The sequence below is a fragment of the Anolis carolinensis genome, chromosome 1 (assembly GCF_035594765.1).
Source record: "Anolis carolinensis isolate JA03-04 chromosome 1, rAnoCar3.1.pri, whole genome shotgun sequence".
Classification (NCBI taxonomy): domain Eukaryota; kingdom Metazoa; phylum Chordata; class Lepidosauria; order Squamata; family Dactyloidae; genus Anolis; species Anolis carolinensis.
The window spans coordinates 318,888,786-319,155,901 of record NC_085841.1 but is presented as its reverse complement, the minus strand read 5'-3'; the positions used below and the strand labels follow the sequence as shown (position 1 = coordinate 319,155,901).

The following is a 267,116-nucleotide window of genomic DNA, read 5'->3' as shown; positions in this document are numbered from 1 at the left end:
ACTCCTGAATGCCTTTTACCTTGAAAGCCCTACGATGGATCCAACTGACCGCTGAAACAAATGATGCACATTTTTACAGACTTCACGCACAGATCTGAAGTGCTCGGTTGGGGCAGGAATGACATATACAACATTACAAAACATGTTGCCGTGTATGGTTCCATGTATATACATATTGTCCCATGTCTGTGCCAGTGTGTGATTTATAGGAAGGCAGAGCACAGTCATGATTTTGGCAAAACTGGAGTAAGTTTGTGCTAAGCTTATGGATTTACTTATGAAAACTCCACTCCTTTCCCAACCCCATTGTCTCCATTGGATTGGAGTTTTGAGTCTCGTTTGTAGACAGAAAAGCGGGTTAATAATAATAATAGCAATAACAACAACAACAACAACAACAACAATTGGAGCAAACATCTACCAATTGCAGAAGTCTTGTGATTTTGTGGATAATCTCTTTGGTGCTGGATGGATGTGTGTGTGTGTGTGTGTGTGTATATATATATATATATATATATTACTATACTTGTCAGAAGTGGGTAAAAAGAGATCCACAGTACAACTCCCTTATCCACACGCCATAAAATATTCCCTCCCTGGAAGTGATAGTGGACCTTTTAGGTCTACAGTAGTCTATGTTTGCTAGTCTATGGTATGCTTCCAGACCAAATATAGCTTTTTCCATAGTTTCAAATATCCATGGGACATATTCCGCATAGATATGGGGGTCATACTATTTTTTGAGATTATACCTGCAATTCCATTTTGGCAAAAGCTCCCGTTCTTGATGTAAGAGATCTGAGAAGCACATAAGAACTTTTTTTTAGCATTGCTGTGTTTTCCTTTAAGGCAGTCTCCATTAAGTACACTGCTGTCATGGCAGTGATAGCTCTGCGGCTTTATAGAGGGGTGGCCCATAAATCTGATATATAAGTTGCTCCCAGGCTGACTTTATTTACACATTTTGAATGCAAATGTGCACTCATTTTTTAGCTGAGTGGTGAATTCTATGTTTTAAAAATAGGAACTTTCCATTTTATATGGCTTTGAGCTCTTTTACATTTCTCTGTGAAAAATCAGCACCTACTTTACCTTTGAGGAAAAGAGCTATGCTACAGATGAAATAGAAGAAATTGCCATGGCTAAGAAATAGCATTTTCTCAGTTTCTTTCACTGTTAGGGCATAAGAAACACTTCAGCTTTTCCTATAAGGCTACCCAATTGATTCTAACCAAGAAAGACTAAATAGACCAAAACTTAAATTTGTTGCAGTTCCTCAATTTCCAATTTGAACTTTGTTCTGACTTGGCTGTTTCTTTTTTCTCACACACACACTTTGGTATTTTTATCAATATGTACAGGTTTTCTCCCATTGCCTAAAGTGCGTTTTTATACATTTTAACATGTGCATACATTTGGGCTAAAATTTTGTAAGCTCTCAAGGGCCAATCCACCAAACCTGATGGAAATATCATTCACTCAAACTCTGATTGGCAGCAGAATAGACCTCCTCCCCATGCAGCTGATGGCCAGAACAGTAGAAGAGAGGGGAAGTGGCAATAGGGTCAAAATCATGACAAAATAACAATTATACATACAAAACAGTTATGCACGGATAAACCTAGGTAAATGTTTCATATTCACAATCCTGATTATAACACTAACACCCTGATTGTTATTCTCTCCCAAACCTACTTCACCAGAGAGCAGCTGCATGTGGAGAAAGAGGTCCATCTTGCTGCCAAGTGGAATATGGGTTAATAATATTCTGGTTAGTTGTCAGAGAGGGGGAGGTTACTAGGAGTGATTACTTAGTTAAGTATACTTAATTAAATTAAGGGTTTTAATTAAATATACTTACCTAAATAAATAGTTAAGTGCACTTAGTACTAGATAGCTGATGAAGAATTCAGACTTTCAAGGTTATTTAGCCATCACATTAATTGATCAAACACATATTTTTAGGGCTTGAGTCAGATCACAAGCTCGTCAATATACAGGTTTTCAACTGTTCAGTTTTGTATTTGGCTATAGGGAGTGTGAATTGGATTATTATGGTGAATGATGTAAATTTGCCATATTTCCTAATTTCAACCAGGACAGATCAACTAATCAATTAATGTTTTTAAAACGACTACTGTATTTGTTGAATTGCATTTAAACTTGTGTACTATCCATTGTTTTTAAGTGTATTTTGTTCCTCATGCTGGGAAAAAGGTGAGATATATGAATTAAATATGACTTCATATTAATAAACAAAGTGTTCGCAGAAATAAAAGTACTACTCCCAAAGTAAAGCCTTTGTTTTCATTGTTTTGCATTGCTTTTCAACAAGCCCAATGGAATAACCTCATAGGATGCAATTTGACAAAGTCAGTAAGCTCCAGGATATGTTTCCCCATCACTTCCTATCATGTCTATATATATGGAAACTAACTTTGAAAGTAGGTTCCAGTTTTCTCTAAGGTATAGAATCCATGACCTCATTTGCATTGGAAGGAAAGGGACAGATTTATCCATACAAATATTGATGAGATCATCCTCTCCCTGAAAAGAGCAATATTAAAATATTTGTTAATGAGACAAAAACTGTTGCTTCCATATTCACTCTTTTTTCTGGAGTAGATATGATTCATTCATTGAGGGGGTTTTTTTTCCAAGAGAATCCAGAAGGTCTAACTGTTAAAACTCTTGAATTCCTGCATTTTTCCATGTACTCTTTCTGGTTTTTTACATTTTGGGATCTTATTTAAAATAATATTTGATCTCTTGCTAAATTAATCCAATAAGTTATTATATTGTAACAAAATCTGTATATACATCACATTAATGTGTGTATGTATTTGAGAACTTATGTCTGAAGATATAGAAAACAGAGGACAGAATATAAAATAATTAAAAGCAATTGAAACAAAAAAAAACATTATTTAAAATTAAACAGCAGCATATACAGTAGGGCCTTCATAGCTACAGATTCTGTGTCCATGGGTTCAACCTCTATGGCTTGAAAATACTTCTTTTAAATCCCAAGAAGCAAACTTTGATTTTACCCTTTTATATAAGAGACACCATTTTTTATATCACAGTTCTACAAGAATTGAGCATCCACAGATTTTGGTATCCATGAAGTGCCCTGGAAAGAAGCCTCAGTGGATACAAAGGGATCACTGTAAATTCAAATAAAAAGGGTGGTTAATAGTTAAGACTCAGAAATGGAAGGCAAGCTGAAAGAAAAGAAATGACATCTCTTTGGTGAGCGTTATGTGGCCTGCACGTTGCATGCATCCTCAACTTGTTCTTATAGGATCTAGACCCCTCCCCTGAGCTAAACCACCCAATATATGTCCAAAATGATAATCCTTTACAACAGTGCCCTCCATATGCCTTGATTCTCATGTTTAAAAAAAACATTTTTATGGAACCGTTTTGTTGGAAGATGAGGGCAAAACCCTGAGGCCAATCCCAAGGACTGTCACCTTCCCAATCCTTCTGGTAACACGAGGATTTACTAAATAGATACCATATTCCTCCTTTCTCCCCTCACTTAGTGCTGTATGACCACCTATTTGCTACTGCACCCTAGCCAGATCAACACTTTCCTAGTTGACAGTTTATGGTCAGCAAAAAATATATATGGAAAAGACAGAAAATTCCAGTGTCGTAAATCCTAATGTTTGGAACCAGAAGGGCATTATCATGGCCTCCTTTCACTAGAGGCAAGCTATGGAAGGACAGGGAGACTTTTGATTACATTATTTCTACAGTTCCTATGAAATTATACATTGGAAAAAGGAAAGGCCCATTGATTAGTTGTGTTTTCTCCCACAAACCACTTTTGAGAACTTCAGTAAATCCTGATCAGAAACAAGTTGGAACAAAAATCTCACCTATCCATAGGGTAGGAAATTGAAACCTTCCAGTTTCACTTTTCTACACATTTCAATGTGAATTTTAGTTAATTCTCATCATAAATAAATATAAAAGAGGCACTCACCCATCCCCATCAGGCAGTTAAATCACTCCTTCACACATGTACATTTTGTGAAGTATAAATTCCAAACAAACAAACAAACAAACTGAAGTAGAACTCCCAGCTATCCAAACAAGATGAAGAGCTAAAAGTCATATGCATATTAATTATGGGTTCCTTGTATGAAAAGGATCTGGGTATCTTAGTAGACTATCGTCTAAATATGAGTCAACAATATAATGCAGAAACAAAACAAAAAGCAGTTTTAGACTACATCAACAGGCCAATGAAAGTAATAGTATTTCTATATACAACTTTGGACAGCACTCAGGTGGAATGCTGTGTCAGGTTCTGGGCATCACAGTTCACAAAGGATATTGACAAGTTGGAATATGTCTACAGAAGGGCAAGCATGATGATCAAAGTCTTGAAAATAAAGTGCTGTGAGAAGATATGCTATGTAGAAAACATGTTGTAGAGATGTCATGTAGAAAATATGTTGTAGAGAAGATATGCCACGTAGAAGATAAAACAAGCTTGTTTTCTGCTGCACTGGAGACTAGAACATGAACCAGTGGATCCAAATTACAAGAAAAGAGATGCCTAAACACTTGGAACTTCTTGACTGTAAAAGTTGTTCAACAGTGGAATAGACTGCTTAGGAGGGTGTACAGTACACACTCCTTCTTTAGGGATGTCTTAATACATAGAGATTGGATGGGAGCCTTTCAGGAATCCTTTGCCTGTGGGTTTCTGCATGGCAAGGGGTTGGACTAGATCAGGCATGGGCAAACTTGGACCCTCCAGGTGTGTTGGACTACAACTCCCACAATTCCTAACAGCCAGTAGGAGCCCCGATGGCAAAGTGCGTTAAAGCACTGAGCTGGAGACCGAATGGTCCCAGGTTCAAACCCTGGAAGCGGCGTGAGCGGCCGCTGTTAGCTCCAGTTCCTGCCAACCTAGCAGTTCGAAAACATTCCAATGTGAGTAGATCAATAGGCAGGAAGGTAATGGCAGGAAGGTAATGGCGCTCCATGCAGCCATGCCGGCTACATGACCTTGGAGGTGTCTACGGACAACGCCGGCTCTTCGGCTTAGAAATTGAGATGAGCACCAACCCCCAGAGTCAGACATGACTGGACTTAATGTCAGGGGAAACCTTTACCTTTACCTTTAATGATTAGAAATTGTTACAGGGTGAAGTACACATGATATTTGACATCAGAGAGACTTTCTAAGCTGTATAATGGCAGCTCCAACAAATGTTGGAAATGTGATGATAATGTTGGCACATTTTATAATATATGGTGGTCTTGCAGAAGGGCCCAGAAATATTGGACATTTGATGCTGGAAAATATTGTTAAAGTTGAACTTAAGATGAGAATATATTGGAGATTCTCGAGGATCATGTAGAAAGAAAATTAGGAAAAATATTACAATACATGATAACTGTCACAAGAACTGTATATGCTCAGAGTTGGAAGGAACTAATTATCCAAACGTAAGAAGAATGTCCTATAAAGATCTGTAAAATAGGAGAAATTGACAAATTGACTATGCTGATTAAGGAGAAATCTCTGAGTAACAAAGATTGAGACCAGTTCATTGGCTTTTCCTGGCAATGATGGGGAAATCACCAGTGGGGTTCATGAATTACTACCATATGATTTTAAGTAGAAGAGTGGTTGTTTAAATGGACTACACTAATAAGAGATAACAACCATCGGATAAAGAGAGACATTTGTAGGATTTATCGTTGTTTAGTTGTAGTGTGTAATATGTAGAAATGTAGTGTTATATATCAAAAAAGTCTTTTTGTGTTTTTCTTGAATAAAATTATTATTTTTATTTTTATTATTGTTACTCGCTTATCCTCATGATCAATGGTGAGGGGATAAATCAAATCTCTGACCATTAAAAAAGCTAAATAAACTGTGTCTTTCTCCTTGGGGCTAACAAAGTACCGCTGCTGCCCTCCCTGTCAAACACCTCCCTGTCAAAGCCGCGCTTGAAAAGTCACTTGCAGAACAAGACACCCAGCCATGAGATCAATTATGAGGGCATAAGCCCAGCCCTTCCAAAAGAAATGTCTTTCACTCATGCTTCATTTCCTGAAAGAAGGTACCTCCTGATTCCCATGCAATGGATGCCAAGTATAGAAGGAAATTTATATGTGTTAAAGAACAGTTACTTAAATTTCCTCACCCATAACTGTTTTGTATTTACTGTTGCTACAACTGTGACACTATCACCATAATTATAATTTCCCTTGAGAATGGTTTAATCCCATTTTAATCTTCACTTTTTAAATGTGTTTAGCTCTTATGTGTTTTCAAATTGTAAGCCACCTTGAGTCCTAGTTTTGGATGAAAGGTAGAGTATAAGAAAATAGGAGGATACAGACTGAGTATCATCTAGCAGATGAGATATCATCTAGCACAGTGGTTCTCAACCTGGGGTCCCCAGATGGTTTTGGCCTATACTCCCAGAAATCCCAGCCAGTTCACCAGCTGTAAGGATTTTGGCAGTTGAAGGCCAAAAACATCTGGGAACCCCAGGTTGAGAACCACTGCGTAGGATGAATTAATTCTTCTATCTTATCTGTCCCATCTTCTCTGTTATCTTCTGTGCTTTATTTTTTATTCAAAGTCATTCCCATTCCCATACGTAGTTCTTACCAGTAAAAGCATTTTTTTTACTAGACGATACAGACTAGTCCAAAAAGTAACTTTTCCAGATGGTGATTGCTGAAATGTTTATACGAGATCACACTACTTGCTACCGTTGACTAGTGTTATAGGGAATCCAGATGAGCTTTTTAACAGCTGTTCCTATTGCTTAACAGCACTTACTGTGTGTTGGAGTTTTCTAGCCTTTTGTGAGACAAAGATAAAAACTGGGCTCTAGAAAGCAGCAACCACTACATATTATTTAAAACTATTTCTACTTCTGACATTGACTTTAATACATCAAAGCCTCCCATTCCTTTCTTTCAGGGTTTAGAGTAAAGCTTGAGAAGGTAGGGGTGGGTGAGTTGTCAGAACAGATTAATGCTTTTCTTGGCTGTGCCTTGCCCTAAGAAAATAATTGATGGGTGTTTGAAGGATTAGGAAATTGAGCTAATTTGTTATAAATAACTCTCTGATCATATTAACATAACAGAATTGGGTTTGCTGAACGGAGCTTATGCTTTCATTGCTTAGATACACTGGGCTGCACTGGGGGAGAAAATTTTTCAAATCTAGTGATTTAATGCAAAGCGGGTTGTCACTCCTGTCCTATATACTTTATTTACCCAAGGCTACTGCTTTTCAAATATTAACATCAACCATTTCTCCATTCAAACTCCCAAAACTAGAGCAAAAATATACAGACAGATTGAATTAATAATAACAGCCCGATCCTCTTGTTCCACCAAACAGGCTCACTCTGGAGGACAATGATGTTTTTGACACTATCTGTCAGAAAGGTTTATTCCTAATAAGGTTTTGGATCATCACAGATGTCCACACAAAAGAAATCAGGCTAAAGAGTATATTTAGGTTGCAAGTTCCAGATCTTGTTTATTTATAAAGCAATAAATATTCAAAGAAGCACAAATACATTGCACGGGTATGTGTAAACAAACTGTACAATAACTGAACCGAAGTTCAGAAAGGATTACTGGGAAGAAAGACTTCAAGAAGCATGTCATCCTGAGTGGGAGATAAGTGGAAGGAAGGGAGGAAGAGGATTAGAAGCACTTGCGGTGGACAATTGAAGGACCAGCCTCATCATATTCCTGTTTACTGATCCACATCTGCTGAAAGGTTGAGAGAGATGCTAAGATAGAGCCCCCGATCCAGACTGAATATTTCCTCTCAGGAGGAGCAATGATCTGAAAGGAGGAACAAAGAGAAGATTCTCAATGGAAGCTATATCAGCACTGGCTTTCTAATCCATACGACACACATTGGCCTCAACTGAATAGGCCCTTAGTATAGTGTTAAGAACAGCATGATATATGATGACATATGCCATCGCAGAACCTATATGCAGAATTGCAACACAGAGTAACACATGTGGACAAACGCTAAGTTGTACAATGTCCAAACTGCAATACACAATGCATAATAAATATGGAGGTAAAGGGGAAACAGCACAGGGCAGGAGAAGAAGCTATGTTCATTGTGCAATGCCATGGGTTGCACAACAACATTGTCATCACTGTGTCCTGAATATGCCAATTGCACAACTTTGAGCTCCATGGTTCTTCATTTCTGCCATTGTCTATGGAATTCATGCATTGTGCAATGCTGAATTCTTTGAACCATGAGCCAACTATATGTGCATATGCCATTTTCAGAATTTGAGCCACATTTTTTTCTTATAACGCTGAAGACCCTGTTGTGAGAAGCTCACCAGAAGAGTCTCTCCTGCTAAACTAGGACTTATCTCCCCATGAGGAAATGTCACAACTCCTATACTGTAGATTCAAAACATTTTGGGACTTCAAACATGTTCTTTTACCTTGATCTTCATTGTGCTGGGAGCCAAAGCAGTGATTTCTTTCTGCATACGATCAGCAATACCAGGGTACATAGTGGTGCCACCTGAGAGTACATTGTTAGCATACAGATCTTTACGGATGTCAATGTCACACTTCATGATGCTGTTATAGGTAGTCTCATGAATTCCAGCAGATTCCATCCCTTGAGAAGGCAGAAGAGAAATGGGTGAGTCATTGAAAGACAAAGCATGGAAAAGAAGTCTTGTCATGTAAACCCTGCCAATATGCCAAAAGAAGGCTGAAAATATAAGAAACTGAATTATCAAGAATCTGTCATAAAAATAGACACAAGTCTAAATTAAAATAAGGTGTCAGCAAACAGGATGTATTTTGACAAATCAGTAATCAGAAAATGTGGCAGAGTGCTAATTCACTCCTTTTTCTCATCTTGTTATAACAGGGAAGGACAAAGTACAATCATCCAAATGAAAAACTGCAGTTCCCATCTGCCATAGCCCGCAAAAGAATGATGGGAGACAGAATCAAACAACACTGGAAGACTGCATTTTGCCCTCCCCTGTGTTTATAGTATAGACATTTTTGCCTGGGCCTAAATTTGAATCTCCATAAGTAGAATAATGCAACATTTGTTGGACATAACTAAAGATGGTGGAAGCATAACTACCAACCACAGATATTCTTGCCAACTCTATTGTACAACTTCAATTACATTTCTGAGCTCACTTTTCCGGGGCGTTTGGGATTATTTGAACTAGAAAATAAAAGAACAAGGCTGTATGAACTAATCTTTCCCTAGATGTTGGATGGAAGCAATTCCCAACATGATCCCAACATAAATATGTTACATAGCAATTTTTTGTTGCCCGGGCTCATTTGATTTTATGTGACACAAGACAAGACAGTGGCAACAGACCAGCTGATAGCTTTCATAGCAAGGACTTCAAGGGAGAGAACTGATGAGCCTTCAAGGTGCAATAAATTATGTTAGCAACTGCGTTTGAAAGAGGAGACGTGCAGAGGTCATGTTTGTGAGGGCAACAGATGATGAAAGAATGAGAAGGAGCTTAGCTGCAAACATGGGGAGAAAATCCATCAGAAAATAGAATTCATGGATGGGATGCCAAAGTATTAGTTGACAGGTGGCCTTCTTCAAGTGAGCTGACACTTGATCCGTAACAAGACGGCAGCTGATGAACAACTGCATTAAACCTCTGATGCTTTTAACATTTGTTGCATCCAGCAGATTTATTGGGTGGAGAGGGAAAAAATTTCCATGTCGGTTATGTCAAAGGTTGATCTTAGGGAACATGAATCTATGCTGGCTTTCAAGGTCCAAAAAGACTCTTAGTAGGCACAGCATTCAGACACTGCTGCTTTACTATTATACCCATTCATTTCAATAGATTTGCTGCAGATTTGCTACAGCAAATATGCCTGCAGTTAAAAGTAATAACACAGTCACATCACCCTTTAATATGTCCTTTTCTTTTAGATGTGTATGGCTAAAAGCGATGGCTAGATTTTTTTAAAGAACAGAAAAAAATGAAGAAGTAGGACAAGATGTTACTAAATCTAGGTATTTAATCAAAGCTATCCAGAATCAATTGATATTAGCAACATATTTACTCCAGTGTGCAATTCTGGATTTCAATATTTTGGGCGGGGGGCGGGGGGGACTAAAATGTTTTAGAATTGGAGGCAAGTTTCTGCAAGGTCTGAATTCTCTGAAGGTTGAATTGCCATATTAAAAGGTGCATTGTAAGAGCATTCACTGTGGCTATATCCTTTCTTTGCACCTTACAATACTTACAGTGATATGCCTATTGTGGGACTCTCCTACTGATCTTGAAAGTAAAGGCATTCATACCTGTAGCATACCTAAGTAGGGCATGAGTCATTTAATTCTTTGTGACTAGGGAACTGTACAGAGATGTAGATATCTCTAAGGAGTAATCACATGGAACTAGAAATGAAGAAGAGGGGATTATCCATCTCTCCACTCCACTGGTGTAATTAGTTATTTTGCTGATGAGGAATGAACCTCACATTGCTGGATAATGAAAGTTAATTTAATTAAGATGAAAGACCAAAAGGATAAAGATATTAGGCCATTGGCTTAGATGTCCATATTTGTCATCAGAATAGATGCAGTAACTTTACACAGGTTACAAATGACCCTAAAAATAGCAGACTCGTGTAATGCAGGGGTTTTGCGATGTAATGTAAATCCATCAATGTCAACATGGGGAGTTCTGCAGCTGCTGCCAACCAGTCCTCATTTTTCTACTGTGTTTTCAATAATTAAAAATGTTGCTGTTTCATTCCTCAGTTTGCAAGATGCAATATAAAATCTTTGAATGAGGTTATTCCTTGTCCTAAAGGCTTCGTTATCTCTTGTTAATATTAACCGCCTACAGAAGCTTCATAAAGTCACCCTGAAGTGGACCTTGTCAGTAACAGTGCTCACAATTCCATATCTTTAGGTTGGATCTAGACTTAGTGTTTGAAAGTAATTTATTGAATAACCCTTCACAAAGTGCCACTAAGTAATCTGTTACAATTAATACTACTCATGTTCAAAGTGTTTTGTTGCATTCCTCATTAGGGACTTGAGTTTTTTTCTATTACTTTTGTCCAGATCAATGCTTCTTAAACTGTCTGATGTGGCCCACCAGCATTTTTTTCACAGTGTGCCAGGAACCAGGAACTTATTTGTATTATGTTATAATCATAGTGGCATACTTATCTGTCAACCGGGTGTAATGGCTCATAGGCCAGCATCATTTTGCAGGCCACTAGCTTTAGACTAGTGAAGTCTATGTTCTTCTAACACCACCGTCTATAGTTACTCTTAGTCCCTGGTTTTATTGTAGTTTATTTATTTTGTTATATTTGTTATCTTTATGAGCACATTGCCTTAAGCATTAATTAAGCAGAAGTGCAATCCAAAAATATAATAAAGTATTCAAAATAAATGAATAAATACTAATATATTATGCTACATTAACAAATAGTAAAGGCCAGTTGAAGCCTAAGTGTTGTTTCCATAAGAAAACTTACCGATAAAAGATGGTTGGAAGAGAGTTTCAGGACAACGGAAACGTTCATTCCCAATTGTGATGACTTGGCCATCAGGCAATTCATAGCTCTTCTCTAGAGAGGAGGAGGAGGCTGCTGTAGCCATTTCATTCTCAAAATCCAGAGCAACATAGCACAGCTTCTCCTTAATGTCACGGACAATCTCACGTTCAGCTGTAGGCACAAACCCAGAAATTCACAGCAGGAAAGGACAAACACAGGCCAAAGAGAAGTAAAACCAAGAAAATATTAAGGAGAAGGATGCCTTCGCCCTTTTGAAATATTTCTGTTTGGGGTACACTTAGTTTTTAAAAGGAAGGCTCTTGACTCAAGAGGAATGCAGCAAGCAAAGCAGTCTTGGGGAACTAAGCAAGATGGACAATGCCAGTCACAGAATCAGGTTAGTATTAAAGTTTTAGGGGAAAATTGAATTTGAATATATTTTTTTAAAATGTTCTCATCTTGGGGCTTGAGAATTACTGGAAATAATTATATTGTCTTTTGAGGTTAAATCTTATGTGCGTGGGACATACAATTGAAAACTGAAAAGGTACCACCATGCTCTCCAAGCACACCTTATTTTTGTTTCATTTTGAAAGCTTAGCATGAGTGGGTCTGGTAAATACTTGAATGACATTAAACTCTAGCTAGGCCTAGAAAAAAAAGTCCTGAAAAACCGGGGAACTGGCTGTCTAAACTGACATTTTTGATTTAGATGAAATGGGAATGGGACAGATTTGGTTTGACACAATAACACAATAAACTTCCATTTAAAACTTCCAGAACAGAATATTATTACTTGTTATATGGTTTATAATAATGTCTTAGACTCACACACTTTGAATTGTGGCAGTGTAACATATGGATTTGATCTGGATTACACCATAATTAGAGCCATGAAAATTCAATGGACTTGAGTTTTGCTGCTTTCAGTGAACCTTATCTTAGTATGACTAAAGCCCCTTCCACACAGCTGAATAAAATCCCACATTATCTGCTTCGAACTGAGGTATAGCAGTGTGGACTCAGATAGCCCAGTTCAAAGCAGATCTCGTGGGTTGTTCTGCCTTGATTGTCTAGGTTGTATGGCTGTGTGGAAGGGCCCTTAGGGTGCATCTATATTGTAGAATGACACTACTTTAGCTGCCATGGTTCGATGCTGGGGAGATGCAGTTTTACAAGGTTTTAGCCTTCTGTACAATAAAGTGCTTTCTTACCTGCCTCTCCTCATTGGCTCAAGGTGGGTTAAAACATAGCTAAAAACACATTCCATTGCATTGAGCTGTGGCAATTAAAATGTTGTCAAACTTTAGATGCATCTTAAATCTGGATTAATTCCACCGTATTCTAATCATTATACTCTTAAATATTTTCCAGATGAGTCTATGTACAGGCTGTGGACTGTTAATTTTTTTTTCTTAGCGACTCTCAGAAATGCTGTTTGTGACATGTCGAAATGAGCTTAAATTGTGCTTACCAGTTGTGACAAAGGAATAACCACGTTCTGTCAGAATCTTCATGAGGTAGTCGGTCAGATCCCTGCCAGCCAGGTCCAGGCGCATGATGGCATGAGGAAGAGCATAACCTTCATAGATAGGAACATTATGCGTAACGCCATCTCCTGAATCCAGTACAATACCTGCCGGACAGAAATTGCCAAGATCACATAAGTTCATACTCATTAACAACCCTGACAGAAAGGATGTGGCCTTTCAATAACCAGCAAAGGAGATCTAAAGAATCACCTGAAAAGTCCTTGATACAATTGAAAACTATTAGGAAGGGTGAGATTTTTCATTCAAAGTTCTCTTAGTGTCTCATCACTGACCACCATAGAGAAAGAGAAGATTCCCTTAAAAAAGATTTTCTCCCTTTTAACATATGTTATCTACCTGCAACAACATTGCTTTTTTTAAACTGGATTTGAATACACAAAAGTACATACTGCTGATTGGTTACTAATTTGTATCTTTTACCCACCCATTTCATATACATACGTTGTTATTGTATCCCTTCAAGTCATTTCCGATTTATAGTGATGCTAGTGTGAAACTACTACAGAGTTTTCTAGGGCTGAGAGTGTTTGACATGTCCAAGGTCACCCAATGGGTTTCCATGGTCATGAGGAATCCTGCTCTCCAAAGTCGGAGCCCAATGCTCAAAACACTACATCTGGCACTCAACCTTCTTATTTTATTATTACACTGAAATAGGAGTTCCTCATCAATAGATGAATCTCCTCCTCAGCCCAACATTAGCTGTTCAGTTACCAATTCAGAAGAATTTACATCCTTGATCCTGTCTCCACAGTGGAATAAAAATAAGAAGACACAAGAAAGGATGGGAGAAAACCACATAACTATGTTTATTGAGTCTCTACCATCACTATCCCACCACTGCTAAATCTTTCTGTTTTAGGACGTTCTTTGGACAACTGAATTGAGTCTTTGGTCACAAATATTGTTTCAAAACGTTAATGTTATGACAGAACATGAGATGGATAAGCAGTTGAAATGGAACTGCCATAACCTATTAAGGACTGCTCTGGCCCTAAATCAGCTCAAAGATTAGAAAAGGTACTTTTTTAGTCTACAGTTCCCAGAATCGTGAGCTGGTGTGGTCAGTGGGATTCGGTAAGTTTTAGTATCAGAAAAAAGTACTTTTATCATCTATGCCAACTATGTCAAGGTTTCAAACTTGAAAGAGAAGGAAAGGATTCAAATAGCCACCACTAAATTAGTACACTTTTTCCAGCATTTTGAAAAAGAAAATGAACAAAGGAATGAATTCTCTATGGCTGATTATACTATGTAACAAAATTTGAAAAAAAATGTTCCTGGTTTGAAAATGATATTTCCTGTTTAATCATGTGGTGCTTACTTTGAAAGTAGTTGTTATACTTCAGAAACTTCATTTTTGAGGCTGCCACAAACTATGTTGAATTGGTTGAGACTATACAAGATATTAATTGAAAAACTAAAGCAAAATGTGCTGCAAGACGTCTCGCAAAAACCAGGTTTTGGCCGTTTAATACACATTTTCCATGTTTTTATGATAGAACTAATAAGGAAATAACATTTATAATGCAGGAACAAAAATTGTGTTACATAGGGATCTACACTGCTATATAATGCAGATGATCAAAGCAGATAATTCAGGTTGTCTGTTTTGAACTGGATTATATGAGCCTGCACTGCTCTGCCATATAATCCCATTTAAAGCAGATAATCTGGATTTTATATAACAGTGTAGATGGGGTCTTAGTGTTATTGAAGTGTGACAGGGGATTAGACTAGATCAGTGGTTCGCAACCTGTGGGTCCCCAGACGTTTTGGCTGGTAAACAGGCTGGGATTTCTGGGAGTTGTAGGCCAAAATACCTGGGGATCCACAGGTTGAGAACCACTGGACTAGATGACCCTTGTGGTCTCTTCCAACATTTTGATCCTATGGCATACAGTAAACACAGTGGACAGGGACAATGTTGCTAAAGAGAGCAGGTTGGTTTCTTACCTGTAGTACGCCCAGAAGCGTATAGGGATAGGACAGCTTGGATGGCCACATACATGGCAGGCACATTGAATGTCTCAAACATGATTTGGGTCATCTTTTCACGGTTGGCTTTAGGGTTCAGGGGAGCCTCTGTGAGCAGGGTGGGGTGCTCCTCGGGGGCAACACGTAGTTCATTATAGAACGTATGGTGCCAGATTTTTTCCATATCATCCCAGTTGGTGATGATACCGTGTTCAATGGGATATTTCAAGGTCAGAATCCCTCTCTTGCTCTGAGCTTCATCCCCCACATAGGAGTCTTTCTGGCCCATACCAACCATGACACCCTAGAGGGCGGAAGAGACAAACAAGCAATGCCAGGCATTGTGAAACAGGGCAGGTTGATTTACGACATGAGACAAGTGAAGAGAAAAAAATACTGTAAAAATTTGCTTTTGCTTCAGTGTAAATCAGGCATGGTACTTTGGCCCTCCAGGTGTTTTGGACTTCCACTCCCACCATTCCTAACAGCCTCAGGCCCCTTCCTTTTCCCTTAAGCGGCTGAAGGGTAAAAGGAAGGGGCCTGAGGCTGTTAGGAATGGTGGGAGTGGAAGTCCAAAATACCTGGAGGGCCAAAGTTTGACCAAACATGGTATAGATGCTGAATTCCTGGATTCACTATTCCTGGAAATTGAGAGCTAGTTGCATCTCATTAGAGCTAAGAATCCCCAGGACCTAATTAAACTACAATTCATAGAATGAAGCCTAGCTGCTGAAGTGGTATCCAATACTATCCATCTCCAACTGTCAGAATTACATAACAAGTCTTGGGGCATTCTTGCCTTAACCAGAACCCAGTGCTTGTGGTGGTAAATGCAAGGCACATGGATTGGGGAGGAGGGCTTTCTCCCGCTTTTCAAGAAGGATTCCTGAGCTAACTTCCAGGAGCCACAGGTCTCCTTTGGATCATACATCTTTGGACCACAGGCCTCTCTGTCCAAAACTGATGCTTACACAGGGAGGAAGTGGAAAGGAAGGGGGATCTGAGGCCTTACCTGGTGCCTGGGGCGCCCCACGATGGAAGGGAAGACGGCTCTTGGTGCATCGTCCCCCGCAAAGCCGGCCTTGACCAGCCCAGAGCCATTGTCGCACACCAAGGCGGTAGTCTCCTCGTCGTCGCACATTGTGGTAAGGAAGCTGGGAATTGAAAGATGAGACTCTACTGTATTATAGAATCCTGGAAGTTGTAGTGATTTGCACCAGCACTCTTGGGCAGGGAAGGCTTTGTAAAACTGGGTTGCTGTCAGTTTTCCAGGCTGTATAGCCATGTTCCAGAAACATTCTTTCCTGACATTTCGCCTGTATCTTTGGCAGGCATCCTCAGAGGTTGTGAGGTCTGTTGGAAACTAGGAAAGTGGGTTTATATTCCCGTGGAATGTCCAGGGTGGGAGAAAGAACTCTTGTCTGTTTGAGCCAAGTGTTAATGTTTGAGCCAAGTGTTAGCATTGAATAGCCTTGCAGCTTCAAGGACTGACTGCTTACTGCCTGGGGGAATTATTTGTCGGGAGGTGTTAGCTAGCCCTGATTGATTCTCTGTTTTCTGAGTGGTGTTCTTTATTTACTGTCTCGATTTTAGAGTTTGTTTATGTTTCATACTGGTCCAATTTCTGGAGGGGGTGGGGTTGAAACCTTTTTTTAGTAAATCATGAAGAGCAGTTCCATAATGTAAAATAATTTAGAAATCAGGCTCCATCAGTAAACTTCAGTGGACACTCAAGACAGATCAACTTCAGTGGACACTCATGGGGATTTGGTTAACCAGTTAAAATTTATGAGTAGATCAGGTTTTAAAAAAAATCTGAAAATTCTCAGGGGGTGGGGTTGAACCCCCCCTTGGCTACAGCCCTGCTACACAGAGAAACCATTGAAATCCACAAACATGGACAATTTCAACAGAAAGGAGGAAACGATCAACATGAACAAAATCAAGCTACCAGTATTTTTAAATCAAGACAGTAAATAAATAACAAACATTCAGAAAACTGAGGAATTCCAGACATGAATCAATCAGGATCAGTTAACACCTCCCAGCAAAGGATTCCCCCAGGCAGTAAACAGCCAGACCTTGAAACTGAAAGGCTATTCAATGTTAATTAAGGTGGCCAATTCAAACATTCACACTTGCCTCCAACACATAAGAGTTATTTCTTCCACCCTGGACTTTCCACAGATATAGAAACCCCTCTTGCCTAGTTTTCAACAGACCTCACAACCTCTGAGAAGCCTGCCATAGATGCAGGCGAAATGTCAGGAGAGAATGCTTCTGGAACATTGACATACAGCCCGGAAAACTCACAGCAACCCCTTTGGGAAATTGTTTGGCGGTTTGCAGCGCATCCATATGTTAAACAGGCATGGGCAAACTTGGGCCCTCCAGGTGTTTTGGACTACAACTTCCACAATTCCTAACAGCCCACCGGCTGTTAGGAATTGTGGGAGTTGTAGTCCAAAACACCTGGAGGGCCCAAGTTTGCCCATGCCTGCCAAAGAATGAATGCAGTTTGGAACTTACGAAATTTAAGATAATGAATTGAAGAATGCATTGGAATGAATGTAGGATGCATCTACACAATTTGGCCTCATTTTATTTGCCATGGTGCAATGCAACGGAATCCTTGGAGATGCATCCTTTAGGGAGGCGCCAACACTCTGTGCCACCGAAGGCTTGCGAAACTAGAACTCCCAGGATTCCCTAGCACGGAGCCCTAGGAGTTCAAAGTGCATTCATTCTACAGTATAAGATGCCTAGCATTCCCTTGCTAATTACAAGCCCAAACCTAAGAAGTCCCACCTTTAGCCTCTAAGCACGTCTATCCAGCCTCGCTATCCTGCTCTTCGGAGCGCACGTGTGAACGCAGCGCCCAAAGTAAGCAGGCAAGACTGGAGACGCGTGTCTCGTTAACTCCTAAGAGCAGTGCCTTTAGGATATTACTAACCCCCAAAAAACACTAGAATCCTGCTTCCCTTCCCTGTAATAAAGTCACAACAACAGCCTACTCTCTCGCGAAAAGCTTACAATTCGAGGCAAACTGCGACCCAGAAATCGTTCAGCGAGAACCTGCACTGTAGAATTAATTCAGTTTGGCCCCACTTTCATTGCCCTGGCTCAATGCTACTGAATCCTGGGAATTGCAATTTTACAAAGTGTTCTCGAAGGCTTTCATGGCCGGAATCACTGGGTTGCTGTGAGGTTTCCGGTCTGTATGGCCATGTTCCAGAAGCATTCTCTCCTGATGTTTCGCCTGCATCTATGGTAGGCATCCTCAGAGGTCTATTGAAAACTAGGCAAGTGGGGTTTATATATCTGTGGAAGGTCCAGAGTGGGAGAAAGAACGCTTGTCTGTTGGAGGCGGGTGTGAATGTTTGAATTCGCCTTTCAGCTTCAAGGTCTGGCTGCTTACTGCCTGGGGGAATCCTTTGTTGGGAAGTGTTAGCCGAACCTGATTGATTCATGTCTGGAATTCCTCTGTTTTCTGAATGATGTTCTTTATTTACTGTCTTTACTATTTACGGTCCATTCTAACAACTACCATGTCAGACAACACAGAGAAGCCATCGAAATCCACAAACATGTGGATAATTTCAACAAAAAGGAGGAAACCATCAAGTCGGAAACACCGTTTGAGTGGTGTTCTTTATTTACTGACCTGATTTTAGAGGTTTTTCTAAATACTGGAGCCCCGGTGGCGAAATGTGTTGAAGCACTGAGTTGCTGAACTTGCAGACCGAAAGGTCGCAGGTTCAAATCCCGGGAGCGGAGTGAGCGCCCGCTGTTAGCTCCAGCTTCTGCCAACCTAGCAGTTCGAAAACATGCCAATGTGAGTAGATCAATAGGTACCGCTCCGGCGGGAAGGTAACGGCGCTCCATGCAGTCATGCCGGCCACATGACCTTGGAGGTGTCTACGGACAACGCCGGCTCTTCGGCTTAGAAATGGAGATGAGCACCAACCCCCAGAGTCAGACATGACTGGACTTAACGTCAGGGGGAAACCTTACCTTTACCTTTAAATACTGGTAGCCAGATTTCTTCAAATGCAAAGTATGAAAAGGAACCAAACCTATCTATCAGTGTTTAAAAAACTTCTGGAACATGGCCATACAGCTCGGAAACCTCACCGCAGCCCACTGGTTTCAGTCATGAACGCCTTCGACGACACAATTCCCCAAAAGTCTTGATAGGGAGCCTAGGTTTCAATGCGGGACTTTGTGGACTTTCTGGATCAGGCATGGGCACACTCGGGCCCTCCAGGGGTTTGGGACTACAACTCCCACAATTCCTAACAGCCTACCGGCTGTTAGGAATTGTGGGAGTTGTAGTCCCAAACCCCTGGAGGGCCCAAGTGTGCCCACGCGTGTCCTGTGCTACTCACCAAGCTCAGCCCTGTCCTGCGGGAGGTCTTCTTCCTCAGCGCCACCGGCTCCTCGGGTGTCCGCTCCGGAGGCAGCCTCCCCGCTTTATACCCGGCGTCGCCTCGGTGTCACCCGGGGCCTCCGGAGAGCCCAGCCAAGCACCTTGCCCTTATTTGGTCGCCTTCGGGCCACCGAGGAGCAGCGAGGCCATGAATGGGAGTCGGGCAGGCGAAGGGGGCAGCCGGGCGACAGAGTCGGGGGCCCACAGCCCTTGTAAGGAGAAGCCCACGGGGAGCCCAAGGCGATGGCCAAATAGGGGAACTCGGGGCGGGGAGGCTTATTTTCCCAAAAAGAGGAGTGGGGGGTCGGGGGAATGCGGGGGCAGCATCTCAACCCACTTCTGGAGTCGAGCTGGGGAAAAAAGGAAACACTGAAAAATCAAGGATCGATGAATGGGAAGGAATCTCTCTGCGCCTTTGTGAGCGCCTTTCATGCAAAGAATCCAGAAAGAGCCACGAATTAAGGCCCGGCTGCCTCCCAGTCTGGCATGTGTCGCTGCAACTGGACAAAGGGCAGCACGGGTCCAGGCGACTTTCATCTGCTTCTTTGTTTGCCTTCTGCATTTCTATCCCACCTTTCTCCCAATATCATTCATCACATCATAGGAGGGTTCTTCACCAAGTTTTCTCACTTAAAAATCTATTTACAGTAGAGTCTCACTTATCCAACGTTCTGGATTATCCAACACATTTTTGTAATCAGTTTTCAATACATCGTGATATTTTGGTGTTAAATTCGTAAATACAGTAATTACTACAGAGCATTACTGTGTATTGAACTACTTTTTCTGTCAAATTTGTTGTGTAACATCAGGTCTAGCTAACACCTCCTAACAAAGGATTGCCCCAGGCAGGAAACAGCCAGGCTTTGAAGCTTCAAGGCTTTTCAGTGCTAATCAAGGAGGCCAACTGCAACATTCACACTTGCCTCAAACAGACAAGAGGTCTTTCTACCACCCTGGACAATCCACAGATACATAAATGCCTGCCATAGATGTGGGTGAAACGTCAGGAGAGATTACTTCTGGAACGTGGCTATACAATCCAGAAAATTCACAGCAATCCAGTGATTCTGGCCATGAAACCCTTGGACAAAATTAGTGTACTGCAATCTTCTATCTAGTTGCCTTCCTTTGCAAAGCATTTGACCTAGTGTCATGGCAACCAAAAGCAAAAAATAAATTAAATTTAAATTAAATCAATTTTAGCTAAAATGTTACATTAAACCTGCCTTTATTTGCTTTTAATTAATATATTTCAATATGAATATCGAGTCAATACAGAGTTCATGGTATAGTATAGGGTAAAGTATTAGGCCAGTTTTAATAGTAACTCTTAAGGAACCAGAAACTACATTTGCTTGTTATCTACCAACCCCACTAGGTGCTCGCTAACTGAAAGTCTACTGTATTAAAAAGCCTAGAATAAATACTAAAACACAAATATTAATAAAATGTCAATTTAAAATTCATATAGGAACTCTCTTTCCCACCTGTCCTCAACTACCCCCCCCCCCACACACACACACACACACACACACAAACTGGTCTGTGTCCTTTCACCTTGTTTATTAATTTAAATTAAATATACGTCCTGGCTCTTTTCAGTCCAGGAACGGCACCTAAGACAACCAACAGTGTAAAACCAAATGTGAAATGAAATACACGGATACAGTAATTCTGGCTGCCCTGGTTTCTCACTGCTGCCCCAAATACATACTGGGCCTGAACTCTGATCAAACCCCTCTAGTTTTTTAAATCTATAACCTGCCTCTATCTTCCCACAAATGAAGTTCAAGGAGGCTAGTTATAGTAAAATCATTTGTACAGGAAATTAAATACAGTAACAAAATAAGGCATCAAAAAGGAAAGATTAAAGCGCACAGAGAATGCATCCAAAAGGAAACTCTAACCAGATAATAGTCGCCCACAGCAACAAATGTTGAAATGCCTTCAAGACATTAGGATTACTCTCCCCAAAAACTCCAATTCCATAAGTGATTAATACTCCATTCTTCATGCGGTCTGTCAAAAGCAATTTTATTGAAGCGGATATACGCTCTTTATGCATAATAGGTTTATCATGAGGATAGATAGAGGGGTCTATTATGTTAAATCCTTTGAATTGGACCCATTAATAAATATGGTAATTTAAGGAGATTAAGTAATTTGTGTTTTTCTATAAAGATAGTGTTTTGCAGGTAAGAAAAATATTGTTTAATTCTGAGCTCAATAATGCAAATCATTTATTGTTGAGGAATACAAGAAGAATATTAATATGGATAGATTATAAATATGGCATACTTGGTGGCAAGTGGCACGAGAGTTACCGCAACAAATTTGCCTCCTTGAAGGCCAAGGGATACCAAGCCATTGGCTAAAATCCCATTCTCACAACTTGTTGCTGCACAGTGGCTGCATCCAAGTGTCCTGATTTAGATGACCCTCAAGTGGCTGAAATGCATAGGTGAGTCATTTTCATTCCCATCAGCGTTCCATCCCTATTAAATATCTGCACAGCCAACCAACATTTCACACATGATGGGAGGCATCCCTGGCATTGTGGCAGAGACTCGCCCAATGAAGAGATTCAGTTATGTCATGGAATCATTATTATGCCAATCCTAAACACATATTAAAGAGCTGCTGTAAAGTTTGGAGAAAGGAGCAATAGAAGTGCCTAGCTAGCTTCATCATCAATCTCCCCCTTGTCACCATCCCCTTGCCCATGTCTGTTAAGTCAAAGTCTGAAAGAGGGCGTGTGCTGAGGTGTTTCATGACAGAACTTTATCGCTATGTGTAAAAGTTGCTAGTTGGGCCAATGGGGCATGTGAGCTTTGGAGAAGCGCCAGTACCGTGTCCCCACTTTCCTTTCCTTCCTGTCAATTATCATATGGAGAAGGTCCCTGGGAACAAAAGCTTGAGCATGTAACAAAATGCTGTGCCCATGGAATAGAATGTCCTATATAGCAATAAATAATGTCCTTCTAGAATTCAGGCTTTCTCTGCTTATTACTGTGCCATTGTACTTTTTTGTGTCAGGAGTGAGCTGAGAAACTGCAAGTCATTTCTGGTGTGAGAGAATTGGCTGTCTGCAAGAATGTAGCTCAGTGGACACCCAGATGTTTGATGTTTTTACCGTCTTTGTAAGAGGCTCCTCTCATGTCCCCGCATGGGGAGCTGGAGCTGACAGAGGGAGCACATCTGTGTTCTCCGTGGATTCGAACCAGCAACCTACAGGTCAGAAACCCAGCCTACAAGTCAGCAATCCTGCAGGCACAAGGGTTTAATCCATTGTGCCACTGAAGGCTGCTGCCATTGTACTAAGAGTGTCCTATATAGCAATAAATAACGTCCTTCTAGAATTCAGGAATTCCTTGTTTATAACTGTTCCATTCTACAAGGAGAGCACATTCTACACTGAGAGAGAAAGAGATGCCAGAAAAATATACTCATTTTGGACTACATCTCCCAGTACCCCATAACCAGTATGGTCAATGACCCTGTTGAGTGGGGAATCTGGAATCTGTAAGCCGAAAAGTAACTTTCTCAAGATCTGGTTTAAAAATATATGCTAATGAATGCATTGGTTCTTTTCTCCGTCCCTATCTGCCAGCTAAGCGTTTGTTCAGTAACAGCAGGTGAGCAGGTTGATTACTGAAGCTGTCACAAAAAGGATCCTAACTAAGAGAGAAGGCAGCATATGTTTCTGAATCCAGGCACACTTGAAGTCTCTTTAAACTTTGATGAAAGGGGGGGGGGGGTTCCCTCCTGCCTGTTGGCAGATAGGCAGGGTTTGGGAAAGAGTGTACTGCATTACGTTAACACAGTTCTGTTTCAGATTTTAGTTTTACGCACGTTCACATTTGGTAATACACGGGGAAGATGGAACAGCTTGGATCAAAAACCAACACACACACACACGCACACTGAAAGAAAGAGCGCTCTGGTATTAATGAAATGTGGCAGTTGCTTCCCTGCTCAGTTGTTGAAACAAGTACAGTCATAATTGGCTGCCGCACTGGAATCCCCCAAATCTGTCCCAACAATTTGAGATTCTTTTTTGTTCTTGGTTAGTTAAAAATAGAGAGGCAGGAGTGGCAGTTGTTGAGTGGGTTTGGGAATTCAGCTTGTAACTTACCCAGACATGTTCATGTGTCTCTGTGAGGAACTAGGAAAGGAAGCCTGGGAGAAGGGGTGGGAGGCATTCATAACCACAACTAATTAAAGGCATATGCCGCAACACATTTGTTGTCTTTGCCTTTTGTGCTAGCATTTCAGACAGACATCAGATTGGTTGTACATAAAACATACTGGAAAAATGCAAAGCAGTAGATGCTGCCAGATTCTTGTTTACTTCCAAAGAGGCACGTTTTTGATTTCTGAAAACAAATATGGACTCTTTCCTCAGAAATATAATCCTAATCAGCACTGTGAGAAATGGAAATTGCCCTGACAATATGTTTCCAGTATTGTAACCATGCAGGGTCACCAGGAATCATAGAACTTCAAATACTCCATAACTGGAGAAAACAATTCCAAGTTCTTTTCAGTGCAAAAGTATGAAGAATTACTTTCCAGTATAGTACTTAACTCAGGGTGTCATTCCTGAATTGATCTTCTCTTCAGCCCATCTTGATTATGTGTGTGGTGACAACATGCACAGTATTAGAGCAGCTGCAACAAACATTCAAGGGTATTGCATTTTTACATTGTCATTTTGTCAACACTGTCTGAAAAAAATTGTCTAATGTGTCTCTCCCTCTAGAAAGGGTGTGTGGACAAGGAACAAAAGGATTATGAAGATGATAGGTGAACTGCTAGCATTGGGTATCTTTAAAGTTAACAATGAATGTTGTACGTAAATAACCCAGGCACCAGATCCAATCAGATCTTGGAAGTGAAACAGAGTCAGCTCTGCCAATGTGATCAATAATTAATTTCAAGTGCTTTAGGTTGTATTGCAGAGGAAGGAACTAATAAAACCACTTCTGAGTATTTTTTGCTTAAGAAACTCCATGAAACTCCATAAGTCGACAGACAACTTGAAAGTACATGCACGCACGCACACAAAGTTCACAACCTATGTGCCCTCAAAGTACTAACCAGGGTTGATCCTGCTTAGTTTCCAAGGTTGGACAGAGTGTGGTACATTTAGTGTATTTAGACCCTTCTACTTGTTTCTTAATTCAGGTTAGGGTAAAGGTTTTCCCCTGATATTAAGTCTAGTCGTGTCCGATTTTAGGGATTGGTGCTCATCTCCATTTCTAAGCCGAAGAGCTGGCATTGTCCATAGACACCTCCAAGGTCATGTGGCCGGCATGATTGCATGGAGCACTGTTACTTTCCCACCAGAGCGGTATCTATTGATCTACTCATATTTGCATGTTTTTGAACTGCTAGGTTGGCAGAAGCTGGGGCTAACAGTGAGAGCTCATCCTGCTCCCCGGATTTGAACCGGTGACCTTTTGGTCAGCAAATTCATCAGCTGAACGGGTTAATCCACTGCGCCACTGGAGGCTCCATTATTAATTCAATTATTAATATGAATTATTAATTCATTATTAAATTCTGCCTATAAATAAAATTGTCTCTTTATTTCCAATCCTTATGGGATTGTGAAGCACACTTCTCTTTTGTGAAGCACACAGCAGCTGTACTGATTACCTACCAAATGACTTTGAAAAACCCCGCTCTAATCTTGCAAATTCAAAGTCACGCCATGCTTGATTGAGGTCCTCTCTATACTGCCAAATAATTCAGATTATCAAAGCAGATAATCCACATTATCTGCTTTAACTGGATTATATGAGTCTACACTGCCATATAATCCAGTTAAAAGTAGATAATCTGGATTTTATCTAGAAGGGGCCTCAGTCTATCCATCTGGAATATTGTCTTCTTGTTTCCCGACTGCCTTCTACCTTATCAGCCATTATTGTCTTAGATTTTAGTGAATTGTGTGTTTTCATGTTATATCTGAAGTGTTAGCTTGGTCACCTTGGCTTCCAGGGACAGTTCAGGCTTAATTTATTCTAGGGCCATTTATTTGTCTTTCTTAGCAGTCCACACTATCCTTAGAACCCTCCTCTAGCACCACATTTCAAATGAGTTGATTTTCTTCCTATCGGCTTTCTTCACTGTCCAGCTTTCACAACCATACATAGAAATATAACAACATGGACAGTCTTAAGTTTAGTACTCAAATATATATCTTTACGCTTCAGGATTGTATCTAGTTCCTTCAGAGCTGTCCTTCCAGGTCATAAAAGGGCCCTAAAGCAAATCAAGCTTGAAGACTCCCTGGAAGCCAAGCTGAGTAACGAACATCTTCTGATTTCTTTACTGCAGCCTCCATTCTGACTAATGTCTGGGCTGTTATTTAACAATTTCAGTGTCTTTGCCATCTACTTTAAGATTCATCAGTAAATCATATGTAGTCATTATTTTTGTTTTCTGAATATTCAGCTGTAAACCTGCCCTAGTAATTTTCTTCAGTATTTGTTCTAACTCTTTGCTATTTTCTACTGGTAGCATTATGTCATCTGTATGTCTCAAATTGTTGATATTACTTCCTCCAGTTTCCACACCTTCTTCCGCCAAATCTTATCCTGCCTTATTTATGGCAGATCAGAGACAACTAGGATGGAGGGAAGGCCTTTGATCTGCTTCTGTACCAAGGCATGGTGGAGCTATGCCTGCCTCTTCCTCTTATAGCAACGATTCTTTGATTTCTGCAGTCCCTGGTGTCCTCTTTCTTGAGGATAGCACTTGAGCATTTCCAATCTGTGGTATATTGTTGACAGATTTTAGTTAGAACCAGAGTCGATTCTGTCTCTGTAGCTTGAAACAGTCCTATTGATATGGCATCTGTTCTTGTGATTGATTTTTCTGTGTGCAGCTCCCATTTCGCTTTCTGAAATTGTAAGGTTGTCTTGAAATAGCTTTTCTGCTAATGAATCTGAAATCCTTCTCAAAAGCTTGCATATCTCAAAAAGTCTTTTTGACCGAGAAAAAGTCCCTAACTATCAGGATGTTTTATCGAAGGCTTTCACGGCTGGAATCACTGGAGTGTTGTATGGTTTCCAGGCTGTATGGCCATGTCCTAGCAGCTGCTGATAGAACACTGCCATACAGCCCACAAACCACACAACACTCCTTTCAGGACGCTATCCCTCTCCTGATTATTAGCAACCATGGATGAATCATGGACAGCAACCATGGAATCATCTCTAGGACATCAGGAATTCACATACCAAAGAAGTGGTCCCAGCTGCAACCCTATTGCTAGGGATCCTCACAAGATATAATCTGCATCTTCTTTTCTGTCTCTTCACTCAGTGATGAAATGATTTAACATTTAAGCTGTTTATAGATCTTCATGTTGTATTCTTTTCTGAGAAGGCACTTTTTGCTATATTTGAGCTGAATAAATCAATATGTGTGCAGGACGGAACCCTGCAGGATGAGTGGAGTGCCGCAGGGTTTTGTCCTGGGCCCGGTTCTGTTCAACATCTTTATTAATGACTTAGATGAAGGGTTAGAAGGCATGATCAACAAGTTTGCAGACAACACCAAATTGGGAGGCATAGCTAATACTCCAGAAGACAGGAGCAGAATTCAAAACGATCTTAACAGGTAGAGAGCTGGACCAAAATGAACTTCAACAGGGACAAATAATAATAATAATAATAATAATAATAATAATAATAATAATAATAATAATTTTATTTTATTATTTTTATTTTTATACCCCGCCCCATCTCCCCGAAGGGACTCGGGGCGGCTTACATGGGGCCTTGCCCGATAAAACAATCAAATATCAAAACACAGCAATAAAACAGTTATCCAATAAAAAAATCAATTACAGTAAAAACAATCGTTAAAATCAACATAAAACATACAATATTAACACTGGAGACTAATTCATAGAACCCAGGCAAAGTGCAACATGTGCCGAAATGGGCTGAAATGGGGAAGGTAATTTCACAGTTGAAATGGACAAAGTGCAATATAGCATTGGCAACACCTCGAGAATGGGGCTATTATAAAATGGGCAAATAGATCAGTCCGACGCCAAATTAAGTATCAAAGGCCTTTTGAAAGAGCCAGGTTTTTAAGCTCCTACGGAAGGAGAGGAGGGTAGGGGCCTGCCTGATCTCTCTAGGGAGAGAGTTCCAAAGCCGGGGGGCCAAGACGGAGAAGGCCCTCTCTCTCATCCCCACCAACCGCGACTGCGAGGGTGGTGGGAGCGAGAGAAAGGCCTCCCCCGACGAGCGAAGAGAACGTGCAGGTTCGTAGGGGGAGATGCGGTCTCTAAGGTAGGTGGGTCCCAAAGCATTAGGGCTTTGTAGGTGATAACCTGCACCTTGAATTGGGCCCGGAAAGTAAATGGCAGCCAGTGAAGCTCCTTAAACAGAGGCGTTGAACACGCCCTGTAATTCGCTCCAGTTAGAAGCCTGCAAGATACTCCACTTAGGCAAAAAAAAAAAAAAGGCAAAGATACAGAATGTGGGACACCTGGCTCGACAGCTGTACGTGTGAAAAAGATCTTGGGGTCCTCATGGACAACAAGTTAAACATGAGCCAACAATGTAATGTGGTGGCAAAAAAAGCCAATGGGATTTTGGCCTGCTTAAATAGGAATCTAGTGTCTAGATCCAGGGAAGTTGCGCTACCCCTCTGTTTCGCCTTGGTCAGACCACACATGGAATAATGTGTCCAATTCTGAGCAACACAATTGAAGGGAGATGTTGACAAGCTGGAATGTGTCCAGAGGAGGGCGACTAAAATGATCAAGGGTCTGGAGAACAAGCCGTATGAGGAGTGACTTAAAGAACTGGGCATATTTAGCCTGGAGAAAAGAAGGCTGAGATGAGATCTGATGGCCATGTATAAATTTGTGAGGGGAAGTCATAGGGAGGACGGAGCAAGCTTGTTTTCGGCTGCCTTGGAGACTAGGATGAGGAACAATGGCCTTAAACTACAGGAAAGGAGATTCCACCTGAACATCAGGAAGAACTTCCTTACCGTGAGAGCTGTTCAGCACTGGAACTTTCTGCCCTGGGGTGTGGTTTGGGCTCCTTCTTTAGAGGCTTTTAAGCAGAGGCTGGATGGCCATCTGTCGGGGGGTGCTTTGAATGTGATTTTCCTACTTTTTGGCAGGGGGTTGGCCTGGATGGCCTTGAGATCTCTTCCAACTCTATGATTCTGTGATTCTATAATTCTATGTTTGTGTGAAAAAAAGATGAGATACTCTAATCCTGCTAACAGCAACCACCGTTGTATTTTCTAACTTAATTTTGGTCCAGGCATGTTTCATTTGTTTTACCTAAAGTGTAGAAAAATGCAAAAACATCTGTTTATTTGGAGGTTTAACTAAACCATGTATTGCAAAGCATTGCAAAGCATTCAGTGAATAGTATTGCTATTTAAAAGAATGTAAATTGAGAATGGTTACCATCTTTTTACAAGAATTCTATTGGGACCCATTCCTATAGATAAACATTGCAGCTGAAAGTGAACAACAACAACAACAACAACACCCCCAAGGTTATATAACATGTTGTAATCAAGATTGCATTAGAAGAGTCAATGACTTGGTACCTTTTTATTTGCAACTATACCTGATTAGCTCTTGCCAATTCAGCACAACAGGCAGAAGACATTAATTTGTTAAAAAGTAGATGGATGGTGAGAGCCTGAAATTTTACTGGACATATGCTCAGTCCCCGTCCCCTACTCCAAGTTGGTAGACATTTGTATAAGCTATATGGATAGTATGCAGCCTCCAATCTTCTTTTAAATTCTAAAGTGACAGATATCTACAAAGACAGCTTTTTTATTTATGGAGTTATAGCCCCTCAGGTGTTACTAGAAGCAAATTTTCTTTTCCATGACAAGGATGGAAAACTTGATGACATACATATTCAAACCAACTGCTCTGACATGTCTGCACTCAAGAGAAAGCATAAGAATTTCTCTTTAAGTGGCACTTGTGGGCATCTGTGTTTCAGTACAAGAGAACAAAATTAGTGCATCACTTTCCCAGTATAAAATAACACTAGTCTTTTTCATGGTATTTCACCTTCGTATGCATGCTACTGGTCTGTGACAGGAGATGCTTCTTCCAATCTCTTTGAAAGAGAGATATGCAAAGCTCAAGTTAGATAGGGCACCACATCTAGTATGATTTGCAAGTACACCAGAGCTGTGTGTTTTTTAAGACTGAGGGCCACAAGCAGGAGCAGTCCATGGCAAAGAAAGGCGCTCAGTCCTCACAAACATCTCACGTTGTCAGCTACACGGCCATATAACATAGTTTGAAACTGAAGCATATAGTCACTGTCGACTTATACAATACAATTCAATACAGTTCAACTGCATTGTATGAGTCTACAGTGACCATATAATGCAGGGGTTTTTTTTAGCAAATCATGAAGAGTAGTTCCATAATGTAAAATAATTTAGAAGTCACGTTCCATTGATAAACTTCAGTGGACACTAAAGACAGATCAACTTCAGTGGACACTCATGGGGATTTGGTTAACCAGTTAAAATTCAGGAGTAAACCAAGTTTTAAAAAAAAACCTGAATAATTTCAGGGAGGGGGGGGATTGAACCCCTAACCTCCGCCTTGGCTACAGCCCTGGGTCCTGTGTAGGTTCTCCATCCAGTCTGGAATTTGAGAGCTACCATACTGAATGAACTCTACAGTTGAAGGTTTCCAGCTGAATGAAATCCTTTCTACATGCAGCAGGTATGGTGAGAGGTAGTAAAACAGATATGTAATATGAATGAATGAATGAGTGGTGTGGGTGAGTTATTTAATTCTGAATATTATTCCTCATCTCCAGTTTTCCCCTTTGCCATCAGGCCATTATTTCTGGTTTGGGGCAGCAATTAATCAATTAATTAATCATGTAATTTTCAGCATTCCATTAATTGATTAATAATATGAGGTTGGTAATAATAATAATAATAATAATAATAATAATAATAATAATAATAATAATAATAATACCCACCTCTCCCTGCAGCTCAAAGTGGGATACATCATTGAAGCAAGAGATAAAGTACTATTAAAAGACACACAACAAAATACAGAGTTAAAATACAAGTTAAAATCTGTTAATAAAGTGCAGATTAAAAATCACAGTTTAAAATTGACTGAGTAGGCCTGCTGGAAGAGATACTTCTTCAACTTATCTAGCTGTCGGAGATCTCATGTGAAAGCACACAACAACAAAACCAACAATTTTTACTAACACTTGAGATGGCGGATTATTTGTTGGGTGTCTAGCTGGTTTCTTTGTCATAACTGGTGCTTTGTTTCTTATGGAATAACCTCCAGTATCTAGACTGCAGCACTGAAAACTTCTTACAAATGAGATCAGAAAATGACATAGGAGCATAACCAAACTCTTGGGATAAGTTTCAATACCATTGACATACATTTCTATTGAAATTGAATACTGCAATGTAATTCACAAGATTGACAACTTTGATGATTTTGTGGAAGACTGTTTTTGGGATCTGAACCCTTGCTTCTTGACCTAATTTTGCTGTTGGTTTTATTTACTGTCAAGTTCGTTTTGACTTCAGACATGATTTCCTGTAGGACTCTTCATTTTTCTTTTTGGCTATCTGTGATATCTGCAGAATTATCTTCTGTGCATTTCAAATAAGTAAGTAGATATTCTTCCTGTAGCTTTCATCACTGTTCAGCTTTTACAACCCAATAAAATTCAAAAATACTATGATGTAGACGATCCCGTCTCTGATATTTAATTATATATTGTTGCATTTCTTAATTAAAGAAGGTAGAGATCAGGGTTTGAATACCCGGTTAGTCATGGAAATGAACTGGACCTTGGGCAGGTCATTCTCTCCCATAATAGGGTTGCCTGAGGGCCCTACAATTCAGAAATGACACAACAGTGGCAACAAGAACGATTAAGGCAAGTTGGTTAATTGCATCAGCAGCACATAAACCACCGGCTCACTTGATGTGTGCTTGTGTGAATCTGAGTCACTAAAGCACTTTATGGACTTTATGAACAATGAATAAAGTAACATCATACTACTACTTTGCTATTGAAATAAATATTTTTAATGAAATACTGAAAAAAAAAGCTACAGGTGATGTTAGGTATAAATACACACAAAATCAGGAAAAAAGGCATGGAACTCTAAAGTCTTTGAGACCCTTTCTTCAGATCATAGGGCTGCCAGTTCTGACGTTGCGTGCACACTGTCTTCCCACATTTACTGCTTGCAACATAGGTTCACTCATATCATCCAGGCCTATGAGGGTAATCAGGGGTGCCACAAATCCGTAAAGGGTTGCCATAGCCACACTGAAGGGCCAAGCAAAAACAGCCAATATAGCCAACCAGATGAGACTCCACAGAAGACAGCAGCAGCCTATTGAAGTTGGTTCTTGTGCGCTAACATAAAGAAACAAAAAGATTTCAGTCAGAAGCATTTAAAGTATGTAATGTGCAAATATATTTTATTAATATGCATGTACATTATTTAACAGGCAGTCAAAGCAAGTATCCATTTACAGAACATAATACAAAAGTAAAGTTTTGATGGATTTTGGTTTTACAGTTTAGAGATATTGTTTTGCTTTTTGCCTCCCCTCCCCAATTTCCCCTTCCTCTCAGGGACCCGAGGCTGATGCAAATAATTCTCTCCTCTAACCATTTTATCCTCACAACAATCCTATAAGGTGGTTAGGCTTGACAGCCACCAATAACCAGAAACTACTCTGCTACAAACTATTTGGGATTATTGATGAGCATTTTTTCACTGGAAATGTTTAAGCAGAAGCTGGATGGGCATCTGCCATGGATTGCAATACTCTTGCATTGACTAAGGGTAAAATAGATAACCGGCATTATCCTGCATAAGTACTAATATTATTAATAATAATTATATTATAATAATATTCCAGGAGACTCAAAGCAGCTAAATTCCATCAGTTATCCACATGGCCTCTTCTATATCAAGATACACAAAGAGGGTTTCATGACTGCATGGATAACATCTGTCCCTGTTATGACACTGTACCTCCATGCTCCTGTGGCAATAGCATGTTCAGTGTTATCATGGAAGGAGTTTTATCTGTACTCATAAAAATGTTTCACACAAGGGAATCTAGTCCAATCAGTGTCATTTCTCTCACACATGGGCTCTATGGTTGTTCTCCAATATGCACATCGGACTCCTACCAATGAAAGTTGAAAGTTCAGTACTTGGGGCAAGATGGCAAAAGATTGCAGAGATAATCAATGGAACTTCCTTCACGTGGTGTTTCCTCATTGAGGCATTATATGAAATCCCCTCACATCACAATGAGAAATAATTATATGAAATATAGGGGAAGGGAAAGCCATCCTTCCCCAAGTGACCAGAAAAGGGACCCCTGGAACATACTGAAATACAATCACCACCCAAACACTAACAGTTGGCATCGCTCATCGACTTCCTTTGAAATGAAAACTCGTTAATAATAGATTACTCTCCCGTTTATAGCAGCTGAGGCTGGATCTACACTGTCACATAATCCAGTATCTGACCCCAGATTATCTGTTTTGAACTGGATTATATGAATCCAGTTCAAAACAGATAATCTGGGATCAGAAACAGGTCTAAGTCTTTTCACAGTGTCTGTTACAGTTCGCATAAATCCCAAGGAATTCAGCTTTCTCCTCAATGACAGTTCGCCCTTGCAGACAAGTCCTATGAATCATGCCAGAAGGAATGATCCCTCCTTTGGAAAAAACTTGTTAGAATGGAGTTCACTTTCATCTCAAGAAAGCCGTTTTGTTTCTTGAGTAGAAGATTGATGCTCATGTCAGGGGGAATCATCCCTCAAAGCTATATCTAAAGAAAATACATCATGTTTTCCTCTCTGCTTTATACATACACAAAGTTTGCCACGAGGGGGGGTACTAGGTTCCATGTCAAGCTTTAATCCAAACTTTATAAAAGCTATTCAAGTAGCTGGATATATTTTAGAGAATAGTGGTTTTAAAGTTTGCATGAAAACTAGGAGCAAATTCAGTACCAAACTGAGCTGGAATCAACCACATCCCCTGATTGCCATCTGAACTAAAATCAAATCAAACACACAAATATCCTTTTTGTCTTACTGTCATCAAGAGAGATTCAAAAGAAAGGAATACAGTTTATGGTTGCAGAACACAAGAAGATAAATAATGCAATGTAAGTCGAAAACTGTTTTCTCATGCATGCACATACTCTATGCACACACAATTCCACTATGAACTTGGATAAGAGCAACATCAACAGCTAGTTAGAAAAATCATTCCCTTCCTCCCACTACTCAGTACACATCTTTCAGTAGGCTCCTAGAATTTAAGTGGTACAGATTTATTATATTTCTACATGTGTGGATTGAATATAAGATCAGGTATAAATGTCATGGAGCCAGTTTTATATTGAAATAAGTGTTTTTTAATATTAGAGGTAAAGACACAGGTGAACACTAGCAGTAAATTCATGGGAAGGAAGCAGACTGGAGAAGGCATGGAATAGTAAGTGCTGTGAGGACTTTTCTTCAAACCATGGGCCTGCCAGCTCTGACGTTGCGTGCACACTGTCTTCCCAAATTTACTGCTTGCAACATAGAATCACTGATATCATCCAGGCCTATGAGGGTAATCAGAGGTGCCACAAATCCATAAAGGGCTGCCATAGCCACACTCAAAGGCCAGGCAAAAGCAACCAATACAGCCAACCAGATGACACTCCACAGAAGACAGCAGCAGCTTACTGGAGTGGATTCTTGTGTGCTAACATAAAGAAACAAAAAGATTTCAGTCAGAAGCATTTAAAGTATATAATAATGTGCAAATATATTTTATTAATACAGTGTTCCCTCACTTATTGCAGGGGTTACATTCCAGGACCTCCCGCAATAAGTGAAAATCCACGAAGTAGGGATACTATATTTATTTTAATAAATATAGCGTCCCTCCCTCCCTCTTTTAATGTACTGTACTGTATTCCTTCTTGTTCGCTGAGGCGATGAGGCGCAGGCGAGACCTACTGGCGCTGCCTGCAGGGGCTGAGGAGGACAGGCCGGGCCAGGCTGCGCACCTCAGCCTGGGCCCTTTTGTGCCTGCGAGAAAGGGCGGGCCATATGAAAAAATCTGCAAAACAGCAAATCCACAATAAGTGAACCGCAAAGTAGCGAGGGAACACTGTATACATGTACAATATTTAACAGGCAGTCTATAATAAAGAATCAAAGAGATGTTGAGCTGGAAGCATTTCAAAGTGTACATCTACTCTGAATCTAAAACCAATGACATCCATGCAACAGATTCCTCCTGGGCATTTAAGATCTTGGGTCCCATCTGGGAAGAAACAGGATATAAATAGAATAGAATAAAAAATAGACTGTTCACCAGTTGAGCAAATAGGTTTATATGATTATTAAATTATGCCCTGTTTCTGATTATAATGCTTTTTCTTATTATTATTTTTACACAGGGATATATATCATGTGTATTTCCTTAATAATGAATAAAAATGGAAACAATTAGAATTTATTCATTTAAAACAAACAAAATATGAGAATTCAGAAAGACTTCTATTGCAGTGTTGCCATGTTACCTTATTGGTATTGAGAGAAGAGAAGGCAATAACAAGAAAATGGAACTATTGATGGAAAAAGCAAGCTCTAGTTATATATTAGCAAATAACTAGACTAATATTATCCAAGAGCCAATAATTATGGATTATAAATAGGAGAAATTGGGACACATTATGCCCACCATGATCACCCCATATGTCCCCTCCACATTATGAGCCCAATTTTGAAGAAAGGCAGACTGCATTCATGAAGGCTTCTCCTTTGATCATGCTGAACCATAGATACATTCCCACTCTTGAACAGATATGAGACTTTCCCCAAGCGAGGGGTTTGGAGAACCTGTTGCCCCATGCCCTGAATTACCCGACTTACCTCAGACACCATCTCACAGGGGGAAGCGTCTGCCACCCAGCTTCTCCCTGTTGTTCCCAATGCAATACAGAAAGCCTCTCATGTTGCTGCCACGGAAGCATAAGCCGGTTCTTCTTGTTTTGCAACAGAGCCCACCAGAAACAGCTCTACATTGTGGGATGGGAACCAGCAGACTCCATTGCAAAACTGAAGAGAAACCAGCATTACCCCATTCCGATGAGGTCGTAAGTCTTCCGTGGTGGTTCTATGGTCAACTTCTGGCAGAATTTGACCATAGCATCATGCTGGATGACCTAGAAATTCCTAGAGAGGTGTCCTCACAGCTAAAAAAAGTAACAGGCCTTTTATTTTCAGTTTTTCACTTTTGCAGGGGTCTTGTGCCTCTAACTCCAGCAAATGTGGAGGACTGGCTATATTTCCTTAAAAAACTAAAATTTGAACTTACTCCCAGCAAGGGACACTCAGCTGAAATGTTGTGAGTTTAAATTCTAAATTCATTAAAACCAGTTAAATCTAAAGTGCTTACCAGATTTGGGTATTTAAAGCTCAATAGACAATGCTTCTTGATGGACAGGTGATGAGTTTTTCAGCAGTCTCCTTCAGGTTTCTAAAGCTGCAGTCCTATTACACATACACACCCAGGGATAAGCTCCACAAAGCTCAGTGGAACTTCCTTCTGAGTAAACAACATACATAAAATACTCTGCAATAGTCTGTGAAGACACAGGATTGGATCTAGGTTTAATCATCAGACTTGAGAGCAGTCCCATTGAAATCAATGAAACTAGTCAATCCTTACAAACTTTATTTATGATTAAACCTGGATCCACAGTGCTCTGCGTGTATTCAGTTTGTTTTGGACAGTTGCATTATGTATTATGTGTACACATCAGACCAATGGCAGTAATACATATTTTCAGATATGAAATGCAATGAACAAAATATAGTGACTATATACTAATTCTGCAAACCTCCTCCATCTGAAGTGCATACCCTTTAGGATCTTGTTCAGGTACAAGTGGTTCACTTGGGGCTTCTTCAAAATCTTCATATGCTTCTCCTTCTTCCGCCTCTTCCTCTCCAAAAGTAGACATTGTGTATTGGGCAGATTCCTCTCAAATATGCTATTAATAACAGCAAAATTTCATTAATGTTACTGCCAAACATTTGGAATATGTACAATTTCAGATTATTTGGAATATGTATTCCAATGTTTTTAGCATTTGGAATATGTACAATTTAAAAAACAGAAATGATAAATTATTTGTTGTTCTGTGCTTTCAAGTCATTTGTATTTGTATTTGTATGAAATTTACATGTTGTACACTGCTTTGAATCCCACCCACAGGAGAAAAGCGGGATAGAAATGAATTAATAATAATAATAATAATAATAATAATAATAATAATAATAACTATTATTATTCATGACTTATGCTGACACTATGGCAAAATCAAAAAGAGATGTCTTGCATAAAAAAACTCCAATGTAGCATGTAAACATTTTCACATTTGGTAACATGGGCTTTAACTAGCATTAAATGTTCTGAGAGAGGATTCCTTTGTCTCCTTCTGAAGCTGAGAGAGTGTGGGTTTCCATAGCCAAGCAGGCCTTCAAACCCTGATTTCTAGAGTCCTGTTCCATTCTTCAAACCATTACATCACCCTGTTAGCAATAACACAAGTTGCCTGGATACCCTAAAAGCACCAGATTCTCTCCTGGGCCTCCTCACCCTGCTTTCACCATCAATCATCATGATCACTAAGCCCTACATTTATTTCCCCATCCTTACTAGGAGTTTCACTTTCTCTCACGTTGGCCATACAGAGTTCTGCACATCCAGCTTGATTCTCATATTATAGAAATTATTTACTCATTCTGTAAAATCAAGTAGTGGGAGGAAAGTTGGGAAATAGACATATAGATGCTGCTAATATCTTATTCAGACCCCCTGGTGGTGCAGCGTGTTAAGTGCTGAGCTGCTGAACTTGCTGACCAAAACGTCGGCGGTTCGAATGTGAGAAGCGGGGTGAGCGATCACTGTTAGGTCCAGCTTCTGCCAACCTAGCAGTTTGAAAATATGCAAATATGTGCAGACCAATAGGTACTGTTCTGGCGGGAAAGTAATGGCGCTCCATGAAGTCATGCTGGCCATATGACCTAGGAGGCATCTACGGACAACACCGGCTCTTCGGCTTAGAAATGGAGATGAATACCAACCTTCAGAGTCGGACACGACTAGACTCAATGTCAGCGGAAAACCTTTATCTTTACCTTTAGTATCTTATCCAGAGATCCTCATTCCAATGTCGCTTTATACTGTTGCAATAATTGTTTGTGGTTTTAAAAGACCTACAGACTAAGGTGTTTTGTGAACTACCATTATCTATTCAGAGCCTCTGAGAGTGAAATTCAAGGATGCTCAAATCCCATAATATAGTCAATAACAGAGTTAAAGGATGACCCTATATAAAAAGGTGAAATCATGGTTTGCTTTTGGGATTTTTTTTTTTTTTGGAGGGTGGTAATAGTTTCAAGCTTGTTTCAATGGATGCGTAGAATCGTCATTATTTAATGGATACAGCTTTACAAGAAATTATGATTTCTGGGTAACCTTGGACAAGCCACACACTCCTAGCGTCAGAGGAAGGCAGTGGCAAACCCCCCTCTCAAACCTTACCGAGAAAAAAAAACATTGTAGGTTTACCCTAGGTTCTCTTCAAGTCAGAAATTTCTTGAAGGCACAACAACAAGAACAGCAAATTGAGGTACCATATTTACACAGCTCTAATGCTTACTCTTTTTTTCTTTTTTTTTTTTTTTGTTGCTAAATTACATTGCCAATAATGAGGTGCATGTTAGATTTGAAGGTACATTAGAATCTCACACATAAAACCTCCCCATGTAGTCCCAGAGGCCGCAGGGGGAGGCGGGGTGTGTGAAGAGGCTGTTCCCAGTGGTGGCTCAGTTGTTCCTATTGCTTAGCCACCGATCCTGACACCTGGGAAGCCCTCAGGGCCTCCCCCCCTCCCCCCCAAACCAGGCTCAGTCCCATGCAATTCTCAACTGGCCTAATTCACGAGGCCTTCAACCCCGCACCAACCTATTAGTTTTAGAGGCCTTGTGGAAGAGGCCAGTTGGGAATCAAGTGCAGCCAAGGCCTGATGGAGGGTCATGGCCTTCCAAATTTCATCATTAATGCTGCCTGCCTCCCTAATGTCCTATCCCTGTGCTATTGGGCACATTACATTCAAGGGCAAATTCATTTTTTAAAATGCACACCTTCAAAATTGAGGTGTGTTTTGCAATCGATGGCACATTATACTCAAGTAAATACCTTATTATTGTTGTCGTATCAGTCTCTTTTATTTTTTTCCAGTCTTAAAATGTTTCAGTTTCAATCTGGGGGTTGAGTTTTGCATCCCTTGTGGATTCAGATGCATATAATGCTCACCATACATGTGTTTGTTTAAACAGCTGTAATTCTTCAGCATCTGATGGTCTTGATTAGAGCTACACTGGGTATTGTGCGTGAAAAAACAATATATACTATTTGCTATCATCTAGTAAAGCCTGTTCAAGAGTGAACAACAGAAAAGTAATACCAAAAAAATGTGAGAGGAGGGGATTTGTGGGACTGGAATTTTATTTTCTTACATGATTGATAGTTTTCATTAAGTCTACCTGTAACTTGTCATCAGATTGGAAGCCAGAACGCATTTTGTTCATGCATCAAGATTGGTCAGGGAAGAGCAAGTTACTTTGTGGGGATGGCAGAAAGCTTTGCAGAGGACATTAACCAAGATACACAAATATATGCACTTCTTAACCATCAAATGGCTAACAGGTAAAAAGAGAAAAGGTTTAGTGGGGCAGCTACACTGGTCGAATAATTGCAGTTTGATCCTACTTTAACTGCTATGTCTTAATGCTCTGGGAAAATGGCAGTTGTAGTTTTACAAGGTTTTTAGCCTTTTCTGCCAGATTGTTGGTGCCTCACTAAATTACAACTCCCAGGATTCCATTAACTGAACCATGTCAATAAAGTGGTGCCAAACTGCATTAATTCTAGAGTGTAGATGCACCCCAAGAAAAACAAAAGCAGCATAGGCAGTGTCTTGGGCAAAGCAGAACAGGCCCTCCTGCCTTTTTATCCATACAATTATGCATATAAAACAGGCATTGTCAAACTTGGGCCTGCCAGGTGTTTTGGACTTCACAACTCCCACAATACCTAACAGCCTACAAAGCTGTTAGGAATTGTGGGAGTTGAAGTCCAAAATACCTGGAAGGCCCAAGTTTGCCCATACCTGATATAAAATAAAGTTGATGCCTAAGTAAATATTTGTGCAAGTCTCTTTTTGCCAATCTCTGTGTGTGAAGGACACAGCAGGTGTAGTGAGGATGCCTGTTGACTTTGAAATAGAAGCTGTCTTTATTTCTGTTTATTGTCATCTCTAATTACTTATTTAATGAGATGTACTTTTTCCATTCTCAAAGTGTAGAACATTGGTAAAGAATAAAGAAATGCTTTACCTGGTTGATATAGATTCTTGCAGTTCTCTTTTAAAATGGCTAATTTTGTTTTCAAGTGTTCCCCTGTGATCTGAAGACATCAGCAGGCCTTTAGAAGAAAAGGATTATACAAAAAATCCATGTATTTCCTAATGGAAATACACAGTGCTCACAGGTTCTTCAAAGCATCATTGTTTCCAAGTAACCAGTATGATGTCATTCATAAGAAAATCTAAAAGAATGTATACAGCACCACTCTACTTCCACTGTCCTCTGCAACTGTCCACTTCAAATACAAATAGACAACTTGGTTCCACAAGACCAGTACTATCGCATACCAGAGTTACCATCAGAAAATATAAATAGCATCTTGAGGTAGTTTTCATCTGTCTTTCTCTCTTTCCATATCTTTCTGCATCATATGTTTAGAGGACTTGTTGTAGGAAGACTGTTATGAGATCCATTTTGTCTCTCCAACTCAGAGCGGATCTACACTGACCACTTATCCTGGGGCCAATCAGAGTGGTGACCGCTGGATCAGCCCTGGGATGGTTTAGACCACTGCTTCTTAAACTGTGGGTCCTGACCCCAAATGGGCTCCCCTTAGCTCTATGTTGGGTCATAGAATGTCACCAAATGGCTTTTTTTAGACATTTACATGAATCTGTTGTGCACTGCTTATAGTTGACTCTGCAGAAGATGTTTCAGCATGTTTAACAAGCCTTGAAATGTTACTTTGTTATCAGTAAATGTTTGATTTGTATGCTTATTTTATACACAGTAGAGTCTCACTTATCCAACATAAACGGGCCGGCAGAATGTTGGATAAGTGAATATGTTGGATAATAAGGAGGCATTAAGGAAAAGCCTATTAAACATCAAATTAGGTTATGATTTTACAAATGAAGCCCTAAAACATCATGTTAGACAACAAATTTGGCAGAAAAAGTAGTTCAATACGCAGTAATGCTATGTAGTAATTACTGTATTTATGAATTTAGCACCAAAATATCACGATATATTGAAAACATTGACTACAAAAATGTGTTGGATAATCCAGAACGTTGGATAAGCCAGTGTTGGATATGTGCGACTCTACTGTACTTATATACCAGGAGGTCACATAAACATCTCTCAGGCATTGCAAGCAGAAAACCTTTAGAAGCCCTGGTTTAAACCATTACCCCTAATAATGGAGATAGAAAAATGTATCTTTTCTCTCTTTTTTACTACAAACAGCATCTGAAGCCATTTCCTCGCATCACATTAGGAAAAAGACAGTTTTCAGTTGTGACTTGAAGAAATAGTATCAGTTTTTGTTGTTCTTATTGTTGCTTGTGTCATATGTTTTTCTCTTATTAAAATATGTAAAATTGACAGCATTGCACTTTTTCCCATTTCATTTTTGGCACTCTCAAACTTTAAGTACCACTTTAGGTGAATGATACTTAAAGGGTTGGAGTTAATACCTTCACAGTTTTACCATAAATCAAAGCCAGCTTGACAGCAATTAACAACCATATGATTTGCACCATATGATTTGACTATCTCCAATTCAGTTTTGTAACATCAGTGTAGATGGTTAATTTGCTCCTTGCTTTCTTTCATTGGATCTTATCTGAGATTGATGTGCCTTAAAAATACTCAGCTGTCTCAATACCCTTTAGGGCCCTTCTACACAGGCCCTAAAACATGGAAGAAACCAGGATAAGGGGGGGGGGAATAAATGACGTTTAAGGAAAATGCACGCTGATTCGGATTAACAGTTGAAAAACACATGTTAAAAGGTGCGCTTAAAACCCGATTTTGGACTAAAAATGTGCATGTTTGCATGACTGTATATCCCTGAAGTCAAGGAAAATACTTTCTGTAACCATTCCTTTGTTCTGATGTTTATGAAATTAAACAGAGCTTGAATTTATAGTAGGGTGAGGAGAGATAATAAGAAATTTGCTTGTGTGCACATTTAGATATCTGCATCAGTGCATATGGGGGCCAACACATCTTGGAGAGTCAATTTAAAAAATTAAGTAAAATTTGCCAGATGTCCCCTGTCCATCTTGCAGATTTTGAAAATCCACGACAAACGAAGGTGTCAGGATGATGGAGGAGGATTTACTGGGATTGACAGCTCTGTTTGGACTTGCTGTCAGGTCCTGTGATTTTTTTTGCCCCACTTCTTTGACCCAGATTATGATGCTGTCTGGAAATGCCCTTACTCTGTGCTGCTTTCCTTCTTTTTTGACTTGATTTTTTTCAGAGGCCTTTCCATAATATGAATGTCTTTTGATTTTGTGAAGGTCAGATTTATACTACCTGTTTATGATAATAACAAATTCCCTTATTTAAACTTCCACGCAATCTTGGATTGTTAATTTATAATAATGTATTTTTAGCTGTTTTATTTCAAATATTTTTTCAACAATGACTTATTAATGAATATGACTGAGAATTTTAATTTGGATAGAATCAGAGTGATATTCTGTACTGATAGTTTCAATCATTCTATAAATGGACACTGGGAGCCCATGATTAAGTCTTCAGAGTAAATCCTATGTCTGGCAGTGAGATGTTTATTTGTGAGAAAAGCACCTCTATTGTGTTTGCATTATGCTTTCCTCCTACAACCTCCGATCCAACTATCTGGATGACGGAGAGTGAAAGGAGAAAATTGTTCACTCCTATCTATAACCCTGTCTGGCAGTGGCAAAATTACTGGCACCAGAGCCAAAATAAATGGAGCTCTTTGGGAATAGCCACATTGAAAATAGAATGCAGCTTCAATGCTAAGAAATGTGACAATGTTTGAATGTGCTTAAAACTGCCAAGGATGAGACGGATCAGGCTAATAGAGAAAGATACAGCGAGAAAAGAAGTACTGTACCATTAGCCAAAAGAATTAACAGTTAGGTTTAAAAACACTTATGTACAAAAGTTTTCAAATCATGCTGATAATACCATAGATTTCAATTTGGCAGAGTTTAGAAATATAGAAAATAACAGTATCTTACGTACCTTGCTGGTGTGAACTGTGCTGAAAATGGGTTGAAAATGTTTCAGCTTTGCTAGCGTAGTTGGTTTACTATTTCTTCGTCACAATTTTCCAGATTCCTCATTTGGGTTTAGAATATACTCATTATCTCTTATTCAGTAATGAGCAACATTACTATGGTAAGAACTACATTCTCCTATGTCTATAATGTGCTTTAGCCTATGTGCAGAGAACAGCATAGGAGCAGGAATCTAAATGAGTATTTCTCATGTCAAGGAATTTCTGCTTTAGGCAAAGCAGATGTTGTATACCTTTTCTTGTGATGTTAGGGCAAGCACATGTTGCATGGAAGTATGTAGGGTAAAGACTTGCTATTTGCATTGCATTTGCAAAATGCAAACTACCATAGGTAGTATAACTTATATCCATGTTGTGCTCGAAGGCCAAGGAAAGGAGCCCCTGCTAGAACAACCCCTTCCCATCAGATCTGTTTTCCTTGTTTCCAGAGTAGTTGCTCTTGATTTGGAAAGGAGTTACATCATGGGCCCCTTCCATATAGCTCACTTACATGCATGTTACACAATCACTGCAAGATGGAATAGAAACTCCCACAATAAAAAGCTAATTTACATAGGGAGCATTTCATTGACTTGCTCTACTGAATAAATAAGTAAATAAATGTATATATTTAAAAACAGCCAACTGATAATTGATGTTGTAGTATCAAATAGCCAAGAAGCATAAACATAATTAAGAGAAATTAAATTTCACTTCCTGTTCATTTGAAAGATCTACACATGTGCTGTGATCAGAAAACATTAATCAAATATCATGAAAAAAAATCTGTTTTCAATATAAAAAGACATTAAAGAGATCCTATGCTTGGCCATGGAGGCATTCTACAAAGAATCATTGTAAAAATAAAGAAACCCAAGCTGAATCATTTATAGCCCAGAGAATATATAACAGAGGCAAGATGTACAGCTAGATTTTCTCTTTCCTAACCCTTTTGGACATATTTGAATTTGGCTTTTAGCCTGGGAATGGGGACTGAGGCAGCATTAGCTGCTGTGGTAAACAGTTTGTTTGTAGAGATGGACAAGGGAAATGCCTCATAATTTGCTATCTTAGTGATTGCAAGCAATATGTATGACAGCTTGCTACTATTCTTGGAACATCTGATAAGACACTCAAAACATAGGGTGCATCTATACTATAGAATGAATGCAGTTTGACATCCCTTTAACTGTGATGGCTCAATGCAATGGAATCCTGGGATTTGTAGTTTGATGAGGCACCATCAGAACTTTGATAGGGAATGCTAAAGACCTTATAAAACTACAACTCCCATGTTTTCACAGCATTGAGCCACAGCAGTTAAAGGTGTATCAAGCTGCATTCGTTCTACTACTGAAAGAAACCCTTCTTACCATCCATTCCTTACCGATCCTTCTGCAAATGCATTTGGTAAGAAAATAATATATTTCAGAAAATAAGTTATGTATCTCAGCATAATGTGTTGTTTAGGCCAAAAGAATCAGGGTTTGTTTTTGTAACATCTAAATGGCTAAAGGAACTAGTGGAATTGAATTTTTGTATGAATCCCATTGAGAAAGTGATCATAAGGTACAAGCTTCCTTCCGTTTTTGCATAATGCATGTATATCCTAGATCCATTTTTTTAATTGGCAGTTGGTTAACCATTTCAAGACGAAGGCTGGTTCTACACAGCATACGAAAGTGGACCGTAACTGATATATAAAACGTTGGTTCCAGCCTGCTTTGTGGTCCAACAGGGCTACCCTGAGTCACCTCAGCGGTGACAGGTTGTCCTTACTGCCCAGCCATGTCAAACCCAGATTGGAGCCATTGAGCAGGGGCCTGACAGCCACCCCATGCACCTGTGTCACTACAGCTACAGCAGCGTCAGGACGATATAGCTTATGCTGGGGGCTTCTTTGTCTTCATTCTTGTGAGCTGCGAAGGAAAATGGAAGGGATGAAGGGGAATCCCCTTCCCCTCCTCCAGTCCTTCTTTGTGAATCACCAAACATGGAAGGAGGAAGAAGAAACGGTTGGGCTTATTAACAAAAGACTCTCCCGATAAATGTATAGCAGAGTAACTTATTAGCAGCAGCATGACCCAGCAACAGTAGCCAAAAGTGATAAAAAGAACAAAACACACAGACCAATGTTATCTCATCCTTAGGAGGCTTTTCTTTGTAGTAAAATAATATGGTTGCACTATTTACAAGAGCAACATTTCCAGAACACAAATAAAGTTCTTTATACTTCCTTTTTTGCTTTCATGCTGGGCTTCTTTCTCATGCAGATAAACAGATTTGTTCTCAAAGAGCCTCTTCTCACACCAAACTTGCACAGGAGCTTCACCCAGTAGCTTTATATACAGCAGCCTTCACACTGGAGCTTCACACACAAGTGTCATGGAACCCAGTTACAGGGCTTTGGTAATTCAGCCCTGTAACTGGGAGTCATAACATAAACAATCCCAGGAGCACCTGGCAGAAGAAGATAGAATATGCCTGGGAACTTGGGGCCGAAAGTATAAACAATTATAATTGGTCTAGTGTGTGAAAATGGTAGTAATGTGATATTGGGGGTGGGACTTGATGATGATATTTACGTGTGGTGTTACGTAGCATCAAAAGTTATAAAAATAGTTGTATGTAAACATTGGGTCATTCCTGACTTTTCCAAAGTCATGTGTTCTTCAATAAAGATTGGATTTGAGAGCAGCCATCTCTGATCTGCGTTCAGACTGATCCTTTGAAGTGAGCAGGACAATTAAGTCAGGAATCCAGTTCTCACCCTCCTGCAAATTTGCAGTGAAGTGATAATGAGCAGGGAAGGAGATCAAAGCCATGACGGAGCAAAGGGGCCTCCGCTGGGAGCTCTGCCGTTGGCAGAAGAGACATTGCAAGCCATAGCTTCTTCTACGGGGTACCCCAAGCCGGACGGCGTGACCCAGAGGATTCCCAGAGGGGGAAGAGGCGTTCCGGCGGGGGCAGAAACCAGTTGGGGATCTGGAGGAAGCATGCCGGAGACCGTGGCCCAGCGGTTATCCATCCTGGAAACTCATTTATCCAGGCTGTCGGATACCGTGGGGAGAATAGTGCCAATATTGGAAGAGAATCTCCAAAAAGAGCACATCCGATATGGCGCCGAGAGAGAGCCAAGCAAAGGAGGCGATTGGAGCCAGAGGGGACAGCGAGCTTCAACGCAGAGTCCCGCGGCGGCAAGGGACGAGGGAGACGAGGAATATTGGCAAGAGCTGGAGTTCCGGGACAGAATGGCGCGCGAAGTGGAGCGCCAGCAAGCTCTGGGAACTCTGAGGCCGCCAACCCCAACAGAGCTCCCAACCCCCCGAATGGGCGTCGGAGTAGAAAGACCACTGGGGCCAGGGATCGGGTCCAGTGGATTAGCTGACGAAGGCGGAGAGGAGCAGGAGATCCAGGAAGAGGAGGAGGATGTGCCGTACGACGGGGAAAGGCGAGATGCGGGGGCTACAGCGAGGCCAGTATGCGGATGGGGGGAAGGGCCGACAGCGGCGGCAGGATTTCGGGAGCCGCGCAGAATGACCACCGGAGTGGGGCGCGGCGTGATCCAAGGAAACCCGATGCAACCCTTCCCCATGCCTCCCAGACAGCATCAACGGGCCGCTGAATGGATGCCAAGAAGGGAAGATCTCAAGCTAGAATACGGAGGGGAATCAGCCGAACTGAACTTTTTTCTAATTAGCATCAGGGGATACATGGAAGACAATGCACACACATTCCCCTCCGAAGCAAGCAGGGTTCGGGCCATCGGCAACACACTAAAGAGAGGAGCGGCCAGCTGGTATGTGCAACTACATGCCAGACAGGACCCATGCCTGAGGTCAGTGCCCCGCTTCCTCGCCGCACTGGAAAACCGGTTCAGAGACCGGCTAGAGCAATTGAGAGCTCGAGACCAGCTTAGAGGAATAAAGCAGAGGGACAAAACGGTGCCCGAGTACGCAGAAGAATTCCTCCACCTCGCGGAAAGGGTACCAGAGTGGTCTGAAGTGACCAAAGTGGAATTATTTAAAGAGGGACTACGCCCCGAGATTTTCAGCTGGGCAGCGCACAGAGATGACCCCGAAACGCTCCAGGGATGGATTCAACTAGCGGGGCGCGTTGAATCCACCCTGGCCCAAGTAAAGCGCTTCAGGAGCAGCGGCGGCCAGCAAAGACCGGTGGCGAGAGGTCGAGGAGAAACGAGGAAGCAGGAAAGACCCGGAGGGAGGCCGGGGATTCCCTCCAGAGGAGACGACAACAAACCTAAACCGGGATGCTTTGTATGTGGGAAGACGGGCCATCGAGCAGCAGAATGCTGGGCACGGAAGGGGGAGCCGCCAAAACCCTCAAAGCCCAAGCCAGCAACCGGGAGGCGTGCGGAGGAGGAGGTGCAAGCCCCAGAATCTCCAGAAAAATTGGTGAGTCGGGACAAACGCATGATAGTAGTGCCAATCTGCCTATCGGGGCTAGAGAATCGGGCCACCTGCAAGGCATTTGTGGATTGTGGTTGTTCCAGGAATATTATAACTCCAGAGTTAGCAGGAGCGTTGAAATGCCAGCAGATGGCGCTTGACTCCCCAATTGCGTTTTCGCAGCTAGACGGATCAGTGGCTACTGGGGAAGTATCTACAAAGGAAATACGGGAGGTCCCATGTAAAATAGGCAAATGGGAAGGAAGAATATCCTTTGTGATAGCCCCTATTGCCACATACCACGTAATATTAGGGATACCATGGCTCGAACAGGCAAATCCCGAAGTAGATTGGAGAGGAAAGAGCCTAGCATTTAAGGAACAGCAGACGCAATGGGAGATAAGCAAGATTGCAGAAGAGGAGGACGAGGGAGATGAAGAAGGTGAAATAGACCCACTGCTATTGCCACCTGAATACAGAGACTTTGTGGATGTGTTCAATCAGAAAGAGGCAAGTAAATTACCTCCCAAAAGGAATATAGAAGTAGAAATTGAAATAACCCCCGGAGCAAACTTACCAAAACCAAAAGTGTATCCCATGTCTGTGCAGGAGAAGGAGGAATTGAGGAAATACATTGATAAAAACCTGGCGCGGGGCTTCATTAAGCCATCCAATTCTCCTCTCGGGGCCCCAGTGTTATTCAGGAGAAAGAAAGACAACTCCCTAAGATTGTGCATTGATTATCGAAATTTAAATGCAATTACTAAGGACAATAAATACCCTATGCCCTTAGTAAAGGATTTAATTACCGTATTGAAAAAAGGGAGCATATTTACTAAACTTGATTTAATTGAAGCATATCATAAATTAAGGATCAAACCGGAAGATACTTGGAAAACTGCATTTTCCTGCGCATTCGGCCATTTTGAATATAAAATTTTACCTTTCGGTTTAAAAAATGGAGGCGGGTGCTTTATGCAGCTTATAAATGAAATACTGCACCCATTGTTGTACAGAGGGGTATTCATATTTCTTGATGATATCTTGATTGTGACTGAAGATAAGGAAAAGCACGTGAAATTGGTCCGGGAAGTTTTGCAGAGACTAAGAGAAGCAAAGCTGTACGCAAAACTGTCCAAATGTGAATTTAATAAAACTCAAATTGACTTTCTGGGGTATCGGATATCTCCAGAAGGGTTAGCTATGGATCCAGCTAAAGTATCAGATGTAAAAGAATGGGGAGTGCCTCAAACAAGGAGGCAATTGCAATCGTTTCTGGGGTTTGCAAATTTTTATAGATCCTTCATAAAAGGCTTCGCGCAAATAACTGCACCCCTTACTGAACTTTTAAAAACAAAAGGGAAAGGAGAGACAGCAAAAGTAAAAGCTCCTGGCGCCAAACTAAGTTGGACGCCAGAATGCCAAAAGGCATTTGAAACCCTAAAAGAATGCTTCACAGAAGGACCCATTCTAAAACACCCCGATATCAGGAGCCCTTTCATAATCCATTGCGATGCCTCAGACTGTGCGTATGGGGCAGTACTATTGCAAAAGGATCAAAATGGGAACTTAAAACCCTGTGGATATTTGTCCCGGAAGTTCAGCGAAACTGAAAAATGTTGGCCGATATGGGAAAAAGAGGCACTAGCCATATTAAAAGCCTTAGAATGCTGGCGACACTTTCTCGAAGGAAGCGGAATCCCATTTGAAATTTGGTCTGACCATAAGAACCTCCAGTATTTAAAGTCCCCTCGAAAATTGTCCCCCAAACAGATTAGATGGGCACAATACTTCAGCAGGTTCGATTTCCAATTAAAGTTTTTTCAGGGGAAGCAGAATGTCTTGGCAGATGCTCTTTCACGCATGCCTCAACACGAAGGAATACCCACAGCAAAAGAGGGAACAATATTCTCTGACAAACAATGGGGTTTAGCTGTCAGAACAAGAGCACAAACCCAAAAGGAGAACACTGCTATGGTTGAACTCGACGGAAAAGATAATTGGGGAAACGAGCTGAAACAGTCTTATGAAGGAGACCAGTGGATCGCATCCAATGCAGAACAGGGGGAGCAGAAGGGGGGATTTTGGTTTGTGAACAAGAAACTGTATATCCCAGCAACATTAAGGATCAAGATTTTGCATCGTTTTCACAACAACCAGAGCGCTGGTCATACAGGAATTACAAAAACAACAAAAGCAATAGCAAAACATTGCTGGTGGCCAGGGATGAGGAAGGACATAAAAAATTATGTTGTTCAATGTGATGATTGTGCCAGAAATAAATCGAGAGGAGGGAAGCCAATGGGATTATTACAAACAGTAGCAGAACCTACCAGACCTTGGGAATGTGTAGCTATGGACTTTGTGGGGGAACTACCGGTTAGCAAAGGACATCGTTATATTTGGACAGTATTGGACCTGTTTTCTAAACAGGCCCACTTTATAGCACTGACGAAACTACCATCAGCCGAGAAACTAGCTGAATTGTACATAAACCACATTTACAAACTGCATGGATGTCCCAGTAGAGTGGTCAGTGACAGAGGAGTACAATTCACAGCAAAATTTTGGGAAAAATTCCTGGAAATGCTAGGAGCAGAAAGGAGTTTAAGTTCTGCTTTTCACCCCATGACAAATGGGGCGGTAGAACGTACTCAGCAGACACTTGGGCAGTTCCTTCGAATGTACTCTAACATGAGACAAAATGACTGGTCTCGGTGGTTGGCTTTTGCAGAACTAGCTTTTAATTCGACTATACATTCAGCAACAAATAAAACCCCCTTTGAAGTAGTTTACGGGTATGAAATACAGCCTCTGCCCCAGCTGCCGAGATGGACAGAGAATGAGGGAACAGAGGCAGGGAAATGGAAAGCGCAAATGATGGAATGCTGGAGTCAAGTGACTGCATCCTTAAAAGAAGCACATAAAAAGTATAAAGTATTCGCAGACAGAAAGAGGGTGGAAGGTGATAAATTGGAGAAAGGAGATTTAGTGTGGCTAAGTACCCAAAACATCAAACTGGGGCTACCTTCAAAAAAATTGGGCCCTAAATATATTGGACCATTTAGAATACAGGGTGTTATCAACGAGGTGACTTTCCAGTTGGCATTGCCAAAAAGTTTAGGGAAAATACACCCTGTATTCCATCGTAGCTTACTGAAAAAATATATGGGTACTTTGGACAAAATGGACACATAGAATTATTGTTTTGTTTCAGGCTTGTGATGAAAGAAGAACCGAAGAGGAGGACGAAGAAAAGGAGGGCACCATGTCATGGAACCCAGTTACAGGGCTTTGGTAATTCAGCCCTGTAACTGGGAGTCATAACATAAACAATCCCAGGAGCACCTGGCAGAAGAAGATAGAATATGCCTGGGAACTTGGGGCCGAAAGTATAAACAATTATAATTGGTCTAGTGTGTGAAAATGGTAGTAATGTGATATTGGGGGTGGGACTTGATGATGATATTTACGTGTGGTGTTACGTAGCATCAAAAGTTATAAAAATAGTTGTATGTAAACATTGGGTCATTCCTGACTTTTCCAAAGTCATGTGTTCTTCAATAAAGATTGGATTTGAGAGCAGCCATCTCTGATCTGCGTTCAGACTGATCCTTTGAAGTGAGCAGGACACACAAGGCCTTCTACCTGAGGCTTCTCTCGCCGATGCTTCTCACACCAGGCCTTCTCACACAGAGGCCTACCTCATACTGAGGCATTCGCTCACAGTGAGGCCTACTTCATACTGAGGCCTACCTCACTGTGAGACCTCTCTCACTCTGAGGCTGAGGCGAACTAAGCTAAAGGCACATCTGCTTATATAGAACTGCAGCTTTTGCTGAATCATTGCATCCATTTAACCCTTTCAGTGCTTGACTCACATTTTTGCAATCAAAATACCTAGTTAATTTTCAATATTTCTAATAGAAACCTCCAGCATAAGGTAGGCCTTTATGCTGTAGTCAGCAGTGACACAGGGGAAAGAGGGGGTTTTTTTTTGGGGGGGGGGAGCAGCCATCCTGGGCCCTTGGGCTGCTTGAGCCCAGAGAGTCTAAAATGGCTACTTAGGAACCAGCTGTGGGTGTCTGGACTGCAATAACCTGGATGGGAACCCAATTCCTGGTGAAGGATTTGGATTTCACCCTGAATTTATATTAATCCAGGGTACAGCCACTTCCCCCTAGTTAATCTGGATAGCAGATTAATAGTTAATCTGCATGTGTTTTGTGGCCGTCTATAGGCTGATCCATCCCCACACCAACATAAAGGTTCAGTGTAGATGGGGTCCAAATTATAAATGTACTGCAGTATATTTATGCTTCAAGCCAGCTGATTACTTTCTCCTGCAGAGGGGATAAGATACAAGCAGAAACATTTATCCTGAAGTTGGTGCCTGATGACCAACAACACCAGTTTTAAAGGCACGATTAAGAAACAGCAGATTGAAGTAGTTTTATTATGTATTTATTATTAATATAAATGATGTATTAAAGTACCATAAAGAATCCCTGTAAAATGTTGTCTTCTAAAGAAAATTCATAGTACATTTAACTATAAACTATGATGCTATTACTGCAGATTAATTGGTAACATTGTAACTGAATGCAGAAATGAAGCTTTCAATGAGCAACTCAACTCTGTATGTAATTAATATACTGTATGTAAAAAGACAAAAACCAGAAAATCAATTTTCCCCATTGGAAGGAGCAGAACGCTATCTTTCTAGGAAAGATTTGGGTTAGGTTTTTGTAGACTGGACATGGAAAATATATATTTGTTTCCAAGGTCTTGAATTTTGATGGTTTAAGATCATAATAGAACTTAAGAGATTTCCAGTTTCAGTACATAGGGTTACAGAGAAATGATTGAAATGGCAATAGAAATACCAATGTCAATCATATGTTATAAACGCCAGAAACATTTGTAATACATGTAAACAGCTGTAAAGCCCACTACTGAACACAGAAGATTGCTTGTTAGCTGGTCTTAATTATTAACACAAAGGCCTTCCATTGTGGACATTCTTAGCACACTCCCTTCCCACGTTTACTCCCCTCAGTAAAAAATCACTGATGTCATCTAGACCTATCAAAGTCGTAAGAGGAGAGAAGAATCCATAGAGTCCTCCTAAGAACATGCTTATGGGCCATCCAATGAAGAAGAGTATAATCATCCAAATCAGTCCCCACAGGATACAGGCACCATTCATGTTGCACCTAATAATATAATTTAATAAATTAATACAGAAACCTCAGATACAGACATGCTATTTATTAAAACCCTCTTAAGGTATATTGATTTTTTAATGCAAAGAACTACAGAGTTCCACAAGTAAAATCTAATATTAAAAGTACAAACTTGAAAATGCATAACAACACCCACATTTTAGAATAGAACTGAAACATCTTACAAAATCTGGTGCGTTTGCAGCTCAGGTGTATTTCTGGTCTCAGTCATGGTGTATCCTAAATCCTGCTGCTTTAATGCTGACTGGGCCCAGTTATAGGGTGCATATAACTCCCTTGTGGAAACTAGTTCAATTTCCAGGCACAATTCCACGTGCAGCTTATGACCTATAAAGTTCTACTAGAGGGCCTAGAGATTTAGAGAGATAACATGCCTTAGGAATCTCTAGATCCTCCAATATGATTCCATGTTCAGCTTCCAGCTGAAGTTGGCCATAATAAAGTCATGCTGGAAGACATAGAAATTCCTAGAGAGGTATTCTCTCAGGTAAAAATGAGCTATTTCTTTATTTGCTTTTTTCACTTTTATAGTGGTTCTGTGCCCAGTAAAAACAGAGGGCTGGGGCCTCATCTACACTGCCATATTATCCAGTTTTAGAATGCAGATTAACTGCATTGAACTGGATTATATGGCAATGTGGACTAATAAAATCCAGTTCAATTTGCATTATATGAGTCTACACTGACCCATATAATCCAATTCAAACCGCATTATATGGCAGTGTAGGTGGTACCTGAGGCTGGATCTACACTGCCCTATATCCCAGGATCTGATCCCAGATCTGCCCATCCCAGGTTATCTTGCAGTGTAGACTCAAATAATCCAGTTCAAAGCAGATAATCTGGGATCAGTTACTGGGAAATAGGGCAATGTAGATCCAGCATGACCATGCTCTAGTACAAAATGGAATGCAAATTTAAATAGAACTATACCTTTTCCTAGGATTCACTTTAACCAGCCTTTTCTAGATGAGTAGACTTATTTTTCTGGATTCAGTTGTGATATCTAGAAATAAGAAATCAACATACTGGTAGTTTTATTTCAGTGAATCAACAAAATAAGCTTGCAGAACTTGTATATAAGACGTTTTGTACTCATATTGAACAGTCCTCTGGAGAAGAACTCGACCAGAACCAAACAATACAGCAATAATAAAACAGTTAGTGTCGGATATGGAAGTTGTGAACTCCACCATAAAGAGTAGGGACCCTTCCAGACAGGCCCAAAAATGCAGGACCTTTTGAGCTTTTACCGGAAGCGTCCAAATGTTGTCTCCTGTAAAAGCGAATTAATCCGGAACAAAGGGTTTCCCACGCCCCCCCCCCCCGTGTGGCCCCGCCCCACACGCGACCCTGCCTCCACGCCGCGCAATTCCGCCCCCCGTGGGAAGGCCCGAAAAGGAGGAGAAAGAGGCGGGGGTGGCGCCATCCTCCCGGGGCGTTGACGGCGCCCCGGGACTATGGCGCCACAGGCAAATGCTTCCCTTGCCTGGCGGTTGGAGCGCCTCTGGGGGTGTTCACCATTCCCTATGCTATCCAAAGCTGATAGATAAATAGATGCTGCAGTTACATACAAATTCAACTTAGGAACAAACATACAGAATCTATCTTGTCTGTAACTTAGGAACTGTCTGTACTTCTATGACTAAATGTGCAGTTAATTCAAATGGCACCAAAATCACTCATGGCTATTCATTGCAAGACAACAGATCAGCAACAAGCTTACCTTTGCTATATGTAGTGGATGGATGGCCTTTAGATGTTCAGGCTTTCTTTTCTAGGCATTAAAGAAAATGCAAGGAAACAAGCAAACTAATGCAACACCCACAAGCTAAATACCACTGCAACTGTCTTACAAGCATGTCTTTGTTTCCTCTTATTCAAGTCAGCTGATACTGAAAATGTACCAGAAAGACAGCCACATGCTTAAAAATGAGATCATATGCTGCAGCAATAGAAGGAGAAACAGGATTCATCTATGTCCCAATCTAGCATATCCTGATGAAAGGAGCCACATGAGGAAGTGATAGCAACTGGCATCTAAATAAACCAAACACATTTCTAAAATGTATACTAGGTTTTGTTCCTGTTTTTATGTATTATAGAGTCTAGTTTATCCAACCTTAGCTCATCCAACATTCTGTATTATCCAACACAGTCTGACTTTAGTAGTCAATGTTTTTGTAGTCAATGTTTTCAATACATTGCGATGTTTTGGTGCTAAATTCATAAATATAGTAATTACTACATAACATTACCATGTATTGAATTGCTTTTTCTGTCGATTTGTTCTAAAACATGATGATTTGGTGCTTAATTTGTAAAATCATAACGTAATTTGATGTTCAATAGGCGTTTCTTTAATCCCTCATTATCCAACATTTTCACTTATCCAACAGGATTTCTGGGTGTTGAAGGTCAAAACATCTGGGGACTCACAGCTTGAGAACCACTGATCTAGAGCACTGCTTCTTAAACTGTGGGCCTCAGTCCCAAATAGGTTCCCTTTAGGTAGGGGCCACGGAAAATTTGGCAATAGGAAATGTTTTCTGAATCTTTTTACACACATCTGATAGCAACAAAATGCAGAGTTTACAGTGGACTGCTGAAAATGCTTCAGCTGTACTTCACAAAAAGGAAAAATCAGTCTGTTTAGGAAGACTTGCAAGTGCTGGTTTATTATCAGTAAATGTTTGGTTTTATACCTATTTTATATATCCATATACCTGGGGTCACGTACAATTCCTTGGGCAGAAAGGAATTGCAAGTGGAAAATATTTAAGAAGCCCTGCTATTACACCAACCAGTGTTAGCCTGGATGGTTGATGAATCTGTGGATGAAGAGTCTGTGGATATAGAGGGTCAAGTGTATAAATAATAGCTGGAATCCTACTCCCAATTAGACCAGAAGCATTCGATGCAAATATTGTTATTATGATCATTATGTCATCATATTTGGAATGAGGCAGAGATTGTGGCTCTATGTGTTAGCATTGCTAATTTCATTGTTCAAAGTATATGATGACATAAGGACTATTTTTGCTTTAGAGAAGAAAAAGGTTTTTGATTCAAACTGTGTCCTCTGGGATATTGTTTTTAAAAGACCCTTTTGCTTTAGAACCAAAGTGCCTCCATCTTACTATAAATCCCTCATTTTGATTCCCTTCCTTTTAGAAAAGTACAAGAGAATAAGAAAGTATTGAAGCCCATGTTAACATGTCAATAACCCAGTTCAGTTCTCATGTGCCTTTACACATATCAAAGATAAAATCAAATTATCCTGCATTCCAATGAATGACTGTATGACTGAAACATTGTCGGCTTTGATGACACTGGAAGTTTTCTTCTGAAAACTAAACTAATCTTTATCGGCATATGTTTTGAATGTGGATTGAAGTCAATGTAAGCTGACTTTCTAAAAGCTCCCATTGCCTAAGAAACTGCTCCTCTCATGTTCACCATGGCCGCATCTGCACTGACCATTTAATGCAGTTTGAAGCTGAGACGGCCAGACAACAAACTCCTATAACAAGAGTGCAAAAGAAAGCGCATTGGTGCCCTGTGGTTTGTGTAATCATTAACTGAGCCTCAAGCTGCATTTTTAATGTACAGTAGATTCTCACTTATCCAACATAAACGGGCTGGCAGAACGTTGGATAAGCGAAAATGTTGGATAATAAGGAGGGATTAAGGAAAGCCTATTAAATGTCAAATGATGTTATGATTTTACAAATTAAACACCAAAACATGATGTTGTATAACAAATCAACAGAAAGAGCAGTTCAATACATGGTAGTACAGTAGAGTCTCACTTATCCAACACTCGCTTATCCAACGTTCTGGATTATCCAACGCATTTTTGTAGTCAGTGTTTTCAATACATTGTGATATTTTGGTGCTAAATTCGTAAATACAATAATTACAACATAACATTACTGCGTATTGAACTACTTTTTCTATCAAATTTGTTGTATAACATGATGTTTTGGTGCTTAATTTTTAAAACCATAACCTAATTTGATGTTTAATAGGCTTTTCCTTAATGCCTCCTTATTATCCAACATATTCGCTTATCCAACATTCTGCCAGCCCGTTTATGTTGGATAAGTGAGACTCTACTGTATTATGTAGTAATTATTGTATTTACGAATTTAGCACCAAAATATCGCAATGTATTGAAAACATTGACTACTAAAAGGCAGACTGCGTTGGATAATACAGAAGACGCCTTGAGTCCCCTCGGGTGAGAAAGGCGGGGTAAAAATGCTGTAAATAAATAAATTGGATGAGCGAAGGTTTGGATAAGTTTTTTTTAAAATTATTATTATTTCTTCATACAGATAACAAAACAATACACTGCAAACCTTTGCCATCTAAAAGATAACACAAAAACTGATTACAAACTTTATGGCTGGGATACAGGTTCCAATTGTGATTCCCTTTACCATATATCTTAATTAATTACCCCTTTAAACCCCCCATCCCTCCCACCCTTACCACCCTCTTCCAACCCCCCCTCCCACCCCCATCTGGGTTACTTGAATCAATACATTGATTTAATTGTCTGGAAGGCCTGATTTAAAGTTTTGTACTTATCTTTTCCTTCCGTTTTGTCGATTAAGCAAGACCATTTCCTATGCCAATCTTGTCTTGACTGAGTATTCAAATATTTGTTTTTCTTTTCATGGATGAAATCATGAAGGTTTGGATAAGTGAGACTCTACTGTATTGATTTGCACTTTTTGAAACTGCATTAAATGGTCTGTGCAGACTGCTTCTTCCTGAAGGGGAGGGTGCTGCTTTGCTCAAAGACTCCAATTCAGAATCTCCGGCCTAACAATGGCCTATACAGAAGAAGCTGAAGTTATATAGACAGGAAGGTGGGCCATGTCCTGAGGCCTCTCAATTCATTCATGGAATGGAAATCAGAGCAGGCATGATAATGGGATTAATGTTTCCCTTAACAGAGGCAAAAAGCAGTACAAGAAGAATGTGCTACCCATAAAGTCCATGGAGTCTTACATTAGATGAGAGTCCACTCAGAGATGGCTGGCCTGACCTTTAATGAGCAGCAAGGCAATGGCTGGACCTTTTTCCCTCAGAGGAACCAAGAGGAAGGAAGAGACTTGTAGGCCCGCCTCCACTCTCAGAAGGGTTGCTAGGCCTCAGGCCTCTCAGGTTGGGCATCTCTTACAGGAGATATGGGCAAAGTTGGGCCTTCCTTCCAGGGGTTTTGGACTTCAACTCCCGCCATTCCTAACAGCCTCAGGCCCCTTCCTTTTCCCCCTCAGCCGCTTAAGCGGCTGAGGGGGAAAAGGAAAGGGCCTGAGGCTGTTAGGAATGGCGGGAGTTGAAGTCCAAAACCCCTGGAGGGAAGGCCCGTGCACTAAAGCATCCAAAAGCAAAGGTGTCACTATGGGCAAACTTCGGCCCTCCAGGAATATTCAGCCTGTACCTTCTTGAACTCCGCCAATTTAGAAGCAAAGGCAAATAAATAAACAGAGCCTAAATCAAGTTAAATAGGTTTAGGGCTAGTGTCATTTCTTAACATTTTAACAGAGGAAGATTTCCTCATTTCATTTGAAAAACCCCATCACTCCAGGATTTTGTCCTCTTTCGCATGAGTTTTTTTCTTTTCGGAGTCTCACTTATTCAACATAAACGGGCCGGCAGAATGTTGGATAAGCGAAAATGTTGGATAATAAGGAGGGATTGAGGAAAAGCCTATGAAACGTCAAATTACGTTATGGTTTTACAAATCATGCACCAAATTGTCATGTTTTACAACAAACCGACAGAAAAAGCAGTTCAATACATGGTAGTATTATGTAGTAATTACTGTATTTAGGACCAAAACATCACAATGTATTGAAAACATTGACTATAAAAACATTGGCTACTAACAAATTGATTACAAATAAAGATAGAATTTGTTGTCGAAGGCTTGGAAAGGTTTTGTCGAGACAAAACCTTTCCAAAGCAAATTAGGGTGATTAACTGAAACATTAATGCTGGCTTCCCAGTGACAAAGGACTCTTGCCACACCCTGGACTCTTCACAGATATATATTTTTTCCTTTCCTTGCAGATGACTTTTAGCTCTTCATCTTGTTTGGATAGCTGGGAGTTCTACTTTATCCATACCTCACAACCTCTGAGGATGCCTGCCATAGATGTGGGCGAAACGTCAGGAGAAAATACTTCTGGAACATGGCCACACAGCCCGAAAGACATACAACAACCCAAAGATAGAATTGCATAAAATGAACTTACAGTAACAACATTGTCGGAAGTTCAATCCATAAAAAGTTCGGTCCTTGCTGCCTACAGAAACAGCTGTGGATCCAGACAGGAGACAGATTGCGTTGGATAATCCAGAAAATTGGATAAGCGAAGGTCGGATAAGAGAAACTCTACTGTAACATAATAAACTAAAAGGGGAAAGAGTTGTTTAAAAAAACAAGTAGCTGACTTTTAAAACACAGTAGAGTCTCGCTTATCCAACGTTCTGGATTATCCAACGCAGTCGGGCTCCCGCTCAGATTCACAGCTGTTTCTCTAGTTAGCAAGGACTGAACTTTTTATGGATTTCAATTCTGACAATGTTGTTACTTATGCATCTTATGCAATTCTATCTTCATTTGTAGTCAATTTTTAGTAGTCAATATTTTTGTTGTCAAGGTTTTCAATATATAGTGATGTTTTGGTGCTAAATTCATAAATACAGTAATTACTACATAAGGTTACTGTGTACTGAACTGCTTTTTCTGTTGATTTGTTGTAAAACATAATGTTTTGGGGCTTAATTTGTAAAATCATAACGTAATTTGATGCTTAAGAGGCTTTTCCTTAATCCCTCATTATCCAACATTTTCGCTTATCCAATGTTCTGCCGGCCCATTTATGTTGGATAAGCGAGACTCTACTGTAATACTTTCCATTACAAGCAGGCAAGGAAGTTCTATAAATTCCCATCCCCTCATTCACACTTCTCAGGAAAACAAAAGGCCAAGGAAATCAGGGCAGGGAACCTTGAAACAGATAGAAGAAATTCAACATCCACTTGGACCAGCTGCGAGCTGCCAAAAACTGCTTTGCTATAGTCTTTTTTTTTTTGCTCTACCTTCCTAGAAGACTGTTGCCAGAGGTCACCCACACTGGGAAAAAGTCAAGAGTATACCAATACACAAACATTTGTCAGCAAGAAGAAGTAAGTTCAGACTTCCTCTTTCACAGTCCTTATATTGCACAACTGCGCAAAGGATGTTGCATATTTGAATTTGGGTCACAACAGAGACTAATACTGTGGCACTAACCTAAATCTGCTCTAATTCTTTTCAATCAAATAATCTTTATTTACACCGTTATGGCTTACGTTGAAAGTTCTGAATCAGGAGGGCCCCATACTTGACAAATCTCTACCTTAAGCATTTGTTTGTTTTGCCAATTTCTTAAGACTTGCAAGAGCACAGCTATTTTGATCTGTTATCAGTTTAAGCTTACCCAAACCTGCTCTTCGACTGTGTGAATCACAGAATCATAGAATCATAGAATAGTAGAGTTGGAAGAGACCTCATGGGCCATCTAGTCCAACCCCCCGCTAAGAAGCAGGAAATCGCATTCAAAGCACCCCCGACAGATGGCCATCCAGCCTCTGCTTAAAAGCTTCCAAAGAAGGAGCCTCCACCACAGTCTGGGGGAGAGAGTTCCACTGCCGAACAGCCCTCACAGTGAGGAAGTTCTTCCTGATGTTCAGGTGGAATCTCCTTTCCTGTAGTTTGAAGCCATTGTTCCGTGTCCTAGTCTGCAGGGCAGCAGAAAATAAGCTTGCGCCCTCCTCCCTATGACTTCCCCTCACATATTTGTACATAGCTATCATGTCTCCTCTCAGCCTTCTCTTCTGCAGGCTAAACATGCCCAGCTCTTTAAGCCTCTCCTCATAGGGCTTGTTCTCCAGACCCTTAATCATTTTAGTCGCCCTCCTCTGGATGCTTTCCAGCTTGTCAACATCTCCATTCATCTGCGGTGCCCAAAATTGGACACAGTATTCCAGGTGTGGTCTGACCAAGGCAGAATAGAGGGGGAGCATGACTTCCCTGGATCTAGACGCTATTCCCCTATTGATGCAGGCCAGAATCCCATTGGCTTTTTAAGCTGCCACATCACATTGTAGGCTCATGTTTAACTTGTTGTCCACGAGGACTCCAAGGTCTTTTTCGCACACACTGCTGTCAAGCCAGGCGTCCCCCATTCTGTATCTTTGATTTCCATTTTTTCTGCCGAAGTGAAGTATCTTGCATTTGTCCCTGTTGAACTTCATTTTGTTAGTTTCGGCCCATCTCTCTAGTCTGTCAAGATCGTTTTGAATTCTGCTCCTGTCTTCTGGAGTGTTAGCTATCCCTCCGAGTTTGGTGTCATCTGCAAACTTGATGATTGTGCCTTCTAACCCTTCGTCTAAGTCGTTAATAAAGATGTTGAACAGAACCGGGCCCAGGACAGAACCCTGCGGCACTCCACTTGTCACTTCTTTCCATGATGAAGACGACGCATTGGTGAGCACCCTTTGGGTTCGTTCGCTTAGCCAATTACAGATCCACCTAATCGTAGTTTTGTCTAGCCCACATTTTACTAGTTTGTTTGCCAGAAGGTCGTGGGGGACTTTGTCGAAGGCCTTACTGAAATCCAGGTACGCTACATCCATGGCATTCCCTGTATCGACCCAACTCGTAACTCTATCGAAAAAAGAGATCAGATTAGTCTGGCATGACTTGTTATTGGTAAATCCATGTTGACTATTAGCAATGACCGCATTTGTTTCTAAGTGTTTGCAGACCACTTCCTTAATGATCTTTTCCAGAATCTTGCCTGGTATTGATGTGAGGCTGACCGGACGGTAATTGTTTGGGTCGTTCTTTTTTCCCTTCTTGAAGATAGGGACCACATTCGCCCTCCTCCAATCTGCTGGGACTTCTCCTGTTCTCCAAGAACTCTCGAAGATGATTGCCACTGGTTCTGAAATAACTTCCGCTAGTTCCTTCAATACTCTTGGATGTAGCTGATCTGGCCCTGGCAACTTGAATTCGTTTAGAGTGGCCAGGTGTTCCTGGACAACTTGTTTCCCTATTTGGGGTTGGATTTCCCCCAATCCTTCATCCATTCCATGTTGCTGAGGTTGAAGATGGCTTTCTCTTTGTGAGAAGACCGAGGCAAAGAAGGCATTAAGCAGTTCTGCCTTTTCCCTATCCCCTGTCACCATCACCCCATCTTCTCCTTGCAGTGGCCCTATCGCCTCCTTTTTCTTCCTTTTTCTACCAACGTAAGCAAAAAAACCTTTTTTGTTGTTTTTTATGTCCCTGGCAAGCCTGAGCTCATTTTGTGCTTTAGCCTTGCGAACCTTTTCCCTACAGGTGTTGGCTATACGTTTGAATTCTTCTTTGGTGATTTCTCCCCTTTTCCACTTCTTGTGCATGTCACTTTTGAGCTTTAGCTCAGTTAGAAGTTCTTTGGACATCCATTCTGGCTTCTTTGCATTTGTCTTATTTTTCTTCTTTGTTGGCACTGTTTGCATTTGCGCCTTGAGTATTTCACTTTTGAAAAACTCCCATCCATCCTTAACTCCCTTGTTTTTTAATATTGGCGTCCATGGGATGCCGCTCAGTAATTCCTTCATTTTTTGGAAGTCAGCTCTCTTAAAGTCCAGAATGCGTGTTTGACTTGTCTTAGTTTCAGCATTCCTTTGTATTGCAAACTGCAGGAGCACATGGTCACTTGCCCCTAAGGATCCAACCACTTCAACTGTATTGATCAGGTCTTCCACATTTGTTAAGATTAGATCAAGAGTTGCTGATCCCCTTGTTGCCTCTTCTACCTTCTGGACCATAAAATTGTCTGCAAAGCAAGTAAGGAATTTGTTGGACTTTGTACTCTTGGCCGAGTTTGTTTTCCAGCAGATATCGGGATAATTGAAATCGCCCATGACTACTATATCTCTTCTTTGTGCCTGTTTGGTCAGCTGTTGACAGAAAGCTTCATCAAGTCCTTCATCCTGACTCGGAGGTCTGTAGTAGACACCCACGACAAGGTCTTTTTGAGTCCCGGTTCCCTTGATTCTTATCCAGATGCTTTCAAGCTGGTTTCCCGGATTACAGTCTTGCATTTCTTCTGCAACGTAACTGTTTTTGACATATAAAGCTACTCCCCCTCCTCTCCCCTTTGTTCTATTTCTGTGAAAGAGGTTATAGCCCTCAATGGTTAAATTCCAGTGATGGGAGTCATCCCACCAGGTTTCAGTGATGCCTATGACATCGTATGTGTGCTGCTGTGCTAAGAGTTGGAGTTCGTCTTGCTTATTTCCCATGCTCTGAGCATTAGTATAAAGACATGTAAGCCCCTGTGACCTCCCCTTGAGCTGTTTATTTGGGATTATTGTGCTCTCTGTACTTGGTCCTTGCTGTGTTTGTCCAGCCCTCTGTTTAGCCTTTTGGCGGTTCCCTGTAGTCGTGGGTAATATAGTGTTCGCCAGGCTGTTGTTCCCCTCCCCCAGTGGATCTAGTTTAAAGTGCGCCTGATGAGGTTTGTGAGTCTGTGTGCAAAAAGATGTTTTCCTACTTGTGTGAGATGCACCCCATCACTTGCCAGTAGTCCATCCTCCTGGAAGAGTAGACCATGGTCAAGGAAGCCAACATGCTCCTCTTGACACCATTTTCTGAGCCAGTTATTGACCTGTACTATTTTTCCGGCCCTTGTAGAGCCATGTCCTACAACGGGGAGGAGGGATGAAAAGATCACATGTACATTATACAGTTTTAGCTTTGTCCCCAGAGCTCGAAAATCATTTGTGATCTTTTGAAAAGTATGCCTAGCGGTGTCATTGGTACCTACATGAATCAACATAAGGTGGGGAGGGTGACGGGGCTTTAGGAGCCTGCTGAGCCTCTGAGTGATATGGTGTATTTTTGCCCCCGGGAGGCAGCATGTTTCTCGAGCCATCCCATCCGGTCTGGAAATGATGGCTTCCGTTCCTCTAAGGAGGGAGTCACCTACTACCAAGACCTGTTTCCTTTGAGGATTGACAGGGTCCCTTTTGTGCAAGACAGTGTGTATGTCCCCTGAAGAGTGTTCCTGTTGAAGTGAATCACGTAGGTGTAAAGTGTTGTCCTCCTCCTCAACATCCCCAGTGCATTCATCAATGACAATCCATTGAGATACATCCGAGAGCCCATTACTCTCCCAAGGATGTTCCTGTTGCTCCTGGTCTATGATTGGGGATGGAGCATTTGCATGATTACATAAGTGTGAATGTGGTGATGCACTGTCCCCATCAGGGCTATCCCCTGCGCATTGATCAAGGGTGGCCCACTGACTGGTATCTAAGAAACTGTGGGTCATAATAAATTGTGCTAAGTTCTTGGTGGTATGGGGATACCAAGTCACCTTGTCTGTCCCCTGAGAAATCTGTATAATGACCAAGTAGCAACAATAAGAACAGACCACGGAACAACAGACTAGTTCAAGATTGGGAAAGGAGTACGGCAGGGCTGCCTACTTTCACCCTACCTATTCAACTTGTATGCAGAACATATCATGCGACGTGCGGGGCTTGATGAATCCAAGGCTGGAACATTGCTGGAAGAAACATTAACAACCTTAGATATGCAGATGGTACTGAGAGGGACGTGGGTTTAAAAAGAATTTTCAAAGTTACTTGTAATGACTATAAGTCCCATATGTTTTGATTGACCTAAGTTGCAAAAGGCCTGTGTTTGAGAAAAGGCCTGCGCTTGAGAGAAAATGCTGATGTTTGGGAAAAGAGTTGTTCCAGATAAAAGAAGTTACTTTCAAATAATAACAATACATCAAGTCAGAACCAGTTCCCATAGGATTTCGAGTGTATGCTTGCAACAAGTCAGGGTCAGTAACATGAAAGCACCATTGTCTAAAGAATTACATGTTGTCACAGCATAGAAAACCAATGGGATTGCATGATGATGCTTGTGACGTAGACAACATTAGACAAATGGGGTAAATGATCTTTGTAAGCCAATAAGGATATGCTTGCTAATTTCTGTGAAGGTGATAAAAACCATTGCAACCATTTTGGAAATTTGGACAAATCCTTTGATTGCTAGTATGCATGTATTTGTCACATTGCTATGGCCACGCAATAAATAGTTCTTTTGCAGTTTGAAGATCCAACTTTTTGTGGTGTTTTTCCTCGCCCGCTTCACAGAAAAGGGGCCTCCTGCTTTTGACTTTGGATTAAGAGGAGTATTTTTTTTACATCTTTTACATCTTTGCCCCTTCAGTACCACTCTGATTGCTGAAAGCGAAGAGGAGCTGAGGAGCCCAGGCCTGTAGCCAGGGGGATTCAACCCCCCCCCCCCAATTTTACTGGTTTACTCATGAATTTTAACTGGTTAACCAAATCCCCATGCTAAGTCTATGAGACGCAAAAAATTAAAAGTCCCTTCAGGCACTATCTCAAGCAGATATTGACAAGAATGTAGCCGGGGGGGAGGGGTGGCTTTGTTGAAATCTTAATTTGGGAGTTTGTGTTGTGTAAAATTTTGAATGCAGAGTGCAAACCAAATTTGCAGTCAGCAATAAAAAATTTCCCCAAGCTAATTATCAGACCTTCCAGAATCTTATTTTAGTTAAATTAATGCCAGACATTCATTATAACAAATTATTTTTTGATCTATCAACCCTGGATTTTATATTCATCTCTAGCTTTTTAAGCAACTGCTTTAAAGGACAATTGGTGGGTGAGTAAATACCTGTTCCAGGTATCGTGTAAATTATATACTTGACAAGACTGGAGATGTCTTCTTTAAGAACTTGTATTTCAGCCCCATGCTTTCTCCAGCGAATTCTGCAAAACTATTAAATGAATATTAGCTATTTCCTAATAAGTTTAACTACACTTTCAATAATCACACCACGGTTTCAAGATTAATAAAATGGTAAATTGTTGGCCAGACGCCACATTTCATCAAATGCATTGCTTGATGTATGATTTTTGAATGATAAAATAGACATGAGGGGCCTAAAAAGATTTCTCTCAAAATTGCCTCCCAGAAGATGCCATCTGACATGATAAAGAAACTCTCTTTTATCACAGTAGTAGCTTCTTTCCTCTTCCAGAATTGGAACTGCAGACCTTTCCAGGACTATGTCGTCAATGGAGGGGGTTCAAAATACCCTGGGAGCTCTTGTCCTTCATCTAGGGTAGAAAGCATCTTTACTGAAGCAATGAGGACCAGAACAGAAAAGCAAAGAAGACTAACAAACAGGCAGAAATGCTTTAACTTGCATTTTCCTTGTTATCTAGCAAGTGCAAAGTGTCTAACTTTGAGTGCAAAGGATCATCTAGCGACGTAAACATTGAAAGCTAATCTCAGTTCTAATGATGTCATAGTTTGGCTTTTGCTGGAACTGGGAAATAGCTGTATCACAGCCCTAAGAAATTCCTTCCATGACCAAAAAAATATATTATGGGCTTTTGTGACAATGCTGTGGACCTCTCAGCTACTTATTTCTCTCCCCACTAAATTAAAGTGCCCATTTCCTCATTTGAACAACACAGAAATGTTAGAGCACCATATGAAAATACTTCATGGAAAAGCGCTCAGTATCTTTTTTTCAACTCTGAAGCCATCAGTGTATCACAAATACGCAAGTATATACAGTGAAACAATGTAAGTTATATATGCATGTCTGTGAGATATAACCCACAGTTCCTAGAGTTTCCTTACTAGTATTTCTGCATCAGTAATTTTCCTTGTTTCATGTAAAAAATTTATACATTGACACACACACACACACACACATCTTTATAGTAAGACTGGGAGAGGAGATGAGTCAGAAGAAGCAGCTGTCCTCAATGCCTTTTTATTGCATAGTTTAGGCTGACAGGATGCCAGTGGGTGAATGTTGTATGAGTAGGGAGTAATTTAGGACAAATGGCTTACCAATGAAATTTGACCTGAGTTTGTAATTGAGGAGAGATGAAAGCACAGTATATACACTGCTAAAAATATAAAGGTAAGCTAGAGATAAAATAGGGAGCATCAAATTCCAACAATTTAATCTGTTTAGTCTCATTGCTACCTATCATGGAATGCCTAGAATTTAGGAATAAAGCGAAGGACCAGCTAGCTCCCATAATTGAATACGTCCACTCCACTCAGTGGACCATTGTCAATCGGATTGCACTTTATCAGGTTATAGCACATTGTGGCAGCATTTAAAAGGTCAAGTTCATTCACTGTAACAAAGCAACTTCTCTTTAAAGGGTCAGAGCAATAGTGAACAGTGATTAGGCCATTTCCCCAACCTTCTTGTCTTTTCAGTCAGCCATAAACTACACAGATTGTATTGGGATCAAAAGATCAGACTTCAGATGCATTCACTGAATGTTGAAAATTCTATTATGCTTTCAGCCATGGAATCATGAGAACAATGGTGCAGGAGGGAGGGGAATATACACTATTGATAAGCATTGTATTGCTATAAATTAATTTTGACTAAACTGTGCTGTCAAGATATATATTGATAACTGAAATGCAGTTTTAAAATTATCAAAATATCATTGTATATTAAATTATTTTAATATGTATGTACAACTAAAATAGAAATTCCACAATATCTACCAGAACCAACCAACATTCTACAAAATACTACATTTGTAACATTTCAGCTCAACCTTAATAAAGGAATTACTTGAGAATAGATTTTGTTGCTTTTTTAATGATCAGCACAATTGTGTTTGAATGTCCTTGAAATGAATGCACTCCTCACAAATATGGAAGTATTTTCCACTGGGAGTCTGTGGGTACAAGCCATTATGTCCCAAGCATTTGAATATTTTCAAAGTCAAATCATTATTTTTGACTTGAACCCAGAACTTTATTGCTCATTAAGCTAGGGCTGGTGCACAATGATCTAAAAGTAGCCCCAGGAATGCCTGGCAGATTTTACAACTGAAGTACTAAAGGCAACTGATTCTTGAGGGATCAATGTGGCACATTCCTCCTGTTTTTGACTAAAGAACATAGTAGTTATGCTGCCCTTCTCACAAATGACATGAATAGCTTTTTCGAATTACTGCCACAGACCAGCTATTACATGTGATTGCTACTTATGATTGGTTGTTGCCCACTTAAATGACCAAAAAAGGCTAGATTCTTACTAATACAAAATTAGTAGTCTTGATAGATTGATAAATATCAAAATAAGTAAGTATTCACACCTATATGTAGCCTAAATCCTTAAAGGCACCAGACCCATTTGATTGTGGAAACTAAGTAGGGTCAGTCCTGGTTAGTAATTGAATGGGAAACTGTCAGATGCTTTAGGCTGTATTTTAGAAAGAACCACCTCATGCCTTGCCTTTAAAAGCCCTGTTAAATTCATGGGGCCATTATAAGACAACAGGCACACAAATATGTTCAGAACTCTAGTAATTAAATTGTCAAAAGGTCACTCAAGTCTACTTGTAAAGTGCCAATCGTCTGAGTATTTTTTAAAAAGGCTTTTCAAGAAACCAGCCAGGTACATTACATGTCCTCAATGAAGGCCAAGCTTCCCAGTATCTTTATAGAACGTAAACATTGCCATTCAGCTACATAGAAGACAATTAAGATGCCACTGACATTTTGGAACAACATTGGAGTTGGGGTTAAAATTTGCTACCTATCCCATCAAATTCAAAGATACAATTAGCCTGCATGAAGGTCTATTCTCCTTATCTACAACTGTCTTGTAGACAATGCAGATGTTTTTAAATAAATATATATAAGTTCATCAAGAAAGAAGGGTATGGGCTGAAGTATATATGCATTTCATTTTAAAAATCTGGTTATACCAGAATTGAGAATTACGCAGACTTCCAGATTTTGTTGGGAGTGTAAATTCCAACTATTGTAGCCAATATAACCAATGGTGAAGAACAGTGGAATTAGTCTATCAACATCTGAAGGGCTACATTTGTCCTAGACTTGTTCTATTCTCTTAGCATTTCAGTTAGGTTTAGTTGCTGTTACACGAACACTTGAAAAATAGTCCCTTTAACAGAGTCAATCTGTCCTGCCACTTGGAACAGTATCTGAAATGCTAAAGCATAGAACCCTCCCTATAGCCCATTCCTTTCCCTTTAAAGTAATTAATAAGCATTCCATGCCCCAGACCAGCAGTCTAAAAATAGTTCTCTTGACAACATAGAGATGTCAAATTTAAGCAGCAGGACGCTGAAGCGCCTGGCGATGCATAGCAGGACTACTCTAATGTTGCAGCCTGGTAATTCAGGAATTCATCACTGATAAATGGGCAGGCCCTGTCACATTTATCTCCAGTAAGGCTTGAAGTGCCAAGGCTTTTATTATTAGAGAGCTTTCACCTGGATGCTGCAGAGTTTTCCATAATATGGATACCGTGATGACAGAAATACCGGCCAGTTGTGTGCATTTTTTAAAAAGACAGGTATCCAGGTATTGTTTAGAACAGACGGTGCAAATATATATGTCCTCATTATTTCCTAGGAGAATCTATGGGCTCTGCTTTATAGTTCTCAAAACTTGATCCCAGCTTGTCAGCTTGTTAAATGCTGATTGTCTGAGCACCTCCAGCCAAGTCTAGGCTGAATGTTGAATGTGCTGCGATAGCTTTGGTCCAATCGATTGCAATAAGTTACTGCAAGCTTTGAGGATTTGCTTCCTGCACTTATTTAGGCAAGGTACTTTTATTGCAGAGACCCATGTCCTGACATCTTGTGAAAGTGAACCATCTATATCAAGTTAAGTAAAACACCTACTAATAGGTGTTTATACTGATATTTATATTTGTTCAAAAAATTTTAGTTACTGGAACGTGGTAAGAAATAAGGCTGAGGATCCATAGTTGATTGCATGGCTAGAGTCCTTCTACCGTTCATCCCCGATAGTTCATGAAACAATAATCTCCATCGTTAGGCCCCTCTCTAACAATTTAAAAGCATTCCTCTGTCCCTCCCTCCATCTGATTTTCAGAATAAATTACCAATCCAAATACTGTATAATGTACTGGACAAGAAAGAACAGATTGGTTCTCATTTACCACAGATTCTAAGAAGCCATAGATTGTAAGATGCACACTAATTTCATTACCACCAACAGAAGAAAGCTGTATTTATGTGAGAATGCCCCCATGATTCTAAGACAAATCCCATAGTTAGGGGGGATCCCATATGGGGGAATGGGTCTTAGAACTGAAGACTTATTGGAAGAGATACGATGACTGGATATGGTGTCTGAACTTAAAACAGCATTACAGACCAATGTTTTCTGGCAGACTTATGCAGATAATTTTAAAGTTATTTTAAAATTACGAATTCTATACAATGATCCAATTGTTTCAATATGTGTTCGTCTTATGTTTTTAAAATGGATATTATGTGTTTTAACTGGTTTATGTGTTTTTATGAATGTTATGTATTGTATTTTAATTTGTTGTTGTTCCCCGCTTCGATCCATGGGGAGAGGTAGGTAACAATAACAACAATAATTTAGCTCTTCTTCCCAATAATTTGTGAGTGGCATAGGAAACGAATAATTAAGATAAATGTTTTTTTCCCTTGACACTACTGCTATTCTTAATGGCTACAAGTCAAATCTTAATGGCTCTTATAGCCCTCTCCCTGCTCCTCAAACCCTGATGGTTATGTATGCATCAGATTTACTGGATAAAGGTCAATATAAAAATGCAAATAGTGTTTTTCTAGCACTTCTGACTCAGCAGAACACTTTGGTAAACCTAATGACTTCATTCATATGCCTCTGGATACAAACAGCAGCTCATATAATAAAACCATTCCTAGAATACATTACTTCCAGAACATAGATGCAGCAGGATACTATTACTGAATGCTTTTGCAAATTAAAAGGAATTCCTTGCTGGTAGGAAAGGATGCCAAGTCTACCTTTGTTCCTATGGTGCTGATATTTGAATTTACAGTTTAAAAACAAACATGAAAAGTATTCAAATGGAAGCAATTGCATGAAGTGGTACAATCTAACATGGGTTGATTTCATGATCTTAGGATAGATACAAATTATGACTGACTATACTAGATTAGCAAAGGGTACTCATCCACCTTTTCTCCTTGAATAGGACTTCGTTGATGAAATAAACTGTGCTGCATAGGGCATAACTCGAAACTGGGAAAGGGAGCCTTCCCTAATGCCTGCCGAAAGCAGGTATTGACTCAATTCCGTACTGTTTGTAAAGACATACATTTAGCAATTTTCTTCATTTTGATGGCTTCTACATACAACAGAAAAATATCTATAAACCCAAACCAATGTTTATAGTACAAGAAAATGATACAAACTAATAGATTAAAATTGTTTTAGTAATTCCTTAATATACAAATAAAAATATAAATTGCAATTTCATGGTCAGTCCTTTGGTTACATTTACTTATTACTTGCTGTGAATAAATGATACTTCAAGCATCATCAACATTTAGATATCTGGCCTGCTTCACAGATATACATATACAATTTAACATTTACTCATTTTTCAAACTTCCACTTGAAAAATGAATGTTCATTTCCCACTGTCTTCCTCTGTTTCGCTGTCTTCGCTATCACTGTCTCTTCCAGGGTGCTCTGGCATTTTCCGATGCTCCTCCTCCTCTTCTCCTGCTTTCTGCTTCTCCTCCAGAACCTTTTCCTCCACCGTTTCTACTGGGGTAGTTTTGATTTCATCTTCTGTCTCCATTTCAGTGTCCTTGCTTGGAACTATTTCAGTTTCCTGAGAATTAATTGTTTCATTTTCTTCAACAAGTGCTGGAGGAGGCAACAAATCCTGCTAATAAGAAAATGTAAGAATGCATTATGAAAGCGTGGGGGGGGGGGGGGGGAGGTTATTCAAGAGCCAAGACATCTTGTCAAACTAGACATGCTAAATATGAAAACTTCAATACCAAATATGCTTGCCTGCAGAATCAGAGGCCTAAGTGCAATGGTTTGTCTCCACTAGTGGGGATTCACTGAATCAGCGACTGAATGGTAAGGCAACACTTACATACATTTCATTGATTCAATACAGCTACTCTAGTGAGATTAGCAATTGGAGTGAGGTTTAAATGTTTCTTATGAGGACTTCCCTGCACACTGCTTGCCTACAGTTAGTACCACTAGTTTTATAATAGCCTCAACATTTTCTCTAGTGAGGAATACCACAACTGGAAGACCGCTGGACATAAATTAGGTCATTTACGAATCAGTTGAAAAGTTAACTGCTTAAACAAACGCTGTAAATTATTAAATGCTAAATTTAAAACAGCATTTAAATTTTTTTTACATGGGATACAAACTGAATTACTACACATATTTTTGAAAAAAAATCATTTAATTATCACACTACTATATTTCTTCGATTCTAAAATTATATCAATTGCAAGATGCACACTAATTTCATTACCACCAATAGAGATGTTTATGTGGGAGGGAAAAAAATGACTTATTTATTTATTTCTCACATTTATATCCCGCCCTTCTCACCCGAAGGGACTCAGGGCGGCTTACAACAGTGGCAACAATTAGAACTTAGAATAAAGAAAACACAGTACTTCAAAAACATAAGGCTTGGTCTGAGGATGAACTCTATTGGCATAATTTTATCTTTAGCTGCACAAAAATCCCATAAATTCAGTTAGACTTGTTTCAGGTGAAGGTTCCCATAACTGCAGTGTGAGTCGTGTTTTTCTGATAGAGATCTCATCATTATGAACCATTATGAAGCAAATTGAGATATTCAACTTATAATAAATAAATAAATAAATAAATAAAAACTTTATTTGTATTCTGCCCTATCTCCTTGGAGAGATAGATAGTAATTCAATCTTCTGAGACTAGGGGAAATGCTCTCATGCTTCCGCTCTCTTTTCTGTTTAGTGTATGATGAATATCTGATCCAGCAAGCTAGGTGTCTCCCTGCTTTAATGCCAAAAGCAAAAAAGCAAAAGAGGAATGCAAGGAATCACAAAACTAGATTCCAGACATGCAGATCATGGGAGAAGAACTCAAACTTCAAACAACTTGTTTAGTACTTGGAAGAAGGGATGTGTGTTCCTGTATGGCAGTGGATTGGATAAATAGCCCTCATGGTCTCTTTCATCCCTATGATTCTAAATAATTTTATTGTGTTTGCCAACAAGTTAAAAATAATATAATCCAGCAAGGTATTACCATTAGCTCCCCTCTACTTCTTATTTTCCTTTCCTTTATGCTGAAAAGGACAGGTTGCTTACCTGTAACCGTGTTTCTTCGAGTGTACTCTGTGAATTCACACTAATGGAGAAGGCTGCGCCTGCGCAGGCTCCAACGGATACTCTTCCAAGCTAAAGTTTGAAATTTGGCGGTAACCCCGCCCCTCTTCCCGGAGGGTATAAAGGGCGCCCTCCGCGCCCGCTCTCCAGTTCCTACGCCGCAAAGGCAGCGAGAAAGGGAGAGGTTTGCATGTGGGGAAGGAAGGGCGGGATTGTGTGAATTCACAGAGTACACTCGAAGAAACACGGTTACAGGTAAGCAACCTGTCCTTTTTCTTCGTGTACTCTGTGAATGCACACTAATGGAGACTAGCAAGCTGAGGTGTAGGTAGGTGGGATAGCAAACCCGATAACCAGTCTAGTGTCCAAACAACACATTTATTGAGCACAAGGTGCAAAAACAAGCAAGTGCAATGGTCAAAGAAGCGATGCAATAGCATATAGTGCAAAAAAACCGAGCCTTGTTGTTAGGATCCAGAACACAATCACAACATTGTAAGTGAGCAATAGTCTGTAAGAAAATACAGAGGTAGGCATAAACTCGTTCTCTGAAAACAGAGGGAGAAGTATTCAAAAAAATACATTTCAGTGCAGTGGGTAAGTATAGTACACAAGCACTACGTTAAAGAATCCCTGAGCACATCGATTACAAACGGGGTGGATGACAACGGTCAGCCTGTAAGAAGGATAAACCCGAAAACTGGTTTTGAGTAAGGCAACAACATTAGGTAAGGCAGGAGGAAAGGACGGACCTGGCAAAGGCCGAGTCCTTGAGGTTCTTTGAGTCCATCCTGTAGTGTGAAACAAAGGTGGATGGAGTGGACCAGATAGCCGCTCGACAGATGGAGTCGAGAGGGACGCCCCTCAGGAAGGCCGTAGAGGTGGAAAGGCCCCTCGTAGATCTAGGGCGGATCGAAGAGGGGGGGTTGGCGTTTGGCCAGCTGATAAGCGAGCTCGATGGTCTGAGCAATCCAGTGTGAGAGTCTTTGGGAAGAAAGTGGTTCGCCCAGTTTATGGGTAGCGTAAGCCACAAACAGTCTAGGTGACTTACGTATGTCCTTAGTCCTGTCTTTGTAGAAAAGGAGGGCTCTCCTGACATCGAGGAGATGGAGTTTCCGTTCCAGAGAAGAAGGATTAGGGAAGAAAGCAGGAAGTATTATGTCCTGGTTCAGGTGAAAAGCAGAGACCACCTTAGGTAGGAAGGTGATGTCCGGGCGAAGGACAGCCCTGTCGTGGTGGAAACGGAGATAGGGTTCGTCCACCCGGAGAGCAGCCAGTTCCGAAGGCCTGCGCGCAGAGGTGATAGCGATAAGGAAGGCAGTCTTCCAAGAGAGAAGGTGAAGGTCTGCAGAGGCCATAGGTTCGAAGGGAGCTGAAGCTAGTTGAGAAAGGACGAGTTCGAGGCTCCATCCGGGAGTCGGAGGTTGAACTGGAGGGTGCAAGTTGTTGTAACCTCGAAGGAAGGTCTTAATGAGGTTGTTAGAAAAGAGAGAGGGTTGTCCCTGACGTTGGAAATGCCAGGAGAGAGCAGCGAGATAGGATTTTATCGAGGCCAGAGAAAGTTGACGATCCGCAAGGGAAAGTAGGAAGTCCATGACCAGCGGGATCGAAGTAGAGGCGGGATCGACGCATCGGTCCCGAAGGAAAGTTTGGAATTTTGCCAGCTTGTAAGCATAGGCCTTCGATGTGGCCGGTTTGTGAGCGGCGCGAAGGATCGCCTGCAGGTCTGGGTGGAGAGAATTTAAGGAAGTATCCTCCAGGCAGTCAGGTGTAGGGACGGGACGTCGGGGTGGAGGACCTGTCCCTCCTGCGAAGATAGTATATGAGGGAGAGTTGGGAGAGTGCGGGGAGGATCCGCACACATCCGGAGTAGGATGGGATACCACGGCTGGCGTGGCCATGCAGGGGCGATCAGGATGGCCGATGTCGGTGTTAGATAAAGTCTCTCTATTACTCTCGAGATGAGAGGGAAGGGAGGAAAAAGATAGACGGGTTCGAGAGTCCAGTCGAGGAGAAATGCGTCTCCGAGACAGCCCGGAGTCGAGTTTGGAGGTAGTCTCGCTCCGAAGCGAGGAAGTTGAGCGTTCGAGGGGGAGGCAAAAAGGTCCAGAGCTGGCCAGCCCCAATCGTCGAAGACGGATTTCAGGATCTCGGGATCGAGACGCCACTCGTGGGGGGAGGTCGTTATTCTGCTTAGAGAGTCTGCTAGAGTGTTTTGAGCCCCCGGAAGGTGAACTGCCGACAGAGTTATGTGTCTCGCTATGCACCATAGCCAAATGTCCATCGAGAGAGCCATGAGTTTTCTCGAGCCCGTACCTCCTTGTTTGTTGATGTAGTACATGGCTACTACGTTGTCCGTTTGGATTAGAACAGACTTGTGGGGAAGAAAGCGAGCAAACGCCCGGAGGGCTTTGAAGATTGATAACAGTTCTAGAAAGTTTATGTGGTGAGACCTTTCTTGGGTGGACCACAGGTCCCTGACGGTGAGGTACGACATGTGGGCTCCCCACGCAAAATTGGAGGCGTCGGTCGTGATGGTGACTGACGGTAGGGAGGGATGGAAGGGAAGTCCCACACGAACGTTCGCTGGGTCCTGCCACCAACGAAGGGAGAGGCGAACGTGGTTCGGTACCGTGAGAAACATTGAGCTCGGATGCCGATGGGGTTTGAAAGAGTCTATAAACCATCTTTGGAGAGGTCTGAGACGTAATCTGGCGAAAGGGGTAACCATGACCGTGGAGGCCATGTGACCCAGAAGAACTTGGACCGCGTGGGCTCGGATCCTGCGGTTGCGGAGGAGGAGAGAAAGGTGCTGTTGAAGGGCTAGGAACCTGTCCTTCGGTAGGGAGGCGGTTTCCGTGATGGAGTTGAAGAGAGCTCCAATGAAGCGGATCTCTGTGGTTGGGAGGAGTTGAGACTTTAAGACATTCAACTGAAGGCCCAGCCGTTGCAGGAGAGAAAGAGTCTGTGAGACGTGGTTTTGAAGGGATGAGGGGTCGGACGCGACAATCATCCAATCGTCCAGATAAGGAAAGACCATAATGCCCTGTTTCCTGAGGTGCGCTGCCACCACGGCGACCACCTTTGTAAAGACCCTTGGGGCCGTGACGAGGCCGAAAGGGAGAACTGTGAACTGGTAAGAGTGTCCCAGGAGCTTGAAGGAAAGGAAGCGTCTGTGGGATCGACGCACCGAGACGTGGAAATACGCGTCGCGTAAGTCTATAGAGGCGAAATAGTCTCCGTGTCGGAGCATCGGGAGGATGGAGGCCACTGAAACCATTCGAAATTTTGAAAGCAGAATGAAGAGGTTTAGAGCCCGTAGGTCGAGGATAGGCCGAAGACCTCCGCCCCGCTTGGGAACCGTAAAGTATCTCGAGAAGAAACCTCGAGTGTCCTGCTCGGAAGGAGAAGGCTGGATTGCGCCCTTCGCCAGAAGGGAGTCGACCTCGGCACATATTTCCGGTGAAGGGTCGGTGTGGAGGATGTGACCCGTGGGTGGCAAAGTTTCGAATTCCAAGGCATAGCCGTCTCTGACAATGCGAAGAACCCAGGCATCTGAGGTGATAGACTCCCATTCGTGGTAGAAAGGAGCTAGGCGGTCGAGAAAAGAACAGAGAGGAAGGATCTGGTCGGGGCCTAGGAACGGCATGCTAGTGGCAGTAGTAGTGGAGATAGAAAGATCCCCGAGAGAGTGGGCGTCAGGCCCGTCGTTGGGGTTGTGGCATAGCTGCAGGACCTTTGCCCCGACCTTTCGGGACCTGGTGCTGGCGGCGAGGTTGTTGCTGATGACTGTGGTGACTCGAGCTCGACGAGCGTCGAAACGGCTGGTGACGAAAAGGCTGAGGGTAGCGACGGTACCGTTGCGGGAACCATCGGGTCCGCTGAGCCTGAGGTTGATCGGTCCCGCACTTTGTTGCGAGAATCTTGAAGTCGTGATTGGACTTAAGTTTGTCATCAGGGCCAGAATTGAAAAGGCCCTGGGTGTCGAAAGGAAGGTCTTCGATCACTTGTCGAGAGGAAGAAGAGAGTCCTGAGGACCGAAGCCATGCATGCCGTCTGATCGCGACCGCGTGGGCAATCATTTTTCCGGCGGTATCACCGGTATGCTTAGCCATTTGAATTTGGTGGTGTGCGAGAGAGTCCGCCTCCTGTTGGAGGGTCGAAAGGACTGACCGGTCTTCGTCAGAAAGCTTGGCGAAGAAGGGTTGGGCTTTCTCCCAGAGGATCTGTTGATAAGCGCCCATGCAGGCCCCGTAGTTTGCCATACGGCAAAGGAGGAGAGCGCCGGAGTACAGCTTGCGGCCTACCGCATCGAAGCGTTTGCCCTCTCTGTCGGCAGGGGAGTTGGAGTGTCGACCCGACGATTGGGAGGCCTTTACCACCATGGAGTTTGGGTCAGGGTGATGCTTGAGCCATTCCAAGGCTTCGTCATCGGTTCGGTACCAGGCCTCTATTTTCTTAGAGGTTGGAGGTATCGAAGATGGAGTCTTCCAAGATGCCTGGATGACGTCCAGGAGGTATGGAAGAAAAGGCAGCAAGGTGGCTGGCGGGGCTTGGGCTTGAACCCTCTTGAAAACGGGGTCGGTAACGGCCTTTGAAGTTTGTTTAATTTCCATCCCCAGAGCGTCTGCCATTCTGACCATCTGGTCGGAGAAAGCCCGAATATTATCCGTCGGGGAAGGTGGGTCGACCTCGTAGGCGTCGTGAGGCGGGGAGAGGTCGAGACCGAGAGAGACAACGGAGGCGGAGAGTATAGACTCGGGGCGTTCGATATCGGGGTCATCCTCCTCGGGCCCTTGAGGGGACCGGGGAGGAGAAACAAGCACAGAGTCCTGATGAGGTATTACCTCAGGAGCAGGGAGAGCCGGCTGTGGAGGAACGCCCTTGGACGCGGAGGCCTGGGCGGCGCGGGCTAAGCGCGTCATCTGTCTACCCCTCTCAGGTGTTTGAGCCGGGGGAAAGAGTTCTTGTCGAGCCGGAAGACGAGATGGTGCCGGCTGGGGAGCCTTAATAACTGTCCTGACCGACCGGTCGGGGAAGGCTTGAGCGTCCGCATCCGAGGACTGACCATGAGGAGAGGAAGAGGAGCGGAGGCGTTGTGCTGGTTGGATAGGAGAGGATCTCCTAGAGGAAGGCCCAGAGGAGGGGACGTCCTTCTTCGAAGACGCTGAGGAGGACGACCTCTGGATCATTCGTTTCTTTGCTGGGGGTTGTTTCGACGCGACCCTCAGCGATGTTCCCGGCGTCGGGGGAATCGGGCACACAGCTGCCGAGTCAGATTGAGCCCGTCTGGATTCCTCCTGAGCCCTCTTGAAGGCAATCTTCATGGCGGAAGAAGATGGCGGCGAAGCCAGGCGGGATCGAGTGGAAATGGCCGAAGCCACCTAACTCGAAGTTGATGAAGGGCCCATCTTGCCCGACCGGGTGGATACCGTAGCGGTGGTCACCGTGCAGGGCGGTTTGGTCGGTCGCGGTCTCGAGGTTTTCGAGGTTTTAGATGATACCGACGGAGCAGGCCTGGACGCCATCGAGGCCGAGGTGGAAGTGGAAGCCTCAGGAGCAAGAGTTTTTTCGTAAAGAGCTGCACGGAGTCTCGCAGCTCTATTTCTTCTGGCCTGAGCTGTAAAGGCCAGGCAAAAACGGCAGGTACCGACGACGTGGCTTTCGCCAAGGCAGAAAAGGCACTTAGCGTGGCCGTCGGAATCTGGAATCTTAGCGGCACACTGAGTGCACCGTTTAAAACGCGTGGTTGACATAAGAACGAAGAGTCCGAAGTGAGCTTTGCGGCGGAAAAAAAGGAACTGGAGAGCGGGCGCGGAGGGCGCCCTTTATACCCTCTGGGAAGAGGGGCGGGGTTACCGCCAAATTTCAAACTTTAGCTTGGAAGAGTATCCGTTGGAGCCTGCGCAGGCGCAGCCTTCTCCATTAGTGTGCATTCACAGAGTACACGAAGAAAAAAGATATAGGTACATTGGTCTTGATACTGGTATCATACACATACACACATACTTCAGCCACTGCATAGGTTTCAAGGAGCTGCTTCACACTAGCATTCAAGCATGTGATAAAAAAAACTCATGTTTCAGCCAGCCCTAGAAAGATCTGATGCTTCACCAGTCAACCGGGAGAAAAAAACTTTTCAAATTACTATATCTAAAACTTGTAATCTGTGGCTGAAATTATTCTAGGGAGACTAATTATGGGCATTCAGAAAATCTGAATCTCTCAAATTAGGAATCTCTTTGTCCTTAGGATAATATATAAATGCTGCTAGATAAAAACAAGGGCTCCTTCTGCAATGCAGCTGGTCCAATTTTTATCCATGCATGATTACTGTCATTCAGTTCATTTTGTAACTCTTGACTAAAATCATACTAAAAATAGCATCTTAAAGAATACCACGAAGAACAGACACCAAATCATTTGCTGCAAGTCTATGAGATTAAATATGCATTTGGATTCACAAGGGTAGTCTTCATTGCACTATAATTTGAGTGCTTTGAATATAAAAGGATTTGCAGCCATCTCTTCAGAATAATCACTTACAATTTGCATCAATGAATCAAATTACCGTATATACTTGAGTATAAGCTGAGTTTTCCAACTCTTTATAGGCTGAAAAGCCCCCCTCGGCTTATACTCGAGTATACAGGTAATCAGAGTTGGAAAGTCTTATCTTAAATTACAATTTTATTTAAATATTCAAAAACATTTAACATACTGATGCCTTAACTAATGTAATTTTATTGGTATCTTTTTATTTTTGAAATTTACCAGTAGCTGCTGCATTTCCCACCCTTATCTTATACCCAAGTCAATAAGTTTTCCCAGTTTTTTGTGATAAAATTAGGTACCGCGGCTTATATTTAGGCCGGTTTATACTCAAGTATATGTGGTAAGTCTTGTTTCAGGATGATTACTGGCATCAAGCATACTCTTCCCTGTGTTCTGAGAATCTTTGGAATCCATAAAAACAACTTGATTCTCCCAAGTTAATATTTTGTCTGTTTGACTGAATGTATGGACCTCAAGGGGCTCAGATGAATAGGGATAGGATTGTAATTCTCAAATAATACCGATGTAAGGTTGGTAGAATCATAGAATAATAGAGCTGGAAGAGGCCACATAGGCCATCTAGTCCAACTCCCTGCCATGCAGAAAAAGCACAAAGTACCCCTGACAGATGACCATCTGCCCCTCTGTTTAAAAGCTTCTCAGGTAGATATGAATGTGCTTTATTTCCCCTGGATTTGCTTGCTCTTCCTCTGCACCTTCTCCAGCAAAACATCAGAAACTATTTAAAAGCTTTGGTTTCCATTTTGGATTAATAATAACCTTAAATTCATGGTAGGCCACTTTGGGAATGAAATAATAATTATGATGTATTTATTTACATCTGGCCTTTCCCCACAAAACCAGAACCCTAGGCAACTTCTAGAGTTGTTTAGTCCAGAATCTCCCTTCCCATAGTAGCCATAGCGAACTAGATGAGTCTGGGAAGTCACAAGAAAGGCATGAATAGCCTTTTTCCTCTTGTGCTCCCCCCACATAGTTGTACTGGAAGCATATTACTTAGGAAGTAGAAATTCTACAGGTTGTTCCAAAAAGATGGACCCGATTTGAAATTACTATTACCTCTGCAAACACAGAGCACCATAAATTAATCTCTTACCCCTTTAAAGGGTGGGGCATAGAGTTTCAAATTATTGCCACTGGATGCCTCTTCCAGTGCACAGACAGCCTCAGTCAACTGCAAGATGGCGATCCTTCAATACAAGGCCTAATGAGATATTTTCCATTTGCAGAGATATCTTTAAGGTTTTTTTTCTGGCTTAAAACAATTAGTAAAACTTGATAACTAATAACTCATTAAACTTTTTTTTAATTTTTATGTAATTGTAACATGTTGTTATTGTGAAATAAACTGCGTTGAAATTGGGTCCATCATTTTGAAACATGCTGTATTTGGGCATTATGGGCAAAAGCCACTGACAGTTCTAACTCCATGAATTTGCCTAATCCCCCTTTAAAGCCATATAAACTAGTAGTCATGGTCATATTTTGTCATGGTGAACGCTGTAAATTATGAGTGTGGCACTCAATTTCCTGCCCTAATTCTATTGACTGTCAATCAGTTTCACCGAATTCTAGTGTTACCGAAAATGTACAAAGTTCGTTCCCTACCAGTTTTCCTATAATATGTTTGATTAATACTCTAGAAAGGTTTAGAGACAAAGGCTAGAATCCATGTATTGTACCAAATATTCTTAGGTATTGTCATTAGCATTATTGTTTGTTAGATAGCCAGCATGGTACAACTTTTTGAGTATTGGATTATGACTCTGGTTTAAGGTTCAAATGTCCACTCAGCCAAGGAAACCCAATGGCAGACCTTGGCCTAGTCACAGTCTTTCAGTTTCAAATGAAGGCGGAGCCAAACCTTCTCTGAACAAATCTTGCCAAGGAAAAGCCATAATTCACCTTAGGGCCACCATAAATCAGAAACAGCTCAAGGCACATAGCAACAACAGATTATTGTTTGTTATTTAAAATTGTAGATTCCCTTGTAGGTAGGCAACTTTAGTCTTCCAGTTCTAGTCCAACACTCAAAGCATTACACCATACTGACTCCCCAGCTAATTTTAGGACTTTGTTGCTGTTTTTCTTCTCTTATCAATTATCTTATTTTAAAAAATGTTTAAAATTATAGGTAGCCTTAGTGCTAATATACCAGGCTAACTGTTGCTCTAGAGACAAAAACTTCAACCAAGGCCTACTCAACCATATTTTTCTTAACCATATCTTTAACTTTTTCATATAAATCCATTTAGTTATAAGAAATAATTTAAAGTGCTTCCCCAAGTGCATTTTAATATAAACACAATGTTTCCCCAACTTTCAGAGTTCCATACCTGTCTGTGTTGCCGCGTGCTTTGTATCATATGCATATACATGTTGTACACAAAGTTGGCCATCTGAGGCATATTCTTTATAATGTGGACTTGATGAGATGGATGTTCTCCATTCTAAGAAGAAAAAGAGGTGCTATTTAGGAAAGTTTAAAAGAAAACCAGTATAAGAGCACACAGGTAAAATAAACATTTCACAAATGAAAGTTAAGCCTTAAAGAAAAGAAAGGCAGTTTCAATTCTTATACTGAAGTCATCATTATACTCTTTTTCTATAACTCCATTCAGCTGGTCATACCTGTCGTGCTGTTGGGAAATACTCTGTGGGGATTATATGCAGTTGGAGAGGACGGGCAGTCAGCTGACTGAAAGCTGGTGTTAGCTCAAAGCAGTTCTGGAACAGTGAAACTCTTGCAAATATATAAAGCCCAAGTCTGGCTCTTGACATAGCAACCACCAAACGCCGTACATCCCTTCAAAAAGGAAAATAAAATAAAATAAAATAAATTGACATACTGTGAACAACTAATGTTTTTCCCTTTTCCTGTAATTGAAACATACTTTGACAATTTAGTCAAAGTATGCAATTTCTTCCCTCTGACTGCACAAAGTATCATAGTTGATTAACATTTTTAAAAGTGAGAGGGGAAATCAGAAGTGCCTTTGGGTGCATCTGCACTGCAGAACTAATGCAGTTTGACAACACTTTAACTACCATGGCTCATTGTGATGGAAACCCGGGAGATGTAATTTGGTGAGGCACTTGCATTCTTTAGCAGAAAAGGCCGAATACCTTGTAAAACTACAACTACCATGATACCATAGCACTGAGCCATGGCATTTTTAGTAGTGTCAAATTGTATTATTTCTACAGTGTAGAAGATGCACCCTTACTCTCAGGCAATTAATTCAGTGTGATCTACATTGATCAGTAATGGCTCTCTGGGGTTTCAGGCCAGGTCTATTGCTTGTGAACTTCCAACTTTTTATTCCCTCTTGCCTTTTTCTCTTTTTTGCTTCTCTTTGAAACCCAAAGGTTGCCAATTCTGGTTAATCCACAATTCCAGTAGCTCCTAGAAGCCAGACCAGATAGACAACTCTATCCTATTTCTTTAGGAAAGTTCCTTTAATTGTGCAGCCTTCAAAATTTTGTTCATGTGTGTAGATTTCTATTTTATTCACCGACTTTCTCTGCTTTATTTATATCAGCTTTTAACCCCCCTATTAGAATCTACATAATAAAACTTCTATGCCTCTTACAACCAAACTAATTGCTCAATGTATACTTTTCTGATTAAGATGGGTTAAATAATTTTGTTTATAACTATTTGTGAGTTATTGTCACTAATCTGCTGAAACTCAAAACATCCCTTTATATGAGATGTAGTATTATGGATTTGGGGCTGAACTATTTTAGCCCTCCATGTGAGCCAACCCCACCCTCCATGTTTGAAAAAGGCATTGATTAGGAGTGTGCCCCATAATGAACTACATTATTACATACCTCAAGTGTCCAACAGCTTTAGTTCGCACAAGTGAAAGGATTATATAATCATTCTGCTGACCTTGAAACCTATCTACAGTTGTCACCTAATGGAAAAATTGAGAGAGTGTTAATTTGTTGGCATCTCAGTGAGATTTTAAAAGAACACTTTGGTAAAGGCACTCTGCTCATTTGGAACTACAGTAACATCCTGAAAAGATATTAAATATGTACTTAATTATAAACATGACCGGAAAGAAGTTGAAATTCTATTTTTTTCATCAAGTACTTGTGGGATGCAAACCAAATAACTCCAAAGGAAAAGCAGGACTTCAATGTCTGTCTGCTCTACCCCATTCCATTAAAAGCTATGTGCCCCACTCAGGTTTGGAAAATGGGGCATTCAGAAAGTAATTGCTGATGAGTTCAGAGAGGAACATACAGCAAAGTACAACCTTTTTGCCATACATCAGACTAATCCGATTGCTGCTTTCAATGGAAACTCTAAGGTAGGGGTCCCCAAACTAGGAGGGTGGATGCTAAGGGAATGGATGCAGCCCTCCAAAGTCATTTACTCCATTTTTGCAGGCTCTAAATCACAATTGCTTCTTTAGTCAAAAAATAAAACTGCTACACAACACTTTACTATTGGAGTAACAGTATTTAGAATGTTTGAAAATTTAATGAGCATTAAACTTTGGGAGCCCCCAGTGGTGCAGCGGATTAAACCACTGAGCTGCAGTTCGAATCTGGGAAGCAGGATGAGCTCCCGCTGTTAGCCCAAGCTTCTGCCAACCTAGCAATTCAAAAACATGCAAATGTGAGTAGAACAATAGGTACTGCTCCGGTGGGAAGGTAACTGCTCCATGCAGTCATGCCAGCCACATAATCTTGGCGGTGTTTATGGACAACGCCAGCTCTTTGACTTAGAAATGGAGATGAGCACCAACCCCCACCCACCCACCCCCCGAGTCGACTAGACTTAATGTCAGGGGAAAACCTTTACCTTTACCCTTAAACTATGGGCAGAATAGTCTTAAGGTGATGGGAAAAGCTTCCTAAATTAGCACATACTCGGTCCGGGGCATTGGTGCTGAAAAAAATTTGTTTTTTTGCTCTTGCTCCCAATAAGATGAAATTTACTTCAAGGCTAGGCGGGCTTATTTGAGAGTTTTTTATAAAAAAAATACGTTGGAGAAATCAGCTGGCCTTAGACTTTGTAGATCCTGATCTGTCCTCAATTTCACCCCCAGTGACAGCAAGAGTTACACCACTCTTAAACCATCATATCCATTGACAGACAACTCTATAGGTTCACAAAGAGACAATTTATACTATTCCATGGGTCTTAAGTTGCCCTCTCAGAGACCACAGGATTGCACCATAAAATGTTTCAGTATTATTAGAACCAATATATCAAATTTCATGTCTGCATAACAAGATTATGAGAATGACCAAATGCAATAACTGAAATGTACAGATATATGTTAATAAATACGCTGGGTGTTTTTCGTGGGCATTTTTGTGTACATAATTGCTTTAAAAAAGCTTTAATAGACATGGGTTTATATTATGAAAATAAATATTAAATATTAAATAAGGATAAGGTCTTAATGACATAGTTGGTCAGAATGTTAAAAAAAAAAAACCCTCTGTGGTTAATTTATCACAAATTTAATGTCTTTATCAGAAATTCAATATATAATCTTCTTACTGGTATAATAATTTGATTCCTGAAATGGAACTGCCCATGGTTATAATTGTTCTAATCTTGGCTGCTGTTGCCTTTAGTAACTGCATCTGGGCAAAAAGTGCAACAAACTAATTAGAAAATGTAAGCCACTGTAATTTATATACTCCCTGAGGCTCTTTGGGGGTTTTAAATACTGTATAAAGAAATCCTTCAAAATGCAGAATTACACATTTTGTGAACTAATAAACCCAGAATGTATTTGCATGTTAAATCTGGTTTATAAATTTTTATATTATTGCCTACAAATCATCAAAGCTTAACTTACTTTTTCAATGCTCATCATTAACTAAGAAAAAGTATAAATGACTTCCACGCTGCAATGAGCACACACATATCAAGTCCATAGGCAACATTAAACACAATCAAAGCAAAACCTTAAGATTTTTTTTCTAGTAGGCACTGGACAACCTATTCAGAATTTCTTTTGAAATGAAAGAAAAATAGAATTTACTATTATGTGGAACATCACCTTGTTTGGTCTTCCAATCATTGGGTTATTCCCACAACGCTGGTTAATAATATCCCGAATCAAATGTTTCTGTCCATTATATGTTGTCAAGATGCTTATCTTCTCCGCCGGGTATCCTAGCAGGCACATGTACATGAACAGTGCGACAACGTATTCTGCCTCACCAAGATTCTGGAAAGTTTTAAAACAGGTCCACATTTGTTTTATGCATCTGAACAAAGGAAATTTGTATCACTACAACCTGAACAGGCTCTCTTGCTCTTTCTCCATCCCACCCAACCTAATTTCATAATAGGATTCACTCATAAAATGGAAATTAAAATAGTAGTGACACCAGGGCATTCTTGGTTACTTTTACCTCACTCTACTAGTATAATATATTCCTTTGTTTAATGTGGATGGGTGACACATATAACAGCTCAATGGTAGCTTATCTCCTAAAAAGCAATTTGAGCAATCTTTTGGCTCACAGTGCAAAGAAGTCAGTGCCCAGATTTAGGAGATTACTTAAAAGTAGTCATCTCATTCTTTTAAAAGCCTGAAAAATTATTATATATTTTAGTATCAGAATCTTCCTTAAAAAGTACCATTGTCTATAAGAGCACATCCCTTGAAAGCAATACTCTTACTTCTAGCCAAGCAGGCCTAATTGAAAATATTCTGTCCACCTGAGGGGAGACATTTTATCTCTTAATGCTTTTTAAAAAATTCAGTTAATTGAATGGCATAAAATCTTTACTTGCATGTTATTCTCAATTCACAGGTAAAGCTCAGGAAAAGCACATACCACATTACATCCTGTTTATAATATTGTAACACATTCTATGGGGGACTGCTTCTGGAAACTGTTCAGAAACATCAGCAGCTCCAAAAGGCTGTAACTAGGTTGCTGACTGCGGTGGTCACAGAAAGCATATAATCCTTTTGCTAAAATAATCCCACTGGGAGCCGATCCTTTCAGAGCAAACTTCTACATGGCTTAGGTCAAGACTGTATGAAACAACTTCTCTCCTTATATGAACCTGCCCATGCTCTAAGATCTACAAGGGAAGCTTTGTTTTGATCCCACCTCTCCTTCAGGAGAGATAAAGCAGGGTATATCATCATCATCATCATCATCATCATCATCATCATCATCATCATCACCACAATCACTGCAGATTTGATAAAGACATCCCACCTTGCCGTCTCTCTGCTGGCAGGTGAAAACATTTCTATTCAAGCTGTTTTGTTGTAGCATGTTCTGCCAGAGTTTTCAATGTGTGCATGTAGTGTTTTTATTTTATTACATTTTAAGCATATTTAAATGCAGTTTTCAAGCTTCTGTTTTTAAATAAAATGTAATGTATTGTGTTTCAACTTTTTAATAAAGTTTAATAAAAAATGTTTTGTGCTTTTAAAACATACGCTACCTTGGATCCCATGCTGAAAGAAAGACGGGGTATTACATAAATAAACTAACATTAGTTTTCTTACCTGATAAAAATAAGGATTTGGTTCAGATTCTCCTACACCATGGAAATCTTCTACATTTATAAGTTGGAAGTCATACAAGAACCCGGCATTTGCAGTTCGGAATTCAGGCAGAAGCTGTACATGTGGCAAATTCCCCAGGTTCTTGTAACGCCAATTGTAGAGATTACACAAGCTTTGAGGGGGGAAAAAGGAGACAGTTATTGATAGGTTCCACTCTTAAGTCAATGTCTTGTTGTACGGCATTTCCCTTTACGATTACAGAGGCATAAAAAGTGCATACATTGTAACAGAACAATTATATTGGAATGCTGTGAGGCAAGAACAAAATACTATTTTAAAAAACAATAAAATAGAACTACAACTAGGGGGGAAATTAGTGGTGACAAAATGGAACTTTATCATTGCCTTCTAGAAGACTGAAACGTTTGGTAGTCCACATGAAATATCCAGCCTTTTGAACTTTAGAAGCAAGCTAACAGATAATCGAGATTTCAAAACATGCCAATGTCTAACAATCTGCTTATTTTAAGAAACTTATTTTATATTACTTCCAGTGGATTCTCCAAATATATTTCATAAGCAGCCAAATACACAGTGCATTGTACACTCTTCCTAAAATTGTGAAGCTACCAATATAGTTTAACAGACAAAAGTAAATATATGAATGGATTTTCCTTCACCAATGTATTCTGTAAAGACGAATCTAACAATGACCACAACTCTGAGATAGAAACAGAACTGGAAATAACTTGTGGTAAACAGCAGAGGTTGAATCCCATCCATATCAGGCCATGTGTCACTGTACAGCAGTGGGAATACTTTTAAAGAAGAGAACGAATGCATTAAACCTCATTAAGATGCTGATTCAATGAAACTGCTCTAGGATGTCACATGATACATATAGAAGGAATGGGATACAACCATTAGGGGACAGATGAGAGTCAGTCTGGCAAATAGCTGGATGTAAGTATGGAAAGAGGAAGGAGAGATGGAGGCAAGAGCTTAAAATGACATGTGACAGTAGCTAGGAGCAGAAATGGACAGTAGCAAAGGCTAAAATGTACAGCAACACATACTGGCACATGACAGAATATGCAAAATGGCAGCTTGCCATCTGAGTAGAATTGCAGTTCCTTTCCCTGTGTCTGGATGCTTTAAAGACTCAAGCTGCTATTCATTATTCACTAACAAAACACGGCTAAGTTTGGCTTGTGCTTGTTCATCCCCCAAGAATAACTTGCGTTGGTCACTTAGAATCCATAACCATATTCATCAGCATTAAAAGCTAACCAAAGTAAAGTATTATGAGAAAAGGCTTATTTGCTTTCTTATAATATTTTTAAAATACCAACATTATAAACATGGCTAGGTCTGTTGGAAGACTATTGAAATACAACAGTAAGAAAAATAAGACTATGGAATGTTTATAATCCGAAAGAGCAAAGACAGCATATAAAATATAAAGTGACAACAGATGAGGTCCATTTCAGGGCAGAGGAAAAACAATTCCAAAAATGTAGAAACCTATTGTGTGTATATCCCTTAAGACAAACTTCAGTATTGGTAAGAAGTTTATTTCTTCATTTAAGGCATTCACCTGTCACTTAGATTTATCCTTAATAGCTTCCTTTTGTTTTACCTTGCTCTAGCTCTTCCTTGAGCATCCAGGTCAACGGTTGGCACTCCTACACGAACAAATCGTGTAAAAAGAGACTGCTCCATGTTGGAATATTTCTGAAAAGCCATATTTTTAATGACTGGAGGCAACTGATGGTGGTCCCCAATCATGATCCATCGTTTCAATCGGCTGAACCCATCTTGTGGATTCTATTGAATGCAAACAAAATTCAAAAATTAAGGTCATATAACCATAACTGAGAAAAAAATAACCGCTTTAATTTACTGCATAATGTCAATGTTCTCTTTAACTATATTAAAAACTATGATGTCATCATTAGAAAAAATGGATAGCTTCAGCTATTTATATTTTAAAATAAGCAAGTACATAAAGATATTATAGGAAGAATGCCATTTTATTTACATCATTTTAAATGATAGCCGCATAGAGGTGGGAATCATATAGGTCACCAGATGTTATTCGACTGCAACTTACAGCATTCTCACTATTGCACAGGCTGGCAAAGATTGCTGAGAAAAATGGTGCAACATCTGGAGAGTAGCAGAATTTCCATTCCTGTATCTATAACAGCTATCTATCTAAGCTGGGAATGTGTTCTCTTTCCCTTTGCAAAATTATTCACATGGGAGTGATGAATCTGAATTCAATACCAGATGTTGGATACCAGATATCAAACTGTTACTTTCTGATATAGTAGATTCATCCTTCCACTATTCGTACAAATGTGTCAACATGGCATACAAATAAACTGCAAAGTGGTTTTGCTCCCCAAGGCATCCTGAAGCGCACAAGAATAAAACAATTTTTAAAAGGAACATATATTGAATTAGTGCTAGTGTTCTCACCTGCAAGAGAAGTGGTATGAAAGTTTCAATCTCCAGTATCTGAGCAGCTTCTTCCATTAAGATGTTATCATACTAGGAAAAGAAAAAGAAAAAGATTAGAGCTTAAGAAGGGAAACTGCATATAGTGTGTATATGTGTGGTTTAATAGGAAAATATTTTATTCCGGATAATAATTATTATATATAGAGGGTTCTAATAACTGATTATGCACAAGATTGTGCAAATTGAAAACTTTTAAAATTTAAAAGTAGTAGAGTAATAGTTTTAATGTGCATAAATTATATCCCTAAAAGAAAACCAAACATCTACTATGTAACTAGAGATAGTTACATACCCACACAAATCTCAAATCTGACAGAATGCTACACATATCTGTGCATTTTTTTTCTTTTTACTGATTAAACTTTTCAACTGCCTGTAGCAAAGTTCACTGTTCATCAAAGCATCTGCACATTTCCGATTTTTACTAAGGCATGTCAAGAAGACCACATAAAATAAACCCATTGGTCTTAAAAGATCCTTTGTTGCTTTGATGTGTTATTCTGAACCGAGCAATCTTGTAACAGTGTATCCTAACAGGTATGGGGTAGGTTTTCAAAAGTTTTGCTTATTGATTCAAAGAGAGGCTAGTCATAAAGCAGTTGGCTTCTATAATCTTTATAGGCATCTTTATATGCATCAGCTTTCCACTGATGTAAAAAAGATTATTATGTTCAGTAGGCCCTGCTAGATACAGCAGTTTGCACTTTGACCTGGCAGTTCAAGGATACAGAGGGAGCTGGGAACAATCTTGCTGCTACTAACTTGTTTACTCTAGCTATACAGACAGACAGTCCACAAGTTACTAACAAGATAGGTTCTAGCTTTGGATAGCAAAGGAAAGGATGAACATCCCTGTGGAGTTTGTTTTGCTGTCTCTGCCCCTGTTTCAGAACTCTTTCAGGAGTGAATTTATCTTTCAGGAGTGAATTTATGACTCTTTCAGGAGTGATAACTCTTTCAGGAGTGAATTTATCTTCTGATGAGGAGATTTCTCTCACTTCCTGTTGTTTCATCCCTGCTCTTAACAATGAGTCATCTGTAAGTCGATGTTTGTAACTTGGGGACTGCCTGGATGTACTGGAATAGTTTGTACTCTATCCATATATACTGGAATCGGGCATGCTTGCAATGTTCATTTTTATTTGTTTGATTTTGCCCTTCCAGTTGCTTCACCTAAAAGTAGGGGTGAAAGTAAGGGTTCACTATCCAGCCAGAGCTATAGTTGTTTAGGCATTCAGTTTCACTTGCTGTGAGGGGATGTTAGCATCCATCAGACAAAGAGATGCTCTCCTCTGTTATAAATCCTCGAATCCATTGATTTACCACCAATAAAATTTACCCCACAGCAGTGATCATAGAATCATAGAGTTGGAAGAGACCTTGTGGGGCATCTAGTTCAACCCCCTGCCAAGAAGCAGATTGATGGCCATTCAGCCTCTGTTTAAAAGCTTCCAATGAAGGAGCATCCACCACACTCCAGGGCAGAGAGTTCCATGGCTGAACAGCTCTCACAGTTAGGAAGGTCTTCCTAATGTTCAGGTGGAATCTCCTTTCCTGTAGTTTGAAGCCACTGTTCCGCGTCCTAGTCTCTAGGGCAGCAGAAAGCAAGCTTGCTCCCTCCTCCCTATGACTTCCCCTCACATATTTATACATGGCCATCGTATCTCCTCTCAGACTTCTCTTCTGCAGGCTAAACATGCCCAGCTCTTTAAATCGCTCCTCATAGGGCTTGTTCTCCAGACCCTTGATCATTTTAGTGGCCCTCCTCTGGACATATTCCAGCTTATCAGATTTCAATAGTAAGCAAACACTCAGAATTTCAATCAGTTCTAGCTCAAAAAAGGACTTCTCAAATCCGAGGATGTAACGTAAAGATGCAGGGATGATTACAGAAGCCAGGAGACAGCACCACCATCTGAACTACAAAAAGGATGGAGCTTTTTTTGGTGTAATTAATCTCCAGACTGCAGACTAATTACAAAATACAGAGAATATAGGTTTGCAGATGGCACACAAGGAATACTTAGCATTTACCTTGAAACCCAATTCAACTAAGTCATGGCGTTTCAAAGCAGCATGCGTACAAGTCATTGCAATAATCTTTGCTTCTTTCACAAGAAGGTATTTAGATCTGTCCAGGCCACTGCGGAGCAGCTCAAATGCTCTGAATTCCTACAGGAAACAGAAGAAAACACCTGAAGTTCTGCGGAACAATGAAAAAATAATGCAACATAACTGTCAACCAGCCACTAAATGCAATAGCTATCTGGCGGAAGTCTCCAGTTGTTCTGATGTCCACCAGATACTCAAAAGTTTCCCCATTTATCTTGATGGCCGACTCAGATATTGGTGTGCAGTTTCTTACTCATTGAAATCAACAGTGAGACTCCACTGATTGCCTGATGTTCCAATATACCAGTCTTCTGTTTGCTTTTATACAGAATCAATTTTAAAATTGATGCACTTGAGAGATTTGGAACCATCTTTAATCAATAAAGAAATATACACATCCCTCATTCACAGGGAAAGCTCTGCACGTACAAATTGTCTTCTTTTAAAAGGCAATCTCTTCCTCCTGACTTTTTGTTATACATTTTCAATTGCACTAAAAATATGGCCAGTCTCATACTAGAAAAGGTTTATTTGGACAAAAAACAAAATAGACCAAATGTGGTGCATAAAACTAAGTTTTCACCACAAATACATTAAAAAAATTCTTTACATGCTTCCCATCCCATACAAAAGAACTTTGCATATAGTTTAAAATATTAATTAAAGACCATACAAAAACGATCTTGAAGTCTTTTTTTGCATTTGCTGCCAAAATATAATATACAGAATCTTACAAAATATTAATCAGACCCTTCTTTTCCTTTCTTCCTCTTACTACGAATGGATGCCAGGGTACTTTCTGTTCTTATTAGTCTTACCTCAAGCTGAGTAAATATCTTCTTGATATGTCTAAAACATCCTTCAGCAATTTCCATGTCTTCAGTGTAAGATCGGCCTTTGAAAATTGGCTGTGGGGCATTTGCAAAATACTGGCGAAAAGGAAAGAGGCTGCAGATATCAGCAACATCAGGCAGTTTGCTGCTCTTCACTTTGACTTTGCTCATGTACTCTTCCCAACGAGACATTACCTACAGAAAAAAGAGAGAGGGAAACATTAAAATAAAACTAAAATGTGACATTTTGCATATTTACTGTGGTTGGAATCCAGATGCTTTTGTACACTTCCAATACTCAATGCAGCACCCTCTAATGCTCTCTCAGTTTTGAAGATCAGGAGATTCCTAGGTGTATGGGGAGGGTACTCAAGGGAGCATTTTCTCCTTTCTACTTGTTCATGAGATTCTCTGTCACCTGGTCTAGGGCATACAGTGCCCATCTTTGGTTAGCAGAGCTAATCTATAACCTAAAATGTTTACAAATCCATTGGATGTATCTCTTAAAAAAATAAGTCATGAATACATTAAATAGGTATTCACAATAGCTAACACACAAGGAAAATATTTCATTTTCATTCAGAACATGTCTCAATTTTCAAGATGGGTTATTGCTCTGAAATACATAATCAAGGCAGAGAACTGGAGGATAAGTCAGTTCAAACTCCACAGCAACTTTCATGCAAAAGTAGGCCTTCTAAGTATGACTCATTGTACGTAGCATTAAAACAACAGCAGCAAAAACAAAAGAACAGCATGATTCAGTTGTCACTTCCTTTTAAAAGTGAAATACAACTGTTTTGTCAGTCCATATTCTGAGGATTTGGGCCTCTTCCTTTAATATACTGTGTTCATTCCTGTACTTTGTTTTGTAAGGAAGCCTGTGGTCCTTGGAAAACTGGCCAAGAAACGACTGTTTGTCGTGGCAGATGTCTCTCTTTGCCAACAGAGTTAAGCCCTTTTAGCAAAGACCTACATGGTTGGTAGTTAAAAGTTCTACTCTCAAGGTTTACTTGTGACTGGTTCTTTTCTGAGGCTTTTAAATAAAGGAACTTCAGGAGCATATCAAGGATGACCAATGGCCCACTCAGCCATAGGCTTGCCCCTGTCCTCAATCTTGCACCCCACTGCATAATCTCTCTTAGTCCAAAAAGTGGTCTAGTAAACTTCCTTCCTATTAGAGACAAATCAACTTCCCCACATCTCCTGCTCTGGTTCCAAAGATGGCATTGATTAACTGAGGACCTAAGATGGAGGATGGCTTTTAAAATTCCTTACTTGATATAAAAAGAAGTGGCCAGCTGTTTCACAAGTATAAGAAACATCTCCTGGGACTCCCAGACTCTCTTGCAATCTCCCAACTTCCCGCAGAAGCTCCAGCCTTCGAGCCAGAACATAATTTACTCTTCCATACCTGCAGATCAGAGTAACACAGTAAGAATGATGGATGCATTTCAGTCCCCGTTTGTTAGCTACCATGACATGATGTAGTGTAATGAAAAAGAATGCATGAATTATGAGAAAGGCGAAGACCCAAAGAATCATGTAACTAACAACACATTTGATGAAGTTGGTCAGAATCCCCAAAAGGTTATACAAAATTCAGTGAGCCCTCAACTTTAGTGGGGAGTTGGAGAAAAGGGCCCACATGAAAGTGAGGAAAATCTGACTATCTTTAGCCCTCCTCCCCACCATATTAAACACACTATAAAAGTGCCTGTACTTTTGAGAGGTGGCTAGATTCACCAGCACATATGTTCAGTCAAAAGGGAAAATGTATAGGGGAGGTAGAAAAAGGAGGGTGCACAGATTCCCTTGCACATTCACCACTCAGGTGGATGGGGGAGAAGGGGAGAAAAAAAGGGGAGAGGAAGAGGAGAGCTTGGGCAGTGAGAAGAGGGCAAAGAGAATGACAAGAGGCCAAGGCAGCTGTTCTTATGGCAGCAATAATTTCTCTGGGTTGTTGTATGTCTTTCGGGCTGTGTGGCCATGTTCCAGAAGTATTCTCTCCTGACGTTTTGCCCACATCTATGGCAGGCATCCTCAGAGGTTGTGAGGTATGGATAAACTAAGTAAGGAAAGGAAAGAATATATATCTGTGGAAAGTCCAGGGTGTGGCAAGAGTCCACACAGCCCGAAAGACATAAAACAACCCGGTGATCCCGGCCATGAAAGCCTTCGACAACACAATAATTTCTCTGTCTGCTTCAGAAGCCTGAACAGCACCCAGTCCACCTCCCATCCCCTTCTTCCTCCTCACCCAAGCAAATGAGTGAGCGAGGAAGGGGGTATATGGCCAGGTCAGCCAGCCACTAGTCTTCTTCCTCCCAGCGACCAAATATTTGACCATTGACTAAGCCTGATTTAAGTGAACACAGCTCAAAATGGACATTCATGGTAACAATATCCCTATTAAAAATGTGGTAGGGCAGCTATGAAGGCAGCAGCAGCAAATCCATTAATAACCCAGTTCTCAAAGATTGAACCCACAAGTGTGGAGAGATGATTATAAAACTCTTCATTCTTTTTGTCACAATAACCTAACATGGCTAACCCCTGCTCCCAAAAATAATGTGCTTAACATCATGCCCTAAATGGGATCTGCATTTCTGAAATAACTTTCCACATTTTTCCCAAATAATGTCAGAACAGATTTTTAGAGCTGCCCTTTCTTGAAGCGGTAGATCTGCTTTCTGTCTGTAGTTTTAATTACATACATTAATTCCGTAGATGTTTCAAAGGCAGCTTGCAATTGGGTATAGAAGTCCTCAATGCAAAAGGAAAATGACTCACTAATTAAATGCAAGTTCACGAGTTGCCCAATGCAGCTAGCCAAATCAAATTTTCATTTTTGTATAATTCAATAGGTCTGTTATAAGAGAACTATTGAATTACACGAAACTACTGAGCCAGAAAATCTGACTCAACAATACCATATACTAACTAGTCAAAATGTTACAAAGATGGGGGGAGGTGGGAAGGGGAGAGGAAAAAATGTTCAAGTGAATGAAGTCACAAAGGTTATATTTATAACCTTTATAATATATAAGGTTATATATTGCTATTTGTTTAAGGCTTTAAACATTGCTGTTATTTATGATACATCTTTTTAGATACAAATCCTTCTGATGATATTCTTTTCCTTTCAATTTTCCATGCTCACAAGACTATATTCCATTCTAGGCCACACATTATCCACATGCTACTCCCTTCTGACATCTACGGATAAACACATCTAGTGATACTTTGCTTCCAGCTACCACTGGAGTTATAGACAGGCTGTAGTTCACAGAAATGAAGCAATCTTAAATCAAGATTTGATTCAATAGACAATTACCACCTTAAACAAAAAAGAAAACAAGTCTTCTCCACCATCCTTTGGCTAACATGGGATGTAGAAAAAGAGCAATGTCTTATACAGGCACACATTTAAAATTGTTGTGTGTTTGAATTATTGATTTTTTTTCTAGCTATGTCTTCACCTGCTGAAATCCTTCTCTGTCTCCAGTTCTTCCTCTCCATGGCCAAGACGCAGGAGGTGACGCTCGTCAATGTCGAGAGCCATGATTTTCTCAAACAGCTGGTTCAGGGCCTAAAGATTGACAAGAACAACAGAAAGTGTAAATTTTAGAAATCCAAATACTATTAACAGGAAATCCAACATACTAGCAGAATCACTCCTATTTTGGTAAGAAGCAAAACTGAAGCAATTATGAAGGGGATATTTTCAGCATAACACTAGTTGCTGAAAGAAAATTGTGCTTTGACATACTACATATCCCAATGCTTTAAAAAAAGAGATTTCAAGTAAATTTGAACTAAGTACAAAATGTAAACCTATGGAAATTGTGGTAGATTACATAAAAGGCCCACTTAGTTTAGTATCAAATTCCAAAAGCGATCTGTCTAGCATTTAGTTTCTAGCCTACCAACAAGGCAGAAAAGTCCTTCCCTTTTGAGAAATAGCCCTGTGTAGAGCACATTTCTAATGAACATAGATGTTTCCTTTAGTTGGCTAGCCCCTGTCAATAGATCAATTCCTTTACTCATTTGTATCATTCTCCTTTACTCCATTTTAGTTATATGTGATCACCACATCTTGTAGTGGCAGCACGTTTAATGAGTGAAAAACAGAAGAAATAAGTTTGAATACTAAAGAGGAGCAGGTATATATAGGGGATAGTTACTCAAGTCAACCCATTTAATAATTAAAGATTGATACCAGTAGTCTAAATTGGGAGTGATTTCTCCACGCATCGTGCATTGGGTCACCAATCACTAATCCCCTGAACTGATATCACTGTATAGTTTCTCTGACCTGGCAAGCCAATGAAGAGGACAGAAGTGAAGAACACATATAACATGACAAAGATAATTGAACTTACATACAAGTTCATCTGCTGAAAGGCTACATTGTAGTCAAAAAATTCCCCAATTCAAATTATTAAATTAGGAAGGACAGAAAAGCTGGTTTCCTTCCAACTAGATATTGTTAAGTTTCATTATTTGTTCTAAAACCAAAGTAAAGGATACTGTGAAAAACAAAGGATTATGAAACTAACATACCTGGTTGGAATGTGTAACTATAAGGGTTCTTTGTTCAGGAAAATTGTGATAGAGATTAGATATTATTTGCACTGCCACATCAGTTTTCCCTGTTCCAGGTGGCCCAACAACCTATAAAAAGAAAAAGGATTTTGTACAATATTTTAATCAGATGGAAGAAAGAACACTTAAAAAGGCATAAATTGGGCATGAACAGTACAGAGTAAAAGTCTATAACTTTTCTAAAACGAGGCCTGTAGACAGTAAGATGATTACATCAGCATTAGAAAGTTAATGGGTACTTATAGGTGGCAAGACAACAACTCACAAAGGGTTTAAATATGAAATCACTCTCAGGGAAGCTTTGTATTGGAGTGTGTGCTTTGTGTATGTGTATATATTGTATCCTTTTAAAATCATTGAATACTGTTGTTTTCATAAGCTGTTTCTAACTGTTTTAACCCATTTTATCTCTGAAGCACCTTGTGTCCCATTCCAGGAGAAAGGCAGCAAATAAATCAAATTCAGAAATATTTCTGTAGTGGATAGAGCAGATTTCCCAAAAGAAGAAATGGATAATACAAACAAACAAGGACCAAAAAGAATTTACTAATGTAAAACCAACAGAAGTATTTCCTAGCTACTTTTATTAATTCAGCTACTGAAAAATCATCCTGACTGTCCAATTTGGAATGACACAGCTATCTTCAACCATTGAAATATCATTTGGTCAACTGGCACAGATCTCTTTTTATCAGAAAAAACCCCAGCGTTTTTCTTCTCTCTTCCATTTTCTTCAGTGACAAAAAATCAATTTCAAAGAGCACATAAAGCCTTTAGAGTTCTGAAGTAGTTTAAGTTACATGTATTTTAGGGATTAGCTAAAACTAAGTTGTCAACTCAAAAATCAGCATGAAGATATATGATATTATTACCATAGTCAAACCAGGTTGCATCCCTGCCCGTATAGCTTCAATCTGGGTGTGAGTGAACTGAATTGTATTGCTGCAAATTGAAATAAGATACATTTAATCCAGAGCATGAAACAGATCGGTAGTTATATCTTCAAGAGAGCCTTCACAAACATCTTTTTCAGACTTGTCAATCTTTTCAGTTGCATTTACGAATTCAGGGACCAAGACCATATATAAAAGATGCACAAGCAGAAACCCTGGTTATGCTAACATATATACAGGGCGTTTCAAAAAGATAAGCCTGATTATTGAAATTGCTGTATGAACCACCCACGAATGAAGCCCTTACCACTTGTGAAAGGGTGGAGAATAGTTTCAAATGATGACCATTAGATGCCTCTCCCAGTACACAAGCAGCCCCCAGCCTTAGCCGTTCGCAAAATGGTGACCCCCGCAATTTGAGGCTTAATGAGACATTCTTCATTTGGGGAGTTATTTTTTAGATTTGTTTCTGGCTCAAAATTGTTAGTAAAACCTGATACAGTAGAGTCTCGCTTATCCAACCTTCACTTATCTAATGTTCTGTATTATCCAACGCAGTCTGCCTTCCCCCCGGATCCACAACTGTTTCTCTAGGTAGCAACACACCCAACAACAACACAAGTGCAGCCATACTCCCAAACAAGTGGCAGACTTGTTGTAAAACATGATGTTTTGGTGCTTAATTTGTAAAATCATAACGTAATTTGATGTTTAATAGGCTTTTCCTTAACCCCTTCTTTTTATCCAACATTTTCACTTATCCAACGTTTTGCCGGCCCGTTTATGTTGGATAAGTGAGACTCTACTGTACCTCATTAAACCGCTTGTAACTTTTGTGTAACTGTAACATGTTGCCATTGTAAAATATTCTGCTTTGAAACTAGGTCTATCATTTTGAAACACCCAGTACTTCAAAGAACATTGCAGGAGGAGGTATCCTATATTTCCTTTGCACTGCTGGAAGTGTGGTTATGATCACATCTCCATCCCTTGGCAACTCTTCAGCATTGTGAATGGCCCTAGGCATATTTCAAAGGCCCTTGCACACTTAGGGAAGAGGGAGCATATTATAACTTTCCTCCAAAGCTATACCAAACTGTACCATGATGTAGCTTCACAGCTAAACAATGGCTGGGGAATGGTGCACAACTGGACAAAAGATCTGTGATGACAGCACAAATACCCAAGGGGAGACTTGTGCTCTGCTAGTATGTGCTGGATCTTGGCCACTGCTTTTTTCAAGATGTGTGAAGACGAGGGAATTCATATGTAGCACGAGAAATCTATTCCTGCCTTGAGGGCTGAGATGACACCATTGCACTCCCAAATCATTATACCACCCTTCCAAAATTATTACGTTATGGTTCATCATATGTAATTAGGATACAGCAAAGCCACTGACCAAAACAGCTAATTTGATCAATGTCAGAAGTCACACGTTATCACCAAGCTTGAAAGAATTGGGTATTTGCTGCCAAATATCATTTCCCCATGCATCTACCCAGAGCAGTCATTACTAAATGCAACAACAATAATTAAATATAAAAACAACAGTTGTAAATTACCAATATTGTGATTTACCAATATTAAAAGGCACATTTCTATTTCATTGACTTTGTGCCAGTGTGAGTTTTACCATTACTGCTAACTCAAACATAAAAAATACTTTAAATAGTTTGAGTGTTTTAAAATTAAAGGATGGCATATGAAGAGGATAAGTCTAATCACATAAATACAATTACTTCTTTTAAAGCTCTTTTACCAACATATAAATATTTATGGAAATGCCCCACACACTACATATAATTCTTCCACGAAGAGTTAACAGGGATTTTACCGTTTGGGTTGATTGTATGGGTAAGGTCCTCGGTTGGGGATAACATGTGGCTCAACAGTCAACACTCTGGGGCCTTCTGCCGTCTCTTCATCACTCTCTTTGCGTTTCTTTCCCGCATCACACCCAACTGGAAATGTTATTCTATTGGATAAAATTATTCTTCAATTTCAAATATTCCTTAAATAAGACTGTTTTTGCAACAAACAATTTTTCCAGACACTGTGTAGCCCTCTGTACCCTCAAAACTCATGACCTTTACAGCAAAATGGAGACGACAGTATGATAAAGGGAAGACGTGATCTGAGATGACTGACACCATGAGGATGGAATATGATTTCTTTATTTTAAAGGGTTAGTACTAGCCATTGGAATCAGAAGGCGGTTCTATATACAGAGAGCTGTTGTTGAAGATAGAAGCTGTGCAAGACATTAAGAGGACAATAAAGAGGACAATAACAGAGAGAATATAGGAGGGGAACACTAATGGGTCACACAATACAAATCTTAAAATGTAAAAAAGGGAATGGATGTTAGGTGGCATTCTCATAGTAATGAGAGAAGCACTGGGAGAACTATCCAGTTCATGAGTCATGTTCTGTTGCCTGGAACGATATGACACAGAGGCCATTCCCAGAAACTCCCCTGGAATAGATGCTGTAAAGTTTCAATAATGGCAACTTTCATTCATGAGTCCCATCCATCAAAAGGAAGGTGGCACATATTAAGTTAGCAGTGTGAAAGATCACTTTTGGGAATGGTACAGCACCGTCTTTCCAAAGCAATGCACACATTACAGGGACATAAGCTGGCAAGGATCCAGCAACATATTTCTTTTGAGTGAAAATAGGAAGGGGTGATTCCTCAATTCCCTGTGTCCCTAATAACCTTCTCTTAGAAGCGGTCAACCCCCCTGTTCAAGCGGTGCCACTGGCTGCCGATAATATTCCGAGCCCAATTCAAGGTGCAGGTTATTACCTATAAAGCTCTGAACGGTTCGGGACCTGCCTATCTTCGTGGCTGTGTCGTCCCCTATGAAACTACTTGATCTCTAAGATCCTCTGGGGGGACCCTCCTCTTGCTTTGATCTTCCTCACAGTTACGACTGGTGGGGACGAGAGAGAGGGCCTTCTCGGCCATGGCCCCCCGGCTCTGGAACTCCCTCCCCAGGGAGATTAGGTTGGTGCCCTCTCTATCCTCCTTCAGGAAACAGCTGAAGACCTGGATGTTTAGGTTGGCCTTTGGTGAGACAGTCACTGAATGACCAGCCTCAGTTGGCACTATAACTCTATCCTGAATTTTATTAGGTCCCTTTTATTCTGGTATTTTAAGTGATGTTATTTTATATTGCTGCTGCAGTCCCCCCCACCAATGAAGTCGACTGAATTGTACTTGGTGGTTGATTGATTTACTGCTGTATTAACTCTTGTTTTATTGTCTTACTGTGTTTTATTATTTTTTGTATATTGTTCAATGTATTTATGCTGTTGTTTTTGTAAATTGTGCTAGTTGGGCCTTGCCCCATGTAAGCCGCCCCGAGTCCCCATGGGGAGATGGTGGCGGGGTATAAATGAAGTTTTATTATTATTATTTTATTATTATTAGAAGGCTGCAAAATCTTCTGGAGCCAGTTTTCGGCACTGAGGAAGGCACCAGGGATTGCGGGGGGGGGGGGGGGGGGAGTTCGGATGCTATTGAAAACATATTACTGGATTAAGCCTCCTGTCACATATATTCTAATATCAATTAGGATGTTTGTTCTAAAATAGACATCCCCATGCAAAGAAGGAGAATCAGAAAAAAGGAACCTTGACAACCAGTAGATAACATACATATTTTATCAAATACAATCATACTTCTGGAAATCATAGAATAATAGAGTTGGAAGAGACCGCATGGGCCATCCAGTCCAACCCCCCGCCAAGAAGCAGGAAATCGCGTTCAAAGCACCCCCGACAGATGGCCATCCAGCCTCTGCTTAAAAGCCTCCAAAGAAGGAGCCTCTAAAAAGTGATCTAAAAAAAATGCTTTTTTAGATTTTCATAACTCATCAACACACTTCCCCAGCTGAGAAGATTTTTATAATAATCTATTGAAAAGCTCCATGCTTCAGTTTGCACTTCAGTTCCTTGGCTGTTATACTGACAAAAAATAGGGAATTGTATAATGAAATGACAGTCTATGGGATTTAAGATCACCTGAATGGAGGGACTTGAAGCGCAGGGTCTTCAACTGTTACATTAATGCTGTATCCAGGAAAGCTGGCTCTTAAGTGATCGATGGACAGGAAAGTATCATTAAAATCCAGGGAGGCAATCTGATTTGGCATTTTTGAATAATGAGCGCTACTTGGGTCTCCATAGCCAAGGATAATGTCATGTAACCAATCAGGAACCACGCAGTCGGTATTCATCAAATGCCTAATCGTTTCCAGAACAGCCTATAATGACATAAAATATGAGTAAGTGGCTGGTTTGTTACCTAGCATGAAACACAGCTGACATCATGGGCTATTCAGGTGTTTCTGAGTGTTTCAGAGGAAAGAAGATCTTTTTCACTGACAGGTTTTTAGTTTGGTAGAATTGAATCAGTTACTATATTTTCTGCTGACATCAGCCTAACAGAGTGCTTGTTCAGCAAATTCAGCAGTATTTATACACAGCTTCTAACTACTGAACTAGCCCATAAGTGACAGTAGTTTCAGTTCAGTTCACAAAAAATGATTACGCTGCTTTTTATGTCATCTGCTGAAAAACACATACCAGAAAAATAATTTTGCTGTATGTATGCATCAGCAAATATGCTATTTGTAGGCAACACTGCAGGGTGAATATTCTGCAATAAAGTCTCTCGTTTCCCCCATCGTATCACCATCTGTTGTCTACATTTTTGTTCTAGTCATTTCTGGCCAGGGAACAATATGGCAGAGACTTAAGTTTGCCTTTTTCAGGATTGCTTGCAGAGTAGCTCAATATCTTTTCAATGTCTTATCAAATTAAACAACAGTTCATTGTTGTTAGAGCATTGTGGGCCATGGGCTCTTCCTCTGCTCCACTTCACTCTACTTCTTTGCAGCACCATAAGAAAATCAGAGGTTTTCTATTGTTGAGTAGCCATTGTTCTTTTCAAGATATGACAAACTTTTGATTAGACTTAATTCTAATTTAAAGAAATAAGTCATCTAAAATCTTTAGTTTACAAGCAGGTTTGTGTCAAGAAATCATTGTTCAAGGGATGCTAAAATGGTCTAATGAGAAGTGAAAACTTTCCATTTTTTGCAGTTGCTCCAAATAAGGATAGAGCAAGCTCCATTGTACCTGATAAACCATATTTTACTGCAGAGTTTGGAAAAAATATGACTCTTATAGTTGTTCAATTGTGTGGCAAGTAGGCATGTTGGCTAGGAAAATCTGGGACCCCATTTCCCCATGATAACTCTTACAGGAATGAATTTCCTTTCCTAGGGATAGACCTCTCACTTCCTGTTCTCTCATCCCACTTCTTAACTATGAGTCATTTGTAAGTCGGACATTTGTAACTCAAGGCCTGCCTGTAATACTTATGCAGGATGTTTGAAAAATATAGCTGTTGCTTTGGGAGAGAGATCTGCAGGATTGCAGTAGTGAAAATGTGCTGGTGTAACTCCATACATCTTTGCCAGAAAACATGTCAATCAGAGACACAGATAGGCAGAGGTAGCCATGCTGGCCATACAGCAACATATCATAACATCCAAAATCAGCAATAGCTTTATCCGTCTAATAAAAATGCACAAATTCCATAATGCAAGCTTTTAAAACTGCACTGGCTTCTGTATCAGGCAAATTGAGTTAAAATCATACAAAAGAGAGAAAATGATGATGCTAGAATCACAGGCCTACATTTTGTCAATACAATGCTTCTGTTATTGCCAGTTGAGATTATGTAGAACAGTGATTCTCAAACTGGGGCCATATCCCCCCCACCCCAATTCAAATCTTTGTTTATAAATACGTGATTTTCACCTTTGGCCCCCATGGAGTAAGGTTGGAAGGGGAAAAAAGATTTGAGAAACATTGGTTCAGAGCAGAGCTTCCAAACTGTGTGTTGGGGCATCTTGGAAATGTAAATTAATATCTTACAAATCATATATACATACAAGCAGTTCCTGAGTTACAAAGATCCGATTTACAAATGACTCATAGCATAGCAGGAGGGGGGACTTTTTTTAAAGTGAATCATGAAGAATAATTTAGAAATCAAGCTCCAACTTCAATGGACACTCAAGAAAGATAAATCTCAGTGGTTAATTAGTTACAATTCAGAAGTAAACCAAGTGTTGTTGTTTAAAAAAAAAACCTGAAATTTTTTTTGGGGGGGGGGTGTTTGAACTCCCCCCCCCTTGGCTACAGACCTGACTCATAATAAAGAACAGGGGTGACACAACAGAAGTGAGATAAATGTACCTATAGGAAGCAAAGTTTACTCCTGAAAGAGGTATCCTGGAGAAAAGGTGTCTCCACTGAAGCTTTATTGCCAATCCTTATTTCCACAACAATTATCAGGAACAGAAAGTGAGGTGAAATCTTTTGAACACAGGCACAGACAGACAAACACCATAGGGGTGTTAAGTCTCTACTATGCTATCCAAAGTGTGTGTGTGTGAGTGTGAGTGTATGACTGGAGTTACACTTCAAAATGTACCTGTTCCGAATCACAAACAAATTCAACTTAAGAACAAAATATACAGAACCTATCTTGTTCGTAAGTTGGGGACTACCTGTATCTATTTTAAAATAAAAATGAAACATTTTCATGGGATACGTTGTCTTCCCATATGTTTTGTCATTACAATTCATGTATTCCTTATAAGGTGTTGGTTTACCCTCTTTTTCTCTTTACCTGGAAAAAGGCCATTAAGCTTCAAAAGATTCTCATATTCTATTTTGTGACTTTTAGTTGTCCCAATAGAAGTATCAATACAGTATGGATTTTGGATTTCATAGTTTTTGGTTGCTGTTGTTTTGCTTTGTTTTACAAGCAGAAATACTGAGGAAAGACACATTAAACAGAATCCATAAAACTTCATGTGTGCGATTTTGAAGAATTTGCATTCTGTTCTAAAAGGGTAATTTGAACAATTCAAAAACAGTATGCAAATTTATTTTAGTTTGTTTATCTTTTAGACATTCAGGTTTGCTGTCCTGAATCAGTGAAAATATCTGCTTGGTATACCAGCATATTCACAACATTGCATGAAATTTGCATAACAAGTGATCTCAGCAGTTGACAGAAAGGAAAGGATGCGATGATACATTTGTAGCACAGGGGTTTTTTGAGGAGGCCTGTTAAAAATGGCAACATTCTGCTTTTCAAAAATGTATTATTCAACAGATGACTAGTATAAATGGAAGCAAGCTCCAAAATACTAATGCGGAGGCTACAAGCTAAAAAAGGCAAGAGGGCTGACCTATCAAAAAGAAGTGCCGACTGTCATATTTACCCATCGCTTTATGTCTGTGCTCCTACAGCTGTCATGTTTGTTCAATTCTGGAGTCTACATAGGATTTTCACATCTTCCTCCCTACAGGCTCAGAAGGAAACCAAGCTGTCTGCTATCTCCTTGACACATTACCAACATTTGTCATTAGTGAGAATGACTTACCTTCTTTTCTACTAAGAGAACAAGGAAGTATAGAGCAGCTAGGGATAACTTATCCTCCAGGATATAACAATCCTGAAAAGGAGGCTGGACGTTATCAATTGGCTTAATGCTTAACATGAGAAAAATGTGAAATTTAAGAGACACTGCCAAATCATCTCTGTATTATCTGGTTGTCTAGTGAGCTTTGCTTGCAAATAACCTTTTAAAACTTCGAAGCCCAAACTTTAGCTTTCAGATAATGTTTGAAGCATTTGGTGGAGCTTAACATTGTTTCAGTGGAAAAAGCAAACATCAGCGTAACTCTTTTGATGACTATAACACTAGTAATATATGCAGATGTTCTGGTGACATATACTTAATTTAATCATTATTTATCTTACATAAAATATGATTGTTTTGCTTATGTTCCTTGGAGTTCTGAAGCAATGACTAAGCTGCTATTTTAAATATGCCCTGTTGCTGTGGATCCTGTCAATACTTCAAGATTTCTAACATGCATTATTCTGCCATTAAATACTAAATAGATTGATATTTATGACTACAAAATTACATCTCCCCCATGAACAGTATCACAGATTTCACAACTCATCAGTCCAAAGAGGTACTGGTTACTGCCGTTTTTGTACAGGGTAATATGCACATCAAATTCCCCCCAAAATGTTTTGGTTGGTCAAACATTACTAATAAGTACTTGCAAAAAGATAGGACTGTATTTTAACTTACTTTGAAGTTGTTTTCTTTTGGTTTTCTTCTCATTATTATATTGAATGTTTCATACACATCTTCTACTGAATTTTGGATGGTATTGGTCATGTCCTGTTGATACTGGTTAGGATCCAAAAACACTCTAAATGTTCTCGAGTCACCTTTAAGCCTTGGTTTAGGTTCTGGTCCTGTTCACATTGAAAGCAAAGTTTTTCAAACAAAGAAAATTATTTTTACAAAATAATAATAATAATAATAATAATAATAATAATAATAATAATAATAATAATACTTTAATTATAACCCCGCCACCATCTCCCTGCAGGGACTCAGGGCGGCTCACATGGGGCAGAGGCCCAAACAACATAATGACAAAATAAACAACAACATAATACAAATCACAATATAAAAAGAGAAAACAGTAATACAATATGAAACAAGAGTATTAAAATCACAAATGAAAATCTAGTTCAAGGTATGACACTTTCTCTACAATTAATCTATTTATTTTCTGTTCTATTATATTTTGATGGACACGTGGCCATTTCCCCAATCTAAAAATCCAGAAAACAACTGCATGCAAATCTTATGTTGATGAAAGCATATAAAAGGTTATTAAAATAATATTGAACTGTCTGATTATTAAAACTGCTTGATTAAAGGCTTGTTTTGTGCATTTTGTAAATAATCTGGGACATAAGAATATCTATGGTCACAAAAGCAGGTGGCAGTATATGATGCCTGTATGCCGCTTGCTTCTTGCTCTGAACATGGTAAGTCTGCCCCTGCATGTTGCCAGGAACAGGATTGGGATACAGGAAATAACAATCTGGCACAATTGCTTCTCCCCGCTCCTTCCTCATTACATTGTTTGCACTTCTTTTTTTCTATGTGAACTGTAGCCTTATTTAGCATGTGAAGTCATTTATTTCAAAGAAACAGTTAAGCAAGCTGAAATTTCAAGGCAACAGATATGCATTATTTCAGTAAAAGTACTTAGAAGAGCAGTATTTTCTCAGTATTTCTAGTAGCAGATATTGGAGGCTTAAAGGCAACCTGCCCAAAGATCACTTTCTCAGGTGCCCTAGCTGTTCAAAACAATGTGGATAGAGGTGTTCCAAACTATCTTCACTTCACTTCACTTTATTTCTTAATTAGTCGCTCTCCACCAGAGTGCTCCGAGCGACTTACAATTTAAAATATCATTCCACAATATAAAAAACATTCATCATAAAAACATTTAACATAAAATCATTCAACATAAAAACATTCAACAGTGACTATTTGGCAAATTAGATCTGATTTACTTAAATGCACAAACTATCAAAGTTTTGTTTTGCCAATTCTACAAGAAGCTTCTCACAGTTTGCCGGGACAGATATGATCTGCCTTTCTGGGCTTTTCCACCATCATAACAATGCTACAGGAATGGGACCACTTATGACAAGTTATATAATGGCTGTTCAATACAGATTGCATGTTTGTATTTCAATTATAAATGTGAGCATTAACATACCCTCTTCAATGACACGTCCTTTGTCATCCAGCATGCCTTGGATTTCACATCCTCTAACATATATAAGGCCGGTCTGCTCAACAAATGGTTGCCTTCTATCAATTTTTGTGCCATAGGGCTGTGTGGGTCGGACAGTAATTAAAAAGCAGACATCATGTTTACGGAGACCTAAACCGAGTGAAAAAATATCACAATTTATTTGACTCATTTGCTACTGAACACTTCTGTAGAATGTTGCTTCAAAGGACAAATGACTTCAGTCAGTGACAGCAAAGTAAGATTGTCCAGGAATAGATTTATATAGTTACTCTGGGAAATTTATTTTGATCATCAATTGGCATTTATTTATGTATACAAATGCAGAATCCACTTCCCAAAATGATCTTAGCCAGGAATGAAAAAGAACTTATGAATTTTGGCTAGTTTTGGTAGTCAGCTTGTGACTTCCACTTCTTAATCGTATTGTTTGGTCTATGTTTTGCCACAGAATTAGTCAAATGGCATTAGCCTCTTATCAAGTCCAGGAAAAGCGTAGAAGACACCCTGCTTTTCAGTATGGCATAAGGTGGGAAGTCAAACTCTACCCTCAAGCAACAGGCTGAGAGGCTCAGCTACTGTGCCAGGCTGGAACATGCTCAGAAATAGCATGTTGCCAATTCACGTGCCTCCAAGCCTTGTTTGAAGCAAGCACCAAAGAACCAATGGAAATAAATGACCAGCTTGTAACCCTGCACTGAACTGGGAGGCACACAAGGGCAGCAAAAATCTCTTTGAAGCTCCTGAGGTGAACTCAGCAGGAGGCAAGAGGCATGTTCTTGTCTCAGAGGATGAGCTGAGCTGTTTTCTCACACTATGCTGGGAAGTGGGCAAAAGTGGCAAACAAGATTCTTGCCACTTCTGTTGTTTCTCAAGCTAATGAAAGGCTAAGGGGACTCTATAAGGGTTAGGAACCACAGTTTAAGAAGCAATGATCTAAAGCACAGAAAGATGTGGTAGTACTGGTGATGGACTTGGGAGGAGGACACACTAGTGTTTTGGGTGTCCATTGCTGATCTTGTCTAACTACTAATGGCCTATGGCATTTAATTGACTACAAAGATCTTTTAACTGACTTGTGGGTATTAGTCTTCTACAAAACTTATTAACAGTTTCAGTATGAATGCTTTCTATTGCATGTCTTAGCATTTTTATTTGAGTATTACATAATTCAGTTTTTAAAATCTATGATGAGTTAGTTCTTAAAAAGTATTTCTCATCAAGTGATTTGGACTCTGAGTAAAAATGGTAGAAACAAAAAGATATGAAGTGTGCACGTACTACATAGCGAACACCATTGCTCTCAAACGTAATTTAATAATTTATGTTGCACTGATCTTTAAACAATTTTGTCATTATATCGATTTATTTTTGTTGCATTCAGTTGTGCGATACTATCTCTGGACGCTATCTTTGAAAATTTTATAGAAATGCCTAAGAGGAGCAAAACCACCCTTCACCCCAAAAGCAACACCTACTGTAGCCACAACGTTACTGCAACCTACATACCTTCCCATTCATCTTTGATGTTGTCTCTAACATTCAAGTTGATTGTCACATCTGCACGAACTCTCATGGGCCAGTTTTCTCCTATGTTGGGTTTTGCGACCTCTATGACTGTGAAAGAGACAATTGGCTGTGCCATTCGAGCCCATCCTCCAAAGATAACACCTCCGTATTCGGATTGCCTGAAAAGAAAGGTAGGAATTACACCCTAACTTTTGCATTTGATGACTTTGAAGAGAGAGAAGTGCACCTCCACATAAATATGTTCACGGATTAGTTGAGAATAGAGCTGGCTCTATTTAATTTTTTAATTCTAAAAAGCATATGTTCATATCTCCCTTCCTGCTATTTCTGTTGGCAATTTATCTGCAGGGAAATTTCTGACATAGCAGTAAACAAGCTTATCCAGCCCTGTTCAAGATTGAAAATCATGATAGAGGTAATCTAATTCCACACAAAGCCTTTCAATTGTTGTCATTTCTGATACTCCAGGAAGTATTTGGAGTGACAGAAGGTACAGCAGACAAACAGCTAACTAGAGAAAAACCACATGCAAGGAAGTCTTTCCAGAGAAAACAACATTAATGTAACACTGCATTAATTACCATGGTTTCATCCTACTGACACTGTCCTCAATGTCCTGCCTGATCTCATAGGTAGATTCCAGACGAAAGAGGTTGAAATTCCGCAGGAGGTAGTCATGGAGAGTCAGAAACTGTAAATTCAATTTTGGGAGGGCAAGACAACCTAGGAATAAGAAAATTGGGGGATAATTTTTTTATTATAGGAATTGTATTTTTTCCCATATAAACTACGAGGCTGCAATTCTATGTCATATATGGGGATGACAATGAACAAAATCTATGACCTTTCTCCCCCCACTTAGCAGGCAGTTGAGGCTATACACAATGAATACAAAAACTTAATGTAAAAACCAGGAGCACCCTTAATATTTAGGAGCAACAAATAAAACTAATGAGTGGTAAAACTTGAAACATTAAAATTTTGACAGAACAAAACCATCTTAATTGATTATGTGAAGCAGGTAAGTAGAAACTGGTCCCATCTTCAGAAGCATGTTCTACAATTGGTGAGCTCAAAAGGCTCTATTTTTGGTATACTTTAACTGAGCATCTCAAGGAGATGGGATATGTAGCAAGCTCCTGAGGATAATTGGACATCAGACGCAGGTTCATAAGGAAGAAAGTAGTTAAACCAACACATTTTACTTCATGATAAAGCAAAATAATTAATGCCATCACACACATTAAAAAAGTGAGGTTACTCAAAGTTATTTGACACATAAAGCAAATAATCTCACCACTACTTATCAAATTATCACAATTTGATCCTACTGAAACTATAATCAATGTCAAGTGCATAACTCTGATATCAATAGAAGAAATCCTTTTTGCTGACACAAAGCAGCAGATCTCACATACATGCAGAGGTTCATGGTCCCAAAAGCTCCTTTAGTTGTCTAATTTGGGCATCTATTTGCTCTGGTTTTAGTATAGAACAATTCCTACCGAGAAACAAATTTTATAAATCAGGTAAAATCTATTTTGTTTCCAGAAATACAAAACATAACCTTTTCAAAAACAAGGTTTTTAAAAGAAATGAAAAAAGGGGGACAGACAACAAAGATGAGCATATAATTCCTGATCAGCAGTCTATTCAATCACTCTAAAGGGTTAATCAGTACATTTTCTTCCTGCTTTGTGAGAGTAAACAGATGCATTGTATTTAAGATCTAAGTATCTTGCAACAAATATACCTTCTCCAGAGTAATATTCAGTTGGGACAATATTTTCATCCCAAATAATCTTCTCAGTGGGATACAAAGGCATCTGATTGAGCTGCTGGATTTGAGAAATGCGACGTTCATGCCGGGATACCTAAAAAACGAAGATGTTTATAATATGCCTTAAAGGAAATACATATTAAAATAAAACAAAAATACAGAACACACTTATTTTTGACCAACTGCCACGGAAAACAAATTGGAAGCTATGACATGAGCTTGGTCAAGCCAGTCTCTTAGTCTCAAAAGAAGGCAACGGTAAACCTCCTCTTAACAAATCTTGTTAAGAAAATCCTATCAGCATTGCCATGAATCAGAATTGATTTGAAAGCACAAACTATTATCAACAACAAAAATGTAGATGCTTAAAATTGTTTATTTTGCTTTAATACTGGACAAAAAAATGACAGTTGAAACTTGGAAAATACTTTAGAGTACCTTGAAGATAAATGTATACATATGTATCTGTTATGCATACAGGAAGATGTTTCATAAGATGCAATGCTGCCCAATCACAATTCTAAATTTTATAGGGTTAGAAATATATAGGTCCTAACAATTCCATGTGTAATCAATAGGTTGTCAGTAGTTAATCCCAAATATAAATTTATGATTTTGTTTTATTTTGTCTGTGCATTTTTCTGTTTTATTCGTGGATTGTGCAATAAAAGAAAATGGTGCTTAATTCATCTCATTCTTAGGGCACATCCCATAGGTTCACACATCCCCTCACTTTAATTTTGGCACCAACAACAGTTAACATTACAAGTGAACAAGCATTTCTGCCAACCACAGAAAGAAGCAAGAAAGCCTGCAACTTCATTCCTACTGCTCAACCTGAGTTATATAGTTGAAAATGTTCACAGTACATCTGTACCAAACTTTGTACACATTTTTACCAACCATGTGAGAAATTTGGTAAACCCAGATTTTGGACACTGACTTACTGCTGTCAATCACCTAAGTGTAGCCACAAACAATCAGCTTTATATATATTGCAATATGCTGATAGATACAGCAATTATATTCAGCTTGGAAGAGTTACCTTTTTACATGACAATTCTCAGAAGCACTCAACCAGTATAGACAGTGTCCATTCTGGGTGGGGTATTCCTGGAGTTACATCTTCCATATGTTATTTTTGTGGCACACTGCCACCAAAAGTATTTGTTTGACATAGTAAACAATAGTAATTGCTCATCTATGCATTTGTTTATTCCTGTGTAAAGCTATCAATCATCCTCACATGCATATTGTATATGAATGTATGACTGTGTGCAAACATGCATGTGCATTATTACCATTAAAATTCAATGAGTTTTGACATTCACCACTGGATGGTTGTTTTAATACACTTTAGGACACTCGTTTTAATTTACAACACAATAATCCCAGAAGCGTTATACAAACACCTAATCACCCACTAGTCTTGACTCTCTGTTAAGTATTATGAGTCAGCCTATATTTTTTTTCAAAATCTCTTTCTCTTTTTATTTTTTTTATCCACTGAAGTTACTTGAAAGACTACACAGCCAGGAATATGTCCCTCAATGAATGTGGCATGCATCCAGTGACACGTTAGCAACATTAGACAGAAATTCTGCTGCCGTCAATCTGCAGGGTGACATTGTCACATGACAGTTAGCACTGGCCTCTATGTAATACAAAATCTGATATTCAACCACAGTGTACAGGCAAGTTGCCTACACCAGTTTGAATGCTCTTAACAGCCTTGCTATATTAGACCTAAGAATATCTGTTCTTAAGTTTTACTTCAACAGGATGCCCATAGGAAGACCACAAGCAGAACATGGGGACAATACTGACTTCCTACTTGTCTTCTGCAGTAACTGATATATAGAGACATATTGCCTCTGACCTTAGAGATAGCAAACATGTATCATGATTAGAAGTCGCTGACAACCTGCAGACAGGTTCCTTGGCAGCTGTTATGCTGTGGCACACTGCCTCTAACCTAAGAGGTAGCAAATAGCTGTCATGAATAAAAGCCACTAACAACAATCTGACTTCTACGAGAATTGGTCAGATTTCATTCTAAAGAAATCAAATTTGACAGAGGCCACCATATACTGCTAAAGTGATTTTCATACTTTAATTATACACAACTGAAGGAATTCCTTTCATTAATCTCAAATCTCTCACCACTTAACTTTTGATTATTCTTTCAAAGACCACAACCTGGAAAAGTTAATAGAAAATGGCCTATAACAATAGTTGACCTTTTATATCCATGGATTCTGCACCCACAGATTCAACCACCCACTGCTTCAAAATAGTTTTAAAAATTCAAAAAGCGAACATTGGGTGAACAGGAACAGCATTTTACTCCGCTTTGTATATAATACGACTTGAGCATTCATGGAATTGTGTATCTATGAAGGATCTCCAGCAGACACCAAGGAGCCATTGCTCTGTGTGAGACAGTATTTATAGAATTCAAGAACAGTACTTTTAAGCACATTTATGCATTAAGTAAAGTCAACTGAGAGTCACTGTGATGCTTTTCCAAAGAAATGCTAGTATGATTGATATTTCAGATTATTTAAGATCATAAAATGTTTAAGAAGCCAATGCGGTCTAGTACAGTGTCAGTAATGGTCCATAGCTCAATGCCAGTCTGTGAGCCATTGAAAACCAGTCTGTAACAGGTTTCTGCAAAACGATATAAATTCAATCACAAGATGGCACATATGGTACCAGTTTATGGTGCATTGGGACAAAAAAGTGCTTGTCTTATAAGATGGCATGAGAAACACTGATCAGGTTTCACTATTTGAACTTGGAACAACAGCTGCATTGAGCCTCCTTGTGGAGAGAAAAAGCAGGGTATAAATAATAATAATGTGTTGTATTAATAATATTAATAAGCATCGTCTAGCTTTAAGTTCCCACTGAACTATGAAATTTCCTAGTTAACTTTCAGCCAATCATTCTTTTTCAGCATGATCTACCTGACAGGGCTGATGTGAGGATAAAATGGGGGAGGAGAAGATGTCTTACTTGATCTTACTGGAAAACATTGAGATATTAATATAACTTTTTCTTTAAAACATGAACATGCTTAGTTAAATTATATTTAAATACTAGATTATACTAGGTTCTTTTAATAAGGATTGGATTAGAATAGGGTGCATAGTATGTGTCTTTGTGTTCGGACTGCAACTTAAACCTATCCAATAGCATGAGTGATTAGAGAAATTCAAAAACACTTGGAAATCACCATGTATTCCATTCCTGAACCAGATGGAAGAATTTATAAAATTACTTTAGAAATTTGTATTGTGAGCCATAATAAAATGTGACATATTGCGAATGTAACTCTTCCATGTTAAAAGGGACAAAAATTAGAAGCTAGTACCTAGGGATTTTAAATACCTCCCCTTGAAAGTTTGTGCTTAACACCAATATTTCATTGGATTATCTCATTTTAATAAATGCAAACACAAAGAGAAAGAAAAAATTAAAGATGCAACAAAATTAGGCATAAATTCTAAAAACATAACAATGCTGACATGAAACTCCATTACTGCTAATCTACATGTCTTTGACACATTTGAAATCTAATTTGATTTGTCAAGATTCCTTTTAATTCTATTTTCCAATTATATCGAAGGAAAATGGATTTTCAAGTCCCTAGTAAATGGAAAAGGGATAGTAAAGGCCAAATGATTTGCATGTAGCTCTGACAATTTTTTTGCTAGTAAGAGAATGTAAAAGAGGTATCATACCAGGGCTTTTCAGGCCTCTGGTTCAGCTCACAACCTCTTCCCAACACTCTTCTACAGACCTTGAGCAGCATTTGTGCTGCAGTTGATGGAAAATCTGCCCCTGAGGTTCCTTCATAAAAAGCCATATTATTGTGAGGGGAAAAAAGAACTTCCAGAACTTGTCAAACTCAGAAATAAAGAAACAGATCACATTTACCAGTAGTTCAAGTAGAAACTCTTTTTCATAGTTTGTATCTTCCACTTCGGGTAGGGCTAGCAATAAGCAGAGATATGATGCCACCTGGTGGAGTGTATTTGGACTAGAAAAACCAAAAAACAAAACGTGAGTCATATAGCTCTTGTGAAAGAAAAAGAACTGCTTGTTTTCAAATTGTTCATCTGGTCACTGAAATAATCAGAAATGAAATGAACATATAGGTTATCTAGTGGACTTGCTGATCAAGAGAAGTCATATGGTAGACTAACTGTTCTGAAACCTTGTTCCTCCAGGTGTCTTTGACTCAAACTCCCAGAAGCCCCATTCAGCTTGACAACCAGGAATTCTGGGAGCTGAAGTCCAAAATGGAGGAACAAAGGTTGGGATTCACTGGCCTAAGCAGTACCCTTTCTCTTCTTGATGTAACCCATCAGTGTAAACGTTCTTGATAATGATCTTATACCCATGCAAAGATAATCTAAGATTAATTTGGCAATTTATACAAGAGCTGGAAGAAATTTGAACAAACACTTGGAATTGCATTTCCCCCCATCTTACTCCAGTGTAGACAGAGGGAAGACCCTTGGGAAGTTTTATTTCATTTTTCACAAAACTTCACTAATGTTCAAACCAGAGATCATACAGTAGAGTCTCACTTATCCAAGCTAAACAGGCCGGCAGAAGCTTGGATAAGCGAATAACTTGGATAATAAGAGGGATTAAGGAAAAGCCTATTAAACATCAAATTAGGTTATGATTTTACAAATTAAGCACCAAAACTTCATGTTATACAACAAATTTGACAGAAAAAGTAGTTCAATACGCAGTAATGTTATGTTGTAATTACTGTATTTACGAATTTAGCACCAAAATATCACAATATATTGAAAACATTGACTACAAAAATGGCTTGGATTATCCAGAGGCTTGGATAAGTGAGGCTTGGATTAGTGAGACTCTACTGTACTTTAAAATAAAAGTTGTTTGTTTTGAAATTTTGTTTTAAACCACATGATCTTGTTTGGTCTTAAAAAGCAAACAGGCAGAAATTTGGATAAAAGGCAACCTCAGTGTTGAGAATCCCTTATCTGGAATTTATTTATTATTTGCGGTATTTATATACAGCCTTTCTCAACCCCGAAAGGGACGCAGGGCAGTTCACAGTTGGCAACAATTCAATGTCCAAAATCCAAATACTCCAAAATCAAAAATTGCTCAGATGGATGGCAATTTTGCTTTCTGATGGTTCAGCACAATATCTCTTTATTTATTTATTTAATACTATATTTATAAAAATATTGTATAAAATAAACTTCAGGCTTTGTGTATAAGGCATGCATGAAACAGAAAATAATTTTGTGTTTAGACTTGGGTACCATGGGGGGGGGGGGTACCCAAATCCAAAACATTTCTGGTCTCAAGAGCTTTTTGTTTACAATAGCCTCCCTGAATGATTTCACTGCAGCATGGTTCATAAATTTTATATAGTCATTGGCAACCCAAATAATAGGAAACAGTTACTTAAGAAACCCAACTGAGCGAAAAAATATTTATTACAATAGGTAGCTTTTGTTTAATAACCAACATATCACTCCAACTGTTAAAAGAAAGATCCTGAAATCACATTCTGAAAAAATCTCTATGAAACATGAATTTAAAAAATCCTAAACTTACCTTAGAGGCCCAAACAGCTTGATGAGGGAGTTGCGTGTGTCTACTGAAGATACATTTGAGAGAGCAAAATTGTAAAGTTCTGGGAAATGTGCAAAAGCTGCTCTCTGAAATCAATCAAAATCCAAAATGAATATCAAAAATTATCTTTAACAATTTAACATAAACACTGAAATATAACAGGACAAGCACAAATCTCCAAGAACAATATTTAAAAAGAGGTAATATACAATGAATACTATCAGATGAGGTGAAAAAATGGATTAGCATGTGATGACTGGACTGTATTTTATATGTTATATTTTAGTGGTTTTTATTCTAAGATTGCTGGCCACTGACATTTTATAAGGGTAGGATATATATTAAATAAATAAATAAAAATATTACTTTTTCTTCCTCAGGATTTCTGATGACATCTGTCAAAATGGATGTTATAAAATATCATAAACACTGATGGAACTATAAAAGTAGTAATTCAGTCACTAACCACCACTTAAATTGACCTAAATGGACCTCTTTCCAGCTGCTAATTTAAAGTTGCAGATATGATTTAAAAAACTAAATTAACTGGGTTTTGCAGGAGTAGCAAATTCTTTATTTAGCAATCATGGAAAATTCAAAAGTTCCCAATTTAATGTTTCTCCAATACATGAAGTAGTCAAAAGCAATACTGTAAAAATGTAAATCAAGATTCCTGAGCCACAGATATGCAAAACAACATTGAATAGGGTGCAATTCAGCCTTTTTTTCTAGGAGGCAAGATGCAGTAACCTGCAATTATTTTGAGGGGAAGAGAGGAAGAATGCACTTTGCAACATTACACCTGTGCAAGTAATTCACAGGTGTAATGCTGCACAGTGAAATATGAGGATTACGCCAACGCTATCCATCAGATACATGCCTTATACTTCAACTGATGTTTGTTTGCCACACTTAGATTTATGAGATAGGATTCTGTATATGAATTTCATATGAAAGGCTCCTACTCAGAAAAGATGCCTCCATTTGTTTTTCAGGGTTTTGTGCAATACCCTACAGTTCATAGTGTCCAAATCCCAACAGAGACTGTTCAATCAACTGGATGAGATTTCCTCAGAAGGGTATACGAAAATAAATTCCTTCTAGTATAGTTGCTCATGCTTAAACCTGAATCTAATCCACAGAATTTAAGAGCTGAAAAGGTTTAGGAGGTAATCTAGTTTAATTTCCTCTTCAGTATAAAAACCTACAACCCAGTGTATGTTTCACAGATTCATAGTTTGCATAGGTCTAATTCATATTACATGCATGTCTTGTCCTTGTAGTGAGGACAAGCTTTTGTGTACATCCTACACATGTTGGGATGAATAATGTGAAAACATAAGGCTTAAATGCACAAAGGTCAAGAGAGCTGGTACAGCATTAAGGCTGAAAACATGGAATATGATAATAAAGTTGGAACCTGTGTGGTCAAAGTATATCAAGTGATTCCAATGCACAGGGCTGCAATAGCTAATGTTGCGTATCATCTTAGACATTGTAGAGCTCCAAAACATTCAAACTTTCTTAATTGATCAAGACCATATATCATCACATATAATAAAACTGGACATCATTACATCTGAAATTGGCATAATTTCAACATTAGCAATTAGTCTAACAGTCCTCTTGAAATTTATCATCATCCCTGAACTAAGTACAATGTTACGGATATTTAGTGTTATCTAGTGAAATTAAATCAGAATCTGTTCTGAATTCAGTGTGTGGAAAACACTTGGCAATTGCTCAGAAGACCTCTCAATAAGACACAACAAAAGAAATCACAAAATTAACTTGTGGAATGGCAATTTACCTGGAGGGAGGTAATTCTATCATAGTGAATTGTGGTCATTTCATTCTCAGTCAGTGCATTTCCAGTCTGATCATTAATTTCAAATCCAGTATAGAACTTGAGCATGTCCAAAAGCTAAAACAAAATTTGTGAGAAATCATAGATTAAGAAAATCTGAATCTTCAATTACCAAGCAAAGACTAACATTTAATGTGTCCAGGAACTGTAAATTCAGTGATCTGTCTTTGCAGATGAATTTTAAAAATACCATTGGCCCACCATATCTGCAGAGTCTTCAGTTCAATGACCCCATGAAAAAACACTATGATCATGCTCCATATTGTGAAAGGGCAATGATATGAATGCATATACTACAGCACACTCACATTCACATTGCCACCATTTAATGATATGGAGTGTGACAATCCATTGCTTGTGGAAACTGCAGCTCCATAGGGTCCACTATATATCATTATATTGCTAGGCAAGATCATTTTGTAATTTGTTCCACCAAACCTAGGGCAGTTTTGATACCACCATTTTTACATATCTTTAGGTGGTTAGTGCAGCTTCTAAAAGAACAGTCACAATTTTAAAGTATACAAAAATAATTTATACATTTTGCTGACAAGTAGACCCCAGGAAAGTTTTAAAATATGGAATTGTGCTATGCTACTACTCTCATATTGAATACTGATTATTGACAAAGAAATCATATATCATGAATTCTGAGCTGCAATATTGTGATAATAATGTCACACTTTATTGGCTAGCAACTAAATCAAGATGATTAAAGAAATATGCTGCGGAATAACAGCAAGCCTCACCTGGCAGAAGAGATGTCCTTCCTTCTCCCTTTTAGCTAAGCTGGACAAATAACAATGCACCACTAGGTGGGAATCGTCTAGGACAGTATTAAACCAGCGCCGTGTTGGAAGCAGGGCCTGGAAGAAGTAATATCACATTATAAAAACCCTACACACAATCTTGCTTGGGCAGCTATAACCAAAAGAATATTTGGAATACAACACTTAGCAAAAAGCAATGGTAGGGAGCACTATGGCAGGGAGGGAGAACATACGGACCTCTACATGTTGTTAAACTAGGGCTCCAATCCTGGCTATGCTGGTTAGAAATGTTGGGAGCTGTAGTGTAAAAATAGTATGAGAAGACCCTGTGTTTTGCCATCAAGATTTTAAGCAAGGGATTGAAATCATTCAGCACTTCAGATGGTGAACAGCATCTCCTAGCATTCCTCATCATGCACCATGCTGACAAGAGCATCTGGGAATTGCAGTTCAAAACATCTAGAAAGGTGCAAGATTCTCATGTTATCTTTTGTATTTATTCATTAATTCATTCAAACATTTATTATATTTGTGTACTGTTCTTGACCCACCAGGCCTCTAAAGTGAGTTACAACAGGCACACGGTACACGCAAAATTACTAAAGAAGGGGTGGACAAAGTGGGTCACATTCCATCATTGAGACACCTAAATGCACCCCAAAATTCCCATCAATTAAAAAAACCTTTTTAGACTGACTTGGGGGGGGGGTTGCCCCCAGCATGCCCCAATTCCCCCAATACTGCCAGAGAAGGCAGTATTGCTCCTTGAATCCTCTCACCTCTCCAAATGCCCATCCCATTCTAGAGATTTGGGGGAGGGGGGGATATCTGCTCAGAAGGCTGTACAATTTAGACAAAACACAAAACTATCACAAAGAACACCAAACCAAAAAGTTGGACAAAATCAAGATAACTGAAATAAACAAGTCTTCAGGTAATTCTCTGAGCTTTGGAGGAAGGAAAAGGCAAACCTGTTTTGAACAAATCTTTCTAAGAAAACCCAAGAAAATACCACAACAGGTTCACCTCAGGAACTCCATAAATCAAATGTGACTTGAAGGGATACAACAAACCGTTTCAAGCAAATACTTTGTTTTTATTTTCTTTATTCTGAAGCACTTGGTGAAGGTCATGAAACCATGATGGATAAGCCACTAATTTCCCAAAACTTTCGTTATACACAGAATATGTTAACATGTCTGTTTAAATAGCATGCTGCACCTTTACATCAACAACCTATAAAGCCTAGCACAATAAATGTAAAGTACAAGATCTGGCCATGACGCTCAGGCTTTGGAAAGAGAAAATATTGTTGCAAGTACAAAACAGCCAGAAGTTATTTTTTAAAGGATGGTGTGGGGAAGAGTACATTTGTCACCAATAAAAATGAAGTGGTCAGAGCACATGCTTTGCTTTTGCCCAAGCCACATCACTGCTCAGCGGCAAAATGTTCAAATAGTTTAGCCTCAATCATAGCACAGATCTAACCGAATACGAAACACTGAAACGCCCTGGAGGAGCATAAGGATCTTAAGTATATGTAAAGACACTCCGTTCATATGGGACAAGTTACAGGAGAACAAATGTGATGGCTTTTTATAGCCTATTTCTGGTTTGCCAGTTCCAATCAGAACAAGAGCCTTCAAAAACTATCTGAACTCTTTTAACTCTCCTGTAATGCCCTCAGCATAGAAAGAACTAACATGAAATGTTCTGCTGCTTGGCATTTTGGCTACGATCCAGCAGTGTCCCAGCTGAATACCTAACATACCCTTTCTCTGGGGACAAAATCCTGCAGTTTGAAGTGGTTGGTCACAATGATACCAACTATAAAGTGCAGAGGGTTTTTGTGATTTTTTTGGTTTGGTTTTGCTTAGGCAAACACAGGAAGATATTTGGAGATTAAAACTGCTATGCTTTCTAGGTAACTGTTTTAATAATAGATGCTGCATACTTCCGTAATCCTATTGGGGTATTATGCCAACTGTTGTGCTTTTTACCCACTTGTGTAAGAAGGTATTCAGTACTCCCTTGTGTAAACCGTTTATCTATAGTGCCATATTGTGATTTAAGGTCTGTTTTGCATGTGAGCACAGCTTCACCTCTCCAAGAACAGAGATGAGAATGCCTTAGAAGGCACCAGAAAGAACAAATACCGGTGGAGGGGGGGGGGGGGGTGTTCAGACAATGGTTTACAAGATAATAGTACTTAAAGTAATTAAGTATTTAAAAATAAAATCTTTGGAAATCCAGAAAGACACTAATACCACAATTTCCACTGATTTAATTGTAAAATTGCTGCTGCTTGATGGTTGCTTGAAATTGACAATTCTTTTTGATATTGTCATATTCTGGTCACCAATGACGAAACTGGTAAAAGGAATTGAAACCATGCCATATAAAGAATGGCTTGGGGTATGTTTAGTTTGAAGAAGAGAGATTTAAGAGGGCACATGACAGACATGTTGAGTATCTGAAAGGATATCATATTAACAACTAGCTGTGCCTGGCCACGCGTTGCTGTGGCGAAGAATGGTGGTATGGGAAAATAAAGTATTGAGGAATTGGTGGTAGTTAAGGTAAAGGGTAAAGGTTTTTGCCTGACATTAAGTCTAGTCGTGTCTGACTCTGGGGGTTGGTGCTTATCTCCATTTCTATGCCGACGAGCTGGCGTTGTCTGTAGACTCCTCCAAGGTCATGTGACATGACTGCATGGAGCGCCGTTACCTTCCTGCCGGAGTGGTACCTATTGATCTACTCACATTTGCATGTTTTCAAACTTCTGGGTTGGCAGAAGCTGGGGTAACAGTGGGGGCTCACTCCATTTCCCCAATTCGAACCTGTGACCTTTCAGTCCACAAGTTCAGTAGCTCAGCGCCTGAACATGTTGCGCCATCAGGGGATATTATTTCCTAAAGCTTGTGAATATAAAATATTTCTGATTGTTGTTTTTTTTGGTCTGTTGGAGGCAAGTAGGAATGCTGCAATTAGCCAAAATGATTAGCATGTAATGGCCTTTCAGCTTTAACACCTGGCTGCTTCCTCCCTGAGGGAATTTTTTATTGGGAGGTGTTAGCTGGCCCTGATTGTTTCCTGTCTGGAATTCCCTTGTTTTCAGAGTGGTGTTCTTTGCGATATTTTATGTGCTTCTACTGTCTGTGGCCCTCAGAAAACAGAGGATTTGCCAGGGAATACTTTGTTGGGAGATGTTAGCTGGCCCTGATTGTTTCGTGTATGGAATTCTCCTGTTTTCAGTGTTGTTCTTTATTTAGTGTTCTGATTTTAGAGATTGTATTGTTCTGTTTTATTATACCAGAGTAATTTTTATATATTCAGATTTTAGTGTTTTTGAATACTTGGAGCCAGATTGTGTTCATTTTCACGGTTCACAACAACACAATAATAATAATAATAATAATAGTAATGATAGTAATAATAATGACATTGGTAATACACACTGCTTCACTCCCTTCTCAGCTTCCTTTCTGGAAGAATCCTTTCTTGGGAGGTGTTAGCTGGCCCTGATTGTTTCCTTTGTGGAATTTCCAATTTCCCTGGTTTGAGAGTGTTGCTCTTTATTTAATATCTTGGTTTTAGAGATTATATTGTTCTGTTTTATTATACCACAGTAATTATTTCATATTACAGTAGAATCTCACTTATCCAACATTTGCTTATCCAATGTTCTGGATTATCCAACACAGTCTGCCTTTTAGTAGTCAATGTTTTGTTGTCAATGTTTTAAATTCATTGTGATATTTTGGTGGTAATCTTCAGTCCACACTGCCATATAATCCACTTCAGTGCATTTTATACAGCTGTGTAGAAGGGGCCTTATATAACCCAGTTCCAAGCAGATAATATAAGATTCTAAATGGGTTATATAGCTGTGTGGAAGGGCCTTGAGTCTACACTGCCATATAATCCAGTTCAAATCAGATAATCTGTATATTATAGGCTGTGTGGAAGAGGCCTGACTGAAGTGGCCCTGGGCTGAGTGGGCTGCTAGGAGACCAGGTGGGCGGAGCCTAGCCTTCTATCTGGCAGCAGACCAAGTGGGCGGAGCTTAGCCTTATAACTGGCAGCAATTGGATAAAAACAATTATTCCTCTCCCGATAATTAGGACTTTATGTTTCTTTTCTTTTTGTTGTTGGAACCTAGGGGCAAGGATGGTGGGTTGTGTTGCCTAGTTTCGTGGTTCTGGGACGTGTAGTTTTGTTGTTTTGTCCTTGGTCGAAATTCCATTACCCTTTTATATATATAGATAGATGGAGCTTGTTTTCTGCTGCTTCAGAAACTAGAACACAGAGCAATGAATTCAAACCACAGGAAAAGAGATTCTACCAACACATTAAGAAGAACTTCCTGACAGTAAAAACTGTTCAGCAATGGAATATGCTGCTTCAGAGTATGGTCAAGTCTTTCTCTGATTGTTTCTAAGCAAACGCAGTCATTTGACAGGATTGTGTGTTCTTGCATAGCAAAGAATTGGACAGGATGGCCCTGCAGTCTCTTCCAACTCTGTATTGCTATGATTCTATCAGAAAGCAGAAATCTTTCGTATTTCACAGTAATAGAACTCGGGAATTATCTAGTGAGTTTGAATAGTGAAGGATTCAGAATGATCAAAAAGAAATATTCCTTTACATTCTCAATCTCTGGAGATTACTACCACAAAATATAGATACAGCTAGCTATTTCACTGGCTTTAGATAAATAAACGGATAGTAAGGCTATCAATACTACTAATCTGTTGAAGTTTTTAAATTACTAACCTATTCTGAAGATAAAATGCTGGGTTACTTTTAAGTATTGTAAGTGCTTAGTCACTTAACAGCTGCACTGGCTTCCGATTGAGTACTGGATTACTTTCAAGGTGCTGGTACTAACTTTTAAGGCCTTACATGGTTTGGGGCCGGCGTACCTGAGGGCCCGCTTATCCCCCTACCAACCCCAGAGATTATTTTGGTCTAAAGACCAAAATTTACTTGAAGTCCCTAACATCCGGACCTATCATTTGTCTTCCACTAGGCAGAGAGCCTTCTCGATTGTAGCCCCTTATTTATGGAATGCCTTGCCAGTTGAAACTCGAACTACCCGAGACCTACTTGCCTTTTGGAAAGCCTGTAAAACCTTTCTCTTCCGACAAGCTTTCTATGGGTGAAAACTTGGGGCTATGTCTGTTCTTATTGTTATCTAAAGCTAATTGTATTGTTTTATCTATTTCTGTAAACTGCTCCGAGCCAAATTGGGAGTAGCGGCATACACGTCCAATAAATAAATAAATAAATAAATAAATAAATAAATAAATATAGAGACCCTAAAGTTAGGTTTGCACCAGGTGTATGAAATAATGAAAGCATGAATGGAACACTACATTATGCAAGTATATATAAGAACACCAACAGAATAAGTCGGCGTAAGGGTGATGTGATGATGTATGGTGAATTGGAAGATTCTGAAGAGGACTGTGAATATTGTAAATAGCTGCAACAAAAAATAAAGCCTTCCTGTGGAAAGAAGCTCCTTTTACGGGAATTAGGGATGCAGGATGCCTGCAAAATTGGAGAAATTGTGTTATAAACCTACTGATTTTTTATTAAGTAAATTGCCAATACAACTGTTGTAGGTGAAAAATTTAATATTTTATTATCACACCCAACTTAACTGGCACTAGAGCTCTAAATTGCATTTCTAAATAAAAAATAAATAGTTACCAGCAAAAAACACTCTGAAATAAGGGTAGATTTACATGACTAGGATTGATGTTCTCAATCCTAAGAAATTTGAGACTAAGATGAGAAATCTGGGATGCAGTTGAGATTTTTTTCATCAGAAAGCTTGTAGCTAAGTGGTCAAGTCCATACTTCGTATGTAAAAGGCTCCAAAGTTCAATATCCAGCATGTTAAAGAACGGGTGGGGGTAGGGAAAATGTTGTGAAATCCTGGACAGCTATGGTCGATGAGTATGCAGATAACTCTGGGCTATAAGAACACTCAGTATAAGAGAGCTTCTCTTGTCTAATATTCTGACATTCCAAGTTAATTGTATTTCTATCATAACACAAATGTACACAAGCTACTTATCTAGTTCAGATGGCTTATCCAATACCACTTTGAAGTTGACTTACCTCTAGATCTATCATGAGTTCAATGAATCTTTCACAATAGTGCACCTTATCCATAGAGAGAGGACCTAAAAGCAAATACAAAGAATGACAAAATGGAACTGATTAATAATGTTCTCAGAGTATTCAGAACTCAAAAGCTGGTGTTAAACAGTTGTTTCAATAAGCATAGGTGAATTAAATGTATCCATCATTCAGTAACCCTTACTGTCTTCATTTTGATATTTTAGCAAAAATCCAATTGGGTCCAGAAAACCCACTGCTTTCTCTTTTGCATTAGATTATTGCAAGCACATCTGCAATATACCCAAACAATGCTAATTGCAAGATTATTCACAGCTAAAAATATCATAATTATGCACACACACATACCCCGCCAGCTTTCCCCATAATTATATAAGGAAGCAGCTACGGGACAATAGGGGGAAAGCAAAGTCTTTGTTGCACTATCTCTAAGCTCATTCTCTCTCATCTTCATTACTTCATGTTGCTTTTCACTGAAGTTCAAAATAGGGATGGGGCTGAAGTTAAAAAAAAATCCTGTGAGAAGCCCATTACAAGAGAAAGAACATAAAACAATTTTTTGAATACTTTTTTTTCCTTTTCCTCTGTCTGCAGTTCTTTCAAAACACCATATTATGATCCACACAAGTCCAAATTGATGTAACTTTAATAATTTTGCATACTGAATTTAACCTAAATCCCCTGAGGCAGAAGTTCTCAACCTGTGGGTCCGCATGTGTTTTGGACTACAACTACCAGAAATCCCAGCCAGTTTACCAGCTGTTAGGATTTCTGGGAGTTGAAGGCCAAAACATCTGGGGACTCACAGGTTGAGAACCATTGCCCTAAGGCTCCCGATATTTTCTATTTTTGAAAGTTAAACAGGATTAGTACCCAGAAGGCAGCTAATATCAAGTGCCATAGGCTACGCTCACAGGGAGGAAATGGCAAAGTACCTCTTGAGTACTCCTTGCCTAAGAAAACTCAATGACATTAATGGAGTCACCAAAAGTTGACAGGCAACTTGAAAGCACATCCTACTACTTCTGCATTATATTCTTAAATATATGGGAAGAAGGCACATGGTAGAAGTGAAACAGAATATTTGAACAAATACAGCTTTAAACTGACGTACCTGAAAGGGGTATTGATTTTAACACAGAGATGAATTTTTGAATCAATTGTGAAAGGAATCTTCTTTCTTGGTATGCCCTAAAACATAGAAGGTTGTACAATAAATATTTTGGATGAGTAGCCCTCTTAAATACTATATATTATTTTCCTATTATATCAGTACACCTTTAATAAATGGACAAGGGGGTGGGTGGTGGTGAAAATAGTTATTCAGTATATTTCATGGTAATAATTTGAGCATGATAGTAATGCATGTAGATCTCAAACTTATTCCTGGAAAAAGCCTGCTGTTTGCTAAAGTGAGAAAAGATTCCCACACAACAATCAAATTCATCCATAAGGAGTCAAGTTCTGTAAGGTCCATAAATTGCATAGTGAGACAATTTCATGTGATACTGAAAATAGAATAGACAGTGCTATCTTTAAAATAACTAATGTGCATGGAAGGAGGAAAGATTTTCACAACTATGGCCATTTAAGAGAACATTTTCTCCATTTTGTTTTAATTGGCTGGCGAGTGGAAGGCAAGGGAGAAGAAACGTATCCTTTCCACTCATGCAATTGATGTAACTTTTACATGAATGTATCTTTAAGCGTGTTTCCAGTAGAATGCCCCCCAAATTATTCTCCATTTAGATGTACAACTGTTTGCACCTGCCTACCACTAAGAAATATTTTGCAGAACAGCTGTACTGTATTATATCTTAGAGGGGATAATTATAAACTGTTTTGAGTTTTCTGGCTGAAAATTAGGACTCTATTTTAACCAACTGGATTAAGATGGCTCAAAATTCCCACAGGTCTAAACTGATGCATGAACACAGCAGATTTTGTTGCCAACCCAGCATGGGACACACAGAAGTCTTTCCCCAAGTATAAGAGATATTATTCAAAAACAACAAAAAGTATATAATTTATACACATATTTTAGATACTGTTCATTGCCACTTTTAACTTACTGTGCCCGTGCATTTTCATCCATTTTGGCATCATTCTTTTTTATCAGATTCCAAAATTTTCTGAGCTTTGGTGTCTTTTTCAATTCAAGTTCCAGACGAGCCTAAAATGGTAAGGTGACACTCAGTTTTGTGCTTTCAATCTAATATGTATCTTTTCCATAACCATTTAAAAACCCTAATGGGACATGAACTTAGGCTTCTTCAATGTGACTGTTAGAAAAGAGAGTCAGGAAGCAAAACTTAATTTATGAAGTGTTTCAAAACTATTGAATGACTATAGATAACCATGAAAATGGAACTTAGTTCCAGACAACAATTCATTAGAATGTAGGCGAAAACGATATGAAACTAAAATATGTATGCAATCCCAAAATACAAATAAAGAATTCAAGAGGTTAAATATACCCAAGAAGTATATAGCATCCAGACCAAAAATGGACCACCATGGCTTTTGGACACTCTTTACTAAAATCATCATATTTCTCTCATAGATAGCAATTATCTTTAGGAGGTAGAAATATGAACCTTCAAGTCTGAAACACTTACAGGCTGCAGGCCCATCCACATTGGCAGGGAGATGAGCTGCTGGACTTGTCCTCTAATCAAATCCACTTCCTGTCACAAGAAATTAAACACACAGTTAGTATATTTGTATAGGATGGATATTCAGATAGGATTTGGAGAGAAAGTAATTCTGTTCACAGAAGGAATAGGTGGTCTTAATTTTTGGCAATATTCTTCACTGCAGTCCCAGTATCTTCTTCTTTATTCACTCAGTCGTTTCCAATTCTTCGTGGCCTCACAGACCAGTCCACGCCAGAGTTCCCTGTCGGCCATCGCCACCCCCAGCTCCTTCAAGGTCAAGCCAGTCACTTCAAGGATACCATCCATCCATCTTGCCCTTGGTCAGCCTCTCTTCCCTTTTCCTTCCATTTTCCCCAGCATCATGATCTTTTCCAAGCTTTCCTGTCTTCTCATGATGTGGCCAAAATACTTCATCTTTGCCTCGAATATCCTTCCCTCCAGTGAGCAGCCAGGCATTATTTCCTGGAGGATGGACTGGTTGGATCTTCTTGCAGTCCAAGGCACTCTCAGGATTTTCCTCCAGCACCAAAGTTCAAAAGCATCTATCTTCCTTCGCTCAGCTTTCCTTAGGCAGTCCCAGTATGCCATACCCCATATTTATGAATTCTTGGAGAAAATGAAAAGTAATTTCCAAAACATATATTCCAACACTCAAAAGAACCTTTAGGAAGCTGCAGAACAAAAATCTGTTTACGGGTTCAATAACAAAGCCTACACAATAGGAACCTGTAAAGTTCAAAGCATCTAATCAAACATAAATTATAGTATTTCAGTTCTTTGACTGGAGAGCAGGCAAACAAGATTTATTGAGGTCTTGTTGGGCTAGCATAAATGGCAAATCTGCTATGATTGGCCTGCTTAATCAAATGGAATCTCTCCCAAATTTATTTACAAGGGCCTCGTGCAGTTGATTGAAGAGTGTATCACCAAAGTACAGTTCCCATGATTCCACAGCACTGAGCCATGGCAGTTAAAAATGACATCTAATACATTAAATGTGTGTAGATGCACCCAAAGGCTCACACTGTTCATTGCATATGCCACAAATAGTGATGTGTTATCCACTGTGGCAACAGATCATTTGATTTTGCAATTATGTTGGTAATCTCTTCAGAACAGTTTCATAATACCCTTCGGTTTTCCATTAAAAGAGTTTATAAGGCCCAAAATAATGTCATTTAGTGAACAGTATGAAAATGAAATTAAAACACTCATGACAAGTGTCACTTGCATTATCATATCTGCCTAAAGAAGAGCATGCCAGATTTTCAAAATATGCTCAAAACTACATCCTAATGTGTCTCAAGAAAAATGAAATCTGCTGCTGGGAATGACTCTCCCTTAGGAATGGGCAACTTAAGTACCACCAGAAAAGCAGACTGTGATGTGAGAAAGATGGAAAACTACAAGAAGAAGAAATTAAACATATATGCTTACCAAACTATTGAAGCAGTGATCGAGGAAGAGCAGAAGTATGGTCTGCTCTTGCAAAGAAAATTCACTGTCATTCTCAGCCAAGGAAGCAGCTAGCACTCGCTTGAAAAAAAAAGGAAAGTGCTCTGGCTTCTTTTTGAAGGTCTAAAGAGAGGATCAAAAAGATCATCAATCAGTTCAACTTAGTTCTCCAAGGAGAAAAGAAAATCAGGGAGAGCTATGAACTCTGTTCTCATGGTTACATCCGAATACTGAGCAAACGCATGCAGGGGATGGTGTCTGTTGTAGAGAAAGGTAGGCATGTTGCATACTTATGTAGGTTCCACTGAGTCTATGGCTCCCACTCCAACTGAGACTAACAATTGCATTTGGTTCATAAGTACCACATGTGTGGAGCTATACATACTCTCAACACTTGCTGAATACATGGAGAGACAGGGAAGAAGAGAAGATGCACAGAAATGGCCCAGTTGGGCACAATTTTACTCCTTATTGTATAGATGAGAACTGGACCATAGATTTAAAAGACTACAGAAGAAAGTAAATGTGTTCATCATTGCCCCTTCATGCACTCAGGTTGCAAGAAGGTTTTTATACACAGTAGACCAATTTCTCAATTCGAATAGGAAAAAAAACATTTATAATACTGTTACTGCATTAACATTGGGTCGTGTGTTTATTTTTGTATGATTTGAATTTTGAAGCTGCATCTATTTTAACCTTTCTATGTGGACGTGAAGCTCATACTAGGGTAAAAGGTGGGATACAAATAATATTATATTGTCAATAGTTGAAGTCTATTACTAGTAGAATGTATTTGTTTCCTTCACTGTCTGATCTAAAATGTAACTTTTCAGAAATAACTCTTCTAATAAAAGAATACAATACTTCACCACATAATCGTCGCAAAAAAGTTTGCAAAAACAGTTCCCAAAAAGAGGGTGTGATTATTAAGTGGTGAAAAAATTGCAGCTGCCAACCAAGAGAAGCCCCATAGTTCTGATGAGATAGGTATGTGGGCGAGTCAATAAAGGGTGCAATTATTATGTGAGGAACAGCAATATACAATTTGTTTACCCCAAAAATGGGGGGGGGGTGCATCTTATATGCAGTGGTGACTATTATGTGATGACATATGGTACTTTGGTTGGCATTGTAAGCAGAAATAACTCTGCAAAATAACTAACATGGACGTTTCATAGTATCCCATACAAGTAGATGCTTTAAAAAACTGTCTGATGAGAAACACATGTTAGGTATCTTAGACACAACTTGGAAGAACAGGGAGTATTGGTATTTAGTGTGAAGTATTCATTTTTAGTAGTGGAAGGAAGTTATGTCAGAGGTAGGAAGAACCTGAAAGAGGATGCTGTCTTTCCAATGGTTGAAAAAGGAACTTTGGTTCTCACTCCAGTATGTTCACTGTCAGTTGTGGATGGAGAGCATTCCCATTTGGGTTGCTCCTCTCTGTTAAATGACATTTCTTTAGTAGTTAATGGAGTGACATTAAATTGGTGGTTAGAAATTACACTACTCTGGAATGTATCTTGGTCCCGTTGATGGAGCATTTTGTAATTGGTCTTTTAACCCTTGTGGTTGTTTTGAATGTATGTTTTGTGTATTTATGTCTATTATTCTGTACTATGTTCAATTTTTGTATGGTTACTTTTACTATGTTGGAAACTGCCCTGGGTCCTCCCAAGAAGATAGGGCAGTATATAAATAAAGTTTTATTATTTATGATTATTGTTATGTCCCTAAGATGAACTTGATCTTTACTTTGCAATGAAGTCATCTTACTCTTATTTTTTGACAGCATAAAACTGTACCATTTGTGCCTGGTAACAAGAGAGAGCAACTCACAATTTATTGCATGTTGCTCCTGCTTCTAGTGTGGAACCTTTTCAACTATCCACAGCTAGGCTCCAACTAGAGTACTCTATTATTTAAAAGTCTGCACAAGATTTCAGACGAGGCACAATGACAGCCAATATTGAACCTTCTGACATCCAATGACACCTTAAGTGGGCAATGCTGTTGGCAATAATTGTTGTTACTGTTGGCAATAATTGAAATCTATTACCTCCCATGCTGGCACGTTCTCCCTGAACTTTTCATTCACCATACAGCAGATTGACATCAAATAAGCTTTGCTGGACACCTCTGGAGAATAATTCAACCACAAGTAATTTTCTAAGTACTGGCTGTGAACAGTGAAAAGACAAAAGAGTTACCATCCATATAATATATCACCATCAGGGGATAGGAAGCATAATTATCTATAAGACCCATCAGCTTGATTTGTGACTGGCTTCGATTGTTATCTCTCCAACACAAGACACTACAGTAAAACGTACCAAGGCTATTTAAATCAATCTAAGCACAAATGGCAGATGAATTAGCCCTCTGGAAGGTTCTGTTTGTTAAAAAGAAGTATTATATCTACTTGTACAAGCATCATATTAGGCTGAACTCTAATTGATGCTGACTTTAGGTGGGAAGAGAAAATGCATTTGCACTACACGAAGGACAGACTTCAACACACTTGCTGGAATACTCTAAAGACTGCCTTCCAAGACAAAGAAATCTGGTTTATACAAATCATAATCATGCCAAATAAAGCAGTAGAGAGGAGAGAACCGTGCCAACAGTACAGACACTTAACAAAATCACTAAAATTGAATGCTGGTTCCACAATGCCAGTGAAAATCATTTAAATTGTGAGGCTGCAGATAAATCAGCCTAGAATGATCCAAAATGATTTCTTTTGCGTCTTCAGAAGCACATTGGTAGTACTGCTCTATGCATTTAATTATATAATAACAATGACCCCCCCCCCCCCACCAGCATTAAGTGACCTTAAGGTGAATGGTTTGAATATTGGACTATGATTCTGGGAGGTCAACTGTGAAAGCCCACTGGGTACCCTCTCTCATGTCACACTCTTTAAGTTTTAGAGGAATGTAATAACAAACTTCTGGTGAAATGTTATCAAGAAATGATACCATCTTCATTAGTGAGAGCCAACTTGAAGTTCTATAACTGCAAGCAACAACAGTTTTATTACGTCGACCCTGGTCTATGAAAAAATGTACATAAAATAAAGATCTCTGTCTCTGCATATAATTTTTGTCAAGTCCCAAACACAAACTTTTTATCCATAACTCATTTCCATCAATTTCTCTTTCAGGTTATTATCACTGCTAGCAGAGACTGGTTTAGAGAGAGAAATTACTAGAATTTCAGAATGTTGGGCTGTCCTCTCCTGAGCAACAAAAATTGAGTACTCAACTGAGGAAGTGAGTTTATATTCACAAAAGCTTGTGTGAAGTAAAAACCAATTATAGGCAGTCCACAAGCTATAAAAATCCGAATTAAAATACAACTATTAGTGACAAACAGGGGCAAGACAACAGGAAGTGAGAGGAAATCTGCTCCCTGGAAGGGAAATAAACTCCTGTAAGCGTCATATGGGGAAACAGGATCTCCAGTGAAGTTTTCTCACCACTCTTTGTTTTAATGAAAACCCAATTTTTTCAAAATCCAACTGTCACAGACAGAGAGTGAGGTGAAATCTTCCGAACAGAGGCACAGAAAGCAAAACAAACACTTTGGGGGTGTTAACCCTTCCCTATGCTATTCCAAGCTGCACATCATCTCTGTGACACATCAAATAACTGATTATTTGGTCTCTCCATCTAATCAACCATCAGAAGATCAGAGGTACTTCAGTGTATCTACTCAGGAGTTAAAGCCCATTTAGGATTGACTATTATACACATACTATAAAAGCAAAGCTTGCGATGCAGTTGAATAACAAACTCTTGTTTAAATTGATTTTCATCATCATCATCCATAAGTGATAAAAAGAAGTAGCTGGAAATTTCATTACACTCAAGTTTCACCAAGGTTTTGATGCACTCTATGGTCAAGCTTAATCAATGTTATCATATTTCCTATTTCATATTTCCCAGGCTGCCTTTGACCTCAGCTCCTGATGACCAGCTTATTGCAGACTGGGGCCCTGACTGTCTGACTGAAGCAGGGCCCAGCAGAAACACCTGCTGCCTCGAGGTTGGGGCATAAAAGGAGGATGCTGGTGGCGGCCCAGTCACCCAGTACCATCCAAGAGGTCCAAAGAAGACCTTAAGATCATGACGGGGAGGGGGGGTCTAGTAGGGTATATCTAGATGCTGTTTTTATGGTTTAATATTTTAATGTTAATGGTTTTAAATTGTATTTATATGTTGATTGTTTCTATTGATTTTATGTTATGTTTTATTTGCTTTGTATAATGAGGCATTGAATTTTTGCCTAAATGTATGTTGTACGCCGCTCTGAGTCCCCTGTGGGGTGAGAAGAGCGGGATAGAAATGAAGTTAATAATAATAATAATAATAATAATAATAATAATAATAATAATAATAATAATAATAGAGAGCAGTGTTTCCAAACCTGGTGTCCTCCAGAGGTTTTGGAGTACAACTCCCATTTTTTCCCAGCCAGCATGACCATGATGGCTATACAGAGTTAACAGTAGACCGTACATTTTAGGATACAGCTTACTGAAATAATGAACTACAAAGCTTTGCACATTGTACTTCATTCTATTCTTAGAAACTCATAAAATCATTTCTCAGGATATAGAACACACACAATATTTCCTAAAAATTATCTCAGTTATCCCTTCAACGACTCTTCAAGGTATGTTTTGTTTAGTACTATTATTTCCATGCTGAAGATTAAGGCTAGGAAATAGTGGCTTGCAAAATCAATTTATTGAGTGTGTGGCTAAGGGCAAATTTGAACCTGGGACATACCAAACCATGTTAGATCACTTAGAAGACTTACCTAAATTCTAGGAGCATTATTTTCCGAATAGCAAACCTGAAATCAAAGACAAAGACAGATTAAATCTTGTCTGGTCTACATCAGTCTTCCATAATTTGTTCCCAAACATAAATGCTTTGATTCAATTTCTCATGCTGCAACACTATCATGTCATCTCATACAATTCAATGACTTAATTGTTGGGACATTTCCATTCTATAGACATAAGCTGGAGTGAAAAGCCTCAGGAATGAATTGCACCAAAACAGACATAAAGTTTTACAAATATGTGTGTTTATAAAAAAATATTTAGCATACACAGTAGCACAATCCCCGAGGGAGAGAATTGTATCACACTGACATTTCCAATCTACAAACCTACTTGAATTATAAATTATCTGCAGGAGGGCTTTCTCTCTGCCCCACCACCATCATAGACATGTTTGATGAGGACATAGGAGAGAACTTTCTCGCTGACTACTCCCAAGCTGTGGAGCATCCTATTATCTTTTTATTGTGTTTTACAGACTTCTGTAACCATGGAACCCATATCCACAGTTCATTTATCCATGTCTGAGAGGAAATTGTATGTCTAGGAATTTTCCAGGTACTCTAAACAATTTGATGGTATGCCTTGGAGTCTCTAGATGCTTTCAGATGAGGAACAGGGCTGTTCCAACTACTAGATTGGGCAGAAGCATGCAACCTAGATCCATCCGGGAAGGTACCACTCATAGAGTCTTACTGTATTTTAGATTCTGTTGTACAAAACAGAGAAATGACTGGAGAGGGGAGGACTCAGAAGGCATTTCCAAAGACATGCTACCACCTCCAACATCTACTGCTTGAGTAGATTGCCTCCATCTTCTTAGTCTTGTCATAGGGCCAGCTCTGTTCAGGTATGTTCCTCAGCGTAAAGTTCCCAGAGACACCCTCCAACCTAATATTTTACATTTGCAACCCAATTATAGTATCCCCTCCCTTCTGCCAGATGGTAATTTGGGTATGCATTTTGGAAATTGTTTAATGGACAAGACAGTTACTCTGGAATTTTTATCACACTAAGCAATTTCTACTACACATTACAATGATTATGGCCACAACACCATACAATTAAGTACTTCAGAGAATGCAGTTTAGGATTTCATTTTTCATGGAAACATTTGTTCAATAGAAATGTGTAATACAGTTAGGGTACATACTTTGATCTAACAATTTCTTTTCCATAGACATCTTCAATAACCTACAAAGAGAGAGAGAGAGAGCTTGTTTAGATAGGCACTAGGATGGCTGCTTTAGAGAGATTAATATATTTCCAATGATATGGAGGTGGGAGAAACATCAATAAAGTTGAAATTATTTACAGGGAAAGAACAAGAAAGGAGAGAAATATTTGAAAAGCCCTCTTTTAAAGCAATCTTCAAATTGTAATAGTTCTTTTCATATTTTTTCTGTATTTTAAATTGGTCTGACTGCATTTAATGGTAGTAATTATTCCTTTTTAAATAGTACTAAGTTTAATTCTATTTTAATTATTGTCTCTACGTTTTAAATTGTATATTGTACAGTTTTTGCCACTGTTCACTGTCTTGAGTCTTTTTCAGATAAAAAGTGGTATGTGATAATAACAGGTATGAATAATGATGATATACTTATAATGGAAAAAAGCACACCCAAAAATATTTAAAACTGTATTAAGACATCAAGAAAAGCTAGAATCAAATCAGTATTCTGATTTCTCTTAGAAGGAAAAATAATTTTAAAAGGATTCCCATTTCAAGCTTTTACAATTAAGTACTGAACAATATATTAAATTATTGAACAATATATTAAATTATTACCTTTGACTCAAATGGTAACTTTTTCTTGACATGTGGTGCCCAGTACTTATTTGCCAACTGTAATGAAAAAGGCCATGGCATTAAAATATGTGACTGCATTGACTTAATATTAAAATAAGCAAACAAAAACTCAAACAAGCTTTTACCATATTGTCAAAGTGCTCTAAATTGTCAAAGTGAATAAATACTACATCTGTTCTAGCTATTCAGTCTAGACCTTTGGTTCTCAACCTGTGGGTCCCCAGATGTTTTGGCTTTCAACTCTCAGAAATCCCAACAGCTGGTAAACTGGCAGGGATTTCTGGGAGTTGTAGGCCAAAACACCTGGAGACCCACAGGTTTACAGGCAGTTTACCAGCTGTTGGGATTTCTGAGAGTTGAAGGCCAAAACATTTGGGGACCCACAGGTTGAGAATCAAAGGTCTAGAGAGAAAGCTTGCATCTCTCCACTTTGAACATGTTTGCTTAAATAATATTATATCCCACCTTTTTTGCAACGAGCTTAAGACAGTGCATACTGCTCTCCACCAGTTTATCCTCACACCAACCCTGTGAGGTAGCCAATATGAGACTGAATGCCTGAAAGTCATGCAGTGTATGTAATGTCTGTGGGAATTTGAACCTGATTCTCCCCGTCTAAGGGGCCCCTGACGGCACAGTGTGTTAAAGCGCAGAGCTGCTGAACTTGCGGACCTAAAGGTGCCATGTTCAAATCCTGGGAGCGGAATGAGCGCCCGCTGTTAGCCCCAGCTCCTGCCAACCTAGCAGTTCGAAAACATGCAAATGTGAGTAAATCAATAGGTACCGCTCTGGCGGGAAGGTAACGGCACTCCATGCAGTCATGCCGGCCACATGACCTTGGAGGTGTCTACGGACAACGCCGGCTCTTCGGCTTAGAAATGGAGATGAGGTCCAACCCGCAGAGTCGGTCACGACAGGACTTAATGTCAGGGGAAAACCTTTACCTTCTCCCCGTCTAACACTTTGTGGACATTATGTCACAAGCTCCTTTGACATTTGGATGAAAGTGATCTCTCCTGTAAACACTAGAATTTTCAGAATAATAGGAAGGAAACTAAGCAAAAAATCAAATGAAGTACAATCCATTTTCTGACCTGGGCCTGCTATACCTTGGAATCTTTGAGCACAGGCCAACAATCTCTGTTCTAACCAATAAATAACACTGGCTCTTGGAGTTCAAGGATCTTTAGTTAAATAAGGCCAATATGATGTAGAGACTTGAGCACTGGACTCTGAATTTGGAAACTAGGGCTTAATCTAGGCATGGGCAAACTTTGTTTTTTCAGGTGTTTTGGACCTCAGCTCCCACAATTCCTAACAACTTGGCTGTAAGAAATTGTGGGAGTCAAAGTCCAAAAAACCTGGAGGGACGAAGCTTGCCCATACCTGGCTTAAATCCTTGCTTGGCCTTGGCATCCTACTGGGTGAGCCACTCACTCTTAGCTCAGAAAACCCCATTATAGGGTTTGCCTTAAGGCCCTTCTACACAGCCATCGTCTCACTCGTTCAGTCGTTTTCGACTCTTCGTGACCTCATGGACCAGTCCACGCCAGAGCTCCCTGTCGGCCATCACCGCCCCCAGTTCCTTCAAGGTCGAGCCCATCACTTCAAGGATACCGTCCATCCATCTCTCCCTTGGTCATCCTCTTCCTTTTTCCTTCCATTTTCCCCAGCATCATGATCTTCTCATATAACCCAGAATACCAAGGCTGATGATCCACAATATCCACATTGAACTGGGTGTCCACACTGCCATATAATCCAGTTCAATGTGGATTTCATACAGCTGTGTGGAAGGGGCCTTAGGCTCAGGCAGTATCTGAAAGTACACAACAATAACGAGGCCAAATGCTTTCTAAAGTGTTACATTTATTTATTTCTATCGTTTCTATCCCGCCCTTCTCACCCGAAGGGACTCAGGGCGGCTTACAAAAATGGCAGAATTCGGTGCCAATACACAACAATGCAAAAATACATGGTTTGCAAGCAGTTCAGAATGGGACATAAGCGAACTTCGGCCTTCCTGGTGTTTTGGACTTCAACTCCTACAATTCCTAACAGCCTACCGGCTGTTAGGAATCATGGGAGTTGCAGTCCAAAACACCCTGAGGGAAAGCCGATGTTTGCCCATGGCTGGTGTTAAGGCACCGCTAGAGAGGTCTCTCTGAAGGGCTTTCCCAGCTCGACGCCTCTTTCCTGAGGGCCAGGAGGTCACGCTCACCTGCGTCACGAACTCCGCGTTGATCTGGGAGACGGTGGGGGCCACGATCTTCTTGGGGGGAGGCAGAGGCGAGGCCGCAGGCGCGGGAAAAGCTCCCGCCACGGGGCCCACCGGAGCCGCCATCTTCCCTCCACGATTCTTTCGGACGGGACGCTTGGACCCGCCCCTTTCCCCTTTCGCCCAATAGCATCCTCCGCCTTGTCCGAAGCGGTCCCACGTACTTCCGGTTCCGTAGGTTTATGCTCCCCTCCTTCCTTCCTCCTTCCTTGTTGCCATGGTAGCGTCGACTGAAGCCTTGTTTCTTCAAATGCTTTAAGCGGTAGGCTGCTCTCTTCCTTGTATCTGAGGGTCCTTCCACACAGCGTTATATCCCAGAATATCAAGGAAAAAATCCCACAATATCTGCACTGAACTGGGTTACCTGAGTCCACACTCAGATAATGTGGGATTTTCTGCCTTGGTATTCTGGGATATAGGGCTGTGTGGAAGGGCCCTTAGTGTGCGAATTCTTTGCCATGGCCCTCTGCAGTGGAATCCTGGGAGCTATAGTTTTGCAAGGCCTTTAGCCTTCTATGTGGAAGAAAGTTGATGCTCCGCCAGACTACAAATCTCAGGATTGCATAGCCTCATGAGCCATGACTTCCATGGCCATGAATATGGCTGGTGCTTTAGCAAACTACAGCTCTCAGGATTCCATAGCATTGAGCTGTGGCAGTGCCAAACTGCATTAATTCTACTGTGTAGATGCACTCAATTCTACCAGAGCTTCTGCTATCCCTGTCTTTCTCTCAGGTTGCATCTACACTGTAGAATTAGTGCGGTTTGACACCACTTTAGCTGCCATGTCTCAGTGCTATGGAATCCTGAGAGTTGTCTGATGTGTTGTCGAAGGCTTTCATGGCACAGGGTTTTTGTGTGTTTTCCAGGCTATGTGGCCATGTTCCAGAAGTATTCTCGCCGGACGTTTTGCCCACATCTATGGCAGGCATCCTCAGAGGTTGTGAGGTATGGAGAAACTAAGCAAAGAAGGTTTATATATCTGTGGAAGTTCCTGTGTGGGGGGAAAGAAATCCACAAGCATGTGGACAATTTCAACAGAAAGGAAGAAACCATGAAAATGAACAAAATCTGGCCACCAGTAATAAAAAAAAACTCCAAAATCAGAACAGTAAATAAGGAGCAGCACTCTGAAAACAGAAGAATTCTAGGCATGTACCAATCAAGGGCAGCTAATGACTCTGAACAAAGGATCTCCCCAGGCCAGGATGTGAGGCTGGGAAGGCCATTTAATGCTAATCAAGGTGATTAATTACAGCATTCACACTGGCCTCCAACAGACAAAAGTTGTTTCCCCCCACTCAGGAACTTCCACAGATATATAAACCTTCCTTGCTTAGTTTCTCCATAACTCACAACCTCTGAGGATGCCTGTCATAGATGTGAGCGAAATGTCAGGAGAGAATACTTCTGGAACACGGCATTATAGCCCAGAAAACACACAACAACCCCGACAGTTGTCGTTTTACAAGGTCTCGCCAAGCTACAACTCTCAGAATTCCATAGCATTAAGTTGTGACAGTTAAATTGGTGTCAAACTGTGTTGAAGATAGCACCTTCTCAAGCCTCCTCAGTCTAATGTTTTGCCTGTTTATAATGTGTCAGTTTATTTCCTGAAGTGTATGTCTTCTTCGGTTTGCCGTTTTCTTAGCTCTGTATACTTAAAGCAATGGGAGGGGCTGCAGGCCATGTGACTGGTTCAGTGTTTGGAATGTTCAGTTTTAAAAGGATGACAGTTAGAAGACAGTTGAGGGTTGAGTCTGTTTGAGTACACAAGCCAGTGTTAGAAGTCAGTTGAGGCTTGAGTTCCTTGGAAGTAGACTTATTAAAGAGAGCTATACAAAGCAATATAGTTTTAAAGAGACCGTTAAAGACTATAAGTTAAGGATGCAAACTGAAATATTTTAAAGTTTAACCTGACAAGAAATGTATATTTAAATATATGAAGTTGTGAGTAAAAGAAACATGTTATTTTAAAGCAGCCTACTTGAATCTTTGTCTGCTGGGAGCATGGAATGAAAACCAGATACTTACATGCTCAGTGATCATCTATAACCCAATAAACTCAAGGAACACTCCTGAAACTGTGGTACCCAAATTCTGCTAATCCCCAATAGGGTGTGATCCTGACAGGTCATAATCCATTAGTATAACAAACTGCATTAATTCCATAGTGTATGTGTACCCTAAACTCTACCAGAGCTTCTGCTATCTCTTTCTTCCTCTCAGGGTGCATCTGCACTGTAGAATTAATGCAAACTACAACTCTCGGGATTCCATAGCGCTGAGCCATGGCAGTTAAAACATTTCTGATCATAGTTATTCATCCTGTATGAAACAATTTTGGTAATGCATTTTGATTGTAAAAAGTGATGGATATTCTGGATCCTCAGTATTGCCTTCCCTTTGAAATACGGGAGAGTCACTTGAACACATACATTGCACAATTGTGTAAACCACTATAAAATTTCTATCCCCATGCCTCCTTCCAATAAAAGAAGGGGACACGTTTCAAAAGTACCACAAAAATCATGGATCCTGTGAAACAATGCACCATCAAGGTGCAAAAACGGATCTTCACATAATCATATAATTTTAATATGGGACGCCTGAGAATTACTATTAAAGTTAGGCCTAACAGACTATGCTCAATACTATACCATACCATACCATAAACTGTATTGACTTAATATTAATATTGAAATACAGTCATTACAGGCAAATAAAGATAAACTTAATGTAACACATTTTGACTGTTTCACAAATTTAAAAAAAGTATTATTTTTTCATCCATGGACTCAACCATCTATGGCTTGAAAATATTGTTTGCAAATTCCAAAAAGCAAACCTTGATAAAGGACATCATTTTATTATACCGCTGTATATAATGGGATTTGTGTATCCCTAAGGCAAACCTAAGGGGTCCTGGAACCAAACCCCAGTGAATACCAAGGGCCCACAGTGTGACTGGAAACGTAGTTTTGATCTTTATAATCAGTATTAGTAATGGAATCTTTTAAGCTTCAAAGAATATAAAAGTTGCTGGTTTGGTCTATAAAGCAAGATGGTTTAGGCTCACTTTCGTGGAAATATAACTGGTTAGAACAGGCATGGGCAAACTACGGCCCTCCAGGTGTTTCAGATTTCAACTCCCACAATTCCTAACAGCTTACCAGAGTAGGAATTGTGGGAGTTGAAGTCCGAAGCAACTGGAGGGACGAAGTTTGCCTATGCCTGGTAGAAGCTGATTGTCCCTTAAAGCCCGAAAACAAAAAACTTGTTTCTTAACTAGTGGAAAAGGCTGTGATCACTGCTCCCCTCTTGTGGGCATTTGGTGTAGCAGCAATTTCTTTTTATAAGTTCTTTAGGAATATGTTTTTCCAGCTTCATGTTAGCCTAAAACTTAGATTCTAAATTAGACTCTCACTTCTAGATTCTTGAAATAAATTCACTAAATTAAAAATGAATTATATGAAGAAATCCCTCTGGTGTTTAAAGGCATGTCTTTAATGCTTTGCATTATAAAACAGTATCAAATATTGACAAATGCTGGCAAACTTTTTTTTTTTTTTGCAAAATTTAGAAAGAAACCCTTTTACGTCACAATGTTTTGAAGGGGGGGGGGGAAAGAAACTGAACTGAGTGCACAGGAAAGGATTTCTCAGGAATGGAAGTATCAGATAAGGAACTCAAACTGATCTACACTGCCATATAATGCAATAAGCATAGACCCATATAATGCAGTTCAGTACAGTTAAACTACATTATATGGGTCTTCATTGACCAGATAATGCAGTTCCTAACTTGAGTCCAGCCTGAATCCTCCTCTTTGACTCATTGAATGAATAGGAACATGATAAGTATTTCCTTATATGACGTAAGTTCTCTTGATTCTACTCTAGTTGAGACTAAGAATTGCATTAGGCGAAAGAGTTCTGTTCTTAAAACTACTTGGCTCCAGGTTGCATCTTGGGGGAAAAGCAAACAGGGAACCTTATATACACGGTTGTTGGTTGTTGCCATCAAGTCGACTTTGACTTATGGCAACCCTATGAATGAGCTCAGGCCCAGCGGAGGTCTTGAAAATGGAAAATTCAGGTCTGTGGCTTCCTTGATTCAGGGCATATCTACCCAAGCAATATAACCTGAGGCAGTTGAGAATAAGCCTCTTAGTGTCCACATGACCCACATGCCTTTTCCCACCCCCAACGCAGGATAAGGCTCAGCCCCATAATAGGCAAAGTTGAGGAATGCTCCAGAGATTCCCTGAAGCTACAGAGCAGCCCCACACTTTGGAGTAGTGTAAACAGTTGGGGATGATTCTGAATTGGAACTGGGTCTGCTGCTCACATGGACATCCCTCTTTACCTGGACTCTGCGCCATGGAGATTGGGGATGACCCTTACCTTGGCAATCCTGACACCAGAATGCCAAAGAGCATCTGGCCATCCCTGGGTTCTATTGCTGATGTTTACAAGGTGGCCCATGTGGCTCAGCAAGGGGAGGGGGATTGTCCCCTACTTCTCCTCTCCCCATGTTGTGAGTGCACTTGCAAACATCAACAAAGGAACCCAAGGATGGCCAGGAGGTTCTTTGGACCTCTGTGGCTGTCACAACAATAGTAACCGGACCACCATTATAAGGGTGGCCACCTGGCTGCTGCACTCTGTACTCCACATCAGCCTTGGGGTTTTCTACCTGTGTAGATATACAGTGTTCCCTCACTTATCGTGGGGGTTATGTTCCAGGACCACCCACGATAAGTGAAAATCTGCAAAGTTAGGGACACTATATTTGTGTTGTTTACAATCTCACTGGCAAGTAGCGGCTCTGTCCCCTCCTCGCCTCTCAAGCACGCGCATACGCGCTTGAGGCGAAAACAAAGCTGCTTCGGCATCCTTTTCTCTCCCTTCGGCTTTTCCTTCCTTCCTTCTTCTTAGGAAGGAAGTAGAAATAGGAGTTTAAAATATTATTTTATGATTTATGCTATTATTTTAGTGTTCATTAAAAAACCGCAAAACAGCTAATCCCCAAAATCAAAACGCGAAGTAGCGAGGGAACACTGTACCCTGAATCTACCCACCTGTAATGTGGTCTTCCTCTTTTTCTATAGTCTTCTATAGAAAACTAAGCATTAGCAATGCCTTAATAAGCATTGGAAGACTTTATTGCATAAAGGAGGCAAACCGGCATTGATGCAAGACTCCATCAAATAATGCGCCATGCACATCCTATTGTCAGTCTGCCTCCGTTCCATGATTAACCCTTACCCCGTTGAAAAGCAAAACAATATCTGACAATCCTGCAACATGCTCATGCCTTGCGCAATGGGCCTGTTCCACTTCTGTGCCATACTGAAGTTATGTCAAAGGGACGTGATTCTCCTTCTCTCCCCCTCCCTCTCGCTATTCCAGAGTTGTTTACAGTCATCTTTCTAAAAGTAACTGCTGCTAGACTAGCATAATTGCTTTAATTTTTTTTAAATTACAGAGCTGCAAAAGTGTAGAAAGGTGGGGGTTATGAGGTTATGCCAACCACAGGATCATGGATTGGCAAATAGGTGCAGTTGCGTGAATGGAGAGAAACATGATAACAAGGATGCTCATGCTAGTATCTACCTACTATTACTGTTTGTGTGGCTGCCATAGAATATCAACTTCTTTTTAAGAGTCCTGTGTTTTTATAATATGTCCAAAGTATGACAGTCTCAATTTAGTCATATTGGGTCTAAGGGAGAGTTCAGACCTGATTTGCTGTAATACCTATTTATTTGTTTCATTACATAAACTTCTTTTGAGTTTTTTTGTGTACATGTAAGCACATAGCACCTAGAAACATTTTTGTACTACCACTCTTAGAATCTTCTAACTGTTGTGACCTGCCATGACAGCTGTTTCCAAACTCTCCACATGCATTGAGAATGGAAGATAGGCACAGTAGCAGGTTAGATCCAGTGTAGTGGTTTGAGTGTTGGACTATGACTTGTGGATCCAAGAGTTCAAATCCGTGCTTGGCCATGAAAACCCAGGAGGCGATCCTAGTCAAGTGACATACTCTCAGCCCTAGAAAACCCTGTGATGGGATCACCATATGTTGGAAACACCTTGAAGACATGCATATCTCCTAATCACATGCATACCAGTACTTTGCAAGTGAACCAATTTTTATGTTAAGCATGTGAAACTATTGACTGACAATCTATATTCTTTTTTTTAGAAACTTCCATGGCTACACCAAGAAAAGATATATGAGTCTCATAGATGGACAGTACTTCTAATCATGCTGGAGCAATGCACCAGTCCCTGGATTAAGGGTGTATCTACCCATATAATTAATGCAGTTTTATACCACATTAACTGCCATAGCTCAATGCAATACATTCTGGGATTTGTAGTTTGGTTGGGCACCAGCACTCTAGCAGAGAAAACTAGAATTGCGTTTGATGGGGACGAGAGAGAGGGCCTTCTCGGCCGTGGCTCCCCAACTCTGGAACTCCCTCCCCAGGGAGATTAGGTTGGCTCCCTCTCTACCTTCCTTCAGGAAGCAACTGAAGACTTGGATGTTTCGGCAGGCCTTCGGAGATAGTCATTAATTAATCAGCCCAGTGGGTTTTTAATAATTTATCCTGTTTTTATTACGGTCTTACCATTTATGTGTTTTAAATGAAATTTTTATCTTGTATTGTTGTTTATATTGATATATTGTATTATTGTTTTATCTTTTTATATTGTGATTGTATTGTGTTGCTTATATTTTGTTCTTATGTTGTTTGGGCCACTGCCCCATGTAAGCCGCCCCGAGTCCCCGTGGGGAGATGGTGGCGGGATATAAATAAAGTTTTATTATTATTATTAACTACAACTTCCAGTATTCCATTGCATTAAATCACGGCAGTTAGTGAAATAATTTTACAGTGCTAAGGAGAAACTGAATAAAAAAGGAAATACCACTGCAGATCTTCTATGTAGTACTACCGTAGTAGATTTACTGTATGAACCTAGCTTTTGTAAAAGTTCTGATTTGGATGCTTCAGTGCTAGCACCTGTTTAGCTAGGCTGTTAGGAATTATGGGACTTGGAGGGCTGAAGTTTTCCCATGCCTAAGCTAGATCTCACACTCCTGCTTGCTCTTGGTCTTCCATTAAATTACTTGTCACACTCCAGTACCAATAGATATGTTACAGCACATTCATAGCTGTGGTCTCAAATAAACTTATCTGTATGTTGAAATGAAACTCCTTGCCAAATAGTTATTTCCATTTAAATCTCTAAAACCAAACATGAGTGTTTCCACAATTACCACACTGGTGCTAATCAACAGAACATCGCCTTTACAGATCCTGAAGTCACGAATTCACATAAATTAAACTAGTTACCAGTATGTGGGTGTTGTGCATGTTACTGGAATATCAGCAGAGCTTTATTTAATTGTAAAGACTGGGTATGTTTTATGTTTGCCTTTCAATCTCTTATGCTAGTTGGCTCAGTTTTTTGGATTCTGCCTTCTCAGATGAATGGGATTTGTCAAATATATTGGTGTGTGTTTTTTTAGATAGCAGAAGTTCTTTTCTTTGTTTATCTCATTAAACAGTAATGGTTGGCTGTACGTGATGCCTCAGTTTAGTAACAGATGCTTTCTGAAATATTCAGTACTTTAAAGGAAGCCTTCTGTGCTGTTCTGATTTGTGTATAAATATTTATTCAGGACAACTTCTGAAAAACATTTCACCCTTGATATTTGTATGTAAAATTCACACTTTGCTTTTTTGGGAATTTACCTTGGTCTAGATAGACTGCTGCAGGCCATGTTGTCAGATGAACTGGATACCTATTTGAAGCCCATTAGATAAGGGGATTAAAGATGGTCTGTGCTTAAACTTCATGTCAATTGAAGAGCTTATTTGAGGATAATGTCCAGCCTAGATTTTAAAAGACAAAACCAAGCCACATGTATGAATGCAGACAGGCAAACAAATCACCCAGCCATTGGTTGAAGATCGTGCTTTGCATTTATCTCACCTACACACAAAAGATAAAAATCAGGCTCAAGGAAACCCACGTTCTGTGCAAGTACAAAAAATATCCAGGGGAAAAGAACTCTAAAACATGAGGTGGGGGGCTCGGAAAACAGCACAACTAGAGGACTTCCAAAGCATTCCATCAAATTCCAAATCTTGCTCAGTGGTCACAGAATATTTACCAATTTAAAATGATAAGAGTATGTTTTTATAAGTCCATCCTATTTTCTGTGCTTATTTTTCATCCTGTATTCTCCACAACAGAAATATTATATTAGAAATGTAGCTGGAGGCAGAAATGAGAGCTTTGACTGAATAAGAATTCTGCCCTTTCCCCCACTGAAATTTTCATTCAGTTCCCAAATTTCTAGCATTGCAGAGAGTGAGAATGGGAAATAATTCACACCTAAAACTCTTCTATTTGCTTTGCTCAGATTCCCTAGGTCACATTGCCTTCCCCTTTTCTTTCTAAAGTACTGCATATTTCAATGCTCAGCTGTAGTTTTAAATGACAGCAATGCTTTGAGGACTAGAAGAACATTTAATTTGGAGGATGACAAAATTCTTACTTGGCACAGTCCTATTATCTCATTTTGCACACACATACCTGGTAGCTACATTCCTGTGCATGTACACACCCAACATGCTAGCATTTTTGTAGGACTTTATCACATAGACTTGCTATTCCACTGCAGTCGCATTATCATAAATACCAAGACGAGCACCTTCAATATTGCATCTCTCTTAAATCATTCAGTTGGATGATTTGACTATTCATAATCCCACAATCATATTTCTGCAAACCCTTATAACCCTACCTTGTCACACTGCCACTGTTTGTAATGTTTTTATTCTTATTTTATATTAGCTTTGCAATTCCAACTTTAAAAATCAAAGGAAAAACAAATAAGATGTAAAACAAAGGGAAAATAGACAGTAAGGGAGAGGGGGAGAAAAATCCTGTCCCCAATGTCACTTTATTGCTGGCATGATAATGCACAAGTGGAATGGACCTATCACACTAAGGCAGGAGATAAGAACCTTGCAGGATTGACGAGGTTTATATATCAATTGCGATGGATGGTATAATGGCATGCAGACTGGTAGGGGGATGTGTATGACATCATGCAATAGAAACCATCACAAAATGTGACGTTCCAGCTGTAATACCATTTTGCTTGCCTTGTGTGATGAAGTCCTTCATTTCCGCCACAGTGCCTCTTAAAATTCTGTTTGCTGTAAGTGAAGTAGCACACTTTTACAAGTTCAAAGGTAGATAGGTTATTCTTTTGAATTTCAGCTCTCAGAAGCTTCCAGCAATCACCTGAGCCCTTGCTATCTCCAAACTGTCTCAGTCTCTCAAGGCAAAAAGAAAGAGACAGCCAGAATGCTAGTTGGAGCATTCTAAAAATTTGAGGCTGAGTCATTACTTTGAGCTGGTTACTTTTGATATTTTTGCCCCAGAACCTGCTCTAGCTCTAGCACATATTTGTGGATCTGGGAGCAGAGTCTAGAAGTCCAACCCATTCCCATGCTGACATTTCCCCTTGTCTCCATATCATCTCTTCTGCTCCTTAAAGACCATGAAGCTTCCTACAAGTGCCTGGCTGAGACCTGTTGTGTTTGCTGATGTCAGAATGGGGCACCTGCATGATTAGAAGGAGGTGTAGATTAACCCCTTCCTTCTTACTGATCATGCAGGAGCTCCATTCTTACATCAGCAGACATTATCTGAATAGCCAGACACTCTCAGGAAACTCTGTGGTCAGCAAAGTGCAGCAGTAGCAACATGGGATCAAGCCGTCCCCTTTTCTGGCACTGATCAGTACAGAGAAAGGATGCTGGTATTGTTCATCTGGGCAGTGGATTGAACCAAAACAGACCTCATTCAGCTGTCAGGATGGCTGCAAAGCCCCAAGATACTCCGGAGTTTTTGCAAATTCAGTGGTATCCTTGACTTTTGCCTAAAGTGGAGCAAAATAAGTTCAAGGGCAGAAAATGTTTTACTACAAACAATGCCTATTTTCTAAAGACTTCTATCCAGTTTGTATCAAATACTGTTTGTCAGATCTGAGAGTGCTTTGAATGTCTTAAGGCATGCATTACATTGCTAAAACCTCTTGAATGCTCTGTTTTGCTCATTGCCAGAGAAGAAATCATACCAGCTCAGCACTTTGGTCCACTTCCAACTTTTGATTGCCTAGACACAATGAAATGTCATTTCTATCAATGTTAAACATAGATCCCCAAATTCTATCTCTACTTTGATTCCAGCTACATGGTTTGACTGTGATTCTTTAATGTCAGAGGACTGTGAAAGTGTCTTTGGATGAGCCAAAGCTTGTAAAGATTTAAATTCAAAGCAATCTCCCAGGTGATAGACAAGTACATTCAGGTTCTCAAATTCCACCTGGCATGCAGAGCTTTTACATGGTTTCTCTTCAGTATGGGCGAGCTGATATCTTTTTAAGTGGGCTGACTGTCTAAATGTCTTCCTGCAAAAGAGTACAGCCAAAGGGCTTCTGTCCTGTGTGAGCAAGATAATGCCTTTGAAGCTTGGGAGAAGAAGGGAAGGTTTTTTTCCTATCTGTCACATTTGCACACTTTATGTCTATTATGTATATTTTTTCCTAAAAGCTAAAAAAATACATTGAAGTGCTTCTGGATTATCAAAGAAACCATCATCCAATAAACCATTAAGTAAGTCATCTTTATTATGCATTGAGTCATCCATGCTTAAAATACTTCCACAGGTAAGTTTATCTTTCTGATTAATTTTTAAATCTCTTTGTGTGGTTCTTGTCTTGTGGTTGATGAGTTCTCTGATGCCAGATTTCTGCTTCGTAGATGCAATGAGATCATGACTGCTCAAGCATTGCATTTTTTTTTTATTTGAATGGGAAAATTAATGTACTTTTCCCAATATGGCTTTAGTTTTCCCGTAATCATACCCATGTGGGCTTTTGTGGTGATAAGTCCACCTACCTGCTTGTTATATTTTTGACATCTCTTATGTTTTATTCCTTAAACCCAGACTCTACCCATTTGCAAAATATAGCTTGAATTCAGAGCATGGCTAGGGAAGAGTACTGAAAAGCCAAAGATTTCCCCACTAGAAACTATGGGCAATAATAGTACAGATAAAGCATCCCTTATCCAGAATTCAAAATACAAAATTGACCACATAGGTGACTGAAATAGTGACACTTTTACTTTCTGGTGATTCTATGTACACAGACTTTGTTTTATGCATAAAATATTGTGTATACAAATACCTTCAGGCTATGTATATAAGTTGTATATATAATATCAGTGTATTTCATCTTTATACCTGGGTTCCATCTCAAAGACATCTCAATATGTACTGTATAGTCGAATATTCCAAAATCTGAAAAAAACCCCAAAATAATGAACACTCTTGATCCCAGGCATTTCAGATAAGGAGTACTCAATCACTATATTCAAAGTTGTCCATACCATAGAGGCCCTTGGGACATTTTCCTCTGTCTACAACCCTACAGAAAATCTTGTTTTGAGCATGATGCTTTTTGTGATTGAGAAGTTTTCTTCAGATTTAAATTCCTTCTGAGAAATGCCATGAAGTTGTTAATTTTTCCCATGTGCAGAAGCTTATAGGTTTTCATCTCTATTGACTTTTTGATTTTTCACATGAAGTGTTCTTGAATAGCTATGAGCTCATGTTGCTGAGCAAGTGTTTATTCCAGTTAGATTGTAGAAGAAACATCTTATGACATGTCACACACTTCTGAATGCCTGTCTGATATCTGGTACCATGTAGATGACCAGATATTGATACTAATAGCTTCATATACTCTTATCTTTTATTGTAAAATAGTTTTGGCAAGCACAGCATCTCATGATCAAATCACTGGGATCTGCTGTTCATTTGGGAGGGATGCATGTTCCCCATCCCTCCTTTAAATGCCCCAGCAAAGAAAATGATATTGAATACATATCCTATGTCAGTAATTTGGACAGCTCCATAACAGGAGTATAGGTTAAATTTTCAGTCACTGGAAATTCATCATGGAAGTCTTTAGAATTAGAAAACATGTGCAAATCACAAAGGACTTTACTGCATGATGCCACTATCCCCCACCATTTGCATGATCAGGGATAGTGGCAACTTATCATCATAGGGCCCCCATGATCACACTAGTGCTATCATTGTGCAACTGCAGCGCTTTGGCAATACAAGATTCGAGATTAGTGTTGTAATGCCACCATCCACTTCACCACTTTTCATAATTTTTAAAAAGTTTTGAAAGATACTTCATTATTTTGCACAGTGAAAATAAAAAAAGAAAGGAAATAATAGTCTTTCCTTTAACTGAGAGAAGAGTGGGAGAGCAGGACAATCCTGCCCCCTGATGTCCTTGGCATGATGCCACAGAAGTTCTTGGGATCATCACACCAGGCAGATTGTGGTATTTTGGTGCTGTCATGAGCTATTGAAGGGTTTGGTATCAGTAGCAGGAGACAGCTTTGCTGCAGATAGGTGGCAGACTGGCAATGGTTATTGCATGGCACCATGCAATAGAGGCCATTGCTAAAGTACCTGCTTCTTTGTCAGTTTGCCACCTCTATTTCTATCATTTGGGGAGAAAAACAAAACCACTAAAACTTATGAGAGTAGATTCTAATGCTGAGTTGGGCACCTTGCGGCCCTCCAGATGTTGTTGGATTACAACTGCCATCTGCAATAGCTAGCACAAGCAGTGGTAAAGACTGATTTCTGATAATATCAGAAAGGCTTAACATTTTCCAATCCCAGCTCTAGCAAATTCTTCTTTTAAATTTTTTTTCTGTATTATTTATTGTTATTTTCAGAAGTAGATGTCTTGCTGAAACAGTAGAAAATTTCCTCCAGGAACACACACAGCCTTACCTAGAATGCATGTCTCTATAATCATCTTTTAAAGGAACAAGGCATGTCAGTGCTTTACCAATCCTACCAGTTATCTGCAAAAATATGTATTAGATAATATCATGTCTAGAAGCAAACAATTGAAAGCAAGCTCAATCATAGTTTTATGTTATTTAGTAGCATATTGGGCTCAGTTATAGCTAAAGTTTGATTGGATGATTTCTAACAAAGCAATAATATACTCCCAGTTAGTTTCTACCTATTGTTAATGTGTTGTTCACATTGCAGCTTGTATATAGAATTCACAATAAGAAAGAGAGAGAAGCAAGGAAAGCTAGAGACATAATTTACAAGCCTAAGCATATGATAATCATCTTTAAAAATTCAGAAGTCCCATCTCCTGAGGAATGACTTCAGCAGGTGTTTGCAAAGCACAGAATTTACTGCCCATGTGTACTTACCCTTCTTTAGTTTGACAGTGCTAGAAATCAAGTCAGGACCTCTTGTTTGCAAAGCTCCTAAATAATGGCTTATGCAAGGTAGCAAAACATACATCAAATGGCGGCATTGCCATTCCAAATTTACTTCCAGAAGAATTTAAATTAGCAAGAAAAGCAGTGGGAATTATTTATGAGAACTTTAAATGCAGGAAGGGGTTCTTTACTTATTTGTTTTGGAAGAAGTGTGTTGGGAATAAAGGTTAAAAGATCAATGGAAGCCAGAAGCCCTAACCAAATACTAAAATAGCAAGTTACCTAGTAGTTTGAAATTTTGAAACAAAAAATCCCTCTGATTAAGTAATACTGTATAAGCTTTTGTCAGGGAACCACAATATGTGATTATTTTATGCATTGTGAACAGAGCTACATCAAAAGGCAGTCATGTTTTCCACATACACGAGCCATACCTATGCACATGGAACAACATATTTCCAAGAAGAGAAAATGGGGATAAATCCAATATACTGACTTGTTTTGTGCCAATTGGTTGCTTGCAAATCGTAGGCCACCGTGATATAATAGGTTGGCTTTGGTTCTATGTACCTTCACTTTATGGCATGAGTGGGGATCACAATTTGATGTTTTGCTTGAAGGATCAAAATACAGGCAGAATCCAAAATGCTTGGGACTAGAAATGTTTGGGATTTTTTCAGATTTTGAAATACCTTCATTCACGCATATATATATATATATATATATATATATATATATATATATATATAACGAGAAAGTCCATATGTTCTGATGTCTTTCAATACATGACATCTAATATGTGACATCTGTCGCATACAGTTCAGTCCACAAGCAACCCTTGCCATTTCTGTTTATTGAGTTTTCGAAAGAAAAAGAAGAACCTATTTCCGTTAATCTCTAGAATCCCAGAAGGTTCCCCATTTTGAATGAGTCGCAGGCATTATCAATTATATCTGTTTAAATGGACACATTTAATTACTACAGAAGAGAAATTGATTTTTAAATTACCACTGATTGCGCTGTGGGCATCTCAGTGGGAAGACAGGTACATTCAAGCTTTCAAATGTAATGAGTATATTAATTAATCTCCCATTGGCAGTAAATGTGGAAAGTTTCTTCTTTCTTCCTCTCCTGCTAGATTTGCAGTTTTGTGTCTGAAACAAAGAGGAGATCATTATGTGGTCTCGGAATCACTCAGCTGGAAGGGATTTGGTAGTAATCCAAGAAAGGATATTAAAAAATAGAACATTTCTAATTGATGCCTGCTCAAAGTTTTTACATGCTGAAGAACTCAGCGCTTACATTCTGCTGGATGAAGAGTTTTGTACCCTGCACAGAGCATATCCCTAGTTCACAAAGGTGCTTGACATAATATTGCCACATATACTATTTATTACCTAGATAGATTATTAGAAAAAATGTGTGTATCAGGAATGGTTAGACTGCCTGTTCAGGTTATGTATATGTACAGGCCTGGCTTGGGAGCTGGGCTTTTCCTAGTTAGAGGTCATTCCGAGGCTTCAAATATGAGAGAAAATGACACAAGTCAACTATTCAATAATATTAATACAAGATGATAATGATAGTAATAATAAAAATAAACAACCAACTACAAATTAGAACTTGAGTTAATTTTTCATAAGATCTTCAATTATTTGTCAATTGAAGTTTGTCATTTATATGAAATTTGCTATATATTCTTTGCTACATATTCTTGTAACTTAATGATAATCTATGGTTCTCAGTGCATATATTTCTGTATGTCTGCATGGCTTCACTTATCTTTAAGCAGAGGCTGCTGCTTTGATTCTGTGTTCCTGCAAGGCAAGGGGTTGGACTGGATGGCCCTGTGGTCTCTTCCAACTCTTATTATTCTGTGATTCCATCTTCAAAGAAAAAATTAGATAAATGCATAAGATTTGAACTTTGAAACAAGAATTGCCTCTTCAGGTCAGCAAATCTCTTCAGGGATAATGTGGGTATGTGGAAATACGATTCCAGGACAATTGATTGTCAACTGTGGCGGAACAGCAGGTTTGTGTGATAAAGTCCATTAAAGGAAAGAAATTTGTAGCATGAGCTTTTGTAGACTCAGTCTACTTCATCAGATGCGTGATTCATCAGATGAAAATATCCTAGGCAGGCATCCATAGATTTTCTTTAATAAAGCCTCTGATACCTATCTTCTGTTTGCAAAGACATAAATGTTTTCAGGTTTACTTGTGAAGAGAATGATTTTGTACAAATCCTTCTAAAACAGTGGTAGAATTCAAAGAAATAGCCATGTTACTCTAGATCAGAATGCAAATGGTTCTTGTAGCACCTTTGAGGATGTGGTCAATATCACATTATACGGTTATAACAATACTATTCCACTAACGGCTTCTTCTGCCTCTTAAGGAAGTCTGGGATGCCCAGCTTTAGAATACTCAGCCAGAGAGCATTTAGGTCTCACTAAACTACAAACCCCAGAATTCCACAGTAGTCATCCATAGTAGTTAAAGTGGAATAATAGCACCACAGCTGTGTAATGTGATACTAGTCTAACTTGGGACCCATCTACAATGCCATGTAATACAATGTTGCTGTTGCATTAGCCTAGTGCAGCCAAAATTTGTTTTAACACAGGTTAAGTCTTTTAATCCGGTTTTATATCTCAGGTTAAAAAAACACCAGCAAAGACCTGGATCTTACAGGAAGATCCAAATCTTTGTGGCTGCTGTGGTGGTGGAGACTGCTTCCTGGGATCAATATGCATAATCCCAGATGGCATCCCCACAGCCACCCGTGCTCCTCAGACAGGCAGGCCAGGGAAAGTGGGATGGCAATGCCTCCCAAGACTCCCTGTACCCAGATCCCATCTGTCCCCTACATCCTTGCCATTGCAGAAGACTGTCATCTTCCTGGGTTTCCCTCACGGATGATGTGACAGAGGGAAGGGATAGCCCTGCTACAAAGCTCCATCATGTTATCCAACCCTGTTGTTTGGGGGTTGGAAGCAAGGTGCAAGGAGACTTCAACTGTGTTGGCATGGCTGAACTGTATGGCTGGTTTTTTGCCAGTAAGTTGGCTTTTAGCACCCCTTTGTTTCCACAATGGGGCTTAGAACCAGCATTTTTTGTGCTGGTTCAGGATGCATTACGAGGTTGTGTAGAAGTGCCCTGAGAGAAAGAAGTTGACAGCATAAGCATAAGTTGTTAGCCACCTCATCAAACAAGGTTTTTTTTTTTACCCCTTACCATGCATGCTCTTCAGCCATAGATTCAGATGTATCCCATCAAATGATGCAGGCTGAGGCCCCACCCCATCAGTGGGTGAAGCAGTGAGGAAGTGTTGCAAGAAGCTTCCTCATCACCATGGTGAGTCTCCCGTCTTTTTGGTAGCTCCAATAGAGCTATGCACTGTTTCTATGCTTTCCCCCGTATGATGGGGGAAGTGTCAAAGCACCTTGCAGCAGTTCTGCCACCCTTCCCGCATGTGATAGAGGAAGGAGGGAGGATGTGCAGCTTGCCGCGAGTCACCACTCGTGCCTTCCATTTCACTGGTGATTGAAGAAGAGTGTGATTAGGTTCTTTATCTATTTCATGATATGCATCAGAAGTTGCATCTGATGAAGTAGACTTAAGTCTATGAAAGCTTATGCCACTAGCTTCTTTTTCGCAGTCTCAAAAGTGCTACAAGATCCCTTTCCAAAAGTCATGACATCAGACTATTGACTGAGCTAATTTTCTAGCTTTGTACTTTGATTCCACATTATTAATTCACCCCCAGACAAATCCCAGGAAAAGTAAGAGAGATGTTCATGAGAAGGTGTGATAAATTGTGCATGCTATCTTATTTGCAGTATTGGAAGCTCTCTATCCTAATTCAAAATCTTTGTGATCACAGAGTTGAAGTATAGCACTTTGATTCCACCTTAACTCTCTTGGCATCATCCTATGGAATTCTAGGACTTGTAGTTTATGGAAGAGTATCTCAAATTCTCTGCCAGAGAACTACTTTAGTGTCTCAACAAACTATGATCCCAGGTTTCCACCGTAAGTTGCCCTGACAGTTAAAGTACCATCAAAATATTATAACTGTGGAGCATGAAAGGGTCCAAGGTGACATCTTGTGATTCTTCCTTATCTTCTTCCTTGTTATGGTATCCATGTTTCTATTTTTAATGCATATTTAATTCTCCATACCATAATTGCCCATACAAAATTATATTTTCTGTATTTGATTATTCATTTCTTGCTGTTGATTATGAATTCTCTTGCAGTCTTCTTCTTCTTCTTCTTCTTCTTTTTTTACTATTTGCCGATTAATTGGATGGAGTTCATTTACATCACTGGACTTTTCCCATCCTCAGTTTATAGAATAAGAAAAAAGAGGTGCCTAATGAGATATTATAGACAGTTCACAGATTGTGGACTCTTATTACTTCTCCCCCAGGTTTGCCATTCTTCAGAGGGATCATTTCTAAGAGAAATTTAGCTTCGTGTTTCCAATAGCTAAAAAATGACTTAGCACTGACTGAAAGAACTATAATACTATATTCAGCTTTAATAAACACAATATAAAATGTGCTAATAGTTATTTTCATGACACTGTTAACCACTCATGGAGTACTTACTGAATATGTCAGACAGACTGAAGCAATCCACTTAATGACTTAATGGAGGAGTTACATTGTTCCTAAATTCAATTACACCCTTCATACCTGAAGTGCTAAGGTAATGCCAGCATTTACATTACAAGTTCCTTCTGAAAAAGGTTTAAGTCACTGGTGTAAAACTCAGCCTTGGTAGGCAAGGACATTTGCATAGAAAGAAGTTTTAAGAAGTTTCACTTGCATTAGTACACATAGTGCCATGTCTCTTTCAAGATGTGTGGAATTCCTTTTTGCTGTAAATAGACTAAAATCTAGTTTAGATGTATAATGAAATAATATAACCCATTAGAAATGATGACAATGCTTGGTAAAAGGGGAGGTAGTAGGAAAAGAGGAAGACCGCATTACAGGTCGGGCGACTCAGTCAAGTAAACTATCCTATGAGCTTGCAAGACATTAGCAAGGCTGTGAAAGTCTCTCATTCATAGGTTCACCAGAAGCTGAAACTGTCTTCATAGTAATTAATAACAATACCCTAAATCTAGCAACCAATCCATCATGCCTCCCACACATTTTGCATTTAGGATGAGAATGTTGCATGGTCAAATACATTTGTCTGAGAGAACACAGACACGCAGTCACCAAAATCTTTGCATGCTAGTCCTGACAATGTGACTATTCCATTTGTGAAATTGAGACCATCTCATAATGAACTGTGACAATATAAAACCTTTGGTCTCATTGGAGCATATTTCATTGATAGCTATTTCTGCTTTTCTGTACCTAGAAACAAGTATGTATATTAGCAGATTTGCTAACTACTTGTAGCTTGTGGACCTGAGATGGATACCAAACTGGATGGGGATGAGATCCACTTCTTTATTAAGGGTGTGCAATTCGGTTAAACCCCATTCCATTTTTGATATCTGGATTTTTGTGGACCCCCAGATTCATTTTTCGGGAACCTCCCAAGTTTTGCTGGGGAGAAAAAATCATTTTTTGATCGGGCAACCAAAAGATCCGGGAACATCTGGCCCATTGGCGGCAATGGGGAACTTACGAGGCTCCACTTTCCATCATTTTGAGGGCATCAGACCTAAGAAATCACCCTTTCTGGGATCCTTTCTCCTTTTGTACTTCAATATAACCTGAATTAAAGGCATCAGACTTAAGAAAACACCTTTTCTGGGATCCTTTATCCTTATATCTTTCAATAAGACCTGGGTTTAAAAAACCAGACCTAAGAAACCACCTTTTCTGGGTTCATTTGCTCTCAACACCCTTTCAATGAAGCTGAGTTAAGGGAGGCACCTTTTTGAAATACTTATATCAATGGGAGCCACACCACCTGAAGGAGCATTAGCCATTCTTTAGAAAAGATATAAACTACCTCCTCATTTTCTGGTGGCTTTAGAAATGATAAGTTTTCTACCAAACCCCATTTGAAGCTTGCCTCGTGGGAAGCGCATTATCGGTAGCAGTTTCTTAAGTGTGTAGAAAGTAAACTGCTTATTTATTGCCCTTTGAGTAAAAAAGCAAGCCAATCTATGCAGCGCTGCAAGCAGCACTGAGAATTTAGATTACTGATCTGTCTATCTCAGAAGCCTGTTTGCAACAGAAAAATGGAAGCCCAGCTTGGCTAAAAGACACATCATGGCTTTCTTCTGTTCTGACTGGCTTAACAGGCAGGGCTCACAGGGAAACCCCATGCGGGTGCACAGCTGCCTCTCCGCTCTCCATGTGTAGCCAAAAGAATAGAAAGTAGTCATTTTTGGTGGCCACACGGTCTGTTGCACCTGGAAAAAATAACAGTGGAGCCTGTGGCATTTTTGGCTGGCCGAAAGGGCCAAAACAGCCGAAGCCTGTTTTGAAAAATGGATCTATGCACAACCCTATTCTTTAATTGGTTGTAGTTTTAAATATAAGCTTCTAGTGTCATTTGTTGCAGAGATTATGCACACAGACATACACAAATGATTTAAAAGCAAATAAACAGCAGTTGGGGAAACACCTGATTTAAGACAGTGGCGGAAAGCTTTTCTCCACCCCTCCCCCTTTTCCTCCTGCCTGTGGGATAAAGTCAATGGTCTTTTTAAAAACCCTCTAGGGTTTGTCAGAGCCTTATCTCAGTTTTTAAAAACTGTATTTGTAGTACCTCATTTTGGAGAAAAAAATGTCTTTTTAGCAAGTCCTACAGTTCTAGATCCATTCTTCACTATTACAAAGCTTTATACGTATAACATATTTTTTTTCTGTAAGAGAGGAAGACAGAAGCTATTACAGTACTGAGGAATTCTATGAAAGATTTGCAAATGGAAATGTGATTGTAACAATAAACAGGTCTGTGTCTTCCATATAATACTCTTTCCTCCTCCCCACCTGCTCCTATTCACAGCAATGTTTTCAAAGTACAGTTCCTTCAAAGGAACAGTCACTAGAGCATTGGTCTTTGTGACAAGATGCTATCATTGTGAAGATCTATTTATGTACTAGAATAGACCTACAGCTCTGTTAAAACCCAAGGCACAATGGTAGCAAGGGAGGCAAGGAAGAGAGAGAGAGAGAGAGAGAGAGAGAGAGAGAGAGAGAGAGAGAGAGAGAGAGAGAGAGGGATTTTGCTCCCACTCACATTTTGGATCTTTGCTGGCCTCTTTGAAATGAAGCTCAACTGAGTTGGAAGGGAATTCCCAAGAAAGCCCATGGCTAGTGTACTTCCACCACCAACCTGGATTGCTGTTGGCATTCATATGCCCAGTTTACAACTAGGAGGAAGCACTTTTCCAGCTAAGTATCAGTTTCAAACAGAATAACTTCAAGCACCTGCTTTCCCTTCTAACAATCTTTTGAGAGTGAGAGGAACGGATGAGGGAAAAATGTGTGGCCCTCCAGGTGCTACTGGACTGCAATTGGCAGCATTCCTCACCACTGGCCATGTAGTCTAGGGGATAGCCATTGATGAGGAATGTAGTTCAACTAGGGCAGAATATGGCAATGCATCTACTCTTTCTTCTGCCACCAGCTGCTACTTCAGCTGCTCCATGTTTTATGGGTACCAAATCTCTGAAGGGTAAGATTTCAGCATCAGCAAACTTAGACAGCTTTTTCAACTGATAGCATCAAAAGGAGCAAAAGGACTAACATTAAGAATGACTTTGTCACTTCTCACAGCAGTCGACTCCCTGACTACCCTGAATCTAACATTTGGAGAGCCAGAAATTGTCCACTTTTACACTATTACAGGATTCAGTCTGGTGTAGTGATTTGAGAAATGGACTACAACTCTGGAAACCAGGGTTTGATTCCCATGGAAACCTTTTGGATGAGGTTGGGAAAATCATACACTCTCAAGCTCAGAAATTCCCACGATAGGTTTGCATTATCTTTGAAACTGATGTCAGCTGATTAGATGCACACCTTCTACAGGAAGATCAAGAGAACTATGTAGCAAATATCTGCTTTTTTCCATCTCAAGCTGTGCCATGCCCAGACATATCAAATTACAGAAATGTCTGTTTCATCACACATTATCAAATGTTTAAAAAGGATTTCAGTCTATTGAGAAGTAATCCTATACCTACCTGGGTGTAAGCCCCATTGCACTGAGTGTAATCTCCTTCTGAGTAAACAGGATTTTATTTTCAGGAATCTCAAAAACAAGGAAATTCCAATAATGAATCAATGGAGAAATTATTGACTGAGAATAATAAGGAATTATTCTCACTTATCAATGTTTCTGACAAAACTGTGTTCTCGGCTATCTATAACAATTCTTTCTTTTGTAATCCAATCCAATGGATTAAATTTTCTATAAGCTAAAGATATTTTATATATTTTATTAGCATAAATGTTTCAGACAAATCTTTTTCAGAGAGATTACTTCCTTGGGAATAAATTTTATGAATGGTTCAGATACGTGTTTTTTAAAATGGCACAAGACAAAGAAGATGCATGAACCTAATATTGCAAGACTCACTTTCACTCTCCTTTCCATGAAGTTGATCTGCAGTGAACATATGCTCACAGTGTATGTTAGTCTATTTCCTTCAAACTGAAAACTGTTTCTCTGAATTTGGCATTGTTTCAATTGAAGAAACATGTTTTACATCTCAGTGCTCAATAAACACATAGGCTCTTAAGTGCATTGTAACTGGAAAATTTGTGGGAATGTGTAACACAATTGCTTTTATTATACAGGCAGTCCCCAAGTTAGGAACAAGATAGATTCTGTAGGTTTATTCTAAATTTGAATTTGTGAGTCGAAACAGGTACATTTTAAAGTGTACCTAGCTTTATATCTCTCTTATTAGATAGCATAGGGAAGGGTTAACACCCCTGTGGTGTTTGTTTTGCTGTCTGTGCCCCTGTTCAGAAGATTTCCCCTCACTTTCTGTCCCTATGATAGTTGGATTTTGAAAAATTTGGCTTGTTGTGGAAACAAGAATTGATGAGAAAGCTTCAGTGGAGACACCTTTTCTCCATTATAATTTTCAGGAGTGAATTTCCCATCCTAGCGGTAGATTTCTATCACTTCCTGTTGTCTCACTCCCATTCTTAAATATCAGCCATTTATTAAGTCAGATGTTTTTTAATTTGGGAATTGCCTGTATTTGGATATATTTTAGTATTTTACTTTCAGTTGTGGTTTCTAAATGCTTATAATTTTAGATGTGTAGTTTGTGTTTTTAGATTTATAGGTTTAAATATTTGCAATATGTAACTTTTAATTTTATCTTGTGTAGATTGTTGGCTTGTGAAAAAAGGCAGATATAAATAATCAAATCCTGTACTTACTCAAATCTAGTGCGCCATTGAATCTAATACACAACTTAATTTTCAAATCCCCGAAACCAAAAAAGTAATGTGCAGCAGCAAAAGCGCACTCTTTGTAATTTGTTCCAAAAAGGTGTGCATTACAGTTGCCGTGCACTTAGAATGTTTATTTAAAAATAAAAGTATTAGATCACCAAATCTTTCAGCAATGGAAAGTAACACCAGAGAACCAGGTAACCCTTGATGGAAGATGGCTGCACTCTTGGAATATGAGCAGTATTTCCCCCACATTATCTGGAGTTTTGGGAGACTGAGAAGATACTCCCATCATTTTTGGATGAGGAAAAATGCTGAAGAACACAATGGCTCTCATATAAGAAATGCTGGGGGCTTAAGGTCAGGTGGCTATAAATCCCACAGCAGTTGCTCTGAGTTTTTTGTTGTTTGCCGCTGTTCTGTTCTTCTGGCTCTTGTGCCTTTCCTGCTCATGGATTTATTTTTATACAGGATTGGCTTAAGGTGTATATCTTTTTGTCTTAGCATTGTGGTTCTAATTATCCTGACTACTAGTTTCCCCTGATACGTTTTGAAATGGGTGAGATCTTACTATAGCAGATGCAACCACAATGACATTTAGCAATGGTTCTCAACCTGTGGGTCCCCAGATGTTTTGGCTTACAACTGCCAGAAACAGTTTACCAGCTGTTAGGATTTCTGGGAGTTGAAGGCCAAAACATCTGGGGACCCACAGGTTGAGAACCACTGACTTATAGGGAACTCTGTAGCTGCTGAAGAGCAGCAGTGGAGACACAGGTGACAAGGGACAGTCCAGTGGAGCTGATGTGGTCTCAGCCCAACTGGTTCGACTGAACACCAGTGTTGCTCAGCAGAGGGTTTGGCTCAGTACATGTGTCTGCCACTATAGTTGATCAAGGGCCAGTCTAGTCCCAGGTTAAGCAGTTAGTGTAGACAGAGTCAGATCTTCTTATCTGTTGTGCTTCAGGATGGGTACAAAAACATTATTAAATGGGTCATCATGAAGCGGATTCCTTTCTCCTAATACAATCAATAGTTACAGATTGGATTTGGAAGCCTGACTGGTGCAAACCCAATTCAAAGATGGCTTAAGTTATATCCACAAATGGTACATTGGAGAATAACTACTCACTGGAAAGAACCTAATCATTATGTCTAATGCCACTTGGACCAACAGTGAAGTCATTTCTGTACTAATCATGGAATATAATAGAAAGAACCATCATCATAAGGACATGTGGGAAAGAAGCAAATGGCTCACACAGGCACAATCAGACTAAGAGTCAAATGTGGTCGGAAATGGAACAAACTTTAGGATGCCATTATGGATTAATTTTCCAATGCAGAATATGAAAGTTCAGATGAAATTAAATGCACTTTCTCCCATCCCAAAAGTAATTAAAGGAAGTGAAACATGGCAAACACACCACTCAATCTCCAGACATGTCAGAGCTATCCGCGTATTTGCTACATCACCCTTCTCATTTTTATAGTTTTTAAATATGAAAATCAATCCCTTTATTCATAAATGTAACCTATAAGTGCCACAATTCCCTTGGGAGTTTTCCCAGGCATTATTTTATGCCCACAAGAAATGCTGTAAGAGGAACCTTTCTTTTGTAAAGTGATCTTATAATTCTGTTCAGTATCTATCATTTTTGAGGCCAAGTAATCATATTTAATAGATCCTAAATTACACTCTGTCAGGCAAGGGCTCCCTTGATAATATTAACCAGTAGAGAGAGATTACAGGCTGGTGGGGGAGAGTATTTTTATTAAAATAAGCCTGCAAATACTTTCAGTGGGCAGTTTCCCCCAAAATAGAAAGGGAGACAGAGAAGGAAAGAGAGAAGAAGGAAATCTTTTTGATAAACTCTTATGTGGCAATGTTGATGTTGAAAATATCTTTTTACAGTACTCTACTGAATTAACTAGAAAAGCTGTAGTATAACTAGAAATGATGGCTCAGGGATGCACAAAAGACAGCTGCCAGTTAAAACAGAGATATTTTGGGTGCCCACACCACCACACCTACTCCAAGGTAGCTGGACATGTTTCGCTTGAGAAGAGAAGACTGAGAGGTGACATGATAGCTATCTTTAAAGACCTGAGGAAATGTCATGTATAAGATTGAGCAAGCTTGTTTTCTGGTGTTCCGGAAACTAGAACAAGAACCAGAGGATTCAAATTGCAAGAAAAGAGATTCCAGCTAAATATTAGGAACAACTTCTCTACATAAGATCTGTTTGATAGTGGGATAGATTGTCCCTGGAGTGGTGGACTTTCCGTCTTTGGAAGTCTTTAAACAGAGTTTGGATAAACATCTTTCAGAATCACTTTAGTTGTGTATTTCTGCATGCTGGGCTGGACTCGATGCCCCCGCAGCCCTCCTAACTATGATTTATTCCAGAATTCTCTCCTGACCTGAAATCCAATGTTCCAATTTTCCTCTTTAGACCTGGCCCATATATATGCTCTGCTTGCCACTGTTTCATTGTAAATTCTAGTAAGACAAGCAGGGTTACTAGATTATCTGGGTTCTCTGACTAATTCTCATGTTAGTGTGATGGCTGCTTATAAAAGAGTAATGCTGTTTTGGGATCCAGGTAGCTCTCAGGATTTCCACTGGGATATACTCCACATTTTGATTAAAATGAGAAATATAATTAAGATGAGAAGCCCAAACTTACATGGAAAATGAGTCTTGAAAAGGGATTTGAAAAGAGATCGGGCCTGGAGATTTCAAGAGGACACAAAAACAGAATCAAGAGATGCCAGCCAATAATAAACAATGCTTTTTGTTTTAATAGTTCTCATTTCTTTGCTGTAATCTGGAAGAACTCTGGGAATTTCATATGGTTATAGAGGCAACTCTGTGCCTATGGTAGGGAGGAGCAAGTGGGAATAAGAAGCATCCTTTAAGACATGGAAGTTTTTAATCAGCTGAAGATGGAGGAGTGGATTAGGGGAAAGAACACATGGATATTCTTTAAGGCAAGAGGGAATTTTCAGCCAGCTGAAAAGAGAGGAGTGGATTTTGGACAAGAACATATGGGTGCCTTTAAAAGTGAGGACAGTGGCTTCGTATTGGGTATAAAAAGGAATGTGAAACCAGACAAACAATCTGAGAAATACCACCATCAAGTCTACCTCAAACAAAGCAGCAATGGTGCTCCATAGGCTTGTGCAATCCAGGAAAACCATGATCTGTTTCGGTGTCCCGGATTTCAGTGGGGGTCCTGATCTGTTTTTGGGAGCCTCCCAAATTCGGGAGGACAGAAATCTGTTTATGATCTGGGAAGCAGAAAGTTTATATCCAGTCCATTGGTGGCAATGAGGGAGACTTCCCACAGGCTCCCCTTCCTGGCATTGTTTGTCCTCACATCCTTCATTAAGACTTGGATTAAAAGCATCAAAGTGAAGATACTACTCATTCAGCAATCCTTTCCCTTCTGTCTGTAGAGAAGATGGGATTTAGTGCTTTGTTTAAGCTGTTTCTACTCTAGAGGAGACAGGAGCTGCAGGCACGCACATTCTCTCCCTGCAGCAGGCAGTTTTCCAAGGCATTTTAAGGAGGCTTCCCAGGGAAGGAAGAGGGATCGACCTGGAGGTATCCTACCCGGGACTTCCTTTAAAAAGCCCTCTCTTCTCTCTTGATTTAGAGATGCTGGAGTGGCACCTTTTCCCCGCTCTTGCTTTTTCATGTAGCGGCTGCCTCCCTCCCCATACTCCGCATATAACCGAAAGCCACTGTTTTGTTACGGATGGTAAAAAAATGACGGCGGACCAACCAAATAAGCCGAAGGCAAATGTTCATAATGAATCTATGCACAAGCCTAGTGCTCCAATCCTTCATTCACATCAAGGTGCATAGTGCTCAAGGCAGAAAATAGCACAAGCAAATCTTCCCGTTCTTGTCAATGAAAATGCTATGCTTGAGAGCTTACATGAACAAGATAAGTTCATGCTCATGTCATTATACCACAGTGCACATCATCATTCTGCAGCCAAATATACAGTGTGTAATGTACACCTATCTTCAACATGCATGCATGCATGCCCATGTACAATGATGCTGCACATCCTCAGACAAAGATATCCAACCCCTTCCATAAGGGAATTGAGAAATGTGTAAAACACCAATAGAATCCTAGGCCATGATTTCAGATTACGCAATTAATAAACTGTTTTTCATTTATGACAGGGAAATGGGCAGCACTGGACATTATATGGCTGTATGGTCTGAGCGCCAGGAAAAGTGAATCAATCTGACAGTGGAGTTGATGGGAATGAAATGTGAGAGATGAAAGCTAGAATGAAGACTGATTTTGAAGTGACATTGTTAGTTTTGGCAGTCGAGTAATGCTGTCTAACATCCATCACTCACTTTTGTTTGCTTTATTGTTATCTTGGTATGGTTAACATAGCCCATTAGGGTAACAGTTATATATGAAATTTTGTGGCACCTTAACATTTTTCTTTAGGTCAAAGACCAACTTTATCAATCCTAAATATGCACTCATATATTTAACTACAGCTTTTTTTTTTCAAAAGTGCATTGAATACTGCAAAATGATCCTGCATTTCTTTTTTAAATTTTCTTCAGCAGCATGCATTTTTTGTTTCTAACCATAAACAGAGAAAAAAACACATTTTTTTCTATATTGTTAGAATAGAAGATTTGTTTTCAAGATCCTATTCTATGAAGAGTTGTTCAATGTTAAATACTCACTGGTGCAGAATTGTAAATCCCCACCAACTATAAGTTCTTTATTTGGAGCAAAGTAGGAATGCCACCTGTTCATGCCAGATTTGTCATTTTAATCAAGCCAACAGTCCCCAGAACATATTAGTATCTCCATCTCCTGAGGAGACAGGTGGACTTCAGTCTTGAGGAGGGGAAAATGACTTAGTGATAATTCTGTTTGTCAGGCTACTGTAGCTTTTCACCTATCGCACATGGCAGTATCTTGACAGACAGATTATTGTCTACACCTACTAGGGCATACAAGGAAGCAAGAAAGTATGGTTAATCATGACTGACATGAAAACTTCAGCAACCCATACTGTTGGGAAGTTTTCAAAGTGATAAATTTCAAAGGACCGGTAGCAACTACAAGCTGCAGAGAGGTGAGAAAACACCTCAGAATGAAACATAGGTAATTATAAACAAAATCAAGTTCTGAAGATAAACCTGTTCTGTCTTTCTAATCTCCTTCTAATGTATACTTTCATGGTCTATGTAAGGCAGGGATAGTCAATGTAGTATCTTCTAGATATTCTCAGGTACCATTTCATAACTTACCATCACAATACCCAATAGTTCAGATATTTGGGGGAGTTTCAGTCCCAAATACCTGCAGGCTGTTAGGCCTGCTGTCTTTGAAGACACTAAAGATTTTGTTCCAATATTACCACCCAGGACATTTCGTTCAAATTTATGTCAAGGAACTTTCAGTCATCAAGGAGTGTTGGAGAGTTGCCTACCAGGGAATACAGCAGGTTAATCAGGACCAGCTAGTTTCGGGTATAACAGTTTTAATAGCTACTTCTGTTTCTTTACTCCTTAGTATGTCTTCATGGTCCTGATCCAGAGTATGTGAAAATGCTGACTTTCTCCTGTGAATAATATTTTAAACCAGGGAACCTTGTGCTATGAGTTTTGGGCTTCTGCTTGAAGATCATGTGGTCTCTGCTACTGGGAAGGGTGATCTTGGTGGGAAGGGTGAAGCACATTGATTCTGCTAAATCTGTGGCCCCTAGAGCAAGATATCTTTTTAGGTGGGCAGCTGAGTGTAGGGGGCCTTATTGAATATCTCATGACTATTTTGAAACTCATAAAAACTGTGGCTGACAATAAACTCTTCTACTGAAGTTTGATTTAATTTTTGTCCCGGAGGTGACAAGTGATTACAGTGTTTGTATTATCTCAGTGTATTGTATCATAATATATAACGTGGAATGATTGCCAGTGAAAAGAAGAAATACTCGTAGTCATTGTTGTTGTTGTTGTTGTTGTTGTTGTTGTTGTTACTAACTACAGTAGAGTCTCACTTATCCAACATAAACGGGCCGGCAGAACATTGGATAAGCGAATATGTTGGATAATAAGGAGAGATTAAGAAAAAGCCTATTAAACATTAAAATAGGTTATGATTTTACAAAATAAGCGCCAAAACATCATGTTATACAACAAATTTGACAGAAAAAGTAGTTCATTACACATTAATGCTATGTAGTAATTACTGTATTTACGAATTTCGAACCAAAATATCACAATGCATTGAAAACATTGACTACAAAAATGCGTTGGATAATCCAGAACATTGGATAAGTGAGACTCTACTGTAGTTTGACAGTGACTCCATACCACACAGATGGGCGCAAAGAAATAAAGTTCCTCCTGCTTTGAATCCTTAAAGGCCTTTAGAGTGATGAGTAACAATTTTCCTTGTCTTTTTCTTTACTAACATTGGTTATATTGAGGATATTAGATGACAGTTATGTTGATACCCTTCCAAACGGGCAACTTCTTGAAACCAAAGGACCAGAATTTATATCCGAGTATTTTAGTTTGATGGACCATTAGCTTCATCTCTACTTCTTTAGTACCTTCTGATAACAGAGCCTATTACTGTCTAAGGGATTTAAGATCACTTGTAGTCTAAAAGTTATTTTACAGGTTAGAAGTTACTTTAAAAAAAAAATTACAGGACTCCATAGGATATTGCCATTGCAGCTAAAGTAGAAGAGTAGTGGGTTAAAGCCTTGTGACTTGAAGGTTGGGTTGCTGATCTGAAAGCTGCCAGGTTCGAATCCCACCCGGGGAGAGTGCGGATGAGCTCCCTCTATCAGCTCCAGCTCCATGTGGGGACATGAGAGAAGCCTCCCACAAGGATGGTAAAACATCAAAAAACATCCAGCCGTCCCCTGGGCAATGTCCTTGCAGGCGGCCAATTCTCTCACTCCAGAAGCGACTTGCAGTTTCTCAAGTCGCTCCTGACACGAAAAAAAAGTTGTGCTATGTGAAAGGGCCCCAAGATGCACTCTTCTTCCCAGAATCCACTCTAAAGTTTTCTATTCTTTCTCCGCTTATTTTAAAAAAACCCTTCTGAGACCAGGATTCCTTGTCCAGTGCCACAAAATCTGATCCAGCCTCCCCAGCCTCAAATTTGCAGTACTGTATTACTAAGTTGTATGGCTCACGCAAAGCTGCAAAACGCAGCAATATAATAAGCCAGTCTCCTCTCAGACTTGTTCCCACATGTTGAGCATAAGTGTTCATTACACATTTTTCCAACAATGTCTATAAGAAGGTCCGAAAATGTGAGCTACTTCTTGTTGTTCCTGCTCTGAGTGCTGGAATCCAAAACAACTGTAAGACCAAAGTTTAAGAACAATTGCTATAGATAATCCAGTTTCCATTAATGCAGAAGTTGGTGGAAGCTCCTTCTATAACGAGATACTTGTTGAACTAGAAAAAGAGAAGGAATCCTTACTAACCAGTCCATCAACAATACATCTGATTCTGTCTTCTGGCCAAAAACAATGCAACTGACTTTTGTAGATATTGTAGTTCCAATATTTTTTTTTAAAGAGACTGAATTCAGGTTGGTGACCACTTCAACTCCATGCCTCAGGGGACTGCCCAGCTCATCCATATATAAGACTGCTTGACATCAATTACTTTCTGTTTCAAAGACATTGATTTAAAGAGTGGGACGATTCCAATTAACATATGAATGGACCTTGGATTTCTTTCCTGGGTATTAAAGCAAATGTACATTTTCTCAATCAGATTTGAATACTATCGAATACTATTAAACGGAGGTCTGGAAAATGTTACTTATTTGGGGTACAACTCCTAGAATCTCCCATCCAGGACAGCTGTTGCCCAGACCGACTGGTGAGATGTAGTAAAAAAAGAAAAGAAATAAATAACATTTCCAAGCTCTGATTAAATTTCAGCAAACCTTCCACCAAGGATTTTTTCAACTGCCCTGATTTCTCAGGAACAATCCCATAAATTATAACTCTTTCAGAAACTCAGTTTTATCTTCCACCTCCATAAAATAGTTTGATAGAGCCAGAAAATAAACTAATGAATCTTGAGAATAATTAGAAGTCTGTGTGAGTGTATATATTATCTCCCTTTGCAGAGAAAGGATAATGAAATCCTATTGAAGTGCTGAAAAGCAAAGGTATTCCACAACTAATGAGGGGTGGGGTCCTGTTCATTTGTGTGCAACTGTATTTCACTTTCACAAGCAGGAACGAACATAACACACAGTATTTCAACCACAAACGTTTCTGTAATAGGATTTGCTGTGTCCAAGCATAGATCACCTTCACAAAACATGGAGCTCTCACCTGATACAGCCCCCTTAGAGAAATCACAAATGTTAAGCTATTTCTTGTGGGTTCAATATAGGTTCCCAATTAAGCAAAGGAAATAACATTATTATTTGCAAAGCAGGCCTTGTTATAAATCTTTGCTCTCTGCCAGAAAGAATAGAGGTTACTTTTTCTTTAAAAAGGAAAAAAAGAAAAGTACCTTGGCTTGGTATAAGAGGAACAACTGTATAACCTGCCAAATGTATTTTATTAAGCTTCTTAAATCTTGCTAATAAGACAGAAGAAATCAGTCCCAGTGATTTATGCTTTGTGTAAAACAGGAAGGAAGCCAAAAGACACTGGTTGGCAACTTGCTGGAGTGTCGCAGGGCTGTAGGATGCTCATAGGAAATAGCTGCTATTATGCCGTGTCTCCAGAGGGTATTTTTCCAGTACTCTATGGGGGAGGAAAAGTACTTCTGGAACCACTTCTTTCTGAATCATCTATCTGCAGATCAAACGTAGTATATACATCAGAGCCTTAGTGGGAATTGCTGGTAGGTCACTGATATGCAAAGCTAAACTTTAATCGTCTTCAAATGTTTCAGGACCATTTAGATTGCAATTCTGAGAATCTAGGGACCGGCAAAGAGTCAAGAAGGGAAGTATGAGAAAGAGAGAAAGAAAGAATGGATGGGCCTGATTCATGAAAAAGTTACAGATCATTTACATAGGAAAGGAACGCATGAAAAATCCTTGACTGTTTGCTTTTGTGATTTATGGTGCTCTCCCTCTCCCATTTTTTCTCCAGTGCAAGCAATTAACTGCACTCCAAAAGCTATGGAAATCTAGCAGGGAGTGAAAGTGGATGGAGAGAAAGGGGGTACCTCTTCCTTACCTATTAATCATGTGTCCTCAAATGCACACTTAAACATCTCCACCGGCATGAAAAACATTCTCTTTGCTTATCTTTCAAAACTGTGATGAAGGCATGAAGTTCATTTTAAAATACTTCTCTCATGTTTTAATCCCCTCTCCTCCCACTAGAATTGCTCCAAACTGAGGGCCAAAAATCATGCAGGCCCTCCATACTCTCCAACTGCCCTTATTTGTTAGGAACAATTCCAATTAATCCTCTGTCATCGGGGGGGGGGGGGGGGGTTTGAACCCCTAACCCCCCCCCCCCTCGCTACAGGCCTGCTTGCAACTCAACAGTTATCTAAAGCAAGGCAAAGTTTTTCCATTTGTGACCCCTTTCTACCCCTTTTTACGTGATCCTGGGTATATAGATATATAAAAATAGGTTATAAAAACCAAACATTTACTGATAACGAATCAGCATTTGCAAAGCTCGCTAAACAGGCGATTTTTCTGGGTTGCTGTGAGTTTTGGAACATGGCCGTACAGCCCAGAAAACACAGGCTAATTTTCCCTTTTGTGGAGTACAGTTGAAACATTTTCTGCAGAGTCCCCTCCAAACACTGCAGGTTATTGATAACAGATTTGTGCAAATGGGTTGTATCCGGAAACCAGTTACTGTTGACAAATTTTTCGTGATGCCAACATTGAGCTAAGGGACCCCATTTGGAGTCAGAACCCACAGTGTAAGAAGCAGTGATCTAGAGGGCCACTCAACTTCCACCTCATTTAGCTGCATGTACTTTGAGAACAAGATTTAGTCCTTTTTATTATGTGTGTGTGTGTGTGTGTGTGTGTATACACACACACACACACACACACACATAGATGGAGGTGTTTGTGCTTCTCCCTCTTTTTAAATACAAAAGAACATACCAAATTGAAGCCTCTATCTACAGTCTGAATGGCGTCTCCAAAGCACTTTGCCATATGGTTCTGCTGAATATGTGTCGATACACTTTAAGCTGTAAGGTTGCTGTAATAGGAGGAGAGTAGGTTGTTGTGATATGTGAGTGCTGGGTTTAAAAAAAAGTCCCTCGCGAATGGATGATTAGCAAGGATGCCCACAGACAATTCAGCATGGGTTTGTGGGAGCATGGCTTCCATGTTCCTGAACGCAGGAGCTCAGAATGACTTCTGAAAAGCCATCTGTTTGCCTTACACAATTTATAAGAATTTTTAAATGAAGGGGGGGGGGGTTGGAAATTACACTGATTTTGCTTAGCAACAACAGCAAAGAATGCTCAACAGGGAATATCAGTTGCTTACCTCATTTAAATATTTAGAGGGAACGCATCTTATCAGAGCATTGAGCCTTTGGGGCTGCCAAACATGTCTCCCATCATCCCAGAAGATGGGTTGTTCCTCCACCTTGTTTTACCTCCCCTTTTTTCAGTCCTTGAGCGAGCTGACAGTGTGCAGTTACTGTTTCCAAGCTACCTTTCAGTAACCTGCATTCCTCCAGTGGTTTTCAAAGTAGAAAAATTAGTTTTCTTTCTTCACATATGAGTTTGCTATCTGCTCCTTACTTTTATTTCTGCTGCAGGAGAGATTAATTTTTTCTTCCATTCTATTTCCCTCCAAATAATTCTTTCCTACTTATATATCACAGAGTAACACTGGGCCATTGTCTTCTGAGCATTTCAGAATGGATATAATTCAAGACTACTTCAAACATTGTTAACTACCCGTGAATGCCATGAAACACATTTCTACATGGTGAAGATGTAACAGAGGGCCCATTCATACCAAACAATTATAGTGCTGTGATTCCACTTTAATTGCCATGGTTCCATCCTATAAAATCCTGGGATTGGCAGTTTAGGGAATATTTAGAATTCTCAGCCCTTGAGCTCTGATATCTCACCAAATTATAGTCATCCTTTCATATTCACTTGGGTTAAAAGCACAGGAGCCCTGCAAAACTGGAAAAAAATGTGAATAAAGAATGCCTCTTTTAACCTCTAGGAATTTCTGGGTCTTTCAGAGCAACTCTATCATCTACTTGCAGTAAGATGACCATAGAATTGTACTGGAGAACAAAAGCCTTCTCTCTGAAAACCTCTAGGTCCTCTAGCGCAACTCTGTGGTCCACTTCTGGAAGAAGTAGCCTATAGAGTCATGTTGGAAAAGTATAGATTCTTCAAGATAGAACTCAGGATATCTGGCTGGACTAAACTCCCAGGTGTTCTTAAAACCAATTGGTATAAACAAATCTGGTAAAGTGTGCCCCCTCCTTCCTTGTAAAGCATGGAAAATAATATGAGTCAAAACATCAACAGGGCCTGTCCCCACATCTCAGATTTGCTTCTTGATATCTTAGGGACTGGGATGCTCCTGACCTGGCAAGCCAAGTCCCAGTGTAGTTTCCTGTATTCTTTATTCCAACGGATTATTCTGATGCATGCTACAGGCTGCCTTCCCAATGGAAATCGTCTTGACCCTTTAAAAACCCAGAAATATGGCCAGCTCCCGGGTGATATCTTAGCACTGACAGTTTGATTCTTTGTTGAAAAGCAAGCTACTGTAAATAATGGGGGAAAACAAGAGCGGCTGGGCAGAAACTGAAATGTACAATAGGATAGCAATAGATGTTTTGTAAAATGAAATTCCTGGTTGTACTTAATGACATTCCTCATTATCCTGTGTCTGTGACAGTGAAGGCCTTTATGAGTTTTAAAATATAACTAATTGCAGATTGCGTATTTCCCATCCAGAATTTCAAAATCAGAAATACTCCAAAATTGTTTTCATGATTGGCTGAGAACACATTTACTTTCTAATGGTTTGGTGTACACATTCATGTACAAATGTATGAAAACTATTGAATATAAAATTACCGTGAAGCTATGTGTGTAAGGTGTATATGAAGCATAAATATATTTCATGTTTAGACTATGGCCCTATCTTCAAGATATCTTACTATGTATGTATATGCAATTCTAGATATTCCAAAATTTAAAAATCTCATACATTTCTGATCCCAAGCATTTCAAATAAGGGATATTTAGATATATAAATGCCACTGGATTTTGTTTTTCAGTTTTGCATTTCCTGCATATATACACTACAATCCTGTGGAGGTTTACTCAGAGATTGCTTCCAGATAACTGTGGAAGTAAGTACTTTAATGGGACTTGCTTCCAGCTAAATTGTGCATAGGACTGCAAATTAAACTATTCACAGCTAATATTTTGTCCACAATACTGAAATGTCAGTTACGTTACCTAGCAAAATCTCAGAGATCCTTATCATAATATGCTCCATACAAATTACACATGTGTTGTATTACAGAAGGAAGACCCAAGAGCATTAAACCACACAAGCATTTAAGGAACACCTATCTGAATCATTCTACCCATTCAGGTAGAAGTTCAATAAGTAATGTGGACAAGATTGCTAAGCAATGGTTAAATCTGCCCTTCTTCACCTTGAACACTTGGAGGCAGCATTGCCCAGTGAATGCATCAAGGAAAGATCGGAGCACAGCGGTGAGGCTTCAGAAATGAAGCCAAAACTGTGAGATGTACTTGATTATGAAAGCCAGAAACGGATAGAAAGGCATGAGCTATATTGATGAAAAGATATCTGCTGGAGATCAAATTCTATCGCTTCTTTATTTTTTATCACTATTTTATAAACTGCTTACATCTAAAGATTTCAAAGTGGTGTACACAATAGAAAATATACAGAAAACAATACTTGGATGCTATGGTCAGAATTCTGTTGACGAATACTAGGATGACATAAGCATATGTCCTTTTTTGGACAATGTTTAAATAGGCATTTAGTATCATCTTGTGCAGTGCTTGCCATCCTTGATGAACAGGGTTCAAAGTTAGCCGCATACTCATATGGCCATTACTGGTGGATGTGGGTCAGGCCTGCTGCAGTTCGACACCTGGTGAGGATTCAGAGGGATGACCTCAGGTCTCTTTTCCAGCTGTAGAAAATGCTGCCAGATGTTGTCTGGAAGAAGCCCCGGTGGTGTAGCAGGTTAAACTGCTGACCGAATGGTTGGCAGTTCAAATACTGGGAGTGGGGTGAGCTCTTTGCCGACACAGGCAGCACAGAGCCCCGCCAGAAGTACCTGTGAGTCATGTGATGAAATCTGGCGGGCTCTGTGCTGGCTGTGTCAGCAGAGTTCTACAACAGGGAAATTTGGCAATGTAATGAGGTCGACAGAATGATGTGAACATACTCTTATGTCCTATCATTATCTGCATTATCCATAAGAATGAAAAACACAGTCATATAAACTGTAATGTTTTGTGTGTCTTAGGCAGGAAAAAAGAAATGTACAAATATAGGGTGCTGATGCTTTGTTTAATAACAGTACATGTGAAAAGGATCCACAGGGTAATAGTAGATGATAAACTGAACATGGGTCAACAATATGAAGTGGCTGTCAAAAAGGCCAGTGCAACTCTGGCCTCCATCAACAGGAGCATAGTGTCCAGATCGAAGAATAAAGCCATATTACTCTACTCAGCTTTGTCAGATGTCACTTGGAATTCTGTGTCCAGTTCTGGGCACCATAGTTCAAAAAAGGATATTGACAATCTGGAACGTGTCTAGAGAGGAGTGACCAAAATGATCAAAGATTTGGAAATCAAGTCTCATGAGGGATGGCTGAGGTAGCGGGGTATGTTTACCTAGGAGAAAAGAAGGCCCAGAGGTGATAAGATAGTTATTTGTAAATATCTGAAGGGACCCCATGTTGAAGATTGAGTAAGCTTGTTTTCAGCTGCTCTGGAAACTAGAACATGAACCAAAAACTGCTGAATCTAGTCTTGTATATTATTTATGTCTGTACTTGCAGTGAACATGAGTCTGAACAGGAAGTGAAAATGCTTGAAACTCATGCTTAATGTACAGTTATTTCATACAATACCTCAACTCAGCTACGACCCTATTTCAGAAACAACCTGTCTTTACTCCTGTTTGTTTCCACATAGTTTCATGGACTCTGCATGAACATTTTAGGATGCCCTGTAATGCATAAAGTATTGAAGTTTGGTCCTACATGTGAAAAACTTTTTTGCTGAAAAATATGGTTTTAGCAGTATGTCTTACTCCTTTTCTTCTACTTAGACTTAATTTTACATTTTGCCACTCTGGTAGTTGGAGAACATACCTCAGGCAGTTTTAGGTATATGTTGCTGTCCTCATGTTTTTGAATTGCAATGCCTGTAATGCTACTTCATTGACTAAGCTGATGGAGTGGGTGGAATTTATAGGCCCAAAACGTTGGGAAAACTCAGATTTCCCATTTCTAACCTAAAAAAAAAAAATCCAGAGTTGTAGCAGGGTTGTAGGTGGACAAAGTATGCTCCATTTCGCTGACAAAATATGAGGTAGCCATTAAACCAAATAATATCTTCTTTCTGACTTCTATTTTTAACATTTTACCTTACACTGTTATATTATCTTACCTGGTTCCTGATGCAACAAACCTGTGGAAATTAAAAACAAAGTTTAGGTTTGGTTGTTGCATGGATTGAGACATCCAATGTACAAAATAATGAACTCATTAGCAAAAACTCATATAAATGTAACAAGCAAATAAAACTCTCATGTATGGATTAATTTCTGTGAGCAGTTCCTGCTGATATTCCTTGTCAATATATTACTATAGTTACCCATTCAATGCGACATACTCCCAAGTGTGCATAAGGTTGTCTTCTTGCAATACAACTCTAAACTAATCTCCTCAAATTAAGTAAATGTATCTACTCAATGAGTTCAATGGCACTTACTCACTGAACTGTAATCATGTACCTTTGCAGTTGAATGAAACTTACTTCTAGGTTATTCCCACTGAAATTTCTGAGTGGTATCTAATTACATTCATTCTTGTACTCCCTCTCTCTGTCGCTCTCTTTCTCCCTCCCGACTGCACCCTGAAAATCTAACCTGAAGGTTTAGGGGGATAGTAGAAAATAGGGGTCATCCCATTTTCTTTTTGTTTTCCATTTCTTTTTCAAAATGTTTCTGAGTGGCAATTTGCCACTTTGTCCAGGACAGGACAGCAACAGCCTCATCCTGCATGTTCTCCCAGCAGTATATGAGTTGTTTTCTGCTGGTTAGAAGGGGGAAATGAAATGTGAGTGGTGAAGAAGCAGAATTTAGTAACCGCTGATGAATAAAAGTTCTGAGAGTTTGTGTGTGATCTTGGGAGAGGATGCAAAGGGGAAAAATAGATGAAAAGAAAAAGAGTTTTAGTGTATGTAGCACAGAGCAAAAACCATGAAGTCCTGAGTTAATTCACACAATGCTTTCAGGAGTAAGAAAAAACACACGACACTGTCAAAACACAACATTAGTTCTCAGAAGCCTCCAGGCAAAATTTTATTTATTTAACGTTAGTTCCTATTTTAATAACAAAAAAGTGGCAGCATATTCTACATCAAAGCAAAAAAACTTTTCCTAATGTTTCCATTGCTCTTCTGAAGTGCAAGCACTAAAGTAATGGAGCTGTCTGTCTCGAAATAATTACGTGAACGGCAGGATCTCAACCCCAGGAAAGCTTTTTGTCTGCACTGGGGATTGTGCTATAAAGAGAGTCACATCTTGTACTGTTGAAACCAAACACCAGTGGGGGATAGCTGGTTTAGCTATTGAAATTTCTCTCTCTCTCTCCCTCCCTCTCTCTTTGTGTGTGTGTGTGTGTGTACACATACAGAGAAGCACAGACACACACTCAACCAAAGGCCCAGCTCTATAAAATGCTGTCCTTCCTTTCTCCATCAAGCCTTAGGATGCTGTCATGGACCCTCTTGTAGGGATTTCTAGGCTGCTGCCAAATTTATCCTGCACCTCTTACTTTGTATGACGATCACTGCTTTCAAAGCTGGTTTTTAAAGGCAAGAAATCCACCAATGACTCATTTCAGGTATTCATTATGGTCTCAATTTGGTACTATCAGTTCATTTGGTGAAAAGGTAAAGATTCCTGTGTATTCCTTGGGAGATTGTTAGATGAAGGGAAGAGAAAAAATCACCTGTGAAGCACTCTAGTGTGGCTTTCCTTTAGAAAACAGATCAGAGGTCCCAGTTCTTGATGGCTGAACCTCAGGAGAGAGATAAGTCAGAGAACCTCAGAAGAATAAGGAAAGGCGAATGTGCGGGTTCGGTCTTACTGGCATACTAACGGTGTAACAGTATCATTTTATATGTTAAACATTCCATTAAGTGATCATCATCTGGTCAGTTTTAGACTAACCACAGCTCAAACCCTCTGCAGGGGTGGTGGACTGATTAAGATTGTCTGCCCCAGGACACTTATGGATCCAAATGGATTCCTGATGTCTCTTGGGGATTTTCCCGTCATGGTGGCTGGTGATCCTGTCGAAGTCTTGGTTGATCTCTATAACACCGAGATGGCTAGGGCAGTAGACACGATCACCCCTGAACGTCCCCTATCGTCTCGCAGAGTCAGGTCAGCTCCTTGGTTTTTTGAGGAGCTGGCTGTGATGAAGCGGACGAGACGGAGACTGGAGTGCATCTGGCGCAGATCTCAGGATGTATCCGACCGAGCATGGGCTAAAGCCTCTCTCAGGGCCTACTCCGTGGCATTGCGGGCAGCCAGGAAAGTTTTCTCAACTGTCCGCATTGCGTCTGTAACAAACAGACCAGCTGAGTTGTTTCGGGTGGTGGGAGAGCTCCTCCACCCTTGTGATGGGGGGGGGGGGGGCTGCCCCCTGCCACCTGACAACTCGATGTGGCGAGTTCGCCCATTACTTTGCAGACAAAGTCGCTTGGATACGCTCTGACTTAGACACCAGCCTTAACGCAGTATCTATGGAGGTGACCGAGGCACCTGCTTGTCCAGTGTTAATGGATTTGTTTCAGATTGTTCACCCTGATGATGTTGAGGGGATCCTTGGAGCTGTGAGAGCGACCACATGCGCTTCAGACCCTTGCCCATCTTGGCTAATAAAACTTACCAGTGGGGGGTTGGCAAATTAGTTTGTGGGGATAATAAATGTCTCACTGGATCATGGACTTTTTCCTTAAAGCAGGCATTGGTTAAACCGATCCTAAAAAAGGTGTCCTTTGACCCATCGGTTCTTAACAACTACCGGCCAATTTCGAACCTTCCCTTTTTGGGCAGGGTTCTGGAGCGGGTGGTGACCTCACAGCTCCAGGGGTTCCTGATAGAGACCGACTATCTGGATCCATCACAGTCTGGGTTCAGACCCGGTCATGGTACGGAGATGGCTTTGGTCGCCTTGGTGGATGACCTCCACAGAACTTGACAGGGGGAGTGTGACCCTATTGATTCTCTTGGACATCTCAGCAGCTTTCGATACCATCGACCATGGTATCCTTCTGGGACGGATCTCCGGAATGGGTATTGGGGGCGTTGCTTTGCAATGGCTCCGCTCCTTCCTGGAGGGCCGTTCCCAGTTGGTGAAGCTGGGAGACTCCTGCTTGGACCCCTGGCAATTGACCTGTAGGGTCCTGCAAGGTTCTATTCTGTCTCCCATGCTTTTTAACATCTACATGAAACCGCTGGGAGAGGTCATCCGGAGTTTTGGAGTTGGGTGCCATCTCTATGCAAATGACACTCAACTCTACTACTCCTTTCCACCAAACTCCAAGGAAGCCCCTCAGATCCTTGACCAGTGCCTGGCCCCTGTGATGGATGAGGGTGAATAAGCTGAAACTTAATCCTGACAAGACAGAGGTCCTCCAGGTCAGTCGTGCGGCCGATCGGGGCATAGGGTGGCAACCTGTGCTCAACGGGGTCGCACTCCCCCTTAAGATGCAAGTCCGCAGCTTGGGGTCCTCCTGGACTCAGCGCTGACACTTGATGCTCAGGTGTCGGCGGTGGCTGGGAGGGCCTTCGCACAGTTAAAGCTTGTGCGCCAGCTGCGACCGTACCTCGTGAAGTCTGACTTGGCCATGGTGGTCCACGCCTTAGTCACCTCCAGGTTGGATTACTGCAATGCACTCTACATGGGGCTGCCCTTGAAGACGGTTCGGAAACTGCAGTCGGTTCAGAGATCAGCACCCAGATTAATAACAGGAGCTAGTTACAGAGAATGGTCAACTCCTTTGTTTAAACAGCTCCACTGGCTACCGATAAGTTTCCGGGCCCAATTCAAGGTGCAGGTTATTACCTATAAAGCCTTAAACGGTTCAGGACCTGCCTATCTCCGTGATCGCCACCTCTCCTACGAACGAACGCGAACCCTAAGATCATCCGGGGAGGCACTCCTCTTGCTCCCGCCTTTGTCTCAAAGGCGGCTGGTGGGGACGAGAGAGAGGGCCTTCTCAGCAGTGGCCCCCCGGCTCTGGAACTCTCTCCCTAAGGAGATTAGGTTAGCTCCTTCCCTGCCCATTTTCTGCCGGGAATTGAAAACATGTTGTTCCAGAGCGCATTTGAATGAATAGGCCCAATAGAGCTGTCATTAGAATACTTCTTTTTGTTTTAAAAGCATATGGCACTTTATCACTGTTACTTATTTCCATGATACAGCACTTTATGAAACCTGTCCCCACTGGTTTGCTTTTAATTACTCTGATTTTATCTGCTTGGATTTTAATGTATTCTCCATTATTTTATTTTGTGTATCGTTGGAATGTTTTAAGTTTTTGTCAAATATGTTGTGTTGTTGTTTCAGGCTTGACCCAGTTGTGAGCCGCCCCGAGTTCCTTCAGGGAGATGGGGCGGGATATAAAAATAAAGATTATTATTATTATTATTATTATTATTATTATTATTATTTGTATGTGTGCTTTAAAGGACTGACACACATGAGGTCCCATACCCAACACTAGCTTTTCCTCTGGAACTAGCAGATGAAATAGAGAGGTCAACTCTGAGTCCCTACGGGGAGAGGGGGTGGGTTAAAAATAAAGTCTATTATTATTATTATTATTATTATTATTATTATTATTATTATTATTATTAATTATACCTTCAGGTGAAGCTGGTACAGAGTGGACAAACTCTATTACTTCCTATTTCCCATATTATTCCAGAAGTTCTCCTAATTGTGTGGATATTATCATAGTGTACATGGGGAAGGAGAAGTTGGCAAAAACCATCTCTCCTAATCTTCTGCATGGAAGTCCTCCGAGCAGAGTTCTAATTGTGATCCAGTGCAGGTACAGCATAACGTATTCCATGGGTGCATCAATACAGTAGAACAAATGCAGCAAGGGGTTGTAGTTTTAGAAGGTCTGTAGCTTTCCAGTCAAACAGTGCTGGTGCCTCACCAAACTATCTGGTGAGGCACCAGCACTAGCTCAATTCCCATGAGTCCATAAGGTTGAGTAGATGCATCCCCATGATACTGATTTCAGGAAATTGTGATACATGTGTAATTGTAGTCATCCAAACACATATTAAATATAAAACAGTGGTTCTCAACCTGTGGGTCCTCAGAAGTTTTGGCCTACAACTTCCAGAAATCCCAGCCAGTTTACCAGGTATTAGGATTTTTGGGAGTTGAAAGCCAAACATCTGAGGATGAACAGGTTGAGAACCACTGATATAAAGCTTTCTGAATTCTACAGAAATGTAGCAACTTCCTGCACACATAACTGTTCCTTTTCGACAATCTTTTTGAATCACATTTTCAAAACTCAGAGAGTGACTGAAGTTATTTTTGTAAATAAAGTGGGCTCTTTGTATCCATTGGGGCTTGGTTCTAACATCCCTTGTGGATACCAAAATCAATGGATACTGAAGTTCCATGATATATAGTGGTGTAGTAAAATGACATCCTTTATAAAAAATGACAAAATCATTTTTTTTTTTAAAAAAAATGGAGAGATATTTTCAAGTGGTGGATGATGGAATCTGTGGATGCAGACTCCTTGGATATGGAAGGAAAATCTCTGTCAAAACTGTAATACATCAATACCAATTTAATGTCCATGAGGGCAAGTTACAGAAAGCATGGCAACATAGTTTTATAAAGTATTTAGAATTCTCTGCTGGAGAGCTCTATTGGCTCAATAACGATGAATTCCAGAATCCTGTAGGAAATAATCAAGACAGTTAAAATGGTATCAGAGCATTACAATAATTCAATGTAAAGGGGATCTTAAGGTACCTCGTGAAATCATTTCCTATAAGGTAGAATACTAGTTAAACAGCAGACTGTAGAAAATAGGGAGGGTAAGTAAAAGAAAAAATGTTAGAGAAGAAACTGAAGAGACAGGAAAGAAAAAAGAACCAGAGCCTTATATAAAATAGATTTTTTGAAAATGCTGATGCTATTATCAAACAGACTACATAAAAGCACATTCTCTAACTTGATATTGCTCAGAAGCATTTATGAAAAGCCCAAAGAAAAATAGCTGAAAAATGAACTCAGTTGTTACATGGAAATTTGGATGACATTTTGTCAACCAAATTCCACATCACTCTCCCAATTTTTTGGATGCATTTTAATCCATTAGGGGTTCTTGTGTTTTTTTTAGCATGCCCTTCTTTTCCTCCTTTTTGGTATTTTAGAAGAAAGAAGAAAAGAGTAGTTCTAAAAAATAAAAATGTATGTCCAAAAAATTGGGGGCTGAGGTGAGGAGGAAGAAGGCAAACATTCAAGAGAATGTGCCGTCAGACAAGGGCACACTTCCAGACAATAGCAGGGTTCATTTCTCATGTATCTCGACTTACAATGTATTAAAAATATCTAGCATTTATCAGATGAGATAGATAGATAAAGATAAAATAAAGGGTTTTCAATATCTTAGTAACTTGGATGCTTAGCTAATACATCAACACTGGCTAGCCTGCCAAAAACACTAAAATGTAAGAAAAGACATAATAAATTAATAAATTGTCAACTCTTCCTAATATGAATTCCCAGTGCTAGACACAGGTATAATAGTAAAAACAGGTTATCTAAAAATAAGTACCAGAGTCTAATCAGAAACAGCAGAACAGATTCATTTTAACTGGATTTGTAGAAGTAATCTCGGTTGGCAAGGAGCCGGTCGTGATTTAACTTGGCCACTTGAAACGCTTCCACATTTTGAAAATTCAGTGTTCATCTGGGGAACTATAATACAACACTCTAGAAACCTTTATTAAATCAGTGCATTCATTTATTTGAGATAAAATGTTTTATTCAATCATGGTATTTTGATAGAGCCTGGCATGCCAATGAGAGATAATTGACTGAGCAGAGCATCCTTGAAGGAGAATAGCTTGCTTCAGATCACTTCTTTCGTACCCGGGGGATGTGTCGCTTTCAATACCCACAAGGCACCCAAAGCTTGGGAAGAAGAATGCACCAGTGATACCTGGTGTAGCAAATCAGACTTTGATTCACTTCCCCATAAAATGAGAGAAATCCCGCCCCATAATACCTGCTTAAAATACCACAGTGTCATCTTTTAACCTATCTAGGAAGATTGGCTCTGATGCCTTTATGGCAGCTCAGCCATGTGTAGTGCAAAGGCTCGCTAGAATCACAGCTATCATCTAGACAGCTTTCAGAAAGAGAGAAAGACAAAGTTATATCCTATTAGTTTCCCTCCTGCAGCCTTGTGTCGCGGCTCTGTTCAACCTCCATCTCTGCAGCTAAAGATTCACAGTGCAGTTGCTTTTGTATATGCTAAAAAATCAGTCCAGTTCAGTTCAATAGGACTAACAGTTAAGCACATATTAAACTGTGACCTTAATTATATGGAAAATACTTCAAAAATGCAGGAAAAATAGATATCCAGTTATTATTAACATTGTTTCAGCACACCTTCCATATATAGAGAGGCAGAAAGAACAAGCGAGCAAGAAAGGAGACAGAGAGAGAAAGTAAGTTCCAAGTTATATATTGTTAACAAAGCTTCCCTTTTAGACTGAAGTTTTCTCTCCCTCCTGCTTGCATTTGCAGCACTGGGATCTTTGCCAACATACCTTGTGTGTCATAACATGAATAAATTGTAAATTTTCCCGAGGCTTTAATGAAATCAAAGAAACAGAATTTTTTCTTTGTTTGCATATCTATTTAAAAAAGCCCTCAAAACTAATGTCTTACTGTGGCATATGTATTTACACTTCTGAGATCAAAACCCGTCTAGGTAAAATCAATTGCACTGTCAACCCCATGAAGCTCTTTTGTATTTTGGGTTTTTTTTACTGTTCATAAATTTCAAATATTAAATCTCTTTACTTCATTTCTCTCCCACGTCAGAACACACACCCCAGTCACAAAGAGACTGAAAAAAGGACTTTGTGAAACTTCTCCAGTGTAGCAGGCCTGGTTCGCTATGATTAAAGTAGTGCAGGGTAGAAAAGATAAAAAGGTATAAAGAATTTCCTTTCGCTATATAAGTCTTGAGTCTCTTGCAGAAGCAACCCTTAAGTTGCTTATCAGCATTGAACAAACTGCCTTGTTTCTATTAATAACAAACTTTAGAAAACCCAGATATTGTATTTAAGAGAAAGTGTGATGTTTTTCAAGGCAAAAAGGAAATCATAATTATTGGATATCTTTCCATAAAGGAAACTATTCATAAGATGTGTATTATTCTTTCAACATATGTGAGTTTTAAAACAAAATTGGAGTTTAAGGGTATACAGTACTTTTCTTGGACGTGAGTGGTTTTTTAAAGAAGAAAATTGTGTTTTTATTGCACATTAAAAATGATAGAAGAGAGTTGAAACGAAACTGGTAGAGACAGTATATAATTTTGAAAATAAACAACAAAATTCTGCTACATTTATATCACTTACCTGAACCTGTGCTTGGCAGCTGTGATAGTCTGAATGAGGGAGAACAAACTGAAGTTGAATCCAGACAAAACAGAGATACTCCTGGTCAGTCATAAGGCCGAACAGGTATAAGGTTACAGCCTGTGCTGGATGGGGTTACATTACCTCTGAAGACACAGGTTCACAGCTTGGGAGTGATCCTGGACTCGTCGATGAGCCTGGAACCCCAGGCTTCGGCGGTAACTAGGGGAGTATTTGCACAACTGAGACTTGTGCGCCAGCTGCGCCCGTACTTTGAAAAGCCAGACTTGGCCACGGTGGTCCATGCTCGCGTCACATTTTATTTAGACTACTGCAACATGCACTATGTGGGGTTACCTTTGAAGAATGTTCAGAAGCTTCAAGTAGTCCAACGGGCAGCAGCTGGGTTGTTTATTGGAGCGATACACAGGGAGCACCGAGCAGAATTCAAAGTGCTGGCTTTAGCCTATAAATCCCTAAACAGTTCCAGTCCAGCTTACCTTCCCCTATGAGCCAGTAGAACACTAAGATTTGGTGAATGACAGAAACTTGGAAATATGGAAGTAGGTAAAGATAACCCTGGGATAGCTGCAAGGTCTAAATGTTTTATGTATTGTGTTTGATTGTTGTTTTATAGTTTTAATGGTTTTAATCTATTGTCATTGTTGTTGTTTTGATATGTGATGTTTTGTACATGTAAGGCATTGAATTTTACCACTGATTATGTTGGGAACTGCTTTGAGTCCCCCCAGGGGTGAGAAAAGCGGTATAAAAGCGCAATAAATAAATAAATAAATATCCATGGACTTAATGCAGATACAAAGACACAAAGAGAAAGTTAGTGTTGGCCAACTGTACACAATTATGTATCATATCTTGCATGCAAAGTAACTTCTGCTTGTCCCGAGTTTTCATGCCATGGCTTTGACAGATCTGGAGCTGAATGGAGCCAGGATATCATCTTGTCAAGGGATCGAGGTGTTCCAACTTCTGCAATGTGATGATGCCTAAAGCAAATGGTGCCATTATTTTGAATCCTTTAATGGTTTGTGACCAGATCATTTTAACGATTTTGCTTGAATCTGTAGACACAAAACCCCTGGATACAGATGGCAGACTTGAAAATCCATGCTCAATATAAAGCTGTGGGACTGATATCTATACACGAGGCACAAACTATCACAGTTGCAAATGATGAGGAAGATGCTGTAACACAACACTTTGATGCAGATCTGAACACATTTAAGTAGTCCATGATGTAGCTTCTTGTCCTATCAACTTCAAGAGAAGCAATGGGAAGGAGGTACACTGTGTGTTCCCTTTCAGTTACCTCTGGACATCTTGATGTTAGCAAGCACTGTTTCATTTATGTTAGTTAAGCAATTCCCCATACCTGACAGCTCCAAAGATAGGTATGAATTTGTCAGCCTTACTTGTTCAAACTGTTGCATGCATATCACAGCTCTGTCTAACTCAGGAGCATCTATAAGTTAGTTCTCAGAAACCTGAAAGGTCTGACCTTCATCTTGTTCTGTGTGGTAACTTACTGTCTGCTCACTCTTATGCTCTGCACAAATAAAAGATCAAACCATGAGATTAAAACTGTCTCAACAAATAAAAAACCGGTACCATACGGAAAATGTTTTCATGGCCAGAATAAAATAGGGTGAGATAGAGATTGCTTGGGTTTCAGAGCTTAAACTAAGGTAATTCACACAACTACATTTTTCTCAGCCATAAAAAGTTGTAGATATTAAAAATATTACTGCTGATTTACTAATGATCATTTATTAGTCAATGCCATAACCATTTTGTTTGGGGAAAATATGATGTTTAGGATTGTAATATCTTGGTGGCAATATTATGGGACAATTTAAACACTTGCCTTTTTGCAATGTTCTCTTTCTGTAATGCTGGCGATTATTTTAACAATGACTTTCTCCAAAAGCACCTTAATTTGCTCCTGTCAGATAGAATTTCTCTCTGTCATAAGCATCAGTTTTCACATGGTAGGTGTATGTGTGTGTGTGTGTTTCACATTAAGGGTGAAGGGATGCAACAATATGGTGAACTGTTTTCCCATTCTCATTCTCATCTTCACTATAGATCACATCATAATAAAATAGGCTTCAGCAACAGTAGGTATTCATGAACTACACTCATGAGCAGAAGGTCAGTGATGACACTAGTAGGGTGCGGAGTGTGTGTGCGTGTGCGAAGCACTGTGGGGTGACACCAAAATGACTTGTCTTTAAAATATTTGTGCAGTCCTTTAGCAAATATTTATTACAATATCCCTGTAGTTAGATATAACCTACAGAAACATTGTTCATAAACCCAGCTTACATATACTGTATCAATATACCCACAAGGCAAAACTCTATTTTAATTTACTTTTTGAACCTACAAATGAACATACTCCCTAGCCAGAACTCTCATCATTACCCAATTTCAATTATGCTTCAAATTACGTGGCTTTGATTGCACACCTTTGCCAGCACACTGTTGTTTTTAATATCCACTGACTGTTACTTTTAAAAAAAATTTAGCTACGATATCGTGAGGTCTGGTCTTGTCTGAGCTCCATGGGATGACACTATCAATTATCACACTGGGTGACTTTAACCCTATTAATGCCACTGTATAAGGCATATCCCAAATGTCTCTGTTGGGAGAATGAGTGATGACCCCATACAACAGGAGCATGAGTGATGAAGGAGTTGCTTGCTTTGAAAGCACAGGTTAAGTAACACTCAGGAATTCTCTACAAAGTTGATCCAAGGATGGATTTAATCAGACAAATATTTGAAAAAAAATGACAATTAAAAGAAAAATAATGCAAGGAGTAGCTTGTGGCATAAGACTGTAGACATGTTGGCATCAGAATACATGTAATATAACAAAACAAAATGTGAAAACAAAGTGGGTCTCAGTTTAGTGCTTACTTTGTATGGAATTTCTGGAATTATTCAAGATATTACAAATTACAATTATTATTATTATACTACCTGCCCTTCATATTCTAAAACCGGATCAATTTGATGCCTCTCTACACAAATTGTGGTCAAAAATTATTCAGAGAGCTTGAAAGAACTTAGTTCATATTTGAAGGAGTCCTATTAAGAATTCAGCCTTAACTCTCACTGGAATCCAGTAAAGGAAGATCTCCATTCAGAAATGAAAACTTGTGTGAACTTCTTCTACTACTTTTGGACATTCCCAGATCTCCAAGCCAGCACATAGAGGGGCCATACTGACTTGGTAATCCTGAGACTGCAGTCTAAAAGAGTATCTTTCCACTCTCTGCATATTAAAATGTGCATAAGAAGTTAATGTTTCATTCCATAGATCAATCAGGAATTCCAGCAGACCTCGCAGATATCCAGGAAAGCTGTACACATTGCAATGGGCAAGGGCGTTCATTCACCTCAGAGTTGGCTTTGTAAGATGCATGCCAATAGGCATTCTCTGGAGTTTTCTCCTTTAACAAGGAACTGGCAGCGGATCTAATTTGACTACTCAATTAGGTTTTCCTGCTGTCAGCTCTGGGATGTGAATGAGACCCTTGAGGTTCTGCAGCTCTTTCCCTCTCACTGCTGACAATGGCCTCCTCATTTGTGTGTAGGGCTTTGGATCCAGGGCAAGATGAGGCTACTTACTGTACTCACCATAGTAAAATACATTAAGCTTAATGGGAGAATTATCAGTATAAATGGCTTAGTCACTCATCTTCCAGTAAGGACTACATGCTGAAAATCTGGCTCACGGTCACTGGAAAAAGTATGGAATAAGCCAGCATTTTCCCAGTGTATCTCATTTATATTCTGCTTTTCATTCAGTATGGTACCCAAGGCGACTCACAACATAGTACAGCAAAGAACAATAATTATGTTAAAAAGAATAATAAAAATAATGAAATAAGCTATTGTATTTAAAACAGCAATGATTAAGACACTTTAAAGGAATGCAAAACATAACAAAGTGAATACACTACAACTTCTTCCCCTAAAGACTCCTTTGCAACAACCATTTAGTAACCAAAAGCCTGTCAAAATAAAAAGGTCTTTGGTTGCTAGTAGAAGGAGATTTTACTGACAAGTTACCTGTGAAGTATACATTAAAAATGAAGCTCTGTCTGACTTCTCAGTGTGATTTTGGTTACAAAAACAGAAGGTCATAAAGATTTAGGAGTTACTGACATCGCTTCCCACTTCTCTATCAAATGCTGGTAAAATTCCAAAATTCAAAAAAAAAAAAAAAAGCATGGCAAGAAATTATTGTTTTGTGTGTGAAAGATTACAGGTGTAGCCATGTTTGTTAATATGAGACAATGAACAGCCATTTATATCTTCAGTATGTTCGTGTGACAACCTTCTTTGAGAAGAATGAACACACTAACTGTAGATGCTTCCTTAGCTACTGGCTCAGCCAACAGGATACACAAATAATTTTGTTTCCAGGTAAACCTGCCACAGGTACCAAAACTAAAGCTGGGGCTTTCTTGCCCATTTGCTCTTTAAGCTGTCCTTGGAGTCCTGCAAAATAAACAAAAATACTTCATTTATTACCTATCAATTCATTTATGACATTAACTTTGAAGTCATTAAGTAGACTTTAAACACATTTATTTGCCCCATTATTTATTTACCACATTTATACCCTGCCCTTCTCACCCTGAAGGGGACTCAGAGTGGCCTATTGAAAGGAAGAGAATGGAGATCATGCATTGGGGCAACCAGGCTTGGTCATCTAACTGCATTTTTTGTTTATGTAATTAAAGCTGAAATTGTACTGAGTGTGTACCCTCAATAGCATTTCCTGCTGATTAAACATACATACATAGATTTAAGAAACAAGTGAGTTTAAGAAACAAGTGTATAAGTCCTTCAATATTTCAATGAATGTCTAGTCACTGATTGGAGGATCAATCCCAGTAAAACAGACATTCATTGTGAAATGTTTAGTTGTCTAGGGTCTTTAAGAGAATCGTATATTTTTAATAGGCTATAGCTTCTCAAGGATCAGGTTTTCAATTCTGATTTATTTCTGGATCCAGATCTGTTTCTAGATGACTACCAATGAGAATGTAAGCAGCCTTTCATGATGCACTATGTCTCCAAATGCTAGTCTCTGGGAAAAGGAAGGCTGAGTAACCTATTGTTTGAATGGTAGTTGTGGTACGTGCAAATGCTGGACCAAATGAGGCCTTAGGTCTGATACAGCAGAGATATCAATAACAGAATAGATTTCAAAAATAGTTTTTACATCTGAACTGTTTAAATATGTTGCAAGTTGCCTTGAATTCAATTTTCGAGAGAAAGGCACAAATTAATAAAACAACAGCAACACATTTAAATAATGTCACAATTATAAAGTACAAAAGAAACCAACAGACAATTGGAATTAAAACAATTATTAATGTATTATCTGAGTAGTATTATCATCCTGCTGCTGCAACATTTTGAGTTGTGATAAGTCAGTCTACTGAAATGGCCCCTGTAAACCCTGAAGCTCTCATTTGTACCCAGAGGCTTTAAACTCCATTGACTAGCAACGCGACAAGGACCACATTCATGTTCAGGAAAATAAATACATTTTCATGTAAAGTAAAACACAAATGAGAACTATAGCATTTATGTTCTTGCTAGTTGGCTCAAGCAACGTTTGGTGGAAAGTCAGAATACAAACTTATAGTAGAGATGTATGTTGTATACAGGCCCGAAGCCAGGATTTTGATTCGGGGGCTGGGATTTTGATGGGGGGGGGGGCACTGAGTCTGAGTGAGAGAGGATCTACCCTAGCAAACTTTTCATATCATTATCCCAATACCCCCATGCATATTGGATATATTGAGCATGGTGATCTGATCATGATATGAATAAGCATAACAGTTTAAATAATAAATGTAAGGCCTTCTCACGGACCACCCTGAGAATTTCGAGGGGGGGGGGGCTGAAGCCCCTCAAGCCCCCCCCCCACATGCCTACTTGTGTAGCTTGTAATGTAATTGTAGTTTGTTTATGTATGCATGATTGTTTTTCTTTAGTTATGTTTTTTCTCTTAAACATTTTTTTCATTTTTTCGTGTCAGGAGCAACTTGGGAAACTGCAAGTCGCTTCTGGTGTAGAGAATTAGCTGTCTGCAAGGATGTTGCCCAGGGGATGCCCGGATGTTTTACCATCCTTGTGGGAGGCTTCTCTCATGTCCCTGCATGGGGAGCTGGAGCTGACAGAGGGAGCTCACCCACTCTTTCCGGATTCGAACTGGCAACCTTCAGGTCAGCAACCCAACCTTTAAGTCAGAAGTCCAGCCGGCACAGGGTTTAACCCACTGTGCCACCAGGGCAAACAATAAACAAACTATAGCACAAACAATGGAGCAATCCCTCCACTCTCTTGGATCTATTTTCTTTCTTTCTTTTCTCTCTCTCTTTCTTTGAACTCTGTCAGCCATAAATTCAAGCTACCACATGAAAACAAAGCATACACTGCATTCCTAGGTTAGTATACTGTTTGAGCCTGAATATCAGTATACCTTAAATTTGCAGAGGGATTTATAATATTTGAAATATTCTGAACATTGAAAGATGAAATATTTTTCTATTTTTTTATACTATCTCATATCCGCCCTAAGTGCTTTTTAAAAGGTCTTTTTTCAGAGAAGGAATTTCTTAGAGGCCAAATGTAAATTCCAATCCAAAGTCTCATCTGCAGATCTACATATAATTAATAGACAAAAACACATTTCAGTGATTATCATCTCACGATAATTCAAATAAAAGTGTGACTAACTCAAGGAAATGGCTGAACAATGGAAAATTAATTTGCAAGAACATTTGTTTTATTAAGGTTTGTTGCATCTTTTAAAAAAAAAGTAGTTACAGAGCCATGTAGCACTTTCAAGGCTGGAAATATAGGTCTGGAAGACATTTGGAGGAAAGGCTGCCAGATCTGGATTTTAGCTGGTCCCCTATTTTATAACTGTAGTAATGTCGGATTTCTCAACGCATCAAGATTTCTTGGCTATGTGGGCAGAAAGCATTATCTTTTTCCTAATAACTACAGAGCAGTGAACAATTCATGTCATTTGGAACTGATTATTTCTTTTGCTCAATAGCTTTAGTGAGGATACAGCAGTCCAAGGGTTTCTTATGTAGACATAGCCATCCTAGGAAGGGGTTAACAGATGGAAATGCCTCATGTTAGAGGTGAATATTGACAGAGCTCAACCCACGATCAATATTCAACTCAGAGGTCAAAAGGACTTCATGTTTCATGTTCAAAGCAACTCATTTTATGTATTCCAGCAAGGCACTCATTCAGGGTCAGTAACAATAAGATAAGTGGAAATATACCTGCACCTATGCTTCCACTTTCACACACTTGTTAAATAGATGAGAGGCATAAAGGGGGAAAATCTAGAAAAACAAATCTGGGCTGAGTATCAGCACACAAGCTTTTCACTGTTTTTTCCCCCCACAGGGTTTTGGCCACAGTTTTCGCTGAACTGTGGCTGAAGTCATTAACTGCCATGCACTATTTACACCAGATTTTCTACAGTACTGTTATTTTTCATCTTCCTTTTCATATTCAAGAAGCTATCTATTACATTTTCCAAACACATATTAACACCAATACTCCATTTCAAAAATATTTTGAGACAGAACATTTGGCAAAGAGGATGAAACCTTTGAGGTCTGAAACTTAGTGTACGTATAAAGCTAACTAAAAATGCAAAGAGGAGATGAATTTTAAATTTTGAAATTTCTTATTTTTTAAGGTGGAAAATGATATAAATCATTTCAATCGCCTGCTTTTACAAAAGTTAATTTAGTGTCAATATCTTTCAAATGTATTATTTTGTCAACATTCCACAATTTCTCTGTCAGCATAATAAGTAGCTGTTTGGTTGAAAAATTTGAAGATACTATACACTTGACAATGAGGCTCCTATCATTTGCCACTGATAGCAGAGAATCATAAGTATCCAGCTCACAATAAATAATTCTTTTCTGTAAATGGAAAATTTACAATCCTTGCAGAAAAGAACAGAATTTTAAGAGTAGCACACTTTCCCCCATGTCATCACTATGCTCCTTCTCCTCTGCTATTCCTCTCTGCGTTTACACCAAATATACTGTTATATCACTTAGCACAGGCCTTTAAATCCCAGAGCTAATAAAGCTCCGTTGCTTCAGCTGTATGGATTTGACATGCAGCATGTGCTTTGAAGGGAAGCTTCACAGGGGATCAGGTTCCTAACAGTCAACTAAGAGTCCCAGTCCCAAAAGAGGTGCCCCTGGCATGCCGAGCACTTAACCCTTCGACCAGTACCAACATGACTGTTCAGAAATTATTGATGTCTCTAAATCCCTGGCAGATTGCAGACAAGTCTTGTCTCCCTTGAAGCCCAAGCATATGGCCACTAATGGGATGGATTAAGAGAAGGGGGGAAAATAACATGCACACATCTCAGCCTTTGCCACATGAATGCAAAGCCACAGAAACAGGAGAAGGTGATTGAACTGGACTGAACACTGCTAAATACATGATTAGCCCCTTGTTATGGATCATTTCCATTGATCTATATCTGGTTTTGCAGCACAGTTTAATTAAAGCTGTCTGGAACAAGCCTGTTCCCTAAATGATCAACTATGCAATGAAAACGTGAAACTTGAGGAAGCTTGAGGGTGCCGAAAAAGGCCTTACTGACTTTGTGGTTATTAACAGTAGCAGGAAGGAAAATATATTCAGAAAAATTAACCATTTCACCACTGCACTTCATGCTTACAAACCTTGGTTTACAAAACAAGCAGACCTCTTTTCTTTTACTTTGGTTCTCACGTGAATGACTGAAGCACAATGACGCCACTAGGTTTACAGATAAATAAATCATTTCTGCAACTACATGCAGCCCATTCAACAGTAAGACTCATTGAGGATTATGAGAGTTAGGTACTGGGACCTACGGAAACTTGAAGACTGGAAACTTACCCTTTAAAAGTAACTGTGTGTATAATTTGTTGCCAAGTCTTGTTACTGTAAAGGTAAAGATTTTCCCCTGACATTAAGTCTAGTTGTGTCCAACTCTGGGGGTTGGTGCTCATCTCCATTTCTAAGCCGAAAAGCTGGTGTTGTCCATAGACACCTCCAAGGTCATGTGGCCAACATGACTGCATAGAGTACCATTACCTTCCTGCCAGAGCGGTACCTATTGATCTACTCACATTTACATGTTTTCGAACTGCTAGGTTGGCAGATGCTGGGGCTTACAGCGGGAGCTCACCCTGCTCCCCAGATTCGAACCGCTGACCTTTCGGTTTTAACCGCTGCACCACTGGGGGCTCCTTGTTATAGTTCTGCAATTAATGCTGTATTATTCTTGTGTTACTGGGATAATGAACTCAGTGCATTCTTTGTTATGCTGCTCCTTGCTTTTTTCGATATTTTGAAGTTCTGTTTCGGTGATGCAAATTCCAATTTTTAAAAAGCATGCTGTGAAATGCTCTAGCATTTGAAAAAAAGGAAAACAACAATCTAAATGGTCCCCACATATTTTTAGCCCCCCAAACTTAATGAAAAATATCAAGTAATTATTTGTTGTCACGCACAAAAACAATGTTAGAAGCACAAGTTGAAGACTTTGATTCCGGAGTTCATCCTCTATTCACATATGGAAGCTAATTCATGCCAAGCTGTCCCTCTATCTGCATCCAACATAACATATTCAAGGTAGTCTCTAGAATCAGATTTGCATAGGGATGCAGAGTTAAAAGAGGAAGGATGGAATCCCTTTCCTTCAGCATAAACTCTATTCTGAAGGAAAGTTAAGATCTACCCTTACGTTTGCATTACATAACAGGTTTATTATGCATTTGAGAAATGTGGGAAGCAGATGGAAAAGAGATTAGAACCTGATCCAACTAGACTATGGGGAGACTCTTGATGAGTTGCAATGTTTTTGTATTGCTGGATTTTGGTTTGATCTGTAAGCCACTATGGAAAATCTTTGAATCCTTGCAGCTAAGCACATAACTGAATGAATGAAACTGTTCTGAAAATGGGGTTTAAACAGTTGTGGTATGGAAAAGGTGCTAGAAACCATGAACTATGCTATTTCTGCAGAATATAATGGATACTCATTTTGAGAACTGTAAAGTTGGAAGGTGCATCAAGAAGTATTTAATCCAATGCAGGAAATCCACATCTAAAGCATCCCTGATGGATGGTTATCCAATCTCTATCAACAAGTGTCCACCAAGTGTCAAACAGCACTTGCCATCACAATTTTCCTAATGTTTAGCAAGACTTCCACATCTTGTATTATAAGACTATTGTTTGAGTAGCATGGAACAATCTTGCTTCATCTTCCAAGTGGCAGTCTTTTAGACATTTGAAGAGGGCTATTGTTTCAACACCCACTCTTCTCTGGACTAAGCATACACAGTTCCCCCAACCATTTTACATTGGTTAATTCCAATACATTTTACTGTCCTTACACACATCTACATTGACCATATACTGCAATCAAATTTGAAGCTAGCTTTACATTGCAGCAGTTACAAAATGCATACTTCCAAGCATGCTGCAGAATGGATTGAGGGCCTATCAAATAAAGTTGGGGAAAGTCTGAAATAAGCCCCCTAATGTACATGAGCAATCCACATTGCACAGTGAAACCAGGTTCTTAAAATCTGAAATGCACTGTAGACATCTGCCTGCACTGGAGTGCTTCATAAAATTCTTAAAGAGTAGATGAAGGCTGTCAAAAAAGCCCCAACGGCATAGCTAGGTGGCAAGGGGCCAGCCGAGTCCCCGGGACACGTAATTGATTATCTTCAATGCTAACTGTCCTTTCTTGTTTCCACCTTCTATACTTCTGGAGCATTGGTGGGCATCTTGGTAGAAAAATGGGGAAAAAACATGCATTGTGTGGTGGATGTCAAGCCACAGATACTGTGGAATTTGGAACAAAGTTGAAGCCACCTTCTGGGGTTCATGTAATCACCTTCCTGGCCTTGAACCTGTTCCAGACATATCAATCTAATCATCTGACTGGCAAAAGCAATTTCTGTAAAATCAGTTCCAAACTGACGTAAGTGGTCAGTATAGAGAAGCCCTTTGTTATTGCCTTTTCTGTATGTTCAAAGTATTTGCAACCACAACCATGGATATGGTACAGAAACATGTGGTTCAGTTAGGGTGGGAAAGCATTTTGAAAAATAGTCTAGCTAAATGTGTTAGTAAAACATTGCCCTACCCATTACTTTTGAATTGTGACCAATGTGAACTTCCAATGTGTTAACTATGACATTTAATACGTAATGGGTAACACATTAGTAAGTCTAATACTATGTAAATTACCTGATTTTTATTCCTTTAAAATTTTGCATGATAACTACATACAGAAGCTAGCTGACAACATGCAGCCAGCTAGTGAAGACCATACGGGCACAAAATGCAACCATTTAAAACCAAGTAAGTAGTAATGTGGGGGAAAAAACATGATTCACTTCTGGATGAAATTACCCTCTTTAGTCCTGGCATCATTAGGGCCTCTGACTTTTGTGGTGTATTATGAAAATCATAGACCAGTGGTGGTGAACCTATGGCACATGTGCTAGAAGGGGCATGCAGCACCCTTTCTCTTGATGATGGTGAGTGGGGGTGGGTGGGCATGCGAGCAACTGGAGGGGCAGGTGAGCAAGCAAGCAGGCGAGCAGAGGGCAGGCGCTTGAGTGGGCAAGTGGGGAAGCAGGCAAGCGAGTGAGTGGTGGGTGGGTAGCGAGTGGGGGCAGACAAACAAGCGGGGGGGGGGGGGGTGAGCAAGCGGGAGGGGGGTGATTTGGGCACTCAGTCTCTAAAAGTTTCACCATCACTGTTATAGATCCTAAGCCAGGTTGGTGAAAAGGTAAATTGGGGAGGGGGTAAAAATAATGCTATAGTGTTCTTTTATTAAAATTATAGTTTTTATGGTAGAGCCCTGTTGATAGAGCCACCTTCCACAAAATGCCTGAATGGCAGGCAAACTAGCCTTGGATCCATACCACAATTTGAGCCTAGCAAAGGGCAGAGAAATCAATATCAGAGATGGTTGTTATCAGAGATGGGGCCCCTCCCATTCACTAGCTAGATATGGTCTGGTGAAGACAGTTACTCAGTTAAATTCCAAATGGTCAGTCGATAGGGAACTGATCATAGGTGGGCAAGGCATTAACATATATGGGAATTGTGCTTTCTGAGTGCTGACTTATTTGTTAAGGAAATCAAGATTTCTTGGGTTTCCTTTTAAATTAAATAGATTATTACAAATACATTTTAGGGACTACTTGGAGAGGAAAAAGGTAAGCCATATATATGTTATTTTTTAGAGAAGGTTCAATTATGGATCTGTCAGTACTAACAGTACATCCTTTTATTAGGCCACCAAGATAACCTGTTTTTCTACAGTAAAGTTTGCTTAATGACCACTTTAACAAAAGATTTTTAACTGTGGGTGTTAATTAGAGCTCTGTAGATACTATAAGATTTGTGCACACTAAACCTTGAAATTTAAGACAAAAAGAGGCGGGAGAATGCCAGCCCCCCTTTTTTCTCTTTCATGCATGATTGTGACTAAAACAAATCTAAGAAATTATCCTGATTCACATCCTATCTGAAAGGAACTGTCCTATAAATGCTGTGGCACTAATATAAACTGCTGTATATCTTCCTATATAACAATTATATACTTAATGAGACATCTGAAGATTTTCCAAAGTAAACTACCACAGTTACAGGTGCAATCATGTTGAATTTTGTTGAGTGTACTTAATATCTAAAATGAGAAGTGAAAGAGGCTTTCAAAGCACTCCCTCCAGAGAAAGAAATTGTCAGAAACAGATGGCATACCAATATAATTATCTGAAGGTACAGAAATAAAAATTATCAAAATTTTAACAAAAAAATTAGCTCAAAACAAATATGGGGGGAAAAAAAATGGCCCGCCACCTAGAAACATTCAATATATATTTCAGTTTCCTAGAAAAAGGACACTAAGAATTGTGCTAACAATTGAGCTGTTATACTAATCTTCCATGCAAGCAAAATGCTGCTCAAGATTTTTTTTGACAAAACTCTTATCACATATAGTGTGCCAAATGCCAGTTTCCAGGCTGGATTCAAAAAAAGGAAGAGACACTAGGGATTATATAGCAAATTTCTGTTGGATACTGGCATGAACAAAGAATTCCAGAAGAAAAACACCATGGGCTTATAGATTTTAACAAAGCCTTTCGGAAAGAAAAGGAGAAACATTTTTCTAGTCATGGGCCACATTATTTTATGGGAAACCAGTGTACTCTTTGTAATTTGGCTAAAAAAGGTGTGCATGACAGTGTTTCATGCTTATAATTCCTCCTTTAAAAACAAAAGTGTTCAAACACTAAGCTTTCAGCAATGGAAAAGAACACCTTGAGGTGCATCTATGCTGAAGAATGAATCCACTTTAACTGTTCTGGTTCAATGCTATGGAGTCATGGGTTGCCAAAGAATGCTGATGCCTCACCAAACTACAAATCCTAGGATGCCATAGCACTGAGCCAGTGCAATTGAATTAAAGATTACATCCCTCTAACAGAAGCTTCAGGTTCTCCTCAAATAGCTTCCACTTCTGCTTTGGCTCAGCACTAAGATCACTATATCATGCTAATCTAATGTGCACCTGGTGATGCAGCAGGTTAAACCGCTGAGCTGCTGAATTTGCTGACCAAAAGGTCAGCAGTTTGAATCCAGGGAGCAGGGTGAGCTCCCACTGTTAGCCCCAGCATCTGCCAACCTAGCAGTTCGAAAACATGCAAATGTGAGTAGATCAATAGGTTCTGCTCCAGCGGGAAAGTAACAGAGCTCCATGCAGTCATGCCGGCCACATGACCTTGGAGGCGTCTACAGACAACGCCAGCTCTTTGGCTTAGAAATGGAGATGAACACGAATCCCCAGGGTCGGACACGGCTGGATTTAATGTCAGGGGAACACCTTTATCTTTACAAATGCGCACCCTAATTTTGGCAAAGCAATTTAGCCAAATAAGGTGAGCATTAGATTTGAGTAACTACAGTACCTCTTTCATTTTTTATGGCAAGAAACAGATACTTTTTGTTGGAGGTCTGAAAAGATGGTCTGGAAAAGGCTTTGGGAATCTGGCTGAGGGTCACATGAAATGTTTGGGCTTGCCTTAGGGAATGTATGAGTAATGTCATATAAATTAATTTGGGATTCTGGAGCAGTAGAAATGGATGAGTTACAAGCTGCAAAATGTAATCAGACAGATATAAGAGAGCCAGAACTAAGTTTTGAGCATGATGTGACACCTGTACTCCTGATATTTCTACACACATTTCATGATGAAAATAATGACCCAGCTTGCATATATTGTCATAAATGTCTCATTATGTTGTTACATGCCTGGAATCAGGCCATACTGTGATGCAGATTGTTTCCCCTCTGATAAACCTGCATCTGATACATCCACTCTAAAATGTATCACCTTGAGCAGTATGTTTGGAGGAGATGCAACCCTTTGCCTTTGCTTTCCTATGACTGATTTACAACTGCTTATCACAGTACACAGTCTCAAAGCACTGGCTGGTATTGAGATCACCTGGCACAGATTTGTAAAATCTGAGTGATTGTAAGTAAAGCTTTCAGGTGAGAGATGGGAACTTTGCTAGGGCAGTATTTGAAAAGCTCTGCTTGTGCCTTCTGTAAATCAAGGACTTTTCTGCAAGGCCGTCAATCTGGCATCTTTCACAAGTGTTAAATTCACTTAAATATTTTTTCTCTTCAGAAGAAGCTGTCATGAGACATACTGAAGCAAATATGTCCTTTAGTGGATACACATGGACTTTGCTGTAACAGTGTCTGTTAAGTGATCTGACACCTCAGGATGATTAGAGGAAGAAATTCAACATTTGTTGGGTTTTGTCATATACTCTATATCAATTAGTTTCAAAGCTGAAATACCTGAGTAGAGACCAAGTTGTAGCTACAAGAAATAGAATTTTGTTTGGTTTGACCTTAAAGGAATGGCGAAAATCTCTCATAGACATTGAGTATGCCAAATCTTTTGTCCCTAGCATGACTCATTTCCTCATCTCACACCTACAATTCAGGAGACTCTAAGCAGAATGATTACCATATCTCTTTGACTTCTTCCAAGGAGACAAAGTGAGTTAGAGGATAGGATTTATCTATGATATTCACAGGAGTGGTTCTGTCCTTTCCCCCATGATTCCTGGTAGCTACATGTTTATTTGATATGACAATTAAGTCTTGGGTCATCTTTAAATCCAACCCATCTACTTCAGCATAATTCTTCTTGAGCCCCAGTTCGCATTTTCCAATGTAGCATCTGAAAAAAATGGTTGAGGGATTGAACAAGTGACCTATGAATAGGTTGCTATGTATCCCGTAACCAACAAAAAGCCAACAAAAGCTTGTATTGAAATAAAATGTTTAGTGTTAAAGGTGCCACAAGGCTTCTTTTCTCTCTCCTTTCAATACTGAAACACTTCCAAATGTCCACCTACTCTAATACTTTGTGTGTAAAAACTAGTAATAGTTTGGCGGCTAGGAGTGCAAACACTCACAAAATCTTTGACCAACAAGTGATACTAATTAAGCCAGTTTTGTACATGCCAACTAGTTAGTATAAAATGGTAGAAGCCGTCATTCACTCTGCCAACTATGTGTTGTATCCAAAAGAACATAAGGTGAGCCAGGTAGCCTTGATTTTGACAACATATTACAGTAAGGTTAAAGCTAGGGCAATAGCAATAAAGTTGCAGAATTAAGCCTTCTCCATGATTGTAAACCACATTCAGTGACAAAAGCACCAACCACCACTTTCAACAAGTATATGATTAGTTCATATACTTGTAGATCATTGCTATTGATCTCACTTTGACTTCTCAGAACAGTTTAATCACAGCTGCCTGGAAGAGGGTAATGGATGGCTCAGGGGATTGGTTACAGGATACACAGCAACCCATTCATAGGTCACTGGTTCAATCCCTCAACCAGTTAGGCAATTACTAGAAGTTGTTATTGCTGTGTCTGGTGGCACATGTGAAATAAACTAGTGACATTTCATTCCATTCACCCATGAGAGGTATGCACATGCATGCATACAGAGACCCCAAACAACATAACTATTATGTGGGAGGTGGGGTTTCAACAGATTATGCTTGTCAGGTAACAATAACAATAACAATAATAATAATTTTATTTCTTAGCGACCTCTCCCTGTAGCTCAAGGCAGGTTACAACACAATTAAAAATATGAACATTTCAAAAATTCAACAAATATACATATTTCTATAAAAGATCTATATTCAAACTGCATTTCTTTAAAATACACAAAATAGACATCAAAAAAAGGACGTGAGTTTAACATTCATAGTTAAAAACTGTCTGGGAAGGTAACAAGCAACACAAAATACCTTACTCCGTAAGTAAAGGTAAAGGTTTCCAACTCTGGGGGTTGGTGCTCATCTCCATTTCTAAGCCGAAGAGCCGGTGTTGTCCATAGACACCTCCAAGGTCATGTGGCCGGCATGACTGCATGGAGCGCCGTTATCTTCCTGCCGGAGCGGTACCTATTTATCTACTCACATTGGCATGTTTTCGAACTGCTAGGTTGGCAGAAGCTGGAGCTAACAACGGGCGCTCATTCTGCTCCCTGGATTTGAACTTGCGATCTTTTTGTCCGCAAGTTCAGCAGCTCAGTGCTTTAACACACTGTGCCACCGGAGGCCCTACCTTACTCCATACATGCATTAAATGACCCCTCTTCAGTTTGTATTCTGGCACTGATGACCCTTTTTAAAAGAGAATACCACATATATTTTGTGTAAAAAAATATTCCAAAAAATCAACTCCTCCAAAACAGAGTCAGAGTATACATGGGTCGATATAACACTTCTGTCTGCCACATCACCGCTTCTGGCATTTTTGAATGCCTGGGCAGTGGTGGTTCCCTGTCTTGGCAAGGAAAGTTGAGGGTGCTTCTTTTATGGTTTGCTCTCCCCAGATGTGCGAAGCTCCTTCTATGGTTCGTCTGGGGAGAATCTAAAACAAGTGCAGCCTCTTCTTCATTATGGTCATATCTCCCTCAGCAGGGGGAAGAGAGGGAGTCAATGCTTATTTTATAATAAGCTCTCCCTAGATGGACTCTTTATTGCCCACCTGTGTTTGTCCATGGCCAGCCCATTTGTCTTTTTCTCCTATTCACCATCTCTGGGGAGGCAAACAGGCAGGTTACAGACAATTGAGGGTGGATTGGCAAAGAGGAGCTGGTGAAGTCAGGCAAAAGACCGCAAACCAGTAGCCCAGTGAGCTACAGTGGGGGTGGGAGGGAAATCTGGCAGAATGGTAAACTAAGAAACTCCAGCAGGCTTGAGGAATATTTGACTGAAGGGTCAGCTGATTTCTCATCTTTTTCCTGCCTCTTCCAGCAACTTTTTTTTGGTTGGCCAATCACCGTCGGTTATCTGTAGCCAGCACAATTGTCTCTTTAGAGATGGTGAAGAGAAGGAGGAAGAGCAGACAAATGGGCTAACTGTGAACAACTGGGAGTGTGCAGGCTTTCTTGGCATGGACTAATCTCTGAGAGTCTGAGAGCCTAGTCCACGAAAGCTTAATCTGTTCTTTCTCTAGCAGCTCTCTTGGGCCTTTCTTGTTACAATAGACAGAGGTTACTTCTCTGTTTTGATGGGGAAACAGCAAAGAGAAGCTGCCATTTTTTTTCACCCAGGCATTGCAAATGCATCAGAGAGCACAGAGGGTGTCAGTAAGTCTTTTAGAGTTGTAGAAGGACATGGAAACAGCGGTGGTCAGGGGTGTCTGGCCACCTGAGGAGGTACCGGCACTTTCACCTCTACATGGAATGGATTCAGGGATTCCCATGGTGAGCCCCAAAGTTTTACCCTCAACTTACCCGTAAGTCATACAAAAATCCATAATTTTGGCATCCAAACCTGCCCTTGACTTATACATGGAGTTGACTAATCCACAAATATAATGGAATGAGGCAAGGAAGAAAGGCCCCTGAACTAGTGAAAATCTAATTACGTCCCTAGAAATTAGATCAGGAAATTTTAGGCAATTATTGTTTTAAAAATTATAACATTGTTTTATTTCATTTTAAAGATATGTTATATGCTCTTCTAGATATTGGGGTTGAGAATACTACCCAAACTTCCATTATCTTCAAGTTGTTATTTTGGAGAGATTGAATTGCGAGTCAGGTAACAAATGCAATGCTGCTGGAGTTAGCTTAGTAAGAAAGAAAGAGGGAGAAGAGAGATTACCTTTGTTCACAACTTTCAAGTTTGCATGTAGATATGAACCAGGAATGATTCAGCAACCAGCTTTGTGTTCACCATGAAGAAAAGGATTTTGACTCCCAAAACTATATTGCCAGCAAAGGCGGTAAGTTGGGCTCTAGCTGATATTGGAATGATGAAACGTAGGATGCTGAGAGTGGAAACTGATGTGACGGTCTAATCACTTTTGAGAAACATGAAAGGCTGGTGATGGAGAGTTGACCTTTATCTTGGCAAGGAAGATTTCCCCATAAAGAGAAGGCCAAGCTGAAAGGCATAGTGAAACACAGTTCTGATTTATTCTTGTACCTGTTTCAGGAAGACTGGGAAAAAAATGACCCATAGCCATAGCATCCAGTTTTAATAACATTGCAGTGCTGCTGGAGGGAAATAGAGCATCCAATAAGAGATGTCAGTTTCAAAATGAAGCAGGATGCCCACTCTCTGAACCAACCTGTGGTCATTGCTGATACTCTATGCCATCGGCCCTAACTTGTCAGTGAATATCAAACCATCTTCATTAAAGAACATGTCAATAAGGAGGACAAGATCTACTGGAGGCTCCAAAATCTTTTCCAGAGAAATATTGCATTCTAGTACTCCAATAACTATAATAGAATTCTTTTAAAAGCCGATAGATTTTTTAAAAAAATTAAATGCTGGTAGTTTAAAATGAGCTATAATTTTTGATACTTAACACAATTACTCAAAGAAAAAACCCTCCATAGAATGAGCTGATAGCGGCTGAAATATGAGGTTACAAAATGACCAGTTCAAATTTCACTGAGCCAAATATTTTGTAATACTACAATCCTAACAAAACTGTGTTCATTTTAGATTGAACTGTTTTTACTTCTGTTTTATGATACTGTTTTTATTATGTTTGTTCGTTCATGCAGCTGTATGTTGTTTTGACAACTGACTGTTTTGTACATGCTGGAAACTGCTCTGAATCCTCTCGAGGAGATGGAGTGGTATATAAATATAGGTTTATGATGATGACGATTATTATCATCATCATCATCATCATACTGGATTTAACATTATTTACTCCTTTATGAAGTGTGCTTAATGAATGCAATCTTACAAGGGTCTAGCCAGAAGTATGTATTAGAGTTTTTCCCCCAAAAAAACCCCCAAAGCCCACCTGTTCCCAGTATGTCTAAACAGTGAGGAGGGAAAATGTATATCCCAAGAATAGATTTCAGACTGCCCTTCCCATCATTGGCTGATTAAATTCCATGAGAATTGGCATCCACCATTCCTTTGGAATGTGTTTATATGTGCTTTTGTTATGTCTGTTGACTTATGGGGACTTCATTAATTTCATATGCCCGACCCCTTTTTTATCTATAGTGGTTGATGTTTGTATCATTACCTCATTTATTCTTGGTTATTATGTGTTTTTATTGTATGCTATGTTTTAATTGCTGATTTTATTTGATTGCTGTATCATTGTTTTTATCCTTAGATACTCGTTGAAACTGTTATATTTTGTTTTTGTTCAGGGCTTGACCCCATGTTAGCCGCCCCAAGTCCCTTTGGGGAGATGATGGCAGGATATTATTATTATTATTATTATTATTATTATTATTATTATTATTATTATTATTATTATTATTATTTGGTTTTCTCAGGCAAGTAATACTCACAAAGTGGTTTCTCCAGTCCTATCCTCTCTAAAACAGTGATTCCCAAACTCTAATCCTCCAGATGTTTTGGACTATTCCTTAGAAATCTCAGATGCCTTGGCCAATGATAAGAGATTCTGGAAGCTGAACTCCAAAATATCTGGAAGACCAGAGTTTGAGAAACACTGCTCTAAAATATAGCCTATAGCAACTGGCATTTGTTGGCGATTTTCCATCTAAGTACTAATCCAGTTTAGTTTCCAAGATTTGATGGGATCTGGTACCTTCAAGGTATTTAGGTCTAATACATGTTTTGAAATACACATTCTCTTTTGGAATATTGGGTTGTAGCCTAACGTTATAGTCTAATGATACAATCCTATCTTTTTCCAATGAAACATATGAAAAAATTCTGCCATATAGTCTAACACCTGTGATCTTCAAATGTTGCTATGTTCCATCAACCTCTTTCTATGAATTAGGAATAATAATCCTGACCTACCATACAAGGGTATTGTAAAGGCGATTAGAATAGTGTACAAAGTGTAATATGAACATCTGAAAGCCATTATAAAATGAAATGTATTGCTGAAGAATAATTGGTCAAAGCAGTAAAAACATTTCTCCTGCCAAAAATATACCCAGATTAGTATTTTGTTGTACATGTAATGGAGGCAGATGGAAAAAAATATAGGAAAGAAAATAATTTAGAATAATAATAATATGGACGTCTAAACTGACTTATTATATAGAATAAACCAATCTTAGTAATAGCTCATTTAAAGTTTTAGCAACTAATTTAAGTAAATGCAGTATTTTCAAACAATTCACAGTTCGGTATCATGATTTCAAATTATTGCTTTTTCCTTCTACCATGAGCTATAAAGCAAAATATTAAAGCAGTAAACTTTTTCTTGAAAATATAGTGCTCAGTTATTTATTTTCCTCTACTCCATTTCTCTCCTGGGAAATCTGGAAGTTTTAAATCCATTGATCCCTCACACTTTCAGTACGTATTTGCCTTCCTCTTGGCCTCTGAGATAGTTTCTGTTCGCCAGTCCAATTCTAAAGATTTGTTTGCAAATTATAAATCCTATTGTGGTTTCATCTTTAACCAGTGACCAGTATTTTATTTAAAGGAACCCCACTCATAAAGTGCTTTATTCTGAAGGCATACTAAAGATTTACAATATGCTAAACCAGGCAAAAACTCTCTAGTAATCAGCAACAATACATTTTACACTCTATCATAATAATTTTTCTGCCTCCATGTCGATAAAACTTTCTCTCCTTTTTACAATGGTTTACAACTTAAATAATTTAATACAACAGTTGTTATATTTTTATTGCAGGCTTATAAAACTTGTGCTGTAAGTCTCTTCTATGCAATATATTAGCCAAAAAATGACAGAGGAGACGGGTAGCTACTGATTACTAAAACTATAATTCAGGCTTGAAGTTCTGAAGACGTTATAAATGGCTTTTGCTCCACTTGCACACTCTAGATGTGTCTTTCAAATGAACTGCCTGCCTCTTGGCATTCAATCTCTCTGCATCCATTACTTCCCTGTATATATATTATAAACAAAAAGGCGTTCACATTTCAGATGACACATACTGTTGCACAATAAACTGGTTCTAGTCAACAAGAATAAAAGATCAGTAGCTAGAGATTCAGAAGAACATTCCAAGAGGAACTTGTCTTGAAGAAGCTTCATTAAAACATATGGAGTTGCTCTTTGACCATGATTTTATGCAAATCTTATTCACATCATTAGCCAGCACTAGCGAATGAATAAGGAAGCCAAATATAAAGACTTTAAAGCCGCTTGTTGGGGCGGGGGGGGGGGGGGGGACGGGGACGGGGACAAGTGGAGGGAAATGTTCTTTTTCATTGCCTACTGTCTTTCATTATTTTCTGGGATGGCCAGCCATCCCACATGATTCCCCATCATTTCCCAGGCTTTCCCTGCTTCTTCCCTGTTTTCCACAGTTAGGAGTCAGGTAGCACCCAACTCCTAAAAACGGAATCTTCTCTCCATTTTCAGGTGCTGGCAACACGGATTCCCACAGGCAGCCACCAGAAGTAGCAGTACATCGTGGGATGGCCTCCACAGGACTCTCTTTTGCCAGCGCCTAAAATGGAGAGAAGATTCAGAGAAGACTGCATCTGTCCCAAGGTTGACAAAAGTGGGCTTATTAGATAATGGATCATTACAACTACAGATGCAATTGACTTTACTTGGGAACCCTTGGTTCTGCATTCAAACCCTTTAATTTATTACCGAACTTTGCAGATCACACTTGATTAGGACTGGGGAGGCAGAAAGGATGCAATGATTCAGTTGTGCACAAAACTATTCTTCATTTGTTTGGAGATTAATATTTCAGTTTAAGAACTCTCCACTTTTAGTTTTTTTTTTTACTCATTGGTAGCTATCCACATTGCTATACTGGTGATGGATCAATACTCTTTAACTGAAATAAATCACTCCTTATTTATTTTTTAACAAACTAGGCATTTGAAGAGTGAAAAAAGTGTACATGTTGATGGAGGTGAAAAGAAAAGAGAGCTGCAGATTAATGACAAGCTGAATTGAGGCAGTTTTAAGCTAAATACTGTGGGACAGTCTTCTCCAACCTCACAGTTCAGAGAGGCGCAGGAGTCCCACAATTCCCAATTCTATTTTGGACTATGTATGTAGTGGATGCAGGGAAAATTCCAGGTCAGAGGAAGGCAACTTTAGAAGAACAAAAAACCTTTGGAGAAACTAAGAACAAGGTCAACAGTGATAACCTCTATGCCATCTATATATATAAAAATGTAATGTGGCACATTATTATGGAGTAAACAGCAAAACCATTGAACCCAATCACACCAAATTTGGCCACAAAGGTCATAGCCATCCAAGGTATGTCTTTGAATTAAAAAAAAAACCCTAGAAAAATAGTCCAAATTACAGGGGATAAGGAAGACCCTTTCTCCCACTAACTGTCAGTTAGAAAGGTAGGCTCCGCTGCCTTGAGCCCCTCCCCCACTCCCTTTAGGCCCCAACCCCTTCATATCCTAGCAACTCCCTCAGTCAAAATGGTGCCCAGGGCAGAGGCAGAGTGCACTTTGGCCTCATCCACAATACCTATAAAATACAGATTATCCGATATGAACTGGATTATATGGCAGTGTAGACTCAAGGCCCTTCCACACAGATATATGGCCAGGCTTGCAAGCAGCAAGACTATTTAGTGCTATTCAACCTGGCCAACCAAGATTTCCCCTAGATGGAAAACCCCCAGGCTTTGAAGCCATGAGGCTACTCCGTCCCATTCAACTGGCCTAGCAAGGATGCTGTGATGTCTCATGGGCCTTGTAGTCCCGTTCCTAGTACTATTGTGGCAGACGAAGAGGAAAACATGGGATTTCCACCGATTCAGCCAGAATCGGAGCCCGTGCACCTGGAGGATGTTTGCCCTCAAGAAGTCAGCCAAACAAGCCTTGGGCAGAATTCTCCCCCGTTTTCTCAAAAGGACAATTATAATAGAGATAGAGGCGCTAGGGAGGCGAATCGCCGGAGCGCCAGAATCGCAGCCAAACAATTAGCTGATTAGGTCTCCTTCCCTTGGGAAATTCTAAGGAGTCATGCATCTGGACAGAGATGGGTTTCACTTCTAGTTCTCCAGGGAAAGTGTTCTTCTGGCGGGAAACGAGACCCTATTTAGGTGTTTTGCCGCGAAGGAAACCTTGCGGAGTCAACTCGTCAGCTCGAGGAGTGAGATCGTGTGTGGACTACGCAACTCCAGTTCCTTGTTTCCAAGACCAAGTTCCAAGCCTGCCTTGTTCCCCGGACCTCGCCACGGACCCTGTTCTTGTTTCTTGTTGCCTCGTATCAAGCCTTGTTTTGCCAAGAATCTAGTTTGTTTCCAGCCTTCTTGTCAAGTTCTTTGGACTAAAGGACCTTGTCATTTCCCCACACTTTGCTCGGCAAAGTGTGTGTTTCGGTTATTGGATTATAACTTTGGACCTTAATATCACATATTGGACATTATTTTCCTGGACTATATTTGACCTTTCCTGAAAGGTCTATTTCTGAACTTTATTCTTCACTTGTTTTTATTGACTTTATATATTCCTTTAATAAAGATATTAGATAGAATCTGGCCTCTGCGCATGGTTATTGGTGCTCTGTAGCCTGGGTCCTGACAGATGCCCTATGTAGAAAGCGGCCAGGCTTTTAAATTGCAAGACTATTCAGTGCAATTCAAGCTGGCCAAACAATGATTCCCCTACAAAGGAAGTAGCCAGGCTTCACAGCGGTTCTTTGATTGGGGATGCTACTCCAGGTACTAGGCTTGAGCAAATTTTTCGTTAGTTCGTTAAATTCGTTTAAAATTCGTTTCGTAATTACTTTTGAATTAATATTTGAACCATCTGCTCACTGCCTTACAAATATTACGAATTTGAATAATAAAAGTACCTTTTTTCGTTTGTTTCTGATGTCTTCGGATGTAGCTGTAGCCCCTCTGAGAGGAGAAGCCATGTTGGCATGCCTCTCAGCCAATCAGAGCGGAAGAGGGAGGGAGGGAGAGGCATGGCCATCGATCTGCTAGCATTTTAAAAATGCCATTGAGACGCCCCCCCCCCCCCACCGGCTCAGTAGAAGCCTTCCGCATTGCTCTCTCTTCCCTTCTCTCTCTCCCCTCCTTGCTTCTCTCTCTCTCTCTCTCTCTCTCTGAGAGAGAGAGAGAGAGAGAGAAGCAGGGAGGGAGTGAAGAGAAGAGAGAAGAGACATGCCTGCCTGCGCTTGGCCTTCTCCTCGCCCTGCCTTGGAGCCGCGTGTTTAGTTTTCCTTCTTTCCAGACTTTCCAGCCAGGCTTAAAGGGGAATACCAGAGCCAGGCAAGCCTTCCTAAACGGAATCCTTAGAGCCAGAGGATATCCCTTTAAGAGATATCTCCAGGAGGAGATCTCCCAGAAAGGAATCTGGCACCAGCTCACTTGCAACAGATTCAGTGCCATGTAATCATGTGAGTTGTAGTTTTACAAAGTCCCTACCTAGCCTTCCCTGCAGAAGAGAGCCAGTGCCATGCCAAACTACAGCTCCCAGTTTTTTGTCAGATTGTTTTGAATTTCAACTCCCACAATTCCTAACACCAGACATGGGCAAAGTTTGCCCTTGCCTGGTATAGAAGCATTCTATTCTTCTTCTCCAGACATGCCAACAGTATTAAGTGATAAAATCTTGGGCATTTTTTCCTTTAATGCTAAAAGTTCATAGGTTGTTCAGCAACAGCCTACTGGGTTGCTATGAGTTTTCCGGGCTCTATGGCCATGTGCCAGAAGCATTCTCTCCTGACGTTTCACCCACATCTGTGGCAGACATACTCAGAGGTTTTGACGTCTGTGCGAAGCTAGGCAAGTGGGGTTTATATATCTGTGGAAGGTCCAGGGTGGGAGAAAGAACTCTTGTCTGTGGGAGGCAAGTGTGAATGTTGCAATTGGTCACCTTGATTAGCATTGAATAGCCTTGCAGCTTCAAAGCCTGGCTGCTTCCTACCTGGGGGAATCCTTTGTTGGGAGGTATTATTTATTTATTTATTTATTTCCATCATTTATATGCCGCCCTTCTCACCCGAAGGGACTCAGGGCGGCTCACAATACAGTAGAAAAATAAAACATAGCAATATAAAACAATCAATTTAAAACAATCCCATAAATACATTTAAAACAGTATAATAAAATACTTAATCCATTCGTCCACATAAACCTTGCACGTAAACCCTAGTCCGGACCGAGTTAAAGCCATCATAATTCATTCATTAAACGCTTGTTCGCAAAGCCAGGTTTTTACCTTTTTTCTGAAACTCAGAAGGGATGGAGCCTGCCGGATGTCACTGGGGAGGGAGTTCCACAGCCGAGGAGCCACCACCGAGAAGGCCCTGTCCCTCGTTCCCACCAGCCGCACTTGTGAGGCAGGTGGGACCGAGAGCAGGGCCTCCCCAGACGATCTTAAAGTTCTCATGGGTTCATAGGAGGAGATACGTTCGGATAGGTAAGTTGGACCGGAACCGTTTAGGGCTTTGTAGGCCAAAACCAGCACTTTGAATTGGGCTCGGTAGCATATTGGCAGCCAGTGGAGCTGACGCAACAGAGGAGTGGTGTGCTCCCTGTACGCCGCTCCAGTTATAAGCCTGGCTGCCGCTCGTTGTACTAATTGAAGCTTCCGGGCCGTCTTCAAAGGCAGCCCCACGTAGAGCGCGTTGCAGTAGTCCAAACGAGCTGTAACTAGAGCGTGGACCACCGTGGCCAAGTCAGACCTCCCAAGGAACGGGCGCAGCTGGCGCACAAGTCTGAGTTGTGCAAAGGCTCCCCTGGCCACCGCCGAGACCTGGGGTTCCAGGCTCAGCGATGAGTCCAGGAGAACCCCCAGACTGTGAACCTGTGTCTTCAGGGGGAGTGCGACCCCGTCCAACACAGGCTGTAACCCTATTCCCTGTTCAGCCTTACGACTGACCAGGAGGACCTCTGTCTTGTCTGGATTCAATTTCAATTTGTTAGCCCTCATCCAGTCCGACACAGCGGCCAGACACCGGTTCAGGACCTGGACAGCCTCCTTAGTGACAGGTGGGAAGGAGTGACAGAGCTGGACATCATCTGCGTACAGATGGCACCTCACCCCGAAACTCCGGATGATCTCTCCCAACGGCTTCATGTATATGTTGAACAACATGGGGGACAGTACTGACCCCTGCGGGACCCCACAAGACAATGGTTGTGGGGCCGAGCAGGTGTCCCCCAAGGACACCATCTGGGACCGACCCTCCAGGAAGGACCGGAGCCACTGCAGAACAGTACCTCCAAGCCCCATCCCGGCAAGGCGCCCCAGAAGGATACCGTGATCGACGGTATCGAAGGCCGCTGAGAGGTCCAGCAGAACCAGCAGGGACACACTCCCCCTGTCCAGTTCCCGGCGTAGATCATCGACTAAGGCGACCAAGGCTGTCTCGGTACCATGCCCCGGCCTGAAGCCAGACTGCGCCAGATCCAGAAAATCAGTGTCAACCAAGAATGCCTGGAGTTGTGCGGCCACCACACGTTCCATGACCTTGCCCAAAAAGGGGAGATTGGAAATAGGCCGAAAGTTCTCTAATTGAGTGGGGTCCAGTGATGGCTTCTTCAACAGTGGTTTGATCACAGCCAATTTGAGGCTCGCTGGAAAAATGCCTTCCTGAAGGGAGGCATTCACCACCACCTTCACCCACTCGGCCAACCCCCCTCTGGCTTCCTTTATCAGCCAGGATGGGCAGGGGTCTAGGATGCATGTGGTAGCCCTCACCTCTCCAAGCACCTTGTCCACATCCTCAGGCTGAACCAATTGAAAAGAATCCATCAAAATAGGACAAGCAGGTGCTCGTGTTACATCCTCGGAGACTGCCGTTAATATGGTGTCAAAGCCGGAGCGGATCAGAGCGACTTTGTCCGCAAAGAACCGAGCAAATGCTTCGCAGCGGGCTGCCGAGTTGTCAGGGATCCCGTCTTGAGCGACAGGATTTAACAAGCCTCTGACAACCCGGAACAGCTCCGCCGGACGGTTCTTTGCAGACGCAATATTAGCTGCCAAGAAAGCATTCTTTGCAGCATCTATTGCCGCGGCATATGCCTTGAGGTAGAGACACAGCCGTGTTCGGTCTGATTCGTTCCACTCTGAACGCCACACGCGCTCTAGTTCCCTCTTTTTTCGCTTCATCGCTGCCAACTCCTCAGTAAACCAAGGAGCTGGTTTAGCTCGGTTACTCGAGAGGGGACGTTCCGGAGCAATCGTGTCTACTGCCCTAGTCATCTCCCTATTCCAGAGAGAGACCAGGGCATCAACAGGATCACCAACCGAGGCGGCAGGAAACTCCCCAAGAGCCGTCAGGAATCCATCTGGATCCATAAGCCTCCGGGGGCGGACCATTTTAATAGGTCCCCCACCCCTGCAGAGGTTAGGTGGTGCATTCAGCCTAAACCTGATCAGGTGATGGTCGGTCCATGGCAAAGGAGCAATGGTAAGCTCCTCCACACCGCCACATTCCTCCCATCCCTGGCAGAAAACCAAGTCAAGTGTGTGTCCCGCTCTGTGGGTGGGACCAGATACCAATTGGGACAGCCCCATGGTTGCCATGGAGGCCATGAAGTCCTGAGCCGCACCAGTCAGGATGGTCTCAGCATGGACATTGAAGTCCCCCAGCACTAAAAGCCGCTGGGACTCCAATGCCAGGCCCGAGACCACCCCCGCTAGCTCAGGTAGGGAGACTGTAGTGCAGCGGGGTGGGCGGTACACTAACAGAATCCCCAATCTGTCCCGGTCACTCACCCTCAGGTGGACACATTCAAACAAGGTTGACTGCGGGATGGGGCACCTGATCAGGGGGATAGACTCCTTATAGACCAGTGCAACACCGCCTCCCCGTCCTCCGGATCTTGGTTGGTGCTGCACGGCATACCCGGGAGGACAAAGTTGGGTGAGATTGACCCCACCCGCCTCATCCAACCAGGTCTCCGTTATGCACACCAGGTCTGCCCGTTCATCCAAGATGAGGTCTTGGATGATTGCTGTTTTTCCATTTACAGACCTGGCGTTCAACAGCACCACCTTTAATCCGGATATTAGGTATTAGCTGGCCCTGATTGTTTTCTGTCTGGAATTCCCATTTTCTGGGTGTTGTTCTTTTACTGTCCTGATTTTAGCTTTTCTGTTGAAATTGTCCATGTGCTTCTTGTGGATTTCAGTGGCTTCTCTGTGTAGTCTGACACGGTGGCTTTTAGAGTGGTCCAGCATTTCTGTGTTCTCAAATACTGGCTGTTAGGAATTGTGGGAGTTGAAGTCCAAAACATCTGGAGGGCCAAGGTTTGCTCATGCCTGATTTAGATCCATCTCAAAAAAGGGTATATTTGCCAAGCCCTTTGAGTACGACCTTGGAAATATGGCTATAGTGCAAAATGTTCTCAAGTGTTGGGTTTTGGAAGCTGCACAAGATGGCTTTAAGGCAATTTCTGACCCTCAGACAAAACATATGCAGCCAACTTCAGTAAGCTGGAAATAATGTCTTGATCATGTATCCAGCTCAAAAGCAGATTGTGATGGGAAAGTTCTGGAAAGTACAGTATAGAGCAGGCATGGGCAAACTTTAGTCCTCCAGATATTTAATAATAATAATAATAATAATAATAATAATAATAATAATAATTGTTATTAATCTATTTCTAACCTGCCCTCTCTCCACAAAAGGACTCAGGGCAGCTTCCAAATGCAAAGGCAAATATTCAATGCCTTATACAATAATAAAAACACAACACAATAAAATAGCAAATAAATCATAGCTAAAAATGCATATAAAATTGATTCTATAGGGAGGATAAATGATTGGATTTCAACTCCTACAGCTTAGCTTTCTCTGCCAATAATGGTACCATACCAAACTAAAGCTCCCAAGATTCTGTAGCAGTGAGCCATCTTGGATATTGTAAGGGATTTATTATTATTATTATTATTATTATTATTATTATTATTATTATTATTATTATTAGACCTTGCTCCCAGGAAGGTGCCTTTGCTGTGGCTCCCAACTTATCTATCTACCTTTCCACATATTCTCCACATTGTGTGTATGTGTATGTATATTATATATACATGAGCCCCGATGGCGAAGTGTGTTAAAGCACTGAGCTGCTGAACTTGCAGACCGAAAGGCCCCAGGTTCAAATCCCGGGAGCAGAGTGAGTGCCCGCTGTTAGCTCCAGCTTCTGCCAACCTAGCAGCTTGAAAACATGCCAATGTGAGTAGATCAATAGGTACCGCTCTGGCGGGAAGGTAATGGCACTCCATGTAGTCATGCCGGCCACATGACCTTGGAGGTGTCTATGGACAACACTGGCTCTTGGGCTTAGAAATGGAGATGAGCACCAACCCCCAGAGTCAGACATGACTGAACTTAACGTCAAGGGATACCTTTACCTTTACCTATACACACACACATATGCAGGGACTATATATATATATATATATATATATATATATATATATATATAGAGTATATATGACACACACACCAATTTAACAAAGTTTCAGCCACAAAAACAAAGTTTCTGAAGTAGAACAATGACTTTCACAGTAAAGACAACCCAATTAAACAGGAAATAAGACTTTCAAACCAGGAACAGATTTCTGCAATTATTAAAAAATGGTTTATTATAAAAGCTATGAAAATTCGCCAAAAATCAGAGGATAAGGGAAACGTTCCAAATTTTGGTGAGCTATCAGTGTTAAATGTGTTCTACCACTGTACCAAGTTTGAAGAAGATCACTCAAAAAACGAGGGCGGGAGAGTCCTGTAAAATCTCCCCTCGTGCTGTTTTTTTTTGGCCGCTGCGCATGTGCGTCCGCCATTAACGAATTACTTTTGAAACTAACGAATTTTCGTTAAATTTTGAAAAATTTTGAGGGCAAAATTCGGAAATGGCATCAGAAACGAAACGCTAGCGCCCCCTACTTTTGAAACGAGTTTAGAATCAATTTTTTCATGGATCGCTCAAGCCTACCAGGTACTCCAGAAAACGCCAGGCTTTGAGGCTGCAAGGCTATTCACTGCTATTTCACCTGGCCAACAAATGATTCCCATAAACCACAGCAACGTGTGGCCGGGCAAAGCTAGCTCTTTCTAAATCCCATGATGTGGCCCCACACTAAGGTCCCTTCTACACTGCCATATAAAATCTAGAGTATCCGCTTTGAACTGGATTATATGATAGTGTCAACTCATATAATCCAGATCAAAGCAGATAATGTAGAAGGGGCCTAAATGAGTTATTTTTTATAAATCAAACAACTGAAATTATGGTAGTGAATTAACTTTCCAAATTCTAACATTTGACATTATCAAATTAATTTTGACATCTAACATTCCAAGCTCTGAATTCACTGCATGAATGCAATTAAAGGATCATTCTGCATTGTACAACTAGCAGTCAAAACAAGCTAAGTAACAACTTGTTTATTCCTCCATCATTCCATTATATACTTTGCGTTTTCCCTCAAATGGGATCCTGGGTGGCTTAAAGATTTTTAAAAGTTTAGCTAATATTTTTTTACAAAAGTAACAAAAACAACTTAATAATTCTATAAAAGGGCACATGGCTAAATTATTTTAAAGCACATAACCAGAACACTTCATTTTAAACACCATACCACCACTTGATAACAAAGTATCTAAATAAAAAGCTCTTTTTCTTCTAGGAGGAAGGGATTAAGGAGGGAACTAGCTCAACCTTATATGGAAGGGAATTCAACAGACTATGAACAGCCACTGAGAAGGCTCTCCCATGTCCGTACCACATGGACCCATGATGGTGGTAGGCCTGAGAGAAGGATAGGAAAGGTTATGTCATAACTCTCCCTCTAGGATTGGGCAAGACCGATTGTAAGGAATCTCCATCTCCTGATAACAGTGGTATTTCTGAGTCCAAGGAGCCAGTGGTTGAGGGAGGAGTCCTACTCCCCAGCAAATCCTGAAGATTACTTATCATAATTCTTTGATCAACAAAGGGACAAGAGACTACACTGCTCCCAGTGGTTTTTAGGTAGGAGGCACTGACCTAATAAGGTACCTGGGTCTGGAAACCTCTGTTTTTAACTTTCCTTCTTTGTGCCTAACAGTAGTTTTTGGAGTTTGGGTTTTCCTGACCCTCGGGCTTGCTACAATTTACAACTCTGTTTTATTTCTTGCTAGCTTTATCTGGACTACTGTGTTGTTGAACAATGTTTGGAAACCACTAGTGGCCTATTCATGCAATAAAGCATCTGCTGTGACTTTAAGATTAGAATCTCATACAATAACTGACCAGCTGAAGAAATGACCATTCCAATGTACATGTGCTTTGTACTTTCATCATTCTGTGGGTCTTAAGATTCAAGAGACTTGTTACACTTTTGTCTATGTTAGAAATACTCTAAGATACTGTAAGATTTTAGGTTACAATATGTACATTGGAAATGACAACATGCTGCCTTAGTTTAGTAAATGCATCTCTTAACAGGTTAATAAAACCATGATCCTTACATAGTCATTCTATCAAACTTTCCAGGGGGAAAAACTGAGAATATTAAATGTACTAGGATAGGAAAAGGATGTGCTCCATTTGCTCTGCAATGATAATCTTTTACAAAAGAGGATTTTTATTATTAATTCTTTGCCTTCTGGGGATATTATAATTTCTAGAATGTAGAAAATGCCTTAAGCACAAGCAATTTGCTGAGCTAGACTGAATTTCAAAATGTTTCAAATGAGCTGATAAACAACTGCATAATTAGCCATTATTAGATCAAGACTGCACAATACATATATCCAACTGAGACAGCCAATGGATAGGGAAATTGGGGATATTGTTTTTTTTAAAAACCAAAAGACAGTGTTCTAGTTCCACTTCTTACATTTTCCTTAGAAATGCAGATTATTCTATCAACTAAGCCCTTGGGGTCTTAATCATTAAACACATACTTCTTGTATGAATAATGAGGAGTTTATGGGCTGAATATAACCCATACACTAAAGTGATTAGATTGCAAGCCATCTCTATCCTCACTCACTCAAAACATACATATTCACTGTAAAGGCATGGAAGCAAGCACTATCCTCATTCTATTTGGGGCTCCTTCTAACTTTGGACCCAGATTCACTTGCCATGTTCTTAAACTCTATGGCCAGTTGTCGAGACAATTCGCTTCACATTCTGATCTGTCCATTCTTTTGAGATTTGAAGAAGGAAGACTAAAACTGTGTGTGTGTGTGTGTGTGTGTGTTTGGGGGATAGGGAGGTTGGCATATGATCAGTTTGGGACACTGAGGTCTTTGAATCTAATGGCAGTAATATTCTGATCAAACTTTCAACTGAGCTAAGATTTAAAAGGGACATGTAGAAGAAATGGAAAAAAGAAATGATCAAAGAGGAATTCAGCATGTGTAGGGAGAAAATGAGTGCAGAATGAGCTCAGATTTGATAAAGAGGTAAAAACAACAACAAAGGGTTTTTTTGTGTTATGTCTGTAGGAGAAGGAAGAACAAAGAAAGCTGCCTTGAGTCTCCTTTGTGGAGAGAAAAAAACAGTGTATAAATCACCAGATGGTCAACACTGAAATCAGATTGACTACATCCTTTGCAGCCAAAGGTGGTGGACATCCATCTAGTCGGTGAAAACAAGATATGGAGCTGACTGTAGTTCAGATCACAAACTTCTTATAGCACAATTTAGAATCAGACTAAAGAGATTGGGGAAAATGCACAGGCCAGTTAGATATGATCTCAAAAATGTTCCTAGTGAATATGCAGTGGAGGTGAAAAATATATTTCAGGAACTAGATTTAATAAATAGAGTCCCAGAAGAACTATGGACATAAGTTGACAACATGGTTCAGGATGCGGCAACAAAGTACCTCTCAAAGAAAAAGAAAACCAAGAAGGCAAGATGGTTGTCTGCTGAGACACTGGAAGTAGCCCAAGAAGGAAGGATGGCAAAAGGAAACAGTGATAGGGGGAGATATGCCCAATTAAATGCACAATTCCAGTGGTTAGCCAGAAGAGACAAGGAACTATACAGGGTGTTTGAAAAAGAACTCCCTAGTTTTAATGTGTTTTAACTCAAAACTAGGGAGTTATTTTTCAAACACCCTATATTTAAACAAGCAATGCATGGAAGTCGAAGAAGACAATAGAACAGGAAGGACAAGAGGCCTCTTCCAGAAAATTAGAAACATCGGAGGTAAATTTCAGGAAAAAATGGGCATGATCAAAAACAAAGATGGCAGGGACCTAACAGAAGCTGAAGAGATCAAGAAAAGGTGGAGAGAATATACAGAAGATTTGTATATGAAGGATAATAATGTAGAGGATAGCTTTGATGGTGTGGTGAGTGAATTAGAACCAGACATCCTGAGGAGTGAGGTTGAATGGGTCTTAAGAAGCATTGCTAATAACAAGGCAGCAAGAGATGACGGGATCCCAGCTGAGTTGTTTAAAATCTTGAAAGATGATGCTGTCAAGGTGATGCATGCCATATGGACATGAAGATCACTGCAGATGCAGATTACAGTCAGGAAATCAGAAGACGTTTACTTCTTGGGAGGAGAGCAATGGCCAACCTCGATAAAATAGTGAAGAGTAGAGACATCACACTGGCAACCAAGGTCCGCATAGTTAGAGCAATGGTATTCCCCATAGTAACCTATGGATGCAAGAGCTGGACCATAAGGAAGGCTAAGCGAAGGAAGACACATGCTTTTGAACTGTGGTGTTGGAGGAAAATTCTGAGAGTGCCTTGGACCGCAAGAAGATCCATCTAGTCCATACTCCAAGAAATAATGCCCGGCTGCTCACTGGAGGAAAGGATATTAGAGGCAAAGATGAAGTACTTTGGCCACATAATGAGAAGACGGGAAAGCTTGGAAAAGATCATGATGCTGGGGAAAATGGAAGGAAAAAGGAAGAGAGGCCGACCAAGGGCAAGATGGATAGATGGTATCCTTGAAGTGACTGGCTTGACCTTGAAGGAGCTGGGGGTGGTGATGGCCAACAGGAAGCTCTGTCGTGTGCTGGTCCATGAGGTCACAAAGAGTCGGAAGCGATTGAACGAATAAACAACAAATAAATCAATAGAAGAGGAAGAGGAAAAAATGATAGAGCCACTGCTTAGCAAAATGCTAACAGGAGACAGAGAAAAGGCAGAATAATTCTACACTTAGAATCATAGAATCACAGAGTTGGAAGAAATCTCGTGGGCCATCCAGTCCAGACCCCTGCCAAGAAGCAGGAAAATCGCATTCAAAGCACCCCTGACAGACGGCCACCCAGCCTCTGTTTAAAAGCCTCCAAAGAAGGAGCTTCCACCACAGTCTGGGGCGAAGAGTTCCACTGCTGAATAGTGAGGAAGTTCTTCCTAATGTTCAGGTGGAATCTCCTTTCCTGTAGTTTGAAACCATCATTCTGCATTCTAGCCTCCAGGGCAGCAGAAAACAAGCTTCCCTGCTCCCTATGACTTGCCCTAACATATTTATACATGGCCATCATATCTCCTCTCAGCCTTCTCTTCTGCAGGCTAAGCATGCCCAGTTCTTTAAGCTGCTCCCCATAGGGCTTGTTCTCCAGACCCTTGATCATTACCTTCTTTGCCTTGGTTGTTTGATAAAAGGTTAAAAGTGCTCAACCTGGAGAAAATTTAGCAGATGTTGCAATTGGGAAAATGTAGCATAGAATAAGTAAAGTGGTAGTACAGGGATATCTGCCTCCTCTAAATTAATCCTTGTCTTCAGTACCAGATGATTTTAAAACCAAGGGTTTTAAAAGAACTGGTAGAAATAATCCCAGAATCAGTAGCAATCATCTTTGAGAATTCCTGGCAAACAGGAAAAGTCCCAGCAAATGGGAAGACCCCTTTGGTTGTTCCCATCTTCAAAATGGGGAAAATGAGGCTCCAAACAATTACCGTCTAGTCAGCCTAACATCAATGCCAGGAATGATTCTTCAGCAGACCATCAAACAGTCAGTCTCTAAATATTCAAAAAGAATGTTATGATCACAAAAACCCTCCATCATGGTTTCCTCAAAAACAAGTCATGATGGACTAATCTTTTTTCCTATTTCATATGATTTACAAGCTTGGTAAATGAAGGGAATCTTGCGGACGTAGAACATCTTGATTTCAATAAAGTTTTTGACAGGGTCCCCATGATATTCTTGCAAATAAGCTAGAAAAATGTGGGTTAGACAATGCCATTGTTAGATCAGGCATGGGCAAACTAAGGCCAGGGGGTCGGATGCGGCCCCCAAGGCGCTTACCTCAGGCCCGTTTCATTTTCCCTATCCCCTTGGTGTAAGGACATGGTGGCCCACTGTGTCCTTATGACAAAAAAAGATGAGGAAGGAAGGCACATAGCAGCTGAGAGCCCTCTCACCCTCCTCCTGGCATAAGGACAGTGCGAGGGACCTCATCCTTATGCCTGGAGGACAGCTCGAGGAAGGCATGCAGAGGCTGAGAGCCCTCTGGAGCACACTCAGCTGCTGCATGTCTCACCTTCCACCCAGCATAATGCCAAGAGGACAGCCCAAGGATTGGGAGAGAAGGATGGGAAAGAGGATTGGGGCAGTTGCCATGTGTCCCTCCTTCCTCCCACCATAAGGATGGAATGAGCAGGCCTGTCCTTATGCTGGAAGGACAACCTAAGGATGACCCGGGCCCTGCCCTGCCCCCTCCTTTCCCAGGCCCTCCCCACCCAGTGTGTGCCCGGACCTCCTGTCTCCTGGCCCGGCCCTCCCAGCCAGGTCCACAATGTGGCCCCAAGGCAAAAATGTGTGCCCATGCCTGTGTTAGATGGATATGGCCACTATTTGCCAATAACATAATGGATTAATACTGTGATAGAAGGTCAAAGGACAAGTGATTAGAACTTATCACTTTATTTCTGTGAAGTTACTTATAGGTATATACTCAGTGATAAGTTTCTTTTATGGTAACTGAAGAAAAGGATCACTGAAGAAAAGAACTACAGGAGCTCCCCAAGTTACAAACATGATAGGTTCATAGGTTTGTTATTAAGTTGATTTTGTATGTAAGTCAAAATAGGTACATTTTAAATGTAACTCCAGCCAATACACACACACACACACACACACACACACACACACACACACACACTTTTTGACAGCATAGGGAAGGGTTAACATCCCTGTGGGGTTTGTTTGCTGTCTGTGCTCCTGGTTCAGAAGATTTCACCTTACTTTCTGCTCCTGTGATAACAGGATTTTGAAAAAAATGACTTGTTGTAGAAATAAGGTTCTGTGATAAAGCTTCAGTGGAGACACCTTTTCCCCATGATAACTCTTTGAGGAGTGAATTTCCATTCAGGGGGTAGATTCCTCTCACTTTATGTTGTCCCACCCCCATTCTTAACTATGTGTTGTTTGTAGGTAGAATATTTTGTAACTCAGGGACTGCCCGTACAGTACAGAGATAATAAATATGTCTGTTTGCCATATAAGGATCTGCCCAAGTGGAGTCATATATATATACATGTATATAAAGGAAGAATTTTGGAATGTAATTTCAGTTGGATAGGGAAATGCTGTAGTCAAGTTGGAAAATGCATCTGTGTTACAACGACATTTTACAAATCCTGGCCACCTTAAGGTGAACAAGTGTTTTTACTTCCCTTATCCAATTTTACTCTACAGACTTTTGGCTCCATAAAGTCATCACAGGGGCTACATATAGTCCCCCTTGAACTTCACACATAGAGAGTATGCTACTTGCAAGGATACACCATTATCCTCATGCTGGGCTGTCAAATTTGAAGCCCTACATTGACAGGCACTGGAGTTCACACTTCTCTGAATATTGTGACACATTTTTTGACTCAACAACTATTAAAATACATTTTAAAATCCACATTCTGTGAAAAATTATATTTAGTAATGCATGCTTTGAGTTAAAATGCATTTAAAATGCATAATTTAGGAGAAAATACATTTCAATGCAAATTTTTTTATCCTGGATTTTACTTCTTAAAACAGATTTTCTGCAGAATATAAGAGAGAGAGAAATACATATTACAGGCAGTCCCCAAGTTACAAATAAAGACAGGTTCGGTAGGTTTGTTCTAATGTTGAATTTGTATGTAAGTCGGAAAGGCACATTTTTAAAGTGTAACTCCAGTCGTGTGTGTGTGTGTATGTGTATGTGTGTGTAAGCTTTGGCTAGCATAGAGAAAGGTTAACACCCCTGTGGTGTTTGTTTTGCTGTCTGTATTCCCGTTCAGAAGATTTCACTTGACTTTCTGTCCTTGTGATAATTGGATTTTGAAAAATGTGGCTTGTTGTGGAAACAAGGATTGGTGATAAAGCTTCAGTGGAGACACAGTACTCCCATGATAACTCTTCCAGGAGTGAATTTCCCTTCAGAGGGGCAGATTCCTTTCATTTTCTGTTGCCCCACCCCTGTTCTTAACTATGAGTCATTTGTAGGTAGAATGTTTGTAACTCGGGATTGTCTGTATACCATATAGATTCAGTTTAGGACTGTTAAAGTTAGACAGTATATTTATTTTGACTGATTATAAGGTTATATTTTCTGTGTTCTGATTAGTAAAACAAATTTCAAAAGGTTTTCCCCTGACATTAAGTCCAGTTGTGTCTGACTCTGGGGGTTGATTCTCATCTCCATTTCTAAGCCATAGACGCCTCCAAGATCATGTGGCATGGAGCATTGTTACCTTCCCACTAGAGTGGTACCTATTGATCTACTCACATTTGTATGTTTTGGAATTGCTAGGTTGGCAGAAGCTGGGGCTAACAGCGGGAGCTCACCACACTTCCCGATCAGCAAGTTCAGCAGCTGAGCGGTTTAACCCGCTGCGCCACCTGGGGCTCCACAAATACTTAGGTAAAAACCAATCCTCTGTGCTCTGATTTGGATAGCATTTCATAATAACTTGTCCAAGTTACTGCCTAGTTTTTTTTAGACAAGATTTATTTCCAGAATGATACCTCAATATTGAATTTGGCAGCCCAGTCTCTGCATTGATATCTGAAAGCAGGCCTGTACAACCTGCAACCTTTCAGGTGTTTGGGCCTCCAACTCCCAGAGGCCCTATCCATCTTGTGTAATGGTCAGGGATTCTGGGAGTTGAAGTTCAAAATACTTGGAGGGTTGCAGGTTGTGCAGACCTGCCTTAAGGTATCCATACAGAGATTGGGAGTTTTCTTTGTGCCCCAATTAGATCTCTCCTTCTAACAATATCTTAAGAGTTCTACAGTTACGTTAACTTAAGTGGTTGATAGTGATTCGTTGGACTATTTCAGTGTAAAGTTAAGGCATTTCCTAATTTGGTATTTCTAACCTCCCTTTGGGCTGTCAAATTAGGTATGGAGTAAGGATGCATTCTATGATCCTCATCATACATCATAACTCATATCCCTGAATAGTTTCAAAACAATGAACTTCCGGTATTGGGCAAGTTCCTAATGTAAAATATGTGCTGAAGTGGGTTTCAGCTGAATCATCTGCATTGAAATGATGAAACCTAAACCTATTGTGTGAGTGCGTGTGTAGGGATGGAATAGAAAAAAGAGACATCCTGAAGTGTGCCCATAAAAGATGAAATAGACATGTATCCATCTAGCCTACATGGCATCGGATATCTCAAGAATCCTAATTCTTAACTTTGTGGAAATTGCTACCGCGAGCAAACTCTGATGATTAATTAAAGCTTTCATTGATCATTCACATCAGTCAGTGGATTAAAGATTCAGTACACTTGCACCAAGTTTTCTCTCCTTCAGAATATTATACCTGAAAAGGCAACACTACGCATTAAATCAATATCATTATCCACCACCTGTTGCCCGAAATAGTTAAAATCACAGTGCAGAACACTGTTACATTATAACAGAGACTGCTTCAGTTATAATAATACCATCTGGCGGCCAATTAGTCCCTAATACAATTTTATTCTTCATGGAATTTTGTAAGTAAAACGTAAAACAGTCAAAATAGTTAATTGGCCTACTGGGGGGAAAAGCTGCATGGCTGATCTCTTTAAGTCTGGGAAAAATGGCTCTGGTGAAAGAACTGTCGCATTTTCCACAGAGGTTTCCTCACCCTTAAAACAAATGTGAGATTAAATATTTATTTTGTTTATAAAATGCAAGAGGACAATACTAATATGATGTTGAAAATTTTGGGATTGCTAACACTTGCCATGATTTTGGTACATATCATTGGAAACAATTTTTTTAAAGTACAAAACTGAGTTTGAATGTGCTTTGACATTGCTATCCACAGATTCTGCATCAACTATTCATGGTTTGGAAATATCTATTTTTTTAAAATTCCAACATACAAAGCATGATTTTGCCATTTTATGTAACAAACACCATTTTACTGTGCCATTGTATATAATGGAAGTTGAGCATCCCTAGATTTGGTATCTCCGTGGGATCCTGAAACCAAATCTCAGTAGATATCAAAAGCCCACTCTGCTTCTCATTTGATTGATGTAAAGAAATACAGAAATAGCAAGCAGATGAATAAGAAAATAGTAAGCTAAATATGCCTAAAATTTTAAGATTCTGACAATTCAATGTAGATTGATTGAGTAATTGACAAAACTAAGGACGCAAACAAAAAGAAACCAACCTAAAGAAGATTTGACACTTCTATTTTTAATAGCATATGTAAGGATAAGCTTAGCTGCCCGCCATTAACATTGTTACATCAATGGGCCAGCATGAACGTGATCAACTAGCGCTCATTTGTGATTTCCTCCAGCAGGGACCCAGATCATGCAATGGAAGCAAAAGAGCTGAATGGCACAGAATAGGTTGAGAGTTCCTGACACTCTAGCATTTTTAAAACTAAGCAGGTGTCAGACTGATTAGGATCTCTACAGGAAGCTGTCTGAAAGCCTCAAGCAGCCAATCCGATGCCTAAATCCAACATCATGCTGGCATTAGCTTGCCAGTATGAGGAATTTTCATTCCATTCTCTCATAAAATACTCTGCTCATTTAAAAACTTACCCTGGTAGGCTTCCCAGTCTCACAGGGAACATTATGGGAGTGCTTGGGGCAGAGTAGGGTTACAGTGGGGAGTTTCTATAACTGCACTTATAGAAATGGGATAGTTCTTTAAATCGAGAATGTCAAGCAGAGTAAGTTCTTCTCTATATATGAGGGCTATCCACAAAGTAGATTACGTTTTGGATTTTAAAAAGGACAAAGTATAGGAGAAATCGTTTACCATTCTTTTGGACAACCTTGTGAAAATGAATCCTGTTTTCAGTCTGTAAGTAAAGACTGCTATTTTGTGACAAAGAATGCTATATCCAATTAAAGGCATGTTACCATGGTTCATATCTTCATATAATTTTGGACTTCACACTTTGCTGAATTGGTATCTCCCTGAAAAAGACAATCCCAGGATGAGTTGAAATGATCATAAACTATCTTTATGCACTAATTTTTTGCTTTATTTATTTTCCCTTAAAGGATTTCTAGAAACCTTTCTATCATTAAAGGACAAATTCCACCCCTCTAATACATCCATTATCTGCCACAGATAATTCTGATCTGCATAAAGAGTAACTGTATAAAGCAACTAAGTCACATATCAAGTACTTAAGGGCTGTATAATGTTAAGGACCTTGCATATCTTTATACATTATCTCTTGACAGGAGAAACTAATTGAGATCTTAAAACAGTAGATGCATCTTTCCTTGTCAAAGGGAAGGGAAAATAAATGTTATTAAACTAGCCATATTGTCTAGGAAAAATTATTGCAATTTTGTTAAGATCACAGATAAGGTGCTAGCTTGTCCAATTTGCAACAGACCTGGTATTATTTGGATTGCTAACAAAAGAATGAGTAGCATTTCATTGCCAATCCAAAAATAAAAATATATAAAAACATGGCTTAGTTAGGAACAATTACTGTACAAATGTTAGGACATATTGTTCAAAAATGCATGTGTTTATATGTATAGATTTTTTGTTGTTCTTTTTTCATAAAAATGCCGATTTAAAATATTTAACAGCAAAAATATAAAAATATGCCTCGGAAATACAATCAATTATTGAACATGATTATGGTAGATTCTGCTTCTATGATGCATATTTTCATTAACACTTTCACCTCAAACTGGAAATGACAAGCAAAAATGTGCATCTTATAATTGCTTCCCACCTGTCAGAGAAAAGTGCCTTTCCAACACAACTTGGTGAGCTGTTATCATCCATATCCCATTGGTGGCCCCTCCCTTACCAAGTTATACTAGAAAAGCTTTTGAGGAACCTTTTTCTTGTAATGAGAAAAGAGAAGAATTTATATGCTGTACTGTGAGCCTATTCACACTACACTATTTTGATGTTATTATTCAACTCAAACTTCTATGGCTTCATTCCTGTTATTTGCAGTTCAGGGAAGGGCTTTTAAAATTCTCAACTAGAGCACTGAACCAGAGTCCCATCTAATTGTGTTATGATGCTACAAAGCTTGGCTTATACCAGGTACACTAAAAGGCTACATCAAATATATATGCTCAGCTTTGATCAATGCTTATTTAGGCTTCAAACACACATACACACACACACAGATGTTGGATGTATATTTCATACGTATGGCTTTCAGAAAAATACAAGAGTCAGTCCACTTTCTGCTGAGATTAGGTTAAATAATCAAACATTATAGATCTGATGCCCAACATTTTGTTGGTTATTTCAACCTGTTACCCAGTACCCTTTGCCTATTCCCTATCGGTCGTCTATCCCCTTTTCATTCTTGGCTTACACTCTACATTATCTCTACCCTATCATCAGACACAAAACATCATAATCCCTTTGGATTTCAGTAAGCTCTGACTCTCTCTTTTTCTTAATGCCACCCAGGGTAATTCTTCTTCCAGCTATCCTGTCCAATGATATGTAGGACCGGATGGTATACATAAATCTCATTCCATATGACTACCCCATATTTCATTTAATTCTCCTGTCCCCACGCTGTATCATTTTTGCTTCCCCGTATGCATTTCTTATTTCCTCGTTGTTAATGCATCCTGCTACCAGTCCAGATTCCCTTGTGTATTCTTTGCAGCAGCCGAATGGAACTACTTCAAGTGAAAGTACCACCAAGAATTCAGTGAAGCCAAGTGACTGAAATGCTCCGCAAGCAGATGGCCTTAGGAAAATGATTAATTTAGAAAAGCAATTGCCCTTGTGAGCCTCTTTATGCAATATATTATCAATATAAAAGGGAAGGAGACATTTTTGAAGTTGTACAGCAAATTTGCTGTGTGGACTTCTTCTAATTTTGCTTGGTGCTCCCCTCAGTTAATCTGAACAATTAAAGCATGTTGGTGAATATATATATAACACACCATATTTAATATTAAAAAGAACAATTTGTTGCCATTTTATACAGATTGTCTCATTTCGTCACCTACATTTCCTTTTTGTGTTCTACGTTTCAGTGCATTCTCATCTCCCACTGCTACAGGCTATTAAACAGTGGAAGGAAAGCTCAGTTTAAGTGAAAAGGTAATGGAACAGGTAAAATCACACAAAAGAAAGTTAAATGGTTTCAGGCACTGCTACAAACCTTGCTGCAGGGGGATCTGTCATGTTTCTCCATTATGTGGCCATCTATTTATGCTTTACATATCCATGGGACTTGGAGAGAAGCAGCTAAACACATTTATTAATTCCCTATTGAAAATTTATGTATTTTAGAGAATGGTCGTTACTTGATTTTTCATTGCAACGGATATAGGTTATTTTTGATCAACAGTGTAAGCAAACAAGGAAGCAAATAAGCAATCAACCAACAAGCAAACAGCTTTAAGTCAGCTGGAGTGTCAAATTCCAGTTTACAATCATGAGACAGAGCTGGAGGGGTGACTAAGGAAGTACCTTTAAGATCAGATTTAAAAAGCTACAACACCCTAGCTGCCTCCCTGAAGCCTCTATGAAAAATTAATGAAGCAGATGCAATTAATATCAAATATGCAGAACATTTAGCCTTTAGGTGGGGATACCATCCAAGTCTACAGTGGATACCCAGTTTCTCAAATCAGCTTCTCAAAGACACTCAGTGCTTCTGTAAGATGTTTTAATTTACAACATGATATGACTCACATCTAATCTCTTTCACAACATTGAAAAAGACTGCAGTAAATGTCTCTGTGCCATTTTTCTAAACCTTTCTCTCACTCTTATCCTTCTCTTACCTTCGCCCCATTTTTATTATAATGAAGAAAACAGAAATGACATAGAAATTTATCTTAATGGAATATTAAGAAACGGACAAAATCAATCTTAAGGCTTGCACAAACACTTTAAGACAGGCCATCCATCACACTCATTTTCATCACAGGAATACTGCTATCTTGTATGATCTCTCTTCCTCTCTCTCTCTCTCTCTCTCTCTCTCTCTCTCTCTCTCTCTCTCTCTCTCTCTCTCTCTCTCTTTCTTCATACATAAAAACACTGTTCATGTAATTTTTAAAGTTTTTTTTGTAGAAGACAGAAGTCCTATGCTAGCCGGGCAGATAGCAGTACAGACAATGCAAGAAAAGTATGTTAGTGAGACAACCAAACTTCAGAATTGTAGCTTGTAATGAGTTGAGCCTCTATTAGATATGTTTTAGAGTCCTACATGCCCAAACTTTAACAGTCCTCCAGTGCAAACAAAGAGTTAATTTGTGAGTGAGTATGCTGGACACCTTTTGTATTAGCTTGGCAATTGAAGGCTAGAAAAGGATATGAAGGATGAGAAAGCAGAGGGAAAATGAATTCTCCTCTATTACTCACCTTCTTGCATAGTTCTCATAGCTGTCTGGAGAGATGGGTTACATTCTACACCAGAGTTAATCCAGTCACTGCCTGACTTTGATGGGGAAGTTCTGGTTCCATCTGCTACTGTTAAAAGCCTTGGGGTTGTGTTGGACTTATCACTGACAATGGAGGCCCAGATCACTGCCATAAGTAAGCAGGCCTTTTTTCATCTTCGTCAGGCAAGGAAATTGGCATCCTACCTTTCGACAGAAGCATTGGCAACAGTAATCCATGCAATAGTCACCACTAGGTTGGATTATTGTAGCGCCTTATACGCCGGCCTTCCGAAGACAAAAACCCAGAAGATCCGAATGGTCCAAAATGCGGCGGCCAGGCTGCTAGCGGGATCATCTATAAGATCCCATATTACACCAATTCTGAAACAACTACTTTGGCTACCAATAGAACATCGGATCTCTTACAAGATACTGATCCTGACATTTAGAGCTCGAAATGGCCAAGGACCATTATATCTTAGGGACCGCCTCATTCCTTTTTTCCATCAGTAGTCACCTCGATCCTCCCAGAAAAATCTCCTATACGTACCGGGCCCTAGGGAGGTACACCTGGAATCTACAAGGCATAGAGCCTTTTCGATCTATGCTCCAATTCTGTGGAACTCATTGCCTCCATATGTTAGAGCAATGTCGGAGTTGCGACCTTTTGTAAAAGCACTCAAGACTTGGCTGTTTGGTTGTGCATTTAAGTAAATCAAATCTAATTTGCCAAATAGTCACTGTTGAATGTTTTTAGGTTGAATGTTTTTATGTTGAATGTTTTTATGTTGAATGTTTTTTATATTGTGGAATGATATTTTAAATTGTAAGTCACTCGGAGCACTCTGGTGGAGAGCGACTAATTAAGAAATAAAGTGAAGTGAAGTAAAGTGAAGTTATATAATGTAGTTTGAAACTGCATTATATAGTCAGTGTACATTCATATAATGCAGTTCAATGAAGTTAAACTACACTATATGAGTCTATACTGACCATATAATGCAGTTTCAAACTGCATTATATGTTGGTGTAGATAGGATCTAGGTCTCAGGTGTCCATCTTTAAACAACCCCATCCAGCACTTCAACAAGTGTCACATATAGCCAAATATAGCCAAATTTGATCACCAGCTGAGGGCAGTTTCAATAGAAATAGTTGTCTAGCAGCCCGATTCTTCTACTGTGAGGTGGTGTTGGAGCCCATCAATGAAATGCTTCTTTGTTGTATAGCATTAGTTGCATCATTTACCCACAATAAAGATAATTTTACATCAGTAACCTGTGACAGTGTTCAGCATTCAATGAACTCTTGGGAAAGCCTGGAAATATATCCAGTTTCTGCACAGAACATTGCCTTAATTTTTTTTATAACTTTTAAAGGAGACTATACATTGCACTCTTGAAACAGAGAATGCTACCTTATGTTTGTCTGTAGAAACAAAATTCAGATGTCAGCATTTACCCTGCATGGTTTGATATTGGCTGTTTAATGGTGTTTAAAACTGAAGCACCATTTTTGAAACTCGGAAATCCTTCATGACCCATGCACGGAATTGCATCCTAACATAAACAATTCATCAATCAGAAGTGGCCTTTGCCAAATTTTGCATTATCTTACGGCCACGCATGCTAATATTAGGAAACATGTTATATGTTTATATTTGCCTTCAAATGAATTCTGAGTTATAGTGACTCTACTGCTTGGGGTTTATTTTTATTTATTTATTTGCAAGATTTATTACAGGAAGACAACGGCAAACCACCATTTGCCCAAGGGCATCTAGTGTCTAGTACTGTGTTTCCCCGAAAATAAGACAGTCTTATATTAATTTTTGCTGCCAAAGATGTGCTAGGTCTTATTTTGAGGGGATGTCTTATTTTTCCATGAAGAAGAATTCACATTTATTGTTGAACAAAAAAATTAACATTTATTATATACTGTACAGTAGTTGTCATCACAAACCAGAATAACCAGACAAACTGTGAATCCTATCAAGAATTTCTTGTTACTACCATTATTTCCATGTACAACTGGTATGTACATTTACCAATCCTGCATGCTCTGGTGTTCTGTTTGGCAGGCGCTGGGCATGCTTCCAAACAAAAACTTTGCTAGGTCTTACTTTCAGGGAAGGCCTTATATTTAGCAATTCAGCAAAACTTCTGCTAGGTCTTATTTTTTTGGGGATGTCTTATTTTCAGGGAAACAGGGTAGGGATTTGAACCTTGGTTGTCTGGAGTTCTAGTCCAGCATTCAAACTACTATAGCACACTGGCTGTTAGAAAATGTGTAACTCGGGAGAACCATTTCCTAGCTAAACTGAGACAAATGATATGAATTATAATGGATCTACAATAGCTTTACAGTAATAAGGTATATTACAAATTGCTCACACTTGCAACATCTCCAGTGAAGTGGAAGGTGATAAGAAATGTAGAAAATAGGCAAAGGAAGAAAGAAAGATTGAACAGATAATTGGATGAACATGAGATGGAGAAAGTAGGAGAAACAAAACAGACAAAAGATTGTTACTACCTTTCATATTCCATCCTCAAAATTCCTGCTGCTTCCACTGGATTATTTGAAAGGCTCTGACTAGATTTTGGCATAAATATTTAAGTGGGGTTCAAAAAGTGACACAGCAAACAAAAATGGAATTGTGCTGCACATGCCTATCACAGAGTTAATTCTATCCACTTGTCCAGTTCCAGGAGGCACTGGTGCTTTTCTGTATTCACTGAATGACCTTCAACTTATCCACAAGTCATATCAGAATCAATAATTTGGCCCCTAAACCTTTCCTTGACTTATACATGAGGTTGACTCATCCACAAGTATATAAGGTATGTGTTAAGCATGCAAAAACCAAGAAAATTACTTTGAAGATATGAAAGATGAATGATATGCAGGAACTAAAGAATTGATACATGTAAAAGTAAATAATCTTAAATGGAATGGAAAACATAACTAGAGCAAAGAAAGCAGAAGTGGGAGAATATGATCATATTTACATGCAGAGAAAAATAAGATGGGTAGCAAAAACATGGAAACAAAGGACAAATTGAAATAATGAAGACTAATTTCAGAAAAAAGGAACGGACTTAAAATAAATTAAATGCAGTAGGAAACAATAATTTTTATAATGCTTAACAACTAAAAACAAGAAAGTATATATTACAAGATCTGAAAAGAAAACTATACATGAAACTGGAAAAGAACAGGATAAGGGACTTGAGAAATAAAGAAGATATGAGAAGTAGAGAAAAAGAGGCCAATGAGCAACATATGGACAGATTTCTACTCATCCAGTAAGATTTACCTCCACAGCAGTCTCTTGGGAGATCCCCAAATCATTGGCAGGAAGTCATATTTCAGGGGGCAAAAAAGAAGAAGGATCCATTGCCCCACTAGTATCCAATCCTGAGCAGGTGGACACTAATTCATTTCATTTCTCAGCATTTAAATGATAATTGATATTTAAAGTTTAAGAGAGTCTTTCAGATGAAGAAAAAGAAAGGTCCCAGTACAAAATTCTGGAAAATCCCTGTGAGGACAAATAGTAACAAATAAACCAATGGAGCCAAAAAAAGTGTCATGAAAAGTAAGACTACAGAAATTTGTACACACACACATAAGAGATAATCATGAACAGTATTGGAAATAAGAAAAGGGGTTGCATTTACACTGAATTTATGCTATACATTAGTTTTAACTTAACATCTACCATTATGTAGAGTTTATATACAGTTGGCCCTCCACATTTGGGGATTGAACTTTTGAAGATCTGATTATTTGTGCATTTGATTAATATGTTCTCTCCAAGAATCAATATGTCCACAAGGATGACCCTATGGTCAACTTCTATTAGAAAGTATGTTTCAGGTTTTGTTTTTTGTTTTTGTTTTTTTAAAAAAGTAGCTTTTTCAAAATGTGTTTTTTCCATTTCTGCAAGATTTTACACCCTAACTCCTACAAAAGTGGAAGACCTAATATAAATATTTTAACAATAAGTTAAACAAAATGAATATTTGATTAAGTACAAGTAAGATGCTATTGATGAATCCTACGTTCTTCTCAGTTTTGGACTCAAGACGGCTTACAACACTTAAAAGAAATGTTCTCATGTTCCTATTAATATAAAACGGAAGAAAGAATGGAAATCTAAAAGAAACACATTGAAAAGATTGAAGTATCAAGAGAGTATTTTAAAATAATGTTATGATGATAAAACCACGTACACTTTATTAAGGGTGTGGAAAGTAGAAAAACTATGAAAGAGGCAGAAGTCAGGTCTGCACTTTAAAACGTCCACTCTGCTTCAAAATGATATTACAATCAGTTGAGTGACAACAGGAAAAATTTTCCTGGCAGAGATGGGAGCCAGAGGAGATTTGTGTGCAGACTTTTAAAATTACTATACGACCACTTGAATTTCCCATGTCTATTGTAATATGCCAAACTAGGATAAATCAAGCAGACTTTTAAGATGTTTTGAAGCTGAGGGAGCAACGAGGGGGGTGGGGGAGAGGAAAGAATGTTATTTTACAGCAATTTGGGACTCTTTCCAACCACCAATTTCTAGAGTCCCTTTCTGCATGAAAGAGCTATTAGAAGCAACAGCTGCACAGATATTTGGGTTTACACTCGCTTTGTGTTCACAACTGATGACGGGGAGGCTGTTACGGTATTACAGACATTAAATGAGCAACATTGCTTTGGGATAACTCTGAGAATATCAGGTAGCCAAGAACAAAAAGTGAATGATCTTAGAACACAAGTAAAGGGCACAGTGACTATTCAAGCATTTCCTAGAGTTCTTGTAACTGCCATTCATGATTTCATTCAATTACCTTTTATTTCTGTGAAAAGGCCCATAGAAGCATATCCCAAAAACTGCGTGGATTTAGAATAAAGGCACCAGGTAAAACCTGTCTTGTTTGGAACAGAAGTTCTCAAATTAGTCATAAGGTTCAAGAAGACACCTACTACTACTTGTATTTATGATTTATTATGCTTGAAGAACATAATACAAATAGTTGCTTTCCAAAAATTCCCAAAAGTATCACATTGTATTACCTGTTAGTGGGTGAAAACTTTGGTTTCACCCACTCTTCCCCTCTGTTCTAAATACTAAAGAATTATAAAACTCTTAATTTAGCCCCTATTCCCTCAAGTTCGCATTTGGTTTTAGGAGAATACCATCTTACTTTCAGGATAGGACTAGACTATAATTATAAATTGCAAAAGTGCACATAAGTACACTGAAGAATCCAGCTTTGTCCTCTATTGCTCAATCATCACATAAATATATTGAAACAAAGATTGCATTGAAATACAGATTGCTAATGCATCAATAAATAGACATTGGCCTTTCACCTTCTTTCATCAGCTTCCCGGAGTTCATTCCCTCCCTCCTAACCGTGCTCCCCACCTCCTTTGTTGCAGGAAGCAGTGTTTGAATTTTGACAGCAGGAACCTGTTTACATTTTGTGATTTATTTTGGACTCATGCTGTTTGCTGCAGCTGATGACTGATCATACATCCTTCATCTTATTCTGCAGCCTTGCTGGAGACCATGTTGTTATTAAGCAAGTACACGCTTTTGGTCGCTTAGTTTATAGAATGTAATTGTGCAGGCTGCAAACTGTGTAAGATGCCCGTGATAGAGGAAAGGCATGGTTGGAGAAAAATGGGGTTGCAAGACTCTTAAGCTTAATGGGTTCTCAAATTTAAGTTACAAAAGAAGATATCTTCCTTGCAATACCTTTATGTAACACTAGCATACTTTTAAAGACAGTAAACATAGAAGTCACTGTTAACTGTAATTTATAATGGAATATATTCTCCTTCCCTTCCCTCTGTCTTTTTTCTTACATACCATTAGGGATGTGCACAATTCCATTTTGTGATGCGGGATTCAGAGAAATTCGGCAATTTAGCAGCTGGACTGCCGAAAACAAACTGGGCAGAGGAAGGCTCAGCCAGAATGGACCATGTGGCGCCAGATCTCTCAGCTACATTCGGAAGATTTGGGAGATTCGGCTGCTCCGTGATTGACAAGAGCAGCCATGCACAGGATCTTTCCCCATTAGCCTTGCCAGAGCCAATTAGAAGAAGAAAGTAGATCATATGCCCTTGTGCAAAGCTGGTCCATATATACCAGGATGAGCTTCTACATTTTCCTGTGGCATCCTGGCTTCTGAGAGAGAGACTGTGTGCTAGCTAGCTCCATGTTCTATCTCAGTGCCATCACTGCTTAGGGTAGCTTTTTGAGAATTCCAGTCTTTTTCTTCTGCATTATATCATTACATTTTCTTACTTAATATCTTCCTTATAGTCCTTTTATTTTACTAATTTTGCCAGGGAGGTGTGAGTGGTCGTGCATTTGGGAGTGGGGCTGTGAGTTTAAAAAGGGCATTTTTGTGTGTTTGTTTCAATATTTGTAATAAATAATAAATAAAGTTGCTGATTTGTATGAGCTCAAGTATGCTGATTTGTATGAGCTCAAAATAGATTAAACACTGGCTGTAGGCAGGATTAGCAGGTATATAAACATTTCTAAATTTTGGCTTTTTTGTTTTAATTTGATTGAGTGTGGGATAGGTTTAGGGAAGGGAGGGATAGCCTGACTCCTTTGATTCCCCATGGGGAGAATATTATTTCAATTTCAATCCCTTCTCAGACCTACCTTCTGGCTTTTGTACTCTGTCCTGCAACAGCAGCTTTCCTTCCTCACTCCCCCCCCCCCCCCAAATATTAAAAACAGTCTTTTCTCTAGTTCACATCTTTGACTCTCTGCTTTTCCCTCCCCAGCCCTACCCTCTGGCTTGTGTGTACTCCTGCACCAGTCCAGCAGCCCTCCTCCCCCTGCCCCAAATTTTAAAAATATACGAAAAAGCCCCTTTCTTTTTGTTAGCTCACTTCTTTGACTCTCTCCTATTTTTCCTGTTGTTCCTGTGTGTGTACTGTGCAAAGTCTTCCTCACACAAGAAGCTTGAGACTATTCCCCCAAATATAAACAAATTCCAAAAAAATCCTTTGTTACTCTCTTCTTCTGTCTTTCCCCCTATTTTTCTGCTTTGTGTATGCTTGAAAAAGTACTGCACACACACAAGCACTTCTCTTACACATATAATAAATAAATAAATAGAAATAAATATGTATATATAAACACTATATATATATACTAGCTGTGCCCTGCCACGCGTTGCTGTGGCCAATTGGAGTTGCACTGAATAGCCTTTGTGCTACTAAGCCTGGGCAGTTTCTATATAGGGGCCTCCTTGCTTGGGCTGGTTGAATGGGGTGGAGTGGCCTGATGGCTTATAAACCTGAGGGTATATTCTGGTTGGGGTGGTTGAACAGGAGTGAATAGTCTTGCTGCTCGGAAGCCTGGCTGCTTTCTACCTTGTGGAATTGCTTGTTGGCGGCCAGGTCGAATAGCAATGAATAGTCTGAGTGGAGGAAGAATGAATGTTGGAATTAGTTACCTCAATTAGCATTGAATGGCCTTGCAGGTTCGAGGCCTGGGTGTTTCCTGGTTGAGGGAATTCTTTGTTGGGAGGTGTTAGCTGGGTCTGATTGTTTTCTGTCTGGAATTCTCCTGTCTTGTGAGTGTTGATTTATTGTCCTGATTTTAGAGATTATATTGTTCTGTTTTCTTATTAGAGCGGTTTTTGGGGTTTTGCGGGTCCCGGCTCCGTTTTGGGGGTTTGGTTGTGTTGTATGAACCTTGAGGCAAGGCTTTTGTGCATAGTTGTGTTGTTATAGTCACGGCGCAAATAACTTGACCTTTATATATATATGATAAAATAATATATTAAAATAATATAATAATCTAATCTATATATATAAAAGGGTGATAGAATAATAAAATAATATATTAAAGTAATATAATAATATACTATTAGAATAATATAATATAATATTAGAATAATCATAATATGTAATCATAAAATAATATATTAATATAATCTAATATAATAATATACAATATAAAATTAAATATTATGATAATAATATATCAAAGTAATATAATCATATACTATTAGAATAATATAATCATAAATATTAGAATAATAACAATATGTAATAACACCCGGCTATTATACTATTAGGATCACTGTATTCCTTGCAGACCTGTAATATTATATATCATATGCAATTATTATTATTATTATTATTATTATTATTATTATTATTATTATTATTATTATTATTATTATTATTATGTTCCTTGCAAGGCCCAGCTCCTGCTCACGTGCTGCTTCCTCCATCCGCTGCACCTGGGGTGCTGAGGAGGCTGATGCAAACCCGGCCGGGTGTCGCTTGCTCCCTACTTGGTACTCTATGCTGGGCGCCACCGGGGCGGGTTCGGCGCTGAAGCCGCAGCGGTTGGGGCCCAGCAGCCGGTGCGCTCTCTCTGCGGGGCGAAGGCCGAGCAGCAGCCACAGTGACGGAACCGCGCCACAGGCCTGGCGCGCGCCCATGACCAGACACGCCTCCCGCCAGCAAGCTCCGCCCGGACCCGGGCATGCAGGCGCCCAAGGAGATAGACAGACATCTTGAGCAAGGGCAAGGCTCCACAATAATGCCCACTATTCCTCACCGCTGGTAATAATAATAATAATAATAATAATAATAATAATAATAATAATAATAATAATTTTATTTGGGTGAATAATATATATATATATATATATATATATATATATATATATATAAAGGGTGATAAAAAAAACCTTGGGGCCTCGTGTGCCTCCTCTTCAGCGGGCATCACAGGCCCCGCCGCGTGGAGGCCCCTCCTCCAACCACCATGGGGCCTTCCAGCCAGGCTGGCGGCTGGGTTTTTAAGGCCCCGTGGAGGTTCTTTTTTTGTTGTATCAACCTAGAGGCATGGATGATGGGTTGTGTTGTCAAATTTCGAGGTTGGGGGGCCTTTACCTTTGTTGTTTTGCTCGGTGCCGCGATTCCATCACCTATATATATATATATATATATATATATTGGAATAAATACGTAAATATATAATTATGATTTTAATGAGGCGTGGCCATGTTGTGTGTGATGCTGCTGTGTCAAGTGGCCAGGCTTTGAGGGGAGCAAAATTCACAAATGTGTCCTCCAAGTGTGGCTATTTTTGCCTCGATAGCCATAAAAATGATGGAAAGAGGAGCCTTGCAAATTCCCTCATTGTCGCCAATGGGCCAGATCTTCCAGCTGCTGGATCATGGAATGGTACACCCCTCCCCCATTTAAGTAAACAGAATGGAGGCAGCCAAAAATTGGACCAAAACCTGCACTTTTTTGTCATCAAGCACACCCCTACATACCATAGTTGCACTCTTCTTATTCCTCCTTCTATAATTCACATCTCTTTATCTCATCCTCATTCCTCTTTTCCTCAATTCTCCTGGCTACATTTGACTTCTCCTGTTGTCCCCTTTCTTTCTCTCTTTCCTAATCTTCTTTCTCTCTCAATCTCATATCTTCTAACTACACTTATGTGACTTCTTCTTTCTCATTGCCATGTTTCTCTCATTCTTTCTGCTTCCCAACATCTCCTGGGCAAAGATAACTGAAGCCATTAGCTTTTCAGCATTTTGAGCATGATTCAGTAGGGAAAGATACTGCTGGTCACAGATACTATCATCAGTACCATTTCATCAGGCCCAAAACATGAAATCATAGAGTTGGAATCGACCACACTGGTGATCATTACTAGCATTTTCTTGATTATAATGATTATTATTTGGGGAGGTAACGAGACTTCCACAATCCAAATGCAAAAAGGAAAATTAGGAGACAGTTAATGAAAGAAATCCTTTAAAAGTAGTTTGTTTTGCTTGGGAAAGATTAAGTAAAGGTAAAGATTTTCCCCTGGCATTAAGACTAGTCATGTCCAACTCTGGGGGTTGGTGCTCATCTCTATTTCTAAACCGAAGAGCCGGCGTTGTCCATAGACACCTCCAACATCATGTGACCGGCATGACTGCATGGAGCACTGTTAGCTTCCTGCCAGAGCAGTACCTATTGATCTATTTATATTTGCATGTTTTCAAACTGCTAGGTTGGCAGAATCTGCGGCTAATAGCGGGAACTCACCTCGCTCTCTGGATTTGAACTGCTGACCTTTCAATTAGTAAGTTCACTGGTTCAGCAGTTTAATCTGCTGCACCAGCGGGGGCTCCTGGGAAAGACTACTTGGTTGCTAAAACTAGTGCTTGCAAAATCCCAGCTGGAAATACCAAGTTGGAGAAAGAAAATGTAATTTTAAACCATACAAAAATACTTTTCAACTATATAAATATTTTGTAATTTATTACTTTTTAATTTAATAATTTAATTGAATGACATGCTGCAAGCAGCTGTGGTTGTGGCTTAATGCATTATACTTAGTGACATCACCAGGACTTGCTCTTGTGACATTAATAGAATGTGCCCCCTGTGACAATGCTAGGGCTGAGATTTTAGCTCTGAAATCTCAAGACCACAATATCCTGATCTGTGGCAACTCTACTCTGGTGGAACAATAGGATCATCTTTGCATCCACAGCCAAAGGCAGCTTCATTTCCTGGTAAAACCATAGGATTGGAACCCTAGACACACACATGTAATTATTGTACTACAACGTATTTTGTACAATAATACTGCCCTCTTAAGGACTTTTGGAGGAGGCCTTTACTTGCCTATCGACAGCCTCTCAAACAGTTATTTACCTATAGGAGGACCCACACCATGGATGCGGAGTTGGTACAAGACCTTGCCACAAACCAAGATGCCAGCTTTACCCACACATTGACTCAGAAAATGTAATCACTAGGCATGTGCGATCCATGAAAAAAAAAATAGTTCAATTCTTGCTTCGAAAGTGGGGGGCGCTGGCACTTCATTTCTAAATTCATTTCCGAATTTTGAAGCAAAAAATTTGAAACTTTCCAAAAATTCAGAATCTTCGTATATACCTCGTTACTGGCAGATGCGCATGCAGGAAAACATTATTGTCAATGGGTAAACTTGAGGGGCTTCTCTCTCCCTCATTTTTTGAGCTATCCTAATGAAATTTGCTACAGTGGTAGAACATATTTACCACTGTTAGCTCATTAAAAATATTTTTTAATAATAACAAAAATCTGTTCCTGGTTTGGAAGTATTATTTTCTGTTTCATTGGGATGTATTTACTTTGAAAGTAAAATACTTTGTTTTTGTGGCTGAAACTTTGTTAAATTGGTGGACAGAGACTCAACAAACCATAATGTGCTATTTTTTAATAGGACGATGTCCCTTGCGCAAATACAAGGTTTTGGCAGTGTAATAAAGTTTTGCCATGTTTTTATGACAGAACCAATTAGGAAATGACATTTATCAACAAGGAACAGAAATCATAGCACACCATCAAATCACTCCTGACAGATGGCCATCAGCCTCTGAATGAGGAAATCTGTTCCTGGTTTGAACGTGTTATTTCCTATTTCATTGGGTTTTCTGGGGCTGAGAGTGTGTGACTTGCCCAAGATCACCCAGTGGGTTTCTATGGCTGAGTTGGGGATCAAGCCACAATCATAGTCCAACTCTCAAACCACTAAACTACTACACCATGTTGTCTCAAAACGGGCCTGCTTCTAACCAGGAGGGAAAACGCTCAGGAGTGGGTTTCTTCCTATAAGGCTTAGACTGCTTCTAACCAGGAGGGAAAATGCTCAGGAGTGGGTTTTTTCCTATGAGGCTTAGCCCGCTTCTAACCAGGAGAGAAAAATGCTCAGGAGTGGGTTTAAGAGCCCCATAGAAACCAGCCAGGAAGGGAAGGGCGTTTTCTCTCCTGGACAGCAGCGGGTTTAAGAGTCCCATAGAAACCAACCAGGAAGGGAAGGGGGTTTTCTCTCCTGGATAGCAAAGAGTTTAAGAGCCTCATATAAACCAACCAGGAAGGTGCATGGTCATGGTGGACAGACGGGCACATTAGGACTCTGAGGAGAGTGCCAACTCTGGAGGGCGACTGGGTAGAGTAGCAGCTCCCTCCCCCCTGTAGATTGAGGCAGGGGGGAACAGCAAAACTGGGAGGTCAGCCGAAGGTCCAAAAGGGTTCTCCTCCTCAAGAGGAGAGCCCGAAAAGATCTGGTATTGACCTTAAGGTACCGTGGGTCGCACCAGTAGCGCGCAGGCAATTGGCCTGCAAATCTCCGACTGCACGCATTTTAAACTTAAAGAAAGAAAAGAAGGAGAGAAGAAGAGACACACGAAAACGTGTGAAAGAAATCCCCAGAGCGTGGAAGGAGGAGGGGTGTGGAAACCAACCAGGAAGGGAAGGGGGTTTTCTCTCCTGGATAGCCAGGAGAGAAAACGCTCCAGGCTTGGTTTCTATAGGGCTCTTAAACCCCAATGCTAGCCAGGAGATTGGTTGAATTAAAACACTTTCTCATATATCTGAAGGTTATCCAAAGGTATTCCGAGGCATGGGCGCCAACGCTTTGAATTGGAAGGTTAAATTCGAAGCGCCAAACCACCTCAGAACCCCGTTCGGATTTATTACGATTAACGAATTTATTATGATTAACAATGATTCTTATTAATTCACCCATGCCTAGTAATCACAGGTCCTAATCACATCACACACTATACTGGAGCTACTTTCACTTGCTCATCCTCTAATGTGATATACAGTATGTCATTCTCTGTCCACAATGTTTTTCAGCACTCTACATGGGGGAAACAGGCCATACTCTGTGCCAGAGGACAAAGAAATATAAAACCAGACTAGGAATAGGAATACATAAAAACCAGTAGAAGAATACTTCAAGCATTCTATCTCAGATCTCAGAGCAGCAGTCCTTGAACAAAAAAAAAAAAAAAAAGCAAAGAAAGGTTGGAAAGAGAAACAGTGGAATTTGAATGCATCCACATACTCCAATAAATCATCAGTGGTTTGAACAGAGACAATGATTTCCTGCCACACATCACATGTTATAACATCAGTTAGCACTCCAGCCTCATGAGGGTTTTCTTGCTCAGTTTATCACATCTCCTTCCTGGTTCCCAGCCAGCATCATACTACATTTCAACAACTCCTTGCACTATTCATATAGGTATCTATTCATCCTGGCTTTAGGTAATTTTTTTCTTTCCACCTTTGTTCCCAGTGACCATTGTTAAAATTAAACGTATCACTTCATCACCATAGCCACAAGTTTTGCATTTCTATTGCTATTCACATATACAACCTGCTCAATCACTGGTATGCAATTCTGTCCCTAGGCACTTTACATCTGATTTAGTCTACAAAACCTATGCTACCAACTTTCCTCCTTAGTCTCAAAGGTGCTACAAGATTTCTTTGGTGTGTATAGCAGAAGGCATGAACAAAACACAGTTTAATTCAGATCATTTTGCATGCTGGATAATACAGTAATGTAAGTTCTAATGATGTGCTTTTGGTTTTGTTGGCTCTATTACAATATTCATATTCAATCCAAAGACTAACTTATGTTGTCTATCATAGCAAAAAGATGAGAACAAGAAAGAAAAGAAATGGCAGGATAAAGAAGGGAACAGAAAATTTGCAGGAGCTTATCCAAAGACTTGCCAAGGAAGCAGGGAAGAACTTTAGAACTGTGTCAGAATTACAACATGGTAAGCATAGTGTAATGTTTGTGTCATGCTATCTCAATATTTTTGCTGGTGGGGCTGCATATGAATTTATTGGTATACGAGATCGTAGATCTTTGTCATTTAGGATGTAAACTGCAATCCACAATATCTTGGGCAGAATTCTCCAGTTTACAGACAGTTTGGATCTCTCTAATGCAATATTAATTTCTAAAATCATGGAAATAGTGTACATCTGGAAACAGCTTTAGATAAGAAAAAAAATTGAACGTCTACAAAAGTTCATCTGATATAACTATTATGTTATAAAGTATCACTTTAAAAGAATGTAAGAATGATAAGTTCCTTTTTATTTTTGAACCTACCAAATTGATCAGTCCATTTAGATTGAAGGCAAGAATTAAGAGTTGGAAATAATATTCAAAACCTTGAGGAAAACAACCTACAGACTTCCAGATCCTTGGCTGCCTCTTGCTGCCCCAGATGTTGTGCAGGATGGGTAAGATGGCAATGGCAATTGAAGATCTTGGAAGGATATTTTTCTCAACCACTTCATTCTCATGGAAAATATCTACCATTACTTTTTGCCCATCTGATGTGGGGCCAAAGGAACCTCCCTATCCATGCTGGAATCTTTCTCCCCATGTGAGACCTCTTCAAAAACTGCATAGACAACTGGCACTTTCAATGATAACTGGCAGTGGGGAGAAAATTGATTGAATTATTCATTTTCCCTTACAAGAATGAATAATTCAACATTGCACATTCCCTAGAAGGAGTTGCAGCAGGACCAGAAGCCACTCAGTCAAGTGCTCAGGAGCTGTACTGTCTTATTTTTAAATCTTTTAGTTTTTTAAAAAGGCAAACATAGATATAACTAGAAAAAAATTGCAAATATACATAATTTATGCAATGTAAGTCAAAATGGAAATTTATGCAGATATATGTAATATATGTCGAGATACTTTTCAGATTTAGTATGACGGGTAATTCCCAGTTAATTCTAAAATGAACAGGAATTGATAGTTAAGATTTACATGTACTATTATTATCCATATAATATGCCTTGGTCTATATTCAAGAAGTTTACTATTAATTCCATAGCAAGAAAATAGTACATAGCATATCTAATCTTGAATACAGAGAAAATAGATGCAGGAAACATGATCCATATTTTGTAATTTCAGCACAGTTCTGGAGCGACAAGCGGCACTTATATTAAAGGCTCCGTTAAACATGTTGGAATGCAATTGTCAAGCAATGAATGAGAAATCAGAAGCTAAAATCCAAGGAATTTTCTTTTTTCTGTATATGGCAATGCTAAACGCAACAATATATTATTTAAAAATGAATAAATAAACTTAATTCAAAGATAGTTTTTTTTAGAATGTCTCAAACATATTTGGATATTTACAGTAGCCAAGATATCTGATTAAACCTCAGTACAAAATGATCAGAAATCTGAAAATTGTTTACCTACTGTACATGCTTATTTGCAATGTTTTCAAATGAAAACCTTGAAAATAAGCATGTACAGTAGTACATTTTAAAATAATAAACACTTATGACATCATAATGGGTACTTGTGTGCTAAAGCATCAGGATTTTAAATATAGAATTTGATCATTATTTTGTGTTCTTTATTTAATAAAATATTTCTAAGTCCTATATTAACAGGTCTCAAAGTGGGATGCATTCAATAAAACAATGAAGAAAACTATAAACAACAAAAAAAGTCAGTTCAATTCTCGCTTTTACTGTTACCACCAGTAACAGTTACCCCCTGCTAGTGGAACTAATGGACTCAAAAACTTTGTTATAAATATCAGGGTCTTAACTTGGGAGTAGAAATGAGACTAATGCTGGACAACATTCCACTCATTCATTGAAATAGGTATAGTTAATCTTTACGACGATGCCACATAATATAAAGATCCCAACATTTTATACAAATAGATAATATTAACAATTTCCTTTCAGGCTAAGTAGTCAACATAAATGTTTTATGTTTTAAATTGCTAGTATCACATCAGAGCTTAAAGCAGAGGTCCTCAAACTTTTTAAACAGGGGTCCCGTTCCCTCAGACCGTTGGAGAGCCGGACTATAGTTTTTAAAAAAACAACGATGAACAAATTCCTATGCATACTGCATATATCTTATTTTGAAGTTAAAAAAGAACAAAATGGGAACAAATACAATATTTGTCCACATAGGGAAGCTGACGAAGAAACACAACCTACAAACTATCTACAGACCCACTAAGAAAGTCCAACAAATGCTATGTTCAGCAAAGGATAAGAGGGATCCTCTCACCTCTGCAGGAGTCTACTGTATACCATGCAGCTGTGAACAAGCCTACATAGGTACCATCAAACACAACAGCATTGCCTAGGCATGAATCAAGGAACATGAAAGGCAACGCAGACTAACTCAACCAGAGAAGTCAGCCATAGCAAAGAACTTGATGAACACAGCATGTGATGACTCATGGGCCATGTAGTCCCGTTCCTAGCACTGTTGTGACAGATGAAGAGGAAAACTTAGGTTTCCCACCGTTTCAGCCAGAATTGGAGCTTTTTCAGCCAGAATTGGAGCCCTTGCACCTGCAGGAGATTTGCCTTCCAGAAGTCTGCCAAACAAGCCTTGAGCCGAAATCTCCCCCATTTTCTCGCCGTGATTATTATAAACAACAGAAAGGCGCTCAGGAGGCGTCTCGCAGGAGCGCTAGGATTGCTGCCAGGCATTCAGCTGATTAAGCCTGCTTCCCATGGGAATCTTTAGGGAGTCATGCATCTGGACACAGAGAATGGCTTTCGGTTCTGGTTCCCCAGAGAATTGTTCTTTGGCGGGAAAACGAGACCCTATTTAGGTGTTTTGCCCACGTAGGAATCTTGCGGAGTCAATTCGTCAGCTTCGGGAGTAGGTTGTGTGTGGACTACGCTACTCCCGCGTTCAAGTCCTTTGCTCCCGTTTCCAGCCTTGCCTTGCTTCCCAGGACCTTGCCTTGCTCCACGGACCTTGCCTTGCTTTCCGGACCTCGCCACGAATTTACCACGGATCCTGTTCTTGCTCCTCGTTTCTTGTTGCCTTGAATTAAGCCTAGTGTTCCAAGAATCAAGTTTACTTCCTAGCCTTGCTTAAGCATATGATTTGAGAACGCAGAAATGCTGGACCACTCTAACAATCACTATGTCAGATTACACAGAGAAGCCACTGAAATCTACATACATGTGGAAACCATGAAAATGAACAAAATCTGGGTACCAATATTTAAAAAAACTCTAAAATCAGGAGAGGAAATAAAGAGCAACATTCAAAAAACAGGGGAATTCCAGATATGAAACAATCAGGGTTGGCTAACACTTACCAACAAAGGATCCCCCGGGCAGGAAGCAGCCAGGCCTTGAAGCTGCAAGGCATTTCAATACTAATCAAGGTGATTAATTGCACCATTCATACTGGCCTCTAACAGAGAAGAGTTTTTTCTCCCACCCTGGACCTTCCACAGATATATAAACTTCCCTTGTCTAGTTTCCAACAGACCTCACAGTCTCTGAGGATGCTTGCCATTGAGGTGGGTGAAATGTCAGGAGAGAATGCTTTTAGAACATGGCCAGACAGACCGGAAAACTCACAGCAACCCATTGATTCTGGCCATGAAAGCCTTCAAACACAATGTTTGTTTTGATGACTGAAGCAGCAGGCAGGGGAAGGACTTTAGGAGCCTGCTCACCGTTCTCCTCTTTTTCCTCTCCTTCCTTCTCTTCCAAAGCAGCAGCAGAGACAGTGCGGCTGTAGACTGAGCATTCTCTTCTTCCTCTCCTTCCTCCTCATCCAAAGCAGTGGTGACAGCGCTGCTTTGGAAGAAAAGAAGGAGGGAGAGGAAGAGGACGACGCTTAGCCTGCAGTCGCGCTACTGCCACTTTGGAAGAGAAGGAAGGAGCGGAAGAGGAGAATGGCAAGCAGGCTCCTCTTCAAGAAACAGAGAGGAGGGGAGTCGGAGAGTGCAGCACACATCCCACACATGCACACTGCATGCCCAGGAAGCGTAGGCTGCTAAGCAGGATAGGCAGCAGTGGCAAAAACACCCGGCGGGCCAGATAAATGTTTTTGGCAGGCCGCATGTGGCCCATGGGCTGTAGTTTGAGGACCTCTGGCTTAAAGAGTAAGCAAAGAGTATGCACCCCATCTGAAATCCTGTGGCTGCTTCTTGCAGAATTCTTGTAGTTTAGGGGAGGAGCCTTTAAACTGCTCAGACAGAGCTCCAGGTTCTCACTAAGTTGCCTACTCTTTCAGATATTGTGTGATAATGCACGAAAGCAATTTTTTTACTTCCAGGCTTTCCCCAAATTTTCTTCATTTTTTCTTATTCTTTTCACAATTTGCTCCGACAGCCTGATTTCCCTTTTTATTCAAACACTGACGTTGAATACCATTTTTGTAATACACAAAGAACTTTGAGTATCATAGAATTGCACTGCAGGACTTAGTGAAGCCCAGAGAAGTGTTCTAGACTTCCTGAATGATCCTATCGTCCATTTCTAGAGGTTCTGTTGGAAGATGACCACATAAACCCACCTGAGGACTAAAGAGAACACGTCTGTAGGTCTTCCAGTTTGTTTTATGGTATGCATCAGCTGGAAGCTCAAGACATCATTCATTTCATATAAGAAATAAGGTTCCGGGTCATATGTGAAAATCATATTATATGAAGGGTCCTGGAACAGATCCCTCACATTGTGCTCAATATCACTTCTTTGCTGAGTTGATATTGGTTCAGTGGCTCTCTCCCTTGAGATGATGGGAGATGATGAAGAAATGGATGACGTTTCTGCCATCATATGAAGACCCACTTGTACTGACAATTGTCTTAATTATTAATGACATTGGTTATTTCTCATTTTAAATACAGTGGGTATGGTGTAATGGTTTGAGAACTGAATTTTGACTGTCGGAGACCTGAGTCCAAATCCCTATTCAACCATGGAAACTCTCAGGGTGACCTTGGACAAGACTCTCTCAATTTCAGAGGAAGGAAAAGGCAAACCCGCTCTGAACCAATCTTGTCAAATAAATACTATGCTAGATTTACTATAGGGTAGCCATGAGCCACAAATGACTTGAAGGCACCAACATTTTATTGAATACTTTTGATGCTTTTTATTTAGTTACTTCATTGGCTGTTTCTCGTTTTATTATGACATGTAACGCATTTAATCTGGGCAACCTTGACCTGTTCAGTCTCAGGCACAATGGTGGGAGATGATACATTTTACTGGATCAAAAATATTCATGTTATATAATATTTATATGGTACATTTCACAACAAGATACTCCAATATTACATCTGTAATATTATACCCAAGAAAACCTAATATTATACTTATTTTTTTAAATAGAGGTTGTGGGGGAGTTAGGTTAGGTTTAGTATCGAGTGCCTAAGCCAGTGAATTTCTGTCTCAGAAAAAAAATTCTAACAAAAGTCTCTTAGTTAATATTGTTTTATCACCATTCTGTGCATCTTTGGTTAGAAGCAAGTCTACTACATTAAATGGTGATTGCTCCCAGGTAATTGTGCATAGCACTGCAGTCTTGGCATCTGTGCTACCTGAACTCTTCATTTAAGTATTTTAACAACACATTGCAAGCTTCAGAACATTGTAAGATTTTACTCCAGGCAAAAGGAAAGCAAAGTGAAATCAGATGGAACGAGGTCTTGGGCATCCTGGTTAAGCTGTTTTCCAGTTGGATTGTTCTAGAATTCCACTGAGCAGCATAAGGGCCAAGTTACAGATACTTTGGTTTTCTAAACATTACATAAATATGTGGTTTATTTGAAAAAAGAAACTCATAGATTTCAGAAAACAAAACCATCCAACCAACAAGGTCATATCACAAGTTATTTGCTAACTTGTGGTATGATCACTATACAGTATAATCATTTTCTAGGAATCATTGTATGGCATTGCCACTGATACTGAATAACACTAAAGAGAACAGGCATATGTAAAAGTTGTTAAATTTCATCATGTGTGGCTTTGAGAGATTTCTACTGGCCTAACATTTTCATGCGTATGCAGTAACTATAACTTCAAAGAATGATGTGAAAGGACTACATAATGCTCATCAAAATATTTCAAATGGAAAGTTCAGATACAATGCTCTATTTTCAAGCAATAAGTTCAAAGTGAGAAAAGCATTCAGGGTAACCTATTTCAGCTTGTTTATATGGTTACTAGCTGTGCCCGGCCACGCGTTGCTGTGGCGAAGTATGGTGGTATGGGAAATAAAGTATTGAGGAATTGGTGGTAGTTAAGGTAAAGGGTAAAGGTTTTCTCCTGACATTAAGTCCAGTCGTGACCGACTCTGGGGGTTGGTGCTCATCTCCATTTCTAAGCCGAAGAGCCGGCGTTGTCAGTAGACACCTCCAAGGTCATGTGGCCGGCATGACTGCATGGAGCGCCGTTACCTTCCCGCCGAGTGGTACCTATTGATCTACTCACATTTGCATGTTTTCGAACTGCTAGGTTGGCAGGAGCTGGGGCTAACAGCGGGAGCTCATTCCGTTTCTGGGATTTGAACCTAGGACCTTTCGGTCTGCAAGTTCAGCAGCTCAGCGCTTTAACACACTGCGCCACCACCAGTTTTGAACTTTAGGGTTGGCAGAAAGTGGGGCTAACAGTGGGGGCTCTCTCCGCTCCCCCAATTCAAACCTGTGACCTTTCGGTCCAGAAGTTCAACAGCTCAGCACTTTAACATGTTGCGCCATCAGGGGATAATATTTCCTAAAGGTTGTGAATATACAATATTTCTGATTGTTTTTTTTTTGTCTGTTGGAGGCAAGTATGAATGCTGCAATTAGGCAAAATGATTAGCATGTAATGGCCTTGCAGCTTTAAAGCCTGGCTACTTCCTCCCTGAATTTTTTGTTGGGAGGTGTTAGCTGGCCCTGATTGTTTCCTGTGTGGAATTCCCGTTTTCAGAGTGTTGTTCTTTAGTGTTCTGATTTTAGAGATTGTATTGTTCTGTTTTTATTATACCACAGTGATTTTTATATATTCTAATTTTAGTGTTTTTGCATACTTAGAGCCAGATTGTATTCATTTTCACAGTTCACAGCAACACAATAATAATAATAATAATAATAATAATAATAATAATAATAATAGTAATAATAATGCTTTTGGTAACACACACTGCTTCACTCCCTTCTCAGCTTCCTTTGTGGAAGAATCCTTTTTTGGGAGGTGTTAGCTGGTCCTGATTGTTTCCTTTGTGGAATTCCCAATTTCCCTGCTTTCAGAGTGTTGCTCTTTATTTACTGTCCTGGTTTTAGAGATTATATTGTTCTGTATTACTCTACCATAGTAATTATTTCATATTACAGTAGAATCTCACTTATCCAACATTTGCTTATCCAATGTTCTGGATTATCCAATGCAGTCTGCCTTTTAGTAGTCAATGTTTTAAATTCATTGTGATATTTTGGTGGTAAATTTGTAAATACAGTAATTACTACATAGCATTACTGCGCATGGAACTACTTTTTCTGTCAAATTTGTTGTATAACATGATGTATTGGTGCTTAATTTGTATAATGATTACCTAGTTTGATGTTTAATCGGCTTTTCCTGAATCCCTTCTTATTATTCAACATATTCACTTACGTTCTGCCGGCCTGTTTATGTTGGATAAGTGAGACTGTACTGTATATTTATAATCTTATATTATCTGCCTAGAACTAGATTATATGAGGCCCCTTCTACACAGCTGTATAAAATGTACACTGAAGTGGATTATATGGCAGTGTGGACTCAAGAGAATCCAGTTCAAAGCAGATAATATAAGATTATAAATGGGTTATATAGTTGTGTGGAAGGGTCTTGAGTCTACACTGCCATATAATCCAGTTAAAATCAGATAATCTGTATTTTATAGGCCGTGTGGAAGAGGCCTAAGTGAGGCCTAACTCTGCCTGTCCCCTGGGGTGAGTGGGTTGCTAGGAGACCAAGTGGGCGGAGCTTAGCCTTCTAACTGGCAGGAATTGGATAAAAAGGGGTTGTGCTGTCAATTTTCGAGGTTGTGGGGTGATTAGTTTTGTTATTTTGTCCGGTGCCGCGATTCTTTTATATATATAGATTAAATTAACCAAATACACTTTAGAAACTCCATTACAAATTATTTTCACGTACCAACTGTGCATATTTCTCTGATTAAATATGAATGTAGATTGAGTATATTTTATCTGAAATGCTAGGAACCAGAAGAATTTTGGATTTTGCAATATCTGTACAGGCAGCCCCCAAGTTACGAACAAGAGAGGATTTGTAGGTTTGTTCTTAAGCTGAATTTGTATTTAAATCAGAATAGGGTTTAAGTGTAACTCCAGCCAAATATATATACAGTGTGTGTGTGTGTGTGTGGCACATGGGCGGTGGATATGGACTCAAGTCATTCTACCTCAAGGTCCGAGGCAGTTGAGTAGTCTGGCAGCTGTATCCATGACTGAGCAGCCCTTTTTAGGATCTGCTCTGCTCACCCCTCATGGGGAAGGGGCTAGAAAAGGTGCCCTAAACATACTCTGCCTCTCTTATCCCTGACTGGACTGCCGCGTCCAGAGGGGTCACCATTCTGTGGCCAAAAAAGAGAATTGAACTTTGGAACATGGAACGTACGGACACTGTTGGATAACACTGACAGCGAATGCCCCGAACGCAGGACTGCTATCATTGCAAAGGAGTTGGGACGCTTTAACATCGACATAGCAGCGCTTCAGCAGACCCGGAGAGCAGGAGAGGGTCAGCTGAAGGAAGAAAAAGGAGGCTACACCTTCTGGAAGGGATTACCTGAAGAAGAGCAAAGAATACACGGAGTTGGCTTTGCTATCAGAAATGACCTGTTGAAGCACCTGACTGAAGCACCCACTGGCATTAACGAACGACTCTCAATCCTCCGAATTAACCTTGCCAAAAACCAACAGGCAACCATTATAAGTGCCTATGCACCAACACTAGATGCTGATGAAGACATTAAGGAAATTTTTTTATTGTCAGCTGGACACCATCCTATCGGAGATACCTAAGGAGGACAAAATCATCCTCCTGGGGGACTTTAATGCAAGAGTCGGATGGGACTCCAATCTGTGGCCAGGGATCATAGGAAAAGACGGGGTCGGAAACAGCAACTCAAACGGCATCTTGCTTCTCACCAAATGTGGAGAGCACAACCTTTTCATCACCAACACACTTTTCCGCCAGAAAAACAAGCTCAAGGCATCATGGAGGCACCTTGGTCAAAGCATTGGCACCTCTTCTAATTACACGTGCCAGAGACTGCTGCGATGTGCTTCTCACAAGAGCCATGACAGGTGCTGATGACTGCTGGACAGACCACAGATTAATCCGATCCACGATGGCTATCAAGATCGCCCCCAAACGCAGACTCCAAGGAAGAAAAATAAGGCGCAAAATGAACACCCAAGTACTTCAGGAACCCTTCAAACGAGCCCTTCTCCAAACAACACTCAAGGATCATCTACCCACAGAACACCCCAAAAATGTTGAGGAACATTGGAACAAACTAAAGATTTCCATCATCACAGCCTGCGAAGAAACCATTGGATACCAAACTAAGAAACATCAAGACTGGTTTGATGATAACGAGAAAGAGATCCAACAGCTAATTGATAACAAAAGGAAAGCCTTCCAAACATGGCAGAGAGACATCAACTGTGCTGCTAAGAAAAAGATCCATGCCAGTGCAAAAGCTGAGGTCCAAAGAAGGACCAGAGAACTCAAGAACATCTGGTGGCCAAAGAAGGCTGAAGAAATCCACTTTGCAGATACCCATGATGCTCAGGGATTTTTCAAAGCCACAAAAATAATCTATGGACAAGAAACCATGGCATACGACCTCTACGCTCATCAGATGGAACCAAACTTCTGAAGGACAGAACATCAATTGCACTACGTTGGAAAGAGTACTACCAGAACCTGCTGAATCGCAGCTCCAATGTGGCTGAAGAGGTTCTCTCACAAATCCCGCAACAACAAATCAGGGATGAGCTTGCAGCACTGCCTAGTTTGGAAGAAGTCAGCAATGCCATCAGCCAACAAAAAAACAACAAAGCCAGCGGACCTGATGGGATCCCTGCTGAAACCTTCAAAGAGGGTGGACCTGAGCTGATACAACAACTTCACCAGCTCATTGAAAAGATGTGGGTGACCGAGAAAATCCCAGCAGACTTCAACCGCCTTCTCCCTGTTTCAGAAGACACCTTCCCAGAATCCCAGAACGGCTTCCTTCCCTCCAGAGGAACAGTGGACATGATCTTCACTGCACGACAGCTCCAAGAAAAATGCAGGGAACAAAACCAACCTCTGTACATGGCATTCATTGACTTTGCAAAGGCAATCGACACAGTGAATCGCAGCGTTCTCAAAAAAAATCGGGTGCCCTGACAAATTTGTGAACATCCTTCGCCTCCTCCATGATGACATGATGGCAACGGTCTTGGACAGCAACGGCTCCCAAAGTGACTCATTTAAGGTGGAATCAGGTGTCAAGCAAGGATGTGTTATTGCCCCTACCTTATTTTCCATCTTCATCGCTATGATACTTCACCTTGTTGATGGGAAGCTTCCCACTGGAGTGGAAATCATCTATTGGACAGATGGCAAGCTATTTAACCTCAGCAGACTGAAAGCCAAAACCAAGGTCACCACAACATCTATTATAGAACTCCAATATGCCGATGACAATGTAGTGTGTGCGCACTCAGAAGACCACCTACAAGCCACTCTAAACACCTTTGCAGAAACATACGAGAAGCTCGGCCTCTCATTGAACATCGAGAAAACCAAAGTGCTCTTACAACAGACACCAGCTAATCCCTCTGCAATGTCAGGAATACAGCTTAATGATGTAACATTAGAAAATGTTGACCATTTCTGCTACCTTGGCAGCCACCTCTCCACAAAAGTCAACATCAACACTGAAATACAACACTGCCTGAGCTCTGCGAGTGCAGCATTTTTCCGCATGAAGCAGAGAGTGTCTGTAGTGTCCGTAGAGATACTAAGGTGCTTGTTTACAAAGCCATTGTCCTCCCAACCCTGCTGTATGCCTGCGAAACGTGGACAGTCTACAGACGTCACACTCAACTCCTAGAGCGTTTCCATCAGCGTTGCCTCAGAAAAATCCTGCAAATCTCTTGGGAAGACAGGCGGACAAATGTCAGAGTGCTGGAAGAAGCAAAGACCACCAGCACTGAAGCAATGCTCCTATGCCATCAACTCTGCTGGACTGGCCACGTTGTCCGAATGCCCGATTACTGTCTCCCAAAGCAGTTATTCTACTCCGAACTCAAGAACGGGAAACGTAATGTTGGTGGGCAGAAAAAGATATTTAAAGATGGGCTTAAAGCCAACCTTAAAAACTGTGGCAGAGACATTGAGAACTGGGAAGCCCTGGCCCTTGAGTGCTCTAATTGGAGGTCAGCTGTGACCAGCAGTGCTGCGGAGTTCGAAGAAGCACAAATAGAGGGCTTAAGGAAGAAACATGCCAAGAGAAAGGCGTGTCAAGCTAACCCTGACCGGGACCGCCTTCCACCTGGAAACCAATGTCCTCACTGCGGGAGAACATGCAGATCAAGAATAGGTCTCTTCAGCCACCTAAGAAACCACCCCCAAGACCCCACAGATGGAAGACAATCGTCCTAGAACTACGAGAGATCGCCTAAGATGAAGAAGATGAAGAAGAGATGAGAGAGAGAGAGTATATATATATATATATATATATATATATATATAGAGAGAGAGAGAGAGAGAGAGAGAGAGAGAGAGAGAGAGCGCTTTGTACAGCATAGGGAAGGGTTAACACCCCTGTGGTGTTTGTTTTGCTGTCTGTGTCCCTGTTCAGAAGAATTTACATCACTTTCTGTCCCTGTGAGAATTGGATTTTGAAAAAATTGGCTTGTTATGGAAACAAGGATTAGTGTTACAGCTTCTGAGAAGGCACCTTCCCATGTGTACTCTTTCAGGACTTCATTTCCTTTCCTGGCTGGATTTTTCTCTTCCTTCCTGTTGTCTCTGACTCTCTCTCTCTCTCCCCTCCCCCCCACACGTTTGTAACTGTGAGTTGTTTGTAAACTCAGGGACTTCCTATATATGTATACATGTACATAATAAGATATCCAGTATTTTGGAATTATGGATAATGGTAAAATCATAATGTAATTTGATATTTAATAGGCTTTTCCTTAATCCCTCCAGATTATCCAATATTTTCACTTATCCAAGGTTCTGCAGGCCTGCTTATGTTGGATAAGTGAGACTACTGTACATGGTACATATGAATTACAATATTGATTAGGTTTATTTTCTGTAAATTCTACCCAATAACAGCATTTTATATGGCAGTGCAGAAGGGGCCTAAATAATATCTATGTTGTTGTTAAAGATAGAGAAGGAGGATGTGGACTCCTCATAAAATGTCAGACTGCAATTTCAGCAGTTACCATTCACAGAATTGTCTAGGATGGCTAGAGATGATGTGACTGAAGTCCAATGATTGCAAGGCCATATTGGTTCATGGAGAACAACATAGCATTCAATCATCCTGGTCTATGTTCAAACTGCATGGCCAATTGGCTCCATATATGCCATCTGAATTAACTTCCTACTGAGTGAAAAAAACATATAGACAGTCTGCCTCACTGAGAGACACGTAGGTCTACATCACTAGAAAGTGGCTCACACACATCTATGAGAAAAGCCTAATTTGTCCTACCAGTGTACAGTGTTCCCTCACTTATCGCTGGGGTTATGTTCCAGAACCACCCGCAATAAGTAAAAATTCACGAAGTAGGGACACTATATTTATTTTAATATTTATACATTATTTTAGTAGTTATACACTATTTTAAGTCTTTATCAACCAACTGTGTGTTGATAAATCACCTCCTTCTCCTCCCATTGCTGCTTGGGCTCCTTTTCTCTCCTTTCAGCTTCTCCTTCCTCCCTTCCTTAGGCTGTAAATTGTAATTTTTTAATGATTTATAATAGTCTTTTAGAGTTTATTGAAAATCTGCAAAACAGCGAATCTGTGAAAAGTGAACTGCAAAGTAGTGAGGGAACACTGTATATCATTCCTTCGAACAGTATTGTTCAGTTTACCATATTGGTGATTAAACAGGGTTTCTTTTTTGGGGGAGGAGGTTAGGCACCTTCTAAACTGCCATATAAAATCCTGATTATCTCCTTTGAACTGGATTATGACAATATAGCTTTGATAATCTGGATTATATGACAGGCGCCACAGTTTATAGAGAATTCAAAGCTGCTTTCTTTCTAAGTTAGGAAAAACCTTAATATATACATCAGTCTGTTAGGCCTTGTATGCATCAAAATAAAATTTCAGCTGTTATGGACTTGTTCTACAAACATAGTTAACAAATATAAGATTAGGAGATGCAATCCAGTGCTGATATAAAACAGCAACCATCAAAAAGGTAGACTTTGCAGATCAAAAGTCTCTTCTGAACCTTTCTCAAGATAAAACTATATTTAGAGTTGAAAAGTTATGGAGCAAGTGGAATTTTTTTTCCTATTGCACTTTTTTAACCCCATATAATGGCTGCATTTTTAAAAGGCATGTGAAAGGGAAAAAGAAAATGTTAAATGGGTGGTAGGAGGCAGCACAAATTGCTCTACTTTATACGAATGGTAAGCACAGCAGTTTCCATAAATCCTCTGAGTCAGAGTATGCCTTTCAAAAGGTGCTTCAATAAAATAAAATCCCATACCACCCACATTAAAAACACAGTGGAAAAACTTTAGTGGTACTCTGTCTGTGGAACTTCAAAGCAGTAAGCACATACATACCTATAAAGTTCTGCCTTTAAGGACTTGTGTAAAGAGTGCTACTTTGTTATTGTGGAAAAAGAAGAACACTTGATGTCCAAAAACTCTAAGCATCCCTTCAAGCAGCTCAGGATGGCATACATAGTTTTCCGCTTTTACTATCATAGTGTGATGACCCATGGGCCTTGTAGTCCTGCTCAGGACATTGTAATTCCTGATGAAGATGAAAACTTGGGTTTTTTACCTTCCCAGTCTGAACTGGATTCCTCTCAGCCAGATCTTTCCCAGGCAGATCTGGGAACCTTGCACCTGCAAGAAAGTTGTCTCCCAGAAGTATGTCAAACAAGCCCAGAGCCTACTTCTCCCGTATTCTTGCGCCGGGAGTTTTGTAAACAACAGAGAAGTTTGGATTCAGCTTCGCGCAGGAGTGCGAGGATTGCAGCTAAGAATGTGGCCAATTAAGACTGCTTCTCGTGAGAATCTTTGGGGAGTCTCACATCTGGTCTCAGAGTTAGCTTTCGGTTCTGATTCCCAGAGAACGGCTTCGGCGGGAAAGCTAGACTCTATTTAGGTGTTTTACCCGCGTAGTAACTTCGCGGAGTCAATTCGTCAGCCTTCGGAGCGAGTTGTTCTGGACAGCGCGCTCCGATTCAAGCCTCGCTCCTGCTCAAGCCTTGCCTTGCTATCCAGCCTTCGCCTTGCTTCCCAGCCTTGTTTATCTACGGACTTTGCCTTGTTTCCCAGGATCAATCCTTGCCTTGTTCCACGGATTTATCAAGTTATTCCACGGACCTTGTTCTTGTTCTTAGTTCCCTTGTTCCACGTTCAAGCCTTGTTTCAAGTATCAAGTTATTTCCTAGCCTCGCTCAAGTTTCATGGACTAAAGGACCTTGTCATCTCCCCTCACTTTGCTTGGCAAAGTGAGTGTTTCGGTTATTGGATTACAACTTTGGACCTTAATATTTCTTATTGGACATTGCTTTTTTGGACTAATTCTGACCTTTCCTGAAAGGTCTAATTCTGAACTATTTTCTACACTTGTTTTTATTAACTTTATATATTCCTTCAATAAAGATATTAGATAGATTCTGGCCTCTGTGTATGGTTATTGGTGCTCTGCAGCCTGGGTCGTGACAGTTTGACTCCGCCACCCTAAGCACCAATTAACCTCGGCCAGAATGTCTACCGGAGTCGTACCTGGGCCGAGCGGCCAGCCGATTACCTACACCATCGACAAGGAAGAGGTGGACCGAATCCGTGATAAGCTCAATGCACAGGATGGAGAAATAAGGGGTTTGAAGGAACGCGGAGTTCGTCTTCCGGCCATGGCGTTGCCAACCAAGTTTACTGGAGAAGCTTCTAAGGTTCATGTCTTCCGTCGCCAATGTCAAGCTTATCTGGAGGCCCGTGCTGCCGAGTTTCCCCAAGAAGACATCAAAGTGGCATGGGTTTACAGTCTTCTAGACGGGCCAGCGGCCAGCTGGGCGACGGCACTGTTCGACCAAGCCTCTCCACACCTAAGATCAGCGCAACACTTCTTGGACCACCTCAAGGAGACTTGGGGAATCGAGGACAATTTGGAGGCAGCCGGTCACAAACTCCGTCGCCTTTTCCAAGGAGACAGACCTATGTCTCAGTATATAGCCGAGTTCCGAGTGCTGGCCCACAACACCGGCTGGAACGATGTAGCCCTCAGGGGACAATTCCGGGAGGGTCTCAACATTGAAATGCTGGAAGAAATCTCCAAGGTGGATCCTCCCCAGACCCTCGAGGCACTCATTGATCAATGTTTACGGGCTGAAGTCATGATTGCCAACAGGAAACAGTGGGTTCGAGGCCAGGGCAGTAGAGCCGGGGCAAAACCCCCCGCTCCCGCCAGCGTTCAGCCACGTCCGGTGTGGAGACCCCCACCGCCAACCCCATACCCCAGAGGAGGCGAGGAGGTGCCGATGCAGTTGGGCAATGTGCGTCCCAGACTAGATGCCGCCGAGAAGGCCCGTCGTCAACGTTTAAACCTCTGCTGGTACTGCGGGAACGGGGGCCACTTCGCCAGAGAGTGCCCAGCCAAAGGGAAGCCTGCCGCCCGTCTTGCGGCGGCGTCCTCCACGGAGACGAAGGCGTCTGAGCCGACTGGCACACAGCCGGCGGGGGAAGCCAACGACCGGGTGTAGAGAGGCTCGCCAACCCGGTCAAAAAATCCATCCAAGAGCCGCCAACCGGGGTCCTGTTCCTTCTCGTGGTCACATTATGGTCAGCAAAAAGGGGACCCGTCATGATCCACGCCATGATAGACTCTGGAGCTACCAACAATTTCATCGATAGAGAGTATGCCGACTCTCTGGGATTACAATATCATGATTTCAAGAATGCCCGTGTGGTGCAAGCCATAGACGGCCGTCCCCTCAAGACGGGCCCCGTAAGTCAGTGGTCGGAACCCACCAGGATGTGGATAAGGGAACATATGGAAGAGATTTCCTTCTTTGTTACCGAGGTCCCCCATTTCCCTGTGATTTTGGGAATTCCATGGCTGACTCTCCACGACCCTAACATCTCCTGGTCCAACAGAGAACTGCAGTTTGCTTCACCGTATTGCCAAAACCATTGCCTCGTAGCCAAGGTATGCCATGCCACAGACACCGAGCCCATCATCACCTTGCCAAAGAAGTACTCCGAGTATTGGGATGTATTCAATGAGAAAGAAGCCGAAAAATTACCCCCACATAGACCTTATGACTGTGCCATTGACTTGGTGGAGGGGGCCCCGATCCCGCGAGGGCATCTCTACTCCCTGACTGAACCAGAGCAAGAAGCTCTCAGGGAATTCCTAGAGACAAACCTTCGCAAGGGATTCATCAGACCCTCTCAATCCCCAGCCGCCTCCCCAGTGATGTTTGTGAAGAAGAAGTCAGGGGAACTACGCTTGGTGGTGGACTACAGAGCATTGAACAATATCACCAAGCGGAACAGCTATCCCCTGCCCTTAATCTCGGATCTACTGGATCGGCTTCGAGGAGCCAAGGTTTACACCAAGCTGGATCTTCGGGGGGCTTACAACTTAGTTCGCATCAGGGAAGGGGACGAGTGGAAGACCGCCTTCCAGACCAAATTCGGATTATTTGAGTCCCGAGTTATGAATTTCGGTTTATGCGGAGCCCCCGCAACGTTCCAGCATTTTGTCAATGACATTTTTCAGGACTATCTAGACAGGTTCTTGATAATCTACCTGGACGATTTTTTGGTGTTTTCCAGATCACAATCAGAACATGAGAACCACGTCAAAATGGTGTTACAACGATTGCGGGATCATGGACTTTATGCCAAGCTGGAAAAATGCGCTTTTGATCTACAAGAGGTAGATTTCCTTGGTTACCGCATCTCGCCTCTAGGGCTTTCCATGGATCCAGCCAAAGTTTCAGCAGTATTGGAATGGCGGGCGCCAACTAACAAGAAAGAGGTGCAGCGTTTCTTGGGGTTCGCGAACTACTACCGCAAGTTCATTCCAGATTTTGCCCGCTGGTCCGACCCCATCACTAGCTGCATCCGTGGAAAGCAGCCTTTCCGCTGGACTGATCAAGCAGAGAAAGGGTTCCAGCAACTAAAGAAACTATTCACCTCCCAGCCAATTCTACAGCACCCAAATCCTGGAACCCCTTTTGTGGTGCAAGCGGACGCCTCTGATGTGGCAATTGGGGCTGTACTCTTACAACCGGTGGGAGATCACCTCCACCCCTGTGCCTTTTATTCTCGTCAACTAACCACACCAGAGAGGAATTACACCATTTGGGAAAAAGAACTACTGGCCATAAAGGCAGCCTTTGAAACTTGGAGACATTGGCTAGAAGGGGCCAAATTTCCCATTGAAGTCCACACTGATCATCGTAATCTAGAACATCTAAGAACTGCCCGCAAACTAAATCAGAGGCAGCAACGTTGGGCTTTATTCTTTGAACGTTTCAACTTCCAGATCCATTATGTGACCCCAGCCCAAACCAAGCAAGCAGACGCCCTGTCACGTAAACCGGAATACGCTGCAGGACGCAAGGAGACCTTTGAATCCCAACTGCTACAACCTGAGAACTTTGCCACGCTCACGGTGGGGAACACCAAATCCATTCCCATTGGTTCAACTTCCCCTACTCCAGGACCCATATGTGCTCAAGAAATCAGGGCTAGTCAGCAAGCAGATGCCTGGGCGCAGGACCAACTTCGCCAAGGTCTGCATTTCCCCTTTTCGCTTAAAGATGGGCTGCTCTGCTATAGAAATCATGTTTATATCCCACCCGGACCGGGCAGGGAAAAAGCGCTTCGTCTGTGTCATGACTGCAAACCAGCAGGACACTTCGGACTATTTAAAACTATGCATTTGATCCTAAGGGATTTTTGGTGGCCCAAGATCCGCAAGGATGTGGAAAAATATGTCAACACCTGCCCAGTATGCCAGCGCTCCAAGATACGAAGGGAGAAGCCCTCAGGGCTTTTACACCCCCTTCCTACCCCATCTCGCCCATGGGAAATAATTTCCGCGGATTTCATCACTGACCTACCACCTTCCTGTGGATTCACCACGATCTTAGTGGTGGTGGACCTATTCACCAAGTTAGCCCATTTCATTCCCTGCGAAGGCCTCCCCACGGCCAAGGAAACTGCGGATCTATTTCTTCAACATGTTTTCAGACTACATGGATTGCCCAAGAGTTTAGTCACAGACCGTGGATCTCAATTCACCTCTCGTTTTTGGAAGGCACTACAAAAACTATTGGGCATAGACTCTCGCTTATCTTCAGCTCATCATCCCCAAACAGATGGGCAAACGGAGCGCACCAATGCCACTTTGGAGCAGTATCTTCGCTGTTATGTAAACTATCAACAGGACAATTGGGCTTCTCTGTTACCACTGTCTGAGTTTGCCTACAACAATGGAGTTCAAGCTTCTACAAAAGAAACGCCGTTCTTTGCAAACTACGGCTTCCATCCACGTTTCTTCCCCCCTGTCATTGAAACTTCAGAGGTTCCCGCAGCAGAGGATTGGCTGCAGGAACTCACAGCGGTGCAACAACTTTTGCTCCAGCAACTGGATCAAGCCAAGGAGGACTATAAACGCCACGCTGACAAACATCGCCAGCCGGGCCCCGAAATCAAGGTAGGAGATCGGGTTTTCCTGTCCACTCGCTTTCTGCCCTCCCACCGCCCTTGCCGGAAGTTAGATGCCCGTTTCATTGGTCCCTATCCAGTGGTGGCGCAATTAAACCCCGTGACTTTCAAACTCCAACTTCCGCGTTCAATGCGCATTCACCCAGTGTTTCACCGTTCCCTGCTCCTTCCGGCGGATGGTGTGCGACCTGATACAGACCAACCGGCCCCCCCTCCTGTTTTGATGAATGGGGAGGAGGAGTTCGAGGTTGAGGACATTTTGGATTCTCGCTTTCACCGCCGCCGCCTACAATATCTCATTGACTGGGTGGGTTTTGGCCCTGAGGAACGCTCTTGGGAAGACGCCTCCACAGTCCATGCTCCTGATCTAACCCGTCGCTTTCATCAGACCTATCCCACCAAACCACGACCTCGCGCCTCGGGGAGAGGGCCCCAGTTTGGGAGGGGCCTTGAGGAGGGGGATAGTGTGATGACCCATGGGCCTTGTAGTCCTGCTCAGGACATTGTAATTCCTGATGAAGATGAAAACTTGGGTTTTTTACCTTCCCAGTCTGAACTGGATTCCTCTCAGCCAGATCTTTCCCAGGCAGATCTGGGAACCTTGCACCTGCAAGAAAGTTGTCTCCCAGAAGTATGTCAAACAAGCCCAGAGCCTACTTCTCCCGTATTCTTGCGCCGGGAGTTTTGTAAACAACAGAGAAGTTTGGATTCAGCTTCGCGCAGGAGTGCGAGGATTGCAGCTAAGAATGTGGCCAATTAAGACTGCTTCTCGTGAGAATCTTTGGGGAGTCTCACATCTGGTCTCAGAGTTAGCTTTCGGTTCTGATTCCCAGAGAACGGCTTCGGCGGGAAAGCTAGACTCTATTTAGGTGTTTTACCCGCGTAGTAACTTCGCGGAGTCAATTCGTCAGCCTTCGGAGCGAGTTGTTCTGGACAGCGCGCTCCGATTCAAGCCTCGCTCCTGCTCAAGCCTTGCCTTGCTATCCAGCCTTCGCCTTGCTTCCCAGCCTTGTTTATCTACGGACTTTGCCTTGTTTCCCAGGATCAATCCTTGCCTTGTTCCACGGATTTATCAAGTTATTCCACGGACCTTGTTCTTGTTCTTAGTTCCCTTGTTCCACGTTCAAGCCTTGTTTCAAGTATCAAGTTATTTCCTAGCCTCGCTCAAGTTTCATGGACTAAAGGACCTTGTCATCTCCCCTCACTTTGCTTGGCAAAGTGAGTGTTTCGGTTATTGGATTACAACTTTGGACCTTAATATTTCTTATTGGACATTGCTTTTTTGGACTAATTCTGACCTTTCCTGAAAGGTCTAATTCTGAACTATTTTCTACACTTGTTTTTATTAACTTTATATATTCCTTCAATAAAGATATTAGATAGATTCTGGCCTCTGTGTATGGTTATTGGTGCTCTGCAGCCTGGGTCGTGACACATAGCAACTTTGTGAATTAAGTGGGTCGAAGGACGGTGATGTGCCCAAGGTTATCTAGCATGCTTAGGATCTGAGAAGGATTTTGAACCCAATTTATCCTTGTTTGCCTCCAACATTGAAGTTCAACATTCCTCAAGGTGATGATTTCCAACGTAATCCCAAACATTGATAGGGCTGATGAGAAGTGATGGGAGTTGTGGGTCACAAAGCTGGAGAAGGCTGATGCTCCTTGCTGGAGAATCTTCTAGGCTAGCTATTTTCAGACACAAGATGTTGCTTATAGCGTCGAAAAATGTAACCAACATATGGTTCTTAAACCATTTGAAGCCAAGGCTTTCAAATATATGGAAAATCTGGAGACTTTCACCCAGCTAATGCCAGCATTAGATCTGATTTAATAAATCTCTCATAAATTCCTCTGTATTAAGTCTAAACTGGTTTCCTTTGAATAAACAAAAGAAAATCGTGTATGCTTCTTATATGGGAAATGAATTCCATAAGTTTTGTGTGGGAAGACATTTACCAAAATTCGTAGAATTTACCACACTTCAGGATATTCTAATGTGGGGAATTTTGTAATTTCCATATAAGACACATTTAAGAGTTCATAGCTTTGGTATCACATGAGCAGTAAATATCCACTTTATATAGCATTCATCTAATTTTCTCTATCCTGTCTACATAAATGAAGAAACTTACAATTATTTTAGTAGTGTACAATGCTTATTATCAGAAGCATTACTGCAATATTTTTTGGAAATTCGGAATCCCCTCAATGAGAGGCCAAAATAATAAAACTGTTCTAGAACCAGAACTACAGATTAGACATTCTCAAATATTAGCTCTCCATCATCCAACGCAAAATCCAAAATTGTTTTAAATGTTCATATTTAGAGTTAGCAGACATGCTCTTCCTAAGAAAGTAACAGCTGGCTGCATATGAAAGGTTTTTCATAAACATTACTAGTTGCTTGTTTTTTTTTAAGATCAACTTTGTCACATATGTTATTTCAAGAAGCATTTGGGAACATTCTTTTAAACTTGTACTAACAATAAAAATATAACACGGTGTGGCAACAGCTAGCAAGAATTAATAAATAGCTTTCATCATTTAAATGTTAATGCAGCAGGGATAAATGGCCTAAATTCATGCTAAATTGATCAAGGACCAACGACCAAAGTGTTTATTTCAACTACAGTTCTTTCTAAGATTTTTATTTTTAAGACTCTTCAAAGCTGTCACTTCTGAGACATTCAACCAGGTCCATTCTCAGTTCCTAACATGACTGATTGCTTTGGAGACTTTATGTTACCCTAAAGTGATTGGATCAACTGGAATACAAACATATCTAAATAATGAAGGGCACGAAAGAAAGAAAAAAGAAAGAAGAACAACTCCATTGGGAGTCTAAGTACACAAAAGGAATGGGTGCATGTGTCCACCTCTATGGCAGGGACTCGGGGCACTTCTAGACAGCACGAAAACATGGATTTTAAAGGGAGGACAAAGAAACCCGGACCTGGGAACATGTCTCCACACAGACCTGAAGGTCCCGGGATTTCTTCCCTCTCCTCCCTTACAGGCTTCCTCTGTATCGAAACAAGATGCAGGGCAGATGGGGGACATCCAGCAGAAGATTTTTTTTTTTTAAAAATCACTCTGTTATGCGCTGAACTGCAAATGTGCACATGCAAATATCTTAATATAAATATAAGCAGATTTGCATGTGCACATATAAGGTTCAGCACATAACTGAGTGAAATAATTTAAAAAACTTCCGCCGGATTTCTCCTTTTCCCTAATTGTTTATTCAAGCTTCGTTTAATATTATACAGTTTAAAATAAAGAGTTTCAGAGAGTTCTACTTGCTCTCCATTTGTGCTTTCTTTAAATCAGCTGTGTGTCCATTTGACAGCCCAATGAACTGATCAGCTGTTTCAGGCTGTTAATGGACATGTGCTGGAGCAGTCTCACAGGGGGGAGGGAAGGAAATGACATGTATCTGGTGAGTGCAGATATACAGTGACACGAATATGTGCATTTTTGGCCAAAACTGGGATAAAAGGGAAACTTTTTATCTCGTGATTTTCAGTCATTGCAGTGAATCAGCATGCATTTAGTGCTAACGTCATGTAGCCACCCCCTTTTGAACACAGGAAATCCTGTGTTTTAGGTACTGTGTAGATGGGCCCTCAATTAATTATTGCTATACTTAATAGCAACACATGTATCAAGGAAACAAACAAATTATTTCCAGAGAGTTATAAAGACAAAACATAGGACTTATTACACATTGCATCCTAAACCTTTGTTCTCTAAGTGATGAATTTATCAGTTTCAATGCTGTATTTTTAATAAACACATGCCTGACAATAATTAAAAGACAAATATGATGTGAGAAGCAACATTTGAATGAGGCTACAGTGGTATAACTGAAAAATGTGAACTGTCATATTGTTAAAATAACCACTATTAACAAATCCAGAGTTTTCAAAAGTTATCTTACTTGACTAGAGCTCTTAGGATTCCTCAGCCAGAAGCCAGAGCAGAAATTTATTTAAGGGGGACTCAGAGCGGTCTTACACAATGGCAAAATTAAATGCCACATATAATACAAAATGTAGTAAAAACCAACCATCATAGAACACACTTAAAAATCGATACAATATGCAATTAAAAAGTAAAACACCGTGTGACCATTACAACAGGGCCAGTAGAATTGAGCAAGGAGTTCCACAGCCACAGAGCCACCACCGAAAAAGCCCTGTCTCTTATCCCTGCCAATCGCACCTGTGACGGTGGTGGGACCGAGAGCAGGGCCTCACTCAGAGATCTTACTCTGCAGGACGGCTCATCAGGGCCGGCCCCACTCATGCGGCAGCTGACGCCGCCGCCTCGGGCGCAGGCCCGGGGGGGCGCCGTCAGGCTGGGCGGGAGGCGGGGCACCGCCCTGACGGTGCCCCGCCTCCCGCCCAGTGCGCCCTGGCCCGTCTGGCCTGCTAGAAAAGGCCAGACGGGCGAGCGGGAGTAGCGTGGGAGGCGGGGCCAGCTCTGACGCCGCTCCCCCCCCCCGCCCAGCGTGCCTTGGCCCTGCCTCCCACGCAGCGTGGGAGGCGGGGCCAAGGCACGCTGGGCGGGGGGGGGGGGAGCGGCGTCAGAGCTGGCCCCGCCTCCCACGCTACTCCCGCTCGCCCGTCTGGCCTTTTGTAGCAGGCCAGACTCAGCGGAGGTTTCTCCAGGCCGCGATTGCGGCCTGGAGGAACCTCCGCTGAGTCTGGCCTGCTACACAAGGCCAGACGGGCGAGCGGGGGTAACGTGGGAGGCGGGGCCAGCTCTGACGCCGCCCCCCCGCCCAGCGTGCCCTGGCCCCGCCTCCCACGTTGCGTGGGAGGCAGGGCCAAGGCACGCTGGGCGGGGGGGGGGGGGAGCGGCGTCAGAGCTGGCCCCGCCTCCCACGTTACCCCCGCTCGCCCGTCTGGCCTTTTGTAGCAGGCCAGACTCAGCGGAGGTTCCTCCAGGCCGCAATCGCGGCCTGGAGAAACCTCCGCTGAGTCTGGCCTGCTACAAAAGGCCAGACGGGCGAGCGGGGGTAGCGTGGGAGGCGGGGCCAACTCTGGCCCCGCCCCCCCGCCCAGCGTGCCCTGGCCCCGCCTCCCACGCTGCGTGGGAGGCGGGGCCAGGGCACGGGGGGCGGGGCCAACTCTGGCCCCGCCCCCTCACTATTCGCCAGGGGCCAGGGCGAATAGTGAGGGGGCGGGGCCAGAGTTGGCCCCGCCCCCCGTGCCCTGGCCCCGCCTCCCACGCAGCGTGGGAGGCGGGGCCAGAGCACGCTGGGCGGGGCCAGGGCGCCGGTGGCGGGGGCGCTTTTCAGCACCCCCGCTTTACATAAAAAAATATCTCCGGCCGGCCCTGCGGCTCATAGATACATTTGGAGAGGTAAGTTGGACCAGACCCGTTTAAGGTTTTGTAGGCCAAAGCCAGCACTTTAAATTGTGCCCGGAAGCTAACAGGCAGCCAGTGGAGCTGCTTCAACAATAAAGTTGTATGCTCCATGAATGGCGCTCCAGTTAGTAACCTGGACTAGTTCCAGCTTCCGAACAGTCTTTGAAAGCAGCCCCACGTAAATAAAGAACTTTTCAAAACTTTATAGAAAGCCAAATCAGAACAATGTGAATTGTTTCAAAAATGTTACTACAACATGAATAAAAACACTGCTCTCGGATTTCTTACAGATGTCTCAATCTTATTCCTTTCTTCTTTTGCAAACTGTTATTTGTTTGTTTATTTATTTATTGCA

The 267,116-nt window shown here is 40.2% G+C and overlaps 4 protein-coding genes and 4 long non-coding RNA genes across 12 annotated transcripts in view; 3 read left to right on the top strand and 5 right to left on the bottom strand.

Annotated features, from left to right (window-relative positions):
• Window positions 1-7,508: 7,508 nt before the first annotated feature.
• actc1 (actin alpha cardiac muscle 1) lies at window positions 7,509-19,618 on the bottom strand. Its single transcript, XM_003214477.4, has 7 exons — window positions 19,481-19,618; window positions 16,105-16,246; window positions 15,072-15,396; window positions 13,037-13,198; window positions 11,542-11,733; window positions 8,481-8,662; window positions 7,509-7,848 (listed from the first exon to the last, which is right to left on the bottom strand). Exons 2-7 carry the CDS (start codon window positions 16,231-16,233, stop codon window positions 7,705-7,707), a joined length of 1,134 nt encoding a protein of 377 aa, XP_003214525.3. The 5' UTR covers window positions 16,234-16,246; window positions 19,481-19,618; the 3' UTR covers window positions 7,509-7,704.
• Window positions 19,619-31,607: 11,989 nt separating this feature from the next.
• On the bottom strand, window positions 31,608-40,300 carry LOC134295479 (uncharacterized). Its single transcript, XR_010002072.1, has 3 exons — window positions 40,058-40,300; window positions 36,515-36,645; window positions 31,608-34,343 (listed from the first exon to the last, which is right to left on the bottom strand). It is a non-coding gene; the product is annotated as an uncharacterized LOC134295479 (long non-coding RNA).
• Window positions 40,293-54,868, top strand: LOC134295480 (uncharacterized). The gene is made up of 3 exons (XR_010002073.1): window positions 40,293-40,411; window positions 44,390-44,495; window positions 54,626-54,868. It is a non-coding gene; the product is annotated as an uncharacterized LOC134295480 (long non-coding RNA).
• Window positions 45,447-51,474, top strand: LOC134295478 (uncharacterized). The gene is made up of 2 exons (XM_062968215.1): window positions 45,447-47,500; window positions 50,712-51,474. The coding sequence occupies exons 1-2, from the start codon at window positions 45,884-45,886 to the stop codon at window positions 50,793-50,795; spliced, it is 1,701 nt and encodes a 566-aa protein (XP_062824285.1). The 5' UTR covers window positions 45,447-45,883; the 3' UTR covers window positions 50,796-51,474.
• Window positions 51,943-57,985, bottom strand: LOC100561009 (uncharacterized). 2 transcript variants are annotated; one of them, XR_010002071.1, is made up of 4 exons: window positions 57,763-57,985; window positions 54,467-54,517; window positions 53,674-53,746; window positions 51,943-52,710 (listed from the first exon to the last, which is right to left on the bottom strand). It is a non-coding gene; the product is annotated as an uncharacterized LOC100561009 (long non-coding RNA). The 2 variants fall into 2 exon arrangements; XR_505566.3 differs by lacking the exon at window positions 57,763-57,985 and having other exon boundaries at window positions 54,467-54,627.
• Window positions 57,986-71,106: 13,121 nt separating this feature from the next.
• Window positions 71,107-138,747, bottom strand: aqr (aquarius intron-binding spliceosomal factor). Of its 2 annotated transcripts, none has more exons than XM_008103092.3 (35): window positions 138,586-138,747; window positions 136,344-136,400; window positions 135,705-135,745; window positions 134,524-134,559; window positions 131,756-131,876; window positions 129,676-129,816; window positions 128,200-128,268; window positions 127,654-127,754; window positions 126,696-126,772; window positions 125,561-125,625; window positions 119,408-119,524; window positions 118,602-118,715; window positions 116,774-116,877; window positions 115,100-115,202; window positions 111,128-111,248; window positions 109,956-110,097; window positions 109,354-109,532; window positions 107,809-107,976; window positions 106,311-106,480; window positions 102,142-102,383; window positions 99,947-100,087; window positions 98,089-98,158; window positions 97,175-97,285; window positions 96,091-96,200; window positions 93,887-94,022; window positions 92,594-92,803; window positions 91,698-91,835; window positions 89,622-89,693; window positions 88,777-88,964; window positions 87,138-87,309; window positions 85,662-85,832; window positions 83,461-83,546; window positions 82,255-82,429; window positions 81,960-82,073; window positions 71,107-71,585 (listed from the first exon to the last, which is right to left on the bottom strand). In XM_008103092.3, the coding sequence occupies exons 1-35, from the start codon at window positions 138,706-138,708 to the stop codon at window positions 71,322-71,324; spliced, it is 4,449 nt and encodes a 1,482-aa protein (XP_008101299.1). In that variant the 5' UTR covers window positions 138,709-138,747; the 3' UTR covers window positions 71,107-71,321. The 2 variants fall into 2 exon arrangements, with proteins under 2 accessions (XP_008101299.1, XP_003214537.1); XM_003214489.4 differs by having other exon boundaries at window positions 71,107-71,582.
• Window positions 138,748-138,787: 40 nt separating this feature from the next.
• On the top strand, window positions 138,788-145,876 carry LOC134295476 (uncharacterized). Its single transcript, XR_010002069.1, has 2 exons — window positions 138,788-138,904; window positions 144,859-145,876. It is a non-coding gene; the product is annotated as an uncharacterized LOC134295476 (long non-coding RNA).
• Window positions 145,877-187,143: 41,267 nt separating this feature from the next.
• dph6 (diphthamine biosynthesis 6) overlaps window positions 187,144-267,116 on the bottom strand; it is a 320,194-nt gene continuing 240,221 nt past the window's right edge. Inside the window, exon 15 of one of the 3 annotated variants that reach the window (XM_008103101.3) lies at window positions 187,144-188,907. In XM_008103101.3, coding sequence (XP_008101308.2) covers window positions 188,789-188,907 — 119 coding nt within the window. In that variant the 3' untranslated portion in view covers window positions 187,144-188,788. Of the gene's footprint in view, window positions 188,908-200,615; window positions 203,002-222,815; window positions 225,343-267,116 lie in introns of those variants that run through there. The other 2 variants (XM_062968214.1, XM_008103108.3) reach the window with 2 other exon arrangements.

Bases quoted from the DNA above. Each gene is read 5' to 3' on its own strand.
- aqr (XM_008103092.3), bottom strand. From the start codon at position 138,708: ATGGCGGCTCCGGTGGGCCCCGTGGCGGGAGCTTTTCCCGCGCCTGCG. The intron at 129,817-131,755 runs GTAATAGATTTC...TCCTCTCTTTAG, and splicing joins AGAACGTGCCAGCATGGGAG to ACCTTCAAAAAGAAGCCAGA. The intron at 128,269-129,675 runs GTAAGCATATAT...TTCTTGTGACAG, and splicing joins ATCACTGCTTCAATAGTTTG to GAAGTGGATTTGATTAGAGG.
- actc1 (XM_003214477.4), bottom strand. From the start codon at position 16,233: ATGTGCGACGACGAGGAGACTACCGCCTTGGTGTGCGACAATGGCTCT. The intron at 11,734-13,036 runs GTAAGCACAATT...TTGTGCCTACAG, and splicing joins TTATTCCTTTGTCACAACTG to CTGAACGTGAGATTGTCCGT. The intron at 7,849-8,480 runs GTAAAAGAACAT...TCCTCCTTTCAG, and splicing joins CCAGCACAATGAAGATCAAG to ATCATTGCTCCTCCTGAGAG.
- LOC134295478 (XM_062968215.1), top strand. From the start codon at position 45,884: ATGAGCAGGGAAGGAGATCAAAGCCATGACGGAGCAAAGGGGCCTCCG. The intron at 47,501-50,711 runs GTGAGTCGGGAC...GTTTTGTTTCAG, and splicing joins CAGAATCTCCAGAAAAATTG to GCTTGTGATGAAAGAAGAAC.